The sequence below is a fragment of the Panthera leo genome, chromosome E1 (genome assembly GCF_018350215.1).
Source record: "Panthera leo isolate Ple1 chromosome E1, P.leo_Ple1_pat1.1, whole genome shotgun sequence".
NCBI classification, from domain to species: domain Eukaryota; kingdom Metazoa; phylum Chordata; class Mammalia; order Carnivora; family Felidae; genus Panthera; species Panthera leo.
In genome coordinates this window covers 18,663,332-18,947,188 of record NC_056692.1, presented here as the reverse complement: position 1 = coordinate 18,947,188, position 283,857 = coordinate 18,663,332, and the positions used below count along the sequence as shown (strand labels likewise).

Below are 283,857 nucleotides of genomic sequence, written 5' to 3'. Positions count from 1 at the left end.
AAAAAAAAAAAAAAAAAAGGAAAGAAAAAAGAAAAGAAAGGAAAATGATTAGGTGTGTGTGTGTGTATGTGTGTGTACAGTAGGTTGTGTTGGGGGTGAGATGAATGATAGGTGAATTATCCAAAATCGATGATTGCGAGGTGCCTGGGTGGCTCAGTCAGTTGAACATCCAATTCTTAATTCTGGCTCAGTTCATGATCCCAGGGTTGTGAGATCAAGCCCCATGTCGGGTTCCGTGCTGGGCATGGAGCCTGCTTGAGATTCTCTCTCCTTCTCTCCTTCTATCCCTCCCCTATGCTCTCTCTCTCTTTCCAAAAACAAAGAAAAAGAAATCTCAACCAAATCAATGATTGGATCAGGCAAGCCATTGAGAACTAAGAGGGATATGTCAACTTGCTGGTTCCAAATGTGATATGAGTCCATTAACTTTTAGCTATGTTTCAATAAATAAAGTTGAAAGACAGGCCCCTTTTTCCCCATTAGAAAGTATTCCCAGATGCTCTACAAAACTTATACGTTAAAAAATATGACCCAGTGGGCCATGGAGGTGGCAGACCACGGCTTGGACAGGGTGAGAACTGCAGGATGGGGGCTGAACGAGGCAGTGTCTATGAATGACCTGCTGAAATGTAAAATGAAGATGACGCTGCTCTCTAAGGCACCAGGCTGCTGAAGGAGCTGCTGCCCAGAGGGAGCAAAACTGAGCAATGCGGCTGTGTCCTCTACTGGGCTGAGGGTACTCAGCTGAAAAGAACATGAGAAGCCTTAAGATATACACAAGGGCTGGGGCGCCTGGGTAGCTCAGTTGCTTAATCATCTGACTTCGGTTCAGGTCATGGTCTTGTGGTTGGTGAGTTCAAGCCCTGCATCGGGCTGTGTGCTGACAGCTTGGAGCCTGCTTTGGATTCTGTGTCTCCTCTCTCTCTCTCTGCCCCTCCCCCACTAGCAGGCACACTCTCTCTCTCTCTCAAAAATAAATAAACATTAAAAAAATTTTTTTTAGTAAAAAAAGATTTGGACTGAGCCACCCAGGCACCCCCGGAATTTCAATTTTTAAACCAATTTCTCAAATTTTGCCATTGCTCAAATAATGTAACCATACGATACAATACAAAGTAAGAGACAAATGGTACTTCCGCAGGTACTTGCGCAAAGAAGAGAGATGGAGTGAGAGGCCTACTACATGAATCTACTTGTGCCTCTGTGTGAGGTGACAAGAAATCTAAAGGAAGCCCATGACCAGACAAAAGGAAGTAGAGATGATAATGACTCAGGATCCTTTGATCTGTCAATCAGTATAATGTTTCAATTTGGTGGTGAAATCAGTCTAGAACCCAGGTCTCCAAATTTATAATCTCATGACGTCAGAGATAGACGTTTGAATCCTAGTTCTGTCTCCTATTGTATGTGAATTTGCCAAGTTATTTAGCACCTTTGAAACTGTTTCTCTGTGAAATGGGGATGCATTTGTCAGGAGGATTAAGTGAGCTAACCTGGCAAGGGCCAGAGTTTGATGAAAGTTAGCCTTCTCCCCACTTTCTTAGTCCTTTGTCTGACAGTTGGAGCAAACCTGGGTTGCACAACCCTTACGTTCCCAGATCACATTACAGGGAGGAAAGTGGCCAAATCCTATTAGGAATTTAAGCTCCTAACTTATCTGCCCCTGGCTCAGCCATACTTATCCCTGTGCTGGGATAATTCTCAAAACCTCTTTGGAACTCAGAACATTCTTCTGTGGGATGAAGAAATAACAGTCTGTGCCCTTAAGACATAGATTAGGTAAGAGCCAGTTAACATTTATAAAATACCATGTTACCCAGGGATGAAAGCGCAGAATCAAAACACATTTTTCAGTAGATGCTACTATGGAATAAAGCGGTGTTTCCTAAAATGTGGCTATGAATTGCCAGTGGTACACAAAATGATTTCAGGTGGGAATAAAATGACAAAATAGAGAGAGGAAGTCATTCCCTTTTAATTGTCTCTGATTATATCAAGACATAATTCTCATCTTGGGTCGTTAACACTTGCTTATTCCTCTCTTTAAAAAGAGAATAGTGGTACCTGGATGGCTCAGTAGGCTAAGCTTCTGGCTCCTTGATTCAGTTCAGGTAATGATCTCAGTTTGTGGGATGGAGCCCAGTAAGTATCAGGCTGTGTATCAATAGTGTGGAGCCTGCTTGGGATTCTCCCTCTCTCCCTGCCCCTTCCCCACCCATACTCTCTCCCTTTCAAACTAAATAAATAAACTTTAAAAAAATAAGAAAAAAAAGGGGTGCCTGGGTGGCTCAGTCGGTTCAGCATCCAACTTCAGCTCAGGTCATGATCTTGTGGTTCGTGAGTTCAAGCCCCATGTCGGGCTCTGTGCCGACAGCTCAGAGCCTGCTTCGATTCTGTGTCTCCCTCTCTCTCTGACCCTCCCCTGTTCCATTCTGTCTCTCTCAAAAATAAATAAGCATAACAAAAAAAATGAAAATATGAAATGAAAATAAAAAGAGAATAAACCTCAGGTTCTGCACCTTCAGCAAGAGGAGTTATTAAGCAGAATTTAGAAATATTTCCAAAGTTTTAATATTTATGTTTATCTTCTAATTATAGCAAACAATACTGGTTTTCCATTTATGATAATGGCAAATAAAATTTCTTTCTTTTTTTCCCCCCAGTGAAGTGAGGCTTTAATCAATGTTCTTGCAAGAGCAGGTGTCTGATGGACAGGCACACTCAGGGCAGTTACAGCAGACAATGTATCTCCTGGCGTGTAGGTCCCTCCCCTGATTCCTCATTGGCTGAGTACTACAGAAGTTACAGCCTTACCCAGAAGTCACCTACACCCATGTAAGGCCCCAAAGTAGTCTGAATGGTACAAATGTACCTTCCTTGAGGTGACACAGAGACTTCAGTTCTTTGGCACATGCTCATTGCAAAGCCTAGGAAAAATAAGCCCACGAAACGGAGAGGGGAAGAAGAACCAGGAAGTGAAGTGTCTAAGGTTTTGGGACTCCATGGTGTGTGTGTATGGGGGGCGGGGGGGTGGTACATATTTCCAATAGGTTGTAAACCTATTTTAATGAGACAGCATAGCTTTTATTTGGTGTTTCTGAAAATGAATCATCTCAATTCTCACAATCCCTCCTCTTCTAAGTTGATTCCATTTTCATTTATAGGTTATTTTGGGCACAAGGCACAGACATTTGTTTCTTAAGAGGAATCTTACACCCAAGGGGGTTTGCTGTGGTCAGAGGCTCCCAGCATTGTTCCAAAATATGTGTGTGTGTTTTTCCACCCAGAGATCTCAGGTCCTAACCTTTCCCTCTTTGCCTACTGAATCCCATCTTTTCTTATCATATTCCCCTCTTTGAACATGTGACTCCTAATTACCTTTAGGAATCGGGACAATGACCGATCTTTACTGCTTCCTGCTGACAGGGGACGCTGTCACAAGTATGGCAGTCAGGACAGGTTCAGAGGTCGATCCAGAGGTCCCAAATAAAGGGAGGGCATTTTGGAACATCTGGGCTAGCAAAATTTTCTTATTTTTCTGGCACATGCAATGACTTCTACAAATGACATACAGACAGAATATCAGACCAACAAGTATTAATATTCCAAATGCAATGCCTCCTAGGGGGGAGGTCATACCATGGGAAGGAAAGATGCATTGTAGCCATCCAAAATCTCTGACCTGTCTGTTCATTTTTTTTTTTTTCAACTTAACTAAAGCTTTTCCTCCCTCTTCCATATTTATTTGGATCTTGTGATAGTGTCACTTAGAATAATTAAGCATTTGAATTAGTTTTTGGTTCTCAATCCTCAAATCTTCCTTTGGCCATCCAATTTCCATAGGAACAACTCCATGAGCATATTTAATTTTACCTCAAGAAAAGATTGATCTTTGATATCCAGATTACTATAAGTTTAGGCAATAAACAAATTTTCTTTTTAAAACAAATTGGAGTATGAAAATATAGTTAATATTAGAATTTTTAAAAATTTGTTCAATGTTTTGTTATTTATTTTTGAGAGAGAGAGAGAGAGAAAGAGCATGAGCAGGGGATGGACAGACAGAGAGAAAGGGAGACACAGAATCCAAAGCAGGCTCCAGGCCCTGAGCTGTCAGCACAGAGCCTGATGCGGGGCTCCAACCCATGAACCGGAAGATCATGATCTGAGCGGAAGTCAGTTGCTTAACGACTGAGCCACCCAGGCTCCCCAAGAAAAATTTTAATTATAAAGAATAAATTGACAAAAATATTAAGTACTAACACAGATGGTAGGTGGATTCAGACAAGTTGAAATGTAGTTTGCAAATGACTGAAATTTAGGAAATACTGGCCTTGTGGATTGGGAATTAGGATATCAGGATTCTAATTACTTACTGTATCAGGATTCTAGCAACTTACTGTATGACTTTGATGAAGTCTCTTTAACCTCTCTGGGCCTCAGCATCTTCACCTGGAAACTAACAGGGCTTGCTTAAGCGGGTTCTAAGGATCCTTGTGGCTCTAATATCCTCTAATTTGCAGGACATAATTACAGCATTTTGAGTTCTTTTGGCTAAGAATCCATTGCTCTCTGTGCCTTTTCTATTCACTCCATACCCCTCCTTCAGGCATTTTGACATCTAATGCAGAAGAAACGTGGATCTCCGTTTTATTGACACTCATAAGTGCAACTAATGCTTATGTTATTCCAAAAATGCAAGAGAGAGAGATGCCTGGGTGGCTCAATGCTTAAGCTTCTGACTCTTTTTTTTTTTTTTTTTTTTTTTTTTTGCTATCTTCTCTGTAGAGAAGTGTGTGTGCTGCTGAAGCGAGCACTAAGCCTCTGACTCTTGATATCCGCTGAGGTCTTGATCTCAAGGTCGTGAGTTCAAGCCCTGTGTTGCATTCCTAGCTGGGTGTGGAGCCTACTTAAGATTCTCTCTTTTCCTCTCCCCCTCCCCGCACTGTCTCTCAAAAAACAAAAACAAAACAAAACAAACAAGAAAACCCACCAAAATGCAAAAGAAAGAAAGGAATTCTTTGTCACAGAAAAAATATTGGATTTTGAGGGAGACAATGACATTCATTCTAGCCCTTCGTCACTTCCTGACAACATGATCTTAAGTAACCTTAAGTTCCCTTTAGCACTAAAATTCTATGAAATGCAAATGAACCTATAAAAAGGAAATAGACCAGCTGAGAATTCACTTCCTTTCCTTTCTGAGATATTTAACACCTCACAGTAACATTTTAATATAGACTCAAAGCTACATGGAGATCTGCATTTTAACTCTCATTTAAATATTAGCATGGTATTCGGTACATACCAGGCAATAAACAAATATTTAACGATAAATAAAGGTAAATAAAGAATGAACATGTGGCCAAGAAGAATCACATTTCACCAGGTAAGAATTTAATTTGAAGGGAGTTCACTGAGCACCTACCATTTGGGAGCCACATTTGTCAGGTGTTATACCTTTTATCTTCTATAAAGAGCAAGATGAAAAAAAGATATGACCTCTGTCTTCCATTAACTTTTGGGGGAGATGGAATGTATACTAATAACTACACCTTGCTAAAAGAGCTACAGTGCAAGAGAAAAAGTGCTGGGCTCTTTTAGATTTTTTAAAGTTTACTTATTTTTATTTTTTGAGAGAAAGAGAGAGAGTGCTCGAGAGCAGGGGAGGGGCAGAGGGAGAGGGAGAGAGAGAATCCCAAGCAGGTTCCACACTCAATGCAGAGCCCAACTCCAGGATTGATCTCACAACCCTGAGATCATGACCTGAGCTGAAATCAGGAGTCGGACTCCACTCAACCAACTGAGTCACCGAGGCGCCTGGAAAAAGAGCTGGGTTCTTATGGGCAGAACTGGGTCTCATCCCCATTTTCCCACCACCTAGTTGTCCGAATGTGAGAGAGTCATTTGTACAATTGGACATCGGTTTCATCACCAATACACCTCGAAGCTGGGAGTCTGAAAATGATTCTGTGCCTCTGAAAATTTGTTTAAATGCTTAGTCTTTGGGCAGCTGGGTGGCTCAGGTCAGTTAATCGTCTGACTCTTGATTTCGGCTGAGGTCATAATTGCTCAGTTTGTGGGGTCGAGTCCCACTTTGGGCTCTGCACTGACAGCACAGAGCCTGCTTGAGACTCTCTCTCCCCCTCTTTCTCTGTGTCTCCCCTGCTCGCATGTGTGTGTACTCTTTCTCTCTCTCTCTCAAAATAAATAGATAAATATTTAAAAAACAAAAACAAAACAAACAAAAAATAAATGCTCAGTCTTAAAGATTCCTAACTATATATTGGGGACAATCTCTTCATTACACTTATTATCTCATGTAAAACTAATAAGCAAATTCACACAATAGGTTTTTTTATTGGTTTCCATCTAAAATTACCTCAACCTTTGAACTTTCCTACTAGCAAACTTTCTAATTGGATTTCCCTTCATTTTTCTAAAGACATTCACAGGAACACCTGCTTTCTAAATTAATCTCCAACACCCTATGAGGAAGGTAGATGAAAGATACAATTTCATTCCGTTCAACAAACATTTACTGAATATCAACCATGTGCCAAGTCCTAAAAATCTTTCTAAGATATAAAAAGGTCATGGCCCTAAGAAACCTATAAATCCAAGTCAAGAAAATGAAACATTTTCATTATGTCAAGAGTTTTCATTTCACAGAAAGGAAAAAACAAATTCGGAAAGTAAAACAACGTGGAAGAGAATAAAATCAGGGACGTGGCAGTGTGTTGAAGATCAGCCAGAAGTTCCTTGACCTAAAAAAGCCCTGACCTGTTAACCAGCAAGTCAAGGCATCCGTAGGAAGATCCTGCGTTCAAATCCATCACACAAGGGCAAGACCGTCAGACAGGGGCCAGAGGCTCCAGTGGAGACAGCCTGGGAGCTCTCCGCAGGACTCTCTGGGGTCCATGGAAAAAGTCTCAAATTCCAACTGATGTCATTGCCCTCCACCAGACGGGAGAAACAGCGGACTAAAAATCTGGCTGTCCCTAAAGCCAGGCAACTGGAAATAGGAGGACTCAGGAAGAATTTCCCCAACAAGAAACAAGAGAATAGAGAGGGGGACAAGGAAGAGAAATCCTTGCATTTTGTGCAGTTGGTGAAGGGTACTTTTCTTCCCCTCCTAATGTCTGGAATGGTCACAGGCAGAAACACTTAGAAAAATAAAAATGCAAAGTTCTATCAGAGGAAGAGAAAAATGATTGATAGGAGGAAAATCTCCATCATGGCATGGAATATTCCATTTTACACAGATTTCCCCTGAAGGTCGAGGACTGAGCTAAAGGACACAGCCTGCGTGTAAGTGCCCGGAGTTTGGGGGTAAGAAGAGAAAGTAGTAGATGGAGCTGGGCAGGCTCAGCAACAAGAGTAGGGAACTCTACAGAACACCAGAGAAGGGGCCTCCTGCTTACCCTTTTAGATATAATACAATAGTTTCCTATAAGCTGCCAGGAGCATTCTGGCTCACAGATGTGGAAACATCTATATGGCTGTACCATTTCCCACACTTTTGAGCCATTCTGGGTATAGTTGTAAACTAAGATCAAATTATACATCTTTGAAAACTCGCTGCTAACATTCTGCTCATACCACACTGTGAAATCAGAAGGAAGAGTGAAAACTAAGATAAGGTAAAACTGGGAATGCTATTAGACGTTTTGTCCCCAGCAAGACTACCACGGCCAAAAGCAGTTGCCTGCAGGATTTTCCTCTGGCTCCGATCATTTTCCCAGCATGCTTCACATTTTTAGATGTATCTATTACTATTCTGCTTATTGATGCCCATGTTGATGTGTATAAATTATGCTTGTCTAGCTAAATCCGGAGCAAATTCCACATTCTCCGTCTAGAATCCCAGATTCAACTCCACAAATCCCATGATTTGAAACTCCTTACCTAGCATCCAAGCACCGAATAAACTTGGATGAATTCTCAGGCTTAGCCTGGAGTAATAGTTGAGAGGTCCAAAAAGCAAAAACAAACAAGCAAATGAGCAACTCTCCTATTGCTTCAACAATGCAGGCTTTCCAAACTGCTATTAACTTTTTTTTTTTTTTTGGTCATGACCATTACAGAGTCAAAAAACTATGGTAATCTTTTTCATCTCTGACATTTAACCACACTAGGGAACAATAAAATATTTGGCATTTTGATGTTGGTTTTTTTGTTTTTCTCCTTTCCTGGTGGTGGTGGTAAGCTTCAAACCCCTATTGTACAATTTATCAGTTCTTGGTTGTTTTTTTTTTAAGTTTATTTATTTATTTTGAGAGAGACAGCAGGCACGTGAGAGCTGGGAGTTGGGGAGGGAGGCAGAGAGAAAGGGAGAGAGAGAACCCCAGACAGATTCTGAGCTGTCAATGCAGAGCCTGCCGCAGGTCTCAAACCCATGAACCATGAGATCACGACCTGAGCTGAAATCAACAGTTGAAGCTTAACCAACCGGGCCACCCAGGGGCCCCTGTTTTTTGTTTTTTTTTGTTTGTTTGTTTTTAACTCTTAGTCACGTTTGGTTGCTGCTCTAAGTAAACATTGCTTCCTTTTAGTTGTAGGAAGGGGATACTTCTTTTTTTTTTTTTAATTTTTTTTTGAACGTTTATTTATTTTTGAGACAGAGAGAGACAGAGCATGAACGGGGGAGGGTCAGAGAGAGGGAGACACAGAATCTGAAACAGGCTCCAGGCTCTGAGCCGTCAGCACAGAGCCCAACGCGGGGCTCGAACTCACGGACCGCGAGATCATGACCTGAGCCGAAGTCGGCCGCTCAACGGACTGAGCCACCCAGGCGCCCCGGAAGGGGATACTTCTACTCTCACCAAGATACAGGTTCTGAAGTAAGATCCTGTAGGAATCCTCCCCAATTTAAAGCTGATTTAAGAAGTTTGTCTGTAACTTTGGAGACCAGTGTAGATACATAACTGCAGCCATTTGAATTACTCTAACCTGGGATGAGTACGTATTCTCTAAAAACAGTCCACAATTGTGAACTGGACATATTCATGACATCGAGGGAAATATACCTACAATGTCCATATGAGTAATGAAAAGTTAATTACGGAAGAAGCCCACCTTTCCATGCTATTAAATAGTATGTATTCTGGGGGAGGAAGGGGAAAAGTCCACTCCAAATGAAGTTATGTTTACCTACAATGATGTGGTACAAAGTTGTGTTTGTGTGTGTGTGTGTGTGTGTGTGTGTGTGTGTTTATCAATATAGGAAAATAATTTAGAATAGGAAAGAAAAAAAGGCAAGACACAAAATTTTATAGTGTAATCTACTCCTAAATTCTAATTATTTACATCTGCATGGTTATATTTATTCTCTTTGAACAAAAGAACATAATAATTATTGCTCCCCATCTTTTATACTCAGGCACCCCCCGTCAGCATAAGCAAATACCGTAGAAAAATCACACCCTTAAGAGGTATAATTACACTGGGGGCACCTGGGACGCTCAGTGGGTTGAGCATCTGACTTCAGCTCAGGTCATGATCTCACAGTTCATGGATCCAAGCCCCACAACGGGCTCTGTGCTGACAGCTCAGAACCTGGAGCCTGCTTTGGATTCTGTATCTCCTCTCTCTCTGCCCTTCCCCAACTTGCACTCTCTCTCTCAAAAAGAAATACACATTAAAAAAATTTTTTTTAATAATTTTTTTCTTTTGTTCTACTCTAAATACTCAACAACTAGCCCCCCCCCCCCCGCCCCCCTCCTCCCGTGCCTGGCACAGGGTAAGCCGTCCATAAGTAGGTTAACGAAAAGAAAAGCGGTGGTGGTGGTGGGGGGGGTGCTTTCTTTTACCTGCTATTCAACATTTCACTGTTGGAAGAATTGTCACGCAAAGAAAAAGTAGTCTTGCCTTTTGTTGTCATTTGATATTTCTCAAAAGAGTTTGACTAAGGCAGCTCCTCTCTCCCATCAGTATCTGCCACATATTTGAAATTCCCAGGCTTAGATGTCCTCCGTTGGAACAAGGTTGAGAGAGTCCAGAGAAGGGCCCAGCACAATGCGATTGTGTCATTTGTGATCAGGAACCAACGTGGCTCTGGCAGACCGACACTTTCATCAGCCCTGCTGTGTGAATAGCTAGCAGCCTCCAGAAGGCCCAGACCTCGGGGTGAGCTGACAGGGCGGGGTCTGTCTCCGCTGAGGCCGGGACCGCGCCGACCACCCGCCCGGCGAAGCCGCGGGGGTGCCTGACCCGCCAACACGAAGGCAGCGCAGGGAGGCCCCGGGGCGGGGTGGGACCTCGGCCCGGGCAAACACCCGCCGCCCACGTCGGGACGACGGCTCCCGCAAGGCTGGGGCGCAGCGATGATGTTCATTCTCGTTTTTTGTTTGTTTCTTTTTTTTTTTTTGCATCAAACACGTGGGGACTGGGGAGGTGGCCGAATCGGGTTAAAACCTTAAACGTCTTTTTTATTCTTTTCGGTTCAGTCAGTGTAAATTCCACTTTTTTTTTTTTTTTAAATAGGGTCCACACCCGACGTGGGGCTTGAACTCACAGCCCTGAGATCGGCCCTGAGATCCAGTCACATGGTCTGAGCCAGCCAGGCGCCCCAATTCCATGCCGTCTTTAAGCGTTGGGCTAACGTGTATTATAAACTTCTCCGCTTGCCTTTTCCAAGGTACTTCAACTTAGATACACAGACAATGCTCCGGTCCCGGGGCTGGGGGTGGGGATGGAACGAGACCCAGCCGGACGCACAGCTCCTCCTCAGCAATCCAGCCTCGCCTAGGCTGGGGATGCAGCCCCTGCTCCGCTTCAGCCTCTCCCCTCTTCCTGTCCTGGCTGGTGGTTCCTCACAGAAACAGGGCGGGGCGCCGAGACCAGGCCGTCACGTCCCGAGCGTCGGGGGGCGGGAGCTCGGGTGGCGACGTCACGAGACCCCGCCCGCGCCGCCCTGCTATCTCCCGCGCCGCCCGCCATTTTGTCTCCAGTGTCTGGTTTGCAGTTGGCGGCGTCGGAGGAAGTGTCTTGGTCCGTAGGCTTGAGGCAGGGAGCGGGGTCTATTGTCTGTGTTTGACTCCGTAGTTTGGTCCGAAGCCTTCCGGAGCTTTCCCGGGGCAGTCGGCAGAGGCTGCCGCCACCGCCCCCGCCCCTCCCCTCCGTCCCCCGGTCCGGGAGGGACCGATCCCGCGTCACGCCCCTCAACGTTCGCGGATCCCTTCTCTGTCGTTGCGTCCGCATCGCGCCCCCGGAATCAGACGGTGCCCCATAGATGGCCAGCTTTCCCCCGAGGGTCAACGAGAAAGAGATCGGTGAGGAATGGGACGGGGGGGGGGGGGGGGGGTGAGGGGTGCTGGTGAGCCCGCGGGGGTTGCGGAGAGGCAGGGAGTCCCTAGAGGAGGAACAGTCTCGGAGTCAGAGGGAAGTCGGGTGAGCCGGGGCCAAGCCCTGGAGCGAAGAGGAAGGAAGCGGCCCCGCTGTTGGGTGTCGCCGAGGGGTAAATGGGGTCAGCGTTGATGGCTCGGCGGGAGGCAGTGGGCAGAACTTAGGGTCCAGGGAAACCTGGGCGCCGAGGGCCCTAGTGACCGTGTGGCCGGGGGCGGCACCCACCCCTGGGGACCCAGTTTCCTCTAAGGAGGTCTCCGCACTGCCATCAACCTGTCTCTAGGCTGGACGACTGGGGCGTCTAGTGGATAGGATAGGCGAGTGCTGGGCGAGTCTCGGGGACTCGAAATTTACGACGGGAAAAGTAAACTTGTGTGTTCTGAGCTGTAATGGAAGGGGAGGGGTCCTCATGTGTATCAACCACTCTTAAAGGAGAAATGCGACCGAAGAGGTGCTATCAGCCTGGAAAAAGCAGTGTTTTTAAAAAAAAAAAAAAAATGGCCTGGCGTTAAGAAAGGCGGCGGGTTCAGGGGAGGAGACTCAATTATCTTTCCTACACTGAGGAGCAGGGAGGAGCTGAATGGTTGGGTGGAGTGAGCGAGAAAAAGCTGTTGGATGAAAGCGCAGCCTGCAAAGGCTGCCTCAAAACGGGGCTGGAGACTAGCCCTGCCGCACTGAGGTCTGCGCAGTAGACACTGAAGGTTGTGTGGCGGCTCGGTTCAAAGCACCTCACGTTTAAATTCTCTCTTGGGGTAAAGTAACGGGAACAACTAACGGGGGGAGTTGGAGCTGTGCATTGATTGATATGCCTAGTAAACACCGAACTTACCAGGTCACGTTATACGCCTTAAATATGTCCAGTTTTTATTAAAAAAAAAAAAAACCAAAAACTGAACTTACAGTGTTAATGAAGTGAAAATTGGTGGGGCGCCTGGCTGGCTCAGTGGGTGGAGCATGTGACTGGATCTTGGGGTCATGAGTTGGAGCCCCCATGTTGGGTCTGTAGATTACTCAAAAAAAAAAAAAAAAAAAGTAAAAAAATTATAAAAAATAAAGTAGATGAAAATTGGAGGTGGCTACTTAGCAGAGAGCCTTTGCATTTCTCCGTTCGTCGGCTAAATGGATGCCTTAAAATAGATGGAGGAGGTATTTCTAGAGAAAGGGAGAAGCTGAAATAGCCAAAAGGCCCCTCTGTCCTGTGTGTGGGTTGAATTTTTACATCTAGAGACTGCTATCTTAGAATTCTGGACTTTTGTTCTCTTAGAGATAAGGTCGAATGGCAGGTTAGGAGGGGACTTTAACTCTGGTTTTAATAACTATTTTAGATATACAGAGGAAACAAAATCCATGCCCCATTTTTATTTTAACTGTGCTTTAAGTCTATTAAGTAGGTCCTGAAGTGGAACAGAGAACTCAGAAGTTCTTATTCTTAGTCCAGTGGGCTGCACCCCCGCCCCCATAATATCACAGATTTATCTTTCATTTATCTGTGTTTTACTTCATCTTGATGAACTATATTGAAAACTTTCCAGTCCTCTCCTAAGGGATGGATAGAGCTTCTGAGCATACGTGCATAAGGTAGAACCATCCACTAAGCAGCCTTTTCACTTAAAATTTTTGCATATTTAGTTAGGTCCCAGTGTTATTTCCTGGATATAATATAATATTACTAGCTAAGTGCCAAATATCTAAAAGAACTTTGGCCTTTTCTTAAGCTTTTTTTAAAAACCCAGTTTTTGTTTCTTTGTTTCTTTCTTTTGAAGTACCGTTTGGATACAGAGTTAAACACTCCTATCTCCGTGTAGCTCTGTGTCTATCAGTAAGGACTTAACTTTTCCCCTTTTTTCTTGGGTATTAATTATAGCTCTTTGGTTTCTCAAGTACTGAAAGAAGAGGCAAGATTCCTTGAGTGATTAAAGAAGTGCGATGTGACAGGGAGTGAGTGCCTGGAGCTACTGCCCTCTTTCACAAGGCACTACCACAGATCCTCCCTTTCTGGTTTTGAAATTGCAGGGAGGAATGTGAAGAAGGAGCTAAATCTGGTTCGCTTGGTTCAGCAGTGACTCAGTGTGTTACTACTACTGTACAGATAATGTAGTTTTGTATTTTATGGCTGAATTCCCAGGACAGGCAGCTTTTCCCTTATATAAAGTCATTAAATCATGGATTTCTTAGGATACTAACATTAAACAGATGCAGATAATAAAGATTTAACCTAAAAACATTTTTTAAAGCGCTTCATTACAACCTTGTGCTACTTGATAATATTTAAACCAGTGCTTGAATCATTTGATGCAAAGATCATTTAATATGCCTGTTAACAAGCAAGGAAACACCAAGGTAATTATTCATATAATACTCGTGACATTATGGCAGCTATTTATTTGGCAGTTTTAAAATAGTGACCCCAGGGGCGCCTGGGTAGCTCAGTTGGTTGAGCATCTGATTCTAGATTTCGGCTCAGGTCATGATCTCAGGATTGGTGGGATCGAATCCCCGCATTGGGCTTCTCCAGGCAGTGCACAGCCTGCTTGGGATCCTCATTCTCCCTCTCTCTGTCTCTTGCTTGCGCGCATGCACATATTCACAAGCTCTCTAAATAAATAAACTTAAAAAAAAAATAGTGACCCCATTTCTTGAATTTCTGAATATTTAAGAATAAATTCACTTATTATTTCATGGTCTTTGTTATTTGAACCAGTTTTTTAGTTGTTAATTTCCAGCCTTTATTTTGTGATTGTCAGCAAGGTAAAAGAAAAATAGAGTGATCTTAAAATATGGACAAAAAGAAATGAGTCTTTTGTGGGAAAGTTAGTCTTGCTTATGCTTGCCAAAGGAGTGGTGAGGTATAGTCTAATTAACCAGATGTTTTTGAAGTTGAATGCAAGGGCCAGTCCTCTGTTGTTTGAGTTAACACGAGTATACTCATCGAATTTAGCCAGGGACTTTCTCTTTACGATAATGTTTGGATTTTTTGGTTGAATTTTTTTTTCCCCAGTTGAATTTTAAAACTCGTTTCTTGGGGCACTTGTGTGGCTTAGTCGGTCATGATCTCACAGTTCACACGTTCTGGCCCCATATTGGGTTCTGTGCTGACAGCTCAGAGCCGGGAGCCTGCTTTGGATTCTGTGTCTCCTTCTCTCTCTCTGCCCCTCCCCTGCTTGCACTCTGTCTCTCTCTCAAAAATAGAGAAAAAAATTTTTTAAATAAAAAAAGTAAATAAAATTTTCTTCCCTTATTTGTGAACTTTCATTTTTCCTCCTAAAATTTATGGATTTTTTTAAAGATAGGTATGATTAAACAGAAACCTAAGTTATAAGGGAGGATTTAGGCAGCAGTTGCAAATTCAGGGTCCAGGCACAATGAACTACTGTGGTGAGATGTCCAAGTATGACTGTGGGCTTGGAGGAATATAAGCAGCAGCAAGCCCTTTCACAAATCACTTGTATGTTTCAAAAAAAAAAAAGAAGAAGAAAGAAAAGAAAAGAGAAAAGAAAAATCATTGTGCAGGCATATGAGGGTCACTGGTTTGTGGATTTTGTATTAAGAAAGTCATACAACTGCCTGTGAAATTAATGTCACCTTATGCTGTATTGATACAATCGAGGCAGGGGTAGATGGGGGTTCTGCTGCTTTGATTCAACCACACCTAAAGTATAGTGTTTCGTTCTGGGTGCCACTTTTATGAGGACCATAACTAACTGCAGTTTATCCAGAGAAGTGATGAAGGCGAAGGTGGGAAATGGACTTGAAACCATGTAATCTAAGGAATGATTAAAAGGCCTGTGGAGTTTAGCCTGGTGAAAAGATTTAGTTGCTGATGTCATGGCTGTCTTCAATATATGACTATCATGTGAGAGAGGATTAAACTCATTCTCTTAGGTCACAGTCAGGACTGAGTGGATGAGTAGCAAAGAGGAAGGTTTTTGAGTTATTAAAAGGGAAGTTTTTGGTAATGTCGGCTGCACAAAAATAGAAGAAGCCTTTTTAGGCATTCATATTTATGAATATCTTAGAAAATTTGGTCTCAGTTTTGTTTTACTTTTTTTTTTTTTAAATTTTTTTTTTTTTAATGTTTATTTATTTTTGAGACAGAGAGAGACAGAGCATGAATGGGGGAGCGTCAGAGAGAGAGGGAGACACAGAATCTGAAGCAGGCTCCAGGCTCTGAGCTGTCAGCACAGAGTCCGATGCGGGGCTCGAACTCATGGACCATGAGATCATGACCTGAGCTGAAGTCGGACGCCCAACCAACTGAGCCACCCAGGCACCCCAGTTTTGTTTTACTTTTTAAACCATAGTTCGTAGGCAAATGTATCAAAGACTTGGGCAAGGAAACATTGAAATCAGTAAGAATGGTAACTTCTACATATGCTTTCATATTCATTCAATAAATATTTACTGGTCACCTGTCATATACCAGGTGCTCCACTGGCTATTGGCAGAGCACGCATTGAGACATGAAGTGACACCTGAATGAATACATTTGAGGGGGTTGTATGTGTAAGTCTGCTCTAGCAATAAGTAGAAGTAGGGTTTTTTTTTGTTTTGCTTTCTAAGTGTATTTATTTTGAGAGGAAGAGAGAGAATCCCAAGCAGGCTCTGTGCTATTGCTCCATCCCACAAACTGTGAGATCATGACCTGAGCTGAAATCCAGAGTTAGACACTCACCTTACTGGGCCGCCCAGGCACCCCTTTATAAGGATATATGTAGTTTAGTTGCTGGGAAGTTTAAACCAAAAGCCTAAAAATACACTGTGTTGACCAGACAACCAATCACAAAATAGGGAAACAAAACTGGTAATAATTTATACCTAAAAAGGGAGAGTAGCAAAATTTGAAATCAAGACCAATCCAAGAGAGCATTGGTGATACACTGATAAAGATTCTTTTCCTCAAATTGAGGAAATTCTGGCCAAATTTGCGTGCACACATGAACAGGAAGAGCTTTTTGATCATGCTTCTTGTTAAATGCAGAACAAAAATTCTCTGTGTACTCTGGTAATATGCCAGTTTTTGTTACGAATGCTAATTTGAAGTACTCTTAACTAAACTTAAAATATATGAAATTTGTCCTTGAAAACCAAAAGAATTATTTCCAATTTGAGGTCAGTTTGTGACCACTAGTAATATGCTTGAGGACCACTATTTGAGAATCACAAATGTAATGCATTTCCTTTCTTTCTTTCTTTCTTTCTTTCTTTCTTTCTTTCTTTCGGGCAAGCACAAGTTGGGGAGGAGGGAGAGAGAGGGGCACAGAATCTAAAGCAGGCTCCAGGCTCTAAGCTTTCCTCGCAGAGCCCAATGTGAGGCCCAAACTGATGAACTGTGAGATCATCACATGAGCTGAAGTCATACGTCCAACCGACTGAGCCACCCAGGCGCCCCACGAATGTAAAGCATTTTAAAGCACTAGTTGGGAGGTTATACTAAACCTATAAGTCCCTTCTAGTTCTGGAGGTTTTTTGTGTGATTTTTGTGATGTGGTCCTGAAAAAAAAGAATATTCACATTTAAATAGACCATTTAATAGAGCTTTCCTTTGAGTAATGATATACTGTATTTTATAGTGGTTTGTGATTTTTGAAAGCTACAAACTTTTGGGTAAGTTTGTTTAGTCTGTTGCATTTTATTTTATTTTTATTTTTTTGTTTTAGAGAGGAGCGTGCCCAATAGCAGTGGAGAGGGACAGAGGGAGACAGAGACAGAGAACAGAATCCTAAGCAGGCTCCATGCTCAGTGTAGAGCGCAATGTGGGGCTCAATCCCACGACCTGAGCCGAAATCAAGAGTCAGATGCTCAACCAACTGAGCCACCCAGGCATCCCTAGTCTGTTGTATTTTAAATGTTAGCAATTTGCTGAAAACCTAAGGCAATGCAAAAGTCAGGACTTAGTAATTGTTAGCTCTGATATATTACATTATTATCACTTAACCAGTTTTTTTATTGAAGCTTTCTAAAAAAGCTTTCGGGTGAAGAAATGTTGGAAAATCATTTTATCAAAACTTGAAGGTAGTTGTTATCATTAAAGGGTCTTCACACCAAGGGTCTCCCTTCAGATGGTAGAAAGCAGAGCTCCTTATACCTTGTCTGCATAGAAGCTCAACGGAGTGGAGAGTCTCAAATTAATATGGAGGCAGTCTCCATTGTTGGTTATATGTGACATCCTATATATGTGTGTTTTTCTTTTAGTGAGATCACGTACTATAGGTGAACTTTTAGCTCCAGCGGCTCCTTTTGACAAGAAATGTGGTCGTGAAAATTGGACTGTTGCTTTTGCTCCAGATGGTTCATACTTTGCTTGGTCACAAGGACATCGTACAGTAAAGCTTGTTCCGTGGTCCCAGTGCCTTAAGAACTTGTAAGACTCTTTCCTTTTTTGTATTTTGTATTTTGTATCTCTTGGTAGGATTTACTATTTTCTGTGTGTGGAGTAATAAAAAGATATTGATAACGTAAGTTTTTCCTTGGTAGACTATTATAAATGTGTCTTAATCATAAGCTGAATATATGTATTGGAAAATTTGTAGGAAGAATTATCTGACCTTATACAGTGTAGAATATGTGTATTAAAAACCAGAATCATGGTTCCTTGGTAGTGTATACCTTGTGTTGTGCTAGGGCAGGTGACCTTTGCTATGTGACACTTTTCGGATTTCACAACATTTTATTAGATAACAGTGGTACATGTAATTGATCATGTAATTACTTCTTATGTACTTAAAATTCCTCTGCTTGGATTTATTTGAGTTTCAGTATTTTTGTTAAAAGTTTTTCTAAGATGTATCATATACTAAATTTAATCTCTCCCTGCTTTTTGTGTCTACTTGACCTTCATAGTTATATTCATTAGTGTCATAGTTACATATTGCTTTAGGTCTAGAGAGTATGGGAAACTACTGATTATTATGGGTTATTTTTAAGGTAATTTTCTGGTGTCAGTTTTATAATTATCAGGTTTTTGTTTTGTGTTTCGCTTGTTTATACTCGTTTTAGGTTAGCTAAAGGAGTCCTAATAGACATAGTGGTTTTGAGGAAAATTTTGAAACAAATAAATTATAAATTGATTATTGTTGAATTTAGTCTTTTTTAGCAACTGAGAATTTCTTTTGATCTGATTTTATTTGGTCACACCCTTGTGACTAATAGCAGCTTTCCCCCTTCTCATCTATAGGAGTCTATTGTTATTCAGTGTCACTGTGACAAATAATGCTGAAGTTATTTTAGCAAACATTTGTCATTATTTAGTATCTATAGAAGTTCAGAGTAAATAATAACTAGATTTCAGTCTGACCTTTTTTTCCCCTCAGTCTCTTGCATGGCACCAAGAATATCACCAATTCAAGCAGTTTGAGATTGTCAAGACAAAACAGTGATGGTGCTCAGAAAAATAAGCCTCGTGAACATATTATAGACTGTGGTGACATAGTCTGGAGTCTTGCTTTTGGATCTTCAGTTCCAGAAAAACAGAGTCGTTGTGTCAATATAGAATGGCATCGATTCAGATTTGGACAAGATCAGCTACTCCTTGCCACAGGATTAAACAACGGGCGTATCAAAATATGGGATGTATATACAGGTACAGAGCCATAGTTTTAAAAGCAAACCTGATTGTTTTATGATGCAGGGCATCTCTAGGCACTAGAAGATGTGATTTGAGGATTTTAACTTACTGAAAAGCAAGTATTGATGCTATGAGTGTGTCTTTATAATTGGCCTGAATATCATCTTCAGCTCGTGGTTTTAATTTAAGAAAATAGAGTTCTCACTGCTTGATCACTCTTCAGAGAATATTACAGCAGAAAAGGGCATGTATAAGGAACATTTAGTTAATTATCATTTATAAACTAGTAATTTAGTTTATGACTCAAATAGCAGGGTGTTTTCTTATATACTTTTTCAGTGATAGCTTGGAGGCTTTCAAGGCAAATCTGGTTTCAGCAATCATTGTCTAACCTTTGGAAGGTTTTAGTGACATTTTATCTGAAGTTTAACTAGATAGGTTGAAGTTAAATTCTTTAGGCAATTAAAAGTGAACGTATTGTTAACTAACACAGTTTCTGACTGATAGTATGTACTCAAAAATTTGAAGGTTTTTTTAAATGAGCATTAAAACAATACGGTAGAACACGGCAAGTGATACCAATATTGAGTGAGGATAATGAGTCAGTAAATTTGATTGGATTCTTGAAAAAAAAACTTAAGGAAAGCACATAGATTTTCATAGAAAACAAAACTCTTTCAAGTACATTTTTTCACTGATTATTTTTGAAAATTTAGATGGTTATTTGATAACATTTATCTTCTGGGGAGCTTGACATTCTGTTAGTAATCCAAAGCCAAGGGAAATTTTGACTTTATATTTAAAATCATACTCTACAAAGATTAAAAATGATAATTAAGCTTTCCTGATAGTAAATTAACTGATTTACACTTCAGGAATTCCCTTTAAACTTCCCTAAAAAATTTAGGCTTTGCTTTCCTGGAAATAATCCATTTTAAAACAGTATAAAAATAGAGACTCTTTAAAGGTGATAGTAAAAGTGCTAATAAGTCACCTTACACTTGATAAACTAAGGAGGTGCCAAGGATTTCTACTTTAGATTTTTTTTTAATGGTGAAGAGCCCTATTTTAAAAAAATAGAAGCTGATAAAATTACTAACATTGTCTTTTTCCCCTTTTCCATTGCATTTAGGAAAACTCCTCCTTAACTTGGTGGATCATACTGAAGTGGTCAGAGATTTAACTTTTGCTCCAGATGGGAGCTTGATCCTTGTATCAGCTTCAAGAGACAAAACTCTGAGAGTGTGGGACCTGAAAGATGATGGTATGTCTTTTTTCCAGCCTGTGAAACATAATGAGTTTCTGGAGAGGTGGCGATCATCTAGGGCATTCAACTTTCAAAGTGGCATACGATCAAAAGTTTCCTTTTCTCTAATCATTTGGTCCCTTTCTCTGTGTAGATCGAGCAAAACCATAAATGTAATCCAGAATAGGAGCCAGCAGTTACTCTGAACAACATATTATTCAGAAACTAACCACACAGATCTGTATCAACGATTTGAGGACAAAATCTGGGTCAGTTTTAGGATTTTGTATGAACTGGTCTGTGTTGGTTTATTTCTTTCATCTTAGGGAAGGTTATTAACTTCCTTCATTTGCTTAGCAAAAAATTAAGTAGATTTTGAAGTTACAGACACATAATTTAGTAATCAAATCAAATATAGATTAAAATATGATTTATACACTGGAATCTGTAATACCTAAATGCTAATAAGCATAATAGTAAGTTGGATAGGTTAAGTAACAAATTATCAAAAGTAAAAGACTTGCTCTCCAATATAATAAAAGGTATGTTAGTGTTAACTACTCAAGTTTTTCTGAAACTTTGTCAGTTGCAGTGCTTACAGAGTTGGAGAGTTCTATCTTATTTGAGAGGACCAGAGATGAGCATTTCTTCCCCCTTTTTAGCTGTTAATGAAAGAGATTACAGTTTTGGCTAACACCTTATACTTAAATAATATGTTTTAGGGCTCTACTAACCTCAAGCTGGAGGTCAAGGTCTTGCTCAGAGGTGTTGCAACTTAAATGTAGTGGGAGACAAAACCCTCAGGTTTGGAGACTCGTTCCGGCTGATGGGTAATAACCATTGCCTGATAAAAATCATATGCTAATGTTACCAAACCATGACGGACCTCCTCTGCATTTCATCATTTGCTGACTGCTCAGCTGTTGAGAGATGAAGAGATTTCTCAACAGTTGTAACAGTAATTAAATTTTTATTTTGTTTTGCATATTAAATACTGCTTACTTTCTCAATACATTTTCAGTGTGTGCATATGTTTTAAGAACATAGACTCAGTAAACTAACCGTAAGCTCAAGAGAGTAGGGACTTTGTCTTATTCACAGCTGTATCCTCAGTGGCTGACATACAGTAGACATTCAGTAGGTATTTGTAAAATTAAGAGTTAAAATCTACGTAGACATAGTTGTGTGCTTTAGGTCTAATGCACGGGGGCTTTGGAGCGGAATGTAGTTATCAAAAAGGAAGAAGGATGAAAGGTATTTTGAAGGTGTTTCTCAAGTCTCAGCCTTGAAATGTTGCAGTTGTTTCATTTGTAGAATAAGGGGCTTAGACTAAAAGAATTCTGTCTTCGTAGATGAAGGGTCAGGAGACTTTTTCCTAAAGGGCCAGATGGTAAATATCTTGGGCTTGTGGACCATGACATCTCTGCTGTAGTTCCGTCTGCTGTTGTAGTACAACAGAAACAGATGGGCATGATTGTGTTCCAGTAGAACTTGACAAAGACAGGCGACTGGTGTAGTGTCCAACCCCTGTTACAGATAAATCACTGCCACTGTAGAAGCTTGCGATTCTGTGATTCTGCCATTTTTGAAATGCTACTCTTTGGAAGTGAACTCTGGGGTTAACACCAGTTATTTCTTTTTGTTCAGGAAACATGATGAAAGTATTGAGGGGCCATCAGAACTGGGTGTATAGCTGTGCATTCTCTCCTGACTCGTCTATGCTGTGTTCAGTGGGAGCCAGTAAAGCAGTATGTATCAAAGTTCTTGGACATTCATTGTGAATTGGATTATAATGTGTGCATAATCACTTTAAATCTAAGTAACCTATTAAGTCTGCTCGGTGTCATGAATATCTTAAATGTTTTATTTCATGATGGGGAAAATTTGCATGAGGGAAATTAAATATAGTTACTGATTGTGGAGTGAGAAATTGGATTGCTTTTAGTTAGAGGTAATATTCTTAAAGTAAGGGATATGTCAAATTTATGTTTTTCTAAGATCTAGGAAAGTTTATGCGATATAGAAGAGATCTAGTCCAAATGTTAAGACATTCCCGCTAATTATTTTCTTCTCTGTTGTTCTATTTTTTTGTCCAGTTTGCCGTTTAAAAAGTTTTGAGTCCCAGCTGGTCCTGGACATTTAACTGAAAAAAAGTAACTTAAAAATCTAATAATAAAAATAGCACTCGTATATGTCTAGAGTGAATTATAGATGAATTGACATGGTCTATCTTGCGTAGCATACCTGTAGACAGATTAAGTATGAAGTGACTTGAGAGGGTTATGCTTATTGATGAACTCTCTTTTAGTTGTCTACCAGCTCTGACTTAGTATAGTGCAGGAGATCTTATTTAGCTTCAGATGTTTATGAAAATTGTTGAAGTCCAAATACATGTGATATTCACAATACACTGAGTTAATGGGGGGTGGGAGGCTGGTTATAAATGCATTTTATTTAGCCAAGAAGTATGTTAAAATGATAGTTGCAAATGTTGGAAGTTTAGAAAAAAAGTATTCAGTTCTTTAAAAATCATAAGAAGAACAAAGCTAGATATTGACATTGCTATTTTAGGCTGTGTGTTTTCCATATGCTTCTTGCTTTCCCTGTCACAGGTGGTGGCAGCAATATTGGTGTGATTGAGGTTATGCTGGCACCACTCGCACACAGGCGCACAATGGTGTTAGCTGGGCAGAAAGAGTGGCATCTCTGGCTACCGGGCTGGGGGCGACCTTTACCGTAGGATGAAGTAACCTTGCATTCGGCTGCAAGGTGTACTGTACGTACACAGGTGCTGGTCGATGTCCACTTTCTGCTTTTCTTTCTTTCTTTTTTTCTTTTTTAAAGTAATTTCCCCCGCAGTGAAACCCACTGACTCCTCCAAGTAAATTGATCTTCCGGTCTCAAGGAATTGGGAGTCTGACATGTGAAACCAATTTAATGTAATGTCATTGGCGTTCAGATGGTTTCTCTGTGCTATTTTTTTGGAATTCTTTGCGATGTTAGAGATACCTTAAGTCTTTGATCCAACTTAAAATTCGTATTTATTTTTCTCTGGAAGTAATGTATTGTGTCTGTGCAGAAAAAAAAGTAGCAAAAAGGATTGCTTTACTCCAAGAGGAGAGATTGTCTTATTAGGATCGTTCTAAACCTCCAAGCTCGCATTTAATGTAACTAGACTGAAGTAAACGTTCGAATCCTATTCAGAGCTATTCTGCACAGTCTAAGTTCTGGTCTTATACAATTGAAAAGTATATGTAAACTTGTACTAAAGTAATTTAAATGTTTTATAGTTTAAATGTCTAATGATTGTGGTCGGTTTGGGAAAAATAAGATTGGCAAATCTTGATTCACAGACATGTTGTTAATTGTAATATTTTCATAAATTAGTTTTTTCATTTCATAATGTGGTTTAACATCCTTGTTGTTTGCCAAAGAAATTTCATTTGGCTGTGAAAATTCTCTTTGCTTGCAGTATCTGTTTCTCTTCCTAGGCTCACGTTGGTGACCCAAGCCTATTGTAAACAAGTGATTATCTCAAAGGGAGATGCCAATGGAGTAACAATTTGTTAACATTACATTTTCTGTCTGTATATTTTTTAAAAATTTGGTAGTTTCTGGAAAAAAAAAAAAAGAAGGGGGTTTGTAGTACTTAACCCTATTTACTTCTGTATATTTTAGTTAATTAGTTTTTGGAATAAATGGATTTCAGTATAACTTTGTGGTTAAGGTTAAATTGCATTGCCTTTTTTACGTTTAGGCTTATTTTTAAATTAACATTTAACAGAAACATTTGAAATAGAATTTGCATGTCTACTTTAATTAACTTAAAGACTGATTTTAATCTGACTATGACACTGAGCATATTCTTTTAATTATTCATAATTTATAATGTTTAATTTAATGTAATGTTAATTAAGCGTAGCAGTTGTAGTTTAAGTTGTGCCATTTTGTCCTCTGTGTGTCTGAAGGAAGCTATAACATTTGCCTTTTTATTGCAGGTTTTCCTTTGGAATATGGATAAATATACCATGATACGGAAACTAGAAGGACATCACCATGATGTTGTAGCTTGTGACTTTTCTCCTGATGGAGCATTGCTGGCTACTGCATCTTATGATACTCGAGTATATATCTGGGATCCACATACTGGAGACATTCTGATGGAATTTGGGTGGGTGCAGCATGCATCAATTGTAGTCTGTAATTCATCTCTGGCTGTCCGTATAGCTTTTAAGAAGTTACGTGAATGATTGGAATCACTAACATGTTGAACCTAAAATTGCATTTTGCCATAATTTTTAAGTTGCAGTATTATTTAAGTCCTTGAATAATGCAAAGCTGTAGATACAAATTCTAAAAATAAATTTGGCTGTCTTGATACAGATCGTGTTATTGTCATGTAACAAACAGCATATGACTCTGTAGAAGTGGTCATTATATTTAGAGTTTTATGTCAGGGAAAATAGTTGAAACTGAAGTTGGAGTTAATCTTAGTGAGTTAAACCGCATTGTAAAAAGGAGATTAGTAATTCTTCTAAGGTTCCTTTCATTGAATATGAATCTATCAGCTCTCCCCAGGCTCCTCAGTTGTGTTCGTTGAGGCCACTTTAAACATTCAAAGACAGATGTACTCTGTACCTGGATAGTTTTGCTTCTTGAAGTGACCCTCATTTCCACTGAATACATGTATTTGACCTCAGGCACCTGTTTCCCCCGCCTACTCCAATATTTGCTGGAGGAGCAAATGACCGATGGGTACGATCTGTGTCTTTTAGTCATGATGGACTGCATGTTGCAAGCCTTGCTGATGATAAGTAAGTGTGTGAATTACAATTTGACCTATTTATTATTGTCTTTTAAAGATTTCCTTTTATCTTTCTACTTAATGAAAACATTTTCAAAGCTTAAAAGAAAAAAAAAAAAGCCTTTCTGCAGTGTGGGTTTTAGTGTCTCTTTCTCTAAACAAGACTTGGGGAGATGTTGTGTGTCTTAAAGAACATTGGCCTGAACTCAGGTCTTGATCTCTCAGTTGATGAGATCAAGCCCCGTGTCAGGCTCTGTGCTGGCAGCATAGAGCCTGTTTGGGATTCTGTCTGTCTGTCTCTCTCTCTGTCTTTCTCCATCCCCACTTCTCCCTCCCTCCCTCCCTCCCTCTCTCTCTCTCTCAAAATAAATAAATAAAACATTAAAAAAGAAAAAAAAAATATTGGCCTGAAGCGTATCCAGGTGCACTAAAGGTAATGCACGCCTTCCCTGTGCGCCTTGTTTGTTAACCAGTGTAAGCAAACTGGGGAGATTTTTTTTTTTTTTTTTTTAATTTTTTTTAACGTTTATTTATTTTTGAGACAGAGAGAGACAGAGCATGAACGGGGGAGGGTCAGAGAGAGGGAGACACAGAATCCAAAACAGGCTCCAGGCTCTGAGCTGTCAGCACAGAGCCCGACGCGGGGCTCGAACTCACGGACCGCGAGATCATGACCTGAGCCGAAGTCGGCCGCTTAACCGACTGAGCCACCCAGGCGCCCCTGGGGAGATTTTTAATGAGCCCACAGATTTTTTTTTCAGTAATACCTTGTAAAGGTTGAAGCAGAAGGACGTTTTCAAAGTGGAATAAATGGTAAAAATGGTGATTTGTGTCCACTGCAGTTGAGGCTACAAGATGAGATGGCACACGAGCGAGATGCACTGCTGATTGGTACAAAGCAGAAACTAGATACAGCCATTCCGTTTTCTCATGCTTTTATCATGCAGTGTGCAAGGATGCAGCAGTAAGCAGTTTCAGAAATTCAGAAAGTGACTCATTATCATCTTTCCAGGACATTAGCAAATGTACAGGGAGAGTTTTTTGGGGTTTTGTTTTTTTGTTTTTTTGTTTTTTGGCCAGCAGTCACTGTTTTTCTGTTTGTTCAGATTTTGAATGTCAGGTCTCTGCTGTTTGTAGACACACTCTACCTATGTGAAAAGGCTTTTTTTAATGCCTTGGAAAGAGAGTAAAACAGATCAGATATTAATTGAGTGTAAAGAGAAAGATTCCGGTTGTGACCATTTCAGATCTGAATACGTGGAAGGAGAGGTAGCCATGCATTATAGTCTCTTAAGTGTCAGTTGGTCCAAATTACCAATTGGTATAGGCTAGAAAATATTTGATAAAACAAGTTACAGTAATTGCTTGCTGCAGTGATGTGATATGTGCATGTTGTGTGTATTTTGTGACTTGGAACAGAGTGCCATTTGTATCTGAATTATAGAAGTTGCTTTTACTTTAAATTTCCTGTTACTCACTGTACAATTTATTTCCTTTCTAGAATGGTGAGGTTCTGGAGAATTGATGAAGATTATCCAGTTCAAGTTGCACCTTTGAGCAATGGTCTTTGCTGTGCCTTTTCTACTGATGGCAGTGTTTTAGCTGCTGGGTAAATAGAATTTTCTATTCTCTTTAAGAGGCAATTTAAGGTGGCTTTTGGTCAAAGCAGCCAGTATTTTATTGTCATTAAATCTTCCAGAAGGGCTCTTTGTACTACTGTTACTTTGTCATAGAGGAGATCGTTGGTTAGGTCTTCTTAATTAGGTTTTAACATGGGGGCACCTGGGTGGCTCAGTCTGTTAAGTGTCTGACTTCGGCTCAGGTCATGATCTCATGGTTCGTGAGTTCGAGCCTGCTTCAGGTTCCATGTTTCCCTTTCTTTCTGCCCCTACCCTGCTTGCATTCATTCATTCATTCTCTCTCTCTCTCTCTCTCTCTCTGTCAAAAATAAACAAAACATCAAATTTTTAAGTTAGGTTTTAATGTGTAGCTTATGACTCTCATACACAGCTTTGAATGATAGTTGTTGGAGTTGTAGGATGTTTAAATACATGTACATGTGTGACTGAGCTAATGATTTCTTTTGTTTCTGTTTAGGACACATGATGGAAGTGTGTATTTTTGGGCCACTCCAAGGCAAGTCCCTAGCCTTCAACATTTATGTCGTATGTCAATCAGGAGAGTGATGCCCACCCAAGAAGTCCAGGAGCTGCCAGTTCCTTCCAAAGTGTTGGAGTTTCTCTCCTACCGCATTTAGAGGGCTCTGTCTTCCTGGTGCTAGGGACTGACCGAGCACATGTGACACAAACCTCAAGCTTGACTGACTTCAAGTATCTGTTTTTCAAGGTTTAGAAGATTTATTTAATTTGATACATTCTTGTAGTGCATTTTGGTCATTTGATCATATTAAAATATTATTTATAGACTATAGGAGAAGTATTTCCAAACATATCAAATGTAAATTTTTTTTTAAAGTTTAACTGTGAAAACATATACATACATGTATATATTTAGATATAAGCTGCTATGTGTTGAATGGACCCTTTGCTTTTTTAACTTTTAGTTCCAACATGTATATATTGCTTCAGTAGATCCACAATGTATATCTTAGCTGTAAAGTGGAAGGATTTTTTTTTTTTTTTTTTTTTTTTTTTTTTTTAATTCTGGGCCACTGAGTTAGATGGTAAATATTGGCTGAAGAAAGCTGAATTTCCTCATTAAAAAATGCAAATTTGGTTGGGGGGTGGAGGTCAGACCTCCAACCTACAAGTAAAACCCCTAGGGAAACGATTTTGTTTTCCTTAGGAACGTTATCCACGAGGTAGAATTTGAATGTGACATAGCCAGGGTTATAACTAGGAAAACGATGTGTGTGTCCTGTCGTGGCCCCGCCCCCATAACTATTGTTGTGGGCCTTAACTTTGGAAACCAGCTTGCTACTTTAACCCCGTGGTGTAAAGTATTATAAATTTTAGTCCATTTGAAAAGTCCATCTACTGTATTATTGCTAAATATTTTGTTGTTTATACTAAGGGACAATTTTAAGACCGTGGTATTGCTTTTTTGTTTGTTTTTTGTTTTTTGTTTTTTTACATGTATCATATGTTTCTGCAGGGGGTGATAATTGGTGATTTGCCAAAGAGAAGCAATACAGTATATCTGCTTTTGCCTTCTGTTATTTATCGTACCTGCAGATATTAAGAATGTATGCATTATGTAAAATGCTTGATTATATATTTTTGAGTTTTTTAAATTAAAGACTTGTAAAAAAAAACCACTCTCACAAATGTTTCTTCTGTGTGTGGGAAGGTTCACTGCTTTTGTCTGTCTCCGTCGGGAGCCTGATGAGGCACCACAGCAAATGAAGCAAGGAGGCTGATGAGTAAATAGTACAGGTACCATCCCTGTGCCAGTTCATGCCTCGTGGACGCAGCAGCTTTTATGTTGATGTGTTCTGGGAGAACTGCTGTGATTATTAATGCTTTCTTTAAAAGCACAGAAAAGCTTGGGGCGCCCAGCTGCTCAGTCGGTGGAGCGGGAGACTCTTGATCTCTCAGGGTTATGAGTTCAAACCCCGCTTTGGGGGTAGAGAGTACATAACGTGCATACATACAATTTAAAAAATAATAGAGAAAAGCTGTAGAACAAGGGAAAATAACTATTGAGCAAAAGAAAACTATAGTCTTTTAGGGGGAACCAACAGCCTCATAGTAAGTCTATCTCGTTAAAGTAGCCAAAGGAAAGTCTAGTGACGTGGGCCTTTTGAGGAGGTGAAATAAGCAAAACTTTTATTAGCCACGTGTGCTCTCGAAGACTTGTTTGCACCGAGAAATTATTTGAAGGTTCTTCCAGTTGGCTCTGTGAAGGGTGGAAGTTATAAATTTGAAAGCCAGTTGAAAATGTGCCCAAGTTGCTTCTTGAGAATCACCTATCTTACAAAAAGTAGCACAGAAGCATCTTATCTTTAAACCTGTTGTGATTTTTTTTTTTCAACGTTTTTTATTTTATTTTTGGGACAGAGAGAGACAGAGCATGAACGGGGGAGGGGCAGAGAGAGAGGGAGACACAGAATTGGAAACAGGCTCCAGGCTCCGAGCCATCAGCCCAGAGCCCGACGTGGGGCTCAAACTCACGGACCGCGAGATCGTGACCTGGCTGAAGTCGGACGCTTAACCGACTGCGCCACCCAGGCGCCCCCCTGTTGTGATTTTTTACTTCAGAATGTGTCTGCTTTATAATTTGAAAATGATAAGATACCATTTCTTATTCTTGACAACATTAAATGATTTGCTCTCCAACCAACGTATGTGATCAAGTAAAAGTCGCATTTTTGGAAGATGCATTCTCTGAGAAGGCCAGATTGCTTACTACCTCTTCATGTGAACATCACAGCGCCAGGGTGAATGGAAGATTGTGGAATGTAAGTCACGTAGAAACAGACTTAAATTTTCCATTTATCTGTGGAGACAGATAATAACAGGATGATACTGCTTCAGACTGAGTGACCCAAGGAAGGTAGGGAAGATGTGGTTGGGTCAGATTCTAGCGATGCTATTTTATCGGAATGATACTGCTTTCTCCCATTTGCCAGAAGCATGCCATTCGGAGAACTGGCAAGAGATCATTTATGTTCAGATGTGATTTCCTATCTTAGTGCCCACAGGGGTGCCTCGCAGTTAGCAGCCATGCTATCTTTTCACAATTTCAAATGATTTAAAGCGACACTTGAAGACCTGTAACTTGATCTTAGGTCTGCAAATCTTGACTTTATGATGCTTGATGTCCTCTGCCTACTTGTGCCAAAGTAAAGTTGGATTCAGCTGGTTTGTACTGCCCTCAGGGCAACAAGACAGCATTATGGCAGGAGCATGCTTCTGGGTTGAGGCAGTGGCCGATGGGTACAGAGGACTTGGCTCTCAGCCAGCCAGCACAGGGATGAGAAAGAGACTGAGAAGCCAAATATCGCCTCTCAAGCCAAAAACCGGAGAGTGAATCCAGCCATCAGATTTATCAGAATGAAGGTTTGCGGGCGATAAAATTCTGACCAGTTTCTGGCCTAACAATGCATTTTAACTATAGAATGTATAGATTATAATATACAAGTAATATCTACAATAGAGTTAAATATAGTTAATTGTATGTCAGTTTCAAAATCAGGTAAAGCATCCATTTGGAGTATACTGGTTTTTTTTGTTTTTAAATCCCCTTGGAAGAGCTGTCAGCAATAAAGTGCAACCTGGAGAAATGGTCATCATAACTTTAGCTTCTGTTTATGATAAGATGTTTAGGAGAAGTGAAGATTTGTAGGCAATTTCATCCTGTGCTTGGCTCTGTAAAGCTTGCTTTTAGCCAAAAGCAAAAAGCTGGCTTGAGCAGGGTGTAAATTGATTTATTTATATTACAGGTAGCTGGGTAGCTTTGTGTGGTTGTGATTTGGCATTTTGTGGGTTTAATAGTTGAGTCGGAGAAAAAGACTGAGGCTGGGATTGAGGAAAGAAGATCAATTTTAATTCCACTTTTACCAACTCTGGCATTATTCTCCCTATTAGAGCCTACAACTCTGATGACCCTTGTGGTTTCTCTTTTAGAGATGATCGAAAGCTAGGAACTTTCTTTACCTGTACTACCATGGGAAGTCGTTCTTCTGTTCTGAAAATAAACCCTAGACTTTGGCTAGGAAAACGTGTAATACAGTGATGACAAAGGACTGTCCTCTGAAGACAGGTGAAGCGGTGACTCCGGTAAATTGTTTTGTGTAGATCTTCCAATTGATTAATAATGGAATGTTCTTACAGAAAAATAAGGATGAATATTAAAAGATAGCTGAGAAAGAGATAATGGTATGAAATACAGCAAGGAGTGAGGCTACTATAAAATGGAAACCATAAAGACCTAAGTTTGCACTCAGCTTTGGGGCACCTGGCTGGCTCAGAAGAGCATGTGACTTTTGATCTCGAGGTCATGAGGTTGAGCCACATTGGGTGTAGAGATTACTTAAAAATATGTAGAATGTTAAAAAACAAAAACAAAAACATGTTTGCACTCAGCCTAATTGGCTCAAATGCAAAATGGGAAGTTCACCCAGTAAGTCAAGTGATGCACTGGGTCTGTCTCATACCATCATTCAATCCTTTATTCTTGAAGAAAGCACAGTTAAAGCTTTCTATAGGACCAGCAGGAATACTTCCCAAATGCTTTTTTTTTTTTTAAGTTTATTTATTTATTTTGAGAGAGACGGTGTGAGCAGGGGCAGAGATAGAGAGAGGGAGAATCCCAAGCAGGCTCCATGCTGCAAGTGCAGAGCCTGACATGGGCTCAATCCCACAAACCGTGAGATCATCACCTGAGCTGAAACCAAGAGTTGGACACTTAACCAACTGAGCCACCCAGGCCCCCCACTTCCTTCATGTTTCTTAAACAGATGGAAACTGCCAGAGCACACAGGTATCCATTTCCTTGTATTCCCCAACTGTCTCCCCGACGTCTAAGGCCCCTAAGACAATTTGGCAGAAATTCTAGGTTTCAAGCTTGAATGATACCAGTTGAGCTTAGAAGAGGAAGCAAACACCCCTGTGGGCCTGTGCTCCAAGCGCCCGCAGCCCCACATCAGGGTGTCTCTACCATCACCTGCTTTGGGACATGAGCCTGTTTCACTGGTTTTACTGAATTTCATGACATTCCAATTCTTGCAGATATTTGAGTCTCTGACCATTACGTCGATGGCCTCTTCTTGGTGGTCACAGATATGCTGCCCCAGCACAAAGTGGTCTTGCCCTTTTCTCTTTCTCAAATCATCAGTCTTAATTTATACACCACTTCCTTGGCCTATGCCCTGTTGCCTGTCACTGCTCCTTAGGTGTTGCCGCCTCATTAAGAAGGCAAATGCCTCCCCCGAGGGGGTCCTGTAGCCTCGGGGCTCTGCCCCTGGCTGGCCTGTGGGTCACAGTGACAGCTCTTTGGAACCATGGAGAGATGAAAGACTAGCCCTTGGGTCGCAGGCATGGAAGTACCCCTGTGTTGGGGAAATTGGATGAGAGGCCCAGAGCCAACTGACCCAGCTTGTGCAACCTGGAGAGAGCACCTCCTTCAGAATGTCTAGGCCACGCTGCTCAGCACCTGGCAAAGACCCAGCCTTCTAGGCTTGGCCCCATCTGGCCCATCAGGAGGGTGTTCATATAGCAGATTGGCCTCGTTTCTCACCCCAGGGCCTGTTGCCCAGAGGACTTTGCAGAAGTGTTGGCTGAGGCTGCAGTAGTCCCAAGGTTGATTGCAGACCCTGCCACTTAACAGCTTGTAACTTTTGGAGCTTCGAGATCTATCTATCTATATAAATGCTGTAATAATGCCTCCCCTACACAAGTAGTGTTTATTTTGTATCTGTCTGTACAGTGTCAGGTACCCAGTAGGCATTCAGCATTTGTTACTACCATTCCTTGAGCATTGGCCAAGTGCTCAATGCTATTCCTGGTACTTTCCAGCAACTCAAGTATTATTACAGAGCTGTGGAGGTTCAGAGAGACCGACTTACTGGTCAAGGCCATACAACTAAGAAATGACATCCAGGATTTGAATTCTATTTCCTCTGTCTCCAGGGCCGTGGATGAGCACTCTTCTTTAGGCAAGGCATTCGGTCAACATAGACACCTATGCTAGTCCCTGCCTGTGCCTCCAAGCCCTGGGGTCAGCATGCTGTCAGGCCTAACTTTTCCCCAACACGCCCCACTTTTCCCTGAATCACAGAAGACATGAACTTACAAGGAATGACTCCAAATTTCATTTGGAGATGGAAACCTACACAGACCAGGAAATGACTGCTGAGCTCTGCCCTTTGCGTGCTGCCTGGGGAAATTACACTGGACGTTGGTCAAGTTTTTTCTTCCGCGCCGCTCTCCTTAGGAACTTATCTCAAATGAATCACTTTTATTACCCACGTGAACAATCGAACGCACAGGCCGAAACAGGAAGCAGCAGAGCAGTCACTGGAGATGACAAGGTCAGCTGACCCGACAGCCACTGGCTTGGGAGATCAACACCAGTTCTGGTTACCAGGTGCCAAACCTAGAGGAAGCTTGAACCTCTTGCACCAGCTGAGCACCAGGGTTAGACTCACTTGCCTGGAGCCGACCCAACAGGAACAGCCACGAGAGTGGCTCTGCGCCAGGTGGGAGACTTCTCCAGGTCAACCGATACAGATGCCATCAAAGCAGCAGGGGCAGTTCATAGGCAGGAAGGGGCCAAGTCAGAAATAAAGGACCAGAACATCCCTAACATACTCCTGGATTAAAAGCTAACACTTTTATCCCTCCGCATTTGAACAACTCTGAAATTAGCATGTACTTTAGAATCAACACTGTCTTTCAATTTTTTTTCTTAAGTGGTACACGCTCATGGTACAGATTATAAGCAGTGGCATCTATAATTAAGAGTTCAATGGGATGTTATAGATCACGTCAAGAGTAGAAGACATTAGGGGCGCCTGGGTGGCTCAGTCGGTGAAGCATCTGACTTCGGCTCAGGTCATGATCTCATGGTCTGTGAGTTTGAGCCCCACGTCGGGCTCTGTGCTGTCATCAGCTCAGAGCCTGGAGCCTGTTTCGGATTCTGTGTCTCCCTCTCTCTGCCCTTCCCCACTCACGCTTTGTCTCTGCCTCTGAAAAATGAATAAACCTTAAAATAAAAAAAAAAAAAGAGAAGACATTGGCGACAGATGAATGGGGTGCAAGGTAAGAGGACACAGGTGAAAGGGTCTAACAGTTTTGAGCCCTTCCTGAAAAACGGGTTGACAGTAAAAATCCAGCCAATGAAAATCTATTCCAATGGAAAAATGGCTAACATTTACAGACACTGTGATGTAGCCACTGTCCTGTTTTTTTTTTTTAACATTTATTTATTTTTGAGACACAGGAAGACAGAGCATGAACGGGGGAGGGGCAGAGAGAGAGGGAGACACAAAATCGGAAGCAGGCTCCAGGCTCTGGGCCATCAGCCCAGAGCCCGACGCGGGGCTCGAACTCACAGACCGCAGATCATGACCTGAGCCGAAGTTGGACGCTCAACCGACTGAGCCACCCAGGTGCCCCTGTCCTAAGTGTTTAAGCTGTATAATCCTTGCAACAACCCTATGAACCAAGTATTGTTATCCCCATTTTATAGATGAGGAAACTGAGGCATAGAGGGCTTAACTAACTTGCCAAAAGCCACCTGATAGTAAAGGATGGAGTCAGGATTCAGGCCAGCAAAACAGTTGCTCAGTCTGCAGTTGAGCAGAGTTCGACTTGGAGCTTCCTGGCTGGCAGAGCAAAGTAGGATCTAGAAGTAAATACATGCCTGGGGCGCCCAGCTGGTTCTGTCGGTAGAGTGTGCAACTCTTGATCTCAGAGTTGTGAGTCTGAGCCCTATGTTGGTGTAGAGATTACTTAAATAAAATCTTAGGGCCGCCTGGGTGGCTCAGTCAGTTAAGTGTCCGACTTTGACTTAGGTCTTGATCTCACAGTTCGTGAGTTTGAGCCCCGTGTTGGGCTCTGTGCTGACAGTTGGAGCCTGGAGCCTGCTTCGGATGCTGTGTCTCCCTCTCTCTCTGCCCCTCCCCCGCTTGCACTGTGTCTCTCTCTCTCTCTCTCTCAAAAATAAACATCAAATAAATAAAATCTTAGAAATAATTAAAAGTAAACACATGCTTAATAAATAAAAATCTCCACATGTATTTTTAAAGTAATGTCTTCATGATTTTATTGTTTTTAAAGATAAATGCTCATGGCTTTTTAAAGTCAAGCCATAAGGAAAAGTACAAAAAACTGCATACTATTCCTTCTCCCAGAAACAACATAGGCGATCCCATCTCTGATATCTTACTTTGCAAATGAAAGGGAGGAAAAGAGGGAAAGAGAGAGAGGTAGAGTGCCTCTGTGGAGCTCTTCTGGGTCACTCTAGCTTGTTTTCTAGGCACTAAATACTGAGAGGCCAAAGACACATCCTCAGACAAGGCCAAGGCGGAGTCCAGTTACACACTTGTAAGGCCGTTAGCTTCAGAGTCGAGAAATACTTGGTTTAAAATCTTTGCTCTACTTAGGCACCTGGCTGGCTCGGTTGGTGGAGTGTGCGACTTTTGATCTCACAGTCATGAGTTCAAGCCCCATGTTGGGTGTAGAGATTATTTAAATAAATGAAACTTTAAATAACATAAAAGATTTACTCTGCTTTGTAGCTGTGTGATCTTGAACGAGTCCCTTTCACCTCCAGAAACTCTTCTTCCTCACCTGTGAAGTTAGACATCATCCTAGTATGTAAGGCCTAGGGTTATCAGGATTAAATGAGATCAAGCCAGGGCACCTGGGTGGCTCAAGCAGTTAAGCGTCCGATTCTTGATCTTGGCTCAGGTCATGATCTCACGAACCGTGGGATCGATAACCACGTGGGGTTGTGCGCTGAAAGCGTGGAGCCTGCTTGGGGATCCTCTCTCTCCGCCCCTCCCCTGTTCATGCCATCTCAAAATGAATGAATGAATGAATGAATGAGAGATCAAACCCCAGAAGCACTTAGCATAAGGCCTAGCCTAAAGTAGGGAGCTGTTAGTACTCTGCCTAAGGGGAGCACATCTCTATAGCAACAGGGGTGTTTATCATTATCCCCTACCCCAAACAAATTTGAGGCAAACCAGAGAAAAACTTTTTAGTGTATCAGCCATTGCTTCAGTGTTTAATTTCTGAAATAGATGCCAAAGGCCTTAAAAACAGACACACCCCCTCTCAGCCTCCTGTGAGCAGGCAGATGATCAGGGAAGGATGAATAGGGAGGCGGAGAACTGGATGGAACTGAGCCCCGCTTCCTGCCCCCAAAATGCAAGCCTTGCAGCGCAGGGTCCTTCCACCGGAGGGGAAGGCACAGAGGCTGCAGCCCAGGGTGGGCAGAGGTTTTTGCCGGAACCAGTACGAGGGCCACCTCCCTGAGCTGGGCTGTGTGCAGGCACTGTGTCAGAGGACACTGTTTAGCTGCCCCTTGGGTGTGCACCCATCAGGACGCATAACCAGCCTCTCAGGCCTTCCCACCTCTGCCCAGGCAGTGGCCAGCCTACCCTGGCTTCCTTGGCATCCGGGGCCTCCCTCTACTCCAGCACTTGTCATTCATGCACTCATTCATTCATTCATGCCTGCCTTTGTGCATTCGTTCTGTTAGCTAGGATGCAAGGGGAAGTTATTCCAATCATGAGGGCTGAAAGCTATCCAGAGAAGGGAGCTATCAGTAGAAGAGACACAAGCAGGGAAGGAATGTGTGCTGTTTTGCAGAACAGGGTTAGTTTTGCTTTTCGGCTACATGACAGCTCAGAAAGAACATACTAGAGAGGGCAAGGTAAGAGACAGGGAGAACAGAGAGGAGTGATTACATCATTCATATCTTCTCCACTTTGCTGCACAGTATTAGTTACCTTTTTTTTTTCTTTTTTCTTTTTTTTAATATTTATTGAAGCAGTCTCTACACCTAATGTGGGGCTAAAACTCACGACCCAGAGATCAGGAGTCACACGTGCCCTTAGGTACCATTCATAATCGCCCCATTTTGGTTTGTTCGGTGATTATAACAGCTGATATTTCTACACACTTCTGCTTCACATAGTTTACCTTTTTATGCTCATAATAATCCCATGCGCTTGGTCCCGCTCTAGTCCGCATCCTCATTTTACTGGAAGAAACTGAGGCACAGGGAGGTGATACAACTTTTAAGGCCACACAGCTTAGTGGCAGAGATGGGCCTTGAATCAGGCAGGCTGGCTCTCTGACCACCACACCACCCTGCATCTCTTGGCCCCCTGGTTTGCAAACATTTAGCCTACTCTGGGCGGCAGCCTCTGGCAGCCCATAGGCCCAAGGAAAGGGCCCTGGATCCAAGGAGCTTTCCATCTAGTGAACAAGCTCTCGCTGGTTAGACATTTAAATAAGATTGCTCCCTCTTTTCTCCTATTAAAAATAGCTCCCCAAGGGCACCTGGGTGGCTCAGTCGCTTAAGCGTCCAACTCTTGATTTTGGCTCAGGTCATGATCTCACGGGATCGAGCCCCGTGTAGGACTCTGCACTGAGCGTGTGGAAACTGCTTGGGATTCTCTGTCTCTCTCTCTCTCTCTCTCTCTCTCTCTCTCTGCCCCTCCCCTGCTTCCTCTCTCTCTCTCAAAATAAATAAATAAAAACGTTAAAAAAAAAAAAAAAAAGGTCCCGGAAGGAGGAAGCTTTTGTAATGCCAAAGATGGGTTGGTGGGTCAAAAGTTACACCTTGTAGCTGTTGTGCACTTGGCCTGATTGCTTTCCTGAAGTGTAGAGTCCATCTAAACCACAGTCAGCAGCACATGCAGGGGTAACAAGTTCCCCACAGCCTCGTCAGCACTGGGTATTATCTTACCAAAAACGATTTGGCACTTGATGGGAGCAACAAAGGCAGAAGAAAAAGAAAATAAGTTTCCTTATAACTTACAGCTCACTGTCAAGTCCTTAAGAGACACAGAGACGTGGAGCGAGGTCCCTCCAGGAACTCTCCTGCCTCGATGATGACACTGTGCTAGGGGCAAAAGAAAATCTTAGCTTAACATCATCGTGACCCCCCCGGGAGCCTGTAAATCTATTTTAACATATAAAAATTCCTTTGGAAACTTCCTTTCTCTCTCCTCCCGCAAAGATATATGTTGACAATCATCCTCCAAGCTTATGGCCCCTGATGTACATCTGAAGGGTCTCATGACCGAGTTTTTACTAAACGGTAATAAACGACCTTTTCCAAACAGCAGCTAGCCCCTTCAAGGTCCTGGAAACCTTGCTTCCAAAATACCTTAGAGACTTCCGCTATTTCTTAACCCCCTCCCAACTTGAAGATATATGATCACTCTTCACAACCCCAGTCAGTGGAGCTCTTTTTTTTTTTTTTAATTTTTTTTTAACGTTTATTCATTTTTTGAGAGAGTGTGAGTAGGGGAGGGGCTTAACTCACAGAAGTCAGATGCACCTCACCCAGGTGCCCCCAGAGCAGCTCTTTCTGCCCATGGGTCCTGTCCCCATGCTTTAATAAAACCCCCCCTCTCTCTGCTCCAAAGACATTTCAAGAATTCTTTCTTGGCCATTGGCTCCAAACCCCAACACTCCAAACCACATCAGCACATTAGCTTGTAAAAGAGGCAGTTGCTGCTGCTGTGGGTTCCCATCTCCAAACTAGTCCCTGAATGAAGGAAAAACTCGTGAAAGGTGGATGACTTATTAAGGTATGGAAAGGACAGAGGATTTGTGCAGGCCTGTGAAGCAGGCCAGAGTCCCGGGGTTTCAGCATTTCGACTGGGCTGGTTACAGTCTTTCTGCTGCCTAATATAAAATTGTTTCCTTGAGGGGTGCCTGGGTGGCTCAGTCGGTTGAATGTCTGACTTCGGCTCAGGTCACGATCTCACTCACGGCTTGTGGGTTCGAGCCCTGCGTCCGGCTCTGTGCTGACAGCTCAGAGCCTGGAGTCTGCTTCGGATTCTGTGTCTCCCTCTCTCTCTCTCCTCCTCCCCTGCTCATGCTCTGTCTCTGTCTCTCAAAAATAAAAAAACTTTTTTTTAATGTTTCCTTGAGGGAAAGAAGGTAGACTGGGCACCCCCCAGTGCCTGGCTCAGAGCTGTGTGTGTAGACAGGTGCCATGAAACTCCACTGCTCGACTGGCCCACACCACTCACCAGACACCCCCAGAGTGGACCCCAGACCCCACATTAAGACAAGCAGACACCCTACGAGCAGATCTAGGCCCAGCTCTGAGGTAGTGGAGACGGCCTGATTTGCTTTTGGAGAGAAACAGTTTCTCTGCCTTTGTCACTGCCTTAAAAGGAGGGGAGAGGAGGATTTGTTACCAAAGCTAGTGCACAGAGCTGCTAAGCTGCAAAAGGGAGACTCTGGGAGTCCATGGCTGACTGGGCAGCATCAGCCCAGTTGATGGCAAATAAGGAGGTTGTGCCCTGTGTGTGTGTTGGGGGGATGGGTCAGGGTTGAGAGAAGCACCCCAGAGACTCGTGCACAAGGGCTTCTAGAAGCTTTAGACTGAGCTGCTTCCTGGCTGGGGGTGAGGGCCAGGCCAGGGAGCAGGGAAGCAGGTGGTGAGGGAGGGATCACTGGAAGGCGACACCTGAAACTGCTCGCGGGGTGGCTCCATGCAGCCTGCCCTACCAGGGCCTGACAGTCCCTTGCAATCACGAGCTTTTATTTTATGTTTTCTTTTTAATGTTTTATTTATTTATTTTGAGAGGGGGCGGGTAGGGAGGGGCAGAGAGGGAGAGGGAGAGAGAGAATCCCAAGCAGGACCCATGCGCAGCGTGGAGCCAGATGTGGGGCTTGATGCCATGAACCTTGAGATCATGACCCCAGCCGACATCAAGAGTTGGACCCTATGATCTCGCGGTTTGTGAGTTCGAGCCCCGCATCGGGCTCTGTGCTGACAGCTCAGAGCCTGGAGCCTGCTTCGGATTCTGGGTCTCCCTCTCTCTCTGCCCCTCCCCCGCTTGTGCTCTGTCTCTCTCTATGAAAAAAATAAAATGTAAAAAAAATTTTTTTAAAGAGTTGGACGCTTAACTGACTGAATGAACCACCTAGGTACCCCAAATCAGAAGCGCTTTTTTTTTTAATATTTTATTTATTTTTGAGATAGCGCCATCAGGCGGAGGGGCAGAGAGAAAGGAAGACAGCATTTGAAGGGGTCTCTGCACTGACATCTGAGAGGCAGATGTGGGGCTCGAACTCATGATCCCCATGAGATCATGACCTGAGCCAAAGTCGGATGCTCAACGGACTGAGCCACCCAGGCACCCCAGACCAGTCACAAGCTTTTAAAGAAACTAGCAGACACACGAATTTCCTTTGTCTCACAAGTTGACTTTTAGAAAGTTACTCCCCCAGAGATGTTGCCCCAGGGCACCAGGGATGTGTACCTGTAAAGATAAAACCAGAAAATTCCCTAGTCATCCATCTGAGAGGGCCAGGTTAACCATATGGTGGGATATTAGGAGCCTTCTAAGAAAGGGACAAAGCAAGAGAACCGAGTAAGCTCTAGAACGGTATGCTCAAATCTATTTATTTGGTCGTTTGTCTGTTTGGAAAGCTTGGAAGGATTTATACCAAACTGTTAACAGCGAGATGTGACCTGGAAGAGAATCAGACTTTCGTGGGGCTTCTATTTTATACAATTCTGTATGGCTTGGACATTCTACAGCAGACATTAAAAAAATAATTTAAAAAGGCTAAAGACAAACGGACACCTTCAAAGCTATGAACAGTCATCCAGCAAAGGCCCAGGGCACCTACTTCCCACTTGGTCCGGCCTCCAGAGTGGAGAGCTTGGGGCCTGGAGTTACCTGCCCCTCTCTCCCCCCCCCCACCTCCTCCCCCCCACCCCTCTGCAGTGTTTCCTGGGCTTCTGAGCCTCAGTACGTCCACCTGCAACGCAGGCAGAGCGGACTCTGATGTTCTGGAAGCTGTCCGGAAGCAGGGAGGGGGGCTGGGCGGGGGCGGGGTGAGCCGCCATTGTCAGCAAAACAGTGTAAGCAGCAGCAATGGCCGTGTCACTTCAGTGTCAGACTCGACCTCAAGTGGGGACCTGGGGGCTGCAGGAAAGAGGAAGGAAAAAGAGGGGAGAAACAGCCGGTTTCCTCGAGACTCAGCCCCTCCTCCATTTGACTCTCTCGCTGACCTTCCTCCTGGTACATAAGGTCTTTGTGCTGCTCAAGTTCGCTGCTTCTTCCTTCCCCTATGCTTCCTCCTCCTCGGCCAGAGAGGCCCTTCCTTTCCGGGTCTCCAGCTGCCCCCCCCCCCGCCGCCTCCAGCTCATAGCCCTGGTCTCTACAGGTGGCTTCCAGCTTCCCTGAGGTCCAGGAGCTCACAACGTAGGACCAGGTGACAAGAGAATCCTCTTTATTTGCAATAGGTGAAAATTTTGGGAAGTGTTAAAAAAATAAAAAATAAAAACCACAGGCCCCAAATGGTGTCACTTCGGCTGAGTCCCCAAACAAGGGCTTAATACGGAATCTAACTGCAGTTTCAACCTCCCTGAGAAATGCAGTCGTAACCAGTCAGTCAAGAATTTTCCTACCGGGGCCAAGGAGTCTGCCACAGGGGCTCCCCATCCTCTAAAGGAAGATGAGGTCAGCTGCTTATAGGACCCCCAACCCTTCCCCCTAAGGGAAAGAGACCTCACCTGGAACATGCCTTTTTTTTCTTTTTTCTTCCTTTCTTTCTTTCTTTGTTTCTTTCTTTCCTTCCTTTCTTTCTTTCCTTTCTTTTCTTTTTCTTTCTTTCTTTTTCTTTCTTTTCTTTCTTTCCTTCCTTCCTTCCTTTCTTTCCTTTTTCTTTCTTTCTTTCCTCTTTCTTTCTTTCTTTCTTTCTTTTTCTTTCTTTTCTGGCTAATAACTTTCTTGCCCCACCCTATAAAAACCTTCATTTCGTACAACTGCTCCGAGGTCCCCTCTGTTTGCTAGAGGGGGTGCTGCCTGATTCATGACTCATTTAACAAGGCCAATTCGATTTTCAAATTTACTCAGTTGAACTTTTTTTTAATGTTTATTTCTTTGAAGAGAGAGGGCAAGCGCGAGCAGGGGAGGGGCAGAGAGGGAGAGAGCAAATCCCAACCAGTTTCCACGCTGCCAGCACGGAGCCAGACTTGGGGCTCCATCTCACCAACCGAGAGACTGTGACCTGAGCCAGAATCCAGAGTCAGACGCTTAACCAACTCAGCCACCCACGCACCCCTGAATTTTGTTTCTTAACCAGAGAAAAAGAGATACAGTCCTGGGACATCTCAGGGCAGGGTCAGAAGCAGAGAGACGACAGGGCGGGCTGGAGGTAGCAGGAGGCAGGTGGCCATTGCCAGCTGGGATAAAAACACAGGCCCCAGGCCCAGATGAGCTGGAAGGAGGGGCAGGTGTATGGGACACCAGAGTGAGGACACGTGGTGGAGTGCAGAGACGGTGGGGTTAGATCCCAAGGGAATCCAGTGCCAGGATGAGGCTTTCCAATTTGAGCAGCTGAGTTTGATACGTGACAGGGAGCCCAGTGACCTGGGAACCTGCCCAGGCAAGCCCAGCCTCCAGGGTCCTGAGATTACACATTGTGAACTCACATGGCCCAGGCTTCAGAAGTTCACTAGAAACTGCCCGTCAGAGTGTCCCCTGACCTGCCCGGCACTTAGTTGGGGCTCTTGAGATGTTTGTCACATGAATGAGCCAGAGAGGAAATCGAGATGCCCTGCCTACTCACCTCCTGCCACTGGCCACTGTTGCTAAACCACAAACTAGGCCACCGGCCTGACCCAGTTTCCCGGCGGGCGCGGCCTGCCAAGCCCCAGGAACCCGGGAGCCGGAGAGAGCCGGCTGACTCCGGCGCTCGCCCCCGCCGCCCCCCTCCCGGGGTCCGCAGCCGCACCGGATCCGAGGCCCTTCCGGACACTTGCCTGGGCTGTGACTCATCTCCCCGCGGAGAAGAACGGGGCCTCTGTGGGCTCCCTGCGCGGGCCCAGGACGGCCGTCCGCTGGGCAGCACTGCCCCCCGGTGGCCGGCGCCCCGGCCGGGAGCCCGGGTGGAGCGCGCGGGAGGCGGCCCCGTGCCCAACTCCCAGCGCCCGCAGGCCGGCGTCCGCCCCGGAAAACTGGGAGAGGACGCACCGCCTCCCCGGGGGCCCGCCCCGGGTGCAGCCTCAACAAAGGATGGAATTGTTCCTCCCGCCCGCCCGGGGAAAGGGCGAGCTCAGGCATCCCAGCCCCCTGCTCCCTGGAGGCCTGGCGCACACAGGGGCCAGCGGGTCACTGTCCCTAGCTGGAAAAAGGGAATGCCCTTTCCGCGGAAAGCCTGGCTTCTGTTCCTGCTCCCCGCAGTCCCCTGACCACGTGCCTGCTGCGTTTTAAAAATAGATGCCAACATCTACCCTTCCCCTATTTGTCCGTTTTCCTACTTTTAGCTTTTTTTCTCTTGATTTCTTTTTAAGGATTAAAACAAAATTTAAAAAAAAGAATTTTTTTTTAACGTTTATTTATTTTTGAGACAGAGAGAAACAGAGCATGAACGGGGGAGGGGCAGAGAGAGAGGGAGACAGAGAATCCGAAACAGGCTCCAGGCTCTGAGCTGTCAGCACAGAGCCCGAAGCTGGGCTGGAACCCACGGACCGTGAGATCATGACCTGAGCCGAAGTGGGACGCTGAACCGACTGAGCCACCCAGGCGCCCCAAAACAAAATTTTTTAATGTTTATTTTTGAGAGAGACAGAGACAGAGCGGGAGTAGGAGAGGGGCAGAGAGAGAGAGAGAGGGAGACACAGAATCGGAAGCAGGCTCCGGGCTCCCAGCTGTCAGCACAGAGCCCTGTGAGGGACTGGAACTCACAAACCCAACTGGACATCATGACCTGAGCTGGAGTCGAAGTTTAAGCGACTGAGCCACCCAGGAGCCCCTCTCTTGTTGAATTCTAGAAGCACTTGAAAATGTCTAGTCTGTCATGAGTGTTGCAAGTATTCTTGTAATCTTAGAAATGACCTCTTGATTTTGTTTTTGGTGATTTTTTTTTTTTTTTTTTTTAATTAAGTAGGCTCCATGGTCAACACGGGGCTTGAACTCAGACCCTGACACCAGGGTCATCTGCTCTACTGACTGAGCCAGCCGGGCACCCCCGTTTTGGGTGATTTTTAACATGTACACTTTACATTTTTATGTTTTCCAAACTTTCGTTGTTTTATTATATTCTTCCTTTTGCTTTTTGCTTGTAGGACTGTTCCCATTTGAGTACCAGACAGAGATTTTCCTAATTTTCTCCTAGATCTCTATTTTTCTTTTCTCTAGCCCCCCTCGTCTTCTTCATCCTCCTCCTCCTTCCTCTCCTTCTTCATGTAGTTTTTAAACCCGTCTGGAATTTATTTGGACATAAAGTATGAGGTAAAGATCTAAACTTGTTTTTTTTTCCAAATAGTTAGCCAACTGTCCAAATTCCATCATTCAGCCTTTCTCCTTGATAGGAATATTCCCTCACTGATTTGAAATACCACCTCAGTTATAGACTAAATGCTTGGGCCTGTTTCTGGCCAGGACCCTAACAGGGTACACTGAGTCAAAGGGTAGGGACTTTTTCTTCTAAAAAAAAATATCAGACCACTGATCATGGACTTAGGACATATCCACATCCTTCTTTAAGGTCCAGCTAAAAATGCAGTCTTGAGTAAAACACCTGCACATAAAAACTGGAAAGGAAATGTTTCATTTAAAAAGACTTGAACCGGGGCGCCTGGGTGGCTCAGTCGGTCAAGCAGCCAACTTCCGCTCAGGTCATGATCTCGCTGTTCGTGGGTTCAAGCCCCGCGTCAGGCTCCGTGCTGACAGCTCAGAGCCTGGAGCCCGTGTCTCCCTCTCTCTCTGCCACTCCCCTGCTTGCACTCTGTCCCTCTTTAAAATAAATAAACATTAAAAAAATACTTTTTAAAGGCTTGAACCATGTAAAGTCTCATAGTACAAAATGCCAAACCTACCTCCAAAATGGCTAGACTCATTTTTTTTTTAAATAAGGAAGACTTCTTTTTTCTTTTTTTTTGTTTTTAATGTTTATTTAATTTGGGAGAGAGAGTGTGTGTGTGAAAGGGGAAAGAGCAAAGAGAGAGGAAAACAGAGGATCTGAAGCAGGCTCTGCTGACAGCACAGAGCCCGATGCAGGGCTCAAGCCCATGAACCATGAGATCATGACCTAGGCCAAGGTCTGATGCTTAACCGACTGAACCACCCAGGTGCCCCCTAGATTCATTTTCATCCCACCAGAAGTGTATGAGAATGCCTTTTTGCTATACTCATGCCAAAGTGGGGTATTATTTGTGAAAACACGTCCCAATTTGAAAGACAAAAAAATGCCGCTTTATTGTTCTCTCTTAATTTGTGGTTGACACTGGGAATCCCTTTGGCAGGACTTTCTGGGCAGGGGAGGTCGCTTTCCTGTTTCCTGTGCGGCTCACCTGAGATCTGCCTTTGACTCTTCTCTCTATTCCTTATGGACAATGTGACCGTGAGATACTGTTTTAAATTGAAGTGAAATTCACATAATGTACAATTAACCACTTAAAGCAAAATATTTCACTGGTGTTTAGTATCTTCACAATGTTGTGCAACCATCAGCTCTATCTAGTCCCAAAGCATTTTCATTGCCCCCAAAGGAGAGCCCGTACCCATGAAGCAATCACTCTTCATTCCTCCTCCCCACCCCACCCCACAGCCTGGCAATGACACATACGCTTTCTGTGATTTAACTATTCAGGGAACGTCATATAAGTGGAATCATATTATATGACCTTTTGTGTCTGGCTTCTTTCATTTAGCGATATGTTTTGAGGTTCATCCATGCTATAGCATGTATCAATACTTCGGTCCCTTTTATGACTGGATAATATCCCGCTGTATGGATATACCACAATTTTGAATCCGTTCATCCACCGATGGACATTTGGGTTGCTTCCACCGGTTGACTGTCACGAGTTCTGCTGCTATGAACATTCACAGCGACTGATTTTTGTGAAGTAGCACTTGGGTCGTGATCTGATAAAGCAAGTTTTCTAACCTGTGAGTCTTTGACATATGAAAAGTCCATGGTGTGGTAAAGGCACATCACATTTTGACAGACATTTAATGGAACCGATTCTACTGGTTTTCAGGAATGTCTGTCGGGGGTGGGGGGAGAAGTGTCTGTAGAGAGTAGGGAAGAAAAATGAGCATTTGTTGAGCACGCGTGTGTTAGGCCTCATTCCAGGTAACAGATCCTGCCATGCCTGTGTCCCCTGGGCCACCTGGAGCCAGCTGGGGACAGTACCTCATGAGGGTGGCTTCTTGAATCTCTACCCCCAGGATATTCCCTGGATGTGAAGCCCACGCAGGGGCAGCTGAGAAGTGCCAAGACCCCAGGCGAGACCAGCCAATGAGGACCGTTCTCACTCCCCTGCTGAATCCTGATGTGGGTTCTCTGCAGCCTCTCAGCTGGCCCTGGTGGGGACGAACCCAGCTGCCCACTGTGCTAACCTGGCTTATTAATGGAGCCCTCAGTGGCCTTCCTCCCTTCCCTGCTCACTTCTCCCCTCCCTCAGTGAATGTCGGCTTTCTGACTCCTCCCTGACTCCTCCCCTTGCTTTTTTTTTTTTTTTTCCCTATCTTAGTGAATTACTTAAACCCTGTGCCTCAGGGCCCTCCTTTCTGACACGCTAATCATAGTACCTGCCGCCATTAGGACAAAATGAGCTAACACGTGTGAAGTGTTTAGAACTGTCTGGCACATAGTATGTGCCCAGAGATGTCCATCAGGGGGCTCCTGGGCGGCTCAGTCGGCTAAGTGTCTGACTCTCGATTTCAGCCCAGGTCACCATCTCACCGTCGTGAGTTTGAGCCCCGCCTCGGGTGCTGCGCACCCTCTCTCTCTCTCTGTCTCTCTCTCTGCCCATCCCCTACTCGCACACGCGCACACTCTCTCTCTCAAAATAAATAAATAAACATTAAAAAAAAAAAGATATGTCAATTAGATTTCAAAAACAAAATGAGCATTGGCCGTGGGGGGGGTACAACACATCTGGCCCCGGGTTTGATTCTCTGTGAAGTACAGGTTAAAAAGCCCCTTTGGAAGTTGACGTAAACTTCTTTCCCCACATCCCTGGAAAGAAGTGGTTGGGTCTAGGGGATTGCTAAATGCCCTACCCGGCTCCAGAGGTCCAGGGAGAGGCCCCGTCCTGGGATGGACACACACCCACGCTTCCACGCACGACGACACTCACTCACATACAATGTGTCCATACACATCCTACATGCGTGCACATGCTCACACACACGTTCCAGGGAGGAAGTGGCTGCGTATTGCTCAGGCCACTTGAGTCACCTCCAGGGGCCTTGGGCCCCAGGACCTGTTGGCCTTGAAAATCAGCCCAGAGAAGAATGATGTGTCTGGAAAACATTTCCAGGCATTTCCACGTGTGAATGCTGTTTTCTTCTTAGGCTCCGCCTCCCCTTTTGTCACTTTGCAGATGTCTGTGGCTGTCTTGCCAAGTCTTGGGATCAGGCCACATGGCCCTCTCGAGGGCTGGGTTGGAGGGGGGTGGGGGCATGGGGAGCCTTGAGAGACCAGCTTGTACCGTTCTTTCCTCCCGGCCCTCTCCCCTGCTCCTACAAGGGTCTAACGGACCCACAGGATGAAGTAAACAGCCCCAGTGTTTTACAGCGGTCAGAAAATGTGGCTCCACCCTGCAGAGGAAGCCAAAGTTGGATTTAACGGAGGAGGCAACTGGGGTCTGGGGAGGAGGCGGCATTCCATGCAGAGACAGGGAGGAAAGCCGAGGAGGAACAAAGTGCGTGTGCAGTCCCCTCCGGATCCCAGCCTTCCATCTCCCAGTGGCCAGGCACCTCGGGGAGGCAAGAAATAGAATCTTCTTTGTCTTCTGCAACTATGCCTCATTTTTTACTTCCAGTCTCTTTCCATCAGGCTGGCGTTGGCCGGGGGGGCCGTGGTGGGGGTAAGTATACAACCTGTTCCAGGAGTTTCTGTGGTTCCGAGCTCTTAATGCAATGCTGTGTGGTGGGAGGCTGGCACTGTGGTCCTCATACAACAATCCCCAAGTCACTTCTGAGGCTGCCCTTACGTGGTCCGCAGGGCCCCCCTAGGTCCGATGTTTCCCTGTTTGTGGTCACTGGCCCAGCCTAGATGCATCCTCAAACCATTAGCCCACACTCCTGCTGCCTCCCTAAGAGCCACAGGTCTCTTGCCCTTTGTCATTCTTCTTCAGGCCAGGGGACTGTGCTCCTGCTTCTGGAAAGGGGTCTCCTCTCCCCCCTGCTTCTGGCCAAGGTGCTTTGAACCCTTGCATGCATCCTCTTTTCTCCCTTTATCCCTCCAAAAACCATCTCAGTTCTCCTGAGGGCTAGACTCTCTCTCTCTTTTTTAAGTTTATTTGTTTAGAGAGAGAGACATAAACAGTGTGAGTGGGGGAAGGGCAGAGAGAGAGGGGACACAGAATCCAAAGCAGGCTCCAGGCTCCAAGCTGTCAGCACAGAGCTTGATGCAAGGCTCAAACTCATGAACCACGAGATCTTGACCTGAGCCGAAGTCAGACGCTTAACCGACTGAACCACCCAGGTGTTCCTTTTAAACATTTTTAATTAAAAAAACTTTTCTTACTACTGAATGAAGTGTAGTTGGCAAAAAAGCTCTAAGGTTTTCCTGCTTCCCTCCCTCTTCCTCTCCACCCTGCCTCAACCCTCAAAACCACTGAAGGAGGGAAAGGGGATGAAAAATACAGGGCGAGAAATGAACGTCGATGAGTATACCAAAATAGTATCAAGTCACATGCCCTGTCCCATTTTATCTCGCCACAGTCTCCTGATGTTACCCTCATTTTACGGATGAGGAAACTAAGGCTTAATGACGTCACATAACTAACAAGTGTCCTTCCCACACACAAAGTCAAGCCGCTTTGTAAAATGGGTGTGCACTGGGTTAGTGAATTAGACCCCACACTTGGTCTTGTTATTACGCAGAAGAATCCTTTCCTCGAACAGAGTCTTCCGTGGAAAAGCTGAAAGTGTGTTTCCACTCTGGTTGCAGGTGCCTGGGCTGAGGGCTCAGGGTGCAGCCCCCACCTCACCCCCCCCCCCAAACACTCATCCCTGCAATGTATCTAAGGGCGTTTCTGCGATGTCCCAGGCCCAGGAGCACCTGTGGGGACACTTCTTGGTGCCTGGTCTGGTGGGTTTCCCTGGAAGACACTGACTTCACATCACACAACAGCTTGGCTCTCCCCTTGAGGCTGCTGGGTTTCACTCCTCGATGCCGTGTCAGAGCCAGATCCTTGGCTTCCGAGAGGGTTTGGAGACCAGCCCACCCCCCGCTGCCCAATCTCTCCACTGCATCCAACACGATCGGCCAGGCTGCATGGGGCCAATTGCTTTAAATAAACATTAATCCTGCTCACAGCTAGATTGACAGGGCCTTTGGGAAGGGCTGGAAAGAACAGGGCTATAATTTCTCCCGAGACATTTCTTTTTTTCTTTTTGGCAAATCTTTTCATTGAGGCTGCTGCCATTTCATCCCGTCCCCTTTTCTTCATAAAATTGATGTTTCAGGAGACACAGATAGCCCTTGGGGGTCCGTGGCCAGTCAGCCTGTCGTTCAGTCACTGGATGAGCATTAGGTGAGCACCTAGTGAGTGCTAGGTCCTGTGGTGCCCACAGGGACGCCAAGGTGAGGAAGATGCTTCTCCTTCGCAGTCCACAGGTCACAGGTCGTGCCTCTGTGCTTTGCTAGCCCTAGGAAAGCATAGTGGACATTTGCTGGCTCTCGGCCACCCAGCATTTATTTCCCCTGACAGCTCCCTGGTTTCCTTTCCCATGACCTGGCCTTCAAGAGCGAGGCCTCGCTGAGACAATGAATCAGGGCAACTTACCCTCCCCTCGTGGAAGCCAAAGGGGTATCTGGAGGTTTTTTCTCGACCACAGTTCTTCCTCCACTCCAGTGAGACCAAAGCCTGACCACGTGACCGAAGTCCTTCCAAGTCAGCCCCTCCCAGGACTTGGAGAGTCCCAGATCCGGTGGCTTCTTTAGCTCCACAGGGGAACCTGACTGCGGAGGACCTTCTCTTCTGTTTCCGGTGCTTCTTCCAAGCCTGGTGCTCCAGGCTTCCTGTGGGTGCTGGGCTTCTCCCAAATTTCCTTCCCTTCTCTTCCCTTCCCTTCCCTTTTGACAGCCAGAACTGGTCTGTTCTGCTTGCAAAGAAGCCCAGCCAACATGCCAGGTTCCACATGTTATTTCAGGTGTGTCTCACATGCTTGGAACAGACGTGGCGAGCACCTGTTCTGAGCCAGATACTGTGGACACGCTGACCCGGAAGACGATAGATGGACAAGGGATAAGTGCGAAAGCGTGAGCAATGTCGTGGAAACGGAGCAAGGGAGGGAGAGGTCAGCTCCGCCCGAGGGGCGGCTTATCCAAACCGAGTTCCCTGCTTTTGCCCTTGACCCTACGCTCTCCTCACCTCAGCTTTCTCCACGTGGCAGCTGGAGAGACGTTTCACAGATCAGATCAAGTCGTTGCCGGGTTCAAACCCACCAATGGCTCCCTGTCTCACTCAGCATGGGAGTCAAAGTTCTACAACGGCCCTCTGTGACCTGCCTCCTCAGGATTCTGTCTCCCAGTCCCTATGCAGCCCGGTAGGGCCACAGGGCCAACCTCTCCCCGTGGGACAGGACCGCAGGGAGTCGGTGCATATCCCACCTCACTTGCCTAAGAGGAACTGCTGAACTCGAGTTTCTTCACTTTCCCTTCTCACCTCCAACTGGAATGGCCACAGCTGGAAGCCACCAGGTGACGGTGGCTCCTGAATGAATGACTGACAACGTGGGACGGATCTGCCTTTTTTTTTTTTTTTAATGTTTATTTATCTTGAGAAAGAGAGAGCGTGCAAACCGGGGAGGGGCCGAGAGAGAGAGAGGGAGAGACAGAATCCAAAACAGGCTCCAGGCTCTGAGCTGTCAACACAGAGCGCGGACACGGGGCTCGAACTCATGAGCCGTGAGATCACAACCTGAGTGCCCAGCAGTGCTGCCAAGGTTCCAGAAGTCAGTGGCCACACTCTGCTGGCCTCTTATCTTCTGGACTTTTCCAAATCTGGCTAGGAAACCAGATGATCAAGTTTCTTAGAGTGGAGACCAAGGTAAATGTGAATAACTAGGTGCTGAGGGAGGCCCGAGGAGGTTTCCTGTGGGAAGGGGTGTGATTTAGTGCATAGGCTCTGGGTTGTCTGGAGCTTCTCAGAGACCTTTCGCCCTCTTCTTGTTTTCTCTTGTTTTCTAGACATCGGAGGTTGCTGAAAAATAACCTCGGAATGAGTGAGGTGTAACTGCCCTCTCTCTTCTGAGGAAGAAAATGTTCTCCTCACTCCTTACTAACGGAAATTGTGGCCCATGGACAACACTAACCAAAATCCAACATTTTTTTTTTTTCTATAGAAATGGACACCTTTTCCTTGAACTTTTGTAACAAAAAAGGGAAGGACTAAAGGGTCAAGCGTCGTTAAGACACTATTGCAGAAGAATAAGGAGGGAGCGGGTTGTCCTGCCTGTATAAAGATTTATTATTAGCAAAGGTGGACAAACAGCATGGAACTGAGTGGAGGGAGGACGCAAAGACAGGTCGTGGGCTGATGGGAACTCGGGCCACCGCAGGGGTGGTTACTACGAATCAGTGGGTAAGGAAGAGACTGATGGAGCACGATACTAGAACAAGTGGCTAAAATGCAAAATATAATATTAGATCCCTTCCTCAGACTCTGCTCAAAGAGTCCAGATATATTTTCTATTTATTTTTGCAAGACTTTATTTTTCACTGATCTCTACACCCAAGGTGGGGATCGAACTCGCAACTCAGAGATCAAGAGTCACATGCTCTACCAACTGAGCCAGCCAGGCGCCCCATATTTAGTTTAAAAAATATATCCGGTGGGGCGCCTGGCTGGCTCAGTCAGCTGAGCAGGTCGACTCTTGATTTCGGCTCAGGTCGTACTCTCAGGGTAGTCAGATCAAGCCCTGCATCAGGCTCTGCGCTGAGCCTGGAGCCTGCTTAAAATTCTCCCCTTCCCTCTGCCCTGCTCAGGCTCTCTCTTCTCTCTCTCACTTATTATTATTATTTTTTAATGTTTAGTTATTTTTAAGAGACAGAGAGAGATAGAGCGTGAGCAGGGGAGGAACAGAGAGAGAGGGAGACACAGAATCCGAAGAGGCTCCAGGCTCTGAGCTGTCGGCACAGACCCCGATGTAAGGCTGGAACTCACAAACCGTGAGATCGTGACCTGAGCCAAAGTCAGACGCTTAACCGACTGAGCCACCCAGACGCTCCTCTCTCTCTCTCAAATTAAAAAAAAAAATTAAATATAAAAAGCCAAACTTTAAAACTTAAAAAAAAACTACAAGAGAATAAGTTCATGAACATGAAGTTTAAGAGTTTCTTAACAGAGTTAAGCAAATAAGAGTTTCTTAAATAAGACACAAAGGGCCCACCCACATCATGAAGGACAATATTGATGAATTTGACAATCTTTTTACATTCTGTTATGACAAAAGGAACCATAAAAAAGAAAAGGCAAGATATTTGCAATCCATTGCTACTTGTTCATATCCAGGATATATTTTTAAATCCCTATAAATCAATAAAAAAAGGAGAATTTAGGAGAAGCATGGAATTCACAGAAGAGGAAACCCAGAGAAAAACAAAAAATGCTCAACCTCACGAGTAATCATGGGAATTCAAATAAAAATAATGAGACCTTATTTCAGGCTGATCAGATTGGCCAAAATTAAAAAGCCTGATAACACCATGTTGATGAAGATGGGGGAAAGGAGAAGTCGTATATTTCTGGTGGGAATATGAATCGGTACAAGCCTACAGTTCCCTATCTTCAATTCCCAAATGCAAGAAAACTCTGAAAACTGCAAGTTTTTTTCACCCCTAAGTTTGCCTTAAATGCACTTCAGGACAAAACCTGATCTAGAATTGAAAGCAGGATCTCGAAGAGAAATTTGTACCCCTACGTACATGACAGCATTATTCATAACAGCTAAAACATGGAAGCAACCTAAGGGTCCACAGATGAATGGATAAGAAAATGTGATGCACACACACACACACACACACACACACACACACACACAATGGAATATTATTCGGCCTGGAAAAAGAAGGAAATTTGGACACGTGCTGCAACATGGATGAATCTAAGGATATTGTACTAAGTGAAGTGAGCCAATGACAAAGAGACAAATACTGTATATAATTCCACTTATATGAGGTACTTAGGGCAGTCAGGATCATAAAGATGGAAATTGTATGGTGTTCTCCGGGGGCTGGGAGGGGGACAGGATGTGGTATAGAATTGCAGTTTTATAAGATGAAAATCATTCTCTGGATGGAGGATAATGATGGCTGCATGACACTGTGATTGTATTTCCTACCAATGAACCAGCTGTGCACTTAAAAATGGGTAAGATGGATGGGGTGCCTGGGTGGCTCAGTCGATTGAGCGTCTGACTTCGGCTCAGGTCATGATCTCACGGTCCGTGGGTTCGAGCCCCGCGTCGGGCTCTGTGCTGACAGCTCAGAGCCTGGAGCCTGTTTCAGATTCTGTGTCTCCCTCTCTCTCTGACCCTCCCCCGTTCATGCTCTGTCTCTCTCTGTCTCAAAAATAAATAAATGTTAAAAAAAAAAATGGGTAAGATGGTAAATTTTGTTACGTGTATTTTATCACAATAAAAAAAAAGAAAACACTGAATTAATTTGAGTTATTTATAGTCTTCATGTAATAATCTTCATGTACATAGTTCCATGTAACATGATTGTCCATATGGGAATTTTGCTGAAGAAACATTACTGTTTGATTATGGGATGCCCCACTGGGAGTTTTAGGTAATATGTGATATATCCACCACATTACATTGAAACATTTTTATTTTTTAAATAGTTTTAAATTTAGAATAGATTTTTCTTTCTTTTTTTTTGTACAGTCCTTTATTTTTTAATGTTTTATTTTATATTTGAGAGACAGAGAGAGAGAGAGCATGAGCAGGGGAGGGGCATAGAGAGAGAGACACAGAATCGGAAGCAGGCTCCAGGCTCCGAACTGTCAGCACAGAGCCCGATGCAGGGCTCGAACTCAAGAGCAGTGAGATCATGACCTGAGCCGAAGTCGGACACTTAACCGACTGAGCCACCCAGGCACCCCAACAGTCCTTTTTTTTTTTTTAACTCTATTTATTTACTTAGAGAGAAAGAGAGAGCATGGGAAGGGCAGAGAGAGAGGGAGAGAGGTAGAATCCCAAGCAAAGTCCCAAGCACTGTCAGTGCTGAGCCCGATGTGGGGCTTGAACTCATGAACCACGAGATCATGACCTGAGCCAAAATCAAGAGTCGGACACTTCACTGACTAAGCCAACTGGGCAACCCCCTTTTTGTACAGTTTTAAGAATTTTAACACGTGTAGATTTGTGCAACTACCACCACAATCAAGATACAGAACAACCCCAAACAACCCTGATTTCTCCCCTTTATAATCACACTCTCCCCCCCAGTCACCCCTGCCCCTGGCAGCCATTGATCTGTTTTCCATCCACTTGAATTTTGTCTTTTCAACAAATAGAATCGTTCAGCATATTACATTTTTAAGATCAGAACCATTCTAAAATTGGAAATGCTATGGTCCCAAGTGTTTCTGAGGGATTTGTGAGAGCAGAAGATATGCGACTATTTGCATGGAAACCTCCCCACATGTTTGCACTAGGGACATGTACAAAAATCTTCATTGCAGTGCTCTGCATAATAACAGAAAGGGAAGCAGCAACCAGTCTATCAGTAAGAGAATGGATCAATAAACTGAGGTTTATTCGTACAATTCAAAACTATACAAATAGCATTTTAAAAGAATGGATCCAGGGGCATCTGGGTGGCTCAGTCAGTTGAGCGTCTGACTTCGGCTCAGGTCATGACCTTGTGGCTCATGGGTTTGGCCCACGTCGGGCTCTGTGCTGACAGCTCAGAGCCTGGAGCCTGTTTCAGATTGTGTCTCCCTCTTCTCTGCCCCTCCCCTGCTCACACTCTGTCTCTCTCTCTCAAAAATAAATAAATATTTTTTTAAAAATGGATTGGGATGCCTGGGTGGCTCAGTCGGTTAAGCGTCCGACATCAGCTCAGGTCATGATCTCATGGTCCGTGAGTTCGAGCCCCACATAGGGCTCTGTGCTGACAGCTCAGAGCCTGGAGCCTGCTTCCGATTCTGTGTCTCCCTCTCTCTGACCCTCCCCTGTTCATGCTCTGTCTCTCCCTGTCTCAAAAATAAATAAATGTTAAAAAAAAATAATAAAAGGATGGATCAGAATGTATCAACATGGATCAATCTCAGAAACAGGAGTGAAAAAGCAAATTTCAAAGGAATTTACACAGTATGATACCATTTATAAACATATATTAGTATATATTACATGTGTGTAGTATTTTTGTAATCACATAGTATTAATATAATATTGTACATTTTGATACATAGCCATGGAATAAAAGCACATATGGGCGGACAGGAAGCATATAGTAACTTGAGAGTAGTGGTTATCTAAACAGGGAAGGAGGGGAAAAGCTTTAGATTTCTCAGTTTTTTTCTATTTGTTGTTGTTTTTTTTTAATTTTTTTAATGTTTATTTTTGACAGAGAGAGGGACAGGGCATGAGCAGGGGAGGGGCAGAGAAAGAGGGAGACACAGAATCCAAAACAAGCTCCAGGCTCTGAGCTGTCAGCACTGAGCCCAACGTGGGGCTTGAATTCACGAACTACGAGATCATGACCTGAGCTGAAGTCGGACACTCAACTGACCGAGCCACCCAGGTGCCCCTAATTGTTCTTTTTTTTTTTTTTTAAAGAAACATGGAGCAAATGGGGCACAATGTTAACATTTGTTAAATCTGCATAGGTAAGTACATGGATGTCTGTTTTAGTATTTCTCGTACCTTTTTTGACTCAAAATATTTCATCATTAACTTTGATTAAAATTGATTAAAGAAGGGGTGCCTGGGTGGCTCAGTCGGTTAAGCGTCTGACTCTTGGTTTCAGCTCAGATCATGATCTCGTGGTTTCATGAATTTGAGCCCCACATAGGGCTCTGTGCTGACAGTGCAGAGCCTGCTTGGGATTCTCTCTGTCCCTCTCGCTCTCTACCCCTCCCCCACCCACGCTGTCTCTGTCTCTCTCTCTCTCAAAATAGATAAATAGACAAAAAAATCGTTTAAAGAAAAACAAATGGACAAAGATTTAGAGCCAGGCAAACCTTAGCACCTTGCCCCTTTCCTACTTTGTAGGCGGGAAATAGAGGCCCAGAAAGAGCAAGCCATTTGACCAAGGTCACAGAATGAGTGCAGAGCTGGGAAGAGAACTCAGGTCTCCAGACTCATGCAGTTTCACCATGACATTTGCCAAAGGGTATGTGCAGTACCGCTGGCCTAGGGCTCATGCCCAAAACTCATGTCCAGATTTGGAAAACTGCCGAGCTGTTCACCATGCTGGGCCAGGTCGGTGGGCACAGCCTCTTAGGACAGGCTCCTACTCGATGGCAAAAAGCCCAGGTGACTGCAGGGGCCCCTTTACACCCTGGGGACATTCATCCATCTACTCACACATTTAGTAACTCATCCATCCACCCATCTACACATCCACTCACCCTTTCTTTGACTCTCACCCCCCATCCATTCATGGACCAAAACTTTCCGGGGACTCACCCTACTTGTTTTTGTGCAGAGGGCACAGAATTGAGTGATGTCCCACCCTCAAGGAGCCCACTGTCCATTAGCATAAATGTGTGAATTAAAAGAAACAAACAGGGGCGCCTGGGTGGCTCAGTCGGTTAAGCCTCTGACTTCGGCTCAGGTCATGATCTCACAGTTTGTGGGCTCAAGCCCTGCATCGGGCTCTGTGCTGACAGCTCAGAACCTGGAGCCTGCTTCAGATTCTGTGTCTCCCTCTCTCTCTCTCTGCCATTCCCCCACTTACATTGTCTCTCCCTCTCAAGAAGAAACTTAAAAAAAATTTTTTTAAATAAAATAAACTGAAACTCAATACCCGTTGAATAATAACTCCCCTGCCTCCCTTCCCTATTTCAACCCTGGCAAATCTTCTGTCTTGATGAGTTTACTACTCTAGGTTCCTCACGTAAGTGCAAATGTACAGTATTTGTCCTTTGGTGACTGATTTATTTCCCTTAGCACAATGTTTTCAAGGTTCATCCGTGTTGTAGCCTATGTCTGAATTTCCTTCCTTTTTAAGGCTGAATAATGTTCCATTGTATGTATATCCCACATTTTGTTATCCATTCATCTGTTGATAGACATTTGCTTCCATTATTTGGTGATGTGAATAATGGTGGTATGAACACAGGCATACAAGTATCTCTTTGAGTTTCTGCTTTCTTTTTTAAAAAATTTTAAAATATTTATTTATTTTGACAGAGCACATGCTTGAGCCGGGGAGGGGCAGAGGGAGAGGGAGAGAGAGAGAATCCCAAGCAGGTTCTGTGCTCTCAATACAGAGCCTGACGTGGGGCTTGATCCCATGAACTGTGAGATCACGATCTGAGCCAAAATCAAGAGTCAGATGCTCAACCACATGAGCCACGTAGGCACCCCCCTCACTTTTAAAATTTATTTATTTTGAGAGAGACAGAGAGAGAGACAAAGAGAGAGAGAGAGAGAGAGAGAGAGAGAGAGAGAGAGGAAGAGAAGTGGAGGGGCAGAGAGAGAATCCCAAACAGGCTCTACATGGTCAGCACAGAGACCTCACTACAGAAAGACCATGACCTAAGCTAAAATCAAGAGTCAGACACTTAACCGACTGAGCCACCTCGGTGCCCCTGAGTTTCTGCTTTCAATTCTTTCTGGTATATTGCTGGATCATATGGTAATTCTATTTTTAATATTTTGAGGGACTGCCATGTTGTTTTTTTTTTTACAAAAGCCACTCTTTTACATTCCCACCAATGGTGCACAAGGGTTGCACTTTCTCCACATCCTTATCAACACTTGTTTTGCTTTTAAGTACTTATTTATTTAAGTAACCTCTACACCCAATTTGAGGCTCAAACTCATGACCTTGAGATCAAGAGTCACCTACTCTTCCTCCTGAGCCAGCCATGTGCCCCTGTTTTTTGTTTTTGTTTTTGTTTTTTTGACAGTAGCCATTCTAATGGGTAAGCTGGTATCTGTGGTTTTGAGTTGCATTTCTTTAATGATTGGTGATGGCACATTTTTTTATGGGCTTATTGGCCATTCATATAGCTTCTTTGGAGAAATGTCTGTTCAAGTTCTTTGCTCATTTTTAAATCGTGTTGTGCTACAACATGTGTGGAGGGGGCAGGAAGTGGGGAAGAGGTGAGGCTGGGGCAACCCCGTAACAGGAGCCTGAACTTTTTTTCTAAGCTGAGTAGTTTGAGCTTCATTCTAACGTGGTGCTGCTTCAAGGAGTGGTCCCAGGACCCCTGCCTTGCAGCACCTCCTAGGAGTTTGTTCAACACGCACGTTGGTGTCGCCCCAGCTCTGACCTACCTCTGGGGTGGGGGCCCGGGATGTGGGTTTTAACAAACCCTGGGATATTTCTGTCGTCCAGTCAGGTTTGAGCCCTGTAGTGAGGGCAACGGAGAGCCACCGCGGCGTCGGGGTAGCGCGCTGGAAAGAGGACCCGGGACGGTTCTACAGGATGGGCCGCCACGCACCGTCCCCGCCCCGCCCCGCCCCGCCCCGCCCGACCGCCCCGCCCCGCCCCGCCCCGCTCCGCCCCTCCGCAGAGCCCGGGTCTGGGGCACCCAGTGGCAGCGCTTCGGCAGCCAGGCCCACATTCCTCTCGCTTCCCGCCATTGTCCCGGGTTCCTGTGGCCGCGTCTCAGCACTCGCCCCGGCCGCCCCTTGGCCCGGAGGAGCGGTGAGTCATTTCCGTCCCCCGCAGTGACACAAGCGCGCGCGCAGCCGAGCCCGCCCTCCCCGGCCGGCTCCGGGCGGCGCGGCGTTTCTCGACCTGCAGGGGGCGCCAGAGCCCGCAACGCTTTCCCCCCCACCGCGCCCGCGAGCCGATTTCCCCCGTCCCCGCCACCCGTGTCCGTCCGGAACCAGCGCCGAGGGAGGGGACCGGAGAATGCCTCTGACCCTGCTCTTCCCCACCACCTGCCCGGCTCGAGGGAGCTACACGCTGACAGTCACGGATGGGGAAACTGAGACCTGGGGCAGGGGTGTGTCTTGACCAAGGCTGTGCAGCCAGCCCTGTCCGCCCCGCCCCTGGCTCGTGGGTTTGCCACAGACCCGCAGGTGTTACATTTATCCTCTTCGCCACCCCACGTCGTGTACTGCTGTTTCCAGTACAAAGTAGGCAGAAATATTTCCGATTCTGATTATTTGTGGGCCCCGAAACATGGTCACCCTTGGAACCTGCAGGAGACCCCCTCCCTCCACGCCCGCCGGGCTCTGGCTCCCGGCGTCTGAGCGTTGGGCGGCGGGTCCCGGCGGCCAGGGGTGGCCGAGAACTGGGCGGGGGATATCGGCTCGCGGGCGCCCCCTGCAGCTTGGGCTCCTCCTGGGAAGCAATTGGAGTCCACTGTTTGGGGCGGATCTCCCCATTCCCTCCGCTGACTTACCTTGTCACCGGTTGCCCCTCTGCACGCAGTGCTGGCCCCTCTGGACCCGGTCCTCTCCCCTCTGCTTTCCCTCCAGGTTCTAGGGAGGCAGGGAAACTCACTGCAGTCTGGGCATTTCAGCCATCGAAGGGTGCTTTCCTTTAGGACAAACGGAAGGAGTAAAGCGAGGGCCACCCAGTGAGCTGGGGCTCACACCGCACCTGGCCTACCCCAGACCTCTCCACTTCCTTCTGTGCGGCCCCGGGGAATGAACGCATCGTGCCTGGTCTGGTATCTTACCTAGAGAGAAGACTCAATGAATGGTGGTTATGGTTATTACTCGGCAACTTACCTACCTCTTGGTGCCTGCGTTTCCTCACCGGAGCTATTGTAGGATTAAATGAGCTCATATGTGGAAGGTCCTTATAATGCTGCCCAGTGCGTGGTAAGAACTTATAGCCTAGAACGCTATTGGGAACAAAGTAGGAACCCAATAAATACTTGTCCAATGAAAGAATGTTAGCTATTATTATTTTTGCCGAGGTTGATTTGAATCTAGGATTTAGGTCTTATCAGAACAGGCCTGGAGGACTGGAGGTGGAAGGTTCTTGAGGGTCTGTTTGCACAAGCCATAGAGGGCTCCCTGGGAAAAAGTCATGCTAAGGAAAGAGAGTTGAAGAAGATAAAAGAGGTTTGATGACAGGGCAAGGGGAAAAGGATGATTTAGGGAGGGGATCCTTGGTGCCCACATCTGAGTCCCAGGAGTACTGCAAAAAGGAGGGGACAGTTTTGTGAAGATGCCAGAAGGAGCATCAGCACGGTTTATCAACGGTGGCTTCTTGACAATTTGGCTGCATACCTCCTATGGGCACTGAGGATTGGTTTTTTAAAAAGTCAGCAGTTGGGGAGCACCTGGGTGGCTTGATTGAGTGTCTGATTTCGGCTCAGGTTATGATCTCATGCTTTTTGGGTTCGAGCCCCACACTGGGCTTGCTGCTGTCAGTGCAGAGTCTGCTTCAGATTCTCTCTGCCTCTCTCTCTGCCCCTCCCCTGCTCGTTCTCTCTCAAAAATAAACATTTTTTTTTTTACATTCATACACTGCATAGTTTTATTAAAATATATAACATGCCTCAGATGCAGACTGTTTTCACTTTGCAAAATAATCCTATTAATCTCTATGTTCTTCTTGAGATTTCACTGCAAAATATCCATAATATAAATTTTCAGAATTCCCTTTGTACTTGTCAGCACCAGTTGCAAAAATTCTGTTGTTTATGTTTTTTAATGTTTGTTTATTTAATTTTATTTTTTTAATTTACATCCAAATTAGTTAGCACATAGTGCAACAATGATTTCAGGAGTAGATTCCCTAATGCCCCCTATCCATTTAACCCATCCCCCCTCCCACAACCCCTCCAGTAACCCTGTTTGTTCTCCATATTTAAGAGAAATATGTTTTGTCCCCCTCCCTGTTTTTATATTGTTTTTGCTTCCCTTCCCTTATGTTCATCTGTTCTGTGTCTTAAAGTCCTCATATGAGTGAAGTCATAGGATTTTTGTCTTTCTCTGACTAATTTCACTTAGCATAATACCCTCCAGTTCCATCCACGTTGTTGCAAATGGCAAGATTTCATTCATTTTGATTGTCGAGTAATACTCCATTGTATATATATATATATTGGCTTTCTCTGATATATATATATTTCTCTGATATATATATATATAGATATAGATATAGATATAGATATAGATATAGATATAGATATAGATATACCACATCTTCTTTATCCATTCATCCATCGATGGACATTTGGGCTCTTTCCATACTTTGGCTATTGTTGATAGTGCTGCTATAAACATGGGGGTGCATGTGTCCCTTCGAAACAGCACACCTGTATCCTGTGGATAAATGCCTAGTAGTGCAATTGCTGGGTTGTAGGGTAGTTCTAGTTTTAATTTTTTGAGGCACCTCCATACTGTTTTCCAGAGTGGCTGCACCAGCTTGCATTCCCACCAGCAGTGCAAAAGAGATCCTCTTTCTCCGCATCCTCGCCAACATCTGTTGTTGCCTGACTTGTTAACGTGAGCCATTCTGACAGGTGCGAGGTGGTATCTCACTGTGGTTTTGATTTGTATTTCCCTGGTGATGAATGATGTTGGGCATTTTTTCATGTGTTGGTTGGCCATCTGGATGTCTTCTTTGGAGAAGTGTCGATTCATGTCTTTTGCCCATTTCTTCAGTTGGTTATTTGTTTTTTGGGTGTTGAGTTTGATAAGTTCTTTATAGATTTTGGATACTAACCCTTTATCTGATATGCCATTTGCAAATATCTTCTCCCATTCTTCCGGTTGCCTTTTAGTGTTGCTGATGGTTTCCTTCGCTGTGCAGAAGCTTTTTATTTTGATGAGGTCCCAATAGTTCATTTTTGCATTTGTTTCCCTTGAAAAATAAATAAACGTTAAACATTTTTTTTAAATAAAAAATCAGCATTTTTAATGCAGGTGGTTTCATTCTGGGAAGCGTAGCTCCAAAGGTAGAGCACCTGTGAGACACCTTCAGGGCATCCCCAGGAGTGTCTGCAGGAATGCTGGGGACAGAGTCAGAGAAAGCCAATTACTGGTATATGGGGCTGTATTTCTATCAATAGACTAATGGAGGCTTGGAGGACCTGGGCCAACACAGCTTGGAATGGTAGCCATGGCAGAGCTGCCTTTGTGGGGAGTGGGCTTGCTGTCTGTGGAGGTGCACAAACAGGGGCTCAAATACCACTCTAGGGGATAGCATAATGGGGGTCCACCATAGGATGAGAGCTTGAGGTAGATGGACCTCAAGGTTGTTGCTCTGAAGCAGAAATAGTGAAAAAGAAGGGCACCTGGCTGGCTCAGTTGGTAGAGCATGTGACTCTTGATCTCAGGGTCGTGAGTTCAAGCCCTATGTTGGGCATGGAACCTACAAGAAAGGAAGGAAGGAAGGAAGGAAGGAAGGAAGGAAGGAAGGAAGGAAGAGGGAGGAAGGAAGGAGGAAGAAAAGGAAAAAGAAAAGGAAAGAAAAGAAAGAAATAGTGAACGAAGCACAGGGCATCTCTGAGACCACCTATTCCTGGTTCTGCCACCATGATGCCTTGGGAGGAGAAGCTCATGGCAAATGGAGTCTGCCATGAATTATTCCTGGCTAGTCTGCACTTCCTCCTGAGGGGCAGAATAGCTTTGACCTAACCCTGCCTTCCACCCAGTGGCCTGGCTGTGCCTGACGAGACAGTGAACTGCAGTGGAGGGAACCTAGCAGAGTCAGGAGTCAGCCATATCTGGGTTCAAATCCCACCTCCACCACGTCCTCAGCCAATCATCTTACTTCTCTGAACCTCGATTTCTTCAGCTATAAAATGAAGATAAAAATATTTACTTCTCAGAGTTGTTGCAAGATGATGTGTTCACAATGCCTAGCACATAGCATAGGAGCTTCAAGAACATCCATTCTCTCTGGCTTGCTTCAGCCCAGGGGCCAGGCTTTGCCCTTTGGGGAGAGATGAGATCATTCTTGAAAAGAATGTTGAATGGGTCAAATGGGATCTTGGGCAACTCCCTTAACTTCCCTGGTTCCAGTCTATTCCCTTTTATTATTATTATTTTTTTTTAAGATTTTATTTTTAAGTAATCTTTACACCCAGTGTGGAACTTGAACTCACAAGCCTGAGATTAAGAGTCATATGCTCTACTGACTTAGCCAGCCAGGCACCCCCGGTCTATGAGGAAAGTGGGAAAGGGATTCTCAAATTCCAGCTGGCATGTTCTGCAGACTTTCCTAGATGTGGGAGAGCATTGCAAACCACGAATGCTGAGGGTCACATGTCAGCTTAGCTGTCCAAACCAGTTGAGTCTTTCCACCCCTGAGCCCCACCTGGATTTCTAGTATGGTGAGAGGCAGTGGCCTTTGGCATCTCCCAAAACGCAGAATCCTTCCTCCACTATTTGCTTACTTTGTGACCTTGAAAAGTCTCTGAGCCACAGTTTTCTCACCTCAGAAGGACAATGACAGCTGCTTTGCAGGGTTGCTGGGAGAGTTGAATAGCGAGTGCTACATAAATGTTTACTAATTCACTAGAAATATAGGTAGATTAAGACAGACATATGTCGGGGCGCCTGGGTGGCTCAGTCGGTTGAGCGTCCGACTTCAGCTCAGGTCATGATCTCACGGTCCGTGGGTTCGAGCCCCGCGTCGGGCTCTGTGCTGACAGCTCAGAGCCTGGAGCCTGCTTCAGATTCTGTGTCTCCCTCTCACTCTGACCCTCCCCAGTTCATGCTCTGTCTCTCTCTGTCTCAAAAATAAATAAACATTAAAAAAAAAATAAATAAATAAAACAGACATATGTCAATAGATAGATGCATCATAGATACAGAGAGAGCAGCTAGGTCAAGCCCTTCCCTTCCTATACCTCCCACTCTTCTGAAAACTTCTTGGCCAACGTCTGCCCCTCCCAGTTCTGGCCCCCACTTCCTCTGGCCACACCCATGAATTCAAGGTTTGGGGGCTATGAAAGATTGTTCTTCTTCACAAAGAGGTTGAAGATATTGAAAGAGAAGGTCCCAGCTCAAACCATCCATCCAGCTGTCATCACTGGAGACCCTTCCTTTGTGGAAGCATCTTTTAAGACATTTACGTGCCAAAACTCCTATTTCTGTTCTTCCAACGGCCCGGAAGGGGTGGTAGGAATAGATATTAGTCACTCGATTTCACCAAGGGGAACTGGAAAGATGTGGAAAGTGCTGGGGTTTCCCCTTCCAAGCCCCGGTCAGCCTGGAGCCACAAAGCGACATCATAATAATCACCCCCATTTAATAGATAGCGCCTAAGTGCCAAGGACTCCCACAGGTTATCCAGTGTCAGCGATCCCTTCCCAGCCAGCCAGAGAGCTCTTTAAGTTCACGGACAGGCTCCCATGTCCTGACTTCTCCCCATACTCCCTGCAGTGTACTGCCTCAGGATCCCCACTTGGAAACCCAAGAGGCATCCCCAACTACCATGCCCAACGCCGAACTTCTGAATCTCCCCAAACCTTCTCCTCGCATGCTTTTTCTCGTGGCAGAAGTGGCAACCCCATCCTTCCCATAACTCCGTCCAAAACTCTGATATTATTATTCCTCTTCCCCTTGCCTCATTTGCTGTATCGAATCCACCCGATCTACCTTCAAGCAGATCTGGGGTCTGCCTACTTCTCACCACCTCTGCCGTTGCCCCCTGGCCTGCGCCCCATTCTCTCCTGCCTGGATCACTGTGATTGCCTCCCGACCGGTGGCCCGGCTCCTGCCCCGTGAAGTCTGTCTCCCCACCCGGCAACCAGAGTGATCCTAGGAGAAGCAGGTGAGGTCATATCACTCCTCTGCTCAGAACCCTGCAATGGCTCCCACTGACTCAGAGTAAAAGCCAGTCTGCACAGTGGCCTGCGAGGCCCCGGCATCATCTGGCCCCCAGATCCCCCACCTTCGTGCCCTCACCGACCTCACCTGTCCCCTCTCCCCCTCCCCATCCTGCTCCCGCCACACTGGCCTCCGCCACATGTCAGACCCATGCCACCTTAGCGCCTCCGCTGTTCCCTTCATCTAGTATACTTCCTCAGAAACGGCCAGGGCTCCCTTCCTCACTTCCTCCGGTTTTATCTCAAACGTCGCCTTGTCGGTGGGGTCTTGCCTCACCCCCCTCTTGAACCCAGCAACACCCCCTACACACCCCATCTGTCTTCCCCCATTTCTTTTCTCCCGCGGGACTTCCCATTTCCCCATCGATTCCCTAGCTTAGTTGTTTATCTGTTCACCACCTCTTTCCGCCTTTGGAACATGAACCGAGTGAGGCCTGGGATCGTTGTCTGTTTTGTCCACTGCTGTGTCCACAGAGCCTAGAGCAGTGGCTGGCAGGTGCTCAGAAAGTACCTGAATAAAGAGCAGATCCTCAAGGACAATTTTTGAAAGAATAAATAAATGGAGGGTGGGGGCACCTGGGGGGTTCAGCCGGGCAAGTGTCCGACTCTTGATTTTAGCTCAGGTCATGATCACATGGTTCATGGGATTGAGCCCCGAGTGGGGCTCAGCGCTGACAGCACGGAGCCTGCTTGGATTCTCTCTCTCTCCCTCTCTCTCTGCCCCTCCCCTGCTTGTACTCTCTCTCTCAAGATAAATAAATAAAACGTTATACATAAATAAATAAATGGAGGGTGAATAATACCTAATATACTACCCGCTAGCTATGTGGCCTGAAAGGGTTCACCTCCCCTCTCTGAATCTAGGACCAGACACGGGCTCATCCTCAAGGGTATGGTTGTCGTAGACCATTCTCCAGTGGCTTGGAGTTCTAGCTTCAGTGGCTCTGTTGCTTGCCATGGTGAGGCCTTGGGCAAGTCACTTAACTTCTCTAAAACACAGCATCCCTCTGAAAGAGGGTTAATCAAAATAAATATCCTAAGGTACCATTATGCGGCTGCCATGAGCTTAGGGACCAGGCCATTACTTGGCACATAGTAGGTCTTCCCAGAGAAGAAGGCGCCTCGTCCTGCAGACTCCAGAAGTCTTCCTGCCCTGGTCACAGGACATCTGTGCATCCAAGGCCCTTGGCCGCGGGATTTTCCAGAACCTGGATCCAGACCTGTTAGGGTTGCCAGTATTTTTCCACAGTGGAAAACCGACCTCTCCGAGTTCTGCCCCTGACAGACATGGAAAGCTGCGAAGGGCTCCCAGGGTAGCCCTGTGCACTGAGAGATGCTGTCAGGAAAGGAGGAAACTCGGAGGACGCTTCACCTTGTGTGACCACAGATGTTCAGCAATGCCCTCATCACTCACACCCTCGATTACAGAAATCACTCGTTGTAACTGGAAATGCCTTGGAGATAAGTTTGTCCAGAGGCTGCAAACGGGCAGCCGAGTGCTGGATGGGACTCAGCGACCAGATTGTTCTGTGGGGCCTGCACCACATGTTGAAAACAACAAAATCCCGGGGCGCCTGGGTGGCTCAGTCAGTTGAGCATCTGACTTCGGCTCAGGTCGTGATCTCCAGGTACGTGAGTTCAAGCCCTGCGTCAGGAAATGTGCTGACAGCTCAGAGCCTGGAGCCTGCTTCGGATTCTGTGTCTCCCTCTCTCTCTGCCCCTCCCCCAGTTGCATTTGTCTCTCTCTCTCTCGTAAAAACAAATAAACATCAAAGGCAAAAAAAGAAAAGAACAAAATCTGAACAGCTGTGAGCGGTTGAGGAGAGTCAAGGTCCACAGACCCCACCACTCCGTACTGCCTCACACCCGGCCGGATTTGCACATTTGCTCTGCTGGCCTGGACCCCTGAGGAGAGGGCCATCGGTGCACTTCACAGGTGAGACTCCACAACTCCAAAAATCATCTCAGCCTCTTGCTACTGGGATCGTTTTGGATTCCTCTCTAGCCAGCAGTCAAGAGCACAGTCGTCTGTATCCTCCAACACCGTGGAGTCACCTCCAGGCCCCTCCTCTTTGCTTCTTGACCTGCCCCCCTCCCCTAGTTTTCATTCCCACCTCCTGATCCTATCTAGTTCCAAGAGGAGGGGAGCCAAGCTGGCTGTTCTGTCTACCAGGACATCCTTCTGCAGCCTGCCACACTGGCACCTGCTTAAGGTCCTCGGTCCTGTGTCACCTCCTTTGAGAATATTTCCCTGACTGTTGCCCATTCCTGTCCTGATCCCCAACCAGCCTAATCTGGCCATACTGTCGGTATGGATTCCTCTCAGGGCCTCTTTCCCTCTAGATTGCACTGACTTCTTTTTACCTTTATTTATTTTTTTAAATGTTTATTTGTTTTTGAGAAAGAGAGAGAGACAGTGAGTGTTAGTGGGGAGGGGCAGAGAGGAGACAGAGGATCCAAAGTGGGCTGTGCACTGGCAGCAGAGAACCTGATACGGGCTTGAACTTACAAATCCTGAGATCAAGACCTGAGCCAAAGTTGGACACTTAACAGACTGAGTCACCCAGGCACCCTGCACTCATTTCTTTTTAGATCTGCTCTCCCCACTGGACCATGAGCTCCTAGAGGACAGGGATTGTAAATTACTTAGCTTTGTGTACTTAGCGCTTGGCTGATGTGAATATTCAATAATTTTCAATAAATGGGTCCTGAAACTGTAATAAGGGAAGGAAGGAAGGAAGGAAGGAAGGAAGGAAGGAAGGAAGGAGGGAGGGAGGGAGGGAAGGAGGAAGGAAGGAGAGAGGGAGGGAGGGAGGGAGGGAGGAAGGAAGGAAGGAAGGAAGGAAGGAGGAAGGAAGGGAGTGGAGGAAGGAAGGAAGAGATTCATTAACTAATTTGCTCTCCACCTTCCGCACATCCGCGTGCCAGGGCTCTGCCACTTGTGAGCACCTGCCCCCGTCTGCTGAGAGTGTGTCGACCACACGTAAGAGGATCCCCGGGGGACACCTGGCTGGCTCAGTCAGTACAGCATGCAACTCTTGATCTCAGCCTCGTGAGTTTGAGCCCCATGTTATGTGTCGAGCCTACTTTAAAAAAAAAAAAAAAACTTATAAAAATTAAAAACAAAAGAACCCCAACAACAATGATCAAAGAGGAACCATGACCCTGGGCCAGCTGTACATGACAATCATCCCACCCCACCCCTGACCACTGTGTCACACCCAGCTTCTGCTCCTTCTGTTTTTTTTTTCTGTAAATTTTATGATTTAACAAATATGCCAAAAAAAAGACTAATAATCAGTGTACATTTGGGTGAATTTTCAAAGTGAACACATCCAAGACTTACAAGGAGCACCCAGATAAAGAAAGAAAATGCAGGGGTTGCCTGGGTGGCTCAGTCGGTTAAACGTCCGGCTCTTGATTTCGGCTCAGGTCATCATCTCATGGTTATGGGACTGAGTCCCACATCGGGACTCTGTGCTGACAGTGCAGAGCCTGCTTGGGATCCTCTCTCTTCCCCTGTCTCTTCTCCTCCTCTGCTCTGTCTGTCAAAATAAAAAAATAAACTTAAAAAAAAAAAAGAAAATGAAAATAGCCCCCCTTCTAGTCACTACTCTCCCCAAGGGTGACCATTATTCTGGTTCTTATCACCATTAGTTTTCCTGCTTTTTTTTTTTTCTTTTTTTTCTTTTTTTTTTTTTTTAATTTTCCTGCCTTTGGGGCACCTGGGTGGCTCAGTCAGTGAAGCACCTGACTTCGGCTCAGGCCATGATCTCACCGTTCGTGAGTTCAAGCCCCACATCAGGCTCTGTGCTGACAGCTCAGAGCCTGCAGCCTGCTTTGGTTTCTGTCTCCCTCTCTCTCTGCCCCTCTCCTGCTCATGCTCTGTCTCTCTGTCTCTCTATCTCTTTGTCTCTCTCTCTCAAAAATGAACATTAAGAATTTTTTTTAAAAAATGTCCTGCCTTTTAATTTATATAAATATGATAATATAATACATGCCCTTTGAACCTGACTTCTTTTCCTTAATGCTGCATTCCCGAGATTTATTCATGTTGTGGCTTATGCATCCTCACTGCTATATAAAATTTCATGATATAACGTGCCACAGTTTATTTATTCATTTATTCATTCATTTATTATGCTGTTGGTGGACTTTGGGGTTGTTTCCAGGTTTGGGTTTTTCAGGCTAGTGCTTTCGCGAGCATTCCTGGTCCACATCGTGGAGAGCGTGTGCACACCTCTGTCTGGGAAAAGCTGAGTTGTAGGCGAGGCGTGTACTCTATTTTAGCAGCGACTTGCCACCTTCCAAAGTAGCTGTGGCAGTTTCCACCCCCACCAGCGGGGTATGAGAGTTCTAGTTGCTTCACATTCTCACCGATGCTTGGCATTATCTGTCTTCCCACATCTAGATAAATCCGGTGGGCGGATTCTTTTGTTTTGACCACATGTTCCGTCTCACTGGCGGTCTGCTCCAGCTCCCTCAGTTTGGGGAGGATTCCGGAGAACCGGCTTCTCTGGTCCTCGACTCTCTCCCTGCAGTTTTGATCTATAGCTTGTGTCCACCCCTGCAGATCTGTAACGGGCCTCTCAGCTGGGTTGGAGGACTCCCTTCCATGAGGAGCAGCCCACCCTCGGATGACAGCATCCCATCGAGTGTGGACCACCAGTAATGGGAAGGGGAAGGAAAGGCATGGGGAAGGTCTTCTTCAAAGGCCACACAGACCTTCTCATGACCACAGCTTCCTCAGCTGCCACCTGTGGACCTTTTCCAGGCGTTATCACTCTCAAAACATTGCATAGGGATCAAAAATAATCAAACAGTGCCTGGCTGGCTCAGTCGGTAGAGCATGCGACTCTTGATCTCGGGGTCACAAGTTTAAGCCCCACATTTGCATAAAGCTTACCTAAAAAAATTAGAGGGACACCTGGGTGGCTCAGTCGGTTAAGCCTCTGACTTTGGCTCAGGTGATGACTTCACAGTTCGTGGGTTCAAGCCCTGCGTTGGGCTCTGTGCTGACAGCTCAGTGCCTGGAGCCTGCTTGGGATTCTGTGTCTCCCTCTCTCTGTCCCTACCTTGCTTGTGCTCCCTTTCTATTTCTCTCAAAAACATAAATAAATAAATATACATTTATAAAATAGATATGAGAGCTAAAAATGTGAAACTCTTAGAAGAAAACGTGGGGTAAAGATTCATGACCTTGGACTTGTCATTGGTTAGATGTGACTATGAAAGCACAATCAAACGAAACAGTAGATAACCTGGACATCATCACAATCAAAAACTTTTGTTTTTCAAAGGACACTATCATGAGAGAAAAAAAAAAATGACCCACAAATGGGAGAAAACATCTGCAAATCATTTATCAGTTAACAGGCTTGTATCTAGAATACATAAAGAACTCTTGGAACTCAATAATAAAAAGACAAATAACCCAGTTAAAAATGGGAAGTAGGATCTAAATAGACATGTCTCCAAGGAGCTATACAAACGGCCAAGAAGCACATCAAAAGATGTTGAAGACCATTAGCCAGCAGGGGAATGCAAATCAAAACCACAATGAGATATTCCTTCACACCCACCAGGATGGCTGTAATGGAAAAGACAGATAATAAGTGTTGGTAAAGATTTGAAGAAATTGGAGCCCTCGTCTACTTCTAGTGGGAATGTAAAATGGTGCAGCCACTTTGGGAAACAAAGTGGGTGTTCTTCAAAAAGTGAAACACAGGGTTACCATTTGATCCAGCAATTCCATTTCTAGGTATATACACTCAAGAGAAATGAAACCATAGGGCCATCCAGATACTTGTACATGGCCGTTCATAACAGCATTATTCATTGTAGCTGAAAGGTAGAAACAACTCAAATGTCCATCAACTGATGAATGGATAAGCAAAATATGGTATATCCACACAGTGCAATATCATTTGTCCTTATGAAATACTGAAACATGCCATCACATGGATGCACCTTGCAAACATTATACTTAAGTGAAAGAAACCAGTCACAAAAGAACACATGTGCTTCCATTTATATGAAACGTCCAGAATTGGCAAACTTACAGAGACGGAAAATAGAACAGTGGTTACCTAGGGCCGTGGGAGATGGCAGGATTGACAGTGACAGCTAATGGGTACTAAAAACCATTTGGGGGATGATAAAAATGTTCTAAAAGTGTGGCGACATCCGCATAACTCTGTGAATACACTAAAAACCGCCAAATTGCATACTTGAATGTGTTGAGTTTTATGGCATGTGAATTATATCCCAATAAAGCTGTTATAACGAAAATAATTACAAAGTGAGCGTGCCTGGGTGGCTCAGTTTGGTTAAGCGTCCAACTTCGGCTCAGGTCATGATCTCACAGCTCATGGGTTCAAGCCCCAAGACGGGCTCTGTGCTGATGGCTCAGAGCCTGGAGCCTACTTCCGATTCTGTGTCTCCCTCCCTCTCTCTGCCCCTCCCCCACTCGAGCTCTGTCTCTCTGTCTCTCTCTCTCTCTCTCTCAAAAATAAACATTAAAAATTTTTTTCTTAAGTGATTGAAATTTTCACTGTCATCCCTTAAGAAAATGCTAAAAGGGAATGTGTTGATTACATGGTACCTCCCGCCCTGGCCCCCTCAAAAAATATGTCCACCTCCTAAGCCCCAGAACCCATGAATGTGACCTGATTTGGAGAAAGGGTCTTTGCAGTTGTAATTTTAAGCATCTAAAGAGCAGATCATTTTGGATTATCCAGGTGGGCCCTAAATCCAATGACAAGTGTCCTTATAAGAGATACACAGAGGAGAGGGAGAAGAGAAGGCCATGTGGAGACAACATCCTGATTTCAGACTTCCTGGCCTCCAGAACTGTGAGCGAATGAATTTTGATCCTCTTAAGCCATTAAGTCTGTGGTGATTTGGTGCAGCCCTAGGAAACCAGCACGGAGAATAAATGATAACCCAGCAACACTTTTTTTTTTTTTAATGTTTATTTATTTATTTTGAGAGGGAGAGAGAGAGCAGGGGAGGGGCAGAGAGACGGAGAGAGAGAATCCCAAGCAGGCTCCACACTGTCAGCACAGAGCCCGACGTGGGGCTCAATCTCACGAACTGTGAGATTGTGACCTGAGCCGACACCAAGAGTCGGAAGCTTAAAGGACTGAGCCACCCAGGCACCCCTGCAGCAACACTTTTAAAAGTCCACTTCCCCCAGTGTCTCTCCTTCTCTCTCGCTGTGTCTCTGTGCCTCTGTCCTCCTGTTCTTGCGTGGGGGACAGCTGCTGTCAGTCTCCTCCTCCCTCCTCCCAACTTCAGTGCTGCCCTCAGACATCCAGCTGGGGTCACAGCTGTTCTGCCTGCCCCGAAAGCCCGGGAACAACATGCCCTGAGCTGAGCTTTCCTTAAGTGGTGGAAGGAGGAGGAGGATGTGACTGCCCATCTTGCCTTTCCCTGTCCAGACCTTTCCAGGGAATAGCCACATCGTCCTCCCAGCTGCCCTGTGATCTCTCCCTTTCCCTCTTTCCCAACGTCGTCCTCATCACTATTTGCTCTCTGAAACACCCCTGGATCTAGCCCACTTCTCTCCATCCCTTTGCCTCTCCTTTGGGCTCAGGCCCCCGCATCTCCCTGGGGACCACTGCCCCGTGTCTGGTGTCCTGTCCCCCCCCCCCCCCCAATCATCTGTCTCGGTCCGCTCCGGCTGCTGTGACAAAATATGATGGACTGGGTAGCTTCTAAACAGAAATGTACTTCTCACACTTCTGGGGCACTGGCGGATTCTGCGTCTAGTGAGGCCTTCGTCCCGGTTCACGGAGGACCGTATTCTCACTGCGTCCTCAGTGGTGAAAGAGGCAAAGGCTGTCTGGGGTCTCTTCTCTAAGGGCGCTGATCCCACAGCCCTGGACCAAATCACCTCCGTAAGGCCCCGCCTCCTGATACCATCACCTCCGGGGGTTAGGATTTCACCACATGAATTTGGGGGGTGGGGACGCAAACGCTGGGTGGGTAGCACCATCCTTCACGCTTCGGCCACGGAGAGCGGCCAACAGTGCCAGTCTGAGCATGTGTCACGCTCTGCTCTAAGCCTGTGTCCAAAGTCTTCAGCATGGCTTCAGAGGGCCTCCTCCTCCATCCTCCCGGCCTCCTCAGGGCCACACTCCTCTCTCTCTCTCCGTGCTCCTGCACTGGCTGCTTCCTTTTCCTGCAGCCCTCTCCCACCCCACCCCCACTCCCCAGCCTTGGGCCCCTGTAAGCACTTCCTCAGAGGAACCTTGTCTAACCGTCTAGGTCAGGGTGAGCTGCTCCTGCTCTGTGTCCCCACAGCACTGCTGTTCATCTCCACGGTCACCTATTATACACTCTGTATTTATTTATTTACTTACTTATATCATTTATTTTTAAAAAAGGTTTTTTATTTTATTTATTTACTTTTTTTTAACGTTTATTTATTTTTGAGACAGAGAGAGACAGAGCATGAACGGGGGAGGGTCAGAGAGAGAGGGAGACACAGAATCTGAAACAGGCTCCAGGCTCTGAGCTGTCAGAACAGAGCCTGATGTGGGGCTCGAACTCACGGACCGCGAGATCATGACCTGAGCCGAAGTCGGATGCTTAACCGGCTGAGCCACCCAGGCGCCCCTAAAAAGGTTTTTTAATGTTTATTCAGAGAGAGAGAGAGAGAGGGAGGGAGGGAGGGAGTGGGGGAGGGGCAGAGCAAGAGAGGGAGACACAGAATCCGAAGCAGGCTCCAGGCTTTGAGCCGTCAGCACGGAGTCCAACACAGGGCTTGAACTCATGAACCGCGAGATCATGGCCTGAGCCAAAGTCAGAGGCTTAACCGACTGAGCTACCCAGTCACCCCTAGTTATTTATTTTCAAATATTTATTTATTGTTGAGAGAGAGCAGGGCAAATATTTATTTATTTATTATTTATTTATTTATTGTTGAAAGAGAGCGGGGCAGAAGCAGAGGGAGGGGGACCGAGGATCCGAAGCGGGCTCTGTGCTGACAGCAGACTGCCCAATGCGGTGCTTGAACTCACGAACCGTGAGATCATGACCTGAGCTGAAGTCAGATGCTTAACTGACAGAGCCACCAAGGTGCCCCTATCATACACTACGTGTAGTGGCTGAGACTATATGGGAGCAGCTTTATGGGTCATTCTTGTTAATCACCGGACTTCTGCCCAGCACTGGAATGCACCAGGCAGTCAACAGATACTGCTAACTTCGTCATTTAATGAATTGGGGCACCTAGGCATGGGATTGTTGACTCATTTTCCACATTTAGAAGGGAAATATGGAACAAGAGAAGATAAGGTTAACTTTGATGGGATCATAATATGAGCTAACATTTGTTAAGAATCTTTGGGGCACCTGTGTGGCTCAGTCAAAAATGTCCTAAGTGAAGTGCCTAACTCTTGATTTCGATTCAGGTCAAGATCCCAGGGTAGTGAGATCGAGCCCTGTGTCAGGCTCCATCCACACTGGATGTGGAGCCTGCTTGAGATTCTCATTCTGTCTCCTTCTTTCTCTCTCTGTCCCTCCCCTACTCACTCTCTCTCTAAAAAAAAAAAAAAGATGGGGCATCTAAATGGCTCAGTCGGTTAAGTACCCGACGCTTGATTTCTGCTCAGGTCACAATCTCATGGTTCATGAGTTCGATTCCCCGCATCGGGCTCTGCACTGACAGTGTGGAGCCTGCTTGGGATCCTCTCTCCCTCCTCTCTCTGTCCCTTCCCTGCTCAAGCTCTCTCTGTCTCTCTCTCTCAAGATAATTAAATAAACTTAAAACTTAAAAACAAAATAAAGTAAAAAGAATCTTATAAGCTTTAGGGGCATTTAAACACATTTACTCATTCTACAAACATTTGAGCACCTGCTATGGGTCAGCCACTGAGAACACGCATGTGGATCAAATGGTGCCGGTCCTCAAAAAGCTTATAACCTAAGGACAGAATTCTGTTGAGTCCTATCGTAACCTGCTGAAACGAGTATTATTAATCTGAGTTGATTAGGACATTTTTGTTCCAGGTGACACAGGACCCAAGTCAAATAGGCTTGAGCAATAGAGGAAATGTACTGGTTATGTGACCAAAAGTCCAAGATGGGTAGATCTGGCTTCAGGCATGGCTGGATCCTGAGGCAGTGATGTCTCCCAGGCCCCCTGTCTCTCGGCTCTTCCCTCCTTGAGGCTGGCACCATGGAGCTGCCCCAGCAGCCCTGGGTCTCCACTCCCAGTCTCCATATGGCTGCAGGTTCACTCTCTAGAGCTCTGAGGCCAGTGGGAGAGCAGAAACCTCTTTTCCGGACGCTCTTGCAGAAGCCCAGCCATTCACACTAGGATCAGCTCAGGTCACTGGTCTGTTCCCGAGCTTCTCATTCCACCAGAGGAGGGCAATGTCACAGGGGTGGAGGCTCCTACCAACTGCTCCAGGCCCCATCCTAAGGTAACACCTAAATGAGGTATGGGTCCTTCCTCGACCTCACAGACTTGCGAGCCAGGGAGGGATACACCTTCCAAGTGAAGATCAAGGGTGTTGCTGTAAGAAGGGGGTGGGGAAGCCGGAGGGAGAGAGAGATGTACAACAATTGCTCACCAGTCTCTCTGCAGCAGAGGTAGACACAAGGCACACAGAGGGGTGAGGTGACGCCCGAGGCCACACTCTTGGAACCTGGCAGAGCCACGGCTCGAAATCCAGTCTGCTTGGTTTCAAGGAGCTCTTTCTACAAAGGCGTCCTGCCCCAGGGATAGGCTTAGACACGGGAAGGAGCCCAGAGTCCCTACTCGGAGGCCTTTCTTTTAAATCATAAGGCGGTAAGGCTGTTCTTTCCACAGACGGGGCTTTGGTCACGGCTCTGTAAAAGGAAACGCTGTGCTTTTTGCCCTGGGAGTCTTCCTCTAGCTTTGTTCTTGTAAGTAAAATTCCTCTCCCTTCCAGTCCTTCCAGCCCTTGGCTGGGATTTTCGGCCCTAGACTGAGTTGCTGCTTTATAGATGAGGTCAATTCGGTGGCAGCTGGGGTCCAGAATGCCTTGCAGAGCAATGCCATGACCAGCCCAGGGTTCAGTGCAAGTGGTCAGGACAGTCCCGGAAGCTGCTGGCCTCCCTCCTGGGCTCCCTCCTCTGCCTGCACTGCTGTCCCTCCTATAGGCTGGAAGGCAGACGGAGCAGACAGGAAAAGCACAAGACAGTCTGGTGACCAAGAACAAATCAGGATCCTGTCTGGGCCAATGTCCCTGTGCTTAGGGCAGCCGGGCCTTCTCCGTGGGGCCCCGCCAGCCCTCCATCACACCCTGAGAATGAACAGTCTCCTCCCCACACAGTGTCTGTTCAGCTTCCACGTGCTGAATTAACATCCACCACATTTGGTATGGGGGGGGGGGGTTCTTTTAGAGTTCTTTGACCTGATTTTAATGCGTGCCTGGGGGTCGGGTCCCCACACACAACACCAAGCAATTCGGACAAGGTGTACCTAGAGATGACATCAGATTCCACAGCTTAAGGACTCGGTCTGCCACGACGGCTCCCCTCACCCCTTCAGACACCTGTCACAAGCCCCAGGCACCTGCACTATAGACTCATTTGCTAGAGTGACTCACAGAACTCAGGGAAACACTCAGTTTCATTTACAAGTTTATTAAAGGATGGTGACAAAGGCTACTGGATAAAGAGATACATGGGGCAAAGTCCTGAACAAAGGAGCTTCTGTCCTTGTGGAGCATGGGGCCCAGTTACTGCACATGAAAGCTTCCTGGTTCCCCAAGCTTTCTGAAAAGAAAGAAGAGGACCAACACGCTGTCCCTTTGGGGTTTATGGAGGCTTCATTACGTAGTCATGATTGACGAAGCAATTGGCCATTGGCTGATTCAACCTCTGATTGCCAGTTTTGGCAATTGCCAAAATGATAACTACCATTTTCATATAGTTCAAAATATTAAAAAATGTCTCCCAAGGCTTCTTCTTTGATTTATGTGTTATTTAGAAGTGTGTTGTCTCATCTCCAAATACTTTGGAATTTTCCAGCTATCTTCCTGGTATCGATTTCTACTTTAATTCCATTGAGGCCTGAGGACATGACTTTAGAGGAACAGACTATATCCTGGACATCGTTCATGTTACTTTGAAGGGACTCTGGTTCTGTAATATTCTCAAAATGTGTTGAATTTTTGTTTTATTAGGCCATTACCTTCAAACTCTGCTCTTGGATGGCAGCCCAAATCTCAGCTCAGTTTGGGGTTTGTTTATTTGTTTACATTTTCCCCCAGCTGAAGTTGCTTCCGTGCATATGTGGTTTGGGGATCAGCCAGAGGTTTGAGCCACGGTTATACACAGGATCTGGGGGTCTCCCCCTTTGCACCTCTTCTTTCTGGGGTTGCCCCCTCTGCTTCCCAGTGGCCGTGGTTGATCTGAATTTGTCCTCTGTTTCTTTAGGCCGGAGAGACAGGTTTTCAATCTGTGCTGTGCTAAGTGCGGCCTGCTCTCGAGATCCAAGCCATAAAAAATGGGTAACTTCCTCCCTGTCATTCCCTTCTTCCAGTGTCTACTTGGTTTAATTCATTCTTCAGTACTTTGAGGGTGCGTGTGTGTTGTCTAGAGTTGTTTTCTGTGGGAGGATCAGCTCGGGAAGATCTCACTTTATTCTACTGGAAGAAAACGCTCCAGACCATAGAGAGGCAACATCCCCAGCTCCCGGCCACCCAGCTAGCAAATTGAAGAACTGGTATTCAAACCCAGGCCTCACCAGCTCCAGCCCCTGCCTGTATTTTGTACTATTCTGATCTGTCCTCCTTCCCCTAGCCACCAGCCCAGAATCCCAGAACTTCTTACTGTTCAAGCGTCGATGCTGGGGCCTTCCAGAGTCTCTGACCCGCCCTTCGCACAAACTCTATCTAAATGAAGAAGAGGATTTTGTTTATTGTCTCTTCGTATGTTTGTTTATTTGTCTGCACATTTTCTGCAACGGCTTTGAAGTTAGGGGGTTGGCCCCAGTGGGATGCTCTGTGATGTATTTTCTGGAGAGAGTGCAACAGGTGCCTGGGCGCAGGGTACTACTGAGAAGGCACTGCTGACCTCCCTGGTCGGGCTCTTGTCATCTCAGCCTGAGCGGCACAGAGCCTAGAGATGGGTGAGTGGGTCCATGTTTGTGGGAAAAGGCAGCCAAATCCCGGAAGGAGTTAGCTCCTACCTGAGATGCGGAGCAGGACCGGGAGGTCAGGCCAGCCCCCCCCCCCCCCCCCCCGAGCTCTGCTCCCTGAATCAGTGGTATTTTCACTCAGGTGAAAGGCCCATTCCCCTCACAGTCTGAGCCTTGTGAGCGAAGGGGGTGGGGGTGGTGGGGACAGGCGTCCAGGAGCCCATGAGGAGGGGGCCATGAGCACCGCCACAATAGAAGAGGGATGAGGAGGAGGTTTGTTTCTGTTCTGTTCTTCTCCAGTGGGCTGGAACGGTGTCTGGAAGGAAGGCAGAGAGAGGCGGGGAAGTCACTGAAGGAAGGAGGGTAGGGACAGACAGAGGGTGGCAGTGGGGGCTGGGGAGGCAGGAAGAAAGCAAGTGGCTGTTGCAGGGATGACAGGGATGGGGGGGCGGGGGCGGCCCTCAGTTCTGCTCTGGGCCTGGCTGCGGGCCAGCAGGCGGCAGGCAGCTCAGCGGCTGCCGGCCCGGCCCGTCCTGGGGAGCTGGGGCTGCCTTGCGACAGGAAGAGAAAGCAGGGCAGGGTGCTGCGGTGGGAGGGTGAGTTTCTGCCCACCCACCCCTGCCTGGCCAAGGAAAACGCCCGTGCAGCGAGCGCTGGCCATGTTACGCCCTTTTACCCATCTGACTTATTTACCTGAAAAAACCTCTCTGCCCAGACAGCCTTAAGGATCACGAAGCTCAGAGACGGTAAACGAGCCGGGGGTCACCCAGCTTGTAGGCAGCAGGGCTGGGAAACTCCTTGCCCTGCACCAGCTGCCTCTACTATCCCAAGGTGTGGCTTGGCCAGGGGTGGGGAGGAGTGGGGACAACAGGCCAACGGCTCCTGAGCCTTGTTCCTCTGCCCACGTCTGGCCGGCTCTTCGTCTCTCATCATTTATTCATTCCTTTGTCCTTTCACTCATTCGTGAGCATCCCAGGCTGTGTACTGGACCCTGGGAGACTGCATCGAACAGGCTAGATACAGTCCTTTCCTTCCAAAGCTCACAGGCTAGTGGGAGTCTCTAAGGGGATTCAGAGTGATCTGGAGTAAATTTTAAGTCCCGTACCCCTGCTCCCAACCCCCCTTCCCCCCCCCCCCACACCCATGCCTGTATCGGCACACACACAGAGTCCACCTGTTCAAGTGTGATGAAAAACCTAACACACACTAGCCCTTAGCCTGGGCCAAGCTTCTCTCCCAGGCCACCCAGCCATGACCGGGCCCTGTGAGCAGGATTTCTCAGGTTCCGGCCCCATTGGTAATGGCAGGTGCTGTGTTCACCGTGCCCCTCAGGGATTTCTGGGCTCCTCAGCTGAGCCTCAGGCTCTTGGGTGCTGCTCGAGCCCCGTGTGGGAGACCCATCCGCGTTCACGATGCCAGGTCTCAGCGCCGCCACAAAGCCGCTCGGAGGCCGCATCTCAGCAGAGTGGCCAGGAGGTCCTTGGATGGGGCCTGGCCCCAACTCTCCGCTTAGAACTCATTTTCTCCTGTGAGCTTCCAGAGTTCCTCACGCAGCCACACTCTGCCCCGTCCATCATCCCTCCTCCCCTCGGGCCTGAGTTTCTGTGGTCACTCAGGCTCAGGCTGGAAGTGCTACTGTCCTTGACCAGCTCCGATTCAGACAATGTAGGTAGGGAGCCCCCAGACAGCCGGAGATGAGGCCAAGGCTCTGTTCCTCACGTTGATCCCCTTTTCAATGGCAGACCCCGGGAAAAGCATGAAGAGCCGTGAGCGGATTCAGAGTTTCCAGGCTGGGGGTGATCCAGGGTTCAGCGTTTGGGGAGAGGTAAGAGGAAGAGAGAGACACAGCGATTGTGTGCCAGGCACTGTGCTACAGGAGCTCCTCAACCACTTTCTCGGCCCTGATGGGGGCTCTGCGGTGGGACTCTCTTTGTATTGTACGGGGTAGGAAATGGAGACTCAGAGAGGTTAAGTAACTTGTTCAAGGACACACAGCTAGTAAGTAGCAGATCTGGGACTCCTCCACATCACAGCAAGCCGTCAGGGGCCGCCTTCCTCCTCAGTGCTGGGGAGGCTTTGGAAGAGAAGCACAGCACCTTGAGGCCACAATCAGACCAGGACCCCACGGCGCAGGCGACTCCAAACCAGTTATCGGGACACGTGAAATGTCCTCTCACTGAACCATGTCATCCAAGCCGCAGGGATGCTGGACCAGAGCCAGGGGAGGAGAAAGAAAGCTACAGAGATGGTTTGGGAAATGAAATGTTCTGCTGGGTGCCGGGGGCCTCTGGGGCTGCCCACATGATGGGAGCCCGATTCCTCACTGTCCATTCAGCCCCACCATGGCTGCACTAAGGCTGGGTTATAAATAGCTGGGAATATAAATATTGGGCAGGGAGAGCAGAGTCTAGCCGGCTCCCGGGCTGAGAAACGTGGAGTTGGGGGTGAGAGGACAGTGGCTGGTCTGGAACTAGACCTGAGGTTTTCTGGAAAGATCCATCTCCTCTAGCGACAGCAGCTGTGAGAGAGATCCAGATCCTGAGCTGCCCCGGGGTAGAGACCTCCACAGGACCCTGAGATTCACACACACCCTGGTCTGGGTATCCGGGGGTGCCCAAGTCCATCCTAGATGACCAGGGACCCCTCACCAGGGTCCGGATGCTCTGAGGTCTCCACCGATGGGGAGGAAACTCACATGCACTGAGCACCTACCAGATGTCAGGCGCTGGGCACATGATGGTGCCATCACTGAAATAAGCGTATTAAAATCAAAGCCTTCTTGAGTAGCTGCTACCTCAGGAAGCCCTAAGCACCTTATGTATGATGATATTGTTGTGTTATGATTGTTAATGTCAGTAACCCAACGACACAATAACAGTAACATAAGAACACAATGACACACAGTAACGGTAACTATAATTTCTTGAACGCCTTCCATGCTTCAGGCTCAGGCTTGGGCTTCACAGATCATCATCATCATTGTTGTCATGGTCCCCATCATCATCATCGTCGTCGTCATCATCAGGCTGACACTTGCTGTGTACCTATAGCTGCTGCGTTCGGTGTTTATTAAAGACTTATTTGTCTAGTTTAACCTGACCCTATACCTACCTTGTGAGGTTGGTGTTCTTTTTTTTTTTTTTTTTAAACCTTTATTTATTTTTGAGACAGAGAGAGACAGAGCATGAACGGGGGAGGGTCAGAGAGAGGGAGGCACAGAATCTGAAACAGGCTCCAGGCTCTGAGCTGTCAGCACAGAGCCCGACGCGGGGCTCAAACCCACACACCGCGAGATCACGACCTGAGCTGAAGTCGGACGCTTAACCGACGGAGCCACCCAGGCGCCCCCCCCTTTTTTTTTTTTTAATGTCTAGTGTATGTGTGTTAACTCCCCTGTCTCGAACTTGAAGAGATACGTGTGAAGATGTACTTGGCTGGTCATGAGATGGGAAAACAGTGGGATTCCTTGAGGTAGGCATCCTTACCGCCATTTTGCAGAAGAGGAAACTGAGGCACACAGCAATGAAATAGCTTGCCTAAAGTCACCTGGCTAGCAAGCGGCAGGTGGAGATTTGAATTCAGGTCTCTCGCTCCAAAGCCTTAACTCCTCCCAGAGCACATCTCTGTCCAAGGGAGCTGACGCGGAGAAATGCCTGTTGGGCGAATGAATGAATGAATGAATGAACGAACGCGAATGAGTGAATGAATGAACACGAATGAATGCATGAGTGAACGTGTGTCTGCCGGAGTCAGTGGGTGGAATTTCCAAGCCCTGACTGGGTAAGCAGGTTGTTCAAGGTCACAGCGCCAGACAGCAGCAGAGAGGGTGAAGAGTCCCGGCTCCGGTCTCTCGGTGCGGGCTCCCCTTCCAAACCTTCTTGATGCTTGGAGCAGAAGCAGCCTCTTCTTGGCAAGCGTTTTGCCCTTACTGGCGTCTGGGATAATGGTAGATTCCAATTTCCAGGCCAACTCCTTTCCCACCCTCCAGGGAGCCTGGCGGAGGCCCAGGGCTGGGCCCTGCCCCTCCCCACGCAAGCAGTCAAGGCTAACAGAGAGTCATTTTTCTTAGCTCCCCCTTTTCTCAGGCGGTTCTTCCAGCTGCAGGGCTGGGAGTTTCTGCTGGCTGCAGAGGTGTCCCCTGGGGCCTCAAGACTGGCTGGGCAGCCCCCCCAAACCTTCGGGGGGTCGGCCGCTGGAGGTCTGTGCAGTGGTGTAGGGACGGCTTCCAGGTCTCACTCTGCTTCCTGGGCGCTGCCTCCCTGAGCCTGCTGCACACCTTCTGCAGCTCACTCTTGCCTGGAAGGAAGGGGCAGGGAAGGAGCCAGGGCCTCCTGCCAGACTCCCTGAAGGGTGGGAAATGAGTCGGCAAGGAAACTAGAATTTGCTGTTAATCCAAGCACGAGTAAGGGCGAGCCGGTTGCCAAGAAGAAGCTGCTGCTGCTCCCAGCAGCATGAAGGTTTGGGAGGGGAGCCCGCACCGAGAGACCAGAGCCGGGACTCCTCACCCTCTCTGCTGCCTGCCTCTCACTTCCTCCCCTGCTCCCTTGCCGTCTCCTCACCATCTACCCCTTCTTTCTTGCAGGCGAGCTCCTGCCCCAGCTCTTCTGTCCGATCTCAGGCTTCCTCCCCCATGACCACGACCGTGTGATCATGACGGCTCTGCTCTGTGGCAGCTGACCTTTCTGACCACTATCTAACACCCCCTCTGTCTTCCTCTGGTCTCATTGACATATTCTCTCCAGCCCTTCCCACTCACCCTTCCAACACCCTCCACTCACTCTCCCAGACCACGCTTTCAACTCTCCGTCCTTCCCACCCTCCCCCAGCTGCCCTTTCTCTCCCAGGACTTAACCAGGACGCCCAAGACTGCATTCAGCGAACACTCTTCTGAGTCCTTGGACCAATAAAAGCCCTGACCTCCCAACACTTCCTCAGACGCCAGATGTCACAGCCCGATGTCATCCTCTTTCTCCCCAGGCATCCCCGTCCCCCTGGTTGCTAAGGCAGAAGTGTCCGATGCATTCAGATGCCCCCCACGGCTTCCCAGCCTCCCTCCCAAGACCTTCTAACCTGTCTCTGGAGCCTCTCCTACCACTTAAATGGCCCTCTCCCAGAGCAGCCCCACCCCTCCTCAGTTCCGGCCCTAATTTCCTCTCACCAGACCCTTTCTCCACCGAGTGGCCCGAGTGATGGCTTTATTTTTTTTTTTTTTTTTTTTAACGTTTTATTTATTTTTGAGACAGAGAGAGACACAGCATGAACGGGGGAGGAGCAGAGAGAGAGGGAGACACAGAATCGGAAGCAGGCTCCAGGCTCTGAGCCATCAGCCCAGAGCCCGACGCGGGGCTCGACCTCACGGACGGTGAGATCGTGACCTGAGCCGAAGTCGGAAGCCCAACCGACTGAGCCACCCAGGCGCCCCGCGAGTGATGGCTTTAAACACAAATTGGATCAAGACACCACCTGCTCGAAACCCTGCACAGCTCCGCATGACTCTCTGGTGCAGTGCACATCCCTTACTTAGCCCGTGGACTCACGACGGAGCCCTCCTCTGCCCCTCCGTCTCCCACCCCTTCCAACTCTCCCCTATCTAGTCTGTCTTCCAGGTTTTCAAAATAGTTTCATTGAAGTGTAATTTATAGGTAATAAAACTCACTCATCCTAGGTGTGGAGCTTGATGGATGTGGATAATTATGTACAGTTATAGGCACATGGCGGTTCCCCTAAAGGTCCCCTGAGTCCCTTTGCAGTCACTCTCCTAGCCCCAGGCAGCCACTGATTTGCCTTATGTCACTATCGCTTTGTCTTTTCCATAATTTTATATAAATGAAATTACTGTTTGTAATCTCTCATGTTTGACTTACTATACTCAGCATAATGTGTAACAGATTTATATATATTGTTGCATGTGTTAATATTTCATTCTTTTTATCGCTGAGCAGTATTCCTTCATGCCAATGTGCTACAACTGGTTTATCCATTCATCTGTCGGTGGACAGTGACATTACCATGTTTGTTTCTTATTTTCTTTTTTTTTTTTAATTTTTTTTTTAACGTTTATTTTTGAGACAGAGAGAGACAGAGCATGAATGGGGGAGGGGCAGAGAGAGAGGGAGACAGAATCGGAAGCAGCCTCCAGGCTCTGAGCCATCAGCGCAGAGCCCGACGCGGGGCTCGAACTCACAGACCGCGAGATCGTGACCCGGGCTGAAGTCGGGCACTTAACCGACTGAGCCACCCAGGCGCCCCTGTTTCTTATTTTCTTGAAATTTTTTAGTGTTTATTTATGTTTGAGAGAGAGAGGGAGGAGTCGAGAGAGGGGAAGACACAGAATCCGAAGCAGGCTCCAGGCTCTGAGTGTCAGCACAGAGCCCGACGTGGGGCCCGAACTCATGAACCATGAAATCATGACCTGAGCCGAAGTCGAGAATCAGACGCTTCACCGACTGAGCCACCCAGGCGCCCCTGCATTATCATTTTTGGCTAATATGCATAATGGTGCCATGAACATCACTGTACTAGTCTTTGTGCAGACATACGTGCTAATTTCTCTTGGGTAAATACCTAGACGTGAAATGGTTGGGCCATATGGTGCGTGTGTGTTTAATTTTATAGGGCACTGTCATATTGTTTCCAAAGTGGCTGGAGTATTTTGCATCCCCACCAACATCACACGAATGCTGTTCCTCCGCATCCTCTCTGACATTTGATATTGTCACTTCTTTTACACATTAGCCATTCTCGTGGGTGTGCAATGGCATATCACCTCCCGATGACTACTCATGTTCACTGCCTTCTCATGTGCATATTGGCTGTTCATCCCTCTTCTTTTGGGAGTGCCTGTTAAACTCCTTTGCCCATTTCTAAACAAGATTTTATTTTTTAAGTAATCTCTGTGTCTAACATGGGGCTCGAACCTACAACCCTAAGCTCAAGAGTCACACACACTCTACTGACTGAGCCAGCCGGGTGCCCCTTTCCCATTTTTTATTGGATTCTTGCTCTGGCACCTCTTTCTTTTCCTCTTCTTCCTTTTTTTTTTTTTTTTTTTTGGTTTCCTTTCTTTAAGCCCTAACCAATCTGTATATCCACAGCTCTTTGTCAGATATGTTTTGCAAATATTCCTTCCAGTCTGTCACCTTAAGTGGCTTTTAAACCGCAGATTAGGGGCGCCTGGGTGGCTCAGTCGGTTGAGAGGCCGACTTCGGCTCAGGGCATGATCTCGCGGTCCGTGAGTTCGAGCCCCGCGTCGGGCTCTGTGCTGACATCTCAGAGCCTGGAGCCCGTTTCAGATTCTGTGACTCCCTCTCTCTGACCCTCCCCTGTTCATGCTCTGTCTCTCCCTGTCTCAAAAATAAATAAAACGTTAAGAAAAAAAAATTAAAAAAAAATAAACCGCAGATTATGATCCATCAATGAGTCATGAAATCAATTTAGTGGTTCAGGATTAATGTATATTTTTTGAATAAAGTAGAATAGAATCGTTACTTATGGAAGGCATTGCACACAGGAAGGCAAAGCATTGCTTCACACGCTTTCAGCTGTATGTGTGCATACTTGCATGACTGTGTGTGTGTGTGTGTGTGTGTGTGTGTGTGTGTGTAACACGGCATCATGAAGTGAAATGTATTCCTTCTCGTCGTCATAAATTTCGAAAGCCTCTGCTCTAGCCCCATAGGTGCTCAAACTACGTATGTTTAATGACCAAAGGAGCAAACGAATGGACTGTCCATGGCTTGGGAAGGTCTCCCAATCTGCTGGATTTCTCAGATTCATAGCATTTCCAGTGCCTGCAGTGGCAGCTGCAGGAAGGGGCTGGAACACTTTTCGTGGCCTCCTTTCAGTTGAGACTCCCAGCTGGCAGATGCTCTCAGTCAGGTCGCTGTTTCCCCAAGTGTACATCTGATGCAAAAAATCCCTGGGATTTCTCCGTGTGGAGAACTGTGAGGGAAGGCTGGGAAGTGCTAGGTCAAGGAAAGGTAAATGCAAATTTATTGCAGGACTTCTCAGAGCATTTAATATGCTAAGGGATGTTCTGAGTCTCCATGAGGGAGACAGAGCTGGCATCACTTTCTGAGTTTATCTGAATACAAAATCTTCCCTCAGTCGTGATAGCCAAAAGGTAGAAATAACTCAAATGTCCATCAACGGATGAACACACAATCAAAATGTGGCACATCCACACAATGGGTTATTATTCAGCCATAAAAAGGAATGACACATTCATCCACATGGCTCAGCTTTGCAAACACTATGCTGTGAGGAAGCCGGACACAAAAACAGCACACATTTCACGAATCTACGTATATGAAATGCCCAGAATAGGCAAATCTATAGGGACAGACAGTAGAATCACGGTTGCCTAGGGCTAAGAGAGATAGGGAATTAGAGCCGAAGGGCTCAGCCTTCCTTCTAGACATGGTGAAAATGTTCCAGAATCAGTTGTGATGGTCACACAACTCTCTGAACACACTAAAAGCCATTGAATTGTACAGCGCACTTTACGCGTGTGGACGGTACGATATAGAAGTGTTACCTCAATAAAGCTATTACCACAAACAAAGCACAAAAGTCTTTCCTCGAGTTGCTTTTTGAAAAACTAGTGTTCTAAGGAACTTGCTTGGGAAACAAAGATCTAAGCCAGGCCCACTGGGTCCCCCTGGTGGACTGGAGGACAAAGTTCACTTGCGATTCTTCAACTTTTCCCCACTTGAGGAAGTCAATGTGATTTTCTTTGCCGAGAGAGCCAGGGTCAGAGTGATGCCCTGCACAGTTATGTTCCCTCCTGGTGGCACAGGGACAGAGTCAGGGCTGGGTAAGTGTGCAGCACAGGCCCTGGGGTGCTCGGTTACCAGCTTTGCTTGGGAGCCAGCTGTCAGTGCTGGGCTGGTCCCATGGGCACCCTCTGTCCTGGCAGGGGAGCCAGCCCAAAATAGCACAGGCTGGGACACCAGTTGGGAAAGCAGATGGGACAGTCTGGGGCTTGGGAAGGAGCAGATAAGGGTTTCACTCCCAGTTCTGCCGCCTTCCTGTGCGACCTTGGGTGCGGCATTCTGTCTGGGCTTCCGCTTTCCCACTTTGGGAAAGGAGAAATCAAGTTCTGCTCTTCTCCCCCAACAAGACTTCTGGAAGAATCCAGGCTGAAGACTGTTAAGGCTGCAAGGGACTTGGACGCTTGAATCTGCCGTCTACTCTCCCCGCCAGGCCGACCTGTTAGAAGCGTCCCGGTGCCAAGGGGCTCACCACCTCCCATTTCATTGCTCAATAGCTCTGGCTGTGGCTGGCAGAAGCCCTTCCTCATATTGGACTGACTTCTGCCAGCTCCTTCCGCTAGCCTTCGTTCTCTCCCGAGGGCATCGTGGAATGTGACTAATGCCTCTGCTACCTTGCCCTGCAGAGCCCGCCACATTGGGCCCTCTGACCTCCCCAGGTGCCAGGAGGCCACTCCCCACCCAGAGCAAGCTTGCACATCCCTGCCTGACACGGGTCCGATATCCCGCACCATTGGATCCCCAGCCTCCCAGCCTGCCCCTCACCTCCCTGGCCTGGGCCATCTGTCCCAGCCTCCGGTCACTTGTCAGACCTGCTGCTGAGTGACCGCTTCGGCTGCTCCGCTTCCCAGATGCAACTTCTCCTGGCTGATCTGTGAACCCTCTTCTGACCTCTACAAGAACCCCTTCAGCACCCAACTGGCCCCCAGGGGCCCCTTCCCACCCCACTGAGCCCGGGGCTGGGTGTTCGGCCTCTGCGGAAGGAATCGGACACACTGGACAGCCCACTGGGTCTTTGGAGATGGTGACTGTGCCCGTCTGTGAAGCCCAAGTCCATCTGTCTCTTCCAAAGTGGCCACCCTCTCCAGGAGCGTGGCCACCTTGAGCTGACCGCACGCCTCCAGCACAGCCTGATCAGATCGGCTTGACCACGGCAGGGCCAGGCAGAGCAGAGGAGTACTGCCTGCCTCTCCTTCTAGAAGCCACTTTCTGTTAGTGTCCAGAAGAAGTCTAAGGTCACAGGGAAGTCCCTTGGCATCTAGGAATGCCATCCTCCTTGTTTGCCTCCTTCTATGCCCTCACTGGGCGTGAAGGGCCATCAGAGGGAGCCGCCAGGATGACGCTCCCTCCCTTGCTGTGTGTCCTCCCCTCGATCCCTAACCCCTGGGTCTTCATTTCTCTCTGGGATGAGAAGTTGGGCTCTACCACTGGTAAGCCTGACTCTTCAGGGCAGCTGGTCCCCAGGCCATCCTCGCCCCTGCATCGGACGCCCTGCTGCATTGGGGGTCCCAGCCCACCACGGTCCCTTGCGTGGCCGACCGGAAGCAGCCCCGTCCCGCACACGGCTGTCGTCTCAGTGAGTCACTGCACCACGACGTGTTTATTAGGATGGTGGGGGCTCATTTTGCCAACTTTGGAACCACGGGAGCCGGCTAAGTTTAGAACAAGCCTTGAGCGTGAGGACGCCGTGTTCCTTCTCCTTCTGGCAAAACACGAGACTTGAGCTATTCTTTTTATCTTTATTCTCCCAGACAAGTCCTAAGCTTTATTTACCACTACATCTGTCTTCTCCCAACACAAACTCCTCTGTAATTAAGGGGGAATACACCCCCAATCAGCTTAAGGTTGAAAAACACCAGCTTATTGGAATGTTTCAAGGACTATAACAAAGGCTCTGAAAAATAGGAAGCTTTCCTACTTAAAGCAGATGTACTTAATCTAGTTCCTGTGGATGGGCTCCACGAGATGCAGGAACCCCCCAAATTCGTATGTGAATGTGCTTTTACCTGGGCAGAGTCCATAGCTTTTCTCAGATTCCCAGAGGGGTTCATGGCTCCTGCTCAAAATTACAGATTTAGTAAAAGATGGCCACCTTGCACCTGTATTGCACTGCAGAGTCCTCCCCCCACTTTGGGGTGTCCATGATTAGATATGAGATGTCTTCTCGGGATCTGCACTGGGAGCGAAAGCCTGGAGCCTGAGTCCGGTTGGACATGCTGAAATAGGACTATTGGGAGGACAATCCTGGGTCCGGTGGGGGTGGAGAGACGCGTGGAGCCTTCCATCTGGAGGGTATTGGTGTCATCAGTGGAACCTGGGGAGTAGGTCAGGTGGGTCAGGGTGAGGGATTCAGGATGAAGAGGGTGATAAGAGGAAGTAACAAGAGGCCAGCTGGGAGGTGCTACCAGCTAAATCAGGCACCGAGATGGGTCCAATATCAGCACTGGAAGGGCCAAGCGGCGTTGGTCTGTCCACTCACTTTCGTTTACTCCACTCACAGTGATTTGCCATTTTCCATCCCGGGGAACTTGCACTTTAGACTCCATGCCACACATTTATTCTCCTGTGCGTTGCCTTAAATCAGATGAGCACCTTCCTGGGCGCCTGGGTGGCTCAGTCGGTTGAGCGTCTGACTTCGGCACAGGTCACGATCTCGCGGTCTGTGAGTTCGAGCCCCGCGTCGGCCTCTGTGCTGACAGCTCGGAGCCTGGAGCCTGCTTTGGACTCTGTGTCTCCCTCTTTGTCCCTCCCCCGCTCTCTCTCTCACTCTCTCTCTCTCAAAAGTAAGTAAACATTGAAAGAAAATATTTTTAGATAAATAAATACATTTAAAAAAAGGTGAGCACCTTCCTCTGATCTCATTCCACTGCCCTAAACTCATAGTTCCGTGGAGTACGTGGCCTTGACATGAAATTGCATGTGAATGTAATTTCCTATGTGATTGGGAAGGTATGTGTGCTGTCAAAGGAAACCAAGTGATGTGTTCAGATGTCAAATGCGTGGGACCCTTAGCTTATCTACACCCTCACTACATCATCAACATGCCTCCCTCCTCCCCAGCAAAGTTCATGGAGAGTTATATGTATTCTACGGTTCATCTCCAGGGCGGGAAAGGGAGCAGGGAGAGTCTTCTGGGCTAGTATCTCTTAGTGGTCAGCATATTAGTCCCCTGTTCACACCTCTGTTTTCCATTGCATAGTCAGGCCCTTCAACTGCATCACACATTGAATTACTTGCCATGACTATTCAGTCTCCTTCAATCCGGAAGAGTTCTTTAGCCTTCCCTCGACTATCACAACCTTGATCCCTTTGAGATTACTGGCCACTTGTTTTGTAGAATGTTCCTCAATTAGGGCTTGCCTGATGTTTCTTTATGTTTGGATTAGATTAGGCATCTTTGGTGGGAAAATTCCAGAAGAGCAGCTGTTCCCTTTTTTTTTTTTTTTTTAAGATTTTAATTTATTTTTAAGTAATCTCTACACCTAGGGTGGGGCTCGAACTCACAACCCTGAGATCAAGAGTCGCATCCTCTACTGGCTGAGCCAGCCAGGCGCCCCCAGCTGTTTTCCTTTTGTGGCATCCTACCAGGTGGTACAATTTTGATTTGTCCTGTGACTGGTGATGTTCATTGTCACTCGATTAAGTTGATGTCGGCCAGGATTGTCCACTGGAAAGTTACACTTTCTTTCTTTGTAACTAACAAGTATTTTTGTGACCATGTAAATATCCCACCTCTCATTAAGCACGAAATCACTAAGCCTTAAATCAAGTTGTTTACTTATTTGTTTATATCGGTATGGACTCATTGCTTCTTATTTTCTCCAATGGGTTATAATCTCTTATTCTCATTGTTTACTCTGATGCTCAAAATTTCCCCATTTTTGGCTTGTGAGAGCTCCTTCTAGCCTGTGTCTGTGGTCTTTTGACAAGTCCCCATCATTCTTTAAGTGCCTCCTCGCCTTCTGGTTTAAGAAGATATTTTCGGTTCCTCTTGTACTTTCCCAGGCTCAGCCTTGGGACCAGCCATTTCTCTATGGAATTCTAAGTCCATTTTGTGCAGAGGGCATTTATAAACCAAGCTCTATGCCCTCAGTGTGTTCATTGTGGTTGGGGGACACACACACACCCTCTCCATATTGAACACCATGAGTTTATACCTTTTGAAAGTTTTATCATGGACTCAGAAACAGAGTCTCTCTCTGGAATGGCAGCTTTTCAGACCCTGTAAACCTGGAGCCACTGGGAGCCATTTTTCTACTACTGAGTAAGATCCTGTTGGGGCACGGAGTCAAGCAGAGGCAAGGTGACGTGAGAGGGGAGACATATAGGGTCCCATGACACCATCAGATCTGGCCATGCCTAAATCCCTTGAATTTCTTGGTTATGTGAGCCAATATGTTTCTTTTTTGTCTAAGGGTAATGGGAATCAGGTCCCCTGCAACCGAAGGAGTCCTGATCAATATGCTAAATAGCTTATGATCGACTCATCTGTGGTTTTATGTTATGGGATCTAGGCTCCAGCTTTCAAGGCTTGTTTGCCTGCAGTATTAGGGAGAAAGGGGCGTGATCTCTGCCTGGTTCCCATCCATCAATGCCAGAGGCTGTGACTGCACCGACACCTGGCCCCCTAGGGTCACTTTCTCCTTCACGCGGACTTCTCTCACTTGGCTGCTAGCGTCCCTGGAAATGGTGCTGTGCTGTCCCACAGGCCTCAAGAAGGAGGCAGTGTGGGGAAGGCCATCAGCTCCCCTGGGGGTCTGTTCCAACCATGGACACTGGTTGCCCTTTACTGTCCCACAGCAACCACTAGGCTGGTCAATTCAGCATTACTGAGGCTTGTCAAGAGTGGGAGGGAACTGCAGGTTGGAGAAACATACTTAAACCCTGACGCTGACAATGACTGCTCCAGGGGGAGCCTCGCCAGAGTCCCAGCCCCAGCCCTGCTGTTAGCCTCTGTCATCCTCTTGGGCATCTGCCCTTTTCCCTCCTCCCCAGATAGAGACGTAGAACCTCTAACCTCTCTCTGCTCCGGGTCTACATTATCTACCCATAGATGTGCCCTTGTCTAGGATGGCAAGTGGAGGGGCTGCCTGGCTGCTTGAAGAAACGAAACTCGGGGGCGCCTGGGTGACTCGGTTGGTTAAGTGTCTGACTTTGGCTCAGGTCAAGATCTCGCGGTTCGTGGGTTCGAGCCCCGTGTCAGGCTCTGTGCTGACAGCTCAGAGCCTGGAGCCTGCTTCAGATTCTGTGTCTCCCTTTCTCTCTGCCCCTTCTCTGCTAATGCTCTGTCTCTCAAAAATGAATAAACATTAAAAAAAGAAGAAGAAGAAGAAAAAAAGAAACAAAGCTCTACTCCTCCCATGATAAGGTAGGGGAATCCAGGTGTCTGTAACCATATGTGACCAAAGCCTGATGGCTCCCTTTTTCTGGAATGGTATGAGAGAGGCTCAGTACGATAGGCTAGGGGGTGCTCAGCGCTCCCCACCCAGTCCTGAAGGCTTTGTCACCAACAGGAAATGAAGATAGGCCTCAGCCTCCTACCTGCAGATATGGGCCTGATCCCTGGGGACTCTCCTAGACAGTAAACACACACAGACACACATTGTTTGCGCCACATGCATGCCACGCCCACATGCTTACACACTCACACACGCATATACGCTGTAGATTCTTCTCCCCCAAAACAAACAATTTTCGGGGCTCCTGGGTGGCTCAGTCGGTTAAGCATCCAACTTGGGCTCAGGTCATGATCCCACAGTTTGTGAGTTCAAGCCCTGCATCAGGCTCTGCACTGACAGTGTGGAGCCTGCTTGGGATTCTTTCTTTCCCCCTCTCTGCCCCTCCCCCACTCACGCGCGTGCTCTCTCTCTCTAAAAAATAAATAAACATTTAAAACAAACAAACAATTTTCAAAGCAGTCCAGTCCAGGTCTATATACCAAGCAGGGTGGGGGATCTGGTTCCTAAAGATAACACCATTCTCTGTACATTCAAGGCAGTCTTTTATGGCCATCCTGGTCCACTCTGAGAATTAACTGGGAAATATGTTTCATTCATTCATAAATATTTCCTATTTGAGTGAGTGATGTGCATTGAGTCTTAAGCACAGAATCCCTACCTTCAGTTTAGTAGCTTGCATTTTTTTTTAAGTTTATTTATTTTAAGAAAGAGCACGAGAGCCGGGGAGGGGCAGAGAGAGAGGAAGGGAGACAATCCCAAGCATTCTCTGTGCTGTCAGCACAGAGCCCAATGCGGGGCACAATCTCACGAACCGTGAGATCATGACCCGAGCCGAAATCCAGAGTCGGACGCTCAACCAACTGAGCCACCCAGGCGCCCCGCTAGCTTGCAGTGAAGCAGGTAAGGCCTGACACCCACGTGGTACACAGTAAAAGCTCGGTCCCTCCTCCCTCTCCAGACCAGGAAAGATCTCTTTGTATTGATTTCACTGGAAAATTTCCCATTTCTCTGTGTTTTCCCAGGAACAAGCAGTCTCTGGTGTGGTTCTGCTCATTGGTACATCCCTCTGCAGATGGCATGCCCGAGATCAGAGAAGGACAGCGTGGGTACAGAGTCACATGGCAGGCTTGTCACGTGGGTGACAAGGATGGAGCCACATTCGGTTGGAAGACTCTTCCGTCCTGTTTGGATGGTTCCGGGCCTTGCTGGGTTCCTGGTCCACCCTCTTATCTTCTCCATCCTGGCGTGTCTACTCTTCTCCAGTTTGCACCTGCTCAAGAGAAAAAGAATGTATCTGGGAATTCCAAGGGCAGCCCAGGCGTGGCTGGATCCAGAGCTCCAACAAGGTCTTCAGGGCATTCTCTGTCTCACATCTCTTTTCTGCTCCCCTCCCTCTGTTGGTTGGAGTCCTCAGCAGACCCTCTTCATGTGGCAAGACAGATGTCCCAGGGCAGCCCCAATTCTGTTTTCCTACTTACTTGGCACCTCCGTGAAAAAGACGCTCTTTCTCGGTAGATTCAGCCCCCAGACTCAGGAAGGACCTCTGACCGGCCCTGTCGGATCACGTGTGTGTTCCAGAACCGGTAGTTCTGAAGGTGGGAATGAGTATTCTAACTGGGGAATGTCTACCTTTGGAAGCTGGGCAAAGAAAGGGCAGGGCCAGCTCACCAGCGGCACACAGAAGGAATTTCCTGCTGGAAAGAGGGCTGCGTTCCAGAAAGGGGGAGGCTACGACACAGACCAAACCAGCAAATGTTGCCCATGGAAGCTTAGACTTCTGAAGCCTTAGCTGCTGTGCCCACAGCCGCTGCCGGTGACTCTGCCTCTTGGTCAGAGAAGCTACAGGGAGAAAAGAGCGTGGCTGTTGGGGTCAGGTGGATCCAGGGACAGAACTGTGTGATATATATATATATATATATATATATATATATTTTTTTTTTTTTTTTTTTTTTTTTTTACAATATTTTTTATTTTTTAAGTAGGCTCCTGGCCCAGTGTGGGGCTTGAACTCACAACCCCAAGATCAAGAGTCATATACTCCACCGACTGAGACAGCCAGGCACCCCCAGAACTGTGACATTAATCAAATTCCTCAACCCATTGGAAGCTCAGTTTTCTCACCTGTAAAAGGAGGGTAACAGTTCCTATCTCACAGACTTTGAGGACTAAACAAGTCAACCGCCAAGTCCCGTACTTGGCGTGGAGGAGATAATTAATCTATACCTGATCTTGCCTTTGGTTACAGGCCTTCAGCTTGGCTTCTGGGTCCCAGCTCCTGGATCCAGACCAAGTTGGGCTGTAGGTGGGGACCGCCCGCTCCTCCTGCCTGGACTGAATTCAGGGAGGGACTGACTCCAATGGAAAAAGCAGAAGGTCTCACTAGGAGATGGCACGTGTGGTTTTGTGTTTGTTATTTCCATCCTGATGAAAAATGTGCAGGTTTTACGCTGTCATAGAACAAATAGAACCTTGACATATGGCCCTCTATTTATGTGCCTGATTTAATTAATCATGTTTCGTGTTCCATCATTTTTCAATTGCTGAGAATGCTGTGTTTCTCGGGGACTTTTCTCCTTCCCTCCCTTCCTCCCTCCCTCCCTGCCTCCCCCCTTCCCTCCATTCCTTCTTTCCTTCCTTTCTTCCATGCCGGGCTCTGGGTTAGATGCTGGGGGGATGGTACTGAACAAGACAGACACATCCCCTACCTCCACAGAGCTTACAGTCTAGCAGGGGACTTAGATGTTAAGTGACATAGTCATTTAAAAACATTTGGGGTCTGGAGGAAGCCGGGCCCTCAGCCGAGCTACTTTAGAACGGGGAGTGGCCACGGGCCAGATCACGCAGGGCCTGAAAGCTACACTAAGGTTTGTGGTCTTAATTCAAGAGCAACGGAACTACAATCGTTCAAGGACTGCACTCTGGTGGGAAGTGGGAGCTCTTTCCAGGAAGCGGCACTTCAAGGTTTTGTTTGTAATTTCCAGCTTGATTAACTGTCCGTTGTTTGCAGTCATTGAGCAGAGCGTTAGGATGCAGCGTGCCCTCTGCCCTTGTCTGTTTTCCCTGGACTCTACCTTGGGAGCCCCTGCCTCCATCCCCGCCCCCGCCAGCTGTGGCCTGCTGGTGTCTGTGCCCTCCCCCTGCCCTGCCCCCGGATCCTTGGGCCTCACCAAGAGGTTGTGGAAGGGGACCCCTCTGCTCCCAACTCTGCATGGCTTTACTGGGGCCCCAGTCAGGTCCCTCTTATCTCTGCTCTGTTTTCTCCTAATTTTATCCCCTAGACCCCAAGGGATTGGTGTGTTTATTTATTCATTTTGAGACAGAGAGTGAGAGAGAGAGTGAGCACGCACAAGTGGGGCAGGGGCAGAGAGAGAGAGAGGAGACAGACAGAGAGAGAGAGAGAGAGAGAGAATCCCAAGCAGGCTCCCAGCTGAGAGGGCTCAATTCCATTACCGTGAGATCACGATCTGAGCCAAAATCAATGGTCAGAGGCGCATCCAACTGAACCACCCGGGCGCCCTAGGATTGGTGTTCTTTAAACCTCCCTCTGTTTCAGACTCTCCTCCTACCTGAATCATCAACTCTGTGAGTTAGAGGACTGTCAAAGGATATCTGGTCTAGTTCTTTCTGGAGATCCCGTAAAGGCATTCCTAACAGGGGTCCACCCAACCTCTGTGTGACTGTTACCCTTCCCGGGGGGAGGAGGGGCAGGGGGAGCTCCCTCCCTACTACACTTGTAGGCTGGTCTTGGATGCAAAGCTTTTACAAGAGAGAGGACAGCACCGCTCCGGCCATCTGTCTGTCTGGGTGTTACTGTGGCTGGCTCACCTTCATTGCCAACTAAACTCATTTTTCGAAGTCCTTCCAAGACACAGCAGGGGGAGAGGTAGCTGCCTAGCCCAGAGTCTAATGCAGCTTCTCCATCCTTTGAAAGAGGCCTTGACTTTCACCCTACAGATATAGGCCATCCCCCAAGTCAGAGAAAACGAATCCTTCCTCTGCTTCTCTGAAGCCCTGCTCCAGGAAATGGGAAACAGAAGCAGGTGAAGCGAGCAAAGGAAGGACCCAGAAGTGGTTGGGGTGCTTTTCTGAGGACAAAGTGAGGGAGCCTGCCATCCTAGAAGAAGTTGCTCTGCCAATGAGGAATAATTTGGGGACACCCAGGGACTTCCCTCTCAGAGGCCTTGTGAACTGACTTCTTTGAAGGCAGCCTGGCACCTGAGATACCCGATGAGTGAGGCTGGGGCCCTGCCCTCACAGAGCCCACCATTTAGGGGGAAGCCTAGCTGGGAGGTCACCAAACAAGTGCCCAAAGTGTCCTGTGATAAGTGCTGTGAAGTGTGCAAGGTCCTGAGAGGCCAGAGGGGAGTCCAATTCCTCCTGGGCAAACCGGGAAGGCTCCCAGGAAGAGGTGTCCTGGAGCTGAATTCTGGAGGATAAGAGTTAACCAAGCTGGATCAGGAGAAGGGAAGAGACCCGGGCAGAGGACTGGGTTGGGCCAAAGACAGCCTGGGACACTGGGGGAATTGCAAGGAGGTAATGGGAAACTCCAGGGAACATAAACAGCTCTGGGGCCTTGCCCCTTCCCCAGGCAAAACCTTCCCAGGGTGGCCAGGCCTCTTTTCAGGTCCTTCTCTCCCACCCCACCCCCACCCGCAACCTTCAGTCCTGGGGCCTGCTGGCCACCACCCTTGCTGATTATAGTTAAGTCTAGACTGGAAAGATTTAACCCTTAGGCACAATTCAGCAGAGGAGAAGGGGAGGGGAGAGGAGAGACTTAACAAGTGTTAATGTCTGACCTAGAACTGAGCCCTGGGCTCCCGGACTCTTGGCCTAGGGATCTCAAAGGAGACAGATAAGTGATGGTTTAAAGTCTCATTCTTTAAGAAGCAAGCTACAAATACAGCTTAACAAAGAATCTGGATGATATCAACGGATGGGTGAAGCTGGGGAGGAGAGACCTTGGAAATTCTTAATTTTCTTTTGAAAAGTTGTGCTTTCTGAGTTGTGTGTCATTGGCAGCTACTGCTTTTGTGATTAGAAAGAGTAAAGGCATAGGAAAAACTTTGTAGGAAACAAAGCAGAAAATCAAATCACATCTACAGTAAAATCCTAGCATTTTAATAAACTATGCAGAGGAGCAAGACAGAGAAGATATACGTTAAAACGTTAATAGGAGTTGTCTCTGAGGGCTGGCTGGGGCTGTTAGTCTTGCCTTTTCTGTCTTCCTAATTTTTTGTATGTGCATGTCTAGATTTGAATGTATTTGATGAACCTGTTCACCCACTAGCCGTCTAATTGGTCTCCCCTCTTTGGTGGCAGGGCACCGTGCTGGAGAAAGCATGCGTCCCCTGAAGGAAGCCCCCATTCTCTGTGCCTGGCGAACTCCTATTCATCCGTCAGTACCCAAGGGTCACCCCCACTTCTTAGGGAGGACTTCTGGAGTGGGTGGTGTGGTGTGTCACCCATAAGTCCTTTTCAGGACCCAGGCCCTCATTCTGCCAGCCACCAGGAGAGCTGGAGGCCAACACTCACAGAGGGGTCTCTCCGGGAGCTGCCTAGGGGCAGCCTTCGTTCACTGCCTAGCGCATTGGAGGAAAGGAGGAATGGGGAATGAAGTCCCAGACACTTTGTCTTCATTCAGAGCGCCTCTGAAGAGGCATCTCCACCCCAGAGCTCCCTGGGAGCAGCTGAGACCTTTGCTGAGGCTGCAACGTAGTTTTCTCCCTCTGCCCGGTCCCGCTGTTTTCACCCACCCTTGGGTGCCGGTCCCGAGAGTGTCCCAAGAAGCTTCCCTAACCAGAGACACCTTCCTTGACCTCCCAGGCTAGGGCAGCCTTCTTGATCACATGCTCTCCGAGAGCGCATGTCTCCTCTGTAAGTTTTACATCCACTTGTGCTATCAGGCGGATGTCTGTTTCCTCCATGGACTGCGAGAGTCACACACATGCCACCACACGGGCACATGGTTTAGAAACATTTGTTGAATAAGTAACTTTATTAACCATCTGATCTAAACCCTTAGGAGGCCATCAACTTTACTTAGGGCTGAAGGATGTCCCTCCTGCTCATACATTCATTCAATAAATATTTACTGAGAGAAACCGGGTCCCTGCTTCTCAACACCAAAATAATTCCAGATGTTTCAAAGATGTTTACATGCAAGTAAATAAAACCAAGAAAGCTCTAGAAAAAAAGAGGTTTTAGAAAATAATTTTGGACTGTTGGGGGCCGCTAAAAGCATAACACACAATAGATGAAAAAAGAAGTTACTACACGTCATCACATAAAGTTCTTCCTTTAATTTTTTTTTTTAGAGGAGGGGGAGGGGCAGAGGAAGAAAGAGAGAGAATCCCAAGCAGGCTCAACGCTCAGTGAGGAGCCTGACTCCAGGCTCGATCCGTGACCCTGGGATCATGACCTGAGCTGAAACCATGAGTCAGATGCCCATCTAACTGAGCCACTCAGGCACCCCCACCTAAAATTCTTAAACCTCTATTAAGCAAAAATAAAGATAAACAAAGAAAAACAAATCAATACAGAATATTTGTAACATCTATATAAGACAGGAGGCTGATTCTTGGAATATACCAAGAAGGCTTACAAATCAAAAGGACAAAAAACCCACAGAGAAACGGGCAAAAGAATATGATAAGCTATGAGAAACCTTATTTATATTCTAGGAAATGCAAATTAAACAACAATACAATATAATCTTTCTATCAGACTTGACCAAGTTAAAATGATTGGCAATACCCAGTCTCGGCAAGAATGTGAATAAACAGGAATTTCATTCACATTTATTGGCAAGAATTGTCATGAGCTCTTTGGACAGCAGTTTGGTAACATCTATTGAATTAACAGCGTTCACCTCTTTTGACCTCACAGTCTCACTTCTAGGAATTTGTCCAAGGGCACGAGTTTGCACAGCATGCACAAAGTAGAGCATTGCCACCTTGTCATTTCGAAAAAGAAAGGGGGCAAGGCTTCATCCGTGGGAAATGGTTCAGTTGTGATCAATCCATACAATGAAATCTAAACACCTGTTTTGAGGAATGAGCCATCTCTCTAGGTGCTGATGTGGGAAGAGTCATGCTGTATTACGAGGAAAAAGCAAGTTTTGTGTATTTATTTAATTTCTTTATTTTGGGAGAGAGAGAAGGGGCAGAGAGAGGGAGGGAGAGAGAGAGAGAGAGAGAGAGAGAGAGAGAGAGAGAAAGAATCCCAAGCAGGCTCCCAACTGTTAGCACAGGAGCCCGATGCAGGGCTTGAACTCACAAACCGTGAGATCGTGACCCGAGCTGAAATCAAGAGTCAGACACTTAACCACTGAGCCACCCATGGGCCCCGAAAAAGCACATTTTAAACAAGCATTTCCCATTTTCGGGGGTGGTGGGGATATTGCCCGTATGTGTGTACGAGAGAGAGAGGACGCTAGTGATTGCCCAGAAAACACATCCTGAAGGATTTAGCCCAAAAGTTCATTAACGCGGGATCGATGGGCAGTTTTTACTTTCTACGTCGTACGTGGCCACTGTGTTTGAGTTATTGATAACGAATCTACCTTATTTTTGAGATCCTAGAGACGAACTAGCACATGCAAAGGTCTGAAGCAAGAAGGCGCACCTGGGGAAATACATTGGTCCAAAGGAGGCCGGCGGGATGAGATGAGGCCCCGGGGGAAGGCGGCGGCAGGTGGCCCAGGGCGCCAGCACCCTGCCGAGCAGTGCGGGGTTCACTCTGGGGTTCACGCTGGCAGCTCCTCCCGGTCTCCACGGACCCCCGTCCTCCACCCACCTCTGACCATGGGAGTCTCCGGGGCTCAGCCCTGCTTCCGGTCTCTTCCTGTCTCCCTCTGTGATCTCATCCACGCTCCTGGCTATAAAAACCATCTTCCTGGGGCCCCTTCTCACATCTTCCCTCTTGCTGGGTCCCCTCGGGCCACGGGCGCAGATGCAGAATTCCGGGCACCAACGTCTAATGGGCATCTCGGACTCAACACATTGAAACCCCAACTTCCGACTTGTAGCCAACCTCACTCTCCAGCTCCTCCTCCAGCCTTCACCTCGGTAAATGGTGCCCCAGCCGCCCAGGGAGTCTCCTCGACTTCCCTCTTTCCTTCCCCGGAGCCCTCCACCCCTTCGGGTTCCTCAGCCACGTGGGCCTGTTTCATCTCCAAAATCCACCTCGGATTGTTCCTTGTCTCCAGTGACCCTTGCTGCCCCTTGTCTGAAGTTCAGAAATGAGTGAAGAACAAACACATTCAGAGCTTTCCACGTGGGAGCCAGCCCACGTGTTCGGCAGAACCTCAGTGGCGGGAGGGGGTGGGGGTGGGGGGGGGTGGGGTGGGGGCGGGGGGGGGGGCAGCTTCGAGTGGGAAGGGGGAGCCCAGAAGGGAAGCTGTTGGCAGGGGAAGCTGGCCGGGGGCTGATAGACGTGGGGCATCCCGTGTGACGGGTGAGGGGTGGCTATCTGGCTTTCAGTGTTTGGTCCTAAATCGGAAGCAGGGGTGAGAATGAGGGAAGCTGGCAGTTGCTGATCAAGTCCCGGCCATTTGGGGCTGATTGCTGCAGGGGTTGTGGTTTCCCTTCCTGGGCTGGTCGCTGCAGGCTGTAGGTCAGAGCTCTGTTTTTGTAGACGGCCCGGCCGGCCGGTGTCTGTTAGCATAGCCGGTGCCTCAAAGTGACCATCTCCTCTCTCTCAGTCACCTTCCAACTACCCCCGCCTTCTATTCTTGCTCTTAGGACTCTGTTTTCCTGTTTCAAGAACGCTGGCCTCTGTGGGGACCAAGCTGTGGGAGGGCTCCTCACCCCTGCTCACAGCCCTCCTCCCACACTGCCCACTGCACTCGAAAATCCAGTCTGCCGCAATGCCCTAGCTTCTGGACTCCAAGAAGTCCCCGAGTGCCCAGCTAGTTCCTGCCTCAGGGGCTGTGCGTGTGCTGCCCCCCCCCCCCCACCGACCCCCATACTTTCCACGTGGTGGCCCCTTGTCACGCACTGCTCAGATCAAACACCACCTGTTGGGCGGTCCTGTCTGAATTCACGCCCACGTAAATCTCCCGAATCGTTGTGTATTCTTTTCTCCAAAGCACTTCTCTCTATCTGAGTGGGTCTGGTGCTCTATTGTTGCCTTATTTATTGTCTGTCTTCTCCCACGGGAACGTTATCTCCAGGAGGGCAGGGAGCACATCTGTCCCTTTCCACACAGGGGGCCCAGCCCTGTGCTGAGAGTGAAACGTGCTAAATACTTAATATAAATCTGTTGACCGAATGAATGAATGAATGGAGCAAAGGCAGACAGCCTTGGAGACATAACCTGTGTCCTCTTGTTCTAATCTCAGGGACACACAGCATATCAGGCCACAACTGTGGCCACATCTCACCTAAGAACTCAGAAATCTTGCTGAAGAAGTCAGCTAACTGCAGGGCCAGCCGGGGTCCCTGTTTTGCAAAAGGGGACTTAAAGTCATCTCTGGGGGGCCTATTCGTTTGTTCTGATACAAGTCCTTCAGGGACACTTTAGCCTCAAAAAACGGAAGCAGAGACATTTCTGATTTAGCATCTTTTGTTTTTTTTAAGTTTATTTTGAGAGAGAAAGAGAGCAGATTGAGGAGGGGCAGAAAGAGAGAGAGAGAGAGAGAGAGAGAATCCCAAGCAGGTTCCAAGCTATCGGTGCAGAGCCCAACTCGTAGCGCAAACCCATGAACCATGAGATCATGACCCGAGCCCAGATCAAGAGTTGGACGTTTAACCGACTGAGCCACCCAGGTACCCCTGCAGAGTTTTTAATTGTGAAAAGTCGTGTTTGCCCAGACTATAAACGTGTTTGCCCAAATAATAAACAAGAGTCAATATGAAAAACTGAGGTTTCCTAACTATTGCCCGGGTCCCCTGTAGCAAATATTTTACCTTTGTAATTGAGTTTCTGGATTTTTTTTCCTCTACAGCTTAAAATAACAAGCTTGTGTGACTGCTGCATGATTTTTCAGTTTTAGGATCATTTATTGACTTTACACTGTGCAAAATGAGGACTTGGCCATGTATCTTTCCCTCATTGTCCACCACGAAGACAGCTCTTTCCATCCTCCCAGTCCCATTATATTCTAATTTTCCTTAGATTAACCATCAGTACTTACACTGTTATGACTGTGGTGACATGCTGATCATAGCTGAACGGAATGGTAACAAATTACGATTATGTTTCCTTTCCTGAGCCATTTTGTTTTCTCTGGAGTTCATCATTGCCTCATTTTTTTTTCTGTCTGGTTGCTTCTCAGCTTCCCTAAATCCCTTACCACTGCTCTATCAGCTTCCCAGCTTCCAAGATTTTATAGCTGTTGTCTCCTTTACTGGAGGGGGAAAAAAACATCCCTTTACTGTAGTTCTAGCAGATTTGGGCGAGGGAGTAAAAGTAAATGCAAATATTTTCTCCCAGTTTAGGGTTTGTCTTTTCTTAACGTTGTCTTTGGGGGGGGGGGGCTCAAAACTTTTGAATTTTAAAGAAGCCAAATGCGTCAAATTTTTTCTTTTCTCATGTCATATTGGGCTGTGTGTGTGTGTGTGTGTGTGTGTGTGTGTGAGTGCTCCGTAAAGGTTAGCTAAAAATCTGCACCTTCTCTCTGAACCTTGTAAAGAATTGCTAAACCTGACCCACTGGTCTGAGCTAGGAGGTGAGAGCATTGGTGGGGGGAGGTCTGGAGCCTGTCTCCACTAGGTCATCTGGGCTCCTGGCACCCGGGGCTGATGGAGATACATCACAGACCCAGCGGTTTTGTCGACAGGCTTAGCTCCCAAAGGGGAGGCCTAGACACCCTTAGGGACAGGGCCTGGCTGAAGACTGTGAGAATAACTGTAGGGAGAGTAAGTGCAGGAGCACCAGGGTGGCTCAGTCAGTTAAGCGTCTGACTCTTGATTTCTGCTCAGGTCAGGATCTCACCGTTTGTGAGACTGAGCCCTATGTCGGGCTCTGTGCTGACCGCGTGGAGCCTGTTTGGGATTCTCTCTCTCCCTCTTTCTCCCAACAAGTAAACATTAAAAAAAAACTGAGGAGGGTGAGTGTTTCAAGTCCTTGTAATTGTGTTATTTGATAGAAATGTGACCTCATTTTATTTATTTTTTAAAATGTTTATTTATTTTTGAGACAGAGCATGAACAGGGGAGGGTCAGAGAAAGAGACACACACAGAATCTGAAACAGGCTCCAGGCTCTGAGCGGTCAGCACAGAGCCCGACGCGGGGCTTGAACTCACGGACCGCGAGATCATGACCTGAGCCGAAGTCGGCCGCTTAACCGACTGAGCCACCCAGGCGCCCTGAGAAATGTGACCTCATTTTATACTGTTGAGCCTTAAAGCCTCCTCAGATGCTAAGGCCATAGGGAACAGGTGTGGGCTAGCCTCCATAGAATGGGGAGAGTAGTTGAAAGTATGTAAATAACTGGGAACTATACCTCTCAGCAGCCCCCTTCCCTCTAGGCCCTTATCCACCCAGCCATCCATCTAGGGGAATATCAGTCGAAGACAATGGATTCTTCTCAAACCGTGGTAGTTCAGGGACCACAGTTACCAGGGTGGGTGGGTGCAGGTGGCAAAAGAGACCCTTTCCAAGTCCATCTTCTGCCTGGGACTAGGTTAGCGCCGCCTCAATTTCTGATGAAACAAGTCCTCCCAGGCTATGAAATCCAGCTCGACACACATCTTTATACGAATTAAATTGGCTCATTTGGTTCAGTGAGGAACCCCAAACCTTTTGGAGCGCTGAGTCACGAGCAAAGATGGCTTCCCTCAGGTTGCTCACGGCCCAGGGCGGGAGGCAGATGCGGAAACAGATGCGGAAACAGTGTTTTGAGGCCGGGATGCCCTGTGATGCCCGGCACAGGACTTCGGCAGCTTGGAGGAAGTGAGCAGGGCCAGCCTGGAGGGGAGGTGGGGGGCCTTCTGGTAAGAGGTCACACCGGAGTCCTGAGTCCTGAGTTGTGAGCAGGACTGTATGAGTAAAAGGTGAGCGGGGGGTCGCTAGGCGAAGAGTCATTTGAAGATCATTTGGCTTGTGATTTGGTAGGTCCAGGAGCCGAGGCTACATTTTGGTTATTCTGTGACTGTGGGGGCGACCCCTGACAGTCACTTAATTTCTCTGGGTTTATTTTATTTTTAATTTTTTTTAACATTTATTCATTTTTGAGACAGAGAGAGACAGAGCATGAATGGGGGAGGGTCAGAGAGAGGGAGACACAGAATCTGAAACAGGCTCCAGGCTCTGAGCTGTCAGCACAGAGCCCGACGCGGGGCTGAAACCCACGAACCGCGAGATCGTGACCTGAGCCGAAGTCGGACGCCCAACCGACTGAGCCACCCAGGCGCCCCAATTTCTCTGGGTTTAAACCCAAGCTACCAACCCCATCTGGAAGATGTGGACTTCAAGCAAGCTAATATTAGGTGAAAGGACCCTGAGGCTCTTCAAAAACAATGGGGCAATAGAAAAGGCAGTGCATTATCATTACCCTTAATTCTATTACGGGTGTGGGTGATATCTCGTGGCACTCGGGTCCTAGGAATCTTTGAATGTGGCATCAGCTTTGTGCTGGATTACCTGGAGGCAGGCGACGCAGCAAGGGCATTGGAAAATGAAGAGCTCAGCTTCATGGAATTTATCTAGAATTGCACAATTAAAAAATCTAAGGAGGGGCGCCTGGGTGGCTCAGTCAGTTGAGCATCAGACGTTTGATTTCGGCTCAGGGCATGATCCCAGGGTCGTGGGATCGAGCTCCTCGCTGAGTGTGGAGCGTGCTTAAGGTTCTCTCTCTCTCTCTCTCTCTCTCTCTCTCTCTCTCTCTCTCTCTTCCCCTCTGTCTCTGTCTCCTGCTCACATTCTCTCTCTCTCACTTAAAAAGAAAAGAATAGGGGCGCCTGGGTGGTTTAGTCAGTTAAGCATCCAACTTCAGCTCAGGTCACGATCTCGCGGTCCGTGAGTTCAAGCCCCGCGTCGGGCTCTGGGCTGATGGCTCGGAGCCTGGGGCCTGCTTCCGATTCTGTGTCTCCCTCTCTCTCTGCCCCTTCCCCATTCATGCTCTGTCTCTCTCTGTCTCAAAAATAAATAAACGTTAAAAAAAAATTAAAAAAAAAAAAAGAAAAGAATATCTAGGAGAAAAAAAGCCATTTTCATTTTAGCATATGTGCAGATTTTATGTTTTGGGGTCTTATTTTTATTTTGGCTCATATTAGTGGGCATGGGCACCATGATCTTTCAATGCTTTGACCCCAGAAAGGACATTACATTATCTTTAATTTCTAGTCATTTCCTGCCACCTTTTTTTTTTTTTTTTGAGAGAGAGAGAGAGCATGAGTAGGGGAGGAGCAGAGAGACAGGGGGACAGGGGACCCAAAGCACACTCTGAGCTGACAGCAGACAGCCTGATACAGGGCTTGAACTCACAAACTGCGAGATCATGACCTGAGCCGGAGCCTGATGCTCAACCGACCGAGCCACCCAGGCGTCCCATATTTCCCACCACCTTTCAAACAACCTGCCAGAAACAGCTGCCAGCCCTCGCCTCCTCATTTCATGTTCATTGCTCCCTTTTGCAGGGGGCGATGGGTGAGAGGATTCTGGAATTGGAAAATCGTATCAGAGAAGCTGTGGGAATGATTGGAACTAATACAGAGTGCTCCCATGTGCCAGACTCAGAGGCTGAAGGCTTTACATGCTCTGATCACTTAATCCCTGTGACAGCCCTACCCAGGCCATTTACACAGGAGAAGTTAGGAACTCAGAGAGATAAAGTGACTTGGCTAAGGTCACATTATGAATGAGGGGTAGAAATGGAATTTAAACTCAGGTTAGCCTCATCCCACAGTGCTGGCCCTTGACCTGGCCCTTGACCGTTCCTCATGCTGCCTCACGCAGGCGACAGCCAGACTCGGGTCAAAGAGATGATCTCATTCTGAGTCTTCCCTTTCTGGAACTAGATGTCAATAATATGGGGCCTCCTCTACTTTCCAATCTGCATTGCCAGATTCTCTGCTCAGGTTATTTTCACATAGACGTGTAATATACGTGAGTATACATTTAATAGGAAGGGGAATTTCTTTCAAAGGATCCAATAGGGTATTTAAGCACCTATCAGGAAATTCAGTCTTGCAAAAGCAAAACAGTATTCTTAAATTATTGACCTTTCCTTGTTTTGTGACGTTTGCAAAGTTCCTGGTGATTCGTGCAACAACGATTTACTTAGCACCTACTATGTACCATGTACTGTTGTAAGTGCTAAGGATTTAGGGTCGGGCACACTGCTGGATAAAGAAGGAAACAAATCCATAAACCAGCCAGGTTGACAAATAGTGATAAGGCCAAGGAAGGACACAAACAGGGCAGCGGGACACAGTGGCAAGGGGTGGGAGGGGGCGGCTCTGGAGAGTGTGGCCAGGGGAAGCCTCTGTGGGCAGGTGGCATTTGAGCTGAGAGCTTAAGGGTAAGAGACGCCATGCGTCTGGACAGCTGGAGAGCAGGCACGAAGGTGACAGTCCTCCTAGGTCCTGGACAGAGATCTAGAGCAAGCCGGTGTAGAGGATGAGAGGCAGGCAAAAGGAAGACCAAAAAATAGCATTCAGAGAGGTAGGAGGAAACGCAAAGGTCTTAGGGGCAAGGAAGCCAAGAGAACTATTTCAAGGAGGATGTGGGGGCGCCTGGGTGGCTCAGTCGGTTAAGCGTGACTTCAGCTCAGGTCACGATCTCACGGTTTGTAGGTTTGAGCCCTGCGTCCAGCTCTCTGCTGTCAGGGTGGAGCCTGCTTCAGATCCTCTGTGCCCTCTCTCTGCCGCTCCCTCCCTCAAAAATAAATAAAAATATTTAAAATTGTTTACTGCCCCTTCCCCACTCATGCTCTGGCTCTCAAAAATAAATAAGCGTTAAAAAAATTTTTAAAAAAAGGGGCACCTGGGTGGCTCAGTCAGTTGAGCATCCGACTTCGGCTGAAGTCATGATCTCACAGTTCGTGAGTTCAAGCCCCGCGTCGGACTCTGTGCTGACAGCTCAGAGCCTGGAGCCTGATTCAGATTCTGTGTCTCCCTCTCTCTCTGCCCCTTCCCTGCTCATGCTCTGTCTCTTTCCGTCTCTCAAAAACGAATAAACATGAAAAAAACTTTTTTAATTGTTTAAAAAAGAAGGAGGATGTGGTGACTGCTTGAGGGGTTGTCTCTCAGATTTGGGAACATGAGGGCCACTGGAGAGCTGGAAATGAGGAATTCCAGTAGGAAGCTTGTCAGGCCTTGTCATGGAGACAAAGCTAGGCCAGTAGGTTGGAGAAAGCAGGTGCAGTAAAGAAGCTGAGTGTAGACAACTCTTCCAAGGAGTTTGGAAAGCAGAGAAACAGGGCAGAAGCTGGAAGGGCATTTGGGAGTAAAAGCAAGGTGTGCTGGCTGGCCTTCCATCTAAAATCTGTTCTTTGCCCGTGTGTGTTCCGCTCTGGGCTCTGAGAGGGTGACCCTTCTGTCCTGCATCTTGGACTCTCCGCCAGAATGCTCCCAGGCAGGTTCAGCCCAGAGGAGGCAAAGGCAGCAGAGATGAAGGCTGGGAGGAAGAGAGGCCAGGTGTTCTTCCCCTCTGCCTCACCCCCTGGGCACCTTGCCCCTGGCAGGAGCCGCGCGTTCTATGCTGGCAAGTCCTTCCGGGCTGTCCCCTCTCACACGCCTCAGGGTGCACTGTTTCTCCCTCTCACTCTTTCTGCACGGGAGTCCTCACCCCTACTTAGCACTGCTTGTCTCTGGGCGCCCCAACATCCCTGTTTGCCCCTTAACTTTTTAAGTGGCCCCTTCTTTGCTGTCAGCTGAACCATCTGAGTGAAGTTTGCTTCTTGCCAGGTGCGGTACAGAGATGTGCTTTTCCTGCCTTTCTTTCTTTCTTTCTTTCTTTCTTTCTTTCTTTCTTTCTCTTCCCTTCCTCCCTTCCTTCCTTCTTCCCTTCCTTCTTTTCTTTCTTTTCTTTTATTTCTTTCTTTCTTTCTTTTCTTTCTCTTTCTCTCCTTCCTCCCTTCCTTCTTCAATTCCTTCTTTTTTTCTTTTCTTTCTTTCTTTCTTTCTTTCTTTCTTTCTTTCTTTTTCTTTCTCTCCTTCCTCCCTCCTTCTTCTCTTTCTTCCTTTCTCTCCCCTTCCTTCCTTCCTTCCTTCCTTCCTTCCTTCCTTCCTTCCTTCTTCCCTCCATCCTTCCTTCCCAAAAGAGATACACGTTTGTGCACAAATGGGAATAACCAGCCAGGTTAAAGGAGAAAATGATGATGCAGAAAGAAGCAGGGTACTTGCTGGAGTGGAGGCCTCAAGCCTGCTGGAGGGGGTGGATCCCAAGGCACCTCCTCTATGGTTACGGAAGGAAGGTCAGGAAGCACAGACACAGGGCAGGAGGGCTGGTAGATTTGGTCTGACGGCTTCCAGTTTCTCCATGAAGGATGAGCCAAGAACATTAGCTGAGGAGTGCAAGGTAATTTGTAGAGACAGAAGAAAGCACGAAATAGCCATCTCAGAGAATAGGAAAAGGAACTTTCTAGGAAAGGTTGGTAGGCTTGCCAGGCATGAGAAGTGCCAATTTGAGGTTTGCGGTCTTGAATTTAAAGGGCAACCCGTCAGCAGAGCTGTGTTTTTCTCCAATATCGCTCAGCCGCTCTGGCACAGGCCTGGGGAATGTGGAGGGTTGGTTTTACAAGGGCTGGGACTTCGCCAGGTTCCTATGGGGGAAAGAGAGCACGAGCTCATGGAGGGGGCCTGCTGGGGAGCGGTAGTCAAGATGGAGCATGGAATCTATGTAGGGTAAGGAGGGAAGGAAGGCCACGAGCAGGGGATATTGGGAAAGGTGGTACTGAAAGCAGATTGGAGGTTGTGATGAGGCACAGGGAGCGGGGCGGAAGCTGGAGCCCACAGTGGAAGAGTTGAAGTGTGCAAGGGATTGGTCCCAGACCCCAGAGGACAGGGAGCATGCCCTGGGGACCCCGGAAGGGCAAGGATTCGAAAGTGGAGGGGAGCAGTGGGCCGCCTGAGTGGCTCAGTTGGTTAAGCATCCGACTCTTGGTTTGGACTCTGGTCACGATCTCACAGTTCACGGGTTCGAGCCCTGCATTGGGCTCTGTGCTGACAGTGCAGAGCCTGCTTGGGATTCTCTCTCTCCCTCTCTCTCCCTGCCCCTCCCCTACTTGCTCTCTCTCTCTCTCTCTCAAAATAAATAAGCTTAAAAAAAATTAAAAGAAAGTGGAGGAGAGTTCAAGGTTTGGAAGAGGTAAATGGGCATGAAGATGATACCCACATCACCTCCTGCCTTCCCGTGGATGGGTTTCTCTTTTCCGGGTTGCCGGAAAAGGCACTCGGCAACTTGAGTGACTTCTGTTTCAGGGCTGAGAAGGACCTTTTTCAACTTGGCTCCTTCTTGTGACCTGACCCAGAGCGGGTTCTGAGGACACTTCTCAGGTGGTGGGGATTTCTTCTAGAGGGAGCACCTGAGGCCACACAGGGGTCAATATTCCAGAGAGAGGCCCTGGTTTCTTTGCCTCCAAAATGCAATCTGTCATTTGTTTACTAAAAGACATATTGTGCACCAGGACTATCCACTTCATTTAACTTAACTTACGTATCTAATTTATTTATTTTATGTTTATTTATGTGGGAGAGCGCAAGCAGGAGAGGGGCAGAGAGAGGGAGACAGAGGATCCAAAGCTGGCTCTGCACTGACAGGCTGACAGCAGCGATCAGGGGCTCAGACTCACAGACCACGAGATCACGACCTGAGCCGATGTCAGACGCTCCACTGACTGAACCACCCAGGCGCCCCTATTTATTTATTTTGAGGGACAGAGAGAGAAAGAGAGAGCTCAGGCATGGGGAATGTGTGAGTGGGGGAGGGGCAGAAGGAGTAAGACAGAGAGGATCTTAAGCAGCCTCCATGCCCAACTCCATGGGGCTCGATCTCATGACTGAGATCATGAGCGGAGCTGAAATCAAGAGTTGGACGCTGAATGGACTGAGCCAGACAGGTGCCCGTAGGCCTATCTATTTCCTTTACCTCTCAGCCACCCTGGAGGGAGAGGTTATTATACTCATTTTTATAGATGAGGGAATATAAACTCAGGGAGGTGAAACACTTTCCCAAGGTCATATAGGATCTATTTGAGTCCAAGAAGGCTCATTACCTAGTCAGGGAAACAGGCAAGGGAAGAACCAAAAATACGTGGTGTGTGCAAAGGTCTGTGGGCATGAGGGAGTTAGAAAGATTGATTCTGGGGCAGGGGGAGGGCGCCTGGATGGCTCAGTTGGTTAATCATCCAACTAGGCAGGGTTCCTGAGCTTGTCCACAGCCCCATTCTTTCCCGGAGACACGCTTTTTATTTTCATCAGATTCTTAAAATTGGGACATTGACTGAAAAAAAAGCCTCGAGTGGCACATGAACCTGGACAAGTCAGCAGGGCCTGGGAATGAAGGGTTTGTAGGCCTTGTTTCAGGAATTCATACTTCAAAAGTCTTTTCATAAACTATAAAGTGATGTATCATTTACTGCTCTGTTCCCAGAGTCTAGCACAATGCCAAGCACATATCGGGGGCTCAGTGCATAGTTGATGAATGGATGAATGGATGAATGAATGAGCACAGGTAACAGATAATAGGGTTCGTCTCCCCAGGGCGACTCCATGCATTTCCTGGATAATTTAACTGAAGAGGAAATCCAGGAAACCAAAGCTTCTCCTGTACTGCCCCTATGTTCTAAGAGAAACATGTGACCTGTCGGTCCTGTGGTGATGCTGGGGGTGGAGGTGGGGAGGGGAGGCGTGGCTGCCCCTGACCACAGGGTAGGGTGCTTCTGACCGTGCCCTGCAGTCTCTTTGGAGGAGCAGAGGCCAAGATGGCCCAAATCGTGTCTTTCCTCCTTCCACAGTCAACCCATTGGCTGTCGGGCATCCACTCTATTTCCTCTGTCTCCTCCTCACCCCCGAGTGCCTGCTCCTGCTCCTGTGATCTCACTTGGGCCCTGCAGCAGTCTCAAAACCAGTGGCCCTGCTTTTGCCCCACCTTTCTAACCTCCACTCTTCATGTGGTGGCCAGAAAGATCTTTAGGACACTTAAAATTGTCAGGAATGTGGCTTTCTTTCAATGTACTTAGAGAGCTGTGCTTCTAAAACTTCAACATACGTTCAAGTCACATGGGGATCTTGCTAAAAATCCAGGCTGTGATTCAGCTGATCCGGGGCAGGGCCGGAGACCTTGCATTTCTAAGGAGCTCCCAGGCGACGCGGGAATCTTGGACTACATTAAGGAGTAACAAAGACTTAGAGAAAAATCCAAACTTCCTGCCCAAGTCTACTTCATCGGGCCCCTTTCCAGAAATCTTCCGTTCTCTGCAACCCCTGCTCTTCTCTCCCTGTGCTGTAGCCACACTGGCCTTCATGCTATTCCTGGAGCAAGCTGAGTTGTTCCTGCCGCAGAGCATTTGCACGTGATGTTCCCGCTGCCTAGAATGCCTTCTCCCCGGAGCTCCACATGGCTTGCTCCTTCTCTTTCTTTAGATCTTAATTCAAGATCAGTCATAGAGTACTTCTCTGACCACTTCAGCTGAAGAAGCACCTCGTACCCTGGGGACTTGCTATCAGCTATAAACTTCTCTCCCTTCACAACACTTATCCTTCGTCGAATTTACTCTGGGTGTATATTTAACTTCTTGTCTCCATGCTCAGGTTTGTTCCACGTGAATAAGGACATGGTTTCCTTCCCTTGGCCTATCCCAGAGGCTAGCACACGGCAGGTGCCCTTCTCGTGTTTTCTGGGTCTAGGCACGAACGTTCCTGCGCGGCTGCTGTGGTGCCGAGATGCTCGCAAGGCTGTGCAAGCTTCGAAGGCTTCACGCGCCAGCAATGCAGGTGCCCGAGGCAGAGGGGAGGGCGGAAGGAAGGAGCGAACGCTCTTGTCCTGAGGATGCCACAGAAAAAGTCTCGAGTCTGGAGATGGAGTTCCGCCCAAGAATCACCACCTAATGGATGAATTCACGGAATCAGGAGAGACTCACTCTGGAGGGTGAGGAAGGAAACTAAGTAACATTAGTTGAGTTACCGAAGGTGCTTGAAACAGGGCCTGCGATGCAGTATTTCACCAATAAATATGAATAAATACATCGAGAGTAAGGACTCTGGGACCATCACTTTGCAGAATGTTCTCGGTTCCTGCTCACAACGCGTGCCCTCCATCTTGCAAATGAGGAGAAAGACTCTGAGATAAGAGAAGCCTTGCTCAGGGTTCAGAGACAAGACGGAGAACCCCACTCCCTGAAACAGCTCCGGGGAAGGTTGTAAACGCCACGCTCCCTGTCCCTTGGCCTGCTCTTTCCTGTGCCCTTGCACCTGTTAACCACCAGCCATGCTGGGCATTCTACTGAATTATTTGTGGTCTGTCTTCGCTCACCAGAATATAAACTCCCAGAGGGTAAGGATTTTTTTTTGTTTTTGTTTTGCCCACTCCTGTTTCCCAGGGCCCAGAATAGGGCTTGCCACAAGACTCAACACTTGAGGAATTCTGAATGTTAAAGGGATGAATGAAGGGATTATTTGTAAAGCCTTGCTTTCTGCATCTCTGGGAGGCAGGGGTGTAAAAGTGTGGCTGACAGGAGCCCGAGCCCTGCTGGAGAGGGCAGCGGTGCCTCTGAGAGGAACGCTGTGGCTTACAGGTCAGAAGGCAGACCGTGTCCACAGAAGAGGGGCTGACCGGCCACACGGAGCCTGGCGGGAGAGAAGCCCGGGAACAGGGCTTTGTCCAGTTTCCAACCCTCACACCACTGCCAGGCTGGCAGTTACCCTTCTCAGGATACAGCTTCCCACATAAAATGGCCCTGGGGGGGGAGGGGGGAATGTGTCAACCAGGCCCCAGTGGCAATTACAGCTTGATGTAAATGCATAAATAGGCACTTACCAGGAAACCTCTTGTGAATTGAGTTAGAAGTGAGTCATTCTCTCAAGCCTGCCTGCTCCAGCTGCTGAACAGACAGAGATTCTGAGCCACCCAAGGACACACAATGGACGGTCCCTTGAGATAGTTCCCTGGGCCCGCTGACCAACCTTTTTATTTTTTATTTTATTATTTCTTGTAATGTTTACTTATTTTTGACAAAGAGCGTGTGCTCACGGGGGAGGGGCAGAGAGAGAGGGAGACAGAACCTGAACAAGTTGCAGGGTCTGAGCTGTTAGCACAGAGCTGGATGTGGGGCTCGAACCCAAGGCTCGAACTCAGGAACGGAGGAGATTATGACATAAGCCGAATCATGACGATCAGATCAGGGAGCTTTACCAACTGAGCCACCCAGGCACTCCTACACCAACTTTTTTAAAGTTCAGGCTCCCAGACCCCACAGCATCAGCCTCACCGAGAACTTGTTAGAAAATGCAAATTCTCCAGCCACTGAACCAGAAGCCCTGAATGTGGGGTCCCTCGCTCTGCCTGTTCACAAGCCCTGCAGGAGATTCTGATTCACAGTTTGAGAATAACGGTTACACAGTTTCAATCGGGGCAGTTAGCTATTCCTGCAGGGGCGGTGGGCTGGGCTAAGGTAACAGGGTTGGGGGCTTCACAGACACAGAACTGAGGGTCCTGTTTTAAATTAAGTAAGGAATGGAGTAGTGACTCTTAGTGGGAAGGGTCAAGAGTTAGGGAGGAAGCCCCTTGTGTTTCAGAAAATCTTCACAAGAGGGGTTAGTTTGCAAAAGCACATTTTAGAGTTATAGTTTTGTGTTTTAGTTTTGAAATTTCAAATGACATTAAAGGAAGATTTAAAAATTTTCTTAAATGTTTATTTATCTTTGAAGGAGAGAGAGACAGAGCATGAGCGGGGGAAGAGCAGAGAGAGAGGGAGACAGAATCCGAAGCAGGCTCCGGGCTCTGAGCTGTTAGCACAGAGCCCAAGACAGGGCTGGAACTCAAGATCCACCAGATCATGACCTGAGCTGACGTCGGACACTTAACCGACTGAGCCACCCAGATGCCCCAAGGAAGGTTTAATATAAATTGCCACCCACTACTGTGTGTAGATTTCAGGTAGGAATACAATGCTCGGACACTATCTCCTGTTCAATTCTCCTTCTTCATAAAAAAGGGGGGGGGGGGAGATGGGGAGAGAGACAGACACACAGAGAAAGTCCCAATTTCCCTGAAATGGCCTGAAAGATAGGAGAAACTCAGCATAGGATGTGCCCAAAGAATTCACGAAATGGGTCGCACAACTTTATTGAGCTCCTACTGTGGGCCCTGCGTTGTATTTGGCTCTAGGAAGAGGAAACAAAGATAAATTATTCAGCCACTTCTGCAGCCAAGCCGCTTACATTCTGAGAGCTATTTCTTCTAGTTAGCAGATGTTGGAAGTATAGATGGTGTGCTTTTGATTAAGAGTCCCGGCGTTTCAGTTTAGCCCAGTAACAGGGCGCAAGGGAAGCGGCAGGAGGTGGGAGGGGAGAGTGGGGGCATGGGTTGCGCTTGAATGCCGAGTTAAGAGGCAAAGAAGATAGAAAGGCCCTGTAGCGGTATTGTGCCCGTGCCACTGGTGGCATCTGGGGCCATGGTTAGGAAATCTGAGGTTGGTCAGTAACAATTACTAGCATTTGTCAGTAATCAATTTAGGTCCACACATTAACTCCTTCTTTATATGAACCCTAGAAAATACATACTATTATCACCCCATTTTTATTAATTAGAAAACTCAAGACGGTCAGAGGGGGAGCTCACAGCTCAGCTGTCACAGCTAGGTAGAGTGTGAATTTGAACCCAGGCTGTCTGTTCTAGAGCGCTTCAAGTGACAAATCGATGTGCCACCCGAAGCGTCTGGACTGGTCTGCTGGGTAGGGGTGGCGGAGGGATGGGATGCTTATTTTGATGGGTAAATACGATCCTGAAGAAAGCTCTGACCTCTTTCTCCATGCCCGAACATTCCCTTTGGCATAGACAATCGAGAGTCAATGCTCCGCGAACCAGCCAGAGGACAAGTACTTTAGGCCCCTTCCCACTAGATGGCGGCCCCTAAACCAACATAGAAATTCTGGAACCTCCGCTGTCCCCACCTTCCAGGGTTAGGCTCTGCCGCAGAATTGCAGGAAGCACACCCTCCTCCCACCCAGGGGCTACCGGCCCCTGCCCCGCCCCATCCGGGGGTCGTGGGAAGCCCCCAGGCTGGAGGCAGGAGTGGAGGGGGCGGGGAGACGAGCCCCCCCCCCCCCCCCCCCCCCCCCCCCCCCCCGGCTCTGGGCGCCCGAGGGAGGAGCTGGTGCGCAGCGGCCACTCCCGGAGCGAGGAGGCGGGGCGCTCCCGCACTGCCGGAGCCCGTCGCCAAGGGGAAGGCCTGGACCGCCGGGCGCTGGGCGCGGACGCGGGCCCCGAGGGCGCGGGCCGAGCGGCAGGTGCGCGGCGCGGACTACAAGTCCCAGCATGCCCAGCTACCCTGACCCGGCCCCCGCTGCCACTTAAAAGCTTCGGGAGCCGCAGCCGTCGGGTCGCCGCGGCTTTCGCTTTGCAGCCGCGGCTGGGCGGGCGGGAGCGGCGGGCTTGGCGGCCGGCAGTCCTAGCGTCCGGGCTCCGGCTGCGCCAAGGGGCGCTCTTCGTCCAGCCCTCCCCGCGCGCGGATTCCCTCCCGAGGCGCCCGCGCCCCCGGGCTCCCCGCCTCGCCCACCCCGCGGCCCCGATGCCGAGGCATGGATAGAGCGGCGCTGCGCGCGGCGGCGATGGGAGAGAAGAAGGAGGGCCGCGGCGGGGGGGACGCGGCGGCCGCGGACGGGGGCCCCGGGGCCGCGGCCAGTCGGGCGCTGCAGCAGTGCGGGCAGCTCCAGAAGCTCATCGACATCTCCATCGGCAGCCTGCGCGGGCTGCGCACCAAGTGCGCCGTGTCCAACGACCTCACCCAGCAGGAGATCCGGACCCTGGAGGTAAGGGGGCCGCGCGGCCCGGGGAGCGGCCCCGGCACCTCCCTCGATGCCCCAGGGCACTCCTTCCCAGATGCATCCTGGAGCCGGTGTCGCCCCTTTGAGGCTTCCTCTCCCTCCTCCAGTCGCTGTTGCGGCAGCTTGGGGACCCAGGACCAGCCCGTCACCTTGGGCGGGATTTGGGGGGAGGGGCGGAGTGGGAACTGGGGTGGAGGCTCGAGGAGCCCGTGGGCGGGGTGGGCTGCGCGCGGGCATCCCCTGCCTCCCCATCTCCGCCCCCGCCCAGTTTGCGGGGCCGCAGGACTCATTCTCCCACTGAGTCACACGCTGGACTTTTCCCTGTGTGACTGAGGCGAGCAGCCGTGGGCTGGGGTGACGGGGAGCGGGGGGAGGGGGGGGGTCCCCCTGAAGTGTGATCACAGGCCCGCCATTCTCTTTCTCTCACGCCCCAGACTCCCTGCTTGTTCCTTTCTTTCCTTTCCTCCAGGATTTTTGTCTGCCGCTTTTCAAAACGTGTTTGCTGAAACTGCATATTTATTGCTCAGGCATTTGATGCTTTCCTTTCGCACAGCCACAGCATTTCACTGCTCAAAATATAATTACCCACCGACTCCCCCACTCCTCCTCAGACATTGGATTTTGGTTTAGGAAGGATTATGCTGGGGCACCAGGCCTTTGGTAGGAAGATGACACTATTTAAGGGGTCCTGGGGGAGAGAGTCTCCAGTGTAAAGAAGAAATAAGATCTGCAGGCCCTCCTCCCTCAAATTATAGCCAGGACGTGCAGTATTAAAAGGATTTGGAAGAACAAGTCAAAAGGGTGGTTGGGTTCTCAGAAGGGGGCTCCCCCTCCCCCATACACAATAGAGGGAAACTAGTGCATTCCCAACTAGCTTTTGTCCTGACACTGGAAAGGCCGTAAAATTCCAGGGACCACTTAATTGCTACCCCAACTTGAAGTGGCTTCTTTCCACCTTGTGTCGGCACATCTGGCCTTCTGCTGATCTGGGGATGTTTTGTCGTGGGGAGAACCTTAATTTCTCAACCTAACAGCCTCCTCCCCAACCCTTTATTGCAAACTGCCTCTGCCAGCTGTCATAGGCCAATCAGCAGCCTGAATCCCTGTTTGATCCACAATGTTCGAGGGTGACTTCTCTCCTGCGGTTTTGTTTCCTTCAAAGCTACAAAACCAGGGACGTTGGAAGCATCTCGTGAGTGCTGGCTATTATTATTTTCATTACAGTTGGTCTAGCAGTACTGACTGGGGCTTTGCTTTAAAAACTAACCAACAACAACACCCCCCTGCCCCCAAGCTGTCCCTTCTTGCATGCATGCTGCTGTTTTCCAAGGGGTGAGGGAAACTGGTCTCTTCTTGAACACAGCCGAATGTGTTTGCCCAGCAAAGTTCGGTGTTTGAACTGACACAATAGGGGGCCTGTGTGGCTTAGTTGTGGGAGGCGGGATCATCGTCCTGCAGCATGTGTCTGCTTGGACTGCTATGTTATCGAGATGAGAGAAAGTTCTCTGTGTTGACCTCTCTCGGATTGTTCCCATGTTGCTCTGAAGATCTCCTGGTTCCTGGAGTAGATACAGGAGGAGTGTGTATTGTTCATTCTCTGGAAATGGTACTTTGCCCTCTAGATACCCTGATTTCCAGAGTCATTCATTTTAACAAAGATACGGCATCGTGACACCCCAGAGCATTGCTATTTAGGTCTGTGAGCTGTGTGTTAGTGGCCTCCCTCCTGCGTGTTTATTGGGTGATGGTCTCTGACAGCCAGAAAACCCACCCAAAGGAAATTTGCGGTGTAAACGGAACCAATACCCAGCTCCCCGTTCTCTCCATTGTGGTGTGGGATTTGGGTTCACCCTACTCCGAGAAAAGGCAGCACCTGGTTTGTTTCTTGGGAATGGGAATTGAGACCTCAGGAACTGGCTCCCTAAAGCTGCCTCCAGCTAATTTGAATGAATTTCTTTGCCCTGGAGGCCTCAGCCTCCTAACCTGCACAGGGAGGTTGGGGTGGATCTCTGTAGGCCCTTGACAAGGCTCTACATTCTGTGGTTTGGTGAAGGGGCCTCTGTTGGGTTGAACCAAACGTTTGTTGCACATGCCTCTGTTTAAAAAACAGTTGTAAAATCCAGATTTACGAAGCTGATAAAATAGGGGGGAAGTGTATTAGTGAAAGAATTCTGCTGATGGGGACAGTGTGGCGGACAGCTTTGAATTCAGGTCTGGGGTGGGGAGGGGTGTCTGTCCCATGACTTCTGAACCTCAACTTTCCCATCTGTAAAATGGGGATAAGATGGCATAAACCTGCAGTGCTGTGAGCCTATAAGTTTGTGTGCTACCACTGAAAGATTCTGCCTATAAACTTTCCCTGGTGGGGGTCCAGTGGCATTCATTGCCACAGGCCACCTTTAGGGGAAGGTACTTCTCTATAGCTGGCTCTTGTCTCCTAGAGGTGGGTGACACGGGCCAGGAGACCATCCCGCCAGCATGTAGTGAGGGAGGCAGGACAGTGGTCCAGCTGTCCACTCTGGCTTTCTTTTCTGTTCTGCAGGCTCCTCTCCCATCATATTCCAGGCCAGGGCCCCTAGAGAGAATGCTTTGCAACATTGGATTCCGGGCTTTTGAAGAAAGGGGGTTCCCCAGAGGTCTTGGCTTATGCAACTGCGCCAGACTTCTCCCAGAATCTTAGGAACCCCAGCACAGTCTGGCCTTCATTAAAAAAAAATTTTTTTAACATTTATTCATTTTTGAGAGTGAGAGAGAGCATGAGTGGGGGAGGGGCAGAGAGAGAAGGAGACACAATCCGAAGCAAGTTCCAGGCTCTGAGCTGTCAGCACAGAGCCCGTTGTGGGGCTCGAACTCATGGACTGCGAGTTCACGACCTGAGCTGAAGTCGGACGCTTAACCGACTGAGCCATCCAGGCACCCCTGGCCTTCATCCAATAAGCACTCGCTGGGAGAAACAGCACGTGGGATGCCCCCGGAAGCCCCTGACCTGGGCGCAGCTGCTGGTGCCCCAGATCACAGGTTGTGATGGTGTGTGGGGTCGTGGGGGGGCGGGGCGGGTGCAACGCGTCTGGCTGCCCTTGTGATGACTTTTTCTCGGTGTAGTGGTCCAGTTTGGATTCAAAAGAGTGCAAGGAGCCGGGGTTCAATGTTTGCCTCCTACCTGCCGGCAAGTGTGCCGGAACCTTCTCAGGCTCCTCATATTTCCCAGAAATCCACCAACCTTCACCACACAATTTTTTCTCTCTAGATGGGGAGGGAGGGTGACAGAATCTAGAACTCAGAGCCTGAATTTGTAAACAAAGTTGTGAGGCTCCTTCATCCTAGAGGAGCCCCGTGCCCTGCCTCCAGCAGACCCTCCTAGGGGGTCTGAGAACTCCACCCAGGCAGGACGGAATGTTCTCGTTCCCCCATGGGCTCACACAGGGACACCTGGCTGGCCTCACAGCTGGTCCTGGAGCCCCATGCCAGGTCCTTCCCTCATTTATTCATGCTTTGTGGGCCGAGTCTGTGCTGAGCTCTGGGGAGAAAGCAGTGCCTCGTGCAGGTTCACATTTAGTGGCATCGTAACGTTGCCCTTTTCTGCCGGCCTGCTAGTACTTTCCAGAACAGGCCAAGGCATACCGAGTGTCTCCACCTTGCGCTCTTTTAAAAAACATTTTTTTTGGTAATGTTTATTAATTTTTGAGAGACAGACAGACAGACAGAGCACGAGCCGGGGAGGGGCAGAGAGAGAGGGAGACACAGAATCTGAAGCAGGCTCCAGGCTCCGAGCTGTCAGCACAGAACCTGATGCGGGGCTTGAACCATGAACTATGAGATCATGACCTGAACCTGACCAGGTGCCCCGCCCCCTCTACCTTATGCTCTTATAGAGAGAAATTCCTTCCTATGCAAGCTGATCTGGAGAAAGAAGGCCCCGTGGACCTTGCCCATGGGACTTGCCCAGGAGGGGACCTTGGGGAGCTGTGGTAGGTACAGTCCACACTTTGGCCACTTCTCTGAGTTGCCCTGGAGCCAGGAGGTGCCACTCGGAAGGTCAGCAGGGCTTGCCTTTTGCCCAGCTTGATTGTGACGGAGGTCAGAACCCTGCTGTGTGGAGTACCGAGCTCCAGGCCCCATGGTCCCTTATCTGCCCCCTCCACCCCCCCAACATCAGGCCCTCCAGGCTTGCATGAACATCCATTCACTCAACTTCCATCATTATTCGTTTGCCTGCTGGGCTAGCTGTAGCCACCCTGGCAAGGATTCTGAGGTACTCGGGATGCCTTCCTGGTCTTTGGGGAAACTTGAATTCTAATGGGGAACCAGGCAGGTGAACCGTAGTGACTCCAGGAGCATGGCTTGCCAAGTACTCAGGGATGGGGAATGTGCCGGAACGGGTTGGCCAGTCTAGCCTTCTGTTTTGGTGGGAACTATTCCCACAGTCCTGGTGTCCCACGTTACGTCCCTGGCAGAACTGAGAGCGCGAGCTGGTTTCCCTTTCCCCACCGGCCATCGCTTCAGAGTGGGGGCATCTCTCCTTCTGCTCCATTGCCATGGCTCCAACCTCCATGGAGGTTTTAATTCCAGCCGTCCCTGAGGGGATGCAGAGATGGGGCACTGCCCCCTTTGGTGTCTGCTTTCACCTTGGCAGCTTTATCCCTGCTGGAACTTGCCACCCGCATTCCTCCGTGGTGGCCTGGAGAGGGTCCTGCGTGTCTCCTCCTCTTTACTCCTTTCTCGCCAAGAAAGCTGCTGTGTCCTGCCCGGGAGAGGACACTGGGGAGGGGCGGGTGGTACTGGAGGAAGGCCTCATCGCAGCCTCGGCCCAAGTTAGTGTGAGTGCCAGAGGGCTGCTGGTATGCTGCCTGGGGACAACGGGAATGCCTCCTTCCCCTCTGGGTTGGCCCCATGTCCAGGGGGCTGCACTCCCCACCGCAGGTATTCTCTCCCCGCCTGCTGGCTGTGGCCGGGAGAGAGACTGCGAAAGCCTTGGCCCTTGGCCGTGTCTGTGGTGGTGGGGGGATGTAGCAGAACCTGCCACCAAGTCTCTGTAAGCTGTGCTTTTTAAAGAGTATACATCTTTTGGGGCGCCTGGGTGGCTTAGTCGGTTAAGTGTCCGCCTTCGTCTCAGGTCATGATCTCATGGCTCATGAGTTCGAGCCCCATGTCGGGCTCTGTGCTGACAGCTCGGAGCCTGGAGCATGCTTCGGATTCTGCGTCTCCCTCTCTCTGCCCCTTTTCTGCTTGCATGCTGTCTCTCTCAAAAATAAATAAACATTACAAAATAAAAATTAAAAAAAAATAAAAAGTATACGTCTTTTCAGAATAGATGGCTCGGAATCTTTTCTCACATTCAGTTCCGAAGAGAAAGCTGCGTAGGTGCCTTTGGGGTTATGGTATATGTGCTGCCGAAGCGAGCACTCCTTTGGGGTTATGGGAATGGCCTTCAGGCACAGTGAGGGCGGGTTGTGGGATGCACACTTTCTTCGTGTTCACCTGTTCTGTGTCTTGCACGCTGGTAGGCCCCCGGCCTATGTCGCCCTGTTTAACTCTCACAAGAACCTTAGGAGGGTTTATCCTCATTTTGCAAATGAAGACCCTGTGGCCCCGAGGGATGGAGAGGACTCCATGAGTAGGTGACCAAACCGGGGTGCACTGGTCTTCAGAACTACGTCCTGAACCTTGCAGCCGCCTCTAGCAGCCCTGGTGGGAATTCGGGGCAGGATCCTGGCTGCTGAGGCCAAGGAGGCAGCAGTAACAGAAAAAGGCAGCCTGGGGGTGGTTATTCGGTGGCTCAGTTCCCGATGGCTGGTGGCCCACCCCAGGCCGTGCAGCCTCCGAACTTGAGCTTGGGGCTGTTTCCCTAACATGCAGCCCGGCACATCCTCAAAGATAGGCCTCTGTCAACAAACTCTGATGCAACCAGGTCTGTGTCGGTGTCCCTCTGAGAAACGAGAAGCTGCCTAGAGATCAACTTGCTCATAATTTTTTTAATGGACACCTGCCTTATTCTTTCTGAATAATCCTTCCGAGAAGCACCCTATCCCCTAGCTTTCCACTTTGTAAAAAATATTTCCGAATACATGTAATGATCTGTGTTCAGTGTGAGAAAGAAAACACTGATGAACAAAAGAAAAAAACCACACCCCTAATGCCAGCTCTCGGATCTGGTTAATTCTTCTTAACGGTTTGCTGTATGTCCTCCCAGGGTTTTTATCCTCTGCATTCGCAGACAGATGTACACATAGATACTTGCGGCGCATACTGTGTGCATTGCCTTGTAAGTGTCTTCTGTTTACATTGATACGCATGGATATACATCAGCGCCGTCGGTGGCTGCTTTGTGTGGTCATACCATAAATTCATTGAACCAGTCCTCCCCGTGTTAGCCATCCAGGCTGTTTCCAAGCCCTGCTATTATAAATCATGCTGCAGAGTCTTTTCCTAGAAGGGGAATTTGCTAGGCCAAAGTATAGCAACAGCATGCAATCGTAATCCTATTCTTTAAAATCTTTAGGGCGTGATATGTTCCCCCTTCCCCAGCATGAATGCCAGGATTTCTAAAACGGCAGCCTTTATGCATTTACCCCTCTGCCACTGCATCCACGTCTCCCCAGAGTTCGGGAAGTGTAAACAGGAGACAGGACAGGGTCCCTGAGGCTGATGTTCTGGGGTATGTGTCGAAGATTGTGGGCTGTGGTTTTTGGTTGCCTGCAGCAAAGTTGGGAGGGGGCTTGGGTTGATCAGTTAGAAGAGCGTGGTCTTCTCCAAGACAGCAGAGGGGGTGCTGGGGGTCAGGGCTTTCTGTGTCCAGGGGACTGGTTGCCTCTGGGCAGGGCACAGCCATGCGGTGACGTCTTTATCCCTTGAACTGTAGACTCTTTTCCTTCACCAGCCACAGATACTGATCAGATGGCTGTTTGGGGTGCCTTGGTAGGGGGTTTCAGAGGATTTCGGGCTTTCCATCTGGTCCAGCCCTCTCATCTTGCAGGCGAGGACACTTAAGTCCTGACGGTGAAGGGACTTGGTGGGAATGCCTGTTAGAGAATTAACATTGCCGAAGGGCGGAGGAGACTGAGCACTGAGCTGGGATGCAGACCTGAGGTGCCCTGAAGAGAGAGACATGAAACCATCTATCTAGACTAATGGCCAACAGCATCCTGCCATTTCACCCTCCTGTGTTGGTGGGGTCCTCGGCCTCAAGGAGTTTCCTGCAAGAGGAAGCAAATGGATTGGCCTTGCCAGCCCCCTCCCCATGGCTTGGGGACCCCAGGCAGTGGAGAGATTCTTGGGGAGCAACTTGGGGTATCCTGTGGGTGGGGCCTTTTTTGAAAACCAGTCTAGCCAATGGGCTTTGAACCTGACTATACTTTCAAGGGCTTCTCGTCCTGCCACTGAAAGATCCCCTGGGACCTGGGTGGGTGAACCTTTACTCCTGTAGGCCTAGTGTTTGTCTTAAATTTGTGCAGAGTTTGCATTATATTCCACGAAACGCTGTTGTTGGTTTTAATGTCAAGAGAACGTTATAAATCATTTACTAACACTGCCAGAAGATACAGCCTTTTAATCCGACGTCTTTGTGTCCGTCTTGTCTTGTCTTTGTCCCCTGTTGCAGATCCCAGGTAGAGATGCCCATACCTGTGCATCCACTGGGGACAGATGTTGGGATCAGAAATGCTTTGTCATTTGTTCTTAGGCATGATTGTTCCTCACCTGCGTTGAAAAAGCCTCAGTTCAAGCTGCCGCCACATATAAAACCTATGTATTTATACGCATGTGTAATTTTCTGCCATCCTGGCCTTGGTGGGCAGCAGTGTGTTTTAACTGGGCAGATTGCCTTTCAAAATAACGGAGCTGAAGTATCTTGTTTGTTTGCCATTTTTCTCCTCGCCTTCCCCCCTTTCATTTTTCCACCCACAGAATAATTGCAAGAATAAATCAAGACTTGTGTTTGAAATTTTAAAAAAAGAGGGGGAAAGAAAGCTTACAGCAGTCCATGGACTCGGCCTTTATGGTGAGAAAAAATAACTTTTTGTACAGAATAAACTACAGACCCCAGTCGATAACATTGATCGTGAGGGCTTTGCTTTCTGCAAATCTGTCAAGAGAAGCTGCTTATGGAGAGGTGAGGCTTTCTTCAGCATGACACCTTGAGGTTTGGAGTGCCAATTGAGCCAGTTAATTTGGGTTTGATCTTGGCATGGATAAAGCAGGACCAGCTTTATTCATGGTGCATTCAGAGTTTCGCTGGCTGGGAGAAAAATTATAGGCATATTTCAAAAGTGACTTGGGAGTTCTCCATCATTGGGCACTGTCTTGAGAGCCCCCTCCCCCCGGCGTGGGGCCCTCGAAAGGGCTTAGCGCAGCCTTTCCTCTACTGTATCTGCGAAAGAGGCCTTCTGGTGGTTGAGAATGTGCCACATCAGCCCTCTCCCCCTCTGGAGATTCCTGAAGATCTTTAAGTGTCTTTAAGGCTCTGAGATGCCCTGCAGCACGTGTTCCCAAACTTATTGATGCAGGGATCTTTCTTCCACTGAACATAGTTGGGGGAAATACCACCTTAAGCCACGAACGGGAAAAACAAGAAATTGTAGGCTTAGCGTCAGCCAAGCTTTATGTTTTTATGATGCTGGGGTGCCATTTAAGATTCCAATTTGAATCGGGTGGGTTGAGGAGAGGCTGGTGAGTCCATAGACTGACCAAGCCGTGTGAGGTTGCCTGTTGTCAAGGGAGGTGCTAAACAAAGGGAGGCAGAGAGTGACCCGTTTCACTTAATCCTTCCAACTAGGCGAAGCAAGGCTTGCCCGGAGACTCCGGGTGCCTGGGGTCCCTGCTCCTGCTCCTGTCTCTGCGTGCCAGTTAGCCTCGTGTCAAGGGCACGCTCACTCAGAGTTTACCGGGAACCCCATGACCCAGCTGGGGGACAGAGAACAGTCCAAGAGAAATGCAGATGGCTGCGGGTGTGTTTGAGCCTGGGGCTGCTGAGGGCAGGGGAAGGGCTGGGCTGCAGACAAGGAATGCTTTTTAAAACAAAAAAGGAAATGCTGGCTCAGAATGGAAAGGAAAGGAAGCTGCTTCCTGTTTCTGGCTTTTCGAAGGGAGGAGCTCTCTGTAGCCCCTTGGCCAATGGGGGCCTGGGTCTGTGGGGCCACTCTAGGTGTGCTGGATGTGCTGACCCCACACCACTGCCTGAGCTCTCAGAAATGGACCGGATTCACTCTTTTTCATTTTCTCCAGATGACTGATCAGATGGGTGCATGGTTTCCGAAATAACTATCTGTACACATTACAAAATGGAATGTATCCTACTAGCTGATTTTTACTGCAAGCTTATTCCATGCCTCCCCTCCCCCCCCATTAGGAGTTTTATGTGGCATTTACTCCTCCCAGCAACCTTGTGAGGAAGGTCCCATCGCGATCCCCATTTTACAGAGAAAGAAACCGAGGTGCAGAGAGGTTAAGCGACTTGCCCAGGGACACACAGCTAAGGAGAGACCAAGCCGTGCCGTAAACACGGACAGTCTTAATGACCCGCCTGTACTGCCTGACTTGCCTTTGCAAACTCCCCTCTCTTCCACCCGAAAACTCTGTTAGCGTAGAATCATTGTTTGATTCTGGTGGGTTTTGTCTGGGATCCAGAGGGCAGCCCCCAGCCTGGGCCAGGCCCTGGTGATTTTTAGGTAGATTGTCTGGGCCTGAGTTTACATGTTTCGAACACTCTATTATGGAAATGTTCAAAAGTGCGAGAGTAGAGAGAATGGTCTGATGAGCCCCCACGTAGTGATCCCCCAGCTTCAGGGGTAACTAGGTCTACCAGTCTTGGGTCATCTATTGCCATAGATGCCATCTATTGCCATTCCCCTCTGAGTAAGCCTGGTTTGGAGAATCGTGGGGCTAGGCGGTTGGTCTTAAGGGAGCAGAGTGACCTGAGAAGGTCTTCTAGTCCAGTCCTCTGCCTCTAGGCAGAGCCATACCTATCCTAGCAGGCGGGAGGAATCTCTATGCCTTTTCCCATGAAATGACGGTCTCGATTTCTCCAGAAGCTTGCCCTGGCTGCTGGGCGCCCATCCATTGCAGGGAGCCTGTCCCACTGGCTAACTCAGATCTCCCGCTGCACCTGGGTCCTGTTCTCAGAGCCTGAGGGCCGGTGCATCGCCTCCCTGAGTCTCCTGTCCCGCTGTGGGCCCCCCGAGCCCATGGTCACGTTACAGCAGTCCCGATTCCCAGTCCACTCATTTCCCTGGTTCTGTGTCCCCTCTTCTGCCTTTTCTCTTGCTTCTTGCTTTTTCCGCACCCCACGAGATGTCAGATGTCAGCTGACGTTTATTGAGCGCTACCGCGTCTGGACCCTGGGGGGATAGTGGGTGAGGGCACGCAGACCCCGTTCTCCAGGAGCTCCCGGCCCTGCGTGTGTCTTGTCTCATGCTCTGCTCTGTCCCTTCTGACACCTGGTCTTGCCGACCGCCCTCCGGCTTCTTTTCTCTGTGGTTTCTTGCCCTCAACAAAGGTGGTTTCCTTTGTTGTTTTGTCTTGTTTTCTTTGCCTTTTGCTGAATTCCCACAGGCGTCCGTCACTTTTTGCTAGCTGCTTCCTATCTGTAGTGGCCTTCTGCACACAGTCATGGTGGCATCATGGAGAAGGACGGCCTTGAGCACAAGGAGGCCAGTGAGGACCTTGGGTTGCACATGGGTTCTGTGGGGAGGTCACATGCACAGCAGGACTCTACTCCCTGCTTGCTCTGCGACTTTGGGCAACTTCTTTGGCTTTCGGAACCTCAGTTTTCTCGTTCGCTAAAAGGAAATAGGCATAGGTTTCTTTTGGACTCTTGTGAGGTGTTGCAGAGATGTGGAAGGCATGTTGGGCAGTGCCTGGTCATTCAATACTTTTATTAAAATAAAGTTTTTGGGAGGCACCTGGGTGGCTTAGTCAGTTGAGTATCCGACTTCAGCTCAGGTCATGATTTTGCAGTTTGTGGGTTTGAGCCCCACATTGGGCCCTGTGCTAATAGCTCAGAGCCCGGAGCCTGCTTCAGACTCTGTGTCTACCCCTCCCCCCGCTGGTGCTCCACCTCTCTTTCTCTCAAAAATAAATGTTAAAAAAAAAAAAAATTAAAAAAAATTTTAAATGTTTATTTATTTATTTTAACGTTTATTTATTTTTGAGACAGAGAGAGACAAAGCATGAAGCGGGGGAGGGGCAGAGAGAGAGGGAGACACAGAATCTGAAGCAGGCTCCAGGCTCTGAGCTGTCAGCACAGAGCCCGACTCGGGGCTTGAACTCACAGACCGTGAGATCATGACCTGAGCTGAAGGCAGACGCTCAACCGACTGAGCCACCCAGACACCCCAAATGTTTATTAATTTTTTTTTTTTTTTAATTTTTTTTTTTTTCAACGTTTTTTATTTATTTTGGGGACAGAGAGAGACAGAGCATGAACGGGGGAGGGGCAGAGAGAGAGGGAGACACAGAATCGGAAACAGGCTCCAGGCTCCGAGCCATCAGCCCAGAGCCTGACGCGGGGCTCGAACTCACTGACCGCGAGATCGTGACCTGGCTGAAGTCGGACGCTTAACCGACTGCGCCACCCAGGCGCCCCATGTTTATTAATTTTGAGAGAGAGAGAGAGGGCGTGTGCAAGCAGGGGAGGGGCAGAGAGGGAGGGGGAAAGAGAATCCCAAGCAGGCTCCATGCTGTCAGTGTAGAGCCCAACATAGGGCTTAAGCTCATAAACTGTGAGATCATGATCATGACCTGAGCCGAAATCAAGAGTCAGAGTTTACCCGACTGAGCCACCTAGGCGCCCCAGGATTACAGTGCTTTTTGACCTCCTGTCAACATTATTCTAAAACACCTGTTCATGATTCTCTGTTCTCTTCCATTTGGCCATTTTAATTGCTGCATGATATTTCATCCAGTGGACGGGCCGTAACTTGCCAAAGCATTTCCCCTACTGGACATTTCGGTTGTTTCCAGGTCTCTGCTGTGATAAACATGACTGGAATTGTCTTTCTACAGACGCCTCTTTATTTTTGTTCCAATTCTGGATTCATTTCCTTGGGATAATTCCCAGGAATGGAATTATCGAGTCAAAGGGCATGGATATTTTTTTTTGTGATGGGGATCACTATGCTGTTCTCCATTTTATGCTTTTTGAGTGATAGCTTTCTTAAAAATGGTACTCCTGGGTAAATTTCTTCCCTTTTCTTTACAGTCTTCTTGGCCTCTGTTCTCCCCCCTCCCCAACCTCTTCTTTTATTTTTATTTTTTATTTTTTTGGCCTTGTTAAATCATTCCCTTCCTTTCTGTCTGTTATTATGTTTTTTTAAAATAGGTATAACTGACAAGTAAAATAGTAAGATATTTAAAGTGGGGAAATCTTTCCCATCTTGGCTGAATATTTCTCTCTTCTGTCCATTCATTCAGTGACTACTGTATATCTACTACGTGCCAGGCACTGTGTTAGGTGCTAAGAAAAGAGCAGTGAGAAGACAGAGAGGTTCCTTTCGTGGAAAGAGGAAGATCAAAGGCCAGCAGACAGAGAAGGTGGCCTGGGAGAAAGAAACCTGGAAGTCTGGTAGAGTGATGGGGGTGGGGAGAAGGTCGCTACTTTAGATGCTGCGACCAGGAAAGGCCTCCTTCTTAGAGGTGATGTTTGAGCCAAGTGTTGACAGATGAGAAGACAGCAGCCTTATGAAGACCTGGGTGAAGAGTATTTGAGGTCAAGGGCCAACTTGTGCAGGCCAGTGTGCCTCGAGGTCAGCAGGAAGTGGTGGTCCTTGAGGACCGTGGTTGGCCATGTGTCATGTGCCGTGAGGTCAAGGATGTAAGCGGGCATTTGGGGCTGTTTCCCTAAGGTTGGGCTGTGGTAAAAAATGAATGCAGCAATCCAGCAGATAGTGTTGCCCCGTAGTGATGTCCGCCCCCCCCCCCCCCGCCGTGACGTGCCAGGCCCTGTTCTGGGATAGAACAGTAAATACGCAAGTCAGCTTAGCGGAGGAGTTTGTAGATGAGTAAACCACTAGAAGGTGCTGGCGAGGGTGTGAATGAAAGCCCATCAGGCCGCATAGTGACTCATCTCTACATCCTGAGGTGTGCGGGGACTTGGGAAATAGGTTTTTGATTTGAACCAAGCTGTGCTCTCTGCCACCGGCCTTCCCCATGCTAACTGAAACTCTCTTCTCTCCTGTGAGGCCTGGCAGCTGCAGTCTGCCGGGTTGGGGGTGGTGGGGGGGGGACCCTGGGCCTCTTGCAAGGAAGGGGCCCTGAGAACTGAGGTTGCCAGCTCAGACGTGGGGCTGCTACTACCAGGTACGAGTATCTAGGTGCCACTTATGGGAAACGAGCCTGAGAAGTAGATGCGGGAAACCCCCTTCTTGGCTGAGCTGCCCTGCCCTGCCCCATTCTTCCCGACCAGGGACTCTGATTTGTGTGTCTTTTTGGGAATCCAGACTAGAGGACACCGTGCTTTTCAATGTTGTCTTTCCTTAAGATAGAGCAAAGAGATGGGGGGTGAGGTCTGAGCAGAGGGTTCAACATACTCAACCTTGGGGCAGCCTAGAATGTGTTCACCTAATGAGCTGTGACCCCGTGGCAGTTCCAGGAACTGGGCCCGTGGAAGATGTTGGCTGCCATTTTGTTTGGAGCAGGCCAGATGACTCATAAGCTACAGGGTGCTCTGATACCATTGAGTCGGGGGCCAGCTTTGACAAGCTCCTTGGGTTTCTAGTATGAGCTTCTTGGCAAATGGGAAGGGAATGCCAGATCCTAGGAATCTGGTATCTTGGGCTCCCCCTGTCCTCTCCCCTCAGTTACAGCTAACTAGAGGTAGACTTGCCCACTTTTAATAGATCAGGCTTTTTACAGGTGTTCTCTGCGTTGCTTCCTCAATAATGATGACTTCACTAGCCCACTTGGTGGATGAGGAAGTAAGGCCCAAAGTCACACAGTCATTGGTAGGGCTGGGGTTCAAATCTAGAATTGCCTGAGGCCACATTTGTGTTCATTTCTCTGCACCCTCAGAAATCTCTTTGACCTTGGGTCTTGTCTAGAGCAGAGAGGTCTGAAAAAGGCTTTGGTGACTTAACGTTCAGCATTTTGGAAGAAGTAACGCTATGCTAGGTGGAAGAGGGTTTGAAAATCTCTCCTTTTTCCATACCGTTTGAATGGGATTGCCTCTGGTTTGTAAAGATGAGATGACCGGAGCTTTGGAGTCCGGATCTGCAGGTGCCATTTGCATAAGAAAGGCACAGCGAGAGGTGGAAGGCTCCCGGTAGAGAAGGCTTGGGAAGGGGAGGGAAGGGGAGGGAAGCATCCTTGACTGTGGGAGTGGGGGTTGGGAGGCAGGTGGGTTCAGAGCCAAGGCTCTTACCTGACTCCGTCTGAAAGAACTTGGCTTCTGTTTCAAAGCGCTCTGGTTAGAAAGGCGACATAACGGGTAGCACTTGGGCCTTGTAGGGATGGCTTCGAGACATAGTTGTTTTTTAAATGTTGGTGGCAAAATTTCAGGAGAAAGAAAGTCCCTGGGGAGATTCCTTTTGGTGGCCCTGATGCACCCTGGCCGAGGGGACCAAACCGAGGAAGGAAGAATCCATCAGCAAATGGAAACTTGCCTCTTCAGGGGACAGGAAACTTTTTATGTGTGGTTGGTCTGGTGGTTTAGGAGGAGAGGTGAGCAGTAGAGACATAGCACTGGGCCAGTTTTGCAACTGCATCTTTGAAAATTTTGAGAGTTTTAGGAAGTAGTTAAAAAAAAAAAGTAAAAAGAAACCAAAAGCCAAAGATTTCGTTTAGTCCTGATACCTGTGTGTGGACAGCCGTGCAGGCTATGATTGGCCGTGTGACTAGTGGAAACTGGTCCCTATTCACTGGTTCATTCACACCCTCCCCCACCTTTGGTCCCTAAACCAGAGGAGACTCCTGACCATCCTTAGAAAAAGACTTAGGTGGCCCCAAATGCCCAGACCTTGTCTTGGGCATCTAACAGTGTAAACCAAACTTCCTCTCCGGCCCTGTTTAGTTTAAGCAGTTTCCTGGTCTGGCATGATTTGTTTTCTTAACACCCTACTTGTCAAAGCCCCAATCCTACTGGTCACAGCTAACTGGCCTCTGTCACCCTGTGGCTGCCAAACTAGGTTGGGCTTATGTTCTAAAAGTCACACTTGCTCTTCCCCTGAGGAAGTGGAGCAGGAGAGGTTCCTGGGGTCCACTGCCTGGGTTTGCCCCTCCTGCCTTCTCTTCCCTATTTTCATCATAGACTGGATTCTTTTTTTTTTTTTTTTTTAAAGTAAATTCTCCCAATATGGGGCTCGAACTCATGACCACAAGATCAAGACTTGCATGCTCTACCACTGAGCCAGCCAGGCGCCCCCACAGGGTGGATTCTTGGTCTTATTCTGGAAAGCTCTGCTGGCCAATGGCCTGCTCCTGTATTCGGATAAAAGGTCAGGAGGGTACATGCACAGATTCTGGCACTCGATGGCCTAGGTTCAAGCTCCACTCCCTTCCTGGCCAGCTGTGCATATTTGGGCAAGTTGCTTAACCTGTCTGAACAACAGTTTCCTCATCTGTAAAATGGGGATTATAATAGGATTGGTGTCCCTAGTAAGTGAGATGAGCCATGGAAAGCACAATGCCTGGCACACAGTAAGAGTCTTTTGAGATTTGTTTTTTCAACAAGTATTTAATTAGTGGGTTGGGTACCCACTGTGGGCTGGGCACTATTCCAAACTGGGGGAAATAACAGGTAACAAAATGGACAAAAATACCGGCTTTGTAGAAGTTGGGTTTCGGTGTTGGGAGATGGTAAGGCAGTAAGTGGGTAGGTAGAATAGGTTGTTCGTTCAATGGTGAGGGTGCTCACCCTCACTGAGGGCAACGATGAAAGCCGGGAAGAGCGCCAGGGGCAAGGGGTGGTATGATTTTAAATGACGGCTCAGGACGGCTTTGCAGAGAAGGTAATATTTGAATAAAGACCTCAGAAAGGTGGAGAGGGATACCATGGGGACATATCTGGGGAAGAGCTTTGGAAGCCAAGCATTAGCAAGGGCAGAGGCCCAAGGGGGTGAGTGGGAAGTCCTCCCGCAACTCGGGCTGGAGCCCCGGGTGACGCCCAAGGAGGTGCCCCTCTCAGGGGAGCCTGGAGCGACCAGAAGCCCTGTTGTTGACTTCCTGAAAGTGTACTTGGGAGTGGGTCCTGTTTCTGAGTGCAAGGGCGGGTGGCCGAGTCCTGGCCTGGGCGAGCGGCGGCTGCTTGTATTCGTCCCACAAGCCTTCCTGGGGCACCTGTGAGGGTGGATGATGCGGGCAGGTGTCTCTCTTATCCTCGTCTGTTACACCAGGACAGTAGATACTCTGTGACTTGGTTGGTCCCCCCAAGGGAGCTTATTCTAAGGCAGTTATTTGGCAGAAAGCAGATGCACAACGTATGAGGATACGTGCATCATCTGCAATACAAAAGAACCCCCCCACGAAACAGGTGCCCACCGGCGAGGGGATGGTTAAACATACCGTGGTGTGGCCTATGATGGGTTATTAGGTGCACGTCTGTGCTTTTGGAAGACTGGGTGACAGCAGGACCATGTCTATGCTATTGCATTGAGAGCATACACAGTGCAAACCTGCATGTGCATAGCATTTGTAGTTGTATGAATATGTAAAAATATGTCTGCATGTGGAAAAATCTAGGAGAGATGCATTCTGGGCGGGGAGGACTGTTCTTGGAAAAATTCCTTTATTATTATTTTCATTCATTCATTTATTGTAAGTTTATTTTTTTATCTGAGAGAGAGTGCAAGAGTAGGGCAGGGGCAGGAGCAGAGGTGGGGCGGGGAATCTCAAGCAGGTTCCACGCTCTCAGCACAGAGCCGGACACGGGACTAGAACCCACGAACCGTGAGATGGTGACCTGAGCCAGAACCAAGAGTCAGACCCTTAACCCACTGAGCCACCCAGGCACCCCATCATTCATTCATTTATTAAGGTAATGAATGTTCGAGTGCCTGTCACCCTTGCGAGCTGGGTGCTCAGACACAGTCGTGGACCTGACCAGAGACCCCTGCCCGAGGCCCCGTTTTGCTCAGCCCCCTTCCCTTCTCAGCATCCCAGGACTGAAGGCTGGCAACACGGTGTGATGCTGAGCTCACACCTGCTGGAATCAAAAGTGAGACGTGGTCCTGCCGCTTTCCCCTGGGGTGTTCGGGCCTCTGTTGAGCCGGTCCTGGATTTGGCTGCGAGGCAGAGAAGTTTCCAGAGCCTCCACCCCTCCCGAGGGGAGTGAAACCGTTCCTCGCAAGCAGTCCTGCGGGAACAGAGCCTGCTTGGCACCGAGAAGGCCCCCCCAAGACAGGCCGCACCCCTGTCCTTGCGACTGCCCGGCCATCTGTGTGAAGGGCTGTCCCAGAAAAAGGAGAACCGCTGAAGGAGGCTCTGTGTCTCAGTGCCACATGCGCACAGGGTAAACCTGGCCTGGGACGCCGTCCCGGGAGGCTGGTGGTTGGCTCAGAGACACACTTTAAGTGCTTTGGGTGTTTGGACAGTGGATGGAAGTGATGAGGAGGACGTTTATGACGAGAGCAAACATGTATTGAATGCTCTTGATTCTGGGCTCTTGGCTGGTACCCCGAATACCACACCCCGCGGTCCTTCCAGCCACCCTGGGAGGCTGGTGCAGCTCTCTCTGCCATTGCCTAGGAGGGAACTGAGGCCCAGACAGGTGGGCTGGCCTCCTGACGCCACACGGAGGGGGACGGGGGTGAGATCCAAATCAGGATCTGGCTGATTACCGAGCCCCCACGCGGTGCATTTTCTGTGTCACAGCACGCTTTGGTTACACCGAGAAAGGTGTCACCGGTGGACCCCTCTCTCCCTCCTACTTCTACTTCCGTCCGTCCCTCCCAGATGGCCATTGCCTCTCCCCGTGGAGGCCCCTCCGCTCGGCACACCACATGCTTCCGGGCCAGCCTTCTTTCCACTAAGAAGGGTGATTAGAGACCTTTTGCGCTAAAGGAAGGGTTTCCTGTCTCTTTAAAGGACAAAGACTGTGCGTGACCTCTTCATCCAGAAGCTTTAGGGCCTGGTACAGTGCTTGGCACATCGTAAGTGCTGAGTCATTAAATGAGGTTGTGTTATAATCGGTGCGAAATGAACCTCACCGCATTCCCGGAGAAATAATGTCAATCAGTGCAGAAGCTGGGGGAAATTGGCCTCCGGAATCAGACCCAGACAGCCTGGGTTTGCCTCGTGCCTGTGCCATCAGCTGTATCTAAGCTTAGTGAAGTTATCATTTTCCTGGGTGTCCGTTTCCCTGCCTGTACAGTGGGGACAATCCTGGCGCGGTTGGGGCTGCCGCGAGGAGTAAATGAGTAAACACGTACAGAGCTTTGCCGTAACAAGTGCTTGATACACGTAACTTGTCGTTCTTCGCTGTTACGCAGAAGAATGAGCAAAGCCGGACTTCCAGGGAATCTCGCCACCTCCCGGGTGTGGGTCTGTGGCTGCAGAGTCCCGGCAATGTCCCGGCGAATGCCACCAACCTCCCTGCCCGTTCTTCACCTGTCGTGGAGCTCTGCTGGTGGGGTGGGTGTGAAGGTCATTTCCCCAGGAAGCCTGGATGCACGTTGGGGGTGGCGGAGGCAGGATATGTCTGGGGCGGAGCCAGGCCTGAGGCCTAGCAGTGACCCTCTGTGACCCTGGATAGGCCCCCTTGGTTTCAGAGAACCCGTTTCCTAACATGGGAGGTGAGAACAGTCATAGCCACTTCATGGGGTCATTGCTGGGATGACAAGAATAGGATCCATGCCAAAAGACAGGGCATGGCAGGCACTCAGCTGACCTGCCTGTCCCATCCTGGGGGGCGAGTGTCACCCTCACACCTGTGCGAGTCCCCCACGACCTGTACCAGCAAACGAGGAGAGGATGAGCCTGGGCCACAGCTGTGGCACGGCAGCTGGGCCACCTCTCCTCACCCACCCGACTGTGATCTTCCTTCTGTTTGTGTGAACCAGGTGCACCAAGGTGAGGAGGGTATCTTCCCCAGTGCAGGTGACAGAGATGGGCCATTGTGAGCCTCACTGACTTTCACCCTGCTTTCCCTGCTCAGACCCCAGTCCCCTCTTTCCCTGTCAGGCACGAGGGCAGGGTGAGAACGGCAGACATTTGGATCGTGGTTCAGGCTTCTCTTCCCAGGTGGTCACCCCACACCTCTGCTGGGGGTTTCTTTCCCCTGCTGGGTTTCCTGGGCAGGGGCGGGGCGGGGGGGGGGCAGGGGGGGTGGGGCTGGGTTCTGGCCGGAAGGAGGAAGGGCTTCAGAGGGCCGAGAGCTGCGGGTGCAGGAGAGAGTTGCAAGCATGGATCCAAACTGTCGAAAGGAGGGTTGTTCCCCGGGCTCTGCAAGCACAGGTGGGGTGAGACCCCCTACTCACTTGGGGGTATGAGGATCACTAACAATGGGGAGCTGCACCACACAGACTGATAGTTGGGGTGACTGCTGGCATTAGGGGTGACCTGTGCTGCTGGGGGCATCAGGGTTCGATGATACTCTCTCTGCAGCGCAGCTGGCTGTGCCGGTAAGGGTGGTGGGGAGTGTTGTGGAGAGGAATCTAGAGAATTTGTGTGTGTGTGTGTGTGTGTGTGTGTGTGTGTGTGCACACGCCCGTGTGTGGGGAAGTCTGAATGTAAATAGGATCTCGTTGAGCTTGAGGGAAAGATTTAATGATGAAGAATTCCTTTAAAAATGTGAGTCAGCTCCGGGCACCTGGGTGTCTGAGTCAGGCGTCCGACTCTTGAGTTCGGCTCAGGTCATGATCTCACGGTTGTGGGATCAAGCCCTGTGTGGGGCTCTGTGCTTCGCATAGAGCCTGCTTGAGACTCTCTCTCTCTCCCTCTGCCCCCATCCCCCTCTCTCTAAGAAAATAAATAATTAAAATAAAAATGGAAGTCAGCTCACTACTGAGAGAGCCCTTCTGTGACTCCCAGTCCACTTGGTGTGAAAGCCAAAGTCAAGGCGAGGGTTTCTCTCCTCTTTTCCATTCTCACTCGGCCCCAACCCCCTTGACCTCCTTCCTGTTCCTTGAACACACCAGACATCGCACCTTGGAGCCTTTGTCACTCGTGGAATGCTCTTCCCCCAGGCACCTGCAGGGCCCGCTCCCCTCCTGAGTGAGTGAGGTCTTCTCTGACCACCGTGGGTAAAAGCAAGCCCCTCGCTGCTGTCTCTCCCCCGCCGGCTCCATGTTCCCCCACGCTTTCCGCCATCCACACGTGCCGTGTGGTTTTTCTCGTGATTGCCGTCTTTCCTCGCTAGAACGGAAGCTCTAGAAGGGGATGGATCTATATCTGTTTTATTCACTCATAGATCCTCAACACCTAAACAGCGGACTCTTCAGTACAGTTCAAATGAATAAAAGACAGAAGAAAGGAACTGATAAACTGGCCAGTGCCTAACGTGATTTGGCTGTTGGAGCCCAGGGGGACCCATCGAGTAATTTTCCAATCTTGGAAACCTGGAGTTGTTATAACAGCAGTCAAGCCTCCAGTGGGGTCTGGGTGGGAACTGTCTGTTAGTTATATATGTGAGTGTGTGTGTGTGTGTGTGTGTGTGTGTGTGTGTGTGTGTGTGTGTTCGTGTGTGTTTGTCCTTCGGTGTCTGCCAGGAGGATGCTGGGTGTGTCCCAGGCTTCTGTGACTAAGGTCGTGGCTGTATGCTGCACGGACGAGGAGCCCCTTATTTAGATTCCTGAGATGCAAGCACAGTAAAAGTGATGTGAGTGTAGGCACTGAGAATTTGGATTAAGGACCAACTAGGATTTAAAAAGAATTTGGTCACAAGGATGTTAATTGCAGCATTATTTCTACTGACAAAGAATTGCAAATAACCTAAGTACCCAGTATCCTAAACATGCAAACTTGGGATGTTGCATAAGTTAACCTGGAGCATGTTTAGGTCTGTTGGCCTTTAAAAACACCAAGGGGCACCTGTGTGGCTCAGTTCATTAAACATCCGACTCTTGATCTCGGCTCAGGTCTTGATCTCAGGGTCGTGAGTTCAAGCCCCACATCGGGCTTTGTGCTGGGCATGAACATACTTAAAAAAAAAAAACAAAAAACTTGCTAAGGAATTACTGCTTCAATGGAGAAAGTGTTCGTAATATACCATTAATAGAAAAAAATCGGCTACTAAAACAGTATGACACTGATTAATTTAAAAAAAAAGAAATACATAGAGGAAAAAGAGGTTATGCATACACTTGTTAATGGTGGGTGGCTTGTCCCTGAATAGTAGAATAATCATTCATTTTCTTCATGTTTTTCTTTCCTAGTTTTTCCTCAATAATATGCATTTCTCACGTACTAGGGAAAAAAATCATGTTATAAATGTAAAAGTATTTTGGATAGATTTTCACCTACTTTAAAACATGACAGACATTTCTCATGTTTTATTTTTTTATTAAAAAAATTTTTTTAACGTTTATTTTTATTTTTTGAGAGAGAGAGAGAGACAGACAGACAGAGCACGAGTAGGGGAGGAGCAGAGAGAGAGGGAGACACAGAATCCGAAACAGGCTCCAGGCTCTGAGCTGTCAGCACAGAGCCCAACGTGGGGCTCGAACTCACGAACCGCAAGATCATGACCTGAGCTGAAGCTGGACGCTCAACTGACTGAGCCACCCAGGCGCCCCTGTTTTATTTTTTTTAAAAAAGGTTTTATTTTAGGGGCACCTGGGTGGCTCAGTCAGTTGAACATCCGACTTCGGCTCAGGTCATGATCTCACTGTTCCTGAGTTTGAGCCCCACGTCAGGCTCTGTGCTGACAGCTCAGAGCCTAGAGCCTGCTTCAGATCTGTGTATCCCTCTCTCTCTCTGCCCCTCCCCTGCTCGCACTCTGTCTCTCTCTCTCTCAAAAAAAAATAAACATAAAAAAATTTTTTTTAGTTTTTTTTAGTTTATTTTTTTGAGAGAGGGAGAGAGTGAGCAGGGAAGGGGAAGAGAGAGAGGGGGAGACAGAGAATCCCAAGCAGGCTCCACACTGACAGCACAGAGTCCGATGTGGGGCTTGAACTCATGAACCGTGAGAGCATGACCGGAGCCCAAATCAAGAGTCGGATGTTTAACTGACTGAGCCACCCAGGTGCCTGTCTCATGTTTTATTTTTATGCCTACTGTAATGCTTTAACCATTCGATTACCCAGACCTTGTCCCCAAGTTAATGCGAATATCTGCTTATATGCTCTGGCTTGAGTCTCCAGATCCAAAAATATATATACATATATATTTTTCCAATGTGTAAACTAGGAGCTTGAGCATGAGAAGGAATAAAATGGAAAATTCACAGAGCAACTCACGGACGGGTTCTTTAAGGTGAAATTACGTGTGCTTAAAAATTATCTAAGACCAGTAAGAGAACGTTAGATCCTATCAGTTACGAATGACATAAAAATAACAGACGACTGCTTTTCCTCCGTGACTTTACGTGCCATTTCATCCTGAGATCATTACACCGAGCTTCTCTTCTAGACAGAACTCTTGTTGAGGGAACCATTTGAAAAGGCTGAGGTGCGGGGCACCTGGGTGGCTCAGTCGGTTGAGCGTCCGGCTTCAGCTCAGGTCATGATCTCACGGTTCGTGAGTTCGAGCCCCGCCTCGGGCCCTGTGCCGACAGCTCAGAGCCTGGAGCCTGCTTCGGATTCTGTGTCTCCCTCTCTCTCTGTTCCTCCCCAGCTGTGTCTCTCTCTGTCTCTCTCTCTCAAAAATAAATAAACATTAAAAAAAAAAAGAAAAAACCAAAACAATGAAAAGGCTGAGGTGCATCGGAAAGGCTGGGGTGTGCTGCCCAAACCCCTTTCAGGGTCCACTCCCCCATCCCAGCTGCCGTGAGCGTTGGCTACTCACGGCCTATAGCTGAGCCCCTTCTTGGGGATTGCCTTCCGCTAAAGGAAACTTCCTTTGGTAACCCCCCCACCCAAAGATGGGGTGTGGAGGCTGACCCCTGGCCTCCATTTGGGACACCATCCCAACTCAGAGTTCCCCATGGGTCTGGAGACCGATGTCCTTGCCCAGCCGCCCCCCTGCCAGGACTGCTCCTTCAGGCAGACCTCCATTCAGAGTCTACATCATGGGACACCGTACCTCACACCCGGACCTTCCGGTGAGTGGATTGTGGAGAAGAAAGTGGAACCCTTCTCCCAGGCTCTGGCACTCCTGACGCGAAAGCAGGGAGGTTGGCTGTCAGGGATTGCCATCTGGTGGCCCCTCGCCCTCTTGACCCATTCAGAGCAAGCGGCTTCGATTCTCGGGGTCCTCAGTAAAAACCGACGGCCGCAGACATTGGCCTGCCTGCCTCTCCGGCTGTGTCTGCCCCCCTATCCACCTCCTGTGGCTGCTCCCAGAGACTGTCCCTGACCGCTGGGGACAGGCTGCCTGCCACAAGCCGTGCCTTCCAAGGCTTTGTGGGTCTGGACCTGAAGGGTCTCTACCTGTGCCCAAGCAGGTCTGTCATTCTGAGGCCAGAATCTGTGGCAAGCTTTTGCTTTCTGTTGTCCAAGCACTGGGTTTGCCTGCTCCCCTTCCAGGTATCAACATGTTACCAAACCGGGTGGTCTTCTGTTTAAAAAAAAAATTTTTTTTAATGTTTATTTATTTTTGAGAGGTGGGGGGAGGGGCAGAGAGAGAGAGAGAGGGAGACACAGAATCCGAAGCAGGCTCCAGGCTCTGAGCTGTCAGCACGGAGCCTCATGTGGGGCTCGAACTCACCAGCTGCGAGGTCATGACCTGAGCCAAAGTTGGATGCTCGACGGACTGAGCCACCCAGGCGCCCCTGGCCTTTTGTTGATAAGTAGTTGGACTCCTGGGGGACAGTAGCTCCTTAGCGTTTGGTTGGGGACCACTGCTCATGCCTGCAGGACAGTGTTGCACTTCTTCAGTGTGACACTTTGCCTGCCTCTCAAGTGGAGCCTCCCTGTCTGGCTACCTCTCCCCTTCCCTTGAGCCTTCGCGAATAGCCACATTGATCTCCCCTGGGCCCTGCTGCTGGGCCTTCAAGCTTCCTCTCCCTGGAATGCTTGGAATCCCCCCTTGTATCACTGGAGGGCCTCTCTCATCTGTTTCCTTTCTCTTTCCTGTCCTATCTTCCCCAGCAGGGAACGTGCGGTGCCCTGGGCCCTGAGCCTCTTGTTTTCTAGACTCTCCCTGTCTTTGTTCCTTCGTGGCCCCCTGCCCTATGAATGCTGGAAACTTCTCTCCTGCCCTTTCCTCCCCGTGTTGGTGTGGTGCGTTTCCTAGCTGGCCCTCTGACCTCTAGACTCGCTCTTACCTACCTATCCGGAAAGAGATTTTGATCATATGTTCCCAACAGGGGTATTTTCACCTTCAAATTACATACACGTGCTGCTGTGCTCCCCTATCTCGTCCATTACAATTCTACATCTACACAACTAGGCATTTGAGAGGTTGTGATAAGGAGAGTTCTAGTTTCTTCACGCAGCCCCCTCTGAGGGCCTCGGAACTAGAATTCCTGAATTGAGAACTTACTTGAGGAGGGTGGTCAGGGATTGTGTCTCCCCTGCCTCCTCAGTGCCTGGTACAGATCAGGTGGACTTTGCCTCTTGAAGGGGATTTCGTCTTCAAGGGGTCTGAGAAGCATTGGCCAGGAAGCAGACAGTAGAGGGAAGTTGGGGTGTTCTGATGGTCTGGGTCAGTCCCAGTGCTTGGGGGTCCCCGTGGGGAGCTATCTCCCCAGGAACATTATATCTGTTCACAAGTTCCATGGGGTGATAATAATGATACTAACGCTTTTATGTGACAAACATTTACTGATCACCTCATGGAGGCCGGACACGATAGCACAAATTGGTGCTAGAGAAGACCTCACATCGAGGAGCCCTGCCCTCCGGAAAAACTGACCAATAGGTGCACTATTCCTGTCCAGCGTGATGGGGAGGGGCCCGAAGAGCACGGGGTACCTGTGAGTGAGGGGTTGGGAGGTCAAGGACTACTTCTCGGAGGAAGTGGTGCTTGATCTGAACCTTGAACCTTCCCAGTCATAAGAGCACAGAGAATATTCCAGGCAGAGGGTGGGCCTCCCCTGAGCCGCATGCTGTTTAATGTGGTAGGGGTACACCAGGAGTGGTAATCTGTCACATGCGTCTGTCTCTCACTCAAGATGTTTTTTTTTTTTTTTATTTTTTTTAACGTTTATTTATTTTTGAGACAGAGAGAGACACAGCATGAACGGGGGAGGGGCAGAATGAGAGGGAGACACAGAATCGGAAGCAAGCTCCAGGCTCTGAGCCATCAGCCCAGAGCCCGACGCGGGGCTCGAACTCGCGGACCGCGAGATCATGACCTGAGCCGAAGTCGGACGCTTAACCGACTGAGCCACCCAGGTGCCCCTCACTCAAGATGTTTTAAGAAGTTTACGTGACTGAGTCCCTTTACTAACACTCCCCTCCCTGTGGGATTTAACTAAGATTTATCCCCATGTTTGTAGATGCGGACACATCCCAGAGAGGTTTAGGGACCTTCCCAACGAAGGCCAGGGGCTGAGCCTAGATTACAGCCCCCTCCTCATGCCCAGCCCACCTCCCCACCCCTGAGCACCACCCCTGCCTGCAGGAGGGGCTGGCTTGGCCTTCCCTGCAAGGTAAGTGGGGAAAGGGTCTGCTACCACCCTTGGGCCCTTGCAGACCTAGCTCTCTTGTCAGTGGAGGTGAGTGTGTCAGGTCCCTTCTCGTCCAGGCCAGCACCCTGGCTTGTTGTCAACGTGTAGATTACCGGGGCCCTTGGTCTGGAGCTGAAGCCGAGAAGGCAGCATCACGGATGGGTCCTGGGGCTCTCGATTTCTTTGGAACTCCTGAGGAAATGCCCCTGCTTCAGAGTCTGGGAGGGAGTGGGAAGTAACAGGCCCGATTGGCCTCTTGTGGGCAGAGTAGATTTAGAGGAAGTCCAGACCCTTGCTAGAGGGCGAGTTCCTGTGGACAGGGCTGCGTCTTGCTCAGTGGGCGGGAATGGGCTTTGGAGCCAGACAGACCTCGGTTTGCCATTTGCTAGGTCTGTAGCATTGGACAAGTTACCCCCAGAGCCTTGGTTTCCCCCTCTATGCAATGGGATAGCAACAGACTTTTCCCATAGGACTGCTGGCTCACAGGTCCCATGTGCAAAGAGCTTAGCAGCATGCCCGGTGTGTATTTAGCTTCGCGGCAAGGTAAACGTTCTCCAAATAAGTGTTAGCTGTCGTGATTACCTTCCATGCTCCCAGGGTGCCTGGCTCACAGTGGGGTGCTGTTTGTTGAAAAGAATATAGGAACCCGGGTTTGTTAGCATTTGTTAAATAAGGAAGTATTAAAATTTAGATTGAGTGGTTTCTGGCCTCCAATAAATGAAGCAGGCAGGCATGGTAGATTTTTACTGCAGGGAAAACCGTCCAGTTTTCTTAAACTCCCCCGGCTCTGAGGTTTTATGATTCTGCTGCACAGCCCCGAAGGATTTTCTTCAATGTAAACACAATGAGCAGGGTGGTATTTTACAGCCGGAGTCTGGCTTGGCTCCTGGTGCCTACCCGCTGGCTTGGGGCTGGGATCTAAGGCTGTTGGTCTGGTAGGTCTGGTGCCTGGTTGCTGGCATGAAGACGCCAGAGTAAGTGCTTTCTACCCCCCGCGTGTGGTTATGACTGCAGAGTGGCCAGAATGTGGAACTCATCCAGTGGGTTTGCTGGGCAGTGGTTTGCTAGGAGGGTGCCTGCTGAGGACGCAGGAGTGGCCGTGCAGCGGACAGCGCCTGGAGCGTTGGGTCGGGAACCCTGGAACCTACCCGCCTGCCTGTCCTTCCGTCTGTCTGTGCTCCCACAGGCTGGAGGCAGCGGCCCCGGGGGACCCGGGGTCCAGAGGCTCTAGATTTGGAGACTCCAACCTTAACCGTGCCCCGTGACTGCTACCCTGGGACCTGGGGGGGGGGGCGCCTGCCCTGATTCTCCCTGCCCTCTCTGCGGTCCTGGGGTTTGAGCAGCCTGGGCACCCTTGGTTGAGATTGCTGAAGGTGGTCTCACCCGGAGACTTGGCTTCTCCTCCCGAGTCTGCTGCTCACTTGCTGTGTGACTGCGGATAGGACACTCAGACGCTCTGGGCTGCAGCTTCTTCCTTCAGCTGCAAAATGGGGAAACTGGCCCCTTGGGTACTTTCCCGATCTATGATGCCAAAACACCCTGGAGAATTGCCAGGGACCATTTTCTTTTTTTTTTTTTTTTTCTTCCTTTTTTTTTAGTAGGCAATTCATGCATGTGGTAAAAGATATTGAAAGTTATAAGAGGACATAGAGTCAAAGTAAACCTCCCCCATACTGCCCCCCACGGCCCCCCAGTTTCCATTTTCAGAGGCTTTTACTTTGAAGTTTTTAGAGATTTTTTGGTATGCATATGCATCCACCCTTAAAATTTTTGAATTATGAAATATTAACATATCAAAAAGCATGCACAAGGGGCACCTGGGTGGCTCCGTTGGGGAAGCGTCTGACTCTTGATCTTGGCTCAGGTCGTGACCTCACAGTTCGTGGGACAGAGCCCTGTGTGGGGCTCTGCGCTGATCGCACGGAGCCTGCTTGGGTGGGATTCTCGCTCTCCCTCTCTGCCCCTCCCTCGCTTGTGTGCACATGCGTGCATGTGTGTTCTCTCAAATAAACTTAAAAAAAAACCACAATAGCATGCACAAAACATGTGCAGTTTAAAGAACCATAAACTGAGCACCTGTGTGCCTGTTACTTAGGTTGAGAAATAGACAAAGCCCAGCGCCTTAGGCGGGAATCATCCTGTTCCCTCTGTTCCTCATCCCGTTTACTTGCGTGAGTGTGCTGGTTATGCTCTTCTGTACTTTCTTCCTCACTTGTTATACCTGGGAGATTGGCTCACATCAGTGCACGTAGAGCCGTCTTGTTCTTTTTATTTTTTTTTTATTTTTCAATGTTCATTTTTGGGAAAGAGTGAGAGAGCGTGCACGTGAGTAGGGGAGGGGCAGAGAGGGGGAGGGTGGACAGAGGATCTGAAGCTGGCTCCATGCCGACAGCAGCGAGCCCAATGCGGGGCTTGAACCCCTGAAACACGAGATCATGACATGAGCCGAAGTCGGACCCTTAACTGACTGAGCCACCCATACACCCTGAGCTGTCTTTTTTTTTTTTTTTCAATTAATGTTTATTTTTGAGAGAGAGATATAGAGTGTGAGCAGGGGAGGAGCAGAGAGAGAGAGACACACACACACACATACACACACACAGAATCCGAAGCAGGCTCTAGGCTCTGAGCTGTTGGCACAGAGCACATGGGGCTCGAACTCACAGACTGCGAGATCATGACCTGAGTTGAAGCTGGACGTTTAACCGACTGAGCCACCCAGGCCCCCCTGTCTTGTTCTTTTTAATAGCTGCATAACATTTCTTCTATATGGATGTGCCATTATATTATTATGATGATGATGATGATGATGATGATGATGATGATGATGATGATGATGTACCAATCTCCTCTTGCTGGACATTCAGGGTGTTTCCAATCTTGTCACCAACAATGCTGCAATAATTTTTCTGGCTTCCAGGAACTGACATGAACCAAAATATGCTGTAAGCGGTCCTCTTGCACCAGCCTCCCTGACCTGCCTGTCATTTCTCGAACAACATGGGAACACTCTAGCAGGAAGCGCTGCGTGGCTCTGGTCCCCTCACGCTTGGATGTCCTGTGCCACTCTCCTCGCACCTTCCTGGAACCCGTGTCGCCTGTCTGATGCCTCCCACTCCCGGGCGCCCCTCGGGGCTGGGTCTTCAAGAGAGTGGGCTCCCCAGTTGGGCATGTGAGGTGGGCGCAGATGGGACCACAGCTGCAGGCTTCCCTCCAGGCAGGAAAGTTCCTTTTCTTTTGATTATGCAATGTCCCCATGAGGGGCCTGGATCTGCTCTTTTGCTTTTCTTCATCTTTATGCAGACAGGAATGAGGCAGGGGGATGGGTTGGGCCACTGTGCTTTTGAGCCTCTCCGCCCTCTTTTCCTTTCCTGCTTCGTCTGCTCCTTCCTCATTTTCCTCTTTCCCTTCTTGTTCTTCCTTTTCTCTTTCTTCTCCCACACCTACCCCTTTGAACTAAAATCCCTGGGAAGCTGGCTGATTCTGGTGTCCACCTGTGCCAAAGTTCTGGCTATTCCCTCCTTTCTCTTCCGGTTCTGAACATGGACAGTCCTGGCCTAGACATTGTGGGGCGGGGGGCACCTGCGTGGCTCAGTCGGTTAAGCGTCTGTCTTCGGCTCAGGTCAGGAGCTTGCGGTTCGAGAGTCCAAGCCCTACGTTGGGCTCCCTGCTGTCAGCACAGTCAGCCTTGGATCCTCTGTCCCTCCTCTGCCCCTCCCCTGCTTGCACTCTCTCTCTCTCTGCCCCTCCCCTGCTTGCATTCTCTCTCTCTCAAAAATAAATAAGCGTTAAAGAAAAAAGGAAAAGAAATTGTGGGGTGGTGGGCACTAAGGTCCGAGGGCAGTGAATCTGCAGTATCAGGGCCTTGGCTCTCTTTTGCTTCTCCTTTCTCCTTTTGAGCGGATCTTCTGAGACTGATCTCTTTACTTCCTCCTTCAGGGTGTGTGGCTGTGACGTGGGGAGGACAGACCTGCCCAGGAGGTCATGAACAGGAAGCAATAGGGACGATAGCCTCTGGGTTTTGGAGGGTGAGGGACTGGGAGGCGGGGGTGTTCTCAGGGAGAAAAGGAGGTGCAGGTACCTTCTCAAAGTGACAGTGCTCCTTTGGTTCACACGTCTGGGCCAGAAAGGTGGGGACCTGGAAGCTTGTCAGAGTTGGTTCAGAGAGGACAGTGGGCCTAGGTCTGGAAGCATTGTCATAGTTGTGGGTCTTCATGGGCCTGTGTGCTCAGTCCCCTCGCCAGAAGGCAGTAAAGTGCTTAGCCAGTGTCTCCAGAATCGGGTCGCCTAGGTCTGTCCAGGCCCCACTGCTTGTCAGCACACCGGAGGGACCTTATAGAAAGGACTACATCGCAGTTTCTGCATCTGTGCAATGGGGCTGTTGAAGCATGAAGTGAGATAACCTTATAAAGTGTGAAACACACAGTAAATGCTGTATAAGTGTTAGCAGTTATTAATATCTTTTAGGTGGTTTGCAAACATTCCAGGCAGAGCGATCCTCCTTTTCTCCCCTAGTGAAAAGCCAATAAACAGGATGAAACGAGAGTGGCACTGGTTGAAAGGGCAGGATGGGAGTGGTAGGGTGTGGGCAGCGGAGGCTCAGGGGTCTTTCCGATGTATCCTTGAACCCCTTGCTTGTGCTAAGAGAGCAGGTTGCAACTCTTAGACGTAATCGAGTTGTGCAAATTGGTACTACTTTTTTGTGTCATACTTTGACAGTTCTTATTAAAACTGAAAACGTAGGAGCGCCTGGGTGGCTCAGTCAGTTAAGCGTCTGACTCTTGATTTCGGCTCAGGTTATGATCTCACGGTTCATATGTTCTAGCCCTGCGTCTGGCTCTGCACTGACCGTGTGGAGCCTGCTTGGGGTTCTTGCTCTCTCTCTCTTTTCCCTTCCCCGGCTCAAACTCTCTCTCTCTCAAAATAAAACAAACCTGGGTGGCTCAGTCAGTTGGGCATCCGACTTCAGCTCAGGTCGTGATCTCACGGTTCGTAGGTTCGAGCCCCATGTTGGGCTCTGTGCTGTCAGGCTCCAATGGAGCCTACATTGGATTCTGTGTCCCCCTCTCTCTGCCCCTGGCCCACTCACACACAGTCTCTCTCTCTCTCTCTCTCTCTCTCAAAAAAGTAAATAAACAATGGGGCGCCTGGGTGGCGCAGTTGGTTAAGCCTCCGACTTCAGCCAGGTCACGATCTCACGGTCCGTGAGTTCGAGCCCCGCGTCGGGCTCTGGGCTGATGGCTCAGAGCCTGGAGCCTGTTTCCGATTCTGTGTCTCCCTCTCTCTCTGCCCCTCCCCCGTTCATGCTCTGTCTCTCTCTGTCCCAAAAATAAAAAAAAAAAAAAAAAAAAAAAAGTAAATAAACATTAAAAAAAATCATTAAAAAAACCCTGAAAATGTTCATTCCTTAGGATTCAGCATTCCAACTCCTGGGAATCTGACACCTATAGAAACCATGCTTGTGTATGTACATATAGGTATATGTTCATTGTAGCATTGTCTAAGTAAAAAGTTAGGGGGTTGTGGGGGGGGGGGATGGGCTAAATGGGTCAGGGGCATTAAGGAATCTACTCCTGAAATCATTGTTGCACTATATGCTAACTTGGATGTAAATTTCAAAATAAATAAATAAATAAATAAATTAAATTTTTAAAAAAGGAAAAACGAAAAGTTGCTAAGAGACAGATTCCCAACATCACTAGAACATCTGGATCCAGCCATGCCTGAAGTCAGGTGTACTACCAGATTTTCCATTTGTAAAGCAATGTATTAAATTTTGTGCTCAAGCTAGGTTGAGTTGCAATTTCTGCCACTGGCAATTGGAAAAATCGTAACAAGTTACTCTAGTTGTAAATCAAAAAAAAAAAAAAAAAAAAGTAAAAAGGTAGAGACTCCTCAGTGTCCAGCAGTAAAAGAAAAATTGAATCGATTATGAAAGACTATGTCTGTAAAACTGACAAGATAGGTCTATGGATTATCTTGGAATTGTTTTCATGATCTAAAGTGTAAAAAACATTAGAAACAGAAGGACATATATGGCATATTCCTGTTTTTATTTTTTTTTTAAGTTTTTTTTTTTAAATGTTTATTTATTTTTGAGACAGAGAGAGACAGAGCATGAATGGGGGAGGGGCAGAGAGAGAGGGAGACACAGAATCGGAAGCAGGCTCCAGGCTCTGAGCCATCAGCCCAGAGCCCAACGCGGGGCTCGAACTCACGGACCGTGAGATCGTGACCTGAGCTGAAGTCGGACACTTAACCGACTGAGCCACCCAGGCACCCCTATTCCTGTTTTTAAAAAGCACACGTGTATGTGTCCGTACCTCCGTGTATAGATGCACACAGCACTCCATCACTTACTAAGTATTGGAACCAGGTGGAAAGGGTACCTGTCAAACTGCTAACAGGGCTTGACTTTCAGGCGATGGAGGGGGAAGTTGGCATTTCTTGCTTTACGGAGGCTTTCCCTGCCCAAGAAAGACGAGTTCTTTGGGGCCGGCTTCATCTGCTCCTTCCTTATTTCCTTTCCCTTCTTGTTCTTCCCTTTCTCTTTCTTTATCCCCACACCTATCCCTCTGAACTAAAATCCCTGGGAAGCTGGCCGATTCCTGCGTCCAGGTGTGCCAAAGTTCTGGCTGTTCTCTCCCTTATTTTCCGGTTCTGAACGTTTTCCTCCAAATTAAGAAGAAAGACCATCTTCCGGCTAAGAAAACAGCTTGGCAGCGGGTGGTGGATTTGCCCAGGGTCCCGCAGGTCTTGGCGGGAAGAGCCGGGCCGTGGGTGCAGCCTCTCTGATGTTCTTAAAGCTAGCCTGCTAAACGGAGGCCCCTGCCTCCTGCCTTGTTTGTGCCCTCGGCAGGCTGGCTCCGTGGGCCGTGTTCCCAGTACGCTCTGCTCGCCATCTGTTGAAGCAGTTGTCAGGCTGTTAGCAGTGCCTCCCCGCCTGTCTCATTTAACAAGCCACCCAGCTCTCAGGAGGCCTCCTGGAGGCGGCGGGATCACCCTTTAATTATTTACAGGGGTCAGCCACCTGACGGAACTCCCTTGCTGGAGACGGACGGTACTGACAGGCAGATTAGTTCCACGTTGGGAGGAGAGGCGGGACCAGGAGGGTGTGTGCAACAGCCAAGGGCGGGCGGCCTCAAAATAGAAGTTCAGGAAGCATCTCGGAAGGTGATTTTACGCACTGATAATCTCGAGGTTGTGGTTCAGGGGTGGACCAAGCTGAAGACCGCCGGCCCAGCACACGTCCGGGCACCTTTGCTTTCCCAGCAGCCTGGAGAGGGAGGTGGGTCTGCTTAGCTCACCTTTGCGTTGCTTTGAAAGCTGTTCAAAGGTACACCTGCTTGTTCCCGGTGCCGGCTTACGCGTCTAGGAACTGCTGGGCATCCCTGGGCAAGATCCTTCTCCAGAGTCCGTAGACCTGAGGCTGAATACCAGCCCTGCCTCTGCACCATCATGTGACCTTGGACAGACCACTTCTCCTTCCTCGGGCTGAATTTCTAACACTCCTAAATCAGGGGATTGGATGAGGCGAGTCCCGTGGTCTCTCGGCTCTAGAACATTCGGTGAATAATACACATGTGCGTGCTGTTTGCAGGGAGAGAGTATGAGCTAGACAGAGGCTCAGAAATGGAGGTACCATGCTTCACTGCTTGTCGCCAGGCCCTGGGTGTGGATCCCGATCTACCACAGCTGTGTTGAGACCCGCCTGGAGCCAGGAGGGGGCGGGGCGTGTTTTGAGCCTGAGTTCCCCACCTGTGAGATGGGACTAAACACCACTTGCCATGCAGGACGATGAAGATTTGTGAATATACAGTTAAACTCCTGGCGCGTGGTAGGTGCTCATCAAATGGCATTATATGCTTAACATTCGGCATTCCCAACCCTGCTTTTTGTCTTAGCTGGAAAACGTGTGCCATGTAAGGAGGGAAATGGACATTCTGTTGCTTCAGAGATGCTGCTTCATAGAAAGCATTGACGCTGGGCCTTCCTACCCTTTCCCAAAGCGACGTGTGTTCCTTCACCGTTCTCGTCAAGGCTGGCATTCATGGAGCGTTAACTGTGTAATGCCCGTGACAACTCTTATCTCCTTTACTCCTCAGGAAACCCTGCGAAGTAATAGGAACTCTTGCCCTTGTTTTATAAATTAAGAAATCGAGGCTCTGGGGAGTTAAGTGATGTGCCCAAGGTCACACGGTCAGTAAATGGTGAAGGGAGGATTGGAACACATCTTTCTTTAGAGCCCCCATCCTTAGGCATCAATGTACGCTTTTCAGAACGGGGTGGGGGGATGTATCAGGGGACCAAGCAAAGCAGTGAAACACCTGAGTCAGACAGGACATCATTCACTTGAATTCTTTAATGTGGTGGACGGTCTAAGAGTCATGAATGACTAGCTCCCTACAGTGCTTACAGCTTGCCAGACCCTGCAGGGTGGGGGAGCCCCACGGCACATTTAGGCCCGATGATTCGGTCTTGTTTATTGCAAGTGACCTTGAATTACCTAAAACCCAGGGAAATGTGTTCTTAATTTGCCCTTTTAACAATGCCGATTCCCCCCCCTCTGGTTCAGATTTAAATAGCCCTTCCTTCTGTGTTGTCACACGCTTAAAAGCAGCATCATAAAAAATCCCAACCCTAAAGTCTCGGTAATTACGGGGTAGGGTGGAGAGGGAGGGGCACTGAATAGGAAATAATGCGATCGGCAGGGCATTCTAAGCTGTGCTGGTTTTATATTCGGTAGCAGGGTTGAAGGCTTGTGCCTGTTTCTGGAAAAGTTACAGAGCAAAACAGCCCCTGCTTCAGCCAAGAGGTTTGGCCGTTGAATGGCCTCCCTTTAATCTGGGGCACCTGAGGCTCCCATTCCGTGGTGTGATGGGCTGGCTGGGCTCTCCCGGCCTCTTGTTCCGCCTGGCCCGAGAGAAACTTGGGGCTCCTGAGGTGGTTTGGGTTCTTGGGCAGCTGTTGTCAATGTCGGCCTTTGATGTCCGCCAGCATTTGGAGCAGAGGCCCGGAAGTGCTCGCTGGTCGCTGGGAACTGGATTCCTCTTCCCCCTCCTCTGTCTGACGGTGGGGGTGGGAAGTACAGCAAGCTTCCGGGAACAAGTAGAGATTTTATTTTTTTATTTTTTATTTGAAGTTTATTTATTTAAAAAAAAAATTTTTTTTAATGTTTATTTTTTATTTGTGAGACGGAAACAGAGCATGAGTGGGGGAGGGGCTGAGCGAGAGGGAGACACAGACGCTGAAGCAGGCTCCAGGCTCCAAGCTGTCAGCCTAGAGCCCACCGCGGGGCTTGAACTCACGAGCCGTGAGATCATGACTTGAGCCAAAGTCCGATGCTTAACTGACTGAACCACCCAGGCACCCCTAGAGATTTTTTTTTTTTTAAGGCCCTTTAAACAAAGACTTGAAATTTGAGAGTGAACTTGTTTTGGGCAGCGAGTGTACAGGATTATCCCTGCGGAGGCAGGCGTGTGCCGAGATGAGATGTAGGACGTGCATTTTGCCTGGCCAGCCAAGCAGGTGTGCACCGTGGGTCCCACGGGAGGAAGGGAAGGTGGGCAGGTGACAGCAGGTGGCAGTAATTTGGAAGCCCCGCCTCTGAGTGAGGTTAAGGAGAAGGCGTCTATCAGGTGGTCTATCAGGTGTTGAAGCAAGCGAAAAGGTTGGATGTCACGTGCCTGGGGTCACGTGCCTGGTCAGTGCCTTAATTGGACCCGGGTTCATCGCCAGTTCAGCCTGCCGTGACTCCACAGGGTTAATGTTTTCTTCCAGACCAGTCAGGGGACATGGATTCCAAAGACGTGAATGAACAGGTCTTTTAATTTACATTTAAAAGCAGTAAAGAGCAGGAAGGAGATTACCAGCATTTGGGTTATTTAAAAACCGAGGAGCTAAAACAGCTCTCTGCAGGAGCTGCTTTCTGATAAATGGGTTGGCAGCCCCCTGTGTCTTGATAAGCGGATAATGGAGGCTCCTTCCCCAAGAGCACCATTGGACGGCGTCCCTTCCAAGTCCTCCAGGAAGCCGATTTTGGACCCTGGCCTCTGACTCAGTGTAGCCTGCTGGGTGGCTCCCTGTGCCTGGGAGGTGGCCCTGGCAGTGTCCCTTGGCCCAGCCCATGAGCAGGTGCCCCAGGTGATACAGCTTTGACTCTGTGGCCTGCGAGACACTGGGAAGGGGCTCTCTGGTAACACAGATCCCAGGTGGGTACAGCCAGTGAGGATGGTGATGAGGCGGGGAGTGAAGTGAGGGAGGGCTTCCTGGGGGTGGAGGCTTCGGGCGTGCAGACCGGGTGTGAATTTTGCTCAGAGCAGGAGGCTGGGGTGGTTTTCTGGCCGTCACCTTTATCTGTTGGGCGGGGGAGGCAGCTGGAAAAGCTGAGCTCGGTTTTGGAGAAGGTGACTGTGGGGAGCTTGGTCTCAGCAGGGCAGGAGCTTGGAGGTGTTTGAGAATGAGAGTCTTAGAGGCAGAGGGCCTGGGGGGTGTATCTCATGCCCTTGGCCTCATCCAGTGTCTTGGCAGAAAAGTAGTGTGTGCGTTTGTCCCCGTGTGGCTGTATGTGCCTGTGTTTGTGTCTGTGCTAACCCAAGAAGAGACCAAGGGCCCCCTCAGCACAGGGGGGTGAGGCGCAGAGCACAGCCTGAGCCTGAGCTCGAGGACAGGGTCGCGGCATCTGCCTGGATGATGACTTAGGCCTGTTTCCTGTATCTCCCTGGGACACAGCCCCCTCATCTGGCCCCAGGGGTGGAGACGGGTAATGAGAGAGGCTTGGCGATCATTTCTGATGCCCCCTCCAGCTCTGAAATTCTCTGAACGATTCTCTCTTTCTGAACGACAGTAAGACTGTCTACCAGGTAACACCTGACTGCTAAGTGGGTATTTTTAATCGCTGCAATTTCAGAATGCCAGAGCTGGTTCTCACAAGGGGGTTCATCGCCATGTCCATCCTGCAGTCCCCACGGAACCAGAGTTGATGGTGGGTCTGTAGTGAGTCCCCCATCAGGCACAGACATTCTCTTCAAAGCCTAAAATGGTGCTTTTTGTTTTGTTTTAGGGGAGATTATATTTGCCTGTTAACGGTTTATAAAATTTTGTTTCCCATTGTTGCTCCTGGGAGCCCAGAGGGAGCAGTTTGGAAAATGCATCCTTTTTGGGGATGGGATATTACTGCCTGTAAGCCTGATTTATGGCTGGGTCTTATGTGAACAGATAGTAAATGTTTCTGGAACCTTCTGGACCCTGCCCACCGCCCCATGAGGACCGCCAGCCTTTGGCTTGTTGGGACCTCATGGGGCCAGTGGTCAGGCTTGACATTTTGAATCTACTTTGGCCAGGTTCCAAGGATAGGCCTGTCTCTCCTTCAACCACAGTGTGAACAGGTCTTATCCTGGGTAAGAGATTGAGGCCCACAGATGGTGGTTAATGTTGGCCTGAGGGGACGTCTTGCCTCCAACCACCCAAATGTGACCAGAAGGAGACAGCCTTGCTGCCTCTTTTGTTTGTCTCCAATTATGCTTAATAAGATGGGTGGAAGGAGAAGGGTGTATATGAGAAAACCTTCTAGTTAATGAAATCCCAATTTCCCTTAAAATTAGAAACCCCAAAACCTATGAGTTGAATAGAAAAACCCACATAATTTGCTGCCCTCTTTTCTCTGTTTTGTCCAGCCTGTGGCTGATTCTAAGTCTTTGAAATCTGTCACAGCCAGATTTCCTGGTCGTCTTTCCTCGCGCCGCTGGCATGGTTGACAGGGCCCGAAAGAATCCAGATCGAAACTTCCTGGGTGCCGTGGTAACCAGCACAGGAGGCCTGGGGTCCTCAAGTTAATGATTAAGTCCTTCATGCTTTTGAGAGGACTTCGTGGCCCTCAGGATTCCCAACCCCCAGCCAAATGTGGGTGCCTTTTCCTCATGTTAGTCTTTCCAACGGAGTGAGGATGAAAAATATCTTGGAGGGGCTAGCAGGGTGGAGGTCGGGAACGTGGCTGTAGGGCGAGTGAATTTGCTGGAGCCACGGCCAGGCCACGTCATCTTCCCGAGGTGAAGGTGGGAACATGCAGGGTGAGGATGCCTGAGTCCCCCCGTGGCCCTCCCAGACCTACCCTGCAAGTTCTTCAGTTCAGGTCATTTTAAAAGTCCGTATTTGTTTTCATTGTTCTGTAAACAGGAAGCATTAGGTCCATCAGGTATTTTCAAGGGGGGTTAGCAGTAAGTGGTCTTTTCCTCCCTCCCCCTTGGGAGAAGGGGCTGTGGGGCTGCTCACTGAGGTCAGCGGGTGGACAGATGTTCGGTCTGCTCTCAGTCGCACCTTTGGTTTTACATGGGGGACGGCGGCCACGCATCCGGGCTTGTTGTGTGCATTCTCCGTGGTCCCACCCCACCCCTTGACACCCGCCGGAGGGGCCGGCAGGCTCCGAATCTGGGGTAGGTTGAGTAACCTGCACAGGGGTGGGCGGTGGGCCGCTGTGGCCGTGGGTGGGATTTGTCCCCTTTCCATCATGGGATGAGCAATCCCAGCATCTTTCACTTCTTGGTATTGCTGTCCTTTCTAGAAAACTCGGCCGGGGACAAAATGCAGGCAGGGTGGGCACCCCAGACAATTTTAGGTGAATGCCCAGATGTGGTGTTACTTACCTGAAGTCCCATGAGAAGCCATCTCCCTCCTGCCCCCTGCCAGCCCTTCTGTGGCCTTGAGGAGAAGGTCTGAGGGCCATCTCCCTTTAAAAAAAAAAAAAAAGCAAGGAGCACAGGACCAGGAGGAAATGGGCTTCAGGATCCAGGCTTCTGCAGGGAACGGGGTCGGCCGATTTAATAACATTGTTTTGTTTCAGTTATACTTGTTCTTCTGGAAATCTTCTCTGTCTGGCCACAGATAAATGTCCCCTTCGCAGCAATGATGTTACTTTTTTAAAAAGTGGGGAGATTTAAGAAAAAGCAATAAATAATAGCCCTGGTGACCTACGCCCAAAGTGAACCATCACCATTCGTGACACTGCTTGGCCACAGGAACATGCATGCCACAAGGAAGCTCAGCAAGCGACCCAGCGAGAGTTACATAGTCCTGGGAAGTCTGGGAAGGTCGGTGCATGTGCGCGCGCGCAAGAGACTGTCAGGGCCGTAGTTTCCTTCCCGGACGGGCAGACACGCTTGAACAGGTTTTGCTGCAAAGATTGGGAGAGTGTGTACATATGGTCATGTGTACGTGTGGGTACTTGTGCACATGCACACGTGTGGTATGAACGTGCACGCATGCACTTGCTTGCAAGTGTGTATGCGCGTGTTGTTTTGTTTTGTTTTGTTTTGTTTTTTTCCCCCTTCAGCAAAAGTGGTGCTTTGCCCGTAGTGTTACCTCATGACTGACTGGCTCTACTTCTACCTAGCTTGCTGTGATGATTCCGTTGAGGTGGTTTTTTTTTGTTTTTTGGTTTTTTTTTAAATTTTTTTTTTTAAGGTTTATTTATTTTTAAAAGACAGAGACAGAGCATGAATGGGGGAAGGGCAGAGAGAGAGGGAGACGCAGAATCTGAAGCAGGCTCCAGGCTCTGAGCTGTCCGCACAGAGCCTGATGTGGGGCTCGAACCCACAAACTGTGAGATCATGACCTGAGCCGAAGTTGGACGCTTAACCGACTGAGCCACCCAGATGACCCAGCCATATCTCTTTCTTAAACTGTGTCTGATGTCCTGTTTTCCAGACAGTGTGGTGGCTCTCAAATTTGAGTCGTTCCCAGAATTGCCTGGGGACCTTCCTGGGGGACAAAGGCTTGGGACGTGCCCTACGCCATCCAGCAGGGCCTCTGTGTGCCCCAGGTGATCCCGATACACAGCAGTGAGCTCGTGGGCTAGGCTGTGGGTCCCAGCTCTGGCTGCCCATGAGAACCACCCGGAGAGAGAGCAGTGGAGGGTTTTGAGGCCCGAACCCCACCCCGGAGAAGCCAGCCCCGCTAGGATCTGTGGGGTGGGGCCTGGCACTGGTACTTAAAAACTGTCAGGTGATTCGTTGTGCGGGCAGGTGGAGACCCCTTGGCCTTGATAGAGGCTCCTGGAGAAACGACTCACACCTGGGAGTGCTCGCCATGAAGCAGAGGGACCCATGAGGTGTTTAAAAAAAACTAGTGTGTCTGCAGAGGAAACCTTAGGTCCGAGTTCAGGTTCTGGAGGACTTCCGTGGGAAAATGGAGACAGGCAAGTAGCCCAGGGTGAGAGGGGCGCTGACCCATTAGACCAGGGTCAGGAGGGTTAACAGCTTGCAGGAACACTAAGATCATCAAAATGGTTCTTGCAGATTTGTTGGGAGGGAGAATAAGGTCGCAGTAAGCCCACAGTCAACCCAGGGCAGTGCGAGGGGAACCCCCGGCAGGAGGACAGAAGTGAGGGGCAGCTATGGGACTGCTCTGTTCTCTTTTAGGCCCCTGGGCAGCAGGGTAAGCCGACCAGGAGGAGGGAACCGAGACAGAGATAGCTGGGGGGGCGCCCTACCTTCTCAGTGAGGCCTCCTTGTCTCACCCACGGGAGGGATTTTCTGGGCATGTGGGAACGTGGCCATTCCATCGTTAACCGATCAGGTCATGGAGCTACGAAGGGAGAGCCAGTCTCCTGGACACGGGAGGGCTGCAGAAGTTGTCCCAGCTTTTAAGAAGTTAGAAGTGAAACCTTAGTCTGGTGAGCTGGGACTCCATCTCTAAGAAGCTCCCAGAAAGTGTTACGGAGCAGGTGTGGGTTCAGTGTGGGCCAGGGTGATGACCACTTTCTTTTCTCAGAAAAAGCATGTTAGGGTAACCTTTCCTATTGTGGTAGGTAGCCCACACCGCCAGATTGGGGAGTGCCTCAGGCCTCTCAGCAAAGTATTTGGCAAGAGCCCTTGTGACATCGTCTTCATGCCCCCTGCCCCAGAGCGAAGCCAGATCTGGCTCAGGTGGGCACTTGGCAATGTACCTGTGAAAATCCTCAGGCAAAGATTCAGAAATGGGGACTGGGTGGGATACAGCTGTGTGGCTTTGGAGCAAATTCATCAGCTCCCCTACCAAAGCAGAGGGGCCCCTGAAATTTGATGTAGAAGGGGTCTGGTGAGACTTTCTGCTTGGAAGGGGGGCAAAGGGGATGTGACAGTGTGGTGAGCAGACAGTTTGTCGAAGTTACCTGTTGTTTGAGGGGAGCCCGGGGGGACTGGCAGAGATCAGAGAGGGGCCGCAGCCGTCTGCCATGTCTGTACCCCCTCTACCCTCACCTCCACAGTGTGGATCTATGTCCGTCTACAGAAAGGCATGCTTGGTCTTTCCCCATTCTGTATCCCCGCAGCATGTGCTTCCAAAAGCCCAAGGCTGGGGAGATTGGGCCAGGATGGGCAACATCTGAGCTTCTAGAGTATAGGGTCTCTGGGCTGACCTGCATAGGCAATTTCCCGTAACCACATAAGCAAAGCTGTGCACCTGGTCAGAAGGCTCCCAGAAGGGACACTCTTGAAGCTTGCCCTGTAGCATTAGAGTTAGAAGTGGCCATGGTGATCTTAGGTGATGGAGAGCTGAGGCTGGACAGGTGAAGTGACATTCCCAAGGCCACCCAGCCAGTAAGTGGCGGCTATGAAAGTATACATGGAACAGTCTAGGTTTGACAGTGTGGAAAGGACTCTGACTTCACCCACACTGGTGCTCCGGAGAGGAGGTGTGCCTGGCAGCAAAGCGGAGGTTTGGTGTTCCATCCCCCTGGACCTCACCCGGATGTTCATGTTCTCGGTACCACGTTTCATTTTTAACTTAGTTAAATTAGAAGCCTTTGTTCTAAAAGTAATATGGCAACACCTGAAAATTTAGGGAAAATTGGGGGTTGCATTCTAGAAGGATGTTGACCAACTTGCCATTAGGGTACAGAGAAGCAGAAAGGGGAGCCTGTAGAGGGCAGATGGTGATCTCCACCTGAAGGGATCTGGAGGCCTTCCAAGGAGAGGGGAGGGCAAGGAGGCCTGCCTGGGTCAGACCCCGCCAGGCCTGGCACCAGCCCCTTCACGAGTGTTAACTCTGAATCCTTGGCGCAGCCTTACCAGGAGATCACACTCGGGCGAAGCTCCAGGATGCAGAGTTCAGACCAAAGGCTGTGCAAGTCTATAATGATAATTGTTGACGCTTATTTAAAAAAAAATTTTTTTTTTGTAGTTTATTTATCTTTTTTGAGAGCGCGAACGAGCGAGCAGGGGAGGGTCAGAGAGAGAATCCCAAGCAGGCTCTGCACTGTCAGCACAGACCCGATTTGGGCCTCAAACTCATGAACCTTGAGATCATGACCTGAGACGAAATGAAGAATTGGACACTTAACCGGCTGAGCCCCCCAGGCACCCCTAAATGCTGGCGTTTATTGAGCCCTTCCTTATGTTATCTCATTGAATCCTCCTGGCTGCTCCACAAGGCAGCATTTAGGTTTGTCCTGGTCGCTTTGGAGACAGGACATTGACCAAGGCTATATATAAATTGTCGTCGTCATCCTCATCATTGGGATTTATCATAATTTTCATCACAGCGATCACTGAGCACTTCCTGTATGCCAGCCACTGCTAAGTACTTTGCGTGCATTGCCATTAATCCCTCATAATAACCTTATGGAGATTCGGGGATTATTTTCCTTATTTAGAGGTGGAGGAACTGAAGATCAGCCAGGCCACTGTGGCCTACGCGTGCAAATTTTTTTTTAAGTTTTTATTTTAATTCCAGTTAACATACAGTGTCATATTAGTTTCAGGTATACACTATAGTGATTCAACACTTCATACATCACTCAGTGCTCATCACAAGCACACTCCTTAATCCCTATCCCCTATTTCATCCATCCCCCCCACACACCTCCCCTCTGGCAACCATCAGTTCTCTAGCGTTAAGCGTCTGTTTCTTGGTTTGCTTCTCTCTCTCTTTTTTTCCCCCCTTGGTTCGTTGGTTTTGTTTCTTAAATTCCACATATGAGTGAAATCATACGGTATTTGTCTTCCTCTAACTGACTTTGCTTAACATTACACTCCCTAGCTCCCATGTCATTGCAAATGGCAAGATTTCATTCTTTTTTAATGGCTGAATGATATTCCATTGTATATATACCACACGCTCTTTATCCGTTCATCAGTTGATGGACACTTGGACTACTTCCATAGTTTGGCTCTTGTAGATAATGTTCCTATAAAATAGGGTGCATATATCCCTTTGAATTAGTGTTTTTGTATTCTTTAGGTAAATACCTGGTAGTGTGATTGCTGGATCGTAGGATAGTTCTTTTTAGTTTTTGAGAGAGCGTGCATGCGTGTGCGTGCACACTTGCGGGGGGGGGGGGGGGGGGTGGCTCCGAGAGGAGAGAGAATGAATCCCAAGCAGGTTCTGAGCTGTCAGCCCATTGCGGGCTCGATCCCACAATCATGACCTGAGCTGAAGTCAAGAGTCCATGCTTAACCAACTGAGCCACGCCGGTGCCCCTAGGATAGTTGTATTTTTAACTTTTTGAGGAACCTCGTGCTCGCTTCAGCAGCACATACACTAACTTTTTGAGGAACCTCCATACTATTTTCTATAGTGGCACACGAGTTCGCCCTCCCACCAATAGTGCATGAGTGTTCCTTTCTGTCTACGTCCTTGCCAATACCTGCTGTTTCTTGTGTTGATTGTAGTCATTCTCACAGATGTCACTATGCATGAGAATTTCATGCAGATGCGTAAAGGGTGTCTCCGGGGTTGGACTGGTCCAGGGTACCGGCTTTAGTGAGGATGGTGTGGGCTGGATTCCTGCCACCATGCCTGCTTTCTGGCCTGGTACCTTAGGGCGGGGCCCAGACTACACGGCCCTGAAGATGAGCGAGGTTGAGGAGCTTGTCAAAGCCACAGAGCAGGGAAATGGCCGAGCCGGAATTCTGAGGCTAGTCTGCCGATTCTGGAGCTGGTGTTGCTAACCAGCACCCAAGTGAGAGAACCATAGGCCCATGGGAGCCTTCCAGTGTGGACTGGACCATCCCAGGGCTGGCCCTGGGAAGGGGTGCTATGAGACGGGCCTCTCTGCGTATTCTGAGAGCCTGTGTCCCAACTGAGGCATCTGGGAAAACTTAACCGTCTTAGAATCTGACATTTCTTCTCCACATTCCTTTCCTTTTCCCTTTGTTCATTTAAAGTCAGCTGCACCTTCTGCTCCCCTCCCCTGCCCTCCAGCCACGGAGAAAGGGCTACTTGACTCGTGGGGCAGGGGTGTGGATGCTGGAAGGGGTGGCTGGCCTCCAGCCTTGTGAGGCCTCAGCAGATGGTCGTTGTAGCCGGTGGGTGACCACATCGCTGGTCAGGGCCCCTTTCTGGGCAGACGCTCAGTTATCATCCTTCACTTGCCCACACTTGAGCATCAGCACATTTTACCTCGACAGTCGGCATTATCGTGGCCGAGATGTCTGACTTTAGGCCTTGGGAGCTGGAGAGCAAATGGCAAGAATTGTGCAGCAGTCTCCCAACCTTGGACTTGGTTGGGGGCCGGGTGCGGGGGGCAGGGCAGGCAGGGGTGACCTTGGGCTGAGTGAGTGGCCGTGCAGCTGTGTCCGGGAAGAATCTGTGCCTGGCCCTTCCTGTGTCTTCTCTGGGACTGTGGTGCTAGCAGCAGCTCCTGCAGGGACAGTAACACAGCGAGTCCCTTATTACGTGCAAGCACTGTCCCGCCGGCCCACCCTCCCTGTGTGCCAGGCCCCGGGCTGGGCACTTCACGAGCGTTTGCTGGTTTAATCCTCACAAGGACCGTCTGAGGTGGGGACGATGATTATTCCTGTATCGCACATGAGAAAAGCTGTCTCTCAGGGTGGTTCTGAGCAGGATATCTTAACGTTTATTTATTTTTGAGACAGAGACACAGCATGAACGGGGGAGGGGCAGAGAAAGAGGGAGACACAGAATCGGAAGCAGGCTCCAGGCTCTGAGCCATCAGCCCAGAGCCCGACGCGGGGCTCGAACCCGCAGACCGCGAGATCGTGACCTGAGCTCTGAGCCACCCAGGTGCCCCTGAGCAGGATATCTTGAGGGAGGAGGATGCTATTATTTTCTGTTTAGGAGAGGTTATGCTTTCCTGGAAGTCTAAAGCAGAGGTTCTCAGCTGGGGGCCATCTTGCCTTCCAGGGGACGTTGGCAATGTTGGCAGATAGCTTTGGTTGCCACAGTTTGGGTTTGCTACTCTCCTCTTGTGGGTAGAGGCCAGGGATGCCACTAAACATCCTGCAACGCACAGGACAGCCCCTCAGACACGAATTAGCCAACCCAGATGTCAATCGTGGGAGCCTGGGAAACTGATCTAAAGAGAACAAGAAACCGTATTCAGCCTTTCACCCAGTTTGATATCCTTAACTTCTGCTCAAACCCCGCTGTGGTCACTCGTGCAGTTCACCGTCTACTTCTGGTCCTCCCCCTGAACACGTGGTGGGATTGCACCTGCTGCCTTCCTAGAGCTGGGTGGAGATGTGGCTTGTGTGGGCCAATGACGTGCAAGCAGGAAGCAACGTGACCCACATGGAAACCTTCAAGAGCTCAGGTGCAATTGCCACATTGCTTCCTCCTCACTATGGCAACCGCCAGAGCTCCCGGATGGTGGAGCCAGCCTGTGTCCTGGCGTAAGGAGGCCCGAGGCAGAGCTCCCGGTCAACTCTTGCGCGCATATCGTATGAATGAGCGCTAGCCTGTGTTATTGACAACACTGAGACTTCAAGGTGGTTTGTTACGGCGTAACCAATCCGATCCTGACTGGTGTATTCTAAGTAGAACAGAAATAAGCTAGGATTTGGATTGGGCAGGCGGTCTGTGTTTTAGATCCATCTGGATACTGTGGATGAAGGCTCAGGTATCCAGGATTTGAGGATTGTATACTCTGAAGATACTGTGCTCAACCCATGGGAGGTTTAGGGATGCTGGCAGATGGCTTCATAGGAGAAATGGGAGTTCGGAAGATTTGTCAGGCCCATCCAGACCTCTCTGAGGTCGAAAGAGGTTAAGTGACTTACCCAACCGTCTGTGAGTCCCTGTCTGGGATGCTCACCCCACCCAGTGAATGATCTTAAATCAGTTTACTGGTGTGGGAATGCTCCGAGGGCAAAGTCCACCTCTACCTGCCTAGGGCCTCTTGCAGCATCTGGCACGATATTCCTTGTTAAGTGAGTGGGAGGGTGGTGGGGGGACAGGATAGAAAGTGGGCAATGCCAGATGGTGTGCAGCTGGAGGGCTTTGAGGGTTCTGCGGGAAGAGGTGACCAGCCTGCTTTCAGGGGTGGGGCCTGGGCAGGGAGGAAGGAGGGGCTGAGCGTTTCTCCCTTTCTCTGGGTTTCAGTAGTGTGGGAAGCCCCCCATCCCAGGGTCTCCGGGAAGAAGCAGTCCTGTAAGGTGGGGTGCCCTCCTGTAGTTGGCCCCGGAGAGGACCTCTGACCTCCCTGGCCCTGCCCGAGCAGGTACTGCCTGACGTGAACAGCACATGCCCTTGGAGGGGGTGTCACTGTACAGGAATTGCTCCCGAGGCTCATAAATTGTGCTCATCTCCCTCAGAGGCTCGGGGAATGATCATTTGGTGCCAGGAGCAGGCCTGTCCTGGCACAGAGCCAGCACCCTTCCCAGCAGCACAGAACAGAGTTAGCTTGACTCACGTTCCCAAGTGTCTCAGTGTTCCCATCAACCAAAGGGGCATAATCGGGAGAGCCTACCCTGCCTGCCTTTCGCCGAAGTAGTCCTATAAAGCCAGGGACAAATGCCCTTACAAGTCAGAAAGGGAGGAATGGCCTGTTCATCTCTTGCCACTCTTTTCACATCTTCAAGGAACTCTTGGCTTGGAGGGGACAGGACGGGAGCCTTGGGACAGCTCAGAATGGGCCCTGCTGGCTGTGGACAGGGACTGAGCTGGGAACACTCGTCAGTGGGACTGTTTAAATCCTCAGGTTGCTGGCTAGAGGGGCCTGTTGTCCCCCCTGCAGCCCTGGCCTCCCCATTCTAGATGTTCCTAGCCTCAGAGTTGGTCTTCACCGTGTGGGCTCCACAGTGCACCCCACCTGCCCAGCAAACCTGCCTTTCCCACAATGCCTGTGGGCCTGCAGGTGCCTGGGTGGGCTTCCTATGGGCTCCTCCCCCTTCGCACTGCCTTCATTAATCCAGGAGAGATTAGTTCTTAACCCAGGAAGGTGCCAGCGGCCTCCACCTCAGCTGGGTGATTCATTCAGACTCAGGCAGCGGGGCTTTATTGTTAGGAGAGGCGACGTAGAGGCCAAGAGCCCCGCTCTGGAGCCAGACTGCCTGGGTTTGAATCCCAGCCTTGCCATTCCCTACCTGTGTGATCTTGAGCAAGTTATCGATCTGCCTGTGACTCAGTTGCCTCATCAGCAAAGTGCGAATGACAATAGTACCTACCTGAGTAGGGCAGTTGTGTGTGTGGTACGGGCAAGATGCTTACAACAGTGCCAGTCCTCCGGAAACGTGGCCTCTGTTCATGTTTTTATTGCTGTTTCCCTCATTTTGTGCCAGGTAGTGGTGTCACCACCAGGTTGCCATCAGCCATGCCCCTTCCCAGTTCTTTGATGTAAACAGTGTGTTCTCATTCTTACCGGGAGCACCATGCACACATCCATAGTTGAGGTCTCAGCCCCGCCCTGCTGTGGGGGCTATGGGACTCCAGCCCTGGGGTCAGCTTTGTGTATGCTTGGTTTTCTTGGTATTTCTCTCATTTTTTTCTCTTCCCAGAAGATAGCTGCCTTAAAAAAAAAAAAAAAAAAAAAAGGCATTGCATAAACAGCATAATAAGGTTAAAAATATTGGCTTACTGCCCCTGACCTAACTTAACCTTTTGTATCTCCCTGTCCTTGTCTGCAGGCAGATAGACATCTTATAATTAAAGAACAAAGACACATGTTTGGACAATGTTATCTCCCCCCACCGCCCCCAAATAAAACACACCAGAAGGCAATAGACTAGTAGTAAATTTGGGGCCTGGGGTCTGGTAGGCTTTGGCTCAGTGTGGCCTTAGCCCTTGCTGGCTGGGCCATCTTGGGCGAGTTAATTGGACTTTGTGGAATAATACTGTCCTAACTCCTGACTTTGTAATAATAAACAGAGGTAGTATAGGTAAAAATTCTAGCTTAGTGTGGCTGTTTGACAAAGCATACTTTTTATTAGAAAAGCTGTTCATGTACACGGTAGAGTTTTTAGTGGCTGTCTGATATTTGGTTGTATGCATATAGCCAGATTTTTCCAACCTGCGTGTGACGTTGGACATTATTCCTTTTTGATCGTATTTCTGGAAGCAGCAGTCTTAGGGGCTGGCAGCTGGGAGCCCCTGGAGTCAAACTTTACCCTTGGTGTTTTAGGGGTTTGCTCAGCTGAGAGCCTTCCCCGGGGAGTCCTGCTGAGGGTCATTTTTTTTTTTTTTTAATCTGTTCGGTCCCCCCACCCCTGTGTGCCCCCAGGCTGGATTTTTCTCTACTGTGGTCTGGGTGTAGGTTTAACTCCCTGGGGGACGGTGCTTTAGGTCCTACAGGTGGCATGGAAACCCCCCAGCCCTGCCCAGGCCTGAAGACCAAGAAGGGGAAAACTTTTTCAGAGCGGACAAACAGGTATTTCCTGTCAGCCCCCAGCTGGCAGAGGGCTCAGCCCCCTTGGTAATTCAGAAGAGGAGCCCCACCCATGCCACTCCCTACTGGCCCAGGGTCAGAAACTCCCAGAATGTAATGAACGCAGATGTCTGCACTGTCCAATAGAACTTTATGCAATACTGGAAGCGTTTATTCTGCTCTTTCCAATATGGTAGCCATTAGCCACTTCTGGCTGTTGAGCCCCTAAAAATGTGGCTAGTCCATCCGAGGATGTGCTCTCACTATAAAAATGCATGCAGATTTAGGAGACCGTGTGAACCAAAGAATCTAAAAGATCTTGTTTCTTTTGAATATTTTGTGTACTTTATATGACACGTTGAAATGATGTTTTGGGATATTGTTGGTTGAATAGATATTGCAACTGGTATCATCTGTTTTCTTTTTCTAACGTGGCTATTAGACAATATGAATTTCCACAGGAGCTAACGTTATACCTTTGCTGGACAACACTGTCCTAGGGTGTAGACTGACAGCTGCTGTCCTGCCCCATGAAGGGCTGACGCCCTGGGGAGGGGAGAGGTGAAACCCACCTGGGCACCCCCAGTCCCTCTGTGGGCCCCAGTGCCACCTGCTCCCAGACCTGCCGGCTGGGTAAAGAAGGAGCGAGTGCCCCGTTTGGCAGCCACTCTGGTAATATCTCTGGGGTCTTGGGCACAGGAAGTCAGCTCCTTGAGGGAACTTCTCGAACTTCTTGTGGGGTGGAGTGGCTGGCTTAGGGTGGACTCTGAGGGTGTGGGCGTCAAGGGTGTCCTGCTAGACACAATTTCACGAGCTGGAGTCCTGACACAGGGCAGTTAGAATAATGGCTACTATCGATTGGGTGCCTGTGACAACTCAAGCCCTGTGCCGGGCACTGCATCGTCCCCCTGAATCCTCCACCTGGTGGGGAGGTTCCATGATGCCCATTTTGCAGATGAGAATCCCAGGGCCTAGGTAGGGCCTAAGTATTGGCCCAAAGTCCCGCTGTTTGGTAAGTGCCAGAGCTTACGGTGAAACCTGTCTGTCTGACTCAGGCTCTTTGCTCCACACCTCTCCTCTCCAGGCTCAGTCCCTCTTTTCCGTCTGACTCTCAGGGGCCTGATGAAAGCAAGGTGGGCTGGCCGCTTGTGCACAGGAGGGGCAGGGATTGAATGCAGGCTTTAGATCAGGGTGCCCGTCCTGGAGAGAGAACACGTGCATGTGTCTTCACTGGGCTCTTCTTTCCTGTGTGAACCGAGTTTTGGCCTGAATTTTGAACAGACCCGTCCTAGAACCCAGGTGCCCGGAGGCTGGGTAGCCAGTCCTGATGCTCTAACGGATCCTCTGCAGAGCTGGGGTGGGGGGGCGGGGAAGCGTGGGTTTCTGTGTTTCTGGCATTTGCGTACTACCCTGCTTCCTAAGTGCCTTTTAAACACTGAATAAATATTGGTTAAAGAGGCCAGAGCCCTCTCCTAGGTGTGTGCTGAGGAGGCCTTGGCTTCAACCCTCTGGGCCAGGGGTGGGGCAGATTTTGCTCACAGGTAGTGGGGGTTACTGTCTAATCCTAGCTTGGGAGCCTGACGTGCAGCCCCCCCCCCCCCAACCCGCCCGCCCGCCCCGCCAAGTGTCCAGGGAATTGGGCAATCCCTACCTCCACCCAAATCCACCTGGGCCACTTCCTCCTGCTTACTCCACCCTGACCTGAGATAACACTGTGGTTTTCTCTTTTTCCATGGACTCCCGTTCCTCCCTCCTGAGGGCTGTGAGCCGTGGCAGAACTGAGCTGGGAGGGGTGCCTGGGTGGCTCAGTCAGTAAGCGCCCGACTTTAGCTCAGGTCATGATCTCACGGTTCGTGAGTTTGAGACCCGCATCGGGCCCCGTGCTGACAGCTGGGAGCCAGGAGCCTGCTTCCCATTCTGTGTCTCCCTGTCTCTCTGTTCCTCCCCCACTCACACTCGGTCAAAAATAAATAAACATTAAAAAAAAAATTAAAGGGGCGCCTGGGTGGCTCAGTCGGTTAAGCGGCCGACTTCGGCTCAGGTCATGATCTCGCGGTCCGTGAGTTCGAGCCCCGCGTCGGGCTCTGTGCTGACAGCTCAGAGCCTGGAGCCTGTTTCAGATTCTGTGTCTCCCTCTCTCTCTGCCCCTCCCCTGTTCATGCTCTGTCTCTCTCTGTCTCAAAAATAAATAAACATTAAAAAAATTAAAAAAGAACTGAGCTGGGAAATGCCATTCGTATTCATGACCAGCCGGTGTAGGTGGGAGGGATGGTCCAGGGGTTGTCCTCCACCGCTGCTGTCCTTGGTCTCAGCGACCTTATGGAAGGAAGTCACCTTGCCTCCCCCAACCTCCATTTCCTCATCTGTAAAAGGGGAATGTTGGTCACAACAAGACACACCTTGAAGAGAGATGTAAGTGTTTAGAACACGTGAGAAGGCTTGGTAAGCACGTGGTACCACGACGTCTGGTCATTTGTGTAGTTTGATGGATATTCTTCGGACACGAAAGACCTGGAAAGAACACCAGAGCTAGAGAAATCTGAACCCTAACACCGAATAGCTGAGTGGCCTTAGCTTAGGGTCACCTAGCTAACATACCCTCCCAAGCCTCCGTGTCCTGGTCTGTAAAGTGGGGTCGCTGAAGAGGGTTTAAATGAGATGTCGTGTGCCTGGCTTGTGCAGAACAGATGCATAGTCGCCCCTCTTTTCCTGAATACTCCGGCAAAGAGCTATGGTCTGCTGAGCTGAAGGCTGTCGGGGGAGTGCTTGTCTAGCTCCTTTTGAAAGTGTACAGATACCACTTCTGGCTTAGTTCTCTGCAGTGGCTGAGTTTGAATCCTTGGGGCGTGCCGCGGCCTCGCAGGGGCACCTCTGGGCCGGCGTTCTGTCAGTACCGCCAGCTGCTCTGCTCTAGTAACCATGTGGCACGGAGTGCCTTCACGTCGCCCATCCTCACACTTCTCCCTGCAGCCCGGGCTGGACCGCCACTGTCCCATCTTAGAAGACGGGGTCTCAGGAGGTGGGGCGAGCATGGGCTGCACCGCCACTGTCCCATCTTAGAAGACGGGGTCTCAGGAGGCGGGGCGAGCATATCTGTGCACACTTGGAAGAACAATCCAGAAGTTCTAAAAGAAACCCTCGTTTTCAGGTTCTTTGCCGTTCACTTTGTTAGAAGAAAAGTTCAAAGGGTGGGGTAGAGACTTGTAGTGCACGTTGGTCTTGCAGAGTGGGTGCCTGTGAAGAGGTGGACAGAAAGCCTGTTGTGGGGACGGGTGGCCGGGGCTGGAAAGTGGCCTTTGAGAAACCCTTTGGCACCTGTAGGGAGCTGACTGTTGGGTGTTGGCAGCGTCACGATCACTTAGAGCCAGGAAGGGTCTCTGCTTTTGTCTCCCTGCTAGTCTGTTTTGGGGGTTCCGGGGTGGTAAAGCGAGTGTCTGGGAGTGAGGGGGTCTGGTGTGCAGGCTGCCTGTACCCTGCGGGGAAGGAGTTTAACACCCAGAAATGGGTGGGGGCATCAGTGGGCACTTGGGGACTAGAACTCGGAAAGGAAGGAAGACAGAGCCTGGATCCGTCAGATTCTACTGGGGATGGGCCTGTGGGCGATTGGGCAGTTCCCTGAAGGACCGTGGCAGAGCGCTGGGGCTGCAGGGATTGGCTGTGGCTTGGTTGAGCATCTCTATGGAGAAAATATGATTTAAAGGTGTGTGTGTGTGTGTGTGTGTGTGTGTGTGTGTGTGTTTTAAATGTTTATTATTTTTGAGAGAGCAAGAACATGAGCAGGGGAGGGGCAGAAGGACAGGGAGAGAGAATCTCAGGCAGGCTCCACACTGTCAGCACAGAGCCCAACACAGGGCTTGATCTCCTGAATCATGAGATCATGACCTGAGCCAAAACCGAGTCGGACTCTTAACCGACTGAGCCACCCAGGTGCCCCCCAGTTTTTTGTTTTTTTTTTTAAGTTTATGTATTTTGAGAGAGAGAGAGCACGAGCAGGGGAGGGGCAGAGAGAGAGAATCCCAAGCAGGCTCTGTGCTGTTGGTGCAGAGCCCCGACACGGGGCTCCCTGTCATGAACTATGAGATCATGACCTGAGGCAAAACCAAGAGTCAAACACTTAACCGACAGAGCCACTCAGGTGCCCCGAGAATGTGTGATTTAAAGGTGGGCTTGGTCAACCATGAAAGCTTAGGGAAGGGGGGGGGGGCCCTCAGGGAGCATTGGCAGTGCCCTAGGAAAGTTGCCTAGGGGAGAGGGCAGTCCAGCCATTAGACCTCTGTGCGTTCTGTCATTGTGGTTAGCTGCAAGCGTCCAGGTTTTTTTGTTTTTGTTTTTTTCTCCATGCTACCAAATCTGTCAGTTTTCAAACTAGGTGTTGGGTATGGACAAACTCGCCAAGCAAACGTCTGCTTCAGTGTAGACCAGCTCACCAGGCGGGAATATACTGATTCACACAGACTTTGCAGGGTAGCAGAACCGGAGACAGCAATTTTTCACCATAAAAAAAACAAGCGGCTTTGCAGGGTCTCTGGCCATGTTGTGTGTGTTCACGTAGCTTGGGCCCATCCTCAGGGCTGGGAGTGGGCTAGACGCTGGACCCGCTGTCTCCTCTGAGGGGTCCTGGCTATGGACCGCACTCTAGCTTTTGCTCTGATGGCTCAGCAAAACCTCCACCTCCTCCTGCTGTGCTGACTTTTCTAGTGCTTTCTGAGCCTCTCCTGTTTTGGGGCCTTCGTCACTTAATCTGTGGAGTAAATGGGTAACGTCCCAAACTGTTTGCTTTCTCCACGGAGCTCACGATTCTGGTTTTGGGAGATAGCGGTGAATATACTGGGAGCGTCCAGGGAAGAGTGAAACGCACCACCTCTGCCAGTTTCTGGCTGAACACGAATGTGAGGACCCCTCTTTCTCTGAAGAGAAGGGGGGGAGGCGCCCTGGCTGGGTGGGGGTGGGGCGGTGATATGGTAGCCGGAGGTTCGGGTTCAAGTAGGATGAATTGAGTACCCACGTGGGCTGGGTTTGTTATCCAGACAGCATTCTTCATCTTGGTTTTTTAAATTTCTATTATTTATTTTTTTTAGAGAGTGCACAAGCTGGGCAGAGGGGCAGAGGGGGAGAGAGAGAATCCCAAGCAGGCCCCGGGCCCAGTGCGGAGCCCGATGTGGGGCTCGGTCCCACAATGCTGGGATCGTGGCCTGAACTGCAATCAAGAGTTGGACTTTTAACCAAGTGAGCCATCTAGGCGCCCCTTCGTTTTTCTTTTTAGCTGTTTATATTGTGGACTATAACAGAAAAGTACGGAAACCTAAAGGTGCAACTCCATGAATGATCACAAATCACCCTTATAAGTGCTGCCCAAATCAAGAAGTGGAACCTTGCCAGTACCCCAGAGGTCTCCCTGATCGTAACCCCTTCCCTTAACTACCAAAAGTAACGTTGGCCCGGCTTTTACAGTAGTCACTTCCTTGCTGCTTAAAACAATTATTTTACCGCTCTCTAAAAAATAAATAAACATTAACAAAACTTTTGAAAATGGGGCTCTCGGGTGGCTCAGTTGGCTAAGTGTCCAACTTCGGCTCAGGTCATGACGTCCCAGTTCGTGGGTTCGAGCCCCACGTCGGGCTCCGTGCTGACAGCTCAGACCTGGAGCCTGCTTCTGATTCTGTGCCTCCTTCCCTCTCTGCCTGCTCCTCCCCCACTTGGGCTCTGTCTCTCAAAAATAAATGAACATTAAAAAAAAATTAAAAAACAAAAAACAATTAGTTCACCACTAATCTGCATTCCTAAGCACTGTGATTGAGTTTGGCCTGTTCTTTGGACTTCCTATAAGAGTCCTGCACGTGTTCTTTAGCATTTGGCTTCCTTTGCTCGTTATATTTGTGAAATGTATGCGTTTTTATTGTGTGTAGCTCCTGTACTCATTTTCATTGCAGTGTATTATTCCACTGAATGATTAGCACAGGTTTTGGGTCCATTCTCCTGTTGATGGACATTTGGTTTGTCTACGGTTTAGAGATGTTTCCCCAAACTGCTGTGATCATCGTGGGACCTATCTTTTGGACACGCCTGTGTGTGTGCGTGCCCGGGCGTGAGTCGCCCTGCTCTCTGTTGCTTTCTGGTGGTGGAATCATGCCATCTTGATCAGCCATGTCAGCAGGTGGGGACAGCTCAGCCAGTGAGGAACTTGGCTCCTGTCCTGTCTCTGTACCCCTCGGGTTGTCTGTGAGGTCCCCGTGGGGCCACAAACACCTTTCAGGGTGTTGGGAGTTAACACTTGTAAGGCTTGTGTTCTGAGCCTGGGTCCCACTGCAGGTGGGCTGGGTGAATGGCGTGTGGCAGGCTGGTCAGGAGGGTGGATAGGCAGTTTTGGGGGTGCAGCCTGTTTGTCACAGCCCTCCGGGTGGGCCCCAGTGCCCGGCCCCTTCGAGCTGTGGTGTCTGTCCGCAGTGTTGCCTCCTGAGTGGCTTTGGCGCCCCTCCAGCCTGCTGCGTGGAGAATGGTCAGGGAGGCCCCGGCCTCAACCGAGTCTCCTGGCCTCTGCTTGTGGTGCAGCTAAGCCCTTAATGTGTTTTCACAATCAAAGTAGAAAGGTCCCATTGTGGCACTAACGCCTTTGCCATAAAGCGCTTTTTGTTCCCTAACAAAATTCCACGTTGCAGAAGCAAGTCAGCTTAGCAAAGGCACAGTACCAATGAATGGCCATTTGCCACTGGCAGTAGCTAGGCAAGCTCCTAGTAAATGATGGTCAGCCAGCCTGTTTTAGGGAGGCCCCCAGAGACACAAAAATCCTCCGCAGGCTGCTTGGAGGAAGGCAGTAAGATATTTAGAAGTCGTTTTTATCGTCCTGGAATTACGACTCAATGGTAATGTGTCCGTGAGGGTTCACTTGGATCCATGTTTAGAAAGCCCAAATAACACTGGGTAAACAAGTAAAGGAGTCATTTTTCTCATGAAACAAGAAGTCCAAAGGCAGCGAGTCCTGAGGGTTTCTTTTGACCCCTTGTATCTCTCTGTTGTATCATCCTTAGCCTGTCCCCTTTCCCCTCACCCTCAAAATGGCTGCTCTATCTCTTGGCTTCACAGCTGCATTCCAGGCGCGACGAAGGGGAGAGGGAAGCTGGAAGCTGGTTTTGGCCAACTGACTCTTCCCCATTTTAAGGAGGAAAGCTAACTTCCTGGAAGCACCAAGCAGTAGGCTTCCCTTTACATTTCACTGGTCAGACTGGGTCACGTGGCAACCACTGGTTGCAAGGGAGCCTGGGAGCCAAGCACTCTGTTACTGTGAACAAAGTCAAGCGTCCCCAAAGTTCAGGAAGAGGGGAGAAGGGTATGGGAAGGCAGCTAACAGCAGGTGGCATGATTTGCTAGATAGCTAGGGAGCAAGTCATGTTACATAAAGTCAATTTCCTTGGGAACAGACTTATTCCTGTGAGCATCAAAATGTATTTTAATTAAAAAAAATTTTTTTTAATGCTTATTTAGTTTTGAGAGAGAGAGAGACCAAGAGCGAGTGGGGGAGGGGCAGAGAGAGAGGAAGACACAGAATCTGAAGCAGGCTCCAGACTCTGAGCTGTCAGCACAGAGCCCAATGTGGGACTCGAACCCACAAAACATGAGATCATGGACTGAGCCAAAGTCAGTTGCTTAAGGACTGCACCACCCGGTCACCTCTACTTTAATAATTTTAAAAAGCTCACCAAGGCGCAGACATCAGACACGTTTTTTGAAACCATCTAATGATATCTGTTCCCTTCGCTGTGGCTGGGAGCCTCAGTACTTCCGTTGAGGTGTCTGAAGGGCTGCTTTGCCCCTCGTACAAGGTCCGAGGAAAGCAGGCTTTGTGAATCTTGGGCCCGCCCACTCTGTAGTTTCTCTCACTTGTTCCATCACTGCTGCCCCATCATGTGGTCTCTGTGCACCTGCGTCTAGATGCCGTGGTCCTTCCCACCTTCATGTTTTCTGCTTTCTCAATTCCGTGGATGGGGGGCCCCCCCCGGGTACCAAATGTGACAGAAGCACGCACGGATGGAGGCGGCGGCTCTGGGGACAGCATGGACTCCAGGTTAGGCAGAGCCTGCCTGCACGAGCTTCCAGACAAAAACAAAAACCAAGGGCAGTGGGGCGCCTGGGTGGCTCGGTCTGTTGAGCATCCAACTTTTGATGGCAGCTCGGGTCATGATCTTACAGTGAGTTTGAGCGCCTCCCCCCATCAGGCTGCCCACTGAGGGTGCAGAGCCTGCTTGGGATTCTCTCTCCCTCTGCCCCTCTCCTCGCGTGCACACTCTCGCTCTCAAAATAAGTAAACAAACTTAAAAAAGAAAAACAAAAAAACCAAGGGCAGTTTCCAGTCATATCAAGGTGATGCTAGATAATCTGTTTCACGTGGCTAACTTAATGCTCATTTTCCCATCACCAGTCATATAACTTCCTCCTTGCTTCATCTTTCCCTGAGAATGTAAAACCCCATTTTATAAGCACAACATCTAATAAAACCTGTTTTCTTTCTGATTGAGAGACCTATCACACTCAGGCAGTAAACAAAGAAAATCAAGAAAAGTTAGCTGTGTGACTTCAGTTACCCAATCCCTCTGGGTCTATTTCCTTATCTATAAAAGGAGGGTAACATTCATTGCTTTGGAGTCATTTAAAGAAGTAAGTAAGAATGAGTTAAAAACGGAATAGTGCCTAGCACATAGTAAGTGCACAATAAAAGCTATTAATATTGTCATCGTTATTATAGATAGGGTGTGTTGAGTGTGGGACTGGGCTGCTTGGGAAAGTATTTGGACAGATGCCAATCTGAGCATATTTACCGGATGACAGAGATAAATCTATTGTTTGGACAACACTGGGGAACCAAGAACAGATGTCTTAGTGTGTCTTTGCCCTTGTTCCCTTCCTATGACCGTGCAGAGTGGAGGGTTTCTTTTTAAAGTTTATTTATTTTGAGAAATAGAGCGAGCATGAGAGGGGGAGGGGCAGGGGCAGAGTGAGAGAATCTCAAGCAGGCTCCGAGCATGGAGCCCGACGTGGGGCTTGATCATGACTTGAGCTGAAATCAAGAGCTGGAGGCTTAACCTGACTGAGCCACCTAGGTGCCCCGAGTTCCTTCCCTCCCCTTCCTTCCATTCCTTTTCTCTTCCCCTCTTCTCCTCCCCCCTCTCCTCTCCCCTCCCCAAAGAGAAATTTAAAATCACTTTTAAAAAACACCTGTGGGGGTACCTGGGTGGCTCAGTTGGTTAAGCATTCGACTCTTGATTTTGGCTCAGGTCATGATCTCAGTTTCATGAGTTCGACCCGCATCGGGCTCTGAGCTGACAGTGCGCAGCCTGCTTGGGATTCTGTGTCTGCCTCTCTCTCTGCCCCTCTCCCCACTTGCTCTGTCTCTGTCTCTCTCAAAATAAATAAAGAAACTTAAAATAATTTTAATTTAAAAAAAAACAACAAAACCCCTCTACCTGTGTGTGTGCATGTGTGTGGGGTGGAGGGGAGAGAGAAAACACTTTGGAAAGCTGGGTCCATTCTGTGTTTTTTGCTCTGTCACCTCCCATTTTCATGGCACCGTGAACCATGAGGGGATGTTCCTTGTGGTGGTTTTTTTTACCCAGAGTTGGAAGAGACCACTGAGAATCCAGACTGACTGGCTTTCCTGGGTGATCTTCGGGAAAATTCCCTCGGCCCGCTCCCGTATTGTAAATGCTGCTTTTGTCCAGTTGCGTGACTGAGTGCATTGTGGTTGGGTTCCTAGGAGCTATAACCGCGGATAATTGTAAGCTGGGATCGTGAGTAGAAGATTGGGGGCCTGGAACGATTTCAGACGCAGGCAGGTGCGTATTTAAGGCGGAGGGACCATTGTGAGCTAAAGCAGTCAGACAATTCAAAGCACGTATTCATTGAGTCATTACTGAGGACCTGCGAGGTGCCACCACATCAAAGGCTTTGGAGGGGGAAGGAGGGGGGCCTGCTTAGCAAGGCTCTGGAGGTGTGGAACCGCTTGGATGGATTAGGTTAGCAGCAAGGTGAAGCAATAACTCTGCCTTTTCATTTCTAAAGCATTTCATGCTGGGCGGGGAAGCTGCACTTGTGAAATTTGGCACGAGCTTTAATATTCTTAAAGGGAAAAGAAAAGGCCGAAGGTACTCTGAAGGTTTTCTTTCCATACTTTCTCTGGGAAGCGTAGACGTTCCCCAGTTTCTGGTCATCCTCGTCCACCCACCTGTCCGTCTGTCATCTGAGCGCCTACTCCCTACCAGGGGACCGCCGGGGACCCAGAGCCTGTCCTTGCCGGGCCCTCAGAGTGTGTTGAGGGGGGTGGACGTGCGCGTTAACCACCGATGTTCTGTGCTGATGAGTCCTGTGGGAAAACGCAAGTGGGAGCAGGAAGCTTTTGGCAAGAGTGGGGAGAGCTGAACGCTGTGATGGTAAAAGGGGAGAGAAGGTGCAGCAGCACCCCCTACCCCGACAAAGGACGTGATCTCAGCACGGGAAGGTTCCACATCCCTCAGTTGTGCTTCAGTGGCTAAAAGACTGGAAAGAGCCTTCAAGGGAACGGACGTTCACGCGGCCTGCCCTGGTTGGACACTGTGGTAGAATACACGTATCTATCAGTAACCCTGAGCGAGGATATTGTGGCTCAGATACTGGGTGATCTGTCCGGGTCACGTTGCCCCGAGGTGGCAGGGCTTGGCCCTGAAGCCACTTTGGGCTGCAGAACTCCCTTCTGGGCCTTGCAGGCTGCTGCTGGTGAGGGGTGGGGTGGGCGGGGTCATGCCTGACCAGAGGCCTCCACAGACAGTGGCTTGTGGTGGTCAGCAAATTGAAACCCCGGCTGTGGTTCCCCCGCAGAGGGGGCAGTCCTGATGATTTGGAAATGAGGCTTTTGACTAATGAGCGTAGTAAATTACGTGAGCGGCCCCACCCCTTAACATCCCCCAGTGAGTCTGCAGTCCTCAGATGTGCGCATCTGGGTGCCTCTGCCCTTCTAGTTTTCCACTGTCCAAACACAGGTCCAGGCCTGCCCTGGGGCTCAAGCGTGGGGCACTGTTGCAGTTCAATCAACCACTCTCTTAGGGCTCCCAGAGGCGGAAGGACAGGAAGTCCCTTCACGGGTGTTTAGCTCAGCCACAATCTTCCTCATACCCATTTTACAGCTGAGGAAACTGAGTCTCAGTAACGCAAAGCATCGGGTGCCTCTGGGGTGTCAGCACGGTTTCCTCTCTGACTTCCTGGCCCGAAGTGGCATGGTGCCGGGAACGAGGAGCCAGTTGGTGATGGCTAGTCTGTGGCACACTGAAGGTCGCAGGGCTCCAGCTGTGTCTGGAGTGACGCCTCCCTTCACTATATAGCCTTTCCTTAGGCACTTGACTGAGGCCAGAACTTGCCCACGTTCATGTAGCGAGTGGAGTGTGGCGCCCAGATTCTTTCTCCCTTGCCGTGACAAAGTGCCCGTTCCCATCTGGGGTGTGCCCCTAGATCCGGGTGGCGCGTGGACCTTGCCGCAGGCCGGACGGTAGCCGAGCACGGGAGGTAGACGGCACCCCTCGGTGATGGTTCGGGCGCCTGTGCACGAGGGAGGGTTACCTTCCTCCCTTCCCTGGGCAGGGACCTTGGAAAGCATAAACCTCCGAACGTGTGGCCAGAAACTGAACGAGTTCATATATTGTGGAAGGGCTTTGGACTGTGCCCAACACACGCAGGGTGCTGTGTCCACTAAGTGTCACAGATACATAAAATGCAGATAGATAGATAGATAGATAAATAAATAAAATGCTAATAACGCCCCTGTTGGCCCTGAAGTCTCCTTGTCTCCTTGGCTTCTCCATGCCGAGCACAATAGAGCTTTGTTCTTCTGCCCCTTTGTCTGAAAGAGGCCTGCTGACTCAGAGGCAGGAGGCCAGGCTGTGCTTGCCCGAGATTCCCAGCCTTCACCCGACCCCCAGCCGCCTGCAACTCCTTCTGTGTTCCCCCAGGGGCTCCCTGACAGGGAGGGGACCCTCTGCTCCGCGGACAGCAGGGAAGGCTGCCTTTAGCCTGTGGTTACCTTTCCCCAGGAGACGAAAGGAGAGGGGGAGACCCACCCCCACGAGAGGGTATCTAGCCGGCCGAGAGCAGGTAGAGGGCAGGTGAGCTTTGGAGACGGTGTAGTATTTTCCATTTGCCTGTCTTCCTAACTGGACTCTTGGAGGATTGGACCTTAAATCATTACATCCTTGTGAGAACGGCACCAGGACCGAGGTGCCGGTGGCCTCTGTCAGCTTTCTGATGCGGGAAGTGCCGTGGACAAGTCAGTCTTGTGAAATGGGCTTCTCAGCCTTCCAGCACTGGTGGCCGCTACCCTCCCAGAACATTGTTTGCCACAGTGGCTCTTAACCTTGTCTGCACATTTAATTTTTTTTTTTTTAACATTTATTTATTTTTGAGACAGAGAGAGACAGAGCATGAATGGGGGAGGGTCAGAGAGAGAGGGAGAGAGAGAATCCCAAGCAGGCTCCGTGACCTTGGCGCAGAGCCTGACGCAGGAACCGTGAAATCATGACCTGAGCTGAAATCAAGAGTCGGACACTTGACTGACTGAACCACCCAGGCGCCCCACCTGGGATGCTTTTAAAACCTGCGGTTGGGGGCACAGCCGCGGACAGATTGACTTCACACCTCTGGGGTGGGTCCCGGGCACCGCTATGTCGGTACCCTCACCCGGTGATCCTATACGTGATTAGGGACGAGAACATCGTTACAACACCAGAGCCGAGAAGACTGTTTCAGTCACTTGTCCCGCCCTTGGGTTTGCCTACAAGGAGGATGACGAGGTGGCCCGGGCTACCCTGGTAGGGGCAGACTGGGTTAGAACCGGGACTCCGTTGTGGGACTCAGCCTTTCCCCCAAGCACCAACTGCTGCCTTGTTACTCCTTGTGTTCGTGGTTGTGGGAAAGGAGCACGGTTGTTTGGGATGATGTTGCTAATAAATTGTCTGCTTGTCACCCATGCTGGTAGGGAGACCAAGCTTAGCGTCGCTTTGTCCCGGAAGGCTTGCCAGCAGCTCCCAATTAGTGTTTAGTCTTCCCGTTGTTCTCCGCGCTCTCTTTATCTTGCACATTGTTTACATTGCATCCTTTCACATAGCGCAGTTATTTATTTTCTAGGCTGTGAGCTTCCTGGGGTTATAGCCATTGTTATAAACCAGTGCCTGGACAGAGCAGGCGTTCAGTAAATGTTGGTGGCGTGGGGGGGTGGATGCCTGTCCAGTGGGGTTCTGTCGTCCTCCCATCTACCCTTCTGCATCTGAAGCGAGTCCAGATGAAAAACGCATGGCCAGGCAGTCAGGACAAACAAGACTGGGAAGGGGCTGTGTCCTTGGTCTCAGGAAGACTGGCTTACCTAAAGTGACAACCACAGCTCCTCCTGTGCAGCCCCAGCCCTCCCTCCCTCTGGCCCTCCCACTCAGCTCCCTTTGGCAGGGGCAAAGATCCAGGATACTTGTCGCAGCTGGAATCTCTGGCTTGTGTTTGGAAATAAACAAGTTGGCCCCTCTCTCTGCCTGGGACTTTCCTTTATCAGGAGATACTCACAAGCCACCACCCAAGATGCGATTGCTTCTTTCCAGCGGTTGGAGAACTCTGGGGAAGACACGGAGGGCTCGCGGTGGGTCAGACACCCCCAAACTGTCCTTTTCTGTACTCACATTGGCTTGGGGGGAAGGCCTTGAGGGCGTGGGTTTCATACGAAGTGATTGTGGGGGAGTGGATACAGAGGACTTTTTTTGCACCAAATGCTGCAGGAAGGAAAAGAGTCTGTATCCACCTTGCAGGGAGATCTGATACGGGGAGAATAATGTAGACACCCTTTATGAATGTTGGCTGCCCAGCCCGGTTGCTGTCTGTAAAGGGGTCTATCCCCACATAGCAGCCAGGCAGCCTTTTGGGGAGAGGAGCACAGGCTGAGGGTATTCCTGGGTGTCTGCTGTAGCTAATTCAGAGTATTCAGGGGCATGTTCCTGGTGGGGAGGGTGGATATGGAGGCAAATGGGAGTATTTCCCGCCACCATCATGTTAGGTAGGAACTGGTGGTTCAGAAATAAGTGTGGTATGGCTGGGGGGAAAGGCCCCTCTCTCACACCGGGCCTGCAAGTGGGCACAGCTACTCTAAAAAGGAAGTTGACTATATTTCATAAAGTTAGGGGATGCACGTGCCCGGGAGCCAGAAATTTCGCGACTCTAGTGTCTGTGTTAGAAAAACTAAGCAGGCGCTCAAAGATGCACATCACAGTGCTTTTGATTATGAATAGCTGGGAACAACTAAATGCCTATCAGCAGGGAAATAGGTCAATCAATGATGGCGTATTTACATAATGTAGAGCTGTTCAGAGATCAATGTACGTGAATCAGCCATCCCCAGCTAGTTTAAGAGAAGATTGGTAGAAAGTCAAGTTGCAGAATCTGTGTAGTAATGATAACCGTTTCTGTAAAGTTAAAACAATCAAGACAATGTAGCAAAAAAATATAAAATCCTAGAGAGGCAAGATACCCACCAGTTTCACTGTTGTGGCTGCCTGTGGGGAGGGAGAGGAAGTAGAAGGTTCTGGGAGGACCGTAAGGGGAATTTTAACCTTACTGTAATGTTTCATTTCTTTAAAAAAAATTTTTTTTAATGTTTTTATTTATTTTTGAGAGAGAGTGCGCGAGCAAGCAGGGGAGGGGCAGAGAGAGAGGGAGACAGAATCTGAAGCACGCTTCAGGCTCTAAGCTGTCAGCACGAGCCTGACACGACCCACGAACTGTGAGATCATGACCTGAGCCGAAGTCGGACTCTTAACTGAGCCACCCAAGGGCCCCTGTAATGTTTCATTTCTTATTAAAAATGCCTGAAGCAAATATGATAAAATGTTAACATTTGTTAAATCTAGTGGTGAATATATATTATATCCCTCTCTTTTTTTGGATGTTTGAAGTATTTTATTTAAAAAATGAGAGACCTTCCCTGTCAGTTAGTTGCTTATAACCTAGTAGGGAAAATTTGCAAATCAATAGCCAGGAGCCCCCAGATATGAATGTTGATGTTATTGACCAAGACAAGGAATGCAAAAGAAGACCACTTTGGATGGAATATTAGTAAAATTATATTCAGCTTTATTCACAGTGACATCAGCAAAGTAAAACCACAGTGATTCAAACAGATTAATTTTCTTACACATAAAAGAGGTCTGGAGGTAGGTAGCCCTGGGTTGGTGTAGTGGATCTGCAAAGACATCGGGAAGTCACATTCCTTCCAGCTCACCCCCTCTGCCATTCCTTGTCCTCATGTCCCAAGATAGCTGCTGGAGCTCCAGCTATCACATCGTCTTTCCAGGGAGTGGGTGGGTGAAGTGGGGAAGGATGTGTTCTTTAACTATTCTTTTTGCAATTACCATATGACGCTTCCATTTAGATGTCATTGGCCAGACGTTAGTCATACAGCTGCGCCTACCTGCACGAGAGGCTGGAAACGGGCCAACAAATGATCAGCGTTCTGGTAGGAAGAGTGGAGAGTGGGAAGTGGGAGGCAACTAGATGATGAAAGGCAAGAGAGAATGAGGGTGGCTCAGACCTGCCGAGTGTGAGGTGCCTCTGGGCCACGCAGGCAAGCTGTCCATTCACGAGTTACACAGATGGGCCTGGAGCTCGTGGAGGGGGGTGGGGTCCAGAGTTTCCGGTTAAGGGTTAAGGCGGCGTCGGTATACAGGTGGTGGTGGGCGTCCTGGGAAGGAGCCTGCTGAGCCATCAGAGGAGAAGGACAACCAGGAAGCCAGGGGGCAGGCATGTCGTGGAGGAGGAGGGGCTCCCTGTGCCAGATGCCCTAGTGAGGTCAAGAAGATGCACGTGGAAGTAAGACGAAGGCTGGGGGCATCTGCAAGAGCAGGTGAGGTGGAGAGCCCGAGACAGATGGAATACTAAGAAACGAACAGCTGAGGGATGGTGTCAGGACCTTTGGGCCTGAAGGAAGAGGAGGGAAGGTGTTGTGTTTTGTTTAAACTTTTTAAAATGTTTATTCATTTTTTGAGAGTGAGACAGTGTGAATCGGGGAGGGGCAGAGAGAGAGAGAGACATGGAACCTGAAGCAGGCTCCAGGCTCTAGGCTCTGAGCCGTCCGCACAGAGCCCGACGTGTGGCTCGAACCCACAAACAGCCAGATCATGACCTGAGCTGAAGTCGGACACTTAACTGGGAACGTGTTTTCTTAAAGTCAGAAAGACTTGAATGAGGGTTGAGAGGCCGAAGGACAGCTAGATCCCACTTCTCCTACCCCCAGCTGCCTTCAGAAGGAAGGAGGTGACCATGGGAGATGATGAATTCCAAGGGATGCAGAGAGGCAAACTTCTCTGTGTAGGGTCTCATACAGCGGGAAGCAGCGAGACCCCAGGATCAAGGACAAGCAGTTAGGTAGAAGCAAATAAAAAAACTAAGCCACGGGAAGGAGGTTCAAACCCAAAACTTTGAGGAGATTCAACCCACTTGCACGTTTAGTTTTCTCCAAGAGCAATTAATGAAGCAGAGAAAGATTGGTTATCCGAGATCAGGAGGCACAGGCTGGGTGTCAGGAAAAGGCAGGGGCTGTGGGGTCCTGGGCAGGGGTGATAGTGGAGTTCAGACAAGGCTAAATTGTATTTGGTGCTCTTTCCTAAGCTGCAGAGATAGATGGGATATATTTTAGAATATGCTCGTTAGAAATGATGAAAGAGTTAAAGTCTCGGCCCATGAAGCTGTAAATGTCGGGGCATTCCTAGCACGGCTGAAAATCTGATCATTCTAGATAACACAGAATTGAATGCTCTCAGTCACCCAAATCAGTGCTTCAAAAATCCTGGCTTTCGTTAATTTGCATACCACTTATTTAATAGTAAACTGTATCCACTTACTACTTTGGATGGGGCAGGCTATAGTCAACCAGGTTGTGTACTGCACAAGGGGCTGAGAGATGCTGAAATCCAGGCCTCCCCCTTTTGCCAGGCATGTGCCCTGTGCGCAGCTGTGCTGTGTCTCCCTAAAGGCAGAGGCACCCTCTTTCGACTGAGATAAAGGACTAGTTCTGGCCCTGACCTTGGGCAAGTTATGTAACCTCTCTGTGCATATTTCTTCTTCTGTTGTGAGGATAAGTGAGTTATCACATGTTAAGTACTCAGACCTGTGCTTGGCACATGGTAGGCACCGTAGAAGGATTAGCCGCTGTGATTAAATTTAATTCGGGACTGATCTGAGCTTCCGTCTCCTCTTCTGAAGATTTATCTTGTTGGGTTTGCCAAAGCATGGCATTTTGGGGGGGGTGGGATGGGGCTCTTGATTGCTTATAGTTTGCCATTTCTTTCTGAGGATCCCTTCCAAATCTTAAGCTTTCCCGGAGCGTGTCTGCTTGCTCTTAAGGCAGCTGACCTTGGCATTTCTGGTGCTTTCTTCATCTGAAAAGATGATGGAGTGGTCAGGGCCAAGGACACCCCAGGTATGCTGGCAAAACTTGCTGTTGAGAATTTTGCCTAAATTCTCTTCCTAAATGTAAGACTAGAGAGAGAGAGAGAGAGAGAGAGAGAGAGAGAGAGAGAAGAAGAAGAAGAAGAAGAAGAAGAAGAAGAAGAAGAAGAAGAAGAAGAAAGAGAGAGAGAGAGAGAGAGAGAGAGAGAGAGAGAGAGAAAGATGAGTTCCAGGGAGAATGAGAGCCGTACTCTCTAATCCAGAACTGTGGAAGGTGGGGCCTCACCCCTATAGCATAACAGGTCTGCTTAGGAACTAGAAACTGACTTCTCGCCCATTTCCTCGTTTTGGACACAAGTCAGACCACCCAAGAAACATAAGAACAACATTAGACCAGGTCTAATCCTGGTTGTCACCATCCTTAGAAGAAACGTTCATGTTTTCTAGATTTTAGGACAGATACCTTTTCAGAGTGTGATGTTTCTGAAATGGGGGTGCATTGTACACTGGCTTAATGGGACACTTTTTGTTTTCCCCAAATTCCCTTCTTAATATCCATGGTGTGTTTCATAAATGAGTATTCCTCCCTCCCCTGTGTGCATCCAGAGTGAATTTTGTTTGGTCAGTAGAAAGGGATCTGACTTTGTTGACTTCTGAGAGAGAGTTGATACCCCCCTCACCCCCCCTCACCCCCCCTCACCTCCTCTCATCTCCCCTCACCCCCCTCACCCCCCTCACCCCCCTCACATGGCCAGAAAATAATGGATCCAGAATTTGAGCCCAGCTCTGTCTGGCCCCAAAGTTTGGTCCTTTCTCCTCCACAGATAGCCCTGGTCTTTACTTCTGACTTCTGCTGTTTTCTGTCTGCAATGCCCCCTTCTCCTCCCACTAAAATCCCTTCTATCATTCTTTCATTTTTGAATAACGTTACGTGTTTATGAAAAGAACACATGTTCTTAGAGAAAATGCAAAAAAAAAATCTCAAAATAAGATTCTGTATTTCCAGTGTTTAAATTTTGATACATTTATTTTGCTAGAAACTAAATTGACCTCAGCAAAGCTGAAAAAAGAAAAATGAATGCTTTTAAAATGGCTTAAGGATAGATTGGGATTGTAGCGTAAATGTAGTTTTCTTCCCTTGAGTTGTTACCTGGCTGTAATACCACAGGCATCGCCCATATCATTAAATATTTTTTTTTAATTAAAAAAATGTTTTTTTTTTAACGTTTATTTATTTTTGGAGAGACTGAGAGAGACAGAGCATGAGCAGGGGAGGGAGAGAGAGAGAGAGAAAGTCACAGAATCCGAAGCAGGCTCCAGGCTCTGAGCTGTCAGCACAGAGCCCGACGTGGGGCTCGAACTCACGAGCTGTGAGATCATGACCTGAGCTGAAGTCGGACGCTTAACTGACTGAGCCACCCAGGTGCCCCAAATGTTCTTTAAAAAATGGGAATTTTAAGTTGCTGCAGTTTTCTGCTATAGAAACACACCAAAATGTAGTTCCCCACTTCCCCATGGGTGGCTATTTTAAGATCCACTTCTGTGAATAGCCCTGCGCGCATGCTTAATTGTTTCTTTAGGACATATTCCTAGAAGCGGAATCAGCGCCACTTTGTAAGGCCACTGCCTGCTTCTCCGCTCTCTTCCCGGAAGGCTGACTGTCCAGCTCTGCTCTCCCGCCACCACGCCTGCCGGGGACCATTTGGACTGGCTCTACGGCATTGCCACAACTCCCATTTGTTTTCATCTCGTGTTTCCTTGCTTGTGATTATGGTGGAAGGGTTTGTTAGGATCGCCCGGGTCTAGAACTTCCCTTTGAGATGAGTGAGTATGTTTCCTTGGCTATTTTACAGACCCTGTTGTGGGCTCTGCCTCGTTCTTGAAGACCCATTCCAGAGCCCGCCTTTTTCATGACCCCTTTCCTGCTACCTGCCATTTCTCTGAAGCTGGAAGTTTGTTTTAATTTAGTTTGGTTTTGAGAGAGAGATACAGAGAGTGAGCAGGGGAGGGACAGAGAGGGAAGGAGACATAAAATCCGAAGCAGGCTCCAGGCTCTGAGCTGTCAGCGCAGAGCCCGATGTGGGGCTCGAACTCATGAACCCTGAAATCATGACCTGAGCTGAAGTCGGACGCTTAACCAGCTGAGCCACCCAGGCGCCCTGGGTCTTACGCGTTTCTGTATTACCTGGAGGGCCTGGCACAGTGCTGGGTGACTAGCCGGTGCTCGATATGGATGGATGGATACACATGGTTCTTAAAAAAAAAAAATCAGCAAAAATGAATCTAATGTCATCTTGTCACATCGTTTTCTTCCTTTCTTCCTCTTTCCCTTCTGAATCAGTGAGGTTTTGCTCCATCTGATCCTTTCAGGGCTTTTGTGGGAAGGCTGGCCGTGGTGGCCCCAGCACAGCTCTGCATCAGGTAGGCTGGCTGCCTGCCCAGACTTTTGTCCCCCTTCCTGGAACAGAATCACCATCACCCTCCATTTTCCTCGTTTGACAATTTAAACTGTAGAATTACCGCTAATCACCTTACCAAATCAGTATGTGGTCATTCTAGAACATTTGGAAAACAGAGAAGTAGAAGGAAGAAAACGATTACCTGTAGCCCTCCCACTGAGACGCGTCTTGCTCGTGGCTGACATTCTGCCATGTTTTCTTTTAGCTGCAGTTTCGAGGCCAACGTGTTGTAAGCATCTCTCCTGCGATTCTTTGGGCCCGCCTTCGTCACTCAGTAGAATAACACAGAAAAGCTCCCTGTGTTTTTGTAAACTTGTTCAACGGTTTAATGGTACCATAAGTGGTTTTGCCGTAACCCACTCGGCGCTGCTTTCCCAGGTCTGTGGGTTGTTCCCACTGTGTCACTCTTGTGAACGGGGATGTACAGGTCGTGCACAGTGTTTCTCTAGCTTCTCTAAGCTGCGCTCCCAGCATAAGAGAGCTGTACCAGCCCTTCCCCTCGTTCTGTTCCGTTCTGTTCCCTTTGTGGCTGGTGCCCCATTTGCCTCTTGGTTCATGTTTCTTAGTATCCGTGTGTAGCAACGTGTTGAGAAATGGCTTCCTTCGTAGGAGGAAAACTCATATGCTCACCTTGAGGAGGCCGCACAGGAGTGCAGAATCATGGCCTGTGGGCGTTGGGACCTCAGTGTTGCCTGGCCAGTCCCTCCTGCCCTCCTAGGTGCCGGGGTGCAGAGGATGCAGGGGAGGAAAGGCTTAGCCTTTGCAGGGGCTACAGGCCTCAGACCTGGCAGAGCTGCTCTCCCCGGTAGTAAGCTCAGGTCTCTCTCCTAGGTCCCCGTAGGAGTTTGTCGTGAACACCCGGGTCCATTTCCTGGCTGGTCCCAGACTTGGGTCCTGTGTGGCAGATCAGTCCTGGATTAGTCCTATAGAGCTGCCAGGATGGGAGCAGTTCTCGAATTGTCTTCATCCCCACTGCTCTGAAGAGCTGCTCAGGGCATGCCATTGAGGTCCTGACGCCAAGATCCCGCTTGAGGGGCCGCAGTTACAAAGGCCCCGAAAGTCCAGGGCTTGGGCTATGGAGGCACACTGCCTGGGCTCACACCCTGCCCTGGACAGTTGTTTGTCTCAGTGTCATACTTTCGTCCCCATGTGGGTATAATAACACCTCCTCCAATGACATGAGTTAGCATTTATACACTTCTGTAAATAGTCCCGAATTTGCTAAGTAAGAATAGGGAACCAGAGGCCCAGCTAAGCTTCTTGTTCACGCAGCAGGTTGAACCCAGGCCTTCGGCCATCCAGCAGTGAGGGAAGAGTGCTGGACGGGAGCCAGGAGACCGGGGAGTCTGTCCTGGCACTGCCTTTTGACTTTCTGTGTGACTAAGTCTCTGTCCTGCCCTGGGCCTTAGTTTCCTCGTTCATTACATATGTGAAGTGACCTTAAAGGCTCTTCTAATTTTAGAACACTGTAGGATTCTGTGGTTTAAAGATATTTCAGAGATGTCAAGAAGGGTCGAATCCTGCCAACAGCTCCTCCTGGTTGGCACGGTCCTCGGCCAGGGGTGACTACAAAGACTGGCAGGCAGGAGACCCGGAGCCCTTCAGGGTTTGTCTGGAGTTTTCTCTGCATCTGGAGGGCGATTCAAGTATTTGGGTCACCGGGAAAGGGACTTTCAGAGAACTGGCCTCCTTGGGGATGTGAGGCAGGTGCCGTCTTGCACGGCAGAGTGGGGCTGAGGTGTGGCCAGCTCTGCCCACAGGGCTCACTGCTTGCCCTGAGGTCTGTGTGTGAGTGAAATAGGGTCTGATGCAAGAGCCTGGGTGCATCTCTCTACCTCGAGCTATTACGTCAGACGGCTAAATATGCACAGCTCTTGCAGTCGGAGACCCAGCAGTAGGGTCTTGCTTTGTGTCTCTCTGTGGACAGGTAGGAAGGAGTACGCCGCTGAGGAGGGAAGGACTGTTTGTGGAGGAAGAGGGTTAAGGCTGGGAGATTTTCTTCCAGGTTCCTCTGGTCCTCTAGGCCTTCTAGAAGGTTCTGGCCTCCTACTGGCCAGGTGGCAGAGTCTCACCTGGGTTTGGGCGCAGCACAAGTGATGTGCCTACCTATGCCAATGCCGGTAGAGCACAGTGGGTAGAGCTTGGTGTAGGGCGGCCTAGGATAAGATGAAACCCAGTGCGTTGAGTCAGGAGGGGCAGCGGTGGGGCATTAGGTCCTCCTGGGTTTAAGTTGGCTCTCAACCCAAGACTCTGGGTTCTCTGAGTCCTTGTTTATAAATGAGGATCCTCATACAAAGATGTTCTGTGCTGGCCTGGCTCCCAGTCGGTGCCCCAAACACGTCAGTCAATCAAGGATGTCATAGAGCCTGTGCTTAGAGCATGGACTCAGCAGGTAAACTGCCTGGGTTCAGATTTTCCCTCTGCCATTTATTAGCTATGTGACTTGGGACTGCTCCTTGGCCTCAGTTTACCCCACTGTGACATGGGGTTGGTGTTAGGGCCTGCCTCACAGGTTTGTTCTGAGGAGTAAGTGACAGTATATACGAAGCACTTAAAGGGTGTCTGGCGCATGTTAAACGTCTTGTCGGTGTGATTTACCTAATTTCTGCAATAAGTTGCGGTCAGTTGATTTCCTGGGAGGTTGGCAGGCCACCTGCTCTGTTTGTTTGGAAATGGGTCCTCTCTGCCCAGCTGGAGCTCGTCCAGGGTGGCAGGTGTGCACGAGCATGTGTCTTTAAGCTGTGTCAAAGAATAGCGCCCGTTAACAGCCTGTGTGCCAGGCCCCGGTGGTTGCTCTGCCCGCCCCTCCCCTGCTCTCCTTGCCTTGCTTCCTCAAGTTGTGTGCGTCTTTAAAAAAAAAAAAAAAAAAAAAAAAAAAAAAGTTTATTTTTTAATTTTTTTAAGTAATCTCTACCTGCAGTGAGGGGCTCAAACTCACGACCCCGAGATCAAGAGCCTCCTGCTCTACCGACTGAGCCAGCCGGGTGCCCCCAGTTGTGTGCATCTTAACGGTGGTCCTGGTTTGCCTCGCTCTTCTGCTCCGGCCCCTCGCAGGGGCTCATGTAGTACGGTTGTTGACGTGCTCTTGACTTCCTGGAAATAAAGAGAGGGTCAGGAAGGCCCTGCCCTTTGGCGTGCTCTTGCTTCACCTGGCCTTGTCTTCATTTGCCCCCTTTCAAGGAACACATGGGAGTAGCTTGGGATTTGCCGTGTAAATGGAGTCCTTCAGGAACGCGTTTAAGGAATCTTTTTAAAGTTTATTTTCATTTGTTTTGAGACAGAGACAAGAGAGAGCAGACGGAGGAGGGGCAGAGAGAGAGGGAGAGACAGGATCCCAAGCAAACCGTGAGATCATGACCTGAGCCAAAGTCAAGAGCCAGATGCCGAGCCACCCCAGGCGCCCCAGGAACATGTCTGAGAATCTTAAAGCAATAAACATGTCAGTTTAGCTGCTTTCAACGATAACACGGAACTCGAATTTTTATTGTAAATGTGGCTGGTGATGAGTGTTAACAGTCTTCCAGGCCTAGGGCCAAGCACTTTACATTTCCCTCCTGTGAAGGCAGTACTGTTATTACCCCATGTTAGAGACAAGAAAATGGAGGCGTACAGGGGCACCTGGGTGGCTCAGTTGATTAAGCATCTGACTTCGGCTCAGGTCATGATCTCACAGTCCGTGAGTTTGAGCCCTGCATCGGACTCTGTGCTGACAGCTCAGAGCCTGGAGCCTGCTTCAGATTCTGTGTCTCCCTCTCTCTGACCCTCCCCCATTCATGCCCTGTCTGTCTCAAAAATAAATAAACATTAAAAAGAATTAAAAAAAAAAATGAGGCGTACAAAGGTTCACTTCAGCTGCTCATGTTAAGGCAACTGGACAGCAGGTAGGGCTGGGATTGGAACTCGGGTCTGTTAGGCTCTAAGCCCGAGCGCCCGGCCATCCCTCGCCATACTGCCGCTGGCTGGCATTCCTGGGCTGGTTCGTCAGTGGCTTTCTGTTATCTGAGCCCATTCTTGCTCTCCGCTAGTGGTCTTGTGGAGGATGTGAGCCCACTTCGCGCCCTGTCAGCTGTGGCACACAGGGCTCGGCGGAGAAATCCGGTGGTCTTTGGCCAGTCGTTAGAGAGGGTGGTCTTCCACTGCTCCTTGTCTCCCAGAGCTGACGTCACATCAGCCCCACTGCATTTCCATCTCAAACCCCATATATATACATACATTTTACACCTTCCTCTGCAGTGGCCCTAGTGAGACTCCGTGGTTTAGGAGTGCTTGGTTTTAATCTACTGACTGAAAATCATGCTGTCCCCTCCCGGGTTGCGGTTGGAGGAGAATACCTCGCGCTCTGAGCTGTTTGTTTCTGTCGCTCGGTGCTCCCTTTTCCCGCGGGGAGACTGCACGTGTGTCAACAGATCAGTCATCGACACGTGCATTGGGACACTTGCCTTTTGAGGCTTCCCCCCCAACCTCCGATCCCAGTCTGCCCGTCAGCTGTCAGATCCCAGGCTTTCCCACGAATGAGGCCGCAGAGAAGGTCGATGGGGACAGATATGTGCTGGGCACTTATAGCAGAGTCCAGCTGCTGGGCATGTATTATATCATTTTTGTCTTCACAGCCACCTTTTGAGCCTCCCGCCCCATCCTTTACAAAAGAGGAAATAAAGGCTCAGAGACATTCTGTCAATTGCCCATGGTCCCTTAGCTTAGCATGGGGGTGAGATTTTTTTATTATTAGTTTTTAATGTGTATTCACTTTTCAGAGAGAGAGGGAGAGAGGGAGCACGCTAGCGGGAGAGGGGCAGAGAGCAAGGGAGACACAGAATCTGAAGTGGCCCCAAGCTGTGAGCTGTCAGCACAGAGCCTGATGTGGGACTTGAACCCACGAACCGTGAGATCATGACCTGAGCCGAAATCGGAGACTCAACCAACTGAGCCACCCAGGGGGTGGGGGTGAGATTTGAACTTGGATCTATCTGGTGCTAATCCCCATGACCAGCTGGATCCACTGCCCTTAATAGGGTAGCATGTTTCCTGCATGTATGGGTTGGGGAGGGCCAGACAGAACCAGTAGCCCTAGGCTGGCTGGAGAAAGCTTCTCTTAGGTCTGCCCCCGCCCCGGGCAAATGCTGCCCCTGTGTAGCCTCTGTCTGTCTGACCCACCTCTCTGGCCGCAGGGACGTTGGAGATGGAACTGTTGGAGGAGTGGCTTTTGCTCTCGGCAGGTACGGGGTTCTCCTCTGCCCAGGACGAGGGGAAGGGGTAGTGCTCAGGGGTGGGGAGATACCTGGGCTGGGAGCTGCCCGTGGACAGGTGGCTTTGCCAACAGGTAGCAGGCCCCCTCCCCCATATGAAGCGCCAAGTCCCAGTAAATCAGACACATGGGCTCTCCGCTCTGTTAGCTTTTTTGCTGGAGAAACTCAGCCCTTCAGCTTCCTGCATTCCAGGGTGTTGGCGTGCCAGAAATTCCCTGGACAAACAGGGAAGTCTTCTCTTTATAGTAAAAATGCTAATAAAATCTCTCCAGAATCTGCTCCTTCCCTTACACCCACATTGCCACTAACTAAATTACCTTTTGTTCTCGTCATTTGCTGAATTGCGGTGGCTTTTTAATTGATTCTCCTGTCTCTCTGGTTGCTCCACACCCACTTCAATCTGTCCTCCACATGGTTTCCAGAATGATGATCGTTCAAAAATGCAAATCTGATCACGTTTTTTTCCTTTGCTTCCCTCTCCATGCCTGTGAGATTGCATGCAGATGTTTTAGTGTGGCCTTCTGGAACCTTCCAGAACCTTCCTGGACCTGCATGAGTGGGCTGACTTTGGTCTCCTCTTTTTTCCCCCTCCTCTGTACTCTTTGGCTATTTGCTGTGTCTTTTTTTTTTTTTTTTTTTTTTTTTTTTTTTTAAGGCTCTGTCATTACTCTGGTCTTTTGCTCATGCTGTGCCCCCAACCTGAAGTGCAGGTTCAGCCCCTCACCCTGTGTCTGTGGGCCATACCGCATGGCCCACCCCAGCTTGCTGATGCCTTCCCAAGGATCTTAGCACCTCACCCCATAGTTAGACCCAGTCCCCTTGGGATCCCACAGCAAGTACATAAACCTATGTTGTGGCAGAGCTGATTATAGCACCAATCAGAGGTTTCTTGTGGCTGTTGGACGGGATAGTACACAAAATGTGCATAGCACAGTGCCGGGCACAAAGGAAGATCCAGTTTTAAAACATCCAACTCAAAAACAGTGTTGGAATACAAAAATTACTTCAAATTCTGTAGATCATAGACTCACCTAAACAAAAAAGATAAAACTGCAAAACTTATAGAGCACACGAGTACATCTTTGTGAATGTGGGTTTGGCAAACATTTTTTTAGGAAATGAAAAGCACAAACCAAAAAAGAAAAACATTGACAAATTGGTCTTCATGAAAATATATCTGCCCTTTGAAATTTGAAAGGACTTTTGAAGGAATGTTTTTGGACACCATGTGGTCCCAAGAAGGATGAAGGGATACTTTTCCCTTTTGTAGGTTTTCTGGAAGCCAACAGGAAGCCTTAGGCTTAGAAACATTAGCCTTAGAAGGTTTAGAAGGAGGTTTGAAATAGTATGGGCTTAAAAAGTGTTAGCAGAGGGGCACCTGGGGGCTCAGTCCGTTGAGCATCTGACTTTCGGCTCAGGTCAGGATCTCGTGGTTTGTGAGTTTGAGTCCCACATTGGGCTCACTGCTGTCAGGGCAGAGCTCACCTGGGATCCTCTGCGCCCCCCCCCCCCCACTCGTGTGCACACATACTCTCTCTCAAAAATAAATAAAACTTAAAAAAAAGTGTTAGCCAAAAGGACAGCTTTCCTTTGCAAGTGACAGAGAATGTGACTTCAACAAATAGGCTGTTAGGCTCCTCCTACAGTGAGAAGTTTGCAGTCAGCTGGCTTACGTGTTGCTGCAGCTCAGCAGTGCCAGTGTGTCTGATTCTCCGGACAACTCTTGGCACTTGAGGTCTTGAAAGCAGGAAGGAGGCGGGGGACAGCCCCAGAGCCTGCCCGACCTGTAAGGAAAGAAAACACTTCCCAGCAGGTCCAGCAGACGGGTCTTCCTGTCTCATGGACCAGAAGTGCCACATGTCACACACAGCTACAACGGAGGCCAGAAGTGGGGACGGGCTCATCACGACAGCCATGCTGGGACCCCCTCCCATGGGAATCTAGGCTGGGGCTCATGTTCCTGTGATACGAAGTCAGGGTAGAGCACCGCTGACTCTGACCGGTTCATCACTGGGCACTGTGACAAGACAAAATCGGTCTGTGAGTGAGGAGCGAATCAGGAATGGACGTTGGGTAAGTAAGGAGCAACGCCTGATGCGATGGCTGTTATCACTTTGGGGGAGTTTGCCATCATGTTAGGTCATCTCTGGTACCTGAGCCACTCACCTGCTCTTGCCCCTTGCCCCTTGCCCCCTGCATAACCCTTTATCCTTTTCTGTGGCGACCCGAGTTGCTAGGCAAACAGTATATCCCCAGCATCCGGCACAATCTACACATGGCAGGTGCTTTCAGATCAGAATTTGAAGTGCCTCCCCTACCCCCATCCCTTCTAGAAGCTTCCAGGGGACCAGGTCTTCAGGGATAGTTAAGGGCGTGGTCCCATTGGCAGGACTCCACCTTTGCATTAGATATGCCCTCTGCCTTTCTTTCTAGGTACCCCACCCCCCGCCCCCCGCTCAGTAATTCGCACCCAGGTCCGCTGCAGCCCGCAGTGTCCGGACTTCTCTGGGATTACCTCTTGTACTTGAGGGGTTACGGGCTAAGCCAGCCTCTGTGGGCCTGGTGAACTTCAGACAGGCCTATGGGGTGTGTTAGAACTGAGACCAAGGCTGCGTCAGTTAGGAATCTGGCAATCACCTGAGGCCCAGGGCAGTTAGGGGGTGAAGCAGGTATCTTGATTTCTCATGCTTTAGTCCAGTTCGTCCCACTGCCATCCCACTCCCCCCGGGGACTTCTGGTTCTAAAAAACACACAGAGTACTGGGGTGGGGAGGGTGGGGCCGGTTTATAGTTTTGAATTGAGGCACAAAGTGAAACTGGAAACGTGGCCCCGAGATCATTTATTCACTAGCTTTTCAAGCTAAAGATTGCTTTCTGATGAGCACATTTCTTTGACTCACCCGTGGCTTCTCAGGTGGAAGCTATCTTAGGATATTTAGGTCAGGGAAATAAATGCCTTACTCTTGAAAATCTTTCCCATCAAGTCTCATGACCACAGTGGAGCCTGAGATGGGAGAGCGGGGGTTGGCGAGAAAACTCCAGCCCGTGGCCATCCATCCTGGCCCCGGCTCCAGCTCCATCTTTCCCAGGAAGCTTTGTAAGTGTTTCTAAATCACCTCAGTCTCTCCTTACCCTGCCTGCTCATACTTACCTCCGGGGCAGTTACAACAGGTGATGTTATCTAATGGGGACCTGTGCTTCTGGACGGGGTCACCACTGCTGTGCTGGGCCCCAGGTGGGCATTCACACCCATCATGGAGGCCAAAGATGGATCCCAGTTTGTCTCAGCCTGGCCTTGGGACTCACATCTGCAGCCTGTTGTGAGACCTCGGAGTCCATATCTCCAGGGGAGTCCAGGAAGGGCAGAAAGCCCTGAGTTCCCAGCTGTGGCCCTGTCACCCCTGGCCTCCTTGGGAATGGCTCCACTTGTGGTCTGGGGCAGACTTGTTTGTTTGTATTTGAAGTTCCCCGACTTTGAGTTTGACGTCAGGACGGGGTTGCTAGTGGGAGGCTTGGCGGGGAGATTGTCTCCGCACAAATGCACATGGCTGGCAGCTTCCCCAGGAGAGCACCGTCGCGGGACAGAGCTGGGCGAAGGATGACTGATTGCAAAATGACCGGCTTGGGGATTGAGGTCACTTTCTCTTCTCCTTGCCCCACTTGCTTGGCACTCTTGCTTTCTCTGCCCCTTGCTCGCCAAGAACAGCCCCGACTTGGTCCCCTGGAGCCTCTGGGTCCCCTTGAGGGCTCTGGGAGGCTCAGCAGTGCTGGGGGCCAAGCGCTGCTGCCTCTGGTATTCTTGGAGCAGAGTGCTGTGGTCGGCCCGTGCCTCTGTGGAGAGCCGTCAGCTGCGTCACGACCTTCAGAGGCCTTCTTATGTTCTCAGAAATCATTTTGCAATACGTTGGCCATGGCAGCCAGAGCAGACAGCTTAGCTGGCTTGGGCTGGCAGGAAGTCCCCAGAAGTGTTCTCTAGCTGTGGGGAAGGGGTAGGAAAAGTAAGAGGAACAGCGTGAAGGCCTGGGCAGGGCTGGAGGTACCTGGGAAGGAGCCACAGTGTCAGGAACCGTCTAGGGAAGGCCGGAGTAAGCCTCAAGAGCTTTCATAACTCCCTGAAGTTTGGGATGGGATAGGCAGGGGCTTGGCATTAGCAAAGACTGCTGTCCGTGTCGTCTTAAAGTACAGTGTTGCCCACCTCGGAGGAGGGAGTCTGCTGGCTGGAGGACTGAGTGAGCCTGGGGAAGGGGGTGGAGGTGGGAGGGAGTGGCCATCCAAGTGCCTCACTTCGCTCTGCAAAGCATGCTAGGACTTCCTTGACAGGGGTGGCTCCAGGTAGTAGGCGGGTGGTGGCTAGTTGTAATGAATTCAGAGCTGGTTTGGAGCCAGGGATCTGGTGTAGCCCAGATGATGGGTTTTGCAAATCTGGATCAGAAGCGGTGGCCCACTTGGGTGACTGGACACATTTGGAGAGTGGGAAAGTCTATGGCTTTTATTCAGAGGATTCACCCTCTGCAACAATCTGGGCGTTGCCGGATTTGGGGCTTCTGACCGAGAGAGAGTTACCTACCCACTGGCATCTTGCTTGTGCTGGTTAGGACCGCTTGGTGAGCTAAGTGGGTGGGTAGCAGGACCCATTATTTTGGGAGAGGATATGGTAAGAAACAGAGCATTGGGTCAAGGTCTGAATACCTTCCTTAATTACGTGGTTCGGGAAAGTTAGAAAGCTCTCAGTGCCCCTGTTTCCTCATTTGTAAGACAGGAATCCTAAAACACATCTTTAAGTTGCATGGGTTTGGCATATGTGGTTTGACTCTTTGTGAGTGACCCTCAGTGGGGAGCCACCCTTACCATTGTGCTGAGGCTGGGCTTAGAATTGCACGATGCTGTCTGCAGGGTGAGTGGACATCCTTTAGCTAGCGAGCGATCCCAGCAGGCTGAACAGCGTCCGCATCTCAACACACACTCTCTCTCTCTTGACTTGATGTTGCACGCATGGTACCTCCCACCAAGGGTCCAGAAAGGTCCGTGGTGTTTTCATTTAGGCTCGACTGTGTTTTGTGGGGAGAATGATATGCATGGGGACGCTGCCAGCTTTGGGGTTATGTGGAGGTTGGGACATCACTCCTGTGCGCTCCAGGGGTCCACTGCAGTTCCTTCCTCCTGGAATTTTCATTGAGAATCCGTGAAGAGGGAGAGAAAGTGATAAGTCGCCACATAAGTAGAAGAGACGTTATAACTACTAGGTCTGATAATTGAATACTGACACGATATGCATAATTGAGAGAGCGTGTTGTTGTTCTCAGGAATCTGGTGTCCATCTCTGTCTTTGCGTGGGGTTCATTTGTCCGTTTATATTTCAGCATCTGTCCTATCTCTCCCATAGACCAAACAGCCTGCCCTGCTTGAGACATGAAGACCCGGGATACTGGGAAGGGCAAGCATCTATCTGCTTGAGCAGCCCATGTCTGAGTCAGAGTTAGGGTTACAGATGTCTTGGCATCTGGCCACTTGCATAGCCTGGATCACAGACTTGGGGGTCACCAAATGGGGACCTCCCCATCCTGGGCCCTGCGGTGTTAGGATGTGGCTGACTTTTTTTTGCAAAGCCAGTTGATTTGCGTGTTTTCCGCAAAGGTGCAAAAGCCTGCATAACGTATAATCCAGGTGGCACTGGTCAACAGTCTTCACACTCTTCCTCAAGGCCATGCTTGCAGGCTGAGCAGGGCTAATACCGAGAGCATCCTGTTTAGCGAATGCTTCCTGTATTTTGGACATCGGACTCGGCGCTTTGCGTCCGTGAATCCCACAGTAAATTTTCAGCGGTGCTAGGGGGCGTGTGTCATTTTCTCCACTTTACAGGCAGGGAGACTGAGATGAAGTAAACTAACCACGGCCGCGCCTCTGGTAAGTGAGGCATACCAGGGGGTGGAACTTAAGTTCTGGGTGACTGCTAAGCCTGTGCTTCCCTCTCCCGGTGATGGAACAGTTAACAATGGGAGGCGTGGCCCCCGGCCAGCTGGAACAGGTGGCGGTGGTACACGGCAGGCGTGGGCACACGTGTGATCCCCACTGGAATGTTTCCCGGGTCATTACCACCGCACCGCCCGCCAGTCAGGCACAATGGCTGGCCCCATCCCACCGCCCTGGGGAAGCCTCCGGGAGGTCACTGCTGGGAGACCATTCCAGCCAGTGTCGCCCTCTCTCTCTTCTGGAGGCACGGCCGTGACCGCTGCCCCCCACCGCGGCCGCCTCCGATGGATGTTGGTAGCGTGGCCGCAGGGGAGCACGTGTCCCAGATGACTGGGTCCGTGGGTCGCCCGTGACAGCTGTGATGCTCTCTGAAGGGTGGATTTGGGAGCCGTGGACACCTACACGGAGGGAGGTTTGGACAAGCTTTGAGCAGAGCAGACACGAGAGGCCTCTCGGGTTCCTGGGCCCCTTGCCATTCTGGGAGCTGCTTCCTGCCCCTGTGGAAGCTTCTTTCTCTCGGTGGCACGTGCTTTGGGAGCTCGACAGGTGTCTGCTCTTCAGGGATGTGTGATCAGCCTCCCCTCCACGGGAGCCGTGCCCAGGGCAGCCTCCACTGGGGAGGCCTGCTTTGGAGTCCCGCTAGAGCTGCAGGAGGTGATCTGGAGGGGATGCCACTGCGCTCCCTCTGTGCCCGCTGGTGTTGCCAGGGGGCTATGTGAGCAGGAGGGCTCCTGCTCACAGTGTGTAAGCCAGGTCTTGGCCCTCATGCCTGAGGGCGCTTGGGTGGCTCAGTCAGTTGAGCGTCTGACTTCGGTTCAGAGCATGATCTCATGGTTCGTGAGTTTGAGCCCCGTGTCAGGCCCTCTGCTGTCAGAGCAGAGCCTGCTTCGGATCCTCTCTCTCTGCCCTTTCCGTGCTCAAGCTTATGCCCTCTGTCTCAAAAATAAACATTAAAAAAAAAAAATGTATGCAAAAAGAGAAATGGACCTAATCTGTGAGTTCCACCAGCATTGCCCTGAGGACGACCAATGCCAGCCTTCAGGGTCATCTTTACCCCATCTCTGAAATGGGTACGATCTCACCCACATCGGCCCTGTTGCCCAGGGAGGCTGTAAGAGCACCTGAAGCCTTGGCTAGGTGAGGTCGCTGCTCCCTGCGCACACGTTTTCCTCATCCCAGTCACTTTGCTGAACATCTTACATCCATGTTTTCTCATGTAAATCTTCACAGCAGCCTTTTGAGGTAGATCAACCCCATTTTACAGCCAGGGAAACTGAGTCTGACAGGCTAAATCTGCATCCACTTGCAGAGGGAGAGTGGTGGCAAGGGGGTTAGGGGCCAGGTCCATCTGTCTGGAGCCAGAGTGCTGCCTCTTGGCTATGGTTGGAGCAACCAAGAGTAATGTAGTAAGATGAAGACCTGTCATTTTTGTTTTTCTTTTTCCCCTCATTCCAGGCCATTTTGTATACGGTGACTCCTCTGGCCCCAACTTCCATAACATGAGACCCTTTTTATAGGTGGTGAGATTGGAGCCAAGCTAAGGGGGACTTTCCCCAAGATCCTTGATCTGAATGTGAGGGCCGGGACCAGGGCCTAGATCTTTCGGCCTAAGACACTTAGTGCCTGCTGTGTGCCTCGCGTCTGGTACTCCCTGCCAGCTGTTTGTGGCTCCCTTGAAGGTCTTCTGTACTTTCTGTAAGGCAGGCTGAGTGTCAGGACAGGGGTGGGGCACACACGCAGTGAAGCAAAAGAATATTGGGGGCGGGGTTTGAGACTTCAGTTCCAGCCCAGGGCCCTCCCTGGTGGCCAGAGGGCCAATGACTCTTTCCCTCCTGCTGTCGGTCCCTTTGCTGAAACCCCAGGTGCTTTTTCTATTCCGGAAAATTTATGTCTCGTGGTTTTGTGGTTGAGAAAAAATGATACTCCCTATGAACGGTACCCTTGTAGGCCCCCGGGGCCGGGCTGGCAGGCCCCGCTGTGGTTTGTCTGGGAAAATAGCCCTTTGGGTGCTTCTTTGACTGTGACCAGCTTTCCAAAAAGTGAGAGCAGGCTTGTTTTGCTCAGATGGAGGGAGGCTGCTGCAGGCCAGGGACCTCCATCCTTTGTGAATGAGGCTAGCTTTGCTACTTCAGCAGAAGCCAAGCCCCACAGATGCTGTTTCTTTGCAAGCTCTGGGGGGCTAGAAGCCTCCAGGACACCAGACCTGCCCGCAAACGGGTCACGACGCACTGCGTGTCTCCCGCTTTCCTTGCCCGCAGCTGGCCAGGCATATGGGTTGTTAATGGGGTGCAGTGAGGAGTCACTTCAAGTTCTGCACCATCCTACCCACGGCCCTGCTTTGTGCTGTCTAGTGGGGATCTCTCGCAGCCTTTAAGAAAAGCTGCTCATTCCTCTTCTGGGAATTTGCCTTGGTTTTTGAGACTCTCAAGCTCCTGAGCTAACACTTATGCGGTTGGTATTTTTACTGTCGCTCTGGTAAACGTGTGCCTGTCAGGGCTCCAAGATGGATTGCGTGTTCATTCGCCCATTCATCCAGCAAAGGTTTTACGGTAGCAAACTGTGCGTCCCAGGAGCGATGCCGGTTCCCGGTGGGGACCCAGAACCCAGACCAGGCACCTGACCTTATGGAGTGTACAGCCTCAGAAAAGAAGCAGACAAGTAAAATGTTAGAATCAGAACTTGGATGTGAGATCTGGTGGGGGAGAAGGACAGCGGGCTAAGGAACAGGGCTGAAGGGGTTGGGCAGGGTATCTAAGCTGAGTTGTGGCTCAGGGGTCATGGGGAAGAGCCTTCTGGGCAGAGGTCCTCGAGGCTGAAAGGGGCCAGATATGTTGGGGGCTGAGGTCGAGAAAGCCCCTGGCTCATCGCTGAGGCCAGGTTGGCCAGTCTTGAAGTTGACCTGGGATGGCCAAAGTTGTACGTAGGGTGGACATGTTCTTAACTGGCTCCCAGGGGTCTGGTCCTCAGTTCCCAATGCCAGTGGTGGATGGCCCTTCCTGCTGCTGCTCTGAGCGCCTGTGGCCCGACCGTGGAAAAGAATGGTTTTGACTCTGTACAGTTAACTTGATGTCTGGCCCTCTCTTCGGTCAGCTCTTCGAAGCTGTGGTTGGAGAGCAGCTTGGATGGACGGAAGAAGCGGCTGTAAGAAGTGCCCTAACGCGGGGATGAGGCCTGTGGGTTTCCTTCCCACCTTCCTTTTTCAGGCCGTTTGAGCACATGTTATGTGCCAGGTGCAGTAATAGGTGTGTGGGGACAGTCACGAATGAGGCGGACACGGTCCCTGCCCTGACATGTAATAATAGGGGGACTTACGTAGCCTTGGGGGGGTTTCCGTACTATCGTTCAATCCCCCTAACGGACCGTGGGCTAGATAACGTCATGCCTACTGTATAGATGAGAGAACCAAAACTCAGAAAAATGAACAAACTTCCCCAAGGTCACATAACTGTTAAAACGGCAAACCTGCATTTGAATCCAGATTTCAGTTCAACCCCGAAGCCTGTGCTGTCTGCTGCCCTGGGAACTCACCTGTGTCGGGGGCAACTGGGGCCAAAGCTCGAACATGAAGCTGCCGTGATCAGGGGCTGCTGTAAGAGGTGCAGACGGGGAGACAGGATTGTAACTAGGCCTGGGAAGTCTGCCCAGCCTGCTGTAAGAGGTGTAGACGGGGAGACAGGATTTGTAACTAGGCCTGGGAAGTCTGCCCAGCCCCGTGGTGCTGGGGGAGGGAGGCGCAATTAGCCACTGCAGGCAGTTTGAGCAAAGGCCCAGGGGTAGGAAAGTACAAGAAATATTTGAGGAATACCTCCTAGGTGAGTGTATGCCTGCGGGACAGGGTCGGGGGCAGGGAGCGGAGTGGAGATGAGCCTGGGAAGGAACATAGAGGGCCCTGATTTTGGAATCAGCCTCTGGTCACACTGGGAGGGATAGATCATTGTAGGGTGAGGCTGGGCACGTGAGTGCCTCTACTGAACCCTGCAGGATGAAAGGGGCACTCACACCTTCTTGTTAACCGTGCTCTGAAGATGTTCCCCAGGGGACTTAGGCTCCATAATAGGACAGCAAATGTGCTTCTTGTTGGGGTTGCCGGCCTCTGGAGAGAATGTTCGATTAACAGTGTCTGCTTTGGGTACCTGAGGGGCACGTGGTACAGAGGGGCCAGGGGTTTGCCTCTCTGTAGGTTTCACTCAACATTGAAACTGTAAATCGAGTAGCATTGTTTTTGTCCTGCCTCACTGTTCCCTCCCGAACACTTGTGCCTGGTGGCCGTGGAGCCCTCTGAAGACAGCAGGACTTCACGGTGCTCAGGGTCACATGGGGGGGAGGGGGTGGGCAGTGCCCTTGAGTCTAGCAGATTGTGAGCCTGGGGCCAAACAAGTTGCTGGGGGGACATTTCAGAGAGGCTGATGGAGAAGCAATGGTTTTCTTGTCATTATGGGTCTCATTTCATGCCCCACATCCCGCTGACCACAAGGATTCTTTACCTGGGGTCTGTGCATAGAATTCAGGGCGTCTGTGAATTTGGAGGGGGAATACACGGAGCCTTTATTTTCATTAACCTTAACTGAAATTTAATACGTTACTCAGTTTGGATGTAGGCAACAAGGCCCAATCATCTTAGCAAATACGTGTGACTCAGTCGCCAGCGAAAAGCACAGCTGTGTGCATATCACGTTACAGTTGTGGCCATATCTAAAAAAGTAGTTGACACGTCGCAGCTTCAAAGCTATCATAGTTGTGAGATCCACTGGCAGCTTTCATTTGGTGCTTTAATGAAGAAGGGCTTTTAGTACTCTACCACCATTCTAAATAACGTTTTGAGAAATGTCTTTAGTTCTAACTGATCCCCTTTATAATCCCAAGTGCTTTGTCTGAAGCTTTATTCTTAGGAAGGGACCAGGGCTACCTCCCTAGAAGGCCAGAGCTGCCCGTGGTCCCAAAATGGTCAAGAGCTCCTGTTTGGAATTTAGGATCCTTTCTAGATATTTGAAATGTTGTCATTAATTAGTATTACTTCTTAGTATAGTGACTGTGTTGCCAAAAACAGTGCATACCCTTTAGAGAAATACACTGAGGTACTTACAGAGGGGGAAGAAAGGAATGTGAATTAACAACATAAACCCTCAAAGAGAGGTAGAACTGGGAGGTGGCCCCAAATGGCAAGGCTCCTGCACAGGACTTTGAAGGTGATGCATGCCTTCCAGGAAAGCTTGCAAGTCACCAAGAGGAGGCGGCTGGAGTCTCGTCAGCCTGACGGCAGCCCTCATGGGGTCCCTGGGTCGCTGGATCTCAGCCGAGCCCGGGCAGCTCCCTGGTCCCTCTTCTTGGGGGCCGTGAAGTCATTTCCATCTGTTCCAGTCAGCTAGCCCTTCTTTTTTTAAATCAGCCCCAGGCTGTGACCTGCTCCCCGCCCCCATCCCGCCCCCCTCTACATTCCTCGGACCGTGCGGGCTACCCTGTTGGAGCCCAGCGTTTGTCAGAGAGAGCTCCAGGCCGACCTCAGCCAGGCCGTCCTTATTTAAGCTTACTTCATTGAAGTTTTAGCCTTTTGAGAGGCTTTTGAAAACCGTGGGCCCTCTTCCCCTGGAAAACGCATCTGAAATTTGCACACGTTCCGCCCGTTGGCGAACCCGAGTCAAGGACCTTTGCCAGTAAGGCCACGTCCCCAAAGGCATGGCCTGCTCTGGGTGTGCTTGCGTGTCACGCACCGAGCGCCTCATTTCTTCTCAGCCTCCCTGAGAGGGAGGTTCTGTTATTATCCCGTTTCCTGGAGGAGGAAACGGAGGCTTTTTCTGGGGGTGGGGTTCAGTAACTTGTCCAAGGTCACTGGGCTAAAGTGCGCCCGAGTCCCCGGATCTCAACTCGCGCAGTGCGAGTCTAGGCTGGAAGCATCCTAAGTGGAAGGTTCCTCGTTCTCTCCAAACCCCCATATCTTCTCTATCTCAGTTACCAACCAGTCCCGCACCCCTCCCCAGGCAGGAAGCCCTTCTTCTGTTTTAACCCCGTTCTCTGTTCTGAACAGCGTTGCCCGTCGCTCTCTGAGGAGCGTAGTCCCGAGGGTGAGGCAGTGTCAGCCAGCTTTGGGGTGAGGAGGGGCCGATGGGTGGTCGTCCCGGTTTCCCGCTGGCCTTCTCAGACCCCTCTCCTCTCCTCCTCCTTCCCGTGTCCTCCTTCACTGCTGGGGAATCCCGCCGACTGCTGTGTTTGCCAGAGCTCCCGTGTACGGGGCCGCCACGTGCATGAGCCCCGAATGAACCGGCTTTTTCTTTCCTGGGCTCCCCACAGGCGAAGCTGGTTCGGTACATTTGCAAGCAGCAGCAATGCAAGCTGAGTGTGGCTCCTGGCGAGAGGACCTCAGAACTCAACAGCTACCCTCGCTTCAGTGACTGGCTGTGTACCTTCAATGTGAGGCCGGAGGTGGTGCAGGTAAGCAGGTTGCGGGAACTCGGGTCAGCGGGTGAGGGGAGGGATTGTCAAGCGAAGGGGCCCCACACAAACCCGGGGACTGGCTCCGCCGTGACTGTGACTGAAAAGCCATGCTCTGTCCTCTCACAAAGGGGACTTGGGAGGACAGCAGTAGCGGGAGGGACCCAGGGTAAATGTGGCTCTGGCATGTGTCCTGGGTGCCACTGCTGTATGAGCTGCACAGCCTGACCCCAGGGATCGTTCCTTGATTCACCATAAGGACAACAGCCAACACGTCTGGAAACATTGGCTGCGTGACAGGCACCGTGGTAAATACTTTGTCTGGATAATCTCCCTTAATTCTCGCAAAACCCCGTGAAGGAATTACTGTCGTTGCTGCCTTTTTATATTTGAGGAAATTAAAAGCACAGGATGGTTACGTAACTCGCTTTAAGTCGTACAGCCAGTAAGTGATAGCTTTGGAGTTTGGAAACAAGGGTCTGAGTTTAGTGTTCTCTTATATCTGCTGTACGGTACTGTTTTCCCTCCTTGCTGCCCTCTTCCCTTCCCTCCAACCTCCCCACCCACCCACCCACCCACCAACCAACTAATTAGCAGGTGAGCATGAAGAGTATACCCTATGCCAGGTCGTAGGGGTACAGGACAGCTCTTGTGGGGGATCAATAAATCAGTGTGTGGCAGGTGCAATTCACCCAGTCAGGTCTTTTAAATCCCTTTGATTCTAAAATTAAAAAGTTGACTTTCGCTATTTCTTTTAATTCTTTTTTTTTTTTTTTCAACGTTTATTTATTTTTGAGACAGAGAGAGACAGAGCATGAACGGGGGAGGGTCAGGGACAGAGGGAGACACAGAATCTGAAACAGGCTCCAGGCTCTGAGCTGTCAGCACAGAGCCCGACGCGGGGCTCGAACTCACGGACCGCGAGATCATGACCTGAGCCAAAGTCGGCCGCTTAACCGACTGAACCACCCAGGCGCCCCAATTTTTTTTTTAATGTTTATTTACTTTTTGAGAGAGAGAGAGAGGCAGAGAGGGGGAGAGAGGATCCAAAGCAGGCTCCATGCTGACAGCAGAGAGCCCAATGTGGGGCTCAAACTCATGAACTGCGAGATCATTACTTGAGCCCAAGTTGGACACTCGACCGAGACACCCAGGTGCCCAACTTTTGCTCTTGTTTTAAAAGCAATATGAATTGATTACATATAGACACTTTGGAAAACAGAGGAGGAAAAAATCACATACCTATTTCCACTACTCAGCAAAAATCTGTAATCATGAAGATTTTGATACTTCCTTCTAGATTTTCCCCCCAATACCTAAGTCTTTTTTAAAATTTCTAATGGGTTAGGGGTGCCTGAGTGGCTCAGTTGGTTGAACATCCGACTTCAGCTCAGGTCATAATCTCACGGTTTGTGAGTTTGAGCCCCGCTTTGGGCTCTGTGCGGACAGCTCAGATCCTGGAGCCTGCTTCGGATTCTGTGCCTCCCTCTTTCTGCCCCTCCCCTGTTCACTCTCTGTCTCTCAAAAATGAATAAACATTAAAAAAAATTTTTTTTTTAAATTTCTAATGGGTTAGACCTGTGCTCTCTAGTAAGGTAGTTACTAGCCAATGTGGCCATTATCTACTTGGAACATGGCAAATCCATATTGAGGTGTGCTGTAATTTTAAAGAGAGAAATCCAAAGTTGTACTGAATTCTGAAGACTTGTAGAAAAAAAGTAAAATATCAATAACTTTTCATATTTAGTATATATTGAGATGACACTATTTCGGATCTATTAAGCTAAATAAAATGTTAATTAAAATGAACTTCAGGGGCACCTGGGTGGCTCAGTTGGTTAAGCGTCCGACTTCGGCTCAGGTCATGATCTCATGGTTTGTGAGTTCGAGCCCCACTTTAGGCTCTGTGCTGACAGCTCGGAGCCTGGAGCCTGCTTCAGATTCTGGGTCTCCTTCTCTCTCTGCCCCTTCCCAACTTGTGCTCTGTCTCTCTATGTCTCTCAAAAAATAAATAAGTGTAAAAAAATTTTTTAAAAAAATAAATAAAATGAACTTCAGGGGCACCTGGGTGGCTTGGTCCGTTAAGCGTCGGACTCTTACCTCAGGTCCGTGAGTTCAAGCCCCGCATTAGACTCAGCACCCGGTGTGAAGTCTACTTTAAAAAAAACAATGAGGGGCTCCTGGGTGGCTCAGTCAGTTAAGCATCCGACTTCGGCTCAGGTCATTATCTCATGTGAGGTCGAGCCCCACATCGTGCTGACAGCTCAGAGCCTGGAGCCTGCTTTGGATTCTGTGTCTCCCTCTCTCTCTGCCCCTAACCCGCTCGCATTCTGTCTCTGTGTCTCTAAAAAATAAATAACGTTAAAAAAAATTATTTTTTAGAAATGAATCTCATATATGTTCACTTTTTTAAATGTGGCAATTCAAAAATTAAAATTTAAGTATGTGGCTTGCATTATATTTCTGTTGGGCAGCGCTGGTTTAAATCATACTGCATAAACGGTTCTCTGTTTTGCTCTTCTCATTTGATATGCTAACCAGCCTGTTTTCTTCATAGGTTTGTACTTAGTAACCCCCTCCCTTTTTTTTTTTTTTTTTTTTATCGTTTATTTATTTTTGAGACAGGGAGAGACAGAGAATGAACGGGGGAGGGGCAGAGAGAGAGGGAGGCACAGAATCGGAAGCAGGCTCCAGGCTCTGAGCCATCAGCCCAGAGCCCGACGCGGGGCTCGAACTCACAGACCGTGAGATCGTGACCTGAGCCGAAGTCGGACACTCAGCCGACTGAGCCACCCAGGCGCCCCTCCTTCCCCCCCCTTTTTAACATAGCTGCATAATGTTTGAGTGTATGTGATGCAATTTATCAGACAGTGGTTCATTCCAGTCATCGGCTGTTCCATATAATTTAGTGGTTAATAGGATTTATGCACCTATTTGTAGACTTAGGAACTTTCCCTAGGGGAGATGCCTGGATAGGCAGTGATATGAACATAAAAGTTTCCTGCCATGGCGGGGGAAAGGGAGGGGTGAGGGTGAATGGGGGGCCCAGGGGGTGCTCTCAGCACGTCACATGCTCCTGGCTTGGTCTGGCCCTGGCGACTCTCCTATTTGTGGCACACACCAGCGGTTACGAAGCTGGCCGGAAGGAGCTGCTGTGTGAAGGTTAGGGAAGCTCGTCTGTGAGTAGTGTTATTAACGCCTGCACACGCACATGTGTGTAATGAGCGACGTCTCTGTGCCCACCCACCTGTGTAACGGCTTCCTGCCACGTTGGAAGGAGATCTGAACATGTAATGTCTGTCTGTGGCGACGTGTTTAAAATCCTGGACTTGGGAACGAGGAAGAGTTGGATAGTCGCCCCCGTCCCCCAGCCCGCCCCAAACCTCTACCCCTCCCCTTCCCCGGTCTCAGAGGTAGAAAGCGGCTTCTCCTCACACCCGTGTCTGTAGCTTGTGGTGGCGGGTGCCAGGCCCCCCACAGAGGCAGTGACTTGCCCAGCGTCTCCCCAGTGTCACCCCTACTTCACAGACAAGGACCACAGTTCAGGGAGGCTGAGGGGCCCTGTGACGATCCAGAGCTGGTAACAGGGACACTCCTGAGGTTCAGACCCGGGCCTACTGGTTCCAACCTGTGCCTTCTGACTGCCTTTCTAGGGCCTGAGCCACCTCTGGCAGATGGCTTAGCTCCTCAAGGCATTTTCCTCGGATCTGCACAGTTCTGAAGTGCACCGGACGCCCTGTTGCACCCGTGTCTGTCTGTCTGAGAGAGGAGCCAGGCGTGCCCAGGGCAGAAGCCAGTACCATGGAGGCTGGCTGCACGGGCATAGGCCCCCAGAGAACCCTGTGGTGGCAGCCAGGACAGCGTCTTCCAGCCCAGCCCGGAGGCGTGGCAGACAGATACCGAGTTGGGTGATGTTTGAATCACAGGGTCGTGAGTGATGCATCAGAACTGGTGGTAAACGGGGAGCCGGCTCATTTGTTTTCTTTTAATTTTTTTTTTAACGTTTATTTATTTTTGAGACAGAGCGAGACAGAGCATGAACGGGGGAGGGTCAGAGAGAGGGAGACACAGAATCTGAAACAGGCTCCAGGCTCTGAGCGGTCAGCACAGAGCCCTACGCGGGGCTCGAACTCACGGACCGTGAGATCATGACCTGAGCTGAAGTTAGACACTTAACCGACCGAGCCACCCAGGCGCTCCGGAGCCGGCTCATTTGTATGTAGGGATCGCTCAGGCAGGCGGGAGAGCCCAAGAGCCAGGTGTGGTTTGGGTACCAGGATGCTACCTGGCCTGGGGGACTGGGGTAGAGTCAGAACGGAACGGAGAGCTCCGTGGGGATGGAGGGGCCAGGGTGAGAGAGCAAGAGTGTCTCCGGCTGCCCAGTGACCTCTCCCGTGACTTGGAAATCACGAGGCGGCTCAGAAACCAGCATGTTTCGGGCTGAGCTCTCGTTCTCCCCCATCTAGTTACACAGACACGTTTTCTTCCCACGCTGCCCAGCTCAGAGAATGGTGGCCTTATCCACCCAGTTACCTAAGCCCCAGGACTCACATCCCTGAGTCCTCCCTTGCCGCCCTCATGTGGGCAAGCCCTGAGCGAGCCCTGTGCGCCCTGCTTCGAGATCTGCAGACCCATCCTCCTCTCTCCATCCCCACCACCAGCGGCGCAGTCTAGGCCGTCATCCTCTCCGGCCAAATAAACGGCAGATTCCTCACATGCTTCGGCCTCTCCGACCTCCTCTCACCCTCCTCTTTGCTCCCTCTGGTCTGACCTTTGCACTCGCTCTTTCTCTCCCTGGAGTGCTCTCTCTCCTTGCCTCATCCTGTGGACATCACTGTGGCATCAGGACCACTGCCACCTCCCCTGAGCAGTCTTCCCTGATAATCTGAGCGAAAGATCACTCCTACCCTTTATTCTGTACCAGTGCATCTTGGCTGATTTTTCTCAAGGACGCTGACCACTTTCTGGGGTGGCCCTAACTTATTTGTTGTACAGGATGTCTGCTGTCTCCCACTGGAATACAAGCTCCAGGACAACCCACCGAGTGTTGGGCCTGATGTGACAATCGAGAGGGAGGAAGGGTGGATCTCATCGTTACGTGGTGGATGTCCCGGGAGTCGAGGGTTTGGTCCTGAGTGGGTGGTGACACAGGTTACTCCAGGGTCGGGCTTTTCATGCTCTGCAGGGGAAGCCACTTTGGGATGTCACAGCCCCAAAGATCCACCGTCCCAGCTCTGCACAACTACCCATGAGTCAGCCTCTGGGAGGAACGCTGGAGAGTCAGTGCCCTCAGGAAGGCCGGGACAGGCCAGTGCCCCAGGGCATCCTTGGCCCTCTTTGGCACTGCCCTTCTGACCACACCAGCACCCTTCACTCACTAAGGGGTTGTGCCTCCAAAAGCCGGACCAGCCCTTCGCCACGAGGCCTCTAGCTTGGTTACGGGCCTGCGCCGTGAGCGATGTGCCTCTTGCTCGCCAAAGCAGGTGCGAGGGGCAAGTGCTAAGAGGCACTGTGGTGTTCGCCGGGGTGGAGGAGGGAGAATTCAGGCAGCTTCCTCACCTTTCCTCCTAGCTGCTGTTATTCCCGAGTGAGAGCCAGACCCAAGGAGACGGCTGGAGGTTTGCACACAGGTAGCTCGAGATAGCCATACGGGGAGTGAAGAGAAGGGGGGAGTGAATGGAAGGCTAGGAGCAGGGGCTCATGAGAGGCAGGTTTCTTTTCTTTTCGTTTTTAATGTTTATTTATTTGTTTTTGAGAGAGAAAAAGAGCAAGAGAGCTGGCGGGGGAGGGGCGGGGAAAGAGGGAGAGAGAGCATCCCAAGCAGACTCTGTGTTGCTAGCATGGAGCCTGATGTGGGGTTTGATCTCCCAGAACCATGACATCATGACCTGAGCTGAAATCAAGAGCTGGCCGCTTACCGCCTGTGCCACCCAGGGGCCCCTGGAGGTGGTTTTCTGAATCAAGAGGCAGTGGGCGTCAGCTCAAGGCCCAAGAAGGGCAGCGCAGGGGACTGAAGCTGGACCTGCCCCCAGTGTCAGCCTCCCCACCCCCCCCACCCCCTGCTGCTGGTCCCAAAGGCCACTCCTGGGCATCCTCACCAGGAGGGTGGAGGAAGTGGGGCCTGAGCGCATGGGGAGCAAGAGGAGGGTGGGCCAGACTGCCCCAGAGTGCCTGGCCGGCAGCTCTCCACATGGGTTTTAAGAATCCCAAGGAACCATTGGCTGGGTTTTAGTATGTCTTCCCCAAGCTCTCCAGACCCCTTTTCTCGATTGTTCTGTTTCTTCCCTTCACATCTCTGATTGGTTCTTAGGCCCAGGCCAAGAGTTTTCTGAAGGGTAGAAAGAAGGGCCGTTTCTATTAGCAACCCCAGGCCCTGCTGAGTGGGAAGGAGGCTGTCTCCGCTTGCTGAAGAGACCGTCTTTATTCCACTGGATATTCTTTCCTGCTTTGTCAAAGAGTAGTTGGCCATACGTTTGTGGGTCCATTTCTGGGTTCTCTATTCTGTTCCATTGATCTGAGGGTCTGTGTTTGTGCCAGCTTATTTTCTTAAATAAACGTTTTATTTGGGAATAGTTCTAGATTTGTAGAGGTTGCACAGAGTTTCCGTCTGTGGCCCTCACCCAGTCTGCCCCATCATTAACATCCTACGTTACCACGGTACATTTGTCGAAACCAAGAAAACAACGTTGGTACGTTACTGCTAACCGAATGCCAGACTCTCTTTGGATTTTTCACCCGTCTTTCCATTAGTGTCTCCTTCCAGTTCTAGGATCCAGTCCAGGGTAGCACATTGTTCCCATTTACATACAAATTTGTTTCCTTTTTATTTTTTACGGTTGCTAAAATGGGCCCCTACGGTATTTTTTTAGTCTTAATCTCATCTCTGTGTGAGTCGTACAAATCATCTCATTCCTCTCTAACACTAGACTAGTTAAGAGATAAGATATCTTCAAGCTATCTTAGCAACAACTGAGGGGTGCCCATCTATGCACAGAGAGGCACACACAGAAGGCATCAGCTTGTGCCCAGAAGGGCCCATGTGCCCAGTCAAAAGCCTGTGGAAACCCTTGGCAAGTATTTGCTAGGAGAGGGAGTGACTGAGGAATGAACGAAAGTCTTCTTCATAGGATGGAGGCTGGAGATGAAGACTTTATAACACGGTCCTCCTCTCTCTCTGTCCTTTTTATGTTTCGTTGGGTTTTTTTGGAGAAGAGATCTAAACCATGAAGTCTGGCTGTTTCCTTTGCTGAACTTTCAAGGTGCTCGCAGAGCTGTTCCCCGAGGCCTCTGGGCATGGCCTTTGGCTGGTGGCACTTGTCGCTTTGGCTTCTGAGTTCTCTGCGTATCTTGACCCTCCCAGGAAATAGTGGACAAAGAGAGGGGACGGATGTGGCAGTGGCCTCGGTGGTGGCTGCACTTCCCGGTTTCTGGGGTGGATGGAGGGGTTCGGCTCTCCTCCTTCCCTTCCCGAGTCTGAGCGCCAGAGCCTGCTGTGGGTGCTTCTGACATGCATGGCCTTTGATTCTAACTCTTGCACCACGGATGTCGGGGATGGACAGCTCGGGAGACACTTTCGAATGCTAACCCAACCATCAGAGCTTCATTTAGAGCGACGCTGTCCCAATAGAACTTTCTGTGTTGATAGAAGCATTCTGTGCTGCCCTATCCACCGTGGTAGCCGCCAACTACACGTGGCCATGGACCACTCGAAATATGGTTAGGGCGACTAAGAAACCAAAATTAAAATTTTATTTTATTGTGATGACTTTTAATAACGTAAGGAGACGAATGGCCCTTGCTGTACTGGGCCTGCAGGTCTGGAGCCGTCTCTGGCGGGACCTTGTGCTCACAGCTGAGATGCTGGAGACACTCCTTTTGGCCCCAGGAGCTCACAGGGTGCGTGACACGTGCCGAGAGCGGGCACCTAGAGTCCTGACAGAAGGCAGCCTGGGGTCTGTGGGGGCAAGCGGGCAAACTCGGAGAAGGACCAGTACCAGCGAGGGCTTCCCTGAGAGCCGGGACCTAGGCTGGCTGGAAGGGCAAGATGGAGGGAACAGTACCTGCAGAGACCCTGAGGTCTGAGAGAGCTGGTGCAGACTCGCAGGAAGTGTTTGCAAAGAGCTTGGCCTGGGAGGAGACTCCTGAGGAAATGGTTGGCTCATGGAGGTCTTGGCAGGTGGCGAGTAGGGGTTGGGGTCTTATCTAGAGATCGTTGCAGTGTGTGTGTGAGAGAGAGAGGGAGAGAGAGGACGAGAGAGGACATTAGAATTGTTTTAGGGAAATTAAAACCCCTGCCAGTGAGAAGGCTGGGTTCACCCTGAGGACAGTGAAAGGTGAGTCGGTGCTGGTGTGGGAATTCGGGGCGCCGCATGGAGGCAGGGCCCTGGGGACCAGCATGCGGATGGGTTCAGAGGCGGGGGCCCCTCCTCCTCCCCAGCCACCTGCAGTCCCACACGCTATTTCCACCCTCACCCCCAAACCTTCCACAGGTTAAAAATCTCAGCTCCATGTTCTGGCTGCAGCTGGGGGGAAATGATTTCAGAGCCTGCTGGCGTGGAGCCATTTTTTTTCTGCAGCAATTTCCCCGTTGGAAGTTGTTAAAGGAAGTGGCGAGCGCTGGCTGGGATCAGTCCCAGCCGTGAGCGGTGGGTGCTGCAGAGGCCAAGACCGCAGGCCCGGGGTCCCGGGCCATAGGGTCCCCGGAGTGAGCCCTTGCTGGTGGCGCTTTCTGAAGCGAAGATGGAGGCGAGTTCGGTAAGGGGTTTTTGTTCTGGCCCCCACTGGGCAAATTTCTCTTTCCTCTACTACCCTCCCGTTCCTGTGTTTAAGTCAGGCCTTCTCGGGACGCCTGCGTGGCTCGGTCGGTTGGTTAAGCGCCTGAGTCTTGATTTCGGCTCAGGCCATGACCTCATGGTCCGTGGTTTCGAGCCTTGCGTTAGGCTGCATTGTCAATACAGAGCTTGCTTGAGAGAGAGAGAGAGAGTGTGTGTGTGTGTGTGTGTGTGTGTGTGTGTGTGTGTGTGTGTGTCTGTCCCTCCCCCCACTCGTGCTGTCTCTCTCAGAATAAATAAATAAACTTAAAAAAAAAATTAAGTCCGGTCAGGCCTTCTCTTGGGGATGGGGAAGAGGCTACCTGCCGCCTGCCGCCATCTTGGTTTCCCACTGGCCGGGAGTTGGCCATAGCTCCGTGTGGGCTCCGGGTGGGCTGTAAGAAGCAGGAGGCTGTGGAAGATTAAACCAGAAAAGTGAGCTGGTATTTGGCTCCTGGGTTGAGCTTTAATCCTTGTGAGTCCTGCTGCCCTTCTGCCCGGCCTCTCCTCCTGTTCCCTCTTCCCGTCATCCCCACCCTCTCCCTGGGGGAGCCAGAGGCCCCACTGTTCCAACAGCCTTGCTCTTTGGCAGCTGGGAGCTGCCTCTGAAGGCAGCACACACCCTCATCAGGCCGCGTGGAGGGATCTGCGCCAGCGTGTGGGCCCCGGCGGCCCCGCTCCGGAGGATTTGAGGTCTCAGTACCGCCCAGTGGGATGGGGAGACAGAGGCCCCGGGTGGTGGGCTGGTGTGCCGGTGTCACCTAGCCAAGAGCTAGAGTTGGGATGTGAAGGGAGGCAGCATTTTGTGTCTGTACCGTCCTGTGTAATCCTTACACCTGGGGTGGGGGGGAGGGGGAGGCACTTCGATCCCCCTCTCATAGCTGAGCAAACTGAGATTCAGAGAAGTTGAGTGACCTGGCGGTGTCATACAGGTCTTCCCTCCTTGACTCAGTTTCTTATCTAGAATAGCCCAGCCTGGAGTTACTGTATGTAGTTTGTATAATTGAATTGATCTCTTTCTCTTTCTCTCCTTCTCCCTCTTCCTCCCTCCCTCCCTCTATCCCTCCTCCTTTTCTTCCTCCCCTCCTTCCCTCTTTCCTTAATATCCATTCATTCTACATCCTTTGATCACTTACCCATATTAATTACTGCCGGGGACTAATTGATGAACAAAATACAGTCTTCCCTGGGGGCATATAGGGTGGTCTATAGATAACCAGTCTGTTATAGATAAACAGTCTACAGATAACCACCATGGAAGCAGACTGATGGGCCCCAAGGGCAGAAAGACTGAGATGGGGCATGATACAGAGCTGAGGGCAGGGCGGCCTTGTGTTTTTTCGTGTCCACCCAGCCATGCACTCGTTTGGTGTGCATTTAGCTCCTGCTGTGTTCCAGGGCCTGTACTAGGTGCTGCGCTTGAGTTCCTGTCCTCACTGAACTTGCATACATCCGTCTCTCCAATTGATGACGTGATTTATTTTCTGATTCTGAGCCACGGTGCCCTCTTTTAAGCTTCAAGTGTGAGGTTGCCCCTCGTTTCTAGAAATCTGAAAAGATTACAGCAGGACTGTTGTGGTAGCCCCGTACTGGTTCACATCTTTGAATGGGGAGCCCATCTCCTTGATCCTTTGGATTGCAATTAGACTGAAAATGCCACGTGGGCAGAAATCTGGCTCTTTTGTTCACTGTTCTGTCCCTGCTGCCTGGCATGCTGAAGGTGTCCTTGTTGAATGAATGAATTCCGATCAGATCATCCAAAGAGTTGTGGTCTGTTGGGCCGAGGCGTCTCAGGAGCTTTCTCGTGTGGGCTAGTGAGGATTGAATTGCAGGGGTCTCTCGGGGGAGGTGACTGGAGGCTGCCGAGGGCCCGCTGAGGTCCCAGTTCCTGAGCTGCCTCTGTTCTTTGGTGAGGGGCTGGCCTCGGCAAGGCTGTGTGCCTGTAGCCCCACTCTGAGATGACTTTGCCTCTGGGGCCACTCAGCTACTGGGCTGTCAGATTGTGTTCCGTCTCTCCTCCTCTGGGGACTGGCCTCAAAGGCAAGATTGCTCTAGAGCAAACCTCACCAGCCAGATATCATTGGGAAATTCTTGTGTCAACACCACACTGTTTTAATTATTGTAAACGAAAATCCCTTCTCTTACTAACCTTCTTTTAAAAAAAAAAATCAACATACATGTTTTGGTGGCTCTATTCTCATCTGTATGTTTTTGGGCAGGTAGTAAGATTGGAAATAGGTCAGAACCTGGTGTGGGGAGGCGGACAGAAACTTCACTTTGCCCCTTGCTAATGGACAAGTCCCTTACCTCTCAGCCTCTCTGGTTCCTTATCTGTCAGTTCCCTAGCTAGATACTCAGTCACTTGTGATTCCTTCTACTTCCTTAATCTCCACATTTGATTGGCTGGCTCCATTTCCAAATGAATATCCCAAATCCACCCATGTCTCTTTTTCATTACTGTTGCCTCTGCCCCCCCCCCCCCCCCCCCCCCCACTGAGCTACTGCATGGACTTGTGCAGTAGCACCTACATCACTCTCTGTATCTACTCTTGCCCTCTCCTTCATTTCATTTTTCATAAGCCAAGAGTGATTTTTCTTAAATATCTTTCTTTTCTGATCATCCTTCTTTTCTGAATACAGCCCTTCATTTAATGGCTTGCGCTCAGCATAGAACCCGAGCCCCTTCACCATTATCTTCAAGGCTCTGAAATATTTGGCATCTGCCTCCTCCTTCCACACTCCTTCTCCCGCCCCTCCTCACTCTTCACCTTGTGTTAGAACACGTCCGGTTTCCTGTCATGGCCAGGACCTTTGTATGTTCTGTTTCCTCTGCCTGGAAATTTCTATACTTTTAGGGCTAGCAACTTCAGAAGTCCACTCTTCAGAGAGGCCACCCTGTCTAAAATTAGATGCCTCCTATATCTGCCACTTCACTTCAGCATGCTCTTTCCTTTTTAGCATTTACTCACCAATTTCAATTACATATTTTAGTGATTTTCCTAATTTGTTTTTTATTCTGTGTTTCCTGTTAAAATGCAAGCTCCCTAAAGAGAAAGACGGCATATTTTGTTTGCTGTTGTATTCTTAGCGCAGAAGAGAGTCCCTGGCACACAGTTGGCATCCAGTAGCTGTCTGTTGATGAGATGGATGAAGGGGAGGGGGAAGTAGATGAATTCCGTGGTACCAGGGCACATAGTAAGTGCTTATGAGTACAAGCTGTTATATTCTCCTACTACTGGTTAGAACTTTTCCATGGCAAGTTCCAGTACCGACGGGCATAAAGACTTTTGTCAGCCTAAGTGATAGAAGTCCAGGATGGTCTGGATGCACTCAGACGATGCTGTTAGGGTATAGTTCTCAGCCAGGCCCACTCCACAGGGCAGGCCATCAAGGGCACCATCAAAGCAGCTAGGCCTCTTTCTGCCAGCATAGTCGTAGCGCTTGCCTGTATAGAAGGAGTGCTCCTTCCCCCAGAGCCGTAGCTGGAAAATCCCAGGGAAGGCCCCTAATGGCCTGGCTTTGGTCACGTGTTATGCCAAAACCAGTCACAGGGCCGGGAAGACCAAACACTCCTGTTGGTCTGCGCTGGGTCACGGGCTCAGCCCTTTAGCAGCAAGCTGGAGAGTCTAGGGGTCTGAAGGGTCAGGGCCACGTGCACTCGGGAAATGGATTCCTGGAGGAAAGTTAGCCCTGCTGACAGAAGAGGCGTGAATAAACGCTGTCACTCCGCAGACGGCAAGAGCAGTTGCTACTGCCACTACCGTAGTCCCCTCCCCGCCATCTCCACCCTCACTGGGAGCTCTCCATGGGGCTGGGTCATCTGGCTCTCCCCTGAGGGTCTCAGGGGTGACCACTGTGCCCCCATTTCCACCAGTGAGCAGAACTCTCCTGTGCCTCTGTGGGAGACCGAAGGCCTCGGGCTCAGAGATGGTGCATAAGGCCTAGACCCTGGCGGGGGCCAGCAGAAATCACATTTCTAGAATATAATCGGTGAGCCTAGCCCCTAGGTTTTGCTTTTTAATAGCATTTCTCATTTTGTTCACCATGGAAGTGATGCATATTTACTTTGGATGGAACATATAGAAAAGCCAAAGAAATAAGTTATCTGTAATCCTTCACAGAGCTACTCATTGCTTCTCGGCTTTTTAGGTTTTTTTCCCTTAATATCGGTAATTTACCTGGATGTACATTTTTAAAATGTGAAAAGCATGGAAATGAAAACAATGATACCCTTTGTGGATGGTGTACCCCTTAATTGTACTACTCCACGGAAATGCTTTAAACATCTTGGTGCACTTCCTTCCAGTCAGCCTTCTTTGTTCGTTGGCTTTCCTTTTTTTTTTTTCTTTTTTAAATGTAGCTTATTCATGAATTTATGCTATAATTCTTTTTCTTTTCTTCCTTTCTTCCTTTCTCCCTTTCTCCCTTTCTCTCTTTCTTTCTCTCTCTCTTTCTTTCTTTCTCTCTTTCTTTTTCTTTTCTTTCTTTCTTTCCTTCTTTCTTTCTTTCTTTCCTTCCTTCCTTCCTTCCTTCCGTCTTTTCTTTCTTTCTTTCTTTTCTTTCTTTCCTATAGAAAGACCACACACAGGGGCGCCTGGGTGGCTCAGTCAGTTGAGCGTCCGACTTCAGCTCAGGTGACGATCTCGCGGTCCGTGAGGTCGGGCTCTGGGCTGACGGCTCAGAGCCTGGAGCCTGCTTCCGATTCTGTGTCTCCCTCTCTCTCTGCCCCTCCCCCGTTCATGCTCTGTCTCTCTCTGTCTCAAAAATAAATAAAACGTTAAAAAAATAAAAATAAAAAAAAAAAAAAGACCGCACACATGAGCAGCATGGGCACAGGGAGAAAGAATCCCAAGCAGGCTCCCATGCCCAGCACACAGCCCCACACTGGGGCTCCATCTCCTAACCGTGAGATCAGGACCTGAGCCAAAATCAAGAGTCGGATGCTTAACTGACTAAGCCACCCAGGTGCCCCAAGCATTTTTTTAATTTTTTTTAATTTTTAAGTAATCTCTTCATCCAACATGGGGCTTGAACCCACAGCCCCAAGACCAAGAGTCACTTGCTCTATGCATGCCCCTATGCTAGAATTCTTCAGTGAGTATTCCCAGTATGTCTGGGATTGAGCTGTGAGCTTTACATGGAGTGTCTCATTCAGTCCTCCCAGTAACCTTATGAGATGATATCTTAAGGCATTTGGGCCGCAGTGACAAAAACAGCATGGAGTGGGTGACTTATAAACAACAGAATTTCTCTTTCATGGTTCTGGAGGCTGGGAAGTCCAAGATCAAGGACCCGGCAGAGTCAGTGTCTGGTGAGAAACCACTTCCTGGTTCATAGATGGCTGTCTCTGCAATGTCTTCACATGGTGGAAGGGGCCGGGCAGCTCTCTGGGGTCTTTTTTGTAAAGGCCACTAATCCCATCATGAGGGCTCCACCCTTTTAATCTAAACACATCCCAGAGGCCCCATGTCCTAAAACCATCACACTGGGGATTAGGTTTGATGGGGGTTGGGGGGAGGGGGGGCACGAATATTTAGTCTATAGCTAGAGGCAATGCTTTTATCCCCAACGTATAATAGAGCTAGAGAAACTGACAGTGTCACTTACCTGAGGTCACCCAGATGGTACATGGTATGGCCAGGATTCATATCCAGGATATCTGGTTTCAAAGCAGGAGTCACAAAATACACACACACACACACACACACCTACCTTAAATTTGCAGAGATAAGCATACCTGGGTGGCTCAGTCATGGGTTCAAGCCCCTCATCAAGCTCTGCACTGACATTGCTGAGCCTGTTTGGGATTCATTCTCTCTCTCTCTCTCTCTCTCTCTCTGTCTCTGTCTCTGTCTCTCTCTCACCCCACCCCCACTTGCACTCTCAAAAATAAATAAACAGTTGAAAAAAAAAAAAAATTCCCAGAGATAGAACCACGTATGTGTTCCGAACTCTGTGAGGCCTGAACATTCTTCCTTTTTCAGAATTGCATTTCAAAGTAACGTTTTCCAAATCGAATTACAAATGTTCATTACAGAAAAATTTGAAAATAAAAAAGTAGCTCAAAAAAGAAAACAAAATCCCTCCACAGCTCTACCAGCCACTGATAGCCAGCCCCTTAACTTGTTTTACGTTTTTTTTTGTTTTTTTTTTTAATGTACGTAAAGTTCACGGTTGTCAGGGTATCGTTCTAAGAGCTTTGACAGCTGAGCTACATTTTTAATGGTTGTCCTGTGTGCCATCTAGGGCATCCGCTGTAGTTCATAGGACTCTTCCTGTGGTTGTCCAAACCACCCAGCCACAAATGTGTGAGAGCTCCAGGAAGGTTGGGGGGGTAATTGGAATTCGTGTGGGGGTGGGGGTTCCCCAGATGATTCACCGAGAAGAGGGAGATGATCATGCTCCTGTTGACTCAGGTCAAACTTTCTGGAGGTGAGCAGCGAGGTGGGTAAAACTTCTCTGTCTGTGGCCTGATATCCTGAGTATCCTGGGTGCCTGCGTCCCCAGGCCCCTGCCCCGAGGCCCGCCGGAGCCTGTGTGTCTCACGACCAGCACCTGCTCCGGGAGGTATGTGCTGACTCCCCGACTCCCAGGCACAAACTATTTTTGGCTGCAGTGACTGTTCACTACAGTCATGAAAACAGAAACTCCTCTCCCTTTCTTGTCCTTCTCGGAGACACCGTACCAGGGGCTGGGGCTGCCGGGGACCCTGGGCTTGGGCCCCTCACCATGCATTGCCTGTGGAGCTGGGTGCTGGCCAAGGTTGCCAGGGGCACAGGGACCCCACCACCCGTGGTCTTGCGAGAAGCACAAAGCCTGGACCAGCCGAGGCTGGAGGGTTGCAAGGTAGGCGTTGGGGTCTGGGATCAGGTGGCCCTCCCACAAGTCCCCAGAATGGGGACGTTTGGCTGGGCTCCAAGTCCTTGCGATGCCTCCTGCCTATAGAACGCGTCTGCAGAGTTCTAGGTTGTGATTTCCATTTCACTGTTTTATTCCCTGACTTGCTTGAGGGAAAGTGGCTGGGGAACCATCAGGATCTTACTGAAATAGATCTTCCCCATCCTCCTAGAGAATGAATGATTTTTTGGCTTGTTCGTGCTTTTGGTTTGAACAGGATACGTGCTTGTTTTGAGGCTGCTCTTTCTGCAGGGGGCTTAAGAAACTGAAGTTGTCCAGGCAGCCCCAGCCCTGCCTGTCAGTGCCTCTGGTCACCCAGGCCAGCAAGGCCAAAGGGTGGAGAGGCTGTGAGTGCTGGCTTTGGGGTTACACAGACCGGGGTCCCGTCCAGGTTCCGGCGCTCACTTGCTGTGGCCTAAGTGTGTGACTTAACCTCTCTGAGCCTCGCTCTCCTTAGCTACCAAGCAGCTGTGCCCAGGCCCCTTCACGAGCAGTAGCAGTACCGGTAGCTGTTATGTTTATGACTAGACTGGGTGCAACTGGTTGTGGGAAGAGGAAGCATGGAGAAAAGCTGAGGAAGAATCAGCGTGCCTTGGCCCTGGGCAGTCTTAGGCCGCATCTCAGGACCTGGGTGTTGGGGTGCAGCTGCTGATAATGGGATTTGCTTCTGCTGCTGCTTCTTTTTTTTTTTTTTTAAGTTTATTTAGTTACTTAGAGATCAAGCAGGGGAGGGGTAGAGAGAGGGAGAGACAGAGAACCCCAAGCAGGCTCCACGCTGTCAGTGTGGAGCCCGATGCGGGGCTCAAACTCACAAACTCGAGATCATGACCTAAGCCGAAATCCAGGATTGGATGCGTAACCAACTGAGCACCCCACCCCCCAGGAGCCCCTGCTTCTTCTTTTCCAAAAGCAGAAAAGTGTGCACAGTTGTCAGTGGGTGTGGAGAGGGGTGGGCAAGAACATGGAGCTGAGAGTTCCTGCACACCTGCTGTCTTTTAAGCCACCGAGACGGAAGGGGCTTCCCAGCCCTCTGGAGTCCGTAGGGCCCTGGGCCTGTGAGGCAAGCACGTGGCTTGGCATTCCTCAGGCTAGCGCCCTTGGAGGTGATTCTCAGGGCAGACCTCAGGGTTGCTCTTACCCTTGGCTCACCTCTTAGAGCAGCTCAGAAAAGCTGGCAGGCATGAAACTTTACATCGGGGTAAGGAATGCCCATAATGAAAAACCGTGAGCCCTCCTAGGGGCCCAGCACAGCCTGGTGATGCACACTGGCAGGGGTGTCTGGAAATCTGGGTCTTGGTCTTGGGCTGTTGTTCAGGGTGACCCAAGCAGGTCCCCTCCCCTCTGTGGTCCTCCGTTTTTTCCTCCCTAAAATGAGAGTTGGAGTAGATTCTCTCTGAAGTCCCTTTTGAACTCTGCTCTTTGACTTTGGCAGAAGAAGGATTTATCCTCTTCTTCTTAACCTCACGAATCTCCATTAGCTCCTTTCGTGCCCTCAGACCTTGGTAGCACCAGTGATGGCCTCCTTGGCTTGAGTCTGAGACACCCAATTGGGCTCCATTGGGCTCCCATACTTTGAGGCCCTTTGTTGCTGTGGGGCAGGAGTTGTTTACAGGGTTTCTGGAAAACTACAGAGAAGGTTCTGCTTACCTCCAGGATCTCCTGACAGATCTTAGTCTCCTGGTTGGATAGCTTGGAAACAATGCGGCCCCTGTTTAACCTGGTTTTCAGGTCTCCAGCCTGGGCTCCCTTCCTGTGGCCCCGCGCATCCCCCACCCAGACAGACAGACAAACAACCCCAAAGGACAGGCCGCGTAACTGAACACTCGCACGTGCCCCTCTGGTAGAGGGGTCTGTGATCCGTTGGGGCCCACTAGATTGCAAGCCTGGGGCCAGACATGTGCCGAGGCCCTAAGCAAAGCTGCTGTGTCCTAAGGCCCTGGTGCCAGTCTGGGGGCACTCTGGTGCCGTGGGCCTCTCTCTGTGCTGGCTGAACTCTGCTCCCGCCCTGCAGATACAGAGGAGACAGAAGCAGGAGGCTAGTAGACTTGTCTGAATCCTTTTTTTTTTTCTTCTTCAATGTTTATTCATTTTTTAGAGAGATGGAGACAGAGCGTGAGCGGGGGAGGGGCAGCGAGAGAGGGAGACAGAATCCAAAGGAGCTCCAGGCTCTGAGCTGTCAGCACAGAGCCCAACGCGGGGCTCGAGCCCACAAGACTGTGAGGTCATAACCTGAGCCGAAGTTGGCCATTTAACCAACTGAGCCACCCAGGCGCCCCTTTGTGAATCCTCTTTTTAATGGTGTGTTTGGACAGGGAAGATTGAAGGGGCACCAACAAGCAGTAAAGATGGCCGCAGCATGGCCGCTTTCGGAGCCCCTGTTGGTTTCTGTCAGTGCCTTTGCCCCTGGGAGAGCTGGGGTTTTCCATGAGGAGATACATTTCAAACCAGACTCCGCTCCGCAGTTCCAGCACCCCCTTCCCCTCTCAGAGGTGCCCCTGTGGGGAGGGCACATCACACACCCACCCTTACTCAGTAGCCTCTCCTCACCCAGCCGTTGGCCTGGCTCGCATCCCCACCCACTGCCACCCTGCCTGTCCTCCTGTCACCTGCTCTGTCAACCAGGGAGGGCCTGCAGCTCCGAGGAAGCTCTGTACCCCGCCCCCCCCCCCCATCCTGCCCTACTTGTGCAGGGGAGGGACTTTCCTGTTTGCCAGTTCCCCAGAAGTCAAGCCTGTCACCTGAGGGTTCGCGTAGCTCTTTAGCTGCTGGCAAACCCTCCCCCTTTCCCACTCTGACCCCAGTCTTATCTTTGAGCGTTCTCTCTTCCGTCTGATTCTTTGACAGTATTCCAGTCCTGACTTGCGTTTTACTGTGGCGTCTGGTGGACAATAGCGTGTTTATTTATTTTTTTCCATAATCAGCAAACATCCTGGGTGTAGAGAACCGCCCCCTGTAGGAGCCTGTCTCCTGTCTCCGTTTTGGAAGTAGCATGTCTTGAGGGGTAAGCCTGCAGCCCCGAAGCTGGGGTGAGTGTTTGTGTGTTTCTCTAATGCCGGACGCGTCTGGCTGTTTCTGGACAGCAGCCGGGAGGAGCAGTTTGCGAAGTGTGTGTTGATGACTCAGAGAAAGGTGACAAAATGCAGGAGGCCTAGATGGCAGGTGTGGGCCTACCTCGAAGCCTCTCCTCTGCGTCCCCTTCTGCAGATTGTATGCTGGTGGGGGCTGGGGACAGGGGGTGGGGGGTGCGGGTTGCTGGCTGGGGAGAAGACCTGTCAGCACAGAGGGAGGCAGGTGGAAAGGAAGGAGCAGTGAGGCTTAGGGCTGTGAGGAGATGGAGCCCAACATAGTTGACGTGTGTTTGTTGAGCGGCTCAGTGACCCACTGGATCAGGGCTTGCCAGACTGTGCCTCGTGGGCCAAGCCCAGCCTGCCACTGGTTTTTGTACCGCCATGTAAACTAAGAATGGTTTTCACAGTTTTGACAGAGAGTAAAAAAGGGAAGACTGTTTGGTGACCTGACGGTTACGTGAAATTCAGATTTCAGTGCCCGTTATTAATGTTGTGTCAGAGTGCGTATTGTTGACGTGTTACTAACGGCCGTGTTGGTGGTCTAATGGCCAAGCTGAGTACTTCTGACAGAGACGGTGTGGCCTGCAAGGCTGAAGATCATTCACTCTGTTGAGAAAAAGCTCGCCAATCCCTGCACCAGGTACCTCAGGGTTTATAGGAAGAAGAAATGGGGCCTGGGAGGCACAGGACTGGTTCTCCAGGAGGGTAGGGTGGGGCCGGCCCCTGGGGTGATGGTGGCGGCTTGGACATCTGGTCCTAGGCGGAGTTAGAAAGCATCCAGAGGGCACCAGGGGAAGGTAAGGCCTTGAAAGGGCATGTGGGGAGAAGACCCTGGGAGGCCTCCTGTGCGCTTTTATCCCCGAAGCCAGAGCTGCACCCAGCTGGGCCCAGGGGAAGGGCCGTGCATGGAGCCAGGAAAACCAGATGTGACCTGTGATGCCAAGTAAACCCTGCCCTGGGCAAAAGAGCTCACTTTCTACAGCGAATAGGCGGGCACCAGCGCAGGCAGGGCCAGCTGGCTGGGCACAGGTAGAGATGGCCACGCCTCGGCCTTACCAATCCGGCTGTGTGGTCTTGAGCAATTCACCTACCCTCTCTGAGCCTTATCACCCATCTCAGGATGTTGGGAGGATTGCAGCACTGACCTCTGTAGTTCATCTGGCACCCAGGAGATGCATAATAAATGCTCATCACTTGCCTTGGTTCTTGACCTGCTCCTCAGTGCTTCTCCTTTGACCTGTATTCCTCTACGTCCACACCTTACGCCGTCACTGCACCATCGTTCTGAGGCTTTCAAGCCCAGACATACCAATGCATAGGCCAGAGACAGCCACTCCCTGGAGATTCCAGCCTGGTCCCCCACTCTGTGTGCCCCCACCCTGCCTTGGTGGGAGGGAGGGAGGCAGGCACAGACCTCTCATGGGACACCTGTGGGCTTGGGCTAGGCTGGGATTGAGTTGAAGGAGTGTGGGGCTCATGAGAAGATAGGCAGGGGTCAACCCCAGGGCACAGCCCTGCCCTTCCTGCCCTGGCCGCCAGACCTGCCTTCTGAACTGGGCATTCTCAGACACTTTCTTCCCTGGGCTACTTTGGCCAGACTTAAGGCCCTGTAGCCTGTCTTCTCTCACCGTCCCTACCCCGAGTGAGGTGGGGCAGGGGCATCAGGATCCCTTTTAAAAGCACCCCCCCACCCCAGGTAATTCTAGGGTGCAGCCAAGGTTGAGAGCCACTGGTCTAATCCAGCCAAACCCACCCATCTTATAAGTGATGAAACCAAACCCCAAGAGAGGGATAGGGACTGGCCCAGGGTCACGGGATTCCACTGACCAAGTCTGGTCCTTCTTTCACGATGCTAGTCCAGCTGGGGAGTGGTAGAGAGAAGCTTTCCAGGAAGTGTCTGACTTCTCCCAGGAGCTGCTATTTCTCATTTCCCAGCCCCGGGATAGGAGGAGGCTGGGCCCAGAACCGGTCCATTGTCAAAGCCAGTGCCCCCTGGACAAAGCCGACTGTTGATCTCCATGGAAACCCCAGAAGGCTGCCTGACCCAGGCCCTCGCTGCCTGACCCAGGCCCTCACTGCCTCGGCTCCGCCTATGCCTCCCAGAATTTCCAACTATTGCTACCCAAGCCTCACTGTCCCTCTCCCTGAGCCCCAGCCGTGGGCAGAAGGCAGAGAGAAACACGGGGGCAGGTCTTCCCTTCCCAACTGGAGGCACGTGGGCTCCTAGCCTGGACTGCCATAGAAACTGCCTTGCTCTTCTCCCTCTCTTTCCCCGGCCTGCCCCGCTGGCCTCAGAGGGGTGTACAGGGGTCTGAATCACCATGCACAGGGCTCTGGGGGTCTACCCCTGGCCCCTCCGGTGTGACCAGTCCCAGGGAAGCGTCTGCAGTGAAGGATCCTGGCCCTTTCCGGGAAGCTGGGGGATGTCCCTGTGCCCCCACACCAGAAATCCGGGTTCTGCAAATGGACCTGGAGAGCTAGCCCCACCGATGACGTAGTCACTGCCTTTACTGACCCCTCCTGTGCTCTTGGCCCAGAAAGCTAAATAGAAACACAAAGTGTGGGTTTGCTTCTTGGGCTTCCTTTAATCCAGGACTTCACTGGAATTCTGCCTTGAGCTGCCCCAGCTTCTGTACGTGGCCCACAAACAGGCATCGAAGCCCCTGGCATTTCTAGTCCTGACTGACCGCGGCGAGTGTGGACGGCTCTCCGTGTCGGCCGGCATAGGCTTCTAAGTATAGACCCCAGGCAGCCCCGTGGCTGCTGGTAAGTCCCAGGATACCATCTGATACTCAGCCTGGCCTCTGACACTAGCTGCTGTCAGCTGCTGAGGGGAGGGGACAGCTGTGTTCCGCCTAGCCCGGCCCTGCCTGCCGCTCTAGAGAACAGAACCAGCAGCTTAATTACCGTAGACTGGGAGCGACCTCAGCATTCAGCCAACCCTCCTCTCTAATTGTTACCAGAAAGAATAACTTCACGTCACCTACTGGAGAACATAAACCGTGACTTGAGGGAACAGTGAGAGGCAGGAAGCCAGTGTTCTCTGGAGCTCTTTCTCTGACCCGTGTCCTTGCTGCCCCACTTCTGTGCTCACGTGCTCACCGGAGGCTTCCCGGAGACAAGGCTTTGCATCCCCGGCAATGCCTGGGCGGCCGTGTCTTCCCTGCTCGGTTTCTAGTTCATATCCCCCCACCTTTTTTTTTTTTTTTTTAAGTTTATTTATTTATTTATTTTTGGTAATCTCTATACCCAACGTGGGGCTCGAACTCAGGACCCCAAGATCAAGAGTCACCTGCTCTTCCAACTGAGCCAGCCAGGCGCCCCTCCTGTTCCATATTTTCTTCCTAGACAGAAGCTGGGGTGAGGTGGGCAAGAATTCTCCCCGCAGCAGACAGATTCTCTACCCTCACCCCGACTCTAGGGTATGGCTTCTGGCCTCCAGGCAGGTGGGAGGCCCTCCTGGGACCTTGGGGCCTCTCACACCTGAGGGGTTTCCAAGCAGCTTTGCCCACCGGGTTGTCGGCAGGTGTAGAAGTTCAGTTGCAGCAGTGGTGAACCTGATTCCCTAATTCTCTTTCAGTGTAGAGATAATCCAGAGAAGTTGTACATGTTCCGGAATAACTTCCTAACACACTTGGCTGTGCCTGTCACTGTGGGTGGGCACATCACACCTGTGGGTGAGGTTTGGGGGTGCCAGTTGCTTAGGGCCACTCCCAGGGCCTGCACCTAGGCTCCCCTGGCCTGACTTGTCTAACTGGAAGTCCAGCTGAGAGCTGGGCGGATGCGTTCTCTTTGTATAACTGGTTCCCCTGGTTCCGGCCCGCTTGCTTCGTGCACTTTCCCATCTTGACTGAATGAACTTCAGGTCTGAAATCATTTGTAGGTGTTGAAAGACCGGGGTACTTTGTTTTCGTGGTGGGGTCCCAGAGCTGGGGTGGATGCCTCACTAAGAAGGCCTGCCCCCCCCCCCCACCCCGCCCTGGGCTACGTAGCTAAGGGCATTTGCTGCTGGGCTGCCTCCCTCCCTCCTCATTTGCCTACAGAAATAAAGCTTTAGAAGTTGCTGATCAGAACTTTGGGAGGCGTCAGGTTCTTTGCACAGGGCCTCCTTGCTGGGGTCTGGAGGCACGTGTAACTCCTGGATGTGATTGTTTGGTCTGCACAGCCTTGCATTACGTAAAAATTGCCACCATGTAAAAATAAAGTAAAACTCTAGGGGCGCCTGGGTGACTCAGTCGGTTGAGCGTTTGACTTCAGCTCAGGTCATGATCTCATGGTTTGTGGGTTTGAGCCCCGCATCGCACTCTGTGCTGACAGCTCAGAGCCTGGAGCCTGCTTCGGATTTTGTGTCTCCCTCTCTCTCTGTCCCTCCCCAACTCACATTCTGTCTCTGTGTCTCAAAAATAAATACATGTTAAAAAAAATTTTTTTTTAAATAAAAAAAGAAAAAACTCCAGATTTCTTCAGAGTAAGATCTGGCAACCCTCCCCTAGCCTCCCCTCACACCCCTGCACTGAGTGAAAGCAGAGGGTAGGTTTCCAGTTAGCTTGGACCTTGCTGCTGTCGGATTTCTTGTTGTCCAGTAAAGGAGAGAAGTGTTTCTACTACTTCTGTCTCCGTTAAAAGATAGATCAAAAGGGCCACAGCCCCACTGGTCTCATTTCTTCCCAAGGCCTGGCCCTGAGGCTTGTGTATTTGAGACCCTTACTCTGCCAGGTGATTTGCTGACTGGTGGCTCGCTTCGTTAACGGCAGCTTTTAGGTAGAGCGGCGTGGTCCCTCTCTCCAGTGATCCAGCCCTGCAGGGAGGATGGGTTAGGTGAAGTTTTGGGGTGATGATGGGGTGGTCCGGAGCCGATGGCCAAGAAAGAATTCTTGAAGATGTCTTGGTGCAAAAAGCTGACTTTATTAAAGCACGGGGACTGGACCCATGGGCAAAAAGAGTTGCGCTGGGGTCCTCATTATATACCTTCAGGTTGGGAAGGGGTCGGGGATAGAGTAAGTCTCCAAGGAATTTTGGAAGCAAGGTTTCTAGGACCCTGAGGGGCTAGCTGTTGCTAGGGAAACACCATTTATCACAGTTTAATAAAGCCTCAGTCATGAGATCCTTCAGATGGATATTGGGGCCAGTAAGCTGGGAGCATGATTGCCAGCATAGATCTTGGGGCAGTTGAGATAAAGGAAGCAGACTTACAGGATCCTTGAAGTTGGGATAATGTTAAACTCAATTTCCCTTTGGCCCCCAGCAAAGTGTCATCATCGAGGCAGCTGAGCTCCTAGAGGGTGGTTACCATTTTCAAGGACTTGTCAGTGGGCTGTAGGCAGTAGGGGAATTTAATTTTCATTTGCCTTGGTTGCCCACATTACCGTGGCAAGCACTGAAACCCCTTTGCTTTGTTCTTGGGTAGCCAGGAGTGTCCAAGGAACATTCCACCTGGAGTGTGTGTGCGTGTGTGCATGCACGCCAGCCTGTATTTTGCCCTCAGCTTGCCCCACGCTCCCTCATCATTAGGGGGAATGGAAGGAGCGGTCAGAAATGACGCTGATGCATGCTGGCATTCTCATTTCGCGGAAGGACGTACATAGTTCACACCTCTGGAAAGCCATGCTTGTCCTGGTGATGAAGTTTTGGGGTGGTGGGGGGTTCGTGGGGTCCAGAGCCAACGGCCAAGAAAGAATTTTTTGAAGACCTCTTTGGTGCAAAAAGGTGATTTTATTAAATAAAGCACGGGGACAGGACCCGTGGGCAGGAAGGAGCTGCTCTGGGGTTGTAAAGAGTGGCTCCTTATATAGTATGAAGTTGGGGAAAGTAACATCAAAAGGGAGATCTCCAGAGGGACTTGGGTACACTAAAAAGGACTCCTAAGATGCCTGAGGCCTTGCTGTTGTCTAGCTAAGGTTGTTTTCCCTGTAGTAAGACATTAACGTTAGGACGGTCAGGGTGTTCCTGGAGAAATGTTCTACCCTGTATTTGCCTCAAGTGTTTGTCAATGGGCAGCAGGTTAGGAAATTTAATTTTACCTGCTATTTCCTTCTCGCCTGTGTTCCCCGCATCACTATGGAAGGGGGATGTTGGGGCTCCAGGAAACTGAGTCTACGGGTTTCTGGAGATAAGGCTACTGATAAGGTTGCCTTTTTCTTGTAATTTACTAAGATATTTGCACACTGATGGAGACTCCTGGCCCACATGACTGTAGTCTCTATCAGTTAACCGTTTGTCTCCTTTCATTCGCCCTTGGGCAGCCAGCAGTACCTGAGGAGTATCTCACACATCCCACCTTGGAGGGGGTCTGTGCTAGCTTGTATCTGGCCCTCAGCCTGCCTTATGCCCCCTCATCACTGGGAGAGGCAGGGGCAGCTCCAATTTAAGTGCGATCCTGGACGGACCCTTCTATCCCAGTACCCCCACCCATTTTTTTTTTTTTTTCTTAAGGGAATGGATTTGAACATATTCTTTTCTCTTTTCTAGGGGGTTACTTCACTTGATAGAAAACAAAGAGTTTCCATTTCACCGTGTAGTTTGCTTTTCAGAAAACAGGTAGAAATTAATTCCTTTAATTTACTTTGAAAAAAATTATTAATCCCCCCCACCCCGTCGAGGTAGTCGTGGCATCCCAAGGCTTTGCCAGGTTCGGGAATGACAGCAGGGAAGAGTTGAGGGAGCCCTGGGATCCAGCCATCTAGGTTTCAGTTCTGGCCGGCCACTCATTAATGGTCTCTGAGGCTCAGGGAAGGTGCACTTGACAGCATGACCCTCGCTGATTTGTCCAGACTGGAGATCCTACACAAAGCACTGGGCGCATCGTACTGGTAGATGGTCCGTAATAATAAATGCACTTACTGTGTTTGGGAGCTGGAAACTTGGTGTGTGGGGGGAGGAGAGGAGTAGAAAGAAAGAAAGAAATGAAGGAAATCCTCATTTGCGGGACAGTTAGGTCTGGGATTGGGCTTCTAGGCTTGTTTAGGAATCCCACTTGAGAACTGCTGAGTCATCACAGCCTTGGGAAGATGCGCGTTTCGTGAGAACTGAGGACGCTCCAGGGAAAGACCTTGCGTTGTTTTGTGCGGTTGTGTAAATGTCCACGTCACTTTGATTCGTTCTTGACAATATTGCCAAATTGCTTTTCATGGTAAAATGAGGGGAAAAGAGGTCAAAACTGCATTTTGTTGAAGAGTGTCCCTGAGGCCGGAGGAGGGAGACACGATTGAACAAAAGCTGCTTCTCCGGGGGCCCTTTATCTCCCCAGCCTGCTGTCTGTGCTGTTCTTATCAGCAGTTTCCTGTGAGGCTCTAGTTTTATCATCTGGAAGGATTTCTGACAAGCAAGGGTTTGCCCAGCCGATGACGAGCGGTTTGGTGCTTTTTCGTGTATGTCTGTTTTTCTAAATTTTGATGTGAATCATTCTAAACAGCTGTCAAAGTCTTGTCTACAACCGTGGAGATTGAAGAATATGCAGACAAGACACAACGGTGGGGATGGGGAGGATATGGCCAGACCCCAGGCCTCAGCTGTGGCCCCCACCACCAGCATTACAAAGCCCCCAAACCATTGCTGTAACGACTCACAGACTGTACCTTCGTCAGAGTCCGTTTTTAAAAAAAAATTTTTTTTAATGTTTATTTCTGAGACACAGAGTATGAGTGGGGGAGGGGCAGAGAGAGAGGGAGACAGAATCAGAAGCAGGCTCCAGGCTCTGAGCTGTCAGCACAGAGCCCGACACGGGGTTCGAACTCACAAACCGTGAGATCATGACCTGAGCCGAAGTCGGTCACTCACCCGACTGAGCCACCCAGGCGCCCCCATCAGATTCAGTTTTGACACCTAAGTCTAAGATTTACAGCAGCATGAATTGACAATAACCTTACTCTTTTATTTATTTATTTACTTATTTATTTATCTACTTATTTAAGTTTATTTAAGTTTATTTATTTATTTAGAGAGAGTGAGAATCCCAAGCTGACAGCACAGAGCCTGACCTGGGGTTTGATCTCACAGTTCATGAGCCATGAGACCTGAGCCGAAATCAAGAGTTGGACACTTAACCAATTGAGCCACCCAGGTGCCCCAATAACCATTACTCTTTTAAAAGAAAATTACACAGCTTGCCAAAATCAGTGATAATCATCTTAGGTTCTCAAGAGCTGCGGGTTTTATATGAATCATTTGATGTGGGATGTCTGGCCTTCCCTGATACATAGAAAATCTGGAAACTGTAGAAAGGGGCCAAAGAAGAAGAAGGGGAAGGGAAAGGGGAAGAGCTGCGAGCTCCCTTCCCCCCACCCCGTTCGGTAGCTCTTTGAGCTTTCTCTATGCTAGGCCATTGTAGTGACTTGTTTTTATGTCGGTCACCTGCGAGCCATTTGAGGCCAGAGATCTGTCCCATCCTTCTGTGTGTCTGCTCCAGGCTTGGTATCACATCTGGCTCAAAGCAATCAGTGCCGGAGGGGGTTCCTTCCTCCTTGATGAGGAGAAAGAGCACAAGCTTTGAAGTCAGGCCTTGATTCAAATATTCACTCTCTGTATTAGTTTTCTGTTGCCGCAGAGCAAATAACCACAAGCATCCCCAATTTATTAGCTCACAGTTGTGTAGGAGGAAGACTGGATGGCTGTGTTCAGGCGGGCTCAGCTAGCTTTCCTGCTTGGGGTCACCGGGCCAAGAAAGTCAAGGTGTTAGCAAGGCTGGCCTCTTACCTGGAAGCTTCAGTAAGAAGCCACGTCCACGTGCATTCAGGTTACTGGCAGAAGCCAGTTCCTTACAGCTATAGGTCTGAGGCTCCCTTTTCCTTGCTGGTCGGCCAGGGGCTACTCTCTGTCCCAGAGGCCCCCTGCGTCCCTTGTCACCTGGCCATCCATTGTCAAAGTCTGCATGGAGCCCTTTTCACACTTGGGCCTGTCCCTTCCTCTCTGCCACCTTGAACCCTTGAAAGGTTTTGACTGAGAAATAAGGCAAGGGTAGTAAGTGCCTACACAGTGCTTGGTGAGGGTTAATTCTTTTTCATCCTTCTCTTGTTAAGCCAATTTCATTTGAAATCTGTCTTGTCTAATTCAGATTAGCAGAATTGTAAAGGGCCTTCTTTATCTGAAGTTCTTATCATTCTAAAAAGTTGTCATGATTCATCATTCTTCTGTGCAGAGAAATAAAAAGAAACAGGCAGGCACCATGCCCTCATCGTAACTTTTCTGGGTTTTTTTCTTCCTTCCCCCACCCTGGCCCTGAAGCTTTTGGTCTACCTCAGCTGCTGTCTCTGGTAGCCCTGGGGGTGGGGGTAAGAGCTGGCTGCCCGTGTCCTCTGACAAGTGGAGGCTTCTGGGAGGCGGACCCGCCAGCACCTGGCCCCTGCCACTCAGCAGGGGAGCCCAGCCCTGGCCACGGGGAGGATGAAGAGGGCTCCAGGGCTGGCCTGACTGCTCACCGGCTCTCTGCCGGTCTTTTCTGTGCTTTCTCAGGAGATCCTCAACGAGCTCACACTGGATGCCCTGCTGGACATGAACGAGGTCAAGGTGAAGGAGACGCTGCGGCGCTACGGGGCCAACGCCGAGGAGTGTGGCCGCCTGCAGTACGCCCTCGCCTGCCTGCGGAAAGTGACAGGTCTGGGTAGGTAGGACCGGCCTCCCCGGTGCTAAGGCCAGCCCCGTCGGCTCCCTGTCCCTCTGCCTGGGCTTGAACGCCAGCCTTCCCTCCCCAGGCCTGTCCTGGTTCCCTGGGGCCCCTGCCTTTGCTGAGGCCAGTGATGGGGGTGGGGCAAGCGTGGCCCAGGGTTTCTGAGGCAACTTGGAAAAGCCAGACAGAGAGTGTGTGCTTGGCCTGACCTGCGATAGAGGGTTTGCATCCCTCCTGCTCAGCCTAGTATGAACCCAGGGAAGCTTTTGCACATCGTTAGAGACCCCACACTGGTCCACTGGGTGAGCCCTGTGCGATTTTCCCTCTTCTGAGCACGTCTGTTGGGCTCGGAACCCCCAGTGGCTCCCTGCATTCCAGCCCCCTCGGCACCCCGAGCTCACCCCCAGCCTGCCCCCTGCCTTCTCCTGCCCCCATTGGCTGCGGGGCTGTGTGCTCAGATGAGAGAAACTATGGTGTTTCAGCTGTGAGTGTAGACGTGGCCACTCCAGGCAAAGTGGGTAATCCTGGTATTACGATGAGTTCCTTGAGAGTTATTTGCGGGCTTTCTAAATCTTGCCTTGGAAACAACTTCAAACACTGTGATTTAACATGCTCACTACCACACCAGTAAGGCTTTAAAGTGAGCCTAATGAATGGAATTAGCCCCGTTTCTAATTGTCGGAGCCACCTGTCTTATTTCTGGCTCCCTGAGGCTCAAGGACGGTACTGAAGTTTATATTCTGCTTGATTTTTCTTTTCCCCCCAGAGGGGATTGGGCTTGATTTCTGTCTCGGCCCCATTATACCGAGTCCTCCTCTGACACAGAGCCTAGCGTGGAGAGCTTCGCTCGGTTGAGAAGACCTCCACGTACCAGGCCTCCCAGCACGTGCCAAAGAATAAACGTGAGAGAGACGTAGCCTGCGTTCGCGTCCCCACTCACAGAGGGGACTGAGCCCAGAGAAGGCAAAGGCTTAGCCACGGACACACAGCAGTCGGTGGCAGAGCCAGAATTCCAGCCTCAGTCTTTGTTGGCAGCAGGGTTGTTTCCGCTTTGCGGAAATGTAGAACAACTTGGTACCTAAGCTGGGACCGTGGGGTGACTCGTCAGCCTTCCCTCCCTGTGCCCAAATGGTAAAGAACTGTGGAGGCACCAGCCGTTGAGGGATGGTGACCCATTTGTATTAGGAAGGTTCCTGTCTGCCCGTCCTGGGTGCCAAGATAGGGAGACCACTGACTCATCAGGCATTAAATTTATTAAGTCAGGCACTTGACGTGTGTGTGGCGACACCCTTCTCAGCGGTGGTGGTAAGTGCCTATTGTAGCTAGACCCTCGGAAGCATTGGGTGAATTGTCCAGGGTCCCACAGCTGGCACGCGGCAGGGCTGGGCTTCGAACTCGGGTTTCTTCCTCAGAGGGTGCTTTTTCTACCATGCCCTGGAGGAGGCCTATGGGGAGGAGGGGGTCTTTTCCGTGTCCTTCTCGTCTGGTTTCAGCTGTGGTACCCGTACGTCCCCAAGAGGGTCCTGGCCACACCTCACCCCAGTGGGTCTGCCCAGTGGTGGCCAAACCTCCAGGGAATCTTCTGGGGCCTAGGTGGATACCACGATTGCCCAGTGTCTCAGATCATGCGATCAGTCTTGATTGCACCTAGAGCAGTCTAGCTGCCATAAAGGTGGACTGTGGATTCTGCCTGCCTGGGCTCAGCACTCTTGGAATCCGTGGGACCTTGGTCTGTTTCTTAACCCCACCGTGCCTCAGTTTCCTCATCTGTACAATCGAGGTAATAACAACATTCTCTCATAGCGTTGTGAGGAGGAACTGAGTTAAGGTCGAGTGCTTAGACCAGAGCCTGGCATATATTAGTGTTCTTTTCAGTATTAGGCTTGAGGAGTCCTAGAAAATGTTGAAGCCACTTGCCTTGTGGTCACTGGTCTTAAGAAAGGTGAGTGAAGGATGGTTCTCTGTGCCAGAGAGTCCTTCTCAAGAGCCGCTGCTGGTTAACCGGCGTTGGCATGCATATCAAGACCCATTTGCCATCCCTGAGCTGGCCCAAAGCAGCGGTGATTAAAAATGGGTAAATTAGGACTACCTGGATGGCTTAGTCAGTTGAGCATCCAACTCTTACTTGCGGCTCAGGTCATGATCCCAGGGTCATGGGATCAAGCCCCATGTCGGGCTCCATGCCGAGCATGCAGCCTGCTTAAGATTCTCTCTTTCTTTTCCTCTGTTCCTCTCCCCCCACCCCCTCTCTCTTTCACATTAAAAAAAAGAAAAAGGGCGGTGATGTCTGGGTGGCTCAGTCAGTTGAACATCAGACTTCGGCTCCGGTCATGATCTTGCGGTCTCTGAGTTCCAGCCCCGCATCAGGCTTGCTGTTCTCAGCCAGTCTGTGCAGGGCCCACTTCGGATCCTCTGTCTCCCTCTCTCTGCCCCTACCCCGCTCCCGCTCTCTCTCAAAAAATAAGTTAAAAAGTTAAAAAAAAAATTATTTAAAAAATGGCAAACTGAAGAATTTGGGGCTTGTTTCCTTGGGTGGCGGACTTGGCCATTTTTTCATCCCTTCAGTGACAGGCATGCCAGCGCCTCCCGTAGGCCACTGTGTAAGTTACAGTGTAAGTCCTGACTACGGTTCTCCGGGAGCAAACACAAGGAGCACACAGGCCGAGTATCTCACTCTGCCGAGTTGATTCATGAAGAGAAAGTCACCATGTAGTGAGGTAGGAGGAAGGGTCCTTGAAGACGAAGGGAATGTATAAGAAACCCTGACAGTCTCGAAGGTCGCTTCTCTCCACCGTGCCAGATAAATGGCCGCGTGGGCTTGGGCACCTCTGATGACCGAGAGCTCTTTACCTCGCAAGGCTGGGCCGGATTTGTAGGTTATTCAGAATGGACGGCCTCGTGGGAGGAGGCCTAGTGCTGCGGTCGGGACCGAGGGCTGCCTGACCTCGGCAGTGCGTGTGGCCTCTCTGAATCTCCGCGGCCTCACGTGGCCCTGCCTGAGTCAGGGTACAAAGCACAAAGTAGAATAACTCCAGTTTGGAAGTTCATTTTGTCTGGAGTCAAAATCTGCCTTCCTGTACTTTCCACTCATGGAGGCAGGTGTCTTTTCCTTCCCCGCAGCAGGGTGTCTGATTTCATGGGCTCCTTTCTCTCTGCCCCCAACCCTCTGGAGTCTCCTCATCCCCTGTAAGCACAAACTTAGAGTCCTTAGCGAGCCCTCCGAGACCCCTCCTGAGCTGGCCCCGGGGGGGACTGACCCTCCGACCTCATCTCTTGCTTCTCCCTGGCTTGTCCTGACCTCTCAAGGCACAGGGAACTCTGTAGTTCCCAGAAGGTGCCGTGTGTTCCCTGCCTTTGCACGTGCTGTTCCCTCTGCCCAGTACACCTGCTTCACCTTCTTCTCTAGCTGGCTCAGCCCAGGCTCCTCCTCCTCCTCTGGGAAGCCCTCCGGGCTGTTTAGGGTTCTCCTCCTCATATTCCCTCAGTGCCCAGACAGCTCTGTCTCAGCACACTGCTGTCCCCCTCTTTGGACCCTTCAAGCACAGTGAATGTCTTTTTCATGCCTTGACGTCCAGCATGTGCTTGAACGAACAGACAGACTGTGCCATTGAGCTGGAACTGCACAGAGCCCCAAGGTCTCCGGGGCCAACTGTGTGGGCGGCCAAAAGGACAGCCTCTCAGAAAGAAGTGGCTATTGACCCTTTCCTCATTGGATCTCTTTCCCAGCAAATTCCCAGGGAAGATTACTATTGAAGGTTGGGACACCCCTTTCCTGATGTTGGAATTTTTTTTTCTTTAAAAAATTTTTTGATGTTTAGTATTTTATTTTTGAGAGAGAGACAGAGTGTGAGCTATGGAGGGGCAGAGAGAGAGGGAGACACAGAATGTGAACCAGACTCCGGGTTCTGAGCTGTCAGCATAGGGCCCAACTCAGGGCTCGAACTCACGGACTGTGACATCATGACCTGAGCCGAAATTGGACGCTTAATCAACTAAGCCACCCAGGCGCCCCTGAATTTACTTGACATGGAGTTATCCCTTTCCCACATCCCAGCTTACCCTTCCTGACTCTTAAAGATCAGTTACCACTTCCCTCTCTGAGGTCACCCATTTTTGGGTTGGGTGTCCTGGCTTACTCCCCACAGACTGGCCAGCAAGAACCCTGGACAAGCCATTCTCTCTCTGGGCCTCATTTCCCCTCTATAAAATGGGGACAGTGACATCTGTGCTGGTGCCCTGGAGTCACAGATAACACGGGCAATGACACGTGTGCATGAGAAGGCCTTTACGAAGGCTGGTAGCTGAAGCCTTCTGGTAAGGAACTGTGCAGCATTGGACAAGGTGTTACTCTCTCTGGGCCCCGGCCACCTCACCTGTAAATCTCTCTAGCTCCAGTCATCTGTGACTCGACTTCTTGGCCCACAGGAGGGGAGCACAAAGATGACTCAGGCTGGAGTTCATTGGACGCCCGGCGGGAAAGTGGCTCGGGGCCTTCCGCGGACACCCTCCCGCCAGCCGGCCCGCCCTGGCCCCCAGGGAGCACCCAGCTGGGCAGAATGGGCAGCGGTGCCCAGGGCCCACGCTCCGTCTCCGTGTCGGCTCTGCCCACCTCGGACTCCCCGACCCCAGGCCCCTGCGAGGGCCTCGCGGACACCTGTATCCCCCTGCACGCCAGCGGCCGGCTGACCCCTCGCGCCCTGCACAGCTTCATCACCCCGCCGACCACGCCCCAGCTGCGAAGGCACACCAAGCTGAAGCCACCGCGGACGCCGCCCCCGCCCAGCCGCAAGGTCTTTCAGCTGCTGCCCAGCTTCCCCACGCTCACCCGGAGCAAGTCCCATGAGTCTCAGCTGGGGAACCGCATTGACGAGGTCTCCCCAATGAGGTGAGTGTTCCTGCCAGGCTGGGGCTCAGTTTGCCAGTTCTGCCTACGGCTTTCTTGTTACAAAGGTAACACAGGCTTTATTTTAAAAGGACAAATAAAGTCAACATGGAAGCGTGCAAAGTCCACTCTCCGGGCTACGTTAACAGTGGGGACTGAATCCTGCTAGGTTCCTTCTGGATATGGACGGACACACACACACACACACACACACACACACACGGTGCCATGTATCAGTCAGGATAGACCGGGTTATGCTGCGGTAACAAATAGCCCCTAGCTCTGTACATCTTAAAACAACAAAGATTTCTTTCTTGCTTATGCTACCTGTCCATCATGGGTTGGCCTCATTCTAGATCCCAGGCTGACAGAACAGCCACTTTCTGGGTCATTGTCAGGAACGTTCCACTAGGGCAGAGGAAGAAAGAATTTTACACGTTAAACACTAACAGTTAAATGCTCTTTTCCTACAAGTTCCACTCACCATTTGTGACCCTACTCAAACAAAGCAACCAAGCAATGTCAATTCTCCCATGTGCCCAGATGGAGAGAACTAGAATATCTGGCTGAAATCTCTGATGATTATCAAATACTATGTGCTCTGTTCTATAACCTAGTTTTTTTTTAACTTGTTATCTTTGAGAATGTCATGTTCCCACATCTTAAAGTACTTTACTCTTTCTGTAAAACATTTTCTTAATTTATATGCTTAAATAGGTACTAAGTGTCACGTGGTCCAAGATGCAGACACTTTGTAGCACATGTTGTTTGTCACTGTAGGGTAGACAGTGTGAAGTTACCCCACCATTTTTCCTTGGCCACCCCCATTCCCCTTTCAGAGCTAACCAGGTTATCGCTTTTGTGTATACCTATAGTTATTCAAGCTACCTCATCTTTTTAACTTTTTCGTATCATTTCATTGTATAGTTTAACTCCTCCCCTCCTGAAGGACGACCTTCAGGTCATTGTCAGTTTGGCTATTACAAAAATTGCCCTTGTCAGTGTACCCTTGTGGGCGGGGCAGAAGGGAAGGAGGGAGCTTTCTCTGGGTGCCTCCTACCTTCCCGTACCTCTGAGTCCAGGCTTTTTTTCCTGACATGTGCTCTCCTTTTCTGGTCTTGGGTGGGCCAGCTCCCCCTGTCCAGTGAAGGCTGTCTTGGGTCCCTTAATGGGATGGGCCCCGGACATCTCTGATGGTTTTGAGTATGTCACCCAAGGAGAAGAATGCATGCTGTGACCCACCCAGACACCCCCGGTCAGCCCATCCTGCTGGGGCCTGGTCCCCTGCCCCCTCCCCAGAAGGGACTGCAGCCTTCCGCCCCTTCTGGATCCTCTTCTCCCAAAGAGCCCAGTATGATTACCATGCGGACACACGGAAGTGGGTCATCAGAGGGCATCTCGGTGGGTAAACCCAGTGCATCTGTGTCTCATTTTCCCCTGAGAGGAGCATCCGGAGGGCTCTGGGCACAGAACGGAGCCTCAGGCAGATGGCGCCACTCACATCCCATAGCCGGTGAGCTGGGCGTCACCCTGGGATTCTGAGTCGAGTCCACACAGGGCCACTAGAACTAGCACTGTGGACGCTCAGCGAAGCCCAGAGGGCGGCCCGGGTGGCCTGCGTCTTCCCCAGCTTTCTTTGTCGCTGGGCCAGCGGCAGCCCCCGGGACGAGCTTGCTCAGGACACGTTCCACCTGGCCCTCCTTGGGGACCCCTTTCTGTTCTCCTCGCCCTCCTACTCCAGCCACTTCCCCTTCTCCTGCCTTGACCCTGAGCACCCCTCCCTGCAGGGCTCTGGACACCCGGGGTGTCCCCACTGGCGGGAGGTGATCTCAGAGACCGTGAGCCTGTTTCCTCAGTTGTGAAACGGAGCACACCATACGGTGCTGCGGGGCTGGCGAGGCGTAGATAAGCTGATAGACAAGAGCGTGCAGCGTGGGAGCCCAGGAGTAACTTCTGTGCCCACAGGGGGGCCCAGGGAGGGCACTTCTAGCCCTTCCCATCGAGGAACCGTGCCCATAGTCTGGCCCCATGCCCCAGGGGCTCAATGTCCTTACCTGAGGACGTTGCCCGCTCCCTCCTGGTGAGTGACGTTCTGGGGAACACACTGAGCCGGCACGGTGACATCATCCCACTTTTTCTCTTTTTTGTCTCCTGCAGGTTTGGTAAGAGTGATTCATTTTCGTCCCCTCTGCCACCCGGGAGTCGTGTTTGTGCTGCTGTCCCCGTCAGGGGTGGATTTCTTTGACCCTCTCTCAGTCCAGTCAGCCTTTCCACCACCCAGAAGCAGAGGTGCTGGGAACCACCCCAGGAAATAGTTCTAGGACAGGTGGCCTTAGGATGTCACAAGGTGGTCTCAGCCCAGCCAGGAGCTGCTCTCTGCGAAGCAGGGACCTTGACGTTGCCATGGGCTGTGGGCACTTCCTCCTCAGGCCCCATCTGTACCCTGCCATCCCCACAGGTGACCTCTGGCAGGGAGCCTTGTCTGCTGAGCCGCTTTGGTAGCCCAGAGGGACACTCCATCTGTCTGGTAGCCAGTGGATGTTAGCCGTCCTCAGAACCCAGCTGATGTCAGGGGACCCCCCCACTTTGGGAGAGGAATAACCCCAGGGGCAATAATGTGGCTTGGCTCTGAATGCAGCCCCGAGAGATTGGGGGGTGCGGATAGAAATGCCCCTTTGGGAGGGGAGGAAGAAGCCCGGGCAGCCCCAGATCGTTTTTCCTGCCCCTCCACCTGCAGGGTGGGAGCAGGTCCTTGCACATGGCTGTGCTGTAGGGCTTCTCTCCTGAGTCAGAGCAGAGGGCACCAGCCATGCCTCCGGAGTCTTTTACTTGGCGCAGTGGAAATGCAGAGACGTCTGGGTCTTGCCTGAGCAAAATAGCAGCTTACTTTCGTCCTGGCGAAGCAGAGTGATGAAGCTGTCAGCAGGGCCTTAGCGATGAGGCAGGGGTAGCAGGCCACAGCTACACCAAGATGAAGCTGGCCGCGGGACCACCAGGGAGGCATGGGGTGAGCAAGGAGTGAGGCCCCTTCCCCAGGGCACAGGTGCAGACTTCAGGGCCCCTCCCGGAACCGTGGAGGAGAATCCAGCCCCTGCATCCCTAGGGCAGCCTGGTCCTGTCATCCTCCTGGCTGCTGTTGTAGTGCAGGGACCGCGGCAGGGAGACTGCCTGCCCAGCTTGCCAGAGGCAGAGCAGGGTGTTCAGGGTAAGTATTTTGTCTGGATCAGGGGCGGTCGATGCCTAGCTTGTGTGCTGTCTCCCCTCCCTCCTATCCTACGACCGCAGCTCATTACAAGTCGGTCATGGGTTGTGTTCAGAGATACATGGTTGAAATCTCATTTTTCCATAGTCTGTTTCTCTTAGGTTGGCGGCCTAACCCCTGTTAGACCCATATGCTTTGATGGCCTTGGCTGCTCACAGTGAAGGGGGTCCCAGAAGGGAGTTGGGACAAGTCAGCCCCAGGGCAGGTGTGCCAGAGAGAGCCCTGAGGGGTGTGATGGTGGGTTCCTGAATCATCAGGGAGCAGGAAAGGGCTTTTTGGTCCTGATCAAACTCCCCTTGGTGTGGGAGGAGGAGGTGTGTGCCGGGCCAGCACATGGGGACAGGGGGTGCAGGGATGTTGCTGACTCTAAGGACAGGAGACAGCTAGAGATCCCTCAAGCGCCATGTTCCTGACCTTTCTGGGGTATGGTTCCTGTTGATAACTGGATAAAAGTTTAGACCTTCTTTCCAGGGAAAAGCCCACAAAGTTCTGCTTACCAGCCCAGAGGATTCCCAGAACCCCTGAAGCCCATCCATGGTCTCTGAGAACCACCCCCAGGAGGAGATAGGCAGCGCTTAGGAGGGGCAGAAGCGGGAGGGGGGAGGGGAAGGGGTGCACAGGTGGAGGAGGGGCAGGAGGGGGGTGCACAGGTGGAGGGGGGACAGAAGCAGGAGGGGGTGGGGGAGGGGAGGGGGTGCACAGGTGGAGGGGGGCAGAAGCGGGAGGGAGTGGGGGAGGGGAGGAGAGGGGGTGCACTGGTGGAGGAGGGGCAGGAGGGCAGTGGGACACATGGGCTGCCTGTGGATGGAGTGGTTGCTTCCTGCTGCTCCTTGATGCCCAACCTGTAATGCTGTAAACACTGGAAGGATGCTATTCTGATGGGGAAGCCCAGGATTAGGACAGGGAGAGCCCAGGGTGCCCCGTGGGAAGGCAGACAGAATGCTCATCTCAGGGCTCGTTGCCTGAGACTTCCCCAGCGGCTGGTGGGGCTGGGCCACCTGGGAGCATGGTAAAACTCCACGTCGTCCTTGCTCTACCCGCCAAGATCAGGCACTGGTGGTCCTCAGAGCAGAAGTCTCCAGGTGCTTCTGGCTGGAAGGGTACCAGATGTGCTGTATAGCTAACCAGTCTCAAATCCTCTGCCAAGGGCTGCACAGCTCCTACCCACTAAGGGAAGTGACCAGAAGTAAGCCCTTGCAAGCCAGTGACCTGTAGATTCTTGTGGGACTGGGTGTAGGCGGAGACTTCTGTCCTCAGCTTTGCTCTGCCTGCAGCCCTCCCTTCAAGCCTGCCTTCCACTGCAGCCAGAAGCCACACGGCGGTGGTTTCTGAACCATCTGTGGGGGCCAGGCAGCAACGTTCGTAGGAGAAGAAGGCCGGGCATGAGGGTAACCACGCTGCCCTGGTCTACCTGGCCTGTCCTTGTTTTGAACGTTCAGGGAAACATTTATCTACTATTCAGTGAGTCCCCGCACCCACCCGGCCTGTGATCTCTGATCTAGAAGGTCCCAGGCACAAGCTTCCTCAGCCTGCTCAACCTGGCCTCTTTCCCTGCAGATCTCCCGTACGGATCCCCACAGATGGTACGAAGGGACATCGGGCTGTCGGTGACTCACAGGTAGGTCCAGCCAGTCTGGAATAGGGATGGGGCACAGCTGGGCTGAGACCTGCATGTACCAGTGCCCCCACTAAGGGTTGCTCCTCATTGCGGGGCGGGGGGGGGCGGTCTGTCCTGATCCCTGTTTCTCGGGGACTCTTTGCCTCTGGTCTGTCCATCACCTCTGTGAACATAGCCCTGCACCCACCTGGAAGCCCTGCCTGTCACCAGCGGTCATATAGACTTGTGGGTCCTCCCCGACCCCTCCATGTGTCTCTTCCTCACCCTGCTGAGGGAGAACACAGGTCCCAGGAGAAACAGGCTCACAGTCTCCTGGAGGAGGAGCCGAGAGCTTCCTGCGGGTCCAGCACCGGATCGCGTCGGGCCCACACCCGGCCACGCATCAGAGCCCGTGGAGCTTTGAAGCTCCAAACCCCAGGCCCCATCCCTAAAGTTCTCTGCTTAGCAGTCTGGATTTCTCACAACTCCTAGTCATGCTGGTGCTGGTGTGAGCTGGCATAGGCTGAGATGGGCCCGTGACGTGGCCTGGCCGGAAGGCTTGGCCTCAACACTCGTGGAGCTAGTGTGTGGCACCAACAGTAGGTGTGCACGGCATCTCCCCAGCCCGGACAACCAGCAGAACGGTGCCTCGGGATGCCTGCGCTCTGGCCGTCCCTTGCGAAAGCCTGCCGTGAGCACAGCAGGGCACGCTTGTTGAGAGCTTTGCAACTTAGCAGAGCCTCTCATTTCCACCGTCCAGCCTGGGAGGCCAGCCTGGAACTCTTGCCCAGAGGTGGAGACCCGGCTGTGGCTCCGAGGGCCTGAGCAATTTGCCTGAGGTCGTGCTGCCAGTAAGATAGGGATCGTGTCCCCTGGATGGCACTCAGACACCCAGAGACTCTTCAGGGCTGATCCCCAGACGCTAGAGTACCACCGACGAGAGGGCCTGGCTGACAGTCGGGACAAGCCCTTCGAGTGCAGGTCCCAGGGCCTCCCTCATCTGTACCCAAGGCTCCCAGGATGTGAGAGAGCCGCTCAGCACAGGACGAGAACCCTACCCATTCTGCCTCCGTGGGTTGCACGCCAGTAATCTCTCTGAGCCTCAGTTTCCCCCTGCCCCCGCAAACAAGACTTCCTCCCCGTCCTGTGATGAGGATACAGTGGGGTGATGTGCACCTGGGTTTCACGTGTCCGGCACCGGGGAGCACTTGGTGGACAAGCACAGGCCTTAGCCCAAGAGGGGCCCGTGTCGGCCAGGATCTGGGGCACGCCGGGATCAGCTGTTTCTTTTGTCTTGGGCGCACCTGCCTTCACAGAGGATGTGGGCTGTGTCAGCTCGCCCCCGAGTGTTTCCCGGGCTGCCGCTTCCTTCCACCTGGGGCAGCAGAAGCTGCCCTCCAGCTAGGGCAGCAGCAGTCCCCTTGTCTCATATTGCCAGGCTGCCCCACCCTGGTGACGTCACTGCCCCACCTTCTGGGTTTTTTTAAACCCGTGTTCCAGGCCTCTCTAAGAAGATCTAAAGTGTTTTGGTCTAATCCTGTGGGGGGAGGGGGAAGCTGTCTGTGGCTCTTCCCTGGTCTGGGAAGGCTTTTACTCTACACCCCACACCCCTTCCTAGCACTTGTCTCTTCTCGGGCCCGGACCTCACCACTATTTTGCCCTGTTTTCATGATTTCCCTGGTGGAGGTCATCTCAGATACCACTGAGCTGCTCCCTAATCCCTGCTTTTGGCATGAGAGGAGATTAAAGCCCAGAGAGAGTATGTGGATCCCAGGAAGGCAGGATCAAGGCTCCCTAAAAGGCACTTCATGGGGTAGGGGGGCACCTGGGTGGCTCAGTCCGTTAAGCATCTGACTCTTGATTTCAGCTCAGGCCATGGTCTCACAGTTCGTGAGTTCAAGCCCCATGTTGGGCTCTATGCTGGCAGTGCAGATGGAGCCCGCTTGGGATTCTGTCTCTTTCAAAATAAATTTAAAAAAAACTAAAAAAAAAAAAAAAAAAAAAGGCCCTTCAAGCACATGGGTGCCTTTGTTCTCATCCCTGAAAGCACCCATCTTGTCTGGGTGGAGACTGTAACCCTCTGGGCACTATGCATTCGCATATGTGATCTCCCCAGGTCCCTGCGAGGTGCGTATGTTGGCCGCATTTGCAGAGGCCCTGAGGCATCCCACAGCCCATAGGTGGTAGGATTCTCCAGTGCAGCCTGACCCCAAAGCCCATGCTCTTTCTCTCCTGCTCTGCCCTAGTGGTCTCTCAGAGGAGCCCTCACACTCTATGTTGAGGCCCCTGGGGTCCAGACCCTGCCGCGTAGCTTCCCGGTGTGTGGCCTCGGGAAAGTCCCCTGACCTCTCTGGTTCCCTTGCCTGTGTACTGAGAATCTCAGACCCGCCTAACTCCCCAGGGGTAGTTGTAAGAATTGAGTGAGCTCATGTTTTATGGATGCATTACAAACCCTTCCCCAAATACCGTTGCTGTTTGTTCTGTTGCTCCTATGATACTCTACACTTTGAAAAATCCTCCAAAAAAAAAAAAAAAGGGAGCTCTTTCCGCCCTTAGGCCTCCCCACCCTGTGGACTGCCTTAGACTTTCTCCGGAGGACACCACCCGCTCAACCCCCATCCCTCCTTCCAGTCTGTCTTTTGTGGGTTTTAAATTTTTTAAGTTTTGATTTACTTTGGATTGAAATACATTCAGAATTCAAGAGGTAGACAAGGGTGGCTATGCACACAGTCCTCTCCTGCTGTCCCCAGCCTTCTAGGTCCCCCTGTAGGCAGATCTGGGCAGTTGGAGATAATTTTTATACAAGCAAATACATATGTATATTTTTTGGCCTCCTTTTTCTGTTTTCACCAAATACTACGTATATTATTGACACTGTTCTACCCTTTGCTTTTTTTTTCTTTCAAAAATGGAGGCGTCTTCAGATTCTATGTCTCGCTCTCTCTCTGCCCCACCCATTCATGCTTTCTCTCTCTCTCACACAAAAATAAACGTTAAAATTTTTTTTAAAAAAGGGGGGCGCCTGGGTGATTCAGTCGGTTAAACGTCCAACTTGGGTTCAGTATATGATCTTGTTTTGTGAGTTCGAGCCCCGCGTCGGGCTCTGGGCTGCCGGCTCGGAGCCTGGAGCCTGCTTCGGATTCTGTGTCTTCCTCTCTCTCTGCCCCTCCCCTGTTCATGCTGTATCTCTCTCTTTCAAAAATAAATATTAAAAAAATTTTTTTTTTAACGGAGACATCATTTCCATAGTGCTGAGTGCACAAATTTTTACAGATGGACACACCCATGTGTACCACACAGGTGAAGATTCAGAGCATTCCAGCACCCCCAGAATTGACCTTTGGCCCTTGATAGCACTACCACCCAGAGGCAACTGTTCATTTGTCGTCATAAGTTACTTTTTCTGTATTTGAATTTGTTTTTAAATTTTTTTAACGTTTATTTATTTTTGAGACAGAGAGAGACAGTAGGAACAGGGGAGGGTCAGAGAGAGAGGGAGACACAGAATCCGAAACAGGCTCCAGGCTCTGAGCTGTCAGCCCAGAGCCCGACGCGGGGCTCGAACTCATGGACTGTGAGATCATGACCTGAGCCGAAGTCGGACGCTCAACCGACTGAGCCACTCAGGCGCCCCTGTCTTTGAATTTCATATAAATGGGGTCATGTAGTACTTTTTCCCCTGATAATGTAATTTGGAGATCATTCCATATTTGCACAAAAAAGAGCTTTCTTATTTTCTGGCCTCATGGCGTCCCATTGTGTGATCGGACCGGCCTGTACACAGTCAGTCGCCGATACACTAAACAGCATAGGTTGTTTATAGCCTTTTTTTTTTTTTTTTTAAAGTTTGCTTATTATTTATTTTGAGAGAGAGAGCAAGTGGGAGAGGGACAGAGAGGAGCTCGAGAGAGAATCCCAAGCGGGCTCCACGCTGTCAGCGCAGAACCCGACGCAGGACTCGATCCCGCGAACTTTGAGGTCATGATCTGAGCTGAAATCAAGAGTCAGTCACCAACCGAGCCACCCACAGCGCCCCCGTTTGTAGCCTTTTACTGCCGCAAATACGCTGCGGGGAGTAACCTCATCTGCATATCCTTTGACACCAGCGGGCGTGTCTGTTGGATAAATTCCTAAGACTTGGAATCGCTTGGCGTGCACACTTTACGAGTCGGCCAATGAGGACTTTGTGGCTGGGAAATCTGAATGCCCAGGGGGAGCAGTGACCCCGGGCGTCCCTGCCCTCCCCGGGAGAGGGTTCCGGTGGCTCTGGGATGGAACCCGGTCTCCCGGTCTCCCCCGGGGCCCCGTTCTGTCCAGGCTCTGGTCTCCCAGCCGCGTGAACACTTTCCGGTGTCCACCGCTTGTAGGTTCTCCACCAAGTCTTGGCTGTCGCAGGTCTGCCACGTGTGCCAGAAGAGCATGATGTTTGGAGTGAAATGCAAACACTGCAGGTGAGGGGTGGAGGGTGGGAGCGGTGGGAGAGGGTGGAAACCCCATGCTTTAGTAACGGTGCTACTACTCGGTTGTTGGCCTGAGGTTAAGTCAGAATGCAAGGGGACTCCTTTGAGAGTTCGTACGTCTATTTGTGACCCCGTTCGGCACACCATGGTGCGACCAGCCCTTTTCTAGGGAGATTAAGGAAGCATCAGGCAAGACGTTCCCAGAAGAAGGGCAAATTTGAGGTGGGCTTTGAAGGATGAGCAGAAGTTTGCCAGGTAGACCCAGGAAGAAAGAATTCCAGGCCTTTTTACCTTGCACAACATCGGCGAGGAATGGGAAGGCCGTTCTGGAAACTCGAAGGAGTTCTGAAGTTTAGCCTTACACAAAATTGAGCCTTAGCCTTAGTACACAAGATGGGGAGAAGGGGACAGGCAGTAGGAAAAAACAGAGATGGCTAGTGGTATTCACAGAAGAGAGTTAAGGGAGATTGCGTACAGATTTCACTTTCTTGTTTCGTACCATTGTGCTTTCTGGTAGGCCAGAAGGACAAGGATAGGGAGCAGTGTGGGGGATGCAGAATGTTCTCTGCTGTCTAACTACCCTCACCCTACGGAGGATGGGCCTGGAGTCTTTGCTCCCAGATCACTGCCCTCCATTGCTTTGTGACCTGGGGCAAGATGCTTGCCCTCTCTGGGCCTCATTTTTACAACTGGGAAGATGATTCCGGGCCTCTTTGTCTACCAGGCTTGCTCCAAGATTCCGAGCTAGTGTGTGGAGTACAAGCATTTGGGCTCCTGCCAGACCAGAGGCGACGGGTCTCATGCATGTCAGTTGGATAAATTGTGTTTTCCCCATGACTCCCAGACCACCAAGAGGACGCCAGAGCTTTCCCCCAGCCTAGGTCTCCTGTGGCTCCTGGTTTTAAATTGGGGACCTCCTGCTCCCTTTTAAGTAATGCTTTTCATGCGGAGAGCACAGAGTGCCCTCTCAGCCCCACGCTCTCCTACGATTGTAGAGTGAGGTTGGTAGGGCCCTAACTGTTAACCCGTTGAGTCGTTGAGAACCCCGAGATGTGGTAGGGCAGGTAAGACCAAACTGAGGGTCGAGGTCTTTGCACTCTGGCCCATGCTGGCCGTCTGACCATGAGGCCCATGCTGGACTGCAACGGGAGGGACTGCTCCTTGCATCTCTGGGATCCTTGGGTAATGCAGACATTCTCCTCCTTATGATTCTCTCTTGTTTTGTAAGTTCAGATTTGTCTTCAGCTTTCTGAATGTGGGTGGAGGGTCTCCCTTTCTTGAGAGGAGAGGGAGAGATGTGGGACCCACAACGTTTAAATGGGTGTGATTTAAACTGTGTGCTGTGAAGATTAGGCAGACAACAGTGGGAACGTGGTCGTGCTAACACTGTCCACGTGGGACGTTCCAAAGTTTTGAGCTGATGTTTGCTGAGGAATTTGTGGCGATCGAGGCGGTCACGAATGGGTGTTGCACAGAGCTGCCCGGCAAGGCTCAGGGCCCCGTGGATGCCCTGGGAGCCCCGAGTGACCCTCCCTGCACTGACCCTGCCTTCTTTACCAGATTGAAGTGTCACAACAAGTGTACAAAAGAAGCCCCTGCCTGTAGAATATCCTTCCTTCCACGTGAGTGTTCTGCCCTTTTCTGCTTTCTGTATTTGGGGGGGAATCTCTTCTGTAGCCCGGTCTGTTCTCTATTAATGGTTCCCCCTTTTCTTTTTAAATAGAACCTAGGCTTCGGAGGACAGAATCTGTCCCCTCGGACATCAACAACCCGGTGGACAGAGCAGCTGAGCCCCATTTCGGAACCCTCCCCAAAGCACTGACAAAGAAGGTACGCTGGGCGGCAGGAGAACCCCCCCCCTCTCGCCCTGGACTCCTCCCTGTAATGCAGAGATCCGGCCGGGAGGGGGGCATGAAATCTGGGGTCCAGGACCAGAGGGTGGCCTTCAGGGATCCTATCTTTCGCCATGTCCTAGACTTCACGTTTATGTCCAGATCGTAGTTATGTGCCCACGACCTGCTTCCTCTATTTTGACCTAACATTTCCTGAGCACTTACTATGAGTTGGGAACTTTTTCCACTGGTATTTCTTTTGGCCCTCACAATGGTTCTAAAAATCACATACTGATTTTCGCTCCATTTCAGATGACGAAACTGAGCACAGGGCCCCCCCGTGAGCAAGGGGCAGGCCCAGAGCAGAAGTCTCAGTGGCCGCCCGGCCCCAAAGCCTGGCCTTAGTCAGGGTACAGCGAACATACCTTCAAGAGTAATATGTGAAGGTGGATTGTGTTTTTCAGAGCCTGGGCTTGGGCTTCTCTGCTAATACAGACAGGTGCCCTCTGCAGCCATACAGACTGTCGAGAGTCTAACAGACCTGTCACGGTCCAGGCACAGATGTATGTGGTGTCGACAAGATGCCCGCGCTAATGATGGCTTCTGACGGCAGCCCCCTGGTGACCGTGCAGCCGGTGGCCTCCCCCCAGGCTGCTGTGGGTGTGGCTGTGGGTTTTCAAGTGTGTTGTGTCCCAGCCCCATACCAGGGCTTAGCATGCTAAGCTAAGCCTTGCCTCATGTGACTGAGGGTCACACGACTGGCTTCTCCAGGGCCACGGTTGCCTTCTGTGGCTTGGGCCGGCCTAGGTAGAGGTTTGGACAAAAAGAAGAGAAGCAGGTGGCATGGCTGATGATGCAGCTTGGGATGGCGGGGGGGGGGGGGGGGGGGGGGGCGGGTGGGCTGTTCTGGAGGGACCGTGGCCACATCTCCTTGTCCAACAAGGGAGGCCACTGCCTCAGGGGTGACCTCTCTTATTTGCCTGTCCTTGTCTCCTGCCTCCCTCCACCTGTCATTGCATTTTCCCCACCCGTGACATTCCCTCTAGGAATAGGGGTGTGGGGGTGAAGGACCACAGACCTGAGCTCCAGTCCCGATGAGTCCCCTTCCTTGCTTCTGTGACCTTGGGCAAATTCCCGTACCTCTCTAAGCCTCAGTTTCCTGGTTTGTAAAGTGGGGATGATAATGCTTCGTTCACAGGGTGTTGTGAGGGTAACGCGACAATGAACTCGTTTGTCAGGAGCAGCGTGTGTTGTCCAGCCTGTCACAGATTAGGCGCATTTCCTCGGGAGGGATGCCGGGCCCCAGCATTGTTTTCTTGTCTGCCCTGCGCTCTCTGGCAATACCTGGTGCACCCCTGTTTGCACCGTGTCCCCGTACCCCCTCGCTCTCCCCCTGTCAGTTCTTCCGGAACCCACTCAGGGCCCCTCCTCCTGCATGAAGCCCTCCTGCACTCACCTGCTCGGCTCCGGCCCCGTAGAGTTCTGGGTGGTGCCTTCTCTTACGTCACCAAGGGCACTGACCGCCTCTCATCCTTCCCTGTTTGTGGCCATAACACGAGCTAACTGTTACTGAGTGCCGAGGCGCTGTGCTGAGGGCCGTGCGTTTGGCCTGTGTATCTCTCAGGGGCCAGCCTGTCTTTCCACCCTCTTCTCCAGCCGCCCTGGCTCACACCGGCTCAGCCCATTCCCACCGCGGGGCTTCAGTGCCCACCGTTTCCTCTGCCCAAGACCCCCTCCTCGGCATTTACACACTCAACCCTCAGGGAGGGCTTGCCCGGGACCCCTGGCTGACGGCCTGTCTCCCCAGCGGAGGGGTGCTCTGGAGGGCAGAGCCATCATCTTGCTCCTGTCCGCTCCCTGATGCCTGCACTGGGCCTGGCACACGGTGGGCATGAGGAAAACTTCATATCAAACACTGAACACGTGAAAAACCGTGTGAAGCAGCAGCTGATACCCCATTTTATGGAGAACCGCTGTGGCTCGGAAAGGTGGGGGGATTTGAACGAAGTCACACAGGTGCTGAGTGGGGGAGCTGGGATTCAGTCTGCCTCATAGTCCCTCCCCCTGCCCTGGCCGGCCTGGCCCTGAGGAATAGGATGGGACCTCGGTGGACCCAGCTCCTTTCCCATCCCGCGTATGGCACCAAGTGGTGGAGGCTGTCCCTGGACTGTGAGGCCCCCTGCATAGCTTTGGAAGCTTCTGGAGTGCTCTGGACACCCCAGACGCTTTGGGCCTGCAGAAGAAAAACCTGATGAACCGAGCATTTAACCTAAGTTGGCCCCAACTTTTTTTTTTTTTTTTTTTTTTAAGATTTATTTTTAAGTAATCTCTACCTCCAACATGAGGCTTGAACTTAGAACTTTGAGATCAAGAGTCACAGGTTCTCCTGGCTGAGCCAGCCGGGTGACCCTGGCCCCAATGTTTTTGACCAAGGAATTCCAACCCTGTCCACCAAGGGATTGGAGTTTGGGTCTGGGAAAGGGGTCGGGGCCAGGGTCCCACCTAATGCTGACTCCCCCGTAGCCCTCTCTCAGCTGGTCCTTTGACCTTGCTAGGGCCCAAACCACTGGGCAGTCCTAGCCAGTAGGTCTGTAGAAGAGTGAGGGGAGCATTTATCAGACCCCACTGTGCACCACACACTAAATAAACACTTACCGGAGGCTGAATTTAATTCATTTAAAAAACCCTGCTATGTGCTTGGCTCAGAGCCAGGCACTGGGGGGTATGATGAATAGGGTCCCTGCCTTCACAGGACACACAAGGACATTCTGCAGAAAACCACCCCAGATATCTTCCCTTGACTGTAGTTCAAGTGCCCTGATGAAAAGTGCTAACTTTTATGGGAGCATGAGGAGGAGTGTGGTCCTCGCTGGGCTCAGGAAAAGCTCCTGGGAGGAAAGTATGTTTGAGCTGAAGAAGCATGAGCAGGGGTCGCCTAGGGGATGGGCACTGAGGTGAGGGACTCTCTGTGCCATCATCCCTCAAATATTAGGTAAAAACGTCAGGATGCCCCGAGCGCACCTCCTCGTTTTTAGGCAGGGAGGGGAAGGCCCCAGCGTGGGGGATGGGAAGCAGGCTGGGTAGGGCAGTGACAGTCCCTGCCCACTTCTGGCGTCTCTGGTCCTGCAGGAGCACCCTCCAGCCATGAACCACCTGGACTCCAGCAGCAACCCGTCCTCCACCACGTCCTCCACGCCCTCCTCGCCGGCACCCTTCCCGACATCGTCCAATCCATCCAGTGCCACGACGCCCCCCAACCCGTCTCCCGGCCAGCGGGACAGCAGATTCAACTTCCCAGGTACCATACCCTCAGGTCTTTGCGTGCGTTCACGATGGGGTGGGATACCCCTTCTCGGCACGCCCTAGCAGGCTCAAGGTCAAACGCTGCTGCCACTAAGAGCATTTGCTGGGAGCCAGGCACTGTGCCAAACTCAAGTGCGTTCCGGTATTTAAACCTGATGTGCGCTCTGATGTACGTGCTGCTTCCGTACCCGTGTTACAGATGGGGACACTGAGGCTCAGAGGAAGTGGCTTGCCCACGTGAGAGAGAGAGCCAGGATCAAAGCGAAGTCTGTCTGGCACAAGGCCTGGGGTCTTGACACAAGCCCACGCTGCCGTCCCGTGTGTGGGGTGGCCTCTCGTGGGCACTGTTCACTCAGGGCTGCTGAGCTCCCAGGAAGCATGGCAGGCAGCCCAGGGAGCGGAGGCAGGCCCAGAAGGCCCCAGACTCTGCTGCTTACCTGCTCCGTGATCTGAATAAGCTACTTAATGGGAAGCTTTTGTTCCCTTTTCCATAAAGTAAGAGACCCTGTGAAGTTGGGGTTAGGTTATGCCCACTGTGCAGATGAGGACACTGAGTCTCAGGGGAGGTGGATGCTAGAGCTGACCTCTGACTCCACCACCGCCCTGGGCTCTGTAGGGCCGGGGTCTTCCTCCTCTCAGCCAGGTCTGGGGTGTCCCATATCTCCAAGAAGCAGAGTGGGGCCCACTCGCCTGTTTCAGGATGAGCCTAGGCCTCGGCCACCCTGGCAGCTCCTTGCAGTTGGCCTTGGCCCTCCGCGTATTTCGGATGGCAGAGGCCCAGAGGAGGGAGCAGCCACTGGGACACTCCAGTTTGCTCTGGGCCTGGTCAGGTCAGGCCTGGCCCTTGGGGCTCCAGGCCCGGGGGGACAGAAGCACAGCTTTTCCTGTGCCGGGGGACCCTCATGCAGCCTGCAGGAGGCCGGACAGCCTCTCTGGGCCCGTTTCACCAGGGGTTTCTTCTAGGGGTGCTGGGAGACCGAGATTTTGTAAGAATCTTCTCTTTTGCCTGTGCCTTCGCCTTAACACACACCTGGCTGGCTGGCTCTGTCCTGCATCATCCTGCGCACACCCCTCTCCACCCCGCCCTCCCCAGGACTGGAGCGATGGCCCATTGGAATGACCTCCTCTCCCATTCTGCTCCGTCATTATGCTCTGAAACTGGGTCTTTTGCTAAGCGCCTAGTTTGGGTTTTTCTAAAAGGAAGGGCCTGTTTGAAAAACAATAGCCACAGAAAAAGCCCGTTTTGTGAGGTCAGTCAGAGCCGCTCAGCTTTCACTGTGGGGGAGCGAATCAGTTTATGGGGAAAGGCTGCCCGGTACCCCTGTTTTGCAACACGACAGCTGTGTCAGAGTCCAGACCCCCAGTGCGTCGCCTTCAGGGGGACCCTGAAGACAGGTGGGTTTTTGTTCTGTTTTGGATGGTGAGAAAGTTTGCTAAAGCCTCATCACCTCTGGAGGTGAATGTGGGGCCAAGGGGGTGGAGACCATTCCTCTGCACTCGGCACAATTCCCTTTTCAGTATTTCACCCTACTGGGCTCCCGCACGTTTCACAGAGAAGTGAGCCTGGGAGGTGAATGCCGTCAGCCAGGTCTCTGCAGCAATGGGGCCACGAGCTCCCAACCCCAGTCCTCCCGGGAAAGCCCCTTCCTGGGGTCTCCTGCCAGCACCCATTTCCTTTCAGTTCTTTTTCTCCTTCCTGCATGGATCACCCTGTTCTGCCCCACCCCACCCCATAAGCAGCCCGTGCCTGGCCCCCCTCCTCCTTCGCTGCATTTGCTGTTCTGTGTGTGTGACTCACCTCCTCTTCTGTTTAAAGCTGCCTACTTCATTCATCATAGACAACAGTTTATCTTTCCAGGTGAGTCCTTTGCATGGTTCCACTAACTGGCCCTTGCTGTGGCCCCTGTGTTCAGCCCACCTGGGCATACCTTCCCCTGGGTACCTCCATGGTGCCTGAGCCTCACATGCACCTATTTTGAGAGCTGACTGTGTATCACAGCTGGGAAAAGGGAGCGGGGTGGGTAGGCTTGAGGTGGGCCCTTCACAGGGGCAGTGACTTGCCCGGAGGGACCTTGGCCTCCATCCTGTCCAGCCTGTTGCACAAAGACTATAGGCAACTTATCTGGGGTCACACAACTGACAGGTGGCGGAAATCCAGTTTGCAGGAGGGAGGGACAGACCTTCTTACTGACGCCTTATGGGCACCTGTTAAAATATCTTCTCCTACACCGTGAGGAGGAAACTACTTACAGAAAGGGAAGACAATTTGGGGAAAGTCTGCAGCCTTCACTTGCTGGGGCTTCACCTGCCTGAGTGTTGCTGCGTGGCGCCATCTGCTGGCGATAAAGTAGAATGCAGCTTTATTTTAGAAATTTTCAAGGCGACAACTTTCAATCTCTTCTGATTGATTCCCTTCCAACAGAAACTGTTTTGTACACCTACTATGTGCCAACCTTCGCATTTGGCCATATTCATGCCCCCAAGGAGTTTTTGTGGTTAGTACTTATTTCTCCAGTTGAGGGTGACAAGCATTCATATAAGTAATCTGCAACTTTAATTCTTAATTTAGCCATATGAAGTCTCTCTGTGTTTAGACAAAGACTGTAGCTGTTTTTCTCATAGGTTAAACAGGCCCGTCTTGGCGTCATGGTCTTTTGGTTAGTCCAGGCTTTTCTGTTTGCCAGCCCGGCTCCATTAGGGGAGTGATTTGGAGCGTTTGTGGAGTTCTTACAGAGCTATTAGTGTGGCTTTGCCTGGGCGTGAGCAGGCTGGCAGGGGTCAGGGCCCTGGGACTGGCCCCAGGAGGCTCTCCAAGCTGCCCCTGTGGTTTCACACCCATTTTTGTTGTGGCTCCCGTCTAAGAGCCTCCCTGGTTACCAGCTCAAGGCCCAGTGTGCAGGGGAGTCCTCAAAAGCATTGGGAAAACATGGCTCTTTTTCCAGAAGGATCCATCTTGCCTTGAAGATATGTTGGGGAAGGAGAGGGACTATATACCTGTTAAAAACAAACATGGACACATTTTGGAGCAGAACGCAAAATACACTCTAAATGTTTAAGGAAAAGCATGAGGCCTCAGAGACGCTGTTCCCTCCCACTTGGGGTGCGGTGTGGAGACATCCCCTATGCACGTGTTATCTTCTGTGGAAATATTTGAGCTGTGTTGGAGGGGTGGGAAGGTCAGGCTGGGAAGGAGGGTAGTCTGTGGACACAGGGTAGTGTTATCTTGGGGGGGCCTTGGCCGAGGCTTCCAGGACCCAGATCCCCCAGGAGTGGTGCATGTGTGCGTTTCCCTGGTAGGAAGGCCCACAGCCTCTATCAGATTCTCCAGGTCTGTGAGCTCCCAGAATGTGGCGATTCAGATGACCTCAGAGGTAGCCTTGGATAAAGCTTTAGAGAAAGCTTGAAGTGGGGGGAGGCGTTGATGGCTGAGTTGGGGGGCTCTGTGTCCTGGAAGGCAGGGAGAGGGTGCTGACAACTCAGCCACAGCCACCTTCTTTTGTTGACAAAAGAGGAGGGAGTGAAGAGTCACAGAAGTAGCCACGGTTTTGGGGTTCCACACTGGGGTGACCGTCTGTCTGGTGTCCCCCGGATGTGGGACTTTCAGTGCTAAAACTGGGAAAGCCCCAGGCTCAGGGTCAGCCCCACCTACCCAACCTTTGGGTTCCAGGAGGTGTGGACTGTGCGTTTCTTCCTCTCCTCTGAGAGCTGCCCAAACCCGGAAGTCAAGGGGGGGCAGGGCCTCTGGCTCCTGCCAGAAATTTCCAGCAGCTGAGCCAGACACGAGGTGTCACTAATGAGCCATCTGCAAGCCCTGCCCTGGGCCTCCGCTGGCCTCCCTGAAGGGGTCTTACTGCCTTCAGGGGATTGTTGCACCAGCTACTGCCTTTGAGCCAAGATGGAGAGTCTGACCCCCATGTAAATAATACGCAGTTTGCTATTACCGCTTGCTTATATGGGGTCATTTGGCCACAAGGAATTGGGGTTGACTGGGGAATCCCAATCGCGTACCTGCACAGAGCTGTGGGAGCAAAACCTTGTGCCGTGGAGGTTGTGTCCATGTTCCGGTTTAGGAGAAGTGCCCGGTTTAGGTGCAGCGCTGGGAGGGGCTGGCTGGGAGGGGAGGCACCGTTCTGCTGCGTGCACTTGGTAAGCACCGTGTCCGTGAGGCAGCAGGGAGGGGGTCTCATGCTTTGTGTTTGCTTTTTGTTTCCTACAGACATTTCCGCATTTCCACAGGCGGCCCCGTCCCCTGATGCAGCAGACAGTACCCGGTAGGCATCCCCACCCTGCGTTCGCTTTCTTTCCCACGGGGACCTGTTAAAGCGGGACCCACATCCCCGACCACCTCCCACTCCACCTTTAAGTCTCTGAGCTCCTGCTCTGGGCCAGCCAGCGGGGGGCACTCCTTGGGCTCACCCACTCCCCGGACCACCGACCTTGGCCAGAGGGTTTTGTCTGTCTCCTGTTGGTGTAGTCAACATTGGGTAGGGACATAGGTGAACCTGGAGCAGTCTTGTGACCCAAGACAGGTGGGCAGAGGCCACTCAGAGTTAGAGGTGCCTACTAAAAATCGCTCCTGTTTATGGAGCCCTTTCTCCACGTCCGGCTCTGCTGAGCCCTCTGCTCAGCCTGGTGGAGGTAGGTGTTAAAGTAGTTGTCATCCTTGTACAGAGGAGAAAGCCCCCACGGAGGGGTTAAGACATCAGGGGTGCCTGGGTGGCTCTGGCAATTGAGCATCTGAGTCTTGATTTGGGTTCAGGCCATGATCTCTCTGTTCGTGGGATCGAGCCCCCCGTTGGGCTCCTCGCTGACAGTGAGGAACCTGCTTGGGATTCTCTCTCTCCCTTTCTCTCTGCCCCTCTCCTACTCTCCTACTCATGTGCATGTTCTGTCTCTCAAAATAAATAAACATTAAAAAAAAAGAAGAAGAAGAGGGGCGTTTGAGTGGCTCAGTCGGTTAAGCATCTGACTCTTGATTTCACCTCAGGTCATGAGCTCACAGTCTGTGACAGGGTCCTGCTTGGGATTCTCCCTCTCCCTCTGCCCCTCTCCCACTCGTTTTCTCTCTCTCACCCTCAAAAGAAATAATCTGTCAAAAAAAAAAATTGCACGAAGTCCCACGGGAGGTGACAGAGCCGGTTCTCAAGTATGATTTCAAGTCCCGCGTTGTGCTCAGAACCCCTGACTGGGCACCAGGTTTGAAAGGGTCTCAGTGGTTCCTGCCCACCCCTTGTCCCCCACCACCCTCAGGTTAGTCTAAAGAAGGCTGAGGCCGAAGAAGGGAGATGGGCTTTGGTCTTTGGCCTCCTGTCTGCTTCCACGACCTCCAGACTGCCTTTCCCACAGCCAAGTGGGTCACAGTACGGATGCAGGCCTGGTGGCCCTTTCTCGGGCCTCACGATGGGACCCTGCCCAGTTGAGAGCAGACTGACCTGCCGCCAGGGTCTCCTTGACAAACCGTGTTTTGCTCTCAGGCTCGACAACCAGCCAAAAGCAGACGTGTTGGAGGATCGTGAAGGGGAGGTGAGTGCGGGTGACGCGCAGCCCGGAGATGGTCCCTTCTCTCTCCCCTCCTCCTCGTCTCTGCGCACATAGGGGTGTGGGGAGCGCGTGGGCGCCGGGCCCTGGGAAGGGCCCCGTCAGGAGCCCGCTGCAGCAGGTGCACAGCCTAAAAGAGTGGTGAGCACAGACCTTCTTTGTTTTGTTTTGTTCTGTTTTGTTTTTTTGAGGTTAAAGTAAGCCCTTCATCCCTATGATTCCCACCCCTAGCCCAGAGGCCTGGGGCCCAGCCTGGGAGACTCTAGTTCAGTGAGTCTGGCTTGGGGCCAGGCATCTCCACGATGTCAAAGCCCCCCAAATGATTCTGATTGGAGCCAGGGCCGAGAAACCACCGTCTACATCCTTGAACCAAAGTGTGAACCGAGCCTGGCTCCCAGCAACGCACTGGGGTTTGGACCGATTTGCTCCTGCCCGGAGGACAGTCGGAAACTCTGTTTAAACAAAGAAATGCCCAGAAAGGATAAACGGGGGTGGACTCGTCTATGCCAGCGGACGCTAATTTGCTTTCCTAGCGGTTAGATGTCGTTCATCAGTCGATCTTGGAGATTCGCGAGAAGGGCCTCGGGGCCCACCTGGGCCAGGCGCCACAGTTTGTGGATGAGGACACTGAGGCCCTGTGGTGCCAAGTGACCTGCCCCCTGGCCACAGCAAGCCGGAGCAGAGCTGCGGCTAGAGCCCCTGCCTCTTTCTTCCCTTACCTGGTTGGGGCTCTGGGCAGGGCGAGTTGGCTGAGCCCAGCTCTGCCGGCCCTCCCTATCCCTTCCCCCTCCTTCCAGGCCGAGGAGACAGAGGCCGGCAAGTCAGAGGCCGAGGACGACGAGGACGAGGTGGACGACTTGCCGAGCTCCCGCCGGCCCTGGCGGGGCCCCATCTCTCGCAAGGCCAGCCAGACTAGCGTGTACCTGCAGGAGTGGGACATCCCCTTTGAGCAGGTGGAGCTGGGCGAGCCCATCGGGCAGGGCCGCTGGGGCCGCGTGCACCGAGGCCGCTGGCATGGCGAGGTGGCTATCCGCCTGCTGGAGATGGACGGCCACAACCAGGACCACCTGAAGCTGTTCAAGAAAGAGGTGATGAACTACCGGCAGACGCGGCATGAGAACGTGGTGCTCTTCATGGGGGCCTGCATGAACCCACCCCATCTGGCCATCATCACCAGGTAACCTCGCCCCGGGGCCCTGTTATTTGTGTGGCGGTCTTAATGTGGAGAGGTACAACGGGGAAAAGCAAAACGGGGTCTGATTTCCCCACCACATAACCGCATTGACATTAAAAAACAAAAGAAACAAAATGATGCCTAAGGACAGAGAATATCAGGTGTTCCAGAAAGGTACAAGATGAAAGCTAGTCTCCTCCCACCCCACCTGGGTGCTTCTCCCGGGGTGCTTCTCCCCGAAGGTGGATATACTGTAAACAGATGCTTATCACGCCTTCTGTTAAAATAAAGAAATTTGTATACACTCAGGTTTTTCAAGTATCCATTCCTTTGTAAAGATAGCACAGGTCCGGGACGCCTGGGTGGCTCAGTCAGTTAATCCTCTGACTTCGGCTCAAGTCATGATCTCACGGTTTGTGGGTTCGAGCCCCACGTCGGGGCTCTGTGCCGACAGCTCAGAGCCTGGAGCCTGCTTCGGATTCTGTGTCTCCCTCTCTGCTCCTCTCCCGCCTGTGCCCTCTCTCTAAATAAATAAATATTAAAAAAAAAAAATACAGGTCCCACTGGTTCGCACCTGCTTTCTCCACTTGAGTGCAATCTTTAACGCTCACCCCACATTCCTGGCACATAGTTGAACCCAGTGGTGTGCTCGTAAACATTGAACCTTCGATTCCTGGGTGGTGGGGAAGGAAGCCCTTGTTTGTGCATGGGTCAATTCCTGTGGTGCAAATACTCTCCCCACAGCTGATTTCAAGCTGCCACCGTGACTTCACTGAAAGTGGGCTGGGCTCTGACGGATCCCTGGTTGCCCCCAGTATATTCAGCCCACCCTCTTTTGCTGGGCACTTTGCCGTAATGAACATCTTTGTTTCCGTATGTTGGTGAACTTCTGTGAGTACTTGTGCTGGGCAAGAGTGTACGAATGTGGTGGTCTGATGGGCATTTCTGTTTCTACTCCAGAAAGTGCTCACCCGTCCCCCCCAGCCTTCGGTGCATGACTGTCCATTCCCCCAGCACTAAGCGTGGGAGGCTGAAACGTTTTGACATTCAAACAGTTGTTGTTGGGTGTTCACTTTTTTTTTTTTTTTTTTTTTTTACATTTATTCATTTTTGAAAGAGCACAAGCTGGGGGGGGTGGGTGGGCAGAGACAGAGGGAGACATAGAATCCGAAGCAGGTTCCCATTTCTGAGCTGTCAGCACAGAGCCCAATGTGGGGCTCGAACCTACAATCCATGGGATCATGACCTGAGCTAAAGTCGGATGCTTAACTGACTGGGCCACCCCGGCGCCCCGGGCATTTACTTTTAACATCAGGAACTGCAAGGGGCACCTGGGTGGTTAAGCACCCAGGTCTTGAGATTTCAGCTCAGGTCTTGATCCTCAGGGTCGTGAGTTCAGGTCCCACATTGGGCTCTGGGTGTGAAGCCTATAAATGAATGAATAAATGAATAAATATATATAAATATATAAATAAATGTATAAATATTAAAAAATAATAAAAATAAATGAAAGATAAAAAACCAGAAGCGGTAACAAGAGGTTAGTGAAGGCATTTTGGAATATATACATGGAGGTTTCAAGAAGAAACTAGAAATCACTTTAATCCTATCAACCAAGAGCCCACTCATTAACATTCTGATGATGTTCCCTGTAGCCAGACCCGGTGCTTTGAAAGAACCTTCAGCACCATCCCTCCATTCACCCCTGCAACGCCATGAGAATCTGAGTCTGCTTAAAGGGACTACACATAACAAAACATCCATTACCAGATTATGCTGAGGGCGTTAGAACACAGACGAGGAACCGTCAGTTACTATCCCAGACCCCTCGGCCGGTTCTCCAGGTCTCCGAGGCTCTAAGAATCCTATCTCCTTGGAGAAGTTTCCTAAAACTAGCTTCTTCATGAGATGCCTTAACTGAACTTTTCCCAGGAACAGGGGAGTGAGCTATACATTCTCTCCGGGTCCTTGCTCAGCCCAAGTTTTAGGAGTCAATGCAGGAGGAGGCCTGAAAATGTGAGCCCATTTTCCAATAATCACTCTGACACCCCTGATGATGCCACCCTCCTCCTGCACACTCCTATATGGTAATAAAATGTCTGTGATCAGAAAACAGCAAAAAGATCGTGCACATCATCATGGAGAGCCCCAAATGTCGTCCAGTTGTAGTCCTAAAAGGCCAGATTCTTCCCTGAGTTTGAGGGGGCACGTTCCCGCCTTGAATCCCCTGAGGCTGGGCTGCTCTCTGGGTTGCCACGAGCCTTGGTGCACTGGGTTTCCCGTTCTGGGGTGGGCAGGGCCTGGGCCTCAGGAAACAAGGTGCATGTGTGTGTGATTTTGCACGCTCAGGCCTGGCCAGGAAGGAATGGGCGTCAGGCTTGGGTAAGAGCAAGGATTCCAGTGCTCACCAGTCCAGGGGATGGAGAGGGTCCTCCACTCTGGCCGCAAGGGCTGGGGTCGAGCTGCGCTGGCCCCACACCTCTGTCTGACCCCACCACTCTCCACAGCTTCTGCAAGGGGCGGACATTGCACTCATTTGTGAGGGACCCCAAGACGTCTCTGGACATCAACAAGACCAGACAGATTGCTCAGGAGATCATCAAGGTAAAGGATGAGCCGGCTGGTCCCGGGGTTCCTGGCCTTCCTCCTGCTCCGTCTCTTCCTGTAGCTGGAGCACCTCAAGGGTGGGCCCCCGTCTCCTTCCCTCTGTCCGTGTCTCATCCACTCAGAGCCAGGAGCTAGACACCCAGTCTGTGATGACGGACGAATTGGAGCACGGCAGGCTTTAAGGGTTTGAATCCTGGTCGCACCAGCTGTGTGACTTTGGGTGGGTCAATGAGCCTCTCTGAGCCTTGACTTCCTCTTCAGTAAGCCAGTAAGATGGGGCTTCCAATATAGCCTCCCCCATTGGATTAGTGCTGGAGCAGAATGGAATAATCCGCTGAGGGCCCACTGGGCACAGGGCATGGCGCTTGATGAGCGTCTTTGAACTGATTGAGGGCGGTGTGAAAGCACCCACGCTTTTCTGCCTTCAGGTTTCCAAATCCAAGTTTCGTGAGGACCGGCCGTCAGGCAGCCTGCCTTCCTGCCTCCCTCCCTCCCTCCCTCCCTCCCTTCCTTCCTTCCTTCCTCCCTCCCTTCCTTGTTTTGTTTATTAAGTTTTTTGTTTATTGGTGGCTTTAAATTCTATTCTATTCTATTCTATTCTATTCTATTCTATTCTATTCTATTCATTTATTTATTTATTTATTTATTTATTTATAGTAATTAAACACAAATGAAAGAAAAGCTTATTTATAAGTTGCTTCATTCAGCAACCTAGCGGGCTTGGATAAAAGCCAGACTGCTGCTGGGGAGGAGCTCCTCTTTTCTTGTTTTTGTTGAAAAGCTTGCTCGTAGGACCCCCCTGCAGCTCCCTGTCTCCCGCCTCCGCTCCCACCTTTCCTTTTTCTCCCTCCCTCCCTCCCGCCATCCACCGTGCATGTGTGCATGCGTGCGGGTCTTTAGCAAGGAAGAGACACAAGTCATCAGTGACTTCTATGCGCGAATCAAGATTTCCACGTGATAGGACATGTCCATGTGGCTAAATTAATGAATTAAATTTCAAAGCCTCTCCGTTAAAACCCCACATTTATGCCTTCGTTTGCAGCATGTCTCCATTTGGAGGAGGTGGAGGGAGCCGCTGGGTGTTACACCTACTTCATGTTGTCCCCTGACTTGCTGGGCCCTGCTCCCCACTGTCTCCCCTGCCCCCCACTGTCTCCCCTGCCCTGCCTCCCTCCCCCGCACCAAACTGTTTTCCTCTCCTTACGGTCCATACTCTGGGGCGTCTGTATGGTTGCTGACCAGCTGAGGTCAGATGAAGGAGCCATCTGGAAGATTCTAGGGGCAGACGAGAGAAGTTACTCAAAGATTTTGGAGCCATAGAGCCGGAAGCCGCCTCTCTGCTGGCTCGTTTGGTTTTCCACCTGCTGAAACGCTGTCCTCCCTAAGCCACTTTCTTTTGTTCTCATCTTTGGCGTCTTGAGGTTCAAAATACGAGAACAGGGTCCTGTCCTTTGGCTAGGTTTGTGATTGGGGAGCTACTCTGGAGACCCCGAGATACCGTGAGAAGGGAGGGGATTTGTGCTCCAGACCTGAGCATTTATTTTTTATTTTATTTGAAAAAAAATTTTTTTAATGTTTATTTAGTTTCGAGAGAGTGTGCGAGTGGGGGAGAGGCAGAGAGAGAGGGAGACACAGAATCTGAAGCAGGCTCCAGGTTCCGAGCTGTCCACACAGAGCCCGACACGGGGCTCGAACCCACAAACCACGAGATTGTGACCTGAGCCAAAGTTGGACGCTTAACTGACTGAGCCACTCGGGTGCCCTGTAGACCTGGGCACTTAAATCGCATCTCTTGAAGCTGGCCTTTCAAGCCCGTGGTACGTCTTCTGTACACAAGGCTCAGAGTGGCACAGCCACTCGTCCTCGGTCATGTAGCTGGTCCCTGTTTGGCCCCGGGTGGTGTCTTTCGTCCCTGAGGAAGGCTTGTGCCTTGGTTGGGTTTGGGAAAGGGGCAGATAGTCTAGGAATGACCCTCTTGCATTCAGGATGGACTTTGGGGAAGGAGCAAGTCAGTCTTTCCCGGGGCTCTCTGCACAGCGTGGGTGAGAGCTCTCCTGAAAGCCTTGGGAGGTGGTGGGGGGGTGCTACCACAGACCCCACGCCCTCCCCATCTCCGGCCTCATGTAAATTCTTCTCTGATGCTCTCCAGACCCCCTCGGACCGAGCTCTGGCCTCAGCTGGCTTCTGTGTCGCGGCTCGTTCTTTCTGTTCCCTAAACGTGGTCTGTTTACTTGTCCACTTCTCACCCCAAGTAGCTTTAAAGCCAGAAGGACTCTCGTAATGTGGGAGGCGTCCTCCACGTGGGCGGTTGAGAGGTGGCCTTACGTGCGCCTCTTTCTGAGCTGGCGGGATGGCCACTTCAGCGGTGGCAGCTGCCCCCGTTCTGGAGGGCATCGGGGGAGTACGTGGGAGTCCTGAGTTTCGTGTCAGAAGACAGTTGGACCTTGGGTGAGAGCGTGCCTGCGTCAGGTGGCCTGTGTCCCATACAGACACTGGGACCACCTGAATTTGGGGACCCCCTCTCTGGGAATTCATCTCTGTTCCCCAGCCTGAGCCCTTGCCTAGCTTACGGGTAGAGGCCAGTTGGTGTGAAGCCTGATAGAGACCCTGTAGATCACCCGATTGCTGTATGACTTAACGTGGGGGGTATCACGGCTCTTTATACACTTCCTGACCCCCCCAGCTCCCCACCCGTCACCCTCTCCACACCTTAGCTAAGCATACAGTGCCCTTTGGATAGCACAGTGCCACGGACTAGCCTGAACCAGGCCTCAGCAATGCTGTTTAACTGCTGGGTGGCCTGGGGCAAGTGACTTCCCCTCTCTGAGGCTCGGTTTCCTCATCTGTAAAATGGAGATAATTCGACCGCATAGGATTTTGAAGATCCCATGAGGCGACGTGGGGAGGGTGTCCAGCTCACTGCCCAGCCCAGGTGGGCAGCCCAAGGTGAATCCTTGTCACTCGTCTTCCCGCCCCGCCGACGTGAGGCTCGCTGTTTTCCAGGGCATGGGATATCTACATGCCAAGGGCATTGTGCACAAAGATCTCAAATCCAAGAACGTCTTCTATGACAACGGCAAAGTGGTCATCACAGACTTCGGGCTGTTTGGGATCTCGGGCGTGGTCCGAGAGGGACGGTGAGTTGGCCTTGGGCGTCTGGACGGAACGAGGAGGAACTGGGTGGTGCCGGCCAGGCTCCGAGGTGCAGCTGAGGTCTGGGCACTTGCTATCTGTTGCTGAGGAGCTGCCCTCCCTACAGGAAAGGCCAGGTTTGCTTAGGTCCTGTCCTTAGGGTTCTGGTCCCGAGTCAGGCATGGGTCATGTTTGGGTCCCTCATACGTGGCGCTTCATTCTCAGGCTGACCCCGTGGAGGCTGGGTCCCCTTGCTCACATGTGACCTATTTGCTCACTGACTTGGACAGGGGACGAGGGTTCATGTCCCCAGTATGAGGAAGAGCATCAGGTTTTATTTCCCCAAATCTTGAAAGGTGGGGGTGGGGAGAAAGGCTCTTCCCCAAGAATCTGGGGGACCTCCAGGAGGGAGAGTGGCAGTCAGGCTGGAGATCGAGCCCCAGGCCAGGTTGTAAGATACACAGGCAGACTGATTTCCTTTCTTGTAGACACTCCACTCTCCCAGGCTGGAGAATCAATCAGCTCCCTGCTAATACCTGCTTTCCTAGAAAAACCGGGTTATCCCTCTTCTGTAACGTCCCCCCAAAGCACCAGTGCCTTGGCCAAGTGCAGGATCAGTGTGCTGTTTTTGGGGCCACGCATGGGTGGGGTGCTGGCCCTGGGGCACCCGTGTGCCGGGCTGCCTCTTTGCTGCTGGCTGAAAGGCCCCCATGTCCTTGTTCTGACTTCTTGGCCTCCAGGCGTGAGAACCAGCTGAAGCTGTCACATGACTGGCTGTGCTACTTGGCCCCAGAGATTGTCCGCGAGATGACCCCCGGGAAGGATGAGGACCAGCTGCCGTTCTCCAAAGCTGCTGACGTCTATGCATTTGGGTGAGGAAGACCCACGCGTCCCTCTCTTTTGGGGCTCTGAGGCCAAGAGTGACCGAAAGAAAGGGCACGGCTGACCTTGGGGGCAGGGAGGGGGTGATGTCGTGCTTCAAGTCCTGATTCTGCCGCTTATTGGCTAAGGAACCACATCCTTGACCTTCTCTTTCCCCAGCTGTAAAATGGGAAGAATAATGGTACCTCCTCTAAGGTTTCATGAGGACTAAGGTAATTTCTGGGTGTCTGTCTCACCCAGTGCCCCATGGAGATGCTGACCAGAGCTAAGAATTGTCCCTCTGGGAGAACCAGGGGGTCCTGCCAGCCAGCCTCTAGTGCCCCCATGAAGCTAACCAAGAGAAAAATAAAAATATAGACACATAACGTGAGCCAGATACAGAATTTAAAGTTTTCTCTTAGCCATGCTAAAAAAAAAAAGAAAAATAGATAAAATCTGTTTTGATAATGTGTTTAGCTCAATATATCCAAAATATTATCATTTCAACATGTAATCAAAATTTAAAAATTAAGGAGCTATTTTACCCAACGAAGTTTCCAAACTTTGGAGAGTACTTTGCACCCGCAGCACATCTCAGGTCCACTCTCCACATTTCAGTTGCTCGATAGCCCCCCGTGGCTAGTGGCCCCTGCACTGAACAGTGGGGGTCTAACGGAGAAGGTCAAGATGAGTCAGGAAAGGTGAGGGAGCTTGGAGAGGCTGAGTGAGGGCCTCACCCTGTCATCTCTGGGTGTCCTTTCCGCTGAGGGTAGTTTCTTCCTCTCCTTACCTTGAACTCTTACTTCCTGAGCATCTGTGTGCGTGCCAGGCGCTGGGCTTGGCCTTTGTTACTCCTCAGACAACCTTGGACGTAGGCCTCAGCCCAACAGAGGCTAGACATTTGTAGCAGGATATCTGTTCGGAGCCTGTGCAGCCTCAGACTTTCCATCACAACAGATGTGTAGGGCCACGGGTCCCCTTGTGACTGGAAGGAGCTGCTGGGATGCCATCATGGCATCATCTCTGGGAGCCTGGTGGGTGGGGAAAGCTGGGGGAGGATCCCGGATGCTCTGGCTGGGTTCCTCGCACTGTGGCAGCAGGAGCCCCCCCGCCCCGGGCATGAGCTGGGCCGAGCAGTTCAGGAGCTCACGCTGCATGGGTGGTCCCCACAGGACTGTTTGGTATGAACTTCAAGCAAGAGACTGGCCCTTTAAGAACCAAGCTGCAGAGGCCTTGATCTGGCAGATTGGAAGCGGAGAGGGAATGAAGCGCGTCCTGGCCTCTGTCAGCCTGGGGAAGGAAGTCACTGTGAGTAGCCCCCTGTTCTTAGAGAGGGACGGAGGGCTAGAGGGAGGGAGGCTGGGCACACAGCAGGTGTACCCTTCTTCATTTACTCACCTGAGAAAGGGGACCCACCAGGAGGCAGAAGTATGCTGGGCAGGCCTCTTTGCTGCTGGCTAAAAGGTCTGTGTCCTTTATTACCCAACTGTTTTTCTTTATACAAAACCATGGTCTTTAAAAAAAAATAGTGGGTGGCGGCGGGGGAGGGGGTGGTGGGAGGCATCTGGGTGGCTCAGTCAGTTAAGCATCAGACTTCAGCTCAGGTCAGGATCTCACGGTTCGTGGATTCGAGCCCCGTGTCAGGCTCTGGGCTGACAGCTCGGAGCCTGGAGCCTGCTTCGGATTCTGTGTCTCCCTCTCTCTCTGCCCCTCCCTAGCTTGCACTCTGTCTCCCTCTGTCGCTCAAAAATAAACGTTAAAAAAAAAAAAAAAAAAAAAAAAGACTGGAAAGAAATAAAAATAAAGGTAATGCTTTTAACTGAATTGTGAGTTGAAAAGATAGTAAAACCCCATCTGTTACTTACATGAAAGAAGGTGATCGATGCACAGAGCACAAATGGATGGGGGGTTACCATGGTATCGGATCTTTCTCTAAAGTGTTCTTCTCAACTGTTAAAGAACAAATCGAAGTTTCCACAGCGTATTTGGGTTGCCACAGTGCCAAATCAGGTGCTGATCTCGTGTTTCTGAATACCTCTAAAGGTTTTTCTGCGTTGCATTTTGTAAGTTTCCTCGCCCTGGCATAATGACACATAAAGGAACCCAGGGCTCAACGTTTTGAGCAGATAGGTGCCAGCCTGTATGTTAATAAGCTCCAGTAGGTATCTGGGTGGCATAACATTGGAGGACCACCTCATGCTGGTCTGGGTTGAGATCTAACTAGGCTGTGACCTTCTTGTTGAAGTCCTGGACAGTGTTGGCAGAATCCCCATCTGCAAACTGGGACAGGCAGAGTGAGAAATGCAACCTAATCTTCCCTGAAGATCTTTAAAAAAAATTTTTGTTTAATGTTTGTTTTTGAGAGAGAGGCAGAGACAGAGTGTGAGCAGGGGAGGGGCAGAGAGAGAGGGAGACACAGAATCTGAAGCAGGCTCCATCCAGGCTCCGAGCTGTCAGCACAGAGCCCGACGCGGGGCTCAAACCCACGAACCGTGGGATCGTGACCTGAGCCGAAGTCGGATGCTTAACTGACGGAGCCACCCAGGTGCCCCTTCTTTCAAGATCTTAACAGATCTTAGTATTTTCCTCCTTGGACTGGTAGCAAGTTGGTAGGGCATCTTTAGAATACTCGCTTGACATTGTGCTTGGTGTACTTTATTTCCTCAGGAGTACATGCCATCTGGTTGAAGTGCAAACTGTTTGTACAGGGACGCCCCTCCAAGAATGACACCAAAATGGGGGCGCAGTTGGTTAAGCGTCCGACTTCGGCTCAGGTCATGATCTCACAGTTCGTGGGTTCAAACCCCGCATCAGGCTGTGTGCTGACAGCTCGGATCCTGGAGGATTCTGTGTCTCCCTCCCTCCCTCCCTCTCTCCCCCCCCCCACCTTTTCTGTCTCTGTCTCTCTGCCCCTCCCCCACTCGCCCTCTGTTTCTTTCTCTCTCAAAAATAAATACACATTAAAAAAAAAAAAAAAAAGGAATGACACCAAAATGCTAACCTATAGCACGGACACCAGGCTCCTCTTTGGCCAACTGATACCACCTCGCTGGGGTGTCAGGCAAGGCGAGTGGGTGACGAGTGCCTCCCCGATGCTCTTGGCCACCTCCTCAGGTAGAACCACCTTTCCCATGACATGGCCTTGGACACCTTCGCAGGGTGGTGGTAGGAGGGGTCCAGGCTCCTGGCTGTTGGGTAGTTCAGAGAGCAGCTAAAGCAGCTACTACCCTACAGTCTTAAAAAAATTCTTTTAAGTTCTTTTTTTAAAAATATTTAGTTATTTGGAGGAGAGTGCAAGCAGGGGAGGGGCAGAGAGAGAGGGACAGAGAATCCGAAATGGGCTCTGCGCTGACAGGCTGACAGCAGCGATCCGGATGTGGGGCTTGAACTCATAAACCACGAGATCATGACCTGAGCCCAAGCTGGATGCACAACCTACTGAACCACCCCGGTGCCCATCTCCCCCCAGTTTTTTTTAAATACATACCTTTAGCAAGATCAAGCTCCTAACACATAGCTAATTTTTTCTTAATCATGATCTTTTTTCCACACGACCTTTTATTGTGCTTATTATTTTTAAGTCATTGACAAATCCTTTTAAGTCTGTCTACCCTCCTGTCCCACGGCTTACGCCATAATGTACCTACTTCTCTGTTGTTGGACATTTAGGTTATTTCCAATTTCTAATAACTTTACAATAAAGTTATTAAGGACACTTTGTATAAGCCAGAGTATGCGTGCATGTATGTTTTATCGGAAAGAAAAAATAGCCTTAGTTGCTTTCTTAGCAACAATCACAATTATATTTCTACACACTTAGAGTCTTAGAGCAGAGTGGTGGGTGAGGGCCTGGAACAGAGTATAGAGCCCATCAGAGGACTACAAGGGAGTCAGGATTCAATGCTGGCTACAAGTCAGAAGCATCTGGGAGCTTTTATTTATTTACTTTAATGTTTGTTTATTTTGAGGGAGAGAGAGAGAGTACATGCACAGATGTGCACACATGTGCAGGGTAAGGGCAGAGAGAGGGAGAGAGAGAATCAGCCTCAGTTAGGCTCCATGCCCAGCGCTGAGCCTGCCACAGGGCTTGATCTCACGACTGTGAGATCATGACCTGAGCTGAAATCAAGAGTTGGGTGCTTAACCAACTGAGCCGGCGAGCTCTTAAAAATATCAGGTCTAGGGCCTCCACCAGACAGAAAGATTTAATTGGCCTGGGTTGGGGCTAAGATCACAATTAGTTGTTTTTATTTTTAAATAAAGCTCCTCCTAGTGCACAGCCAGAGTTGTGTTTTGGAAGGATTTCTAGCAGCGTGGGGTTATGTGACCTTTGAAGCTTCTTAAGAATAGATTAGGCACGGCGGGGGGGGGGGGGGGGGGGGGGGGAAATGGGGGCAGAGAGCAAACGTTCCAGCAGTCAGCTTCTGGCTCATGAAAGTTGACTTTCCTGTTTGATCTTTTCTTTTCTTTTTTTTTAATACGTTGCCATTGGAGGGTAGAGGGGGTGTTGGTCAATGGCAATAAAAAGTGATTTTTGACTCATAGTCAAAAGTAGTAAGTACCCTCGGAGGGGCACCTTATCTCTGTCCCTCCAGCCACACTACTGTAAGTTTATCACCAGGCACTACTTTCTGTGTTAAGGCAGCCATGGTGAGTTAGTGTGCACAGGATGACATCAAAAGGCCAGAGGATTCTTAATGAAAACCAGCAGTCCCTTTCCTCTGGTCACTCTCCAAAAGACTGACTTCTTGTTCCATCAGGTCTTCATTCCAGGACCCTCTGCCCCTTCTCTGCTCAACTTGCATCGCTTTCTCCTTTTGCTTTTATCAGGACTAATTTTGTGTTGCCATGATTAAATCTTCCATCCTGTATCTATAGATAGAGGCTAAAAGTGACAAGACAATAAACAATGTGTGCACTATTATAATAGATTGTAATTGCTATTAGATACCGGTTAAGTTGTTCACGGGGATTACATTTTCTTCTTTGTGGGTCCATCTCTTTTCTTCCATTCTATCAGTTACTCAAAGGCTCACCATGATTTTGTTGGCTTCACGTGTGGACCATGGTTTTCTTGTGTGGTTTTATGTTTTTCCTGTAGTTTCTAATGGCCTTTCTTTTCTTCCTCATTGAGAGAGGTGATAAACACCTTTACCGTATTCCTAAGGTCTTGCATCTCCTACACACTGCTTATGGAATGGAATTTGTTTCATTCTTTTCAGGGCCCACTGATTTCTTATAATTTGCATGATGGAATTTTAGGCTTACTGTAGTGTTGTCATTTTTTCATTTCTTTTCATTCATTCCTGGGTGAATACTAGAATTTCTTGTATCTCATGTCTTCCCATTTCTTTATTTGCACCCCAGCAAAATGAGAGTGAAACCTAAAGGATCTCCTTCCCAGTAGATGCATAAGAGTCTTTGAACCCGTACTTGCCTAAACAAGTCCTTGCTTCACTTTCACACCAGAGGTTCACATAACCTTGCCTAAGAATGTGACATTTTTGCTCTGCTATCTACTAAGTGTCCAGTGCATTGCTGAGCAATCTGATATTAATCTTAATTCTCAATCTTTTATAGATGCCCTGTTTTATTCTTTCTGGGAACCTCTTGGGATCTTCTCTTTATCCTTGTTACATTGAAATTTTATTAAAATATACCTTAGAATAAGTTTATTTCTTGGTTTGATTTTCTTTTTTCAGTTGGGTCTCTTCACTGAGCCTTTTCAGAGTAAGATTCCAATTTCCCTTGAAAGTTGCTGGGAAATTTACTTTTATTATGTCTTTTTTTTTCTTTTTTATATAGTTTCCTGCCCTATCGTTTCTTTGTTTTCTCTTGTGGAAACTCCCATTAGACAGAATTTGATCCTTGGTGAGCTTCTGTGTCTTTTACCTTCTTTCTTTTATTTTAGAGAGGGAGGGAGAGAGAGAGAGAGGGAGACTCTTAAGCAGGCTGCACGTTCAGCACAGAGCCTGACGTGAGTCTCGATCCCATGACCCTGGGATCATGACCTGAGCCAAAATCAAGAGTCGGACACTCACCTGACTGAGCCACCCAGGCGATCCTCTTTGACCTTCTTGAATGTTTTCTACTCCGTACCTAAAATTGAGTACACAATCTGGGGAATTTCCTGGATTTTATCTTCCAGTACTCCTAATGTTTCATTTCAAAAATTGTATTATTAATTTCAAGCACTCCCTTATTTTTGGTGTGTTTTTTTTTTTATTGCACCTTGGTCTTGTTTTATGGATAGAGTAGCTTCTACACACACACACACACACACACACACACACGCACACACACACACACACACACACTCACACTCAATTGTACTTGAGAACAGAAGCCCAAGCTGCCTAAGTCAGCGAGCGTTTCCTGCCTGGTCGTGTGTGCAGGCCTGTTTTCTCACAGGAGCTCTGCTGAACTGAAAGGCTGCAGGGTGTTCTGTAAATGTGCAGATCCTGAGAGTAGGCAGCAAACTACCCATGTCAGAGGGCCTTCACTCTTAGGGGGCATTTGGGAAGGGTGCTCTGCTAACTCTCAGGTTCTGCCCTCTGTTTTATCCTGGTCGCTCCCAGCCTCCATTCCTGGAACGCTGCGGTCGCTCCTGCCTCCATTGCGGTCCCACCCCACAATTATTCTGAGCATCTTGTGTTTCTTCTGTTTTCCATTCGAAAAATCTACAACCCCGTTTCTTTCTTTCTTTTCTTTTTTTTTTTAAGTTTGTTTATGTTGAGAGAGACCGAGACAGCATAAGTAGGGGAGGGGCAGTGGGGAGAGAGAGAATCCCAAGCAGGCCCTGCACGATCAGCACAGAGCCTGATGCAGGTCTCAAACTCACGAAACCGTGAGAGCATGACCTGAACCAAAACCAAGAGTCGGACGCTTAACCGACTGAGCCACCCAGGCGCCCCTACAATCCCATTTCTGATCTCTTTCCTATTACCTGTTTATTCAGCTTTATTCCTGTTATTCCAGGATGGTCTAAGAAGAAAAGAGGGGAGACAAGCTCGTGCCCTTTGTTTTCAACTAGAAGCATGAGCTCTTCTGAGATTCAATTATTTCTCTGAAATAACTACTCCAGAAATGGCCAGTCTTCTTCCTATCGGCAGGATGTTCAGGGGACACGGACAGAAGGGGGGGTGGTGCTTGAGAGCATCAAAGGGGTCCTATGCCGCGTAGCCCAGCTGTGCCTTCCTCGCTCCCTGCCAGCTTTCATGCCGCTAACGTCGGCTCTGCTTGTAGGAGATCCTGTCTGCTTGCTGGGCTTTCGACCTGCAGGAGAGGCCCAGCTTCACCTTGCTGATGGACATGCTGGAGAAACTGCCCAAGCTGAACCGGCGGCTCTCCCACCCCGGCCACTTCTGGAAGTCCGCTGAGTAAGTCCCCCCCTCCGTGGGCCACACCCGCCAAGCAGGCCTTTTGCAGCCTGACCTGGTGTCTTAAAGGGCCCTGTTGGCTCTGTCTGCCTACGACTTCGATCTGGGGAATATACACAGCAGATTCACCAGAGGCGACTAGTCCCCTTGTCCAAGTGATACTAGGGTCTTGTTTGTTTCAGAGACTCCTTTTGCGAGATGAGCGTCTCTGGTACTCTGTTGTGAAAACCCAGCATCGCTGTTATCAGAACAGGGCTGACACTGGGCCCAGGCTAGGCCTGGGGAAGATTCTACCATAGAAGGGGCCAGACAGGAAGCCAGAGCAGCGTGGGTGTTACAGCACCACCAAAATCGGCAAAGTGACTGTTACTTAAAAGGGTGCAGACTCGAGACTGGTTTCTAGCCCCCAGATCAGCCACCTGTTAGGGGGACGGCATGGCCTGAGTTTGTGTGCTCCTCTGACACGAGAAGTCCAGCTCCCTTCTGTTTAATCACACCGTCCTTTGTACCCCCTTGGTACAGGGTGGTCTTTACTCCTCCATTCTGTCTCGTTCCCTTCGTGCTCTGCCCCTCTGGCCCTCTCTGCCAGAACACTCAGAAACAGACCTCTGCCCTGCTGCGAGCCCTTTGTGAGAATCCAGGAAAGTCCTTCCTTGTTCCGGGCCTCGGTTTCCACGGCTTTAGCAAGCAGGGGTTGGGCCAGCGCGAGGCTGGCCGACTTGTGAAGGGGGACGGGCTTCTAGCTGTGTTAGGCTTTGTTAGGGAGCTGTGTTAGGCTTTGCAGGCCCCCAGGATTTGTAGCGCACCCAGCAGCAGTGTGAGGCCGTGACAGCACCATATACAGTCCCCACCGCGAGGACTCAGCTCTGCCTTCTGATGCAAGAGCAGCCCAAGCAGCTACATCAGGGGATGGCTGTGCTCTAAGACAGCTTTATTTAGGGACGCTCACCCTTGAACTTCATGCAGCTTTCCCATATCGTGAAATCTTCTTTTGATTCCCCCCCCCCCAACCCATTTAGAAAGGTAAAAACCATTCTTAGTTTATGGATTATACAGAAACGGGTTGGGCAGGCCCTATGTGACCAGACCCCTGAGTGACAGGAACGGTTTTAAACTTTTTGAAGGCCAAGGGCACTTCCTAAAAGTGCGATCTCCCACCAAGTCCCCATTGATGATAACAGATAAAGTAGAGCTGCCCTTGCTAGTTGTGGGGCAGAAGCCTGTCCGCACCCCCAAGCGGCTCGTGGGGCACCTGCGGCCACGTCGCTGAGCCCCTGGAGAAGCTGCACCTGATCCCATGTCTGCTGCCCAGGTGTTTGGTGGCAGCTGTACTGTCCATGGTTCTAGAAAGGGCGGCTGGTAAATATTTTAGGCTTGTGGGTCATGTGATCTCTGTCATACGTTCTTGGTTTTTCTGTTTTTGTTTTGGACAAAGCTTCAAAGTGGTCCACATCTTTTAGTGGCTGGATTTGGCATCAATATAGTTTGCCAGCCCCTCCCATCTGAAAACAAGCCAACCGGGGTCTCAAGCTGCAGGGGAGGGGAGGCCTGGCAGGGTCGCCCGACCTACCAGAGGTTGCAGGCAGAAGTCCATGAAGAAATGCGGTGAACTGCTGATTTAGGTCGTTGGTAGGGACAGTCTAGAGGAATGACAGTTTAGGGCTGGGAATACCGTCTGTTAGAATGACACAGTAGTTTCGATATTTTGCTCTTAAGATGAGTCAGACTCCATAACCTAATGTGGCCATTAAAGGTGTGGGTTGTAGCCAGCCTTTGCTGGGTACCTGCAACACACCTGGGGAGACTGAAGGCCAAGGCCAGGTTTCGGCCAGCAAGGAGTTTATAGTGTAATTGGATAAAGAAGGGAATGGTTATAACATGCTAAGGGCTGTGACAGAGAACAGCCTTTGTGGGAACACACGCGGGAGCCTCTCTGCCCACCCAGGGGGCTTGAGAAAGGGTCTCCAGAAGCGGGGGGGGGGGGGGGTGGGGGGGGCACTGGAACTGGGTTTTGAGCAGGAGCTCTCCTGGCAGAGGCCAAGAGACTGGGGTTCCCCTGGACTTGCAAAACGTTCAAGGATCTGGTTTGTCAGACCTTGGGCGACTTGCTTAATATCTTGGACGCTGGTTTTCTCAGCCACAGAAGAGAAGGTCGCAGCAGGTGGGTCTGGCATTCCGGAGATACTTCCAGATTCCCTAAAGACCACATAGCCCCACTTCTCATTTCACAGGTGGGAAACGGGAGTCCCACATGGGCGTCGTTCCGTGCCCAAAGCCATCCGTTTTAGCCCCTGGGAGGAAAGAATGCCAGCAGCCCCGCCTGAGTCTCAGTCTGAGCTTCCCGCCCAGGATCTGTTCTTCAACACATTCAGTGTCTAATTCTCATCTTCTCTTTTCTTTTCCATCCGTCTTGCTGCTTTGTTTATTTTCGGGGGGTGGCGGATGCGCTGGCCCCTCCTGTCGTCCCTCCCCTCCCTGCCGTCCTGATTCCTGGGGCTCCTCCTCCACCCGTCTGCACCGGGTGCCCGACTCCCGTCACCCACTGGACTGCGCTGTTCCCACACTTGGCAAAATGGCCGCGGGGCCCCCCCCAGGCGCTGGCGGAGCCGCTACTACGGGAAAGGACGTTACGGCCACCTGGACTTTAAGAACTCCTTTCCGGTTCTGGAGGAACAGTGTGTCTTTCTGCCTGTTTGCACCCTGCTTCCTGCTCTGTCTCTGCGTCCGGCTTCCCCGTTTTTGTGTGTTTTGTTCGCATAAACCGAAGTGATACTCCTGTCGCTGAAACGGCCACTGGCAAGGGTCCCGCAGGCCTGTGTGTCTCTCGCTGGGCCGAGAAGACCCACAGCATGTGGCAGGGCCTCCGTCTACCCGCTGTGGCGGATGATGGCCCGTCCCTGGGTGGGAGCGATCTCAGATCAGTGGCCCAAGTCCAGGGTGCCCTTTGGCCAGAGCTTCAAAGAAGGGAAAGCAGTAAGCAAAAACAGTGAACTTTTAGGAAGTCACTTTGGATAGCCCGGGGCTGAGGGGCAGTGGGCCCATTGGCCAACCTCTGTCTAAACATTCTGTGACTGTCCCGGCGGAGCTCTGGACAGGTGCTTCGTGCCAGGTCCCTTCCCAGCTCTCTGGGCTGCCCAGCTGGGAAGGGAGTGGGGATGCCTTTTTCCCCCTCTGCGGGGAAAGAGGGTCCCCTGCCCCCCGCCCTGGCCAGGCCTCTGCCGCTCCCCCTGCCCCTCCGTGGGCTCGGCCTCTGACTCGGCTCTCCCCTCTTCTCTTTCTTCCCGTAGGTTGTAGGCCTGGCTGCCTTGCATGCACTCGGGGCTTTCTTCCTCCTAATCGACCCGTGGCACCGTGACTTCTGCTCAAGCGCAAGCTGAGATGCGGGCACTAACCCAGGGGACGCGATCTCTGCTGCTCCGAGCGTCTCTCCCGAGACTTCTTCTCTCGCTTTGTTTTTGAAACTGACCCCCACCCCCCTCCATGGCCTATGTGTGCCTGAGTAACCGCTGCCCACGAGGATCCCCTAACAGCATTGCCTCCCGGATGGGACTTCATTGTCTAACTCTTCTTCTGTGGGGCCGCACTGTTTGTGTTCGGGTGGTGCTGTCTCCCTACTAACACCCCGGCGAGATTCGTGCCCCCCTGAGCACCTCGGCCTCCTGCCGGCTGTACTGCTCCCACAGCGCGGCGGAGAGGTTTGGCTTGGCTGCCGAGCCGCAGAGATCTTGTCCGGCAAGGAGCGGGAGGATTTCAGAGCTGCCGAAGGCCAGGCCCCCCTGGAGGGCCGGGGGGGTGGTGGACCCCAAAAGTCCTGTTGCCGTGAAAGACACTAGCCTGCGAGGGCTTCGTCCTCAGCGGCGCGCTTAGGAAAGTTGTCCTAAAACAAAGCGGGGGGTGGGGGAGGGCTGTCGCCAGACGATTTCGCCGGTGAGAACAAAGCTTTTGCCCCCGGTCCCCACGATGCTAACTCCCTTTACATCCGCCCAGTGCGGACAGAAAGTACCAGACCCCAGGTCAGCGTTCATCAAGAGTGTGGCTGAGAGGCCACACACACTCGCTGTGCCGCTTACCAAATTCACATTCCTGGGGTCCCTCCCACAACTGAGCCCAGGTCTCTGGAGGTGGGCCCTGAGAATCTGCATTTCAGCTTGCTTCCCACGTGGTCTCTGATGCCTGGGGACCTTGTCCGAAAGGAGTGTGGGATGTCCCTCTCGGTACTTGGGGACAGGTTTCTCTCTCCTCCCGCTTGTGCTCGGAGCAGAGCTCTGCTGGGCTGCAGGTGAGAAAGTAGTTCGGACAAGGCCACGGCAGTGACTGGTGCTGAGGACTCGGAGACTAACGAGCCCACTGCCCCACCCCCACCCCCACCCGGGGAGGGTGTGTGGCCAAGTCTTAGCACCCCGGCCACGTGTGGCCAGGAGCAGCTCAGCCGAGGCTGTTGGCATGCAGTCACTCTCGCTTCTTGCTGGGGCCGGGTCCTCCGCGGAGCTTCTGAGACTGACCTAGCTAACACCGCCCTACTTCTAATGGAGACCGGCGTGGCCGTAACCCTTCTTTTTGTTCCTCTTTGCAGCATTAACAGCAAAGTTGTACCCCGGTTCGAAAGGTTTGGCTTGGGCGTCCTGGAGCCCAGTAATCCAAAGATGTAGCCAACTTGTGCACTTTTTCTGCTGATTTCTTTCTCTCTCAAACGCGGTCCTGAAACATCCCAACAACCGCCACGACAAAAACGAAAACCCTCTCCGAGACATCGGTCCACCCTCCCAAGTGCCGCAAACCAGGAACGCGACTCATCGATTCAGACCTTTCGTCCACGGAAACACCCGGGCTGGCAATGGAGCTGCACCTGCTGTTTGTCTTAAAGTGACATCACCAACAACCAGACCCACCCTGACAGGCAGCAAACGTTTACATATACGTCTCTGTGGAGTGAACTCGCTGTTTTACAACAGGTACTAAGAAAAAGTGCTCTGCAGAAGTGGGCTGGCACCACCTGCCAGGCTGGTGGAAGCGACCCACCCCCCCCCCCCCCCCCGGAGGCCCCTGTCGGCAGTGAGAAGGAAGAAAAGCACAGTGACTGTGGCTGTTCTCGGGGTAGGATGGGGACCACAAGGTTCGACCTGGACTCTGCTTTGGCCCTAAACCCCATCCGTGGGGAATCTCCCTCTGTAGGGTTCTCCCCCGTCCTACCGGAAGGACACTGTCCCTTTTTCCTCTGGCAGAGGAAACCCTGGCTAGGAACCAAGCTGGATTATGAGGGTCAGGGGTTCCCAGCGAGCTGGGGTTCTCATTCGGCCCCAGGGATCCAGCCCCTACCTGCCAGAAAAGTAGAGACAGCTGAGACCCAAATAACATCTGGACTGACCCAGTGGTTGGTAGCCAGGGTCTGTACGGCCTGTAGAGAGCTTTTCTTCTCGCGGCTTCCAGGAAGGCAGACGCTAAGGAGCTGGGACTCATCCGTGTCCCTGGCTCACATCTGAGCTAAGAGGCTAAGAGCGAAGGCCCAGCGCCACAGCTGTGGACACCATGAAGGCTTGATTGGTGAGAAGAAAGAAGGTAGGGGGAGAGAGAAGTGGCAGGCAGTAGGGTCCCTGAGCCCGCCCTCCCAGCCACAGGGTGACCTGGCTCTTTGGGAGCCCGTCAGCAGTCATGCCAAGGTTCCGGAACTGCCCACCTCTTCTCCCCCAGCCCTTTTCGAAGTCCTTGCCACCCCTGACTCTTCCACCGCCCGCGTCTGAGTTCTCAGCTGGGACGGGAGGCCCGTGCCCCCCACGCCTTTCATCTGGACCCACCCGGCCCCCCGTCTTCAGAGCCTTCTGTGAACCGAGTCCGGGCTACTTGCGTACATTTGCGCCAGAAGGAGGGGCTTGACTGGGGAAAGTCGGTGACGTGAGAGCATCCTGTCTGTCTGCGTCAGAAGCCGTCACCTAAAGAGAAAAGTTCCAAACGGGAGAGAAGCCTTCAGTGGACGTTACGCCATGTTAGGCCCCAAACCAGAACTGAACAAGGGTGACGAGGGTGGAGACGTGGTTGGATTCAGACCCAGAACCTGTGTCCATGCTCTGAGCCAAGATGGGGAGGTGTGTGGGCCACCCATCCCTTTCGTTTAGACTCCCCGAGCAAAGCTCCCAATCTTCAGAGCCTTCCCTGGAGTCTGGCCACAATGTCCTGGGAAGTGGGCTGCGGCCTCGAAGTCGTAGGGCCACCTTCCTGTCTCTGGGTCAGATGCCCCCCCCCCCACCCCCGGCCCGACCCACACTCGCTTGGAGAGCGCAGCTGTGCAGCCGGGCAAGGTATCCAGGCTCCCGCCCCCCATGAGCGCCCCAGACCCGAGCTCCTTTCCCTTCCTGGTCGGGGAAGACAGGAGCTGACACCCAGCTAGAGTCAGCCCCGGATGGCTCTTCCCTCCTCCGTGAGACTGCTGGTCTCATCCTGTCATCCCTTGGCCTCCCCCCGTGGGCGTCACGCCCGTAGGTCAGTTCAAGAAGCTTTTGTCGAACACCTACGGTGTCTTATGCAAGTTCAGGGACCCGCGATGGGAACCGTCACAGTCCCTGCCCTTAAGGAATTGACACTTTGCCAGGAACCCTGAAGGAGAGCCGAAGGCCTGGGGGACACCCCCTTCGTCTTCAGGGCCCTGGACGGCCCCCCTGCTCTTGGCCTAGCCTCTGTGCTGCCTGTCATTTAAAAAAAAAAAACAAAAACGTGGTCCCCTTCTCCTTCCGTCTCTTTAAGTGACTGTGAATTGAGGTTGGGAACACGTGCTTGCCCTTCCGTGTGCTCTCCCCGTCTGCCATGGAAACACACGAAGGACTGCAGATACTGTGAATTCAGCCCTCACGGCCAGCCGCGAAGGGGACGGAGAAGCTGGGAGGGCCTCCTTGGCGCGAGCTCTGGGGGCTGCGGAGTCCCCAGCGGGGTCTGAGAGTGGAGCCCAAGCTTTGGTCCTTCTTTACAGCAGGCCCCCAGTCCCCAACATCCCCTCCCAAACCCTAGGGCCCATGTCCCCGCTGCCTTTATTCCCCCAAGCCGCAGTCCCCGGGTCTCCATCCAACTCGAGATCCCGAATCCTAGCAAGCTCCCCGTTAGTCGAGGGCAGTGTAGCGATGTTGACCTCTGTCGCGTCACCAAATCCGCGCAGGGCGCTGGAATCCTGCCCCGTCGTGGCCTTTCTTCTTGTGATCACAGGGGGCAGCTGTGCGCCCTGTAAGCCTGTATTGCCGTGGTTCTGTGTTGATTTGGGGTGGGGGGCGGGGTGGAAACACAAATGTGAAGCCATTTAGGGAGCTCGTACGATGCTGCAGTGTTAGCCAGGATTTCATCAGTGTGTGTAAAGCCAGCGTCTTCCGTGGCCACAGGCACACGCCTGCTTTTTTTTGAATGTGATGTAAAATTTGTACAGTAAAAGTTTTTATATTTTCTATCAACCGCATTTGTCTTCCAGAAATGCTATTAATTTAAATTAAAACGGTTAGTATTCATGAACGTGCTGTTATCAGTTTTTTGCCGCTGGCAAGAACACATCCTTTGTGCCAGGCCAGGCCTGGGTGTCTGGAGTTTGTGAATAAAATTGTACCAAGGTGTCTGGGGCTCGTGTCTACTTGGGTCAGCTCCAGATGAGGGCGAGGGGGAATAGGAATGGAGGGGGGGTTCGGGATGGTTGGACCCCCTCTGGGAGCCCCTTCCGAAGAAAGAAGTTACCCACGGACTTTGAAGACAGACGGAGTGGAGACGAAATGGCGTCAGAGCCCACGATGCCCAGAGGACAGTCATCCAGCCGGCAATAGTCACAGCTCGTGAGCAGACCCAGAGCCGCTCAGTGTCTCCTGGGCTGAGGGTGCCTGTGCCTCCTGGAAGCCATGGGGGGTGGGGGGCGGAGTGATCTCTTACCTGAATCTTATTTCTAGGAGCCTCTCTTGGCCGGTCATGGAGAGAGGTGCTTTGGAGGTTGGAGTAAGAACAGGCGGAGGAAAAAAGGAGCCAGCGTGAGGCGCCTGGGCGACTCAGTGGGTTGAGCGTCCGGCTTCAGCTCCGGTCATGGTCTCGCGGTCTGTGAGTTCGAGCCCCGCGTCAGTCTCTGTGCTGCCAGCTCAGTGCCTGGAGCCTGCTTTGGATTCTGTGACTCCCTCTCTGCCCCTCCCTTGCTCGTTCTCTCTCTCTCTCTCTCTCTCTCAAAAGTGAATAAACATTTAAAAAAAATTTTTTTTAAGAGGAGCCAGCATTCGTGAGGCCTCTCTGAGCCAGGGAGGTACTCTTCATATATCCTCTTCCCTTAATCTAGCCCTCACAACACCACCACGAGGCGGGAATTGTGGTGGTTCAGCCGAGGAAACTGAGGCCCTGAGAGGTTAAACTACTCACCCAAGATGACACAGCTGGAAGGTGGCTCGTCCAGGACTCAGCCAACGGCTTTGACTCCAGAGTTTCCTCTCCGCAAAAGCCGAGGAACGTCCCAAGTCAGACATTTGCTGAGCACCTGTGCCCGGAAGATGGTGCCGAGTGCTGGAACACAGATAAAAAGGGGGTAGTGCCCTTGCGTTAAGAGGTCCCTCAGTCTGCCCGGCAGGCTTCATGGAGGAAGTGGCCTTGGAGCCGACTCGTAGGGTGAGTAATGTGCCTGGTGCATACAAACAAAACAGGTCATTCTGCCCTGTAGGAACAGCATCTGCAAAGGCTCAGAGGTCTGGGAACACAGGGTGGGCTTGGGAAATCACGAGTGTTCCAGCTGTTGTAAAGTGGAACCAGGGGAGTAGTTTGGAGCTGGAGGGATCCTGTAGGTGCCAAGCCAAAGAGTTTAGACTTTAACATGGCAGCCCTGGGGAGCCATTGAAAATTCTTGAGCAAGGGAGGGCTATAATTAGATTTATGTCTTAGATACATAGCACGGACTGGAGCGGGCCTAAAACTAGAGGCCAGGGGATCACGACCTGAGCTTTGATTGGATGTGGCGGAGAGGTGAGCGTCCAGGGTAACTCCCCAAACGTCTGCCCTCCTACTGATGGGGTTGTTCGCTGAGAAGGTGAGCCCGTAGATGAGGAGGGGGGAGAGGGTCATGCTTGGGGGCATCCAGGTGAGCACCGCATGGGCAGGGAGACCTTGCCTGGCAGCATGCCTTCAAGAAGAATTTGCTGTAGAAATGAATGGGTAAGGGTGGGAACAAGGAAAATTAAAAATGTGACTTTGTTCTGGAAGATCCGGTGGTAAAGCTGAGGGTCCCCAGTTCTGGAGACTTGGTTGGGGGGCTTGTTTCTAACTGCCCTATCCGGCATGTTTTCCTTAGCTGCTGGGTTTTTTAAATCTTTCTCCACAAGCCACATTTGTCCTTTTTTTCCTCCAAGTCACATTGGGAGATTTTTATTAACTTGAATTGATGTTATTAACTTTGTCTGCCAAGTCCTCAGTGAATATACCTTTATTTGATATAAGCCTACAGGTTCATACCACAGGATCATGAAGACTTTACGTGTTTTCATGTAAATCAGCGTTTTGTGATGAGTAAAACAATGTTCAAAAAACAAGTTACTTCACTGAAATTTTTTTTTTAATGTTTATTTATTTTTGAGAGAAAGAAACAGCACGTGAGCAGGGGAGGGGCAGAGAGAGAGGGAGACACAGAATCCGAAGCAGGCGCCAGGCTCTGAGCTGTCAGCACAGAGCCCGACGTGGGACTCAAACTCACAAACTATGAGATCATGACCTCAGCCGAAGTCAGGTGCTTAGCCAACTGAGCCACCCAGGTGCCCCCACATCTGGCTGATTCTTAAAGTCTCTGGCTCTTGCTTCGACACCTGGGGTCCCCTATAAGATGATGTTCCACTCCATGGAAAGTACCATTTCATTCCACATTGCATTCTTCCCCAGAGGTGTCCGGCTACAAAAGAGAACAGATTCATTGTTCCTCTCTGTTCAGCAGAGCAGCCTCCAGCCCCGGGTCCCTGCCACCCCTCTGGAATGAGCCCTGGGTGAGAAGGTGTTGACAGGACGCATAGCAGCACCTGAGGCTCTGGGCTTCTGACTCCCCAGGCACAGAAAAATACTGATCAGAAATGAAACCAGGAGACAGGTTGTGGCAGAGCTCTCCTTGCCCCTGGGGGCACAAAACGCAGTCACATGGGCCGATGTTCCCTGCAGCAGGGGTTGGGTCCCATGAACGGAAGCCCTAGGAAGAGGCATGTGAGAAGTGAGGCGAGTGGTGCGGTGGTTAGCGGCACAGGCTTCGGTGCAGCACTGCCTGGGCTGAATCCCCGCTGTGATACTTTCTGGCTGTGTGACCTTGAGCAAGTGGCTTCGCCTCTCTGTGCCTTCGTTTCTTCCCACATAGACTAGACATAGTCAATTGCACCTACTTTGTAAAGCTGATGGAGAAGTAAATGTAAGGCACCCAGAATGGTTGCTTAGCATGTAATCAACGCTATAACAAGTGTTAACTGAAAAAGAATCTTGGGGCGCCTGGGTGTCTCAGTGGGTTAAGCATCTGACTCTTGGTTTCGGCTCAGGTCATGATCTCATGGTTGACAAGCCCCGGCGCTGGGCTCGGCGCTGACAGCACAGAGCCGACTTGGGATTCTCTTTCTCCCTCTCCCTTTGCCCCTTTATGTGCACAGGCGTTCTCTCTCTCTCTCTCTCTCTCTCTCTCTCTCTCTCTCTCTCTAAATAAACTTAAAAAAAAATCTCTGAGTACTCCCTCCTCTGTGCCCATCAAGTGCTCCCTGCACCCCAGGTCCCAGGAGGGACCCAGCACTTGTTTCTTGACTATGGCAGTCATTGTATCTTCCAAGCATTTCTGGTCCCCAAGCTCTTCCAGAATCGCTGCTCCCCATCAGGAGGTGAGGACTCGTCCCTCTCCTTGAACCTGCCTCAACAACAGAATGTGGAAGAAATGGTGCAGCCTGACCTCTGAGGCTAGGTTATAAAAGGACACAGCTTCCACCTGTCCCCGCTCTGGGGCAGAGATGAGCTGCCCCCACCTGGCCCTGCTCGAGTTCAGCTTTGTGAGCCGGGGCAATGCTGTCATTCTTTTAAGCTGCTAAGTTTTCGGGTAATTTTATGCAGCCGTAGGTAAGCGGAACACGGGCTAGATGAACCTGGCGGCATCCGCTCAGCAGGCCCGGAGCTGGTGGCCAGCTACCCAGGTCATCCCTTCAACAGACACCAGAGTGGAGGGAGGGGCCGCTGGGGGCGGGGAGGGGGGTAGTTCGTAGACCAAGGAGCCCGGCTGCCCTGTCTTTGGCTGTTCGTGTCATGTGTGGTGCTGGGCGCTTCTCTGATTCTTCATCGATTATTCAGCACAGCAAGGGCTGCCGGGAGCTTGGCCAGAGATGACAGACGTAAAATCCCTGGCCCCGTGCCAGGCAGATGGCAATTCGGCGTCGGTAAACACTGGTTCCTTTCCTGGGGAGCGTTCACGGTCGAGGAAGAGGGACTCTGCTCCTGAAAGGAGAGGAGAGAAGGAAGGAGGCAGAGGGAAGCCTTCCAGAGGAAGGGTATAACCAGGCTTCATCTTCCTTTGGCAAGCGTCCCTGGCTGGCACCCCAGCCGTTATCTGTCTTCCCAGCTGGTTTAGGAACCAAATCCGGAGGTGGGGTCCCCGAGAAGCTTGAACTTGAAGGCTCTTCTCTGCCTAGGCAATGGGTTTCCGTGACTACAGGTATTTGCAACATTTGAGAGACCTAAGATGTATTTTTTAAAAAAAACGTTGACTTCTTCTTGAGCGTGACAGAGCATGAGCAGGGGAGGGGCAGAGAGAGAGTCCCAAGCAGGCTCTGTGCTGACAGCAAAGCGTGAGACTTGATCCCACGAACTGCGAGATCATGACCTGCGCCGAAACCCAGAGTAGGTCACTTAACCTCCTGAGCCATCCAGTCGCCCCATGAGAGCTAAGATGTATGAAGCGAACTGATTAACACTACTGTCTCCTTCCCCTCCGGCGTCCCCTCTGTCATACTGCCTCTTGAGTCAGGTGGTATTGGAGAAGCCAATTCGGGGGTCTGGCTAAGAGAGAGTCGTTGAGTTGGGCATATGTTCACTCTAGGTTTAGTGGGATATATTTATGTGGGTCACAGCCACTTCCATTAATGTTTCAGTTATTCCCGACTGTCCCAGTTTAGGAATGGCTTCTGGAACCCTCCTCCTGTCTGTTGCGCCAACTCCCCTGGGTCCAGGTACAAAGATGCGGGGCCAGAGGGCCAAAGGAACGTGTCCCATGTTACCTGGTACCCAGAGTACACAGGCAGTGGAGAAAAAACAGGCCGTTGGAAAGACAGAATGATCTTTCTACTTCCTTTATGGAAAATATGTCAAATCTTCACACAAAGAAGCAAAGAATATGCGGCCAAAAAAGTAGAAGGCGTTATAGTGCCAGGAAAGTAATAAAAATATTATTTTTCTGGATTTTATGATGTTTGGGATATTCATTGCAATGATTCAAATGTTTGTGTCCCCCCAAAATTTGCATGACCACCTTCAACCCGCTTTGCCCACCGAGAGTTTTTATTTATGGAAGTGGTGGTGGTTGCCATTTATGGTGATGATGTGAAATTTGCTTTTATTTATTTTTTTTTTAATTTTTTTTTATTAACGTTTATTTTTGAGACAGAGAGAGAGAGAGACAGAGCATGAACGGGGGAGGGTCAGAGAGAGGGAGACACAGAATCCGAAACAGGCTCCAGGCTCCCAGCTGTCAGCACAGAGCCCGATGCGGGGCTCGAACTCACGGACCGCGAGATCGTGACCTGAGCCGAAGTCGGCCGTTCAACCGACTGAGCCACCCGGGCGCCCCTGAAATTTGCTTTTAAAATAAAAGCATCCAGGGGCGCCCGGGTGGCTCAGTCGGTTGAGCATTCGACTCTTGATTTCGGCTCGGGTCACGATCTCACGGTTCATGAGTTCAAGCCCCACGTCATGGTGGAGCTGGCTTGGGATTCTCTCTCTCCCCCACTCACACTCTTGTTCTCTCTCTCTCTCTCTCGAAATAAATAAGTAAACTTTAAAAAGGAGAGAGAAGAAAAGCCTAAGTTTATTTAAAGGAAATCGGGAGCTAAGACTAGTCCCAGGCTAATCACGCAAGGACTAAAGGCAGAGGCGGCGGTGAATCTGATAATGAACTGATGGGACGTCAGTCTGGTGGCTCACATGGGTTCCCCACTGAGGAAGTGTGAGCAAGGGACTCTGAGTGTGCTTGGTTCCACTCCTCAGCCCTGCCGCCCGTGGAAAGGATGTCAGCACTCTGCAAGCTCAGCCCCGCGGCCACTTCCTCTCTGGCCTCACCACCCACAAGTAAGATAATGTGAACAAATAGATATGACGTAGGGAGCGCTTGCTCTGTGCCAGGCGCTGGCCTAAGTGCCTTCCAAGCATTAGCTCATTTGGCCCTCCCGACGGCCTAATGAAAGAAGGCCCGTGATTCGCCCCACCTTACAGGTGAGGAAACTGAGGCTCACAGAGCTCAGGTGACCTGCCTGGCCTCACTCAGCTGCTGTGCCCCCACTGAAAGCCATACACGCTTCTTTCACAGCACAGCAGTGCGCTTAATAACTGGTACCCCCACCAACCCTAAGGATCTATGAAGCACTGGAAGGAAAGGACGAGGTCCTCTCGGTCTGTGGTCCCCAGAGCCAAGTTCAGGGCTGGGCATGCAGCAAGTGCTCAGTAAATGCTCGTAAATGAAGTGCTCATCTGCACTTCTTCAAGGGGGTTTCACTTTCCTCTCTGGGCCCAGAGGTAGACTCACCAGCAGGGCCCCTCACGTGCGTGGACCGGGGGCAGGGCCCTAGCCATGTGTGTGTTTGGTCATCTGTTTTGGTTAAGTAGGTTTTCCTTTCCTTCCCCTTCCCCCTTCCTCCCCTCCCTCCCTCCCCTCCCTTCCCCTCCCTCCCCTCCTTCTCCTTCCCCTTCTT

At 50.2% G+C, this 283,857-nt stretch overlaps 2 protein-coding genes across 5 annotated transcripts; both read left to right on the top strand.

Annotated features, from left to right (window-relative positions):
* Nucleotides 1–10,920: 10,920 nt before the first annotated feature.
* On the top strand, nucleotides 10,921–28,977 carry WSB1 (WD repeat and SOCS box containing 1). The gene is made up of 9 exons (XM_042915416.1): nucleotides 10,921–11,273; nucleotides 17,539–17,707; nucleotides 18,657–18,925; nucleotides 20,043–20,174; nucleotides 21,804–21,904; nucleotides 24,155–24,327; nucleotides 24,857–24,970; nucleotides 26,462–26,569; nucleotides 27,058–28,977. Exons 1-9 carry the CDS (start codon nucleotides 11,234–11,236, stop codon nucleotides 27,215–27,217), a joined length of 1,266 nt encoding a protein of 421 aa, XP_042771350.1. The 5' UTR covers nucleotides 10,921–11,233; the 3' UTR covers nucleotides 27,218–28,977.
* Nucleotides 28,978–115,295: 86,318 nt separating this feature from the next.
* On the top strand, nucleotides 115,296–274,983 carry KSR1 (kinase suppressor of ras 1). 4 transcript variants are annotated; one of them, XM_042916262.1, is made up of 21 exons: nucleotides 115,296–115,802; nucleotides 201,419–201,559; nucleotides 229,782–229,929; nucleotides 234,361–234,820; nucleotides 236,975–236,979; nucleotides 239,637–239,697; nucleotides 244,044–244,127; nucleotides 245,697–245,758; nucleotides 245,860–245,966; nucleotides 249,098–249,266; nucleotides 251,088–251,129; nucleotides 253,488–253,542; nucleotides 254,746–254,794; nucleotides 255,607–255,986; nucleotides 258,491–258,587; nucleotides 261,594–261,727; nucleotides 262,463–262,594; nucleotides 263,756–263,891; nucleotides 269,829–269,962; nucleotides 272,557–272,637; nucleotides 274,536–274,983. In XM_042916262.1, the coding sequence occupies exons 1-21, from the start codon at nucleotides 115,572–115,574 to the stop codon at nucleotides 274,609–274,611; spliced, it is 2,784 nt and encodes a 927-aa protein (XP_042772196.1). In that variant the 5' UTR covers nucleotides 115,296–115,571; the 3' UTR covers nucleotides 274,612–274,983. The 4 variants fall into 4 exon arrangements, with proteins under 4 accessions (XP_042772196.1, XP_042772195.1, XP_042772192.1 ...); XM_042916261.1 differs by lacking the exon at nucleotides 272,557–272,637 and having other exon boundaries at nucleotides 115,297–115,802; nucleotides 273,250–274,983; XM_042916258.1 differs by lacking the exon at nucleotides 272,557–272,637 and having other exon boundaries at nucleotides 115,298–115,802.
* The last annotated feature ends 8,874 nt before the right edge of the window (nucleotides 274,984–283,857 follow it).

What these genes read in the sequence shown, in the direction of transcription:
- KSR1 (XM_042916262.1), top strand. Translation starts at nt 115,572, where the DNA reads ATGGATAGAGCGGCGCTGCGCGCGGCGGCGATGGGAGAGAAGAAGGAG. An exon ending in ACAACAGTTTATCTTTCCAG is followed by an intron (nt 251,130 to 253,487) that starts GTGAGTCCTTTG and finishes TGTTTCCTACAG; the next exon opens with ACATTTCCGCATTTCCACAG. An exon ending in GCCTGGGGAAGGAAGTCACT is followed by an intron (nt 263,892 to 269,828) that starts GTGAGTAGCCCC and finishes CTCTGCTTGTAG; the next exon opens with GAGATCCTGTCTGCTTGCTG.
- WSB1 (XM_042915416.1), top strand. Translation starts at nt 11,234, where the DNA reads ATGGCCAGCTTTCCCCCGAGGGTCAACGAGAAAGAGATCG. An exon ending in TCCCAGTGCCTTAAGAACTT is followed by an intron (nt 17,708 to 18,656) that starts GTAAGACTCTTT and finishes TTTTCCCCTCAG; the next exon opens with TCTCTTGCATGGCACCAAGA. An exon ending in GTGGGACCTGAAAGATGATG is followed by an intron (nt 20,175 to 21,803) that starts GTATGTCTTTTT and finishes CTTTTTGTTCAG; the next exon opens with GAAACATGATGAAAGTATTG.